This window comes from Trichosurus vulpecula, chromosome 2 (assembly GCF_011100635.1).
Source record: "Trichosurus vulpecula isolate mTriVul1 chromosome 2, mTriVul1.pri, whole genome shotgun sequence".
In the NCBI taxonomy this organism is placed as follows: Eukaryota; Metazoa; Chordata; class Mammalia; order Diprotodontia; family Phalangeridae; genus Trichosurus; species Trichosurus vulpecula.
The window spans coordinates 170,791,421-171,064,738 of NC_050574.1; the positions used below are offsets into that span (position 1 = coordinate 170,791,421).

At 39.5% G+C, this 273,318-nt stretch overlaps 2 protein-coding genes across 10 annotated transcripts; both read right to left on the bottom strand.

Moving 5' to 3' along the window:
* Positions 1–7,611: 7,611 nt before the first annotated feature.
* NFRKB (nuclear factor related to kappaB binding protein) lies at positions 7,612–45,317 on the bottom strand. 8 transcript variants are annotated; one of them, XM_036744512.1, is made up of 27 exons: positions 45,201–45,317; positions 40,594–40,743; positions 39,103–39,258; positions 34,240–34,441; positions 32,795–32,922; positions 26,953–27,127; positions 26,258–26,359; positions 22,751–22,824; positions 21,955–22,039; positions 21,211–21,391; positions 20,829–20,937; positions 20,490–20,616; positions 20,162–20,227; positions 19,238–19,317; positions 19,075–19,118; positions 18,163–18,220; positions 15,655–15,829; positions 14,981–15,087; positions 14,525–14,648; positions 14,222–14,301; positions 13,842–14,062; positions 13,482–13,755; positions 12,734–12,952; positions 11,528–12,295; positions 9,439–9,545; positions 9,015–9,147; positions 7,612–8,899 (listed from the first exon to the last, which is right to left on the bottom strand). In XM_036744512.1, exons 3-27 carry the CDS (start codon positions 39,235–39,237, stop codon positions 8,774–8,776), a joined length of 3,900 nt encoding a protein of 1,299 aa, XP_036600407.1. In that variant the 5' UTR covers positions 39,238–39,258; positions 40,594–40,743; positions 45,201–45,317; the 3' UTR covers positions 7,612–8,773. The 8 variants fall into 8 exon arrangements, with proteins under 8 accessions (XP_036600407.1, XP_036600403.1, XP_036600406.1 ...); XM_036744508.1 differs by having other exon boundaries at positions 18,118–18,220; positions 45,201–45,286; XM_036744511.1 differs by having other exon boundaries at positions 18,163–18,223; positions 45,201–45,286.
* Positions 45,318–47,321: 2,004 nt separating this feature from the next.
* PRDM10 (PR/SET domain 10) lies at positions 47,322–206,609 on the bottom strand. Of its 2 annotated transcripts, XM_036745029.1 has the most exons (22): positions 206,561–206,609; positions 158,332–158,519; positions 147,196–147,360; positions 145,206–145,265; positions 118,637–118,853; positions 116,715–116,956; positions 113,365–113,568; positions 109,423–109,495; positions 108,413–108,530; positions 101,976–102,105; positions 101,196–101,444; positions 92,574–92,921; positions 91,422–91,577; positions 78,871–79,050; positions 77,821–77,931; positions 76,331–76,531; positions 75,028–75,171; positions 74,371–74,541; positions 70,394–70,534; positions 68,833–69,007; positions 60,149–60,261; positions 47,322–50,467 (listed from the first exon to the last, which is right to left on the bottom strand). In XM_036745029.1, the coding sequence occupies exons 2-22, from the start codon at positions 158,398–158,400 to the stop codon at positions 50,258–50,260; spliced, it is 3,477 nt and encodes a 1,158-aa protein (XP_036600924.1). In that variant the 5' UTR covers positions 158,401–158,519; positions 206,561–206,609; the 3' UTR covers positions 47,322–50,257. The 2 variants fall into 2 exon arrangements, with proteins under 2 accessions (XP_036600924.1, XP_036600925.1); XM_036745030.1 differs by lacking the exon at positions 113,365–113,568.
* Positions 206,610–273,318: the final 66,709 nt, after the last annotated feature.

Sequence of the window (273,318 nt, forward strand, 5' to 3'; positions counted from 1 at the left end):
AAGGGAGAGAGGGGAGGAAGAGAATTCAGAACTGAAAAAAAAAGCCAAACTGGATTGAAAAAAAGAAGAAGAAAGGAGCCAGTAGAGAGAAAAGAGATGAATGCTGATGCAAGGTTGTGGAGGAAGGCAAGAGGAGATGGGACCAAAGGAGCAGACAGAGGGACTCCTGGCTTTTAAAGAGTAGGAATATTGCTTCAGTGATACCACTACTAGGCCTTTGCCCCAGAGGCCAAAGAAAGAGGAAAAGATGCTACATGCACAGAAATATTTATAAAAGCGCTTTGTTTGGGGGGGGGGCAGGGAGAGAAGACCTGGAAACTAAGAGTTGCACATCATTTGAGGAATAGATGAACAAATTTTAGTATATGAATGTAATGGAATACTATTATAAGAAATGATCAAAAAGTTTCAGAGAAACCTGAAAAGATGTGCATGAACCACTGCTGAGCAAAGTGAGTAGAGCTGGAACAGTTTCTAGCAAACGCCACTTTAATTTTGAAAGATTTAAGAATTCTGATGAATGTGATGATCAGTCATGATTCCAGAGGAATCCATAGGATGGGTGATGAAGAATGCTACCTACCTCCTGACTAGGGATGTACAGAATGGAACTAAATCTTTTGCTCTCAGTGTTGGGAGTAAGGTTGGGAGCTTGAGGAGAGAACAAAAGCTTTGGAAGCAGTTGTTGTGGGGAATGAGATAAACAGACAATAGGAAAAAAAGATAGGCCCATGGGATCAATCAATCTAGAGCCAGAAGGGACCCTAGAAAACATCTAGTTCCAACGTCTCATTTTACAGATAAGAAAACTGAGGTCCAAAGGGATTAAGTGATTTATCCAAGGCCATAGAGATAGTAAAGAGTGGTCAAGATTTGAACTCAAGTACTATGACTGTCATGTGCTGAGCCTCAGTGTTTCCTTCTATAAACATTTTTATATTGTTTATAAAATTCCTTCTATATAGCATATATAATGTATGTAACATATTTATATATAATTACATATAATACAAATATATTTTTATAAAATTCCTTCTATAAAAATTTTTGTATGTTTTGTTAAATAATCTGAAGAAAACAAAATTACACATGGATAAAAAAGATTTTCAGGAAGAAAAAGATCTTTAGACTTACTATAAGGTACCATTTAAAGTTCTGGTGTTAATTGATGTGAGAGATTTTTCTTCCTACTTGGTAAGGATGAAGCAAGGAAATGCCATTTGTCATTATTAATTATAACAACTTAAATGTAGCACTTTAAGGTTTGTGAAGATACATATACGCACGTGCGCGCGCACGTGCACACACACACACACACACAATTACCTCATTTATCTTCATAGTGTGGTAGGTACTATTACTATCCTCAGTTTACAGATGACAAAACTGGCGTTTAGAGGGGTTAAGTGACTTGGCCAAGGGTACTAAAGCCATTAACTTTATTACTAGGATTCAAATCTAGGTCCTCCAGGGCCAGTGCTCTTGTAGCTATATCACCTTGCTTCATATACAGTCTATGGACACCTCCTGGACTGCTGACATTGGAATAGGCAGTTTCAAGGGACACACTTGTATGCATGGTGGAGGTTTTCCATGCCCTGACAGCAAGGATATGCAATAAGGATATAGTGGCACTTAGCCACTATATTATAGACATGCCCTTCCACCCTCTCCATACAGAAATGCATCTGGTCAGCAAGGCAAGTTAAAGAAGCTAAGTACAAGAGGCCTGGACTCCATGGTTGGGACTTTTTAAGTTCTTAGATGACAAGAAAGTTGTGTCAGAAAAGCTAGGTTCAGTCATGTCCCAGGGCCTGAGCCTACCTCATGTTGGCAGGGCAGAGGCGGGGTGTGAAGGAGGGGGAAAGAGAATGGACCAAGAAGCTGCATTAGGGAAACCAGAGCCATTCGCATAGGACAATCAGGTCTGAGAAGAGGGGCAGTTTTGTCTTCTTAGGTAAAACTTCCCCATCTTGTGGGTTGTGGGAAAGAAGTTGCATCACGAAAGAAAAATGGCCCTAATCACATACCACCCCTTGGTGGCATGGTCCTAAGGATTCTTAGAGGTCCTTCCATCATTTAAACGCTTATAGTGCTTTTACTGAATAGTCCTCCCAGCATGTGAAATACCAAGGAAAAAAAGGGAAAAAGAGAAAAAAACAAAAACAACTGTGAAGGAAAACAAGTCAGAAATCCTGGACCTTTCCTCCCACTTTTGAAGAATCTTGACAGTTCATGGAGGGTCTCCTAATGGAAGGTGGTGACAAGGAATCAGAGCAGCATCAGGAACATCAGAGCCATAGCACAGATGACATCTTCCATATAGTAGCAGATTTCTTCTGATGTGAGGTAGTGACTATGGGCAGGAGCTACTCCAGGAACATCAGGGCCACAGCAAGGACACTTCTGGTACAACCAACTATTCATCACAAATCAGGGTGATCTGGAAGTACAGTCATAAACCTCTTGCAGAAAACCTGGCCTAAGAGCTAATTCTAAGATGATACAAAGGTTCTCCCTCTATCATTACTCACTCATATTCCCGGGCACACCTGCCAAAACCTGCTGCTCCCTGAGAGTCACATAAAGAGATTACAAAATCTTTGTCCCCTTAGAGAGGCAGGGGAGGGGCTGCCCCCTTCTTCCACAGAGACTGAATAAGGACTCTTCCTCACTCCCATCCTGTGACTCAGAATTACCTCCAAGTCAGCTAAGCATTCCTTTTTCAAGTAAAATATATACCCATTATAGCAATATAAGGATAGTCTAGAGAAAGAGCACATGATAGTTTCACCCACCCCAACAATACTACTCCTTGGTTCCCCAATCCGTTTCTGGGAAAAAGTTACTTGAATCACTGAAGGAAAAGAAGTCTGTCAAATGAGAGGAACTACCTACAACCTAGAGCTACTTCTCCAGAATATATGGAGCCCTGTGAGAGGGCAAGGACCTTGAGGCCAAGGAAACTATGATGGGGAAGGAATGAAGGCCAGATAGGGTCAGCTGGAACTATATCCAAAGACAGTCCATTCTTATCTAGTAAGTCTTCCTAGAGACTGGATCTCAGAAATTGATCAGACTTTCCCCTTCCCAGGGTGGTACTGATTTGTCACAGATGTGACTTCCGGGAGGTAGGACAGCTAACCAGGGTAGTCAGATGCATAATGATGCATCCAATAATTAGCAGGGGACAAACTTCTTGCCCTAAGATAGGAGAGTGTCATTTTACCAGTTGGGGACAGTTTAAGGGTCACTTGGGTTAGGTAGATGCTATGACTGACAAGGAACTCAGGCAGGAGTAGGTGCCCTGTCCTTAGTTAGGGATCATATGCTTCTGTGCCCAGCACAACGTGAGATCATCACCACAATGTCCAAAATGGCATCAGACCTACTCTCCAAACTCTGTTGTTTTTGCAATGGCTCCAACTTGGTTGTTTAGCATATGATGTCTCTGACGGGTGCAGAAATGCTCTGGAAACAATTGTATTGCAGTAGAGGCATTGGAAAAGTTCCTCCACTGGTTCTGACCCTAAAGTGGAGAGGCTTTGATTATCCATTCCCATGCTCTTCAGGTCCCAGACTACTTGGCCAGACCCAAGGCCATATCCCAAGAAACAGTTTAGATGAAGATCTTTTCTCTCCTATCGCTCAAAATTTTTTCACGTCAGCCGTACAACCTAGAGCTCAGACCACTAGAAGAGTTTGCAAGGGCACTAATTCCCTACTGCAGCGCTTCTTAAACTGTTTAAACCCACAGTTTAAGAAGCACTAAACAGGTCACGAGTGGAAAAAGTTTGAGAAGCCTTGCCTAGGGTATGTCACCTGTAACCAGATTAATGGCTGCTGAAGTCCAGTTGAGTATATGCTTCTCTCAGAGCAAATGGAACTTTTGGTCAACTAGGCAAAATAAGGTTCTTAGAAGACAGGGCCTACTGAGCTAAAGAAAGAGACAGGATTCCAGATCCAGAATCTAGACTGGAAGCCTCCATCTCCAGCATAGTTCCCTTGGGGAACTAACACAAGAGAGACCCAGGCAAGTGTGATTTCTAATGTACCATTTCCATTTAGCAACAGAAACCTCCTGTATTCTACCATCTTGATACAGGTACCATCTTGTGACATCCAACCCATAACGGGCAACTCTGGACAAAGGATGATTATACAACAGTATTATCTGTTCAGTACCAACCAGGGTCCAATAAGAATTAAGCAACTGCTTTCCAAAGTGGTATAGCAAGTAGCTGATCTGGTGAACTTGGAGTTTCAAGTATCTAGTACTTGCCAAAGGCTCCACTCAGTCTCCAGATACATGATCCTTACAGGGTCTTAAGGGTTCAAGGGGAGAGACCACTTAGACATCCTGCTTTATAACTTTCAGAGCTGTATCCTATTTTGATTCCCACTTAAAAGAGATAGACTGACAAATATATATAAATGGGGGATACCCAGGTGGGAAATATGGGTTCTGTAAAACCTAAACAAAGACCAACAAGCCTCTAGGCTTCCTGCTTAGATCACGTGAAAGCAAGTAGCTGCAGTTTATTCTAGACTTAGCCTAGAATCACCTGGATTTTTCCAACCAACTGTAGTCCCCCAAACTTGATAAACCAGACCCTGAATTTTCTTAGGGCCTGCCCTCTATAGCCTCCCCTAAATGATCCAAATGAAGCAGGGTTTTAGAGGATTAAATTAGCTATCTGTAAAAAGCACTTAGCACAGTGCCTGGGGGCATGGTAAGCATTATATAAACAAAAACTATTTTAATTAATGGTTCTGGGACATTTGAAGTTCTACTTCCAGAAGTTCTTGAATTGCTAGTTACCTGAGCTTGTGTACGCATCAGGAGACATACTGAACCTTTGTATAGCAACTTTCATATCTACTCCCCAGTGAGTAACATGTCTGATCTCCCCTTGTTCCTGAGCCGTAGCTAGATTCGACTGTTTCCACTTCACTGGAGAAATATGCTACATTTGCATTTCTAGTGCTCTCTCTAGCATGTCATATCCTAAACCTTCCTTCTTATACACATACGCACACGCGCACACACACACGGAATCATTTAAATAAATTCAACCTGGGTTTGTTTTTAACTTGTAAAAAAATGCTCTCTTGCCAAACATAAGTTATACACCTATTTGTTTCTCCCTCATTTCCATTTAGAAAAACACCCTTGGATCATTTCCAAGAAATCTGATCCTAAGAATAGTAATGCTAAGTTTCTGAGTGTATAAAGCAAGGTGCTTTATGTACTCTTCTCTTGTATCATAAAGATGCATCCTTTAACCTTCCAGTGCAATCTCTGATAGATAAGAATGACTACATGCTCAATCTTGTGTTCTCCAATTCACCTTTAATCCTTTTATCTAGCTTTGTGTCTTCTATAAACTCAATCCCATCTTCCAGTCACCCCAACAGTATCTTAGCCTTATACCTGCTAATAAGCCATTCTAACATTTCAGAAAATACCCAAAATTCCTAGTCACTCTCCCCATCAGCTCCAGCTCAATGCTAGTTCCCCATCTCAACTGGGTTTGCTTCCCTGAAACTCATGTTTCCAATCATAACTCCACTAAATGGAGTTATGATTTTCTACAGTTTACAACTAACCTTGTATAAATCTGAGTTAAGATTTTCTACAGTTTATAACCTTGTATAAATCTGATCCCTTCAGAAAAATAGATGAGAAACATGGGAGCTAAATAACAGAAAGGTGTTATGCCTACCAAAATATATTTTAGAAGCGGTCTTGCAGCAGCTTAAAACTGGAACCAAAGTGGGTGTCTATCAACTGAGGAATGGCTGAATAAACTGTAGGACACGAATGTAGTACAGTATTATGCCACATGGCACAATAATATTACAATAATACCATATTATTATGCCAATGGAGAATGTGTTCAGAGATACATGAGATGGACTCGTATGAACTGATGCAGAGGAAAGCAAATCTAGGTGAATGATATGCACCAATTACCTCTAGGAAGGAACCTCAAAAGAAAGAGTGCCAGGAATGCCACAGCCAAAATACCAACTCTGACATCAAAGAAAAAAAATTACTATAAGCATCCAGAAAATTTCAGTCCAATTACTAAGGCCTTACGATCAAGATCATACAAGATCTGACAGCTTCTATTATAAACAAAAACAGATCTAGGAATACAATACAGGTTTACAACCAAGAATTATTCATCCTGAAGAGCTGACTACAATCCTATTGGTGGCGGGAGGTGAAGGAAATGGATTTTTAAGGGAACGAAGGCCTTTAAAGCATTTCTGATAAGAAGACCAAATCTGGGTAGGAACTCCAAAGTATAAAAATAAGAGCCCTGAGAAACCTAGAAAGATAAATTTATTTGAGCATTTGCAAGGAACTTATATGATGTAATACTAACATTCTAATGGGGGAGAAAAAAATGTGCTTCTTCAGAAACTCAATGTCATCAAAGGGTATCAAAGGAGTTAAATAAGACAGAGGTCCTAGGGGTAGATTGGTTCAGATCTGAGGGTTTGAAGAAGGGAAAGAGAGAAGAAAAGGTAATAGGAATAAAACAGTGTGGAAAGGAAGCAGAAAGGAATAGAACTTGATATTTCTTATAACCGTGACATGTAAGATAAGTATACAAACATGAAGGAAGGGACAAGAGGAGTATGGGTCAGATGAACCTCACTCTTACCTGAAATGGACAAAGAAGGGTTGAACACATGGAGTTTGTAGTAGAAATACATCAAATTCAAGGCAGCTAAGGGTGCAATAGATAGAATTGGGCCTGGAGTTAGGGAGACCTGAGTTCAAATCCTGTCTCAGACATTCACTAGCAGTGGGATACTAGGCAAGTCACTTAATTTCTGTTTGCCTCAGCTTCCTCATCTGTAAAATAATAATACCTTCCTCTCTGGATTGTCGTGAGAATTAAGTGAGCTGATAGTTGTAAAACTCACTGAGCACAGTGTCCGTGACATAGTAGGCACTATATAAATGTTTATTCCCTTTTCCTTCCATTCAACAGGCAAATAAGCATGAATGAGTGGGAGGAGAGTTATGAGGGAGGATAATACTGGAAAGGGAATAAGTCACAAACAAAATAAACTTTCTCACCCTGAAGCAGGGCTTAAAGGGAAGTAAAAACAAAAGAACTAGAATCTAAGGAGGTGACTTAGATTATCCGTCAGACACAGGGGAATGGCTGAATGAAGTACAGGATGTGATTCCTCTAGCCTCCTTCAAAGCTATAATGTAGTTCTAGCACCACTCCCACATGAAGCCTTTCCTGACCCCTTAGCTTCTAGTGCCATGCCCCCCCCCCACCCAATAGCCTACATGTAACTTTAGCACAATGCCTGATATATAGAAGGAGCTCAATATGTGCTTGATGACTGGTCGATATAGTAGATGTCAGTTTGCTTTGCTTAACTGTTTTACTTTGTTATGAGAGAAAACTGTATGGGGGCAGGGAGTCAATATCATTACTGGAAAATAACAATAGTATAAAAAACAAAAAGCATCAATTAAACAATTTTTTGAAAAACAGAGAGGTCTAGATCACAAGTTGTCATCAAGTCAGTAGCTAGCAAAAAAAAAAAAAAAAAACTGCATTCATACAATTTCCAAAGCAAACAAGAAGGCATATGGTGTTAACAGCACATTTAATTATATATTACACTTAAAAATTTTTTTAAAAGAGCAATGTCAGGCAGCAATAGAGACTGCTAAAAGAAGCATGAAACAGCCTGTATTAATAAAATGTTTTAAAACTTCAGGTCAATATGTGTAAGATCAGTGCTTGTTGGATAGGTTGCTCCTTGGCCCTGTGCCTTGCTACTCTTCTTCCTTATTCCAAGACCAGAAGTGAGAGCAATACCACTAACAGGGAATAAAGGTCCTAATGCAAGACAGCAAAAGCAGCATAAATGGTAGTGTTGCCCTGGAGCCTGCTCACTTTTTCTGGGCCACTGTTTGATAAGAGGAGCAAAGTCTACAGACAAAGTCTAAAGACTTAGCAATAAACTTACACCATGTTCAAAGTCCCCATACCATCTTATAATATAGGCAGTTTCCATCTCTAGTCTCATTTCAGGAAATCCACTGTAGTTCATCCATTAACTACATTTTCTGCAGCCACATTTCTCTATCACAGTCATAAAAAAATCTGCACTAGTCTGCTGGTATACCAGCTATTCCCTTAAAAGAGACTAAGTGATCTATTTAAGGGCTAAAGCCCAAGCTTCCGTTTTGAGAAAGGGGTGCAACAGTATCTTAAAAAAAAACCAATAAGTTATATAAAATTATTTTCTGGACACAAAATGTCACCTAAACCTGGTATCCAATCCACCAGTCACAGAAGTGACTAAGGAATACCATGTGAGGCTAAAATCTATCACTGAAGATCTCCACATAACAAGTTTAAGGCTTGCTCACAGAGCCTGCAACTCTCTCATAATTCTCCTACTTGACTCCAATCAACAGCAAGGGAGAAAATTCTGGTCCGTATGGTATAGTTGGGACCACATACAATTGTAATAAACTGTCTTGCCCTAGATTAATCCACAAAGCAGGCTCAGGAAACCTGGAGTGAACTGGGGCCCTTTTAGGTATTATTCACTAGATCCTGTGACTGCAGAATCCAGTTTGCTGACATCGCCCCACTACCTGGCCTTTCTCTCCTTAAGAAGGAGGGTTTACAGGTGTGATGTAGCTCCTATTCTCTTCAGCTGGGAGAACAAATCCAGGAGAGTCCATGAGAAGCCATCTTCTTTCCCTGGAAGGCCATGTTCACTGCTGTTCAGGCACCTGTTTTGGGGATGGGGCTGTGGTCACGACGACAGTAGAGACAGCTTTGGAAGATCCAGAAGCTGTTCCCTGTTGAAGGTGGGAAGCTGGGACTGTCTGGATGCGTACCTGTTTATAAAGAGATAGTGTGAGGGGCCCCAGAGAACATACAGGATTCACCACTCAAGTTAATTGAGGGATGGTGAGAAGTGTGCTATGACCAGTAGGATCCCTGAGGTTTTACCTGCGTGGCCTGGCCTTGCTGCAGCTGCTGCAGCTGCTGAGCAGTGAGGAAGCTAACAGGTTTGTTACCAGTGATGAGCTTGGTGCCAGCCGGCACGGTAGTGAGGATAATATTCCGGCCCAATCCACTGATACTGTGGAGAGAAAACAAGACTGGGTGTGGCATACTGATGTAAAATCCCTCTGCTCCACAAAATTAAGCCAAGTATCTTAAAAAGTGTTAAGTCTAATAGTAACAAAACCAGTATCATGTACAAAGTGGCAAATGGTTGATAAGACTGTGAGTCTTATCAAAAATCAAAGTGAGCCAGAACACCAAAAGGAGGATCCTAAGAAATAACCCACCTCCTCCATAGTTTTCCTTTTCTAACTAGAAAAGAGAGCCCAAGCCTCAATCTGCTCTCAGCCTCCCTACTGTCACTCACTTGGCTCCGAGGTTGCCCTTGATGACCGGAGCTGTAACCACGCTTTTGCCTTTCATGGGCTGGCTGATCACTGACAGTGGCACTGTAATCCTTGTAGGCAGCTTACCCTACAGAGAAAAGAAGGGAGGAAATAAGCATTAATTGACTGCCTATCGTGCACCAGGCACTGTGCTACAAAGATGGTCTCATTAAAAAGAAGGGGATTTTTGTGGGATGAGGGACACAGAGAAGCACTAGGAAAACTTTTAAAAAGCCCCCAGAGCTCCAAGCACTTGAATTGTAAGATAGATCTCCGGAAAACCGTTTTCATTACCCCCTGCTCTCTACATTTCCAGTGAGCCAAGAAATTTAGGTCAAAGTCAAAGTAGCCCTAAAAAGTGGAGGAGTTATGACCTATACAGAAACATCCCAGTCCTACACCGCTCCACCCCACCAAAAAAAAAAGAACACAAATGTGGGCTTCCCATTTAATAGCATAAAGGAAAAGATAAAGGAGCTGAAGAGTTAATAATACTGAATGCAATTCTAGTGCTCCACTGGAACGTAGGTTCACTGAAGGAGAACCAGCAAAGGGGAGGGGAGGGGTAGTAATTTAATTAAGAACGAGACAACAAGTTATGCATTCCTTAGGCATTTTCAGTTTCTTCCAGGGATACACATATTAGTAAGGTTGCACAATCAGCCAAATGAAGAAAATTCAGTTTGCAGGGCCCAAAATTAATGTAGTAAAGTTGAAAATGTACAGTGTCCCTGAGGCTCACTCAAGTCTGTTCTCAAGCTATTTGGCTCTTCTACCGTCGTTATTTTTCCTTGTCAGTAACAGAATGTTTCTAGGTGTATGATAATACTCCATGAATTCGGACAGATGCCTCACTTGGTGCTGATGAGTGGCAACAACATTTCCCCCGAGCAGAAAAACAGGGACAGCAACAGCCACCACCACATCTGTACCTCTGGAGTTCACCTCGGCCTCTGCTGGATCTAGTTTATTTCCTCTTTGTGACTCACTAGTCACAGAGAAAACAGTAATAGGCAGTAGAAAAGACTAGGGATACTACCCTGAAGAGATTCATATAAAGTGTTAATTTCCTCTGATTCAAAGGTGGCTTAACTGATTGAAACGTAATTCAAAGCATCAATGCACTACTTGGAACGATACTTTTTCCTTAACAAATAGTCTTTCTGCTGAAAGAACGAAGCCGAGTCCAAGTCTTCTATCAATCAGCTGCCTGAGCTTGTCATTCAGTTGCTTCTATGGCAGACCCTATTGGGAATTACCTTTCCATGTTCTGTGCCAACAAGCATTTATTAAACACCTACTATGTGCCAGGCACTGTGCTAAGCACCGGGAATACAAAGAAAGGCAAAAGCCCCCTCTCTCAAGGAGTTCAGCCTAAGGGAAGAGCTCACTGACTCAAAAAACCAAAGTGGAACAATCAGTATAAAACTTCCTTGTTACCAACATTCTGGTGCTACAAGTGGGAGAAATGGTGTAAAATCACTTTAAAAGACTTTAACTTAGACTTTTCACTAATTAGGGAAGGCCCTTCTCAAACCACCCCACCTGTATTCTGACCCTCTGTTGATCTTCATAATCAAATGATTTAAGATTTTAGTGCACTCTTTTTATTGTAGAAAGTAACACTAAAAAAAAAAAAAAAAAGATAAAATAAGCGGGGCAGCTAAGTGGCACAGTGAGTAGAGCACCAACCTTGAGGTCAGGAGGACCTGAGTTCAAATCCAGCCTCAGAAACTTGATGCACTTACTAGCTCTGTGACCTTGGGCAAGTCACTTAACCCCAACTGCCCTGCCTTCTCCCCTCCAAAAAAAAAAGTAACACTAAGACCCTATTACCCAGTATAGTACACACTGGGGAAGTTTTATAAATACTATGAATGAATTAATAAAAAATAAAACTGGTAAGGTCAGGTAGAATGGTATGAAAATGGGGAATACCTTGATTTCCAGTCCTCATTACTAGAATAAGAAGGCTGACTAATTTTCCCTTTTGACAGAAACAACTGGGTTGAATGGCTTTAAAAGGGGCCTTAATGAGACAGGCTACACTTAACTTACGATGTTACTCACAGCCTGGGAAGTGGATACAACCGTTGTGCTCACAGGGACCTGTCGCACGGTGGTGGCTCCCGTCCCGATGCTGATAGGGGTGCCTGTGGCCCCAGAAGCCACCGCCACAGCCTTTGACACAGCAGCACTCATACTGGGCAAGGACACAGTGGAAGTATGAGCAGCTCCAGGCCCACCTGCTGAGGAGGACCCTTGCTTGGCATGGGCGGCAACTGTTATGGTCTGGCCTGGTTTAGGAGGCATCACTCCCAGTCCCTGCACAATGCGAATTGTGGCGGCGGGCTTTGCCTCTGTCGAAGCCACTGCACCTTTGCCCTTTTGGTCTGCCACACTCACACCAAGTGCGGGCATCAAACGGAAAGCTGAGCTTGAGGCTTCTGCAGGTTTCAGGTCAGGGGCTACTTTGACCACAGTGGTGCCTGCTGGAGTAGATGAAGGGGCAGTAGCTGAGCTGGCCTTGACAGGGGTGTCAGATGCATGCACAGGGTTGGAAGTGACGTGCAAAGTAGCAGAGATTCCCTTTCCTGGAGTACCACTTCCTGCCCCAAAGAGGTCCTGAGTCAGTTTGACTGTGGTGACCTGGGACTTGGCCAGGGTAGCCATCATGTCAGGAGTTATACGTAGCACCGTTTGGCCCTTGGCATCAGTGGTGATGGACGAGGGAGGCAGGCGTAAAACATCCTTACCCTGGATGCGGAAGTTAGTGGCTGTTAGTGGGATGCTGTTGCCTGTTTGAGGCTTCATACCCAGCTGTCCTGTAATTGCCACCTGGAGAGAGGAAGAAAGGCACTTATATGGCCTGGAGAAGTCTCTGCTAAATGGGACCTTGTTAAGTCTCCCTAAGTAATACCACCATGCAAAATTTATAAACACATTTTCCAACTCACAATCTTTACTTGTTCAAATCTACTTAAGAAAGTAATACTATTTTTACATTCATTAATAGTAAATGAAAACCAGAGAAGGAAATGATTTGTATAAAGGTCCAAGTAGAAACAAATTCTCAGAGGCCTAACTCCCAACCAAGTAATCCAAGTGGATTTCTTCAAAAATAAACGCTTGCAATGCCTGCAAGCTTCTACTAGAACTGACTTGGAATCAATGGCAAATAAAAGACTAAATAAGCTCTGTACACCCCTATTCCCCTTCCTAAATATCAAATAGGTTTATGGATTTAGAAGCCGATTCCACCCAAGAATCAGTAACCTGTTTGATAATATTCTGGCCAGGGACATTCTGGATAACAGTGGTTGTAGAGGAACTTGATGCAGAGCTTCCAGGGGAGCTGGTGGCAGGTTTTGCTGCAGGGCTAGTGGAGGCAGTGAGACCTGTCACTGTGAGTCCTGCTTGGCCTTGCCCAGGCCGCTGCACAGCTGCTGGGGTTGGGGCAGGCTGAGTTTTTACTGGAACTGTTGTCATCACTGTCTGACTCAAGATAAGGAAAAAAAAACACTTTATTCAGACACAGAATAGGGACCAGCACCAGGCAGGATTCTACTTTTAGTATGCTATGGCACTAAGGAACTTCTCTACAAAAACTCATTTTTTCCAACATATCTAGTTGGAATATATCAGAGCATTTCATTTCCCCAACACAAAAAGATGAAAATTCATCTTGAGGCTACAGGACTCAACGTCTGAACTCAGCACTCAAGGGACACTGAGAGCTATCCCTGTTATGGTGCTTTCTAGTTCTCAAAATGTTTTTAAAGGAACTCATTTTAACATGACCCTTTGAAGTAATTAAGATTGACAGTATTGTTCCCATTTTACAGACAGGGGAACTTAAGGCAGGCAGGATTAAAACTTCACTCAAATCACACACTAGTAGATGAACTGGGACTAGAACACAAGTTTCCTATTTTCCAGGCTCAAGGATCTTTCCAGTAGAATCACTAGCCATGCTTGGTTCAGTTTCTCCTGCTACCTAATGCCCTATAGCCTCCATACTCACTTGTGGTATGACTTTGGTCTGCGTAGCAGTGGCTGGAACCCGGATTTGGGGGCCTACTGGCATCTGTGGCAGTGTCTGTGTTGAGTTGGTGGGCTGTTGAGTGACAGCGGGAAGGCTGGTCTGGGCTACCACCCGCACCTGGGGAAGTCCAGTCGAGCCAGAATGGCTCACCACCCGGCCAGTGGACTGGGAATTTGGTGGAGTCTGGTTGCTTGGAGTTGGGGAGAGCAATGTTCCCAATTGAGGCATTGTTGGTGAGGATACCAGAAGAACGCTGTAAGAGAAAAGGGAAAAAGCTTAGGATGTCCAAATGAAGAGGCATGAAGGGAAGGAAGCTAGGGAAGAGAGGGAAGAGCGTACCTTGGGCTAGATTTAGCTGGTTCTGGGCCTGTACTAGGTATATTCTTGCCAACTGCTGACACAGGTGGAGGTGATATGGGAGTAGCAGGCAAGGCTGGGGTGGTTGGGGTGACAGGTGTGACAGGAGTGGCTGGCATGCTGGAGTCACTAAGACTTAGCTGACCTGGCTCTGATGTACCACTGTTAAGCACCTTCACAGAGCTCTCCTTATTACTGGACTTCTGCAACCAGAGAACAAAGACAATATGCAGGTCTAATCATGAGCCCAATGAAGGAAGGCATAGTTACCATAGCTTCAAAGGCCTTTTAAGTAAGCAGTGGAACACATTTGCTTCTTGTTATCACCTTTTCAAAATTCTCTGAGGTCCAGAGTCACTTACCACCTTGGCAGGGGGCTTAGGTTTTTGCTGAAGGGCTTTTCTGGCTTTTGCCGCAGCTGCCTGCGCCTGGTGAATTCTCTCTGTGAACAAGAGTAACTAATAAGCCATGCCTGAACCTCAGAATCCTAAGACTAGTATTATTAGAATTCACCCCCACCCCCAGGCAACCACACTATCAGGCTAAATCCAGCCCTTCAACCCTCTAACTCTTGTCTGAAACCAAATGAATAAAGAGACCGAGCAAGTAATTTAGATGACTTCCCGCTTGTAGTCTAACCCATTTGACCCAGAGGCCTCACACACCAAACTCTTCCTCGCTCCGGTCACGGTGAAGGTAGATCCACAACTTTCGTCCAATATCATATTTTACACATGGGTCTTTCTCATAGTGTAGTCGGTCCAGAGCACCACTTACTACTGTATTCACCTGAGAAATGTAAGCACAACTGAAGTAGAGGCAAAATCCAGGTCCCAGGAAGTAGTTGAGCCCTAGAGATAATCTGTTGGGCTTGGCCAGCCTATGGGCCTAAGGTGTTCAACAGTTCCCTCTAAACTATTCAGCACTTTAACTACCACTATCTACATACATTTATTAAGCATAGTATTCAATAAACTCTCTGTTGAACTGAATCAAATGAGGTCTCAGAACAATACACAATTGTTGAAATCCAAGCAAAAAGGAGTTCATTTCAGTGCATATGAGCTTTTCCAGAAGATCTTAGAAAGGTGACAACTGCTGTAACCTCTTCTCCATCTTACCTGAGTGCTGGTAACATCTGGAGCAAGAAACTGGGAATCCTTCAGCAATTCACAGATTTCAGCCCGAGTCCCTTCTCCATTGGGCAGTCGGGCTGCAGCATCCCTGACTGGAGGTGGTTGTAAAAGAAACGGAAATAAGAGGAGATAGAATTCCATTGCAGCACAATACCACGTTCATTTCCTCTTCTACAAAGAAAAGGCTTGTCTTCCCTTACTGTATTTGGTCAGTATCAAGGACAGCCTGCCCCCTGGTGGTTGGTAGTGGTCTCCGCACTTTCCTAGGCTATACATTCTAAACAAGGTTGAAGAATTCTTGGCAGACATCTAATTGCTAGGCTAGTACTTTCCTCAATTCCTCAGAAAAAAAAATAAATTTTTAAGAAATAGACTCCAGAAGAAAAAATAATTCAGGTAAAGAAGACTGGTTCCTGTGCCCCACCTGCTCTCCCCCATCTCCCAATATAAAATTCCCAATATATCTTCCCTGCCACCCCGCCACACACACACACTCCTCTCTCTATCGCTGTGGAAGGTAGTATAACCATCCCTGAGATTTCTGATGAAACAAAATCAAAAATTAATGGCCGATGTCTCTATGACCCCTCCCAGCCCAAAATCATACACCAGCTCATATAAAAGAAAATATTCCCCAGAAAGAAATCTAGGTGCCATACCAAGAGACAGGATGGTGACATAGGCAGGGCGATCGGAACGCAGCAAGGAATGCTCCCGGGCCTTGTTAAGTGAGGTCTCTTTGTCAAAGACACCTTTGACTGGCCCCACCACTGATTCAAATCCATGCATTCGGAAGGTGAAAGCTTTGTGGGGCTGGCTATAACGGAAACGTTCCTGGGGCAAGCAAGTAGAAGAGGAATGGGTCAGGAGCATGGAGCTCTTTCTGTCCCCCATCAACTGAAACTGCTCTCATCTAAGTTAGCAATTATCCCTTAATTCTCAAACCTAATAGCTCTTTCTCAAATCTCATCTTTCTTGACCCTTCTGCAGCATTTGGCACTTCTCCTGGATACTCTCCCACCTCTAGGTTTTTGAGACATTGCTCTTCTTGGTTCTCCTAGCTGACTGTTCTTCAGGCCTGAATCTTTCTGCTGAATCTTTCTCCGGGTCACAGCCACTAACCATGAATGACCTTTAAGGCTCTGTCCTCTGCTCTTCTCCCTCTATCACATGGTGATCACATCAGCTCCCATGGGTTCAATTAAATCTATATAGATGATTCTTAAACCTATTTATCCAACCCTAACCTCTCTTCTGATCTCTAGTCACACATCACCAATGCCTTATTGGATATCTTAAACTTGATGTTCCATAGACATCTCAATGTCAACATGTCTAAAGCAGAACTCGTAATCTTTCCACTAAATCCTTCCCTCTTCCTAAATTCCATATTACTGCTGATAGAGCCACTATCTTCACAGTCACCTAGGTGCTTGACTTTGATTTCCTCCCTAGCTTCCTCACTCATACTCGCTCCACATATCCAATCTGTTGCCAATTCTTGTTGCTTCGACGTTCACGGCTCTCATATTTGTCCCCTACTCCTTACTCACACAGCCACCACACTGTGAATCACTTCATACCTGGACTATTGCAACAACATGCTGGTTGGTCTCTCTTCCTCAGCTACCTCCCCACTGCAGTCCATTCTCCACTAAACTTCCCAAGTGATCTCCCTAAGTCACCCCCCTACTCAATAAACTCCAGTGGTTCCCTATCACCTCCATCATCAAATAAAAAATCCTGTTTGGCTTTTAAAACCCCACAACCTAGGCTATTCCTGCATTTCAAGTTTTCTTACACTTTACTCCCCTCTAGGTAATCTACAATTAAGCCTTATTGCTGTTCCTCAAATACAACACCCCATCTCCCACCTCCTCACCTTTTTGCTGGCTGTCTACCATGGCTAGAATGCTCTCCCTCCTCACTTCCACCTTCTGACTGCCCTTCTCATTTCTTTCAAGACTCAGCTCAAATCTCACCTTCTACAAGAGGCATTCCCGTTCTCCACCTCTCCTTAACCCACCACAACCACCACTTTTTTTTCTTAATAGTATCTCATTTTTTTTCCAATTACATGTAAAGGTAATTTTCAACATTTATTTTCATGGGATTTTGAGTTCCAAATTTTTCTCCCTCCCTCCCTCCCTCCCTTCTCTTCCCCCACCCCAAGACAGCAATCAGATATAGGTTATACATATACAATCATGTTAAACATATTTCCACATTAGTCATATTGTGAAAGAAAACTCAGAACAAAGCAGAAAAACCGAGAGAAAGGAAAAACAAAAAAGGAAAAAAAAGTGAAAATAGTATGCTTTGACCTCCATTCAGACTCCATAGCACCACTACTACTTCTGAGATTTCTCTCCCATTTACATTGTGAAAGCCCTGACCATGTTTTTGCCTTTCTTTGCATCCTCAGCACTTGGCAGAGTACCTAACATGCACTGGAATTGGGTGAAGAAGACCTTGGGAACTTGTATAACAAGTTAATTAATCACTATGGGCCCATTTTATTTGTAAAGTGCTTAGCCCAGTATCTGGAACATAGTAGGTATTTAATAAATGTTTGTTCCCTTTCTTCTTCCCCTGTGTTCCCTCATCTGTAAAATGTCACTAGATGACCTCCAGGGTCCCTTCCAACTCTAAATCTATGATCCTATGATTCTAAGTAAATTGCTCATTTAAACAGAATCAGAGAAAGAAAATGTGGCCCTTTTATAAGCCCCCATTGAGAAAAAGCAACTTCTTAGTCAGAAATGACATGCATTTCCTTCATTTACCTTTGCATAGCATTCATGTTCTATATGAATATATATCTCCTTCTCCCTGCTGCCCCTAAATGTTTTCCTGCTAAGGCTCCTTAAGTGACCAGGTTGTGTCTTTTTTTATCTTGGTATCTCTCCCAGCATCTAACACAGTGTTCTTGGCACTTAATGTCTGTCAAAGTAATTTAAGAGCTATACAAATACTTTTTGTTGCTAATGATGAAGAAAAGGTGATGAGAGGACTTCTACTTCTAACTTGGTAATGGAATCTAAAAGAATCAATAAAGGACTAGATTTCCCACCTAAGAACTTAGACACAAGGACAATTGGGTTTGATGCTTTTTTACATACATTTTCACTAATCCCAGGTTCACACTGTTTCAAGTTCTTCCTCACCTGCTCCTGAAAAACCCGTTTCTCTTCCCCTGTGCTAGGCCGGACCACGTAGTCAGTTCTTCTGGAACACAGTTTTAAATCAACCCCAAGTGGCAGGTTCATAGATCAATTTCTCCATCCATAGCACCCACCAACTATGGCCTTTACTCTACAATCCTCCCACCCTTTTCTACCTGAAATTCTTCCCTTCCCCACAACTCCTCTTTCACAGCAAGGACAGAATTCCCCCTCTCCAGGTCCCACTAAGTCTCACTGGCTTATTCTATAGTCCCTCTAAATTCTGCGGATTCAGAATAGTAACAGTTAGGAAGGCTGTTTTTCTGGCACTACTACCATTTTATCATCCCTGGTTAGCTTACATGTATATAAATGGTTAGTGACAAACATTTTGCAGGCTACATAGTAAAGCTCAAAGAATAATGGGCTTCAGGAGAATTTTTAGAAGGTTTAGATATTTCGTTCACAAGCATCCTCACTATCTATCTTCGATGGGGAAAATGCAGCTGCTCACAAGTATAGGATTCAAGAAAAGTAGCTAAACCACAATTCATATAAAAAGGACCTGGGGATTTTAATGGACTTTAAAAGCACAATGAATCAACATCGTTAAAGGGCACCCCCACCCAAACCCCACCCCCTCAAAAAAAAAAAAACAACACAAACCCAATGAGTGCTCTTAGGCTGACTGAATTCGGTATTCAGTGTCCAAAACAAAAGAGGCTCAACTAGGTAGAATATTTAGGTCTGAGCACCACAACAAAGTGACATTATCTAAAGGACAATGAGAAGCTAGAATGCACCCAGAGGGGTGGCTTAGAATGGTCAGAGGACTAAAAGACTAAAAGCCAGGCCTTATAAATATTAGTTAAAAGATATACTGATGCTTGAAAGAGTCAACTATTCTGTACTTACACTCGGGGACCTGGTGTTGTGGCATCTGAACTGTCTTCATTTTCCTGCTAGACAACAAGGCAAATCATTTAACCAAGAAAAAGACTCAATTCTGAATGTTTTGGACACCTCAAGGGTCAAGAGAATCTTGTGGAAAGATTCTAGCACTTCTTAGAAGCCATACCTTACAGAAAGTTTGATCTTTGGTTTCTAGCCACAGTTGGAATAAGGCAGCTAATTCCTTCTCATTGTCTTGGGATGAGCCTATTAGTAGAACCAGAAAACAATAAACACAATCAGATCTGAGTATATGACTAAGAATCCAAACTTCCTTCTAACCTACCATTACACTGAACCATCTGTAAGAGATGTTCAAGATGTACCAATTAATCAATTTACTTATCATGGGTCTCCTATGACACTTAAGAAATAAGAAAGGGAACGGTTTCCTTCATAGGAGATGAAATGTACCCTCCTGAAGAGGTAATATGCTCTACCCTCAAACCCAGATGTCACCACCCTAAAAAAAAGCTGTTTGCCCCACACTGGTTCCATAGTGGGCTTCACAGACTGAAAAGACAGGCTCCCACTATTAAGAAATAGCCAATTCAAGGCAAACATCTCTGGGCTGGGCAATCATTGCAATCCAATGATCTAACAGATGAAATAATGAAAATATGTTTATTAATTAATCCAGAAAAACGTAAGTATTCAGTACAATAGTAAAGCTATAATTAGTGTATTAAATTCAACAAATACTTATTAAAAGGAACTGTACTCAGAACTAAAGAAAAAAGGGCAAAAGAAAGGACAAAAGGCTTCCATTGAGATAGACTGAACAGATCAGAAAGACTACACTTGTGGAAATTTCCATATCAGCAACTAAAATCTAAACAATGAAACTCTAGCCTGGAATTATGAGCACACTACCAAGCCTGAGGCATCAAAATAGAAAAAAGCCAGAGGTCTTCTCTGGATAAAAAAAAGCCTTTAGTTCAATTATTTTACCTAATCTTCAGAATTTCATTGACTAAAAAGGGAAAGAATATCAAAGAGAAAATGAAAGAGGAAGGCCCAATGGTATAAAGAGGCAAAGTATACTACTTACCAATCAGTTTCCACTGCTGGGTCTTCTCCTTGAACTCAACAAATGGAGAAAAGCTAGAAGGAACAGCTGTAAGGAAATGGCTCAAATCAGCAAACTGCACATGTCAGAGCTTGTCTTCTACTTTCTACTGACCCAGAAAACAGCTAAAGCCAGACCCTCAGAGTGGGCCAGAGTGGCAAAGCCAAGAAGCCCTCAAAGGAGTGCTATGGAAGACCGTGGGAACATAGCATTGGAGCTGGAAAAATCAGCCAAAAAAGCTGCAGTACACTATAGCAATCAAAACCTAAAGCAAAAAAAAATGTTGGCTCTATAGGAACAAACACCTTACCTCGGCTATCTCCAGCAAGATACTGCAGGGATGGTAACACTAATTCTGCCCAGTTGGAAGCTGAGGAGAACCAGCTATTAAGGGTACTGGCTGGAGATGACTGCCAATCCAGGACTCGCTCCTCCAGCTGCAGGAGGAACAAAAGAATCAAGTCACCCCAAGGATTCCAAAAGGGTAGACAACTCAAGAGTAACAGGAAAGTCTGTCCAGAGTGATTTTCCAAAGACACAAAGCCAGTAGAGACCACAAGAGTTGCATCTCCCAAGCTGTAGCCTGGTTGCGGCTTCTTCCCCCTTTAAAGTTTCCTCCTTATATCTCTCATTTCCCAGACACTCTTACCATAGGAAGACTAGCCTGTCCCTCCATGAGCAAGATCTCTAGTAGGAGGGAGAAGAAACTAGATGATATTTCATTGATTCCAAGGCAGGGCTTGAGGTCTTCAAGAGGCCTATAAGGAAGTAAAGATAAAAAGCAACTGCAAAGGGCATCATGGGATGGTCCCTAGACTGGTCCTAGTCCTCAGTGCCTCCCACAGCTCTCAAGGTGCTCCATTCAAGACCAAGAATGGTTCACAAAGGATTGATCTTAGCTACAAGGCCAAGAAGAACCAGAATTTCCCACCAATTCTCTGAGAATTAGAAGTAGTAAATTCAGGAGAATATATCCAAATAAAATCAATTCATTAACATGCATCCCTGGGGAACCACTGTCTCTTTCTTACTCTTCTTTGATGGCAGAGATTGGCAGTGGGGATGGGGCCTGGGATAGGGGTGGGATCCCCTCTGTACTGCTCAGAGGTTCAGCTAGATCATCTATCTCAGATTTTATCATTTTCAACTTCTTTTTCTTCTTCTCTTCCTTCTCTTTTGCCTTTTTTTTGAGGACAGCCAAGTCAAACAGAGCTAGTAAGGAAAAACAAGAGAGGAAGTTAAAGAACAGTGGTCTCTACATCAGAAAATGAGGTCCCTTATCTGAAAGTGATATGCTAGTGTGAGGAAAACAAATCAGAGAAGGCAGACCTTTAGATTCTAACTACTAGAGATTATCAGTTTAGCTTTAACACTTTCAGAAGTCCATTAGAATACATAGTTTCCTTTAAAGCTATATGTGGCTTCTCTAGCTCCCTCCAACTTCTAGTCCCTCCCTTTTCAAAAATCACATTGTACATTTTGTACATAACTATAAAAGTACATGTTGTGTCTTAGAACAGAACTTGAATTTCTTGAGCCCAGGGACCATTTCCTTCTTGTCTATCTCCTCAGTGCCTAGCACAGTGCCTGGCACTAGACACTAAATAGCGGATTAGATTACTCACCAGTCATTCTAAGTCTGAATTAACTTTTTATACGCCTATTTATGCCTAAGGAAGAAGCTGCAAGTTATTTAACACCTTAGAAGCACACATTTTCACTTTGACAATTCAATCATATTATGAAAACTCTAGACGAAATACAAAGTCATTTACCTGCAAGGGAGCCCTTTCTGCCAGCATTCACTCGTGTCATGATGTCATTGAGAGTCAAGTCCCCTGTCAAAAGATCTGGGTGATCCTGGATGAGAATTGTAAAGACTCAGTGATGGTGGCCAGGAAGGAGTCACTTGAATTGACTAAATTTTCACCCACCCATTTGACAGATGACATTAGACTTTAGTGGAATCTCAGAAAATCATGTCTTCTCTGTGATTAGAACTCTAGTCTTAATGGAGGTGCATAGGAGAATCAAATTAGGATGGATAGGACCTTATATTATAAGCTGCCTAGAAGTAGCCAGGTGGCAGAGAGAGTTCTGGGCCTGGAGTCAAGAAGATCTAAGTTCAAATTCAGCCCGACACTTACTGTATGTGATCCTGAGCAAGTAATTTAACCTCTGTCTGGCACAGTTTACACATCTATAAAATTGGGTATCATAGTAACACATACCTCCCAGGGCTACTGTGAGGATTAAATGAGATAATACCTGAAAAGCACATAACAGGGGCTTAATAAATGCCTGTTTCCTTCCTTCCTTCCTGTTACTAGGGCAGTAAAGATATATGAAAAGGATCAACTCTCACACTTCTATACTTTCTCTAGTTAGTTTGCTATCTCATACATGTTTTCTGTCAATGAACTATTTCTAGATATTCCTCTTACCCACCCCCTGCTCCTCTGACAACGAAAATAAAAGTACAAAGGAACTGAAACTTCTAGGACTGTTCTCCATAGAAATTCATGTCCCCAGATATTAAACTGACAATCACAGATAATCCCCATGGCTTACGGGTTGGTGTTTCCGCTTCTCATGGTGTTTCTTTAACATCATCTTCAGATCGTTGTCCCCGAGTTCTAGCTTATCTGAGCAAAATGAACAAAGCCATATTGGTCACTTCACTAACACAATGCTCAAATTTTAAATGTTAATGAGATGTTAAGCTGTATTGTTTCAAACATAACACCCATAAAATGAAAGGCAAAACATAAAACATTGGGTAAATCAATTCCTAACCCAAAAGCAAATACATAGGATTAGACCCATAGCTCATACCACATGCCACGATATATTTCAAATGGACCAAATGATAAATTTTTTCTTATATAATTAACAAAAAAAATTAACATCTACCGTAATTATAGAAAGGAGGAAAGAACTTATTTAGGCAAATTAAAAAGAATAAGACACAAAATAGTTGTATTTGATTATATAAAGGATTTTTTGCAAAACACCATAATTCATCCAAAATAAAAATGAAAAAAAAAGAGTAGGAAAAATGTCTTTGCCATAAATTTGTTTTTAAATTTGACATCCAAAACTTTATTAAGGAATTTATACAAATGAGTAAAAGCCATTCATTCCCCCAAGAGATAAAGAGACTAAAGATAAATAGAAAATCCTAGAAAAATAAATTATTGATAGCCATCTGAAAACAAAATTAAAGTTACAACAACTCTTAAGATATGAAATTGGTTAAAAAAAAATTTTAGCAAAGTGCAGTCTTGGTGAGGTTATGGAAAAACATCAATACTATTATACCACTACTGGAGCTGTGAATTGACACACTCTTTGTGAAGAACAGTATGTGGTAAAACAGCACCTAGAAAACTGTTAAAACTCTTTAACTGAGGATCTTATTGCTAGAACAATATCCTATGAATGTTATTGTCAAGAAAAATCTCTAAGTCCAAAAATAGTCATGACATAGATGTCAAACATAATGATTAGTTACCAACTTGTTAAAATTAATGTAGACTTATAAAAATTGTAAGTGGAAAAAGTTTGCAGTTCACATATAATCTTTTGTCCTAATTGATGGCTATTAAGTTTGTAATTATTAAAACATTTCTTCAATCAAAAATGTTAACAGCATAACTCATAATAATAAAAATATGGAAACCACATAATTTCCAACATTAATGAATGGATAAACAAATTGTGATAACTAGAACATAATGGAACATGATTACACTATAAGAAAGGACAAACAGAACACAAAGAAATCTGGGAAGTTACATACAAAGTGAAAAAAACCGAATCAGAATATCAATATATACATTGATTACAACTGCAAAAATAGTAACAACAGCAACAAAATAAAAAATATACAGAAGAAAAATTCAAATGGGCATATGGAAACAAACAGAACATTTTAGTTATTATTCTGTTTACTAAGTATATTAAACATTTTTTAAAAAACTGTGAAGAGCTTATGGTCTCTTAAAAAAATCATTTTTCATTCTTGTTTACATACTGTTAATGGCTACTAAGTTTAGAATGAATGAATGAATGAAATGAACAAACACAAGGTAAATAATAATCATTCTGTACTTTGTCCTAGTCAGACAAGGGTGTGATAAGCACAGTTCTGGACACGAAACATTAACAAAAATAAGCTGAAGTATACTGAAAGAAACATGACCACTATAGTATTGTGGAGAATCTGGAAGTCATATAATAACGAATACTGTCATTATGAATAGCTAAAAGAACTAGGGAGGTCTAACCCTGGAAAAAGAAGGCTGAGAATAGACATAATCGTGGTCTTCAAAAATATGACGTACTATTACTCATAAGAGGGATTATTTCCATTCTATATATAGCTTCAGAAGACAATACTAAGACAAGGTAGAAAAAAGTTATAGGTAGGTAGTTTTAAGTTCAATATAACGAAACAATTAATAATTACAGGTTTTCATTAATGCAAAGGGTTGCCTTATGAGACTGAGCATTCTCTTCATCAATTAAGTGTTCAAGCTAGGTAGCGCAGCGAGTAGAGCACCAGCCCTGGAGTCAGGAGGACCTGAGTTCAAATCCATCCTCAGACACTTGATGCACTTACTAGCTGTGTGACCTTGGGCAAGTCACTTAACCCCAACTGCCCTGCCTTCCCCTCTCAAAAAAAAAAATTAAGTGTTCAAGCAGACACTAAATAACCACCTGTCAAGGACACTGAATTTGTATTCCCAGTACATAACTACAACGCTTGGCATATAGTAGGTCCTTAATAAATAATTCAATGTTGTGAAGAGAATTCCTACAGTAGGTGGAAGATTGACTTAATGAATCTAAAATTCTATAAAAATGTTTCTGGAGTGTCTTTCCTCATGTCTGCATATTTATCAAAAATCTTGTATTCAGAGGAACAACATTTCAACTTCCTGTGACATGACTCAACATCAGTAATTTTAGATTTGTTGGCCCTAAAAGCAACTGGACAATACTTCTTAAAATGTTTCTTATTTGCTAACTATGCCAAATAAAATTCATTTTCATTTTACACGTACTCTCAGCAATGGTTAAGTGTATGGCAATTATTTGTACTACAGATAACTTTAAATAGAGGAAAAAACCGTTAACCACTAGAAAAAAAAATGGACAAAATCTAATAATCAGAAAAATATAACTTAGATAATATGTAAAAATAGTTTTGAATAATAAAATTCAATGTTGGCAATAAAGAAAGTAGTATTCTGTTATTATGTTAATGAAACTATCATGCACTGGAAGAACAGTACGGCAATATACAGTACACTGCAAAATTAACTACATTTTAAATCACTGGTCCCACTTTACTAGATATATGTACTAAGGGGAAAATATTTTAGTACAAAAATACTTATATCTGTAACGCTGAAAAGCTGGGAATAACCTATATATGCCCAATGAATAGAGGATAGCTGGATAAACTATCGTATCTCAATGTCATGGAACAGTGCTATAATTTTTTCAAATTACATATATAAAAGAAATATGGAAAGACAATGTGAAGTAATACAATGCAAAGAATGAAGAATTAGAAGTACATATTGACTATGACTACATAAAAAATACTATCAACCAAACTATAAGCATATTAACTAAAAAAGCACTAGGAAACAGTAAATATGTTAATTTGTTTATTCTTTTAGCAAAACGTAAAAAGATTTTGTGACTTATTTGGGCTTTCATTATTTATTTTGTATCTGTCAAAATTATTTTTAAAAGAAACATCTCTTTTGTTTATAGAACTACATTGGGCTTTTTCCTTATTTTTTTTAAAGGAATAGCAAAGCCTACTACCATTTAGATTTCATTGACAAAAGTATGTTATCAGCTGATCAGCTACTAAGGATCAAAATAAAATGGTTAAATTCCACACCCCCAAAATAACAAAACTGTACCAAACCCTCTTTCTCAAAGCTTCTATTTCATAAGGACAGTTTACTATTATGAACGTTCCAAAGAAATTCTTAGATCAAGACAGATGTGAGGAGCTTACTCCCTAGAATGTTAAGATATTATTTGTGTTCTCACCTGCAGTTTTCATATCCAGGGTTGAAAGCGTGGGCACCACCCTCAGGGGCACCGCAGGACTAGGAGAACGGGCTGGAGAGCTCGGAAGCCATGAGCTGAGATCTTCAAAAGAAAATTGTTCTTGTAAATCCAACGTGGCTGTGGACTCCAATAAAGGAGATTGGGTAAATGGCCATTTGGGTTCAACGGGGCTAAAGATTCAACATGGAGACCAGGGTTCCACCATTTCTTTCTGACCCTTCCCCAGGTGGACTGGAGCACACTTAGATCATTTAAACGGCTCTTCGAGGAAGGGAGACTTCAATTCAACAGAGTGAAGGAATCGCATTGCAGCAGGCCAACAGCTACTACTACTCTCCTGTAAGGGGAAAAGCAGTTCTCTCAAGGGGCACAATAGGACCAGACAAGCAGGAAAGGACCCTGCCAAGCAGGGAGCTGTCCATTGGGAACCTAAACTAAACTCAAAAGCTAACTCAAGTATGAAGCATAAAAGATCTGGTAATTTTCATCTAACAGGAATTTCTAGTAGTGTCCTAGAGATGGGAGAGGAGGTCTTCAAGTCCCATTATCCACCCACCACAGAAGTAGTTTCTTAGCATGAGAGATCCACTACTATGTCTGGTTCCAAACTGCAAAATAGGCTGCCAGTTTTAAAAGTCCCACCTCCATTTCCCAAAGAATGAGAAAATACTCACCTTCTTCATCAGAGGATAAGGTGCTATCTCCACATTCTTCCTTAACTTCCCGAAGAACCTTCAAATAGCGCTGCTGAGTGCGTCGTTCTCTTTCTTCAGGGGTACAGGATAGTGAAGGCCGTTTCCTTCGAAGGGGAAGGGCAGGGCCACTCGTCTTAGCCATCTCTAACAAGTCCTAGAGAGAATATCATCTAGTGGGTACACAGTCTTAAAAATTTGCTTCATGTTGGTTAACGTGACCACCTGTCAAGCTCACCAGGGGGTCCAAGGTACCAGCTGGAAGTTCTAGTCTCCTACTGGAGGTGTGCGGTTACATCTTATTTTAGAGGCTGCTGGATGATGCAGTAGATACAATGCTGGTCTTGGAATTAGTAGAGACCAGAGTTCAAAGCCTAATTGAGATGCCTTCTAGCTGTGTGACCCTGGGCAAGCCACTTAACCTCTTTCAGTCTAAGTTTCCCCATCTGTAAAATGGGGATAATAATAGGACTTACCTCATAGGGTTATTGTGAGGATCAAATGAGATGAAATAAGTAAGTGCTCTGCAAACTTTAAAACTCCATATAAATGCCACCTATTACCATTAGCTATTATTTAAGCCATCTCAACTTCTGAAAGACTGTAACTCCCTTCAGACAGATAGGACTGTTATTATCCTCCTTAAATACTGTCCTCTCAAAAAGAAAAAACTCACATGTGAATTCCCATTAAATATAAAAGGAATAGATTTCTCACATGATTAAATTCCCAAACTAAACTTTTCAACATTATCTCCGATAGGAGCTAAACAGCAAAGATTATTTCTGTTCTAATGTGAGCTGAAATTTTTTCCACAGCAAGAACTGTGAGGGTCATTTAGAATCAAAACAACTTGGCTCTAAAGGGAGGGCTGACTGGGGAACGAGGCAATCAGAATATATGCCATCTTGGAATGGGGGGAAGGGTAGAAATGGGGAGAAAATTTGTAACTCAAAATCTTGTGGAAATCAATGTTGAAAATCAAAATATTAAATAAAAATGATAAAATTTTTAAAAAAACCAACTTGGTTCTAAGAAATGTCAAACGAAAACAAACTAACAGTCCATTTATTTTGGAGTTTCATATTTCTAACAACAGTGCTATAGGACTTGCTGAACCTACTAAAGACCGAGAAGTCTTTCTTCATACCAACCTTACAGGTTAGAAACATACCATTAAAGCATGCTGGTTTTCCTTAGTAAGCTACAATGGATCTGACATCCATTCATTTGACTCAAGCACCCTGAAGACTACTTAAGTTGTCCGTCAATAAACATTTATTAGGCACTGGACTCATGAAGAGTCAGACATGACTGAAAAATGACTAAACAACAATATGCAACGCACTGTGCTAAGCACTGCGGACACAAGGAAAGGTAAAAGACAGTCCTCAAGTAGTGAACAACCTAACGGGAAAGATAACAAACTGCTGTGCACAAACAAGCAATAGACAAGATAAACTGGAAGTAATCAACAGATAGAAGGTGCTAGAATTAAGAACTGGACAATTCTTCCTATAAAAGGTGGGATTTTAGGGGGAACTTGAAGAAAGCCAGGAGGCAGAGATGAGGAAGAAGAACATGCCTGGCAGGGCAAACAGCCAATGAAAATGCTTGGACTGGGAGATAAGGTGTCTTATTTGAGGAAGAGCAAGGAGGCTTGTGTCGCTGTATTTAAGAGTATATGGGAGGGGGGAGAGCAGGAAGGCAGAGCCAAGATGGAGGAGAAAAGGCAGCAACTCACCTGAGAACTCCCCAAAACCCTTCAGAACACCTTTAAATAATGCCATAGAACAATTCCTGGAGCAGCAGAACCCATAAACAGACAGGGTGAAATAATTTTCCAGCCAAAGACAACTTAGAAGGTCATCAGGAAAGATCTGACACACCCAGGTGAGAGTGGAGCACAGCCCAGGCCCCAGCAAACTAGGAGCAGGCCATGGGAGCTAGTGAATGAGCAGCAGCAGCAGCTGCTTTGGTAGCAATCAGCCCACATACAGTAAGGAGGTCAAAAAGTTGGTGAGAAGGAGATTTCAGGGGGTCTCTTTGCTAGCACTGAGACAGGACTCTGTTGTTTTGCCCATACTCAGATCCAGGTCCCAATCCTGGGGTGAGGAGGAACACCGGCACACCAGAGCTTGCAGACACAGTGGAGGGGGCACCCTCTTCACAGCTCCAGGGGAGAAAAGAGTGCTTGTGGTTGCTCACAGACCACAGCACAAGCCAGGAGAGTAGTAAACACTTCTAGTTAGATCATACCACCTTGGAAGAACTGAAAACTTACAGATCCCTAGACATATCCCTCAAAACAGCTGCACAAAACCCCTGAAACTTGGAACAGTGCACCCCCACCCTGGAAGCAAAGCCCTACTTTAACAAAGAGTTAAAAGTCAAGTAATAGGCTGGGGAAATGAGCAAACAACGGGGAAAAAACCCTTAATATAGAAAGTTACTATTGTGACAAGAGGACAACAAAGGCGAAGCTCCTACATCCAAAGCCTCCAAGAAAAATATAAATTAGTCTCAGGCCATGGAAGAGCTCAAAAAGGATTCTGAAAATCAAGTAAGAGAAGTAGAGGAAAAACTGGGAAGAGAAATGAGTGATGCAAGAAAATGATGGAAAAAAAGTCAAAAACCTGGTAAAGAAGACACAAAAAAATATGGAAGAAAATAACACCTTAAAAAACAGACTAGGTGAAATGGTAAAAGAGGAACAAAAAGCCAATGAGGAGAAGAATGCCTTAAATAGCAGAACTGGCAAAATGGAAAAAAAAAAAGACACAAAAATTCACTGAAGAAAAAAATCTCCTTAAAAAGTAGAATTGGCCAAATGGAAAAGGAGGCACAAAAGCTCACTGAAAAAAATTTAAAAATTAGAATTGAACAAATAGAAGATAATGACTTTGTAAGAAATCAAGAAACAATAAAAAAAAACCAAAAGAATGAAAAAATAGAAGACAATGTGAAAGATCTCATTGGAAAAAACAACTGATTCTGGAAAATAGATCCAGGAGAGATAATTTAAAAATGATTGGACTACCTGAAAGCCATGATCAAAAAAAGAGTCATGACATCATCTTTCAAGAAATTATCAAGGAAAACTGCCCTGAAATTCTAGAACCAGAGGGTAAAATAGAATGGAAAGAATCTACCAATCACCTCCTGAAAGAGACCCCAAAATGAAAACTGCCAAGAATATTGTAGCCAAATTCCAGAGCTCCCAGGTCAAGGAGAAAATACTGCAAGCAGTCAGAAAAAAACAATTCAAGTATCATAGAGCCACAGTCAGGATAACACAAGATTTAGTAGCTTCTAAATGAAAGGATCAGAGGACTTAGAATATGATATTCCAGAGGGCAACCAAGAATCACCTACCCAGCAATACTGAATAAAATCATTCAGGGGGAAAAAAATGGGCATTCAATGGAAAAGAGGACTTTCAAGCATTCTTGATGAAAAGACCAAAGCTGAACAGAAAATCTGACTTTCAAACATAAGACTCAAAAGAAGCATAAAAAGCTAAATGGGAAAGGGAAATCATAAGGGACTTAATAAGGTTAAACAGTTGACATTCCTACATGGGAAGACGATATTTGTAACTCATAAGAACTTTATCATTACTAGAGTAGTTAGAAGGAGTATATATAGACTGAGGGCATAGGTGTGAACTGAATATGAAGGGATGATATCTAAAAAAATAAAATTAAAGAGTGAGAGAGGAATGTACTATGAGGAAGAAAAAGGGAGAGGTAGAATGGGGTAAATCATCTCACATAAAAGAGGCAAGAAAAAGCTTTTACAGTGGAGGGGAAGAGGGGGGAGGTGAGGGGGAGTAACTGAACCTTATTCTCATAAGAACTGGGAATAAGATATGCAAAGAGAAACATTCAGTGGGGTATAAAAATCTATCTTACCCTGGTGGAAAGTAGGAGGAGAACCAGGAGAAAGTTAGTACTATCATAAAAACCTACAGGGAAGAGAGTATCCAGGAGAAGAGGATGATCAATAGTGTCAAAGGTCACAGAAAGGTCAAGAAGGTTAAGGATTGAGTGAAGGCAAATTAGATTGGGCAATTAAGAGATCATTAGTAACCCAGGAGAGAGCAGTCTTGGTTGAAGGATAAAATCCAAAACCAAAGCAAGTGGAGGCAGATGGACTTTGCAGACATTCTTCTTGAGGAGTTTAGCCACAGAGAACAGGAGATACATGGAGCAATAATTAGCAGGAATAGAGGATCAAGTGAGGGTTTTCTGAGGGTGGGGGGGAAGGTTTGCAGTAGGGAATGAGCCAATAGACAGGGAGAGAATGAGGATAAGTGAAAAAGAGGAGATGGAGAAGACAGTGGAAAGAGCTCACAAGTGTATGTTGAGGGTTAGCTTGGGTGAAGACAGGCCACAAGTTGAAGGAGAAGAAAGTGGTAGAAGGCATCTGAGTGACATAAGATGAGGAAGAGAGAAGAAGTAGCTCTCAACCAACAGCCTCAATTTTTTTCTGTAAAATATAAGGCAAGGTTCTCAGCTAAGAGGATGAAGAAAGAAGAGATAATGAAGGCTTGAAGATGGCTGAAAAGTTTTGGAAGAGCTGTGGTGAGTGGGACAGTGAGTTAATTAGGGAGGGGTAAAAGGATTGTCTAACAGCAATGAGGGCCTAGTTGAGGCTGTGTAAGAAAAATTTGTAGTGGACCCAGTTGGCACAATTTCATGATTTTCTCAAACTTCATTCAACAGCACATAAAAAAAGCAGTGAAGGCAGTAGCTGGTGGAAGTGAGGCTCAGCAGGGGAAAACTGCGAAGGATAAAGAACTCAGGAACTTAAGGGAAGTGGACAGCATTGAGTTGAACCAGTTCACCAGGGAATCAAGACAAAGAAAGGAGGAGAGTGTAGCTTGTACATGGGTGATGCCCTAAGAGAGAGTCTAGAGGTTGACAGATCTGGAGGTCACAGTGAGGAACAACAGGGTTTGGGGTTGGAAGACAGGAGAGGTGGAATGACAACACATAGTGATCAGATAAGGGAATTTCAGATTGTATTAACTTAGAAGTGGTTCCATTGTGGGTGATGTTGCAAGATCAAGGGCATGACCATCTTTGTGTTTGGCTGAGGTGAGGTGAATGAAGTTATATAAACTATGACTGCAGTGAGGAATTCTGTAAGTTTATCACCTCCTATGTTGTTGTTGTTGTTGGTCATTTCAGTCATGTCCAACTCTTCATGACTCTATTTGGGATTTTCTTGGCAAAGATATTGGAGAAGTTTGCCATCTCCTTCTCCATCTCATTTGACAGATGAGGAACTGAGGCAAACAGGGATAAATGACTTGCCCAGGCTCACATAGCTAACAAGGGTCTGAGGCTAGATTTGAACTCAGGAAGATGAGCGTTCTATTCTCCACACTACCTAGCTGCCCTTACCTACTGTAATATAAACAGCGGAACAGTATTAACCTGACTCGTTCACTAAATCCCAGATTTTAGAACTTTCGAACCTACAATATAAATATTTATGCCTAAAATATTAAAAATTCCTTTTATTAATCCCAAATTTGCTTCTTTTAATGAGTATAAGTGTACCAAAGTTCTAAAATCTGAAATTTAGTGAACAAGTCAGGTTAAGACAGTTCCTTATTCTATGCAAGTATTCAAACATTTCAGCAGATTAAAACTTCCTACATTAGCGCTGTTCTAAAATGCATATATTCACTATCATCAGTATTTAAGATACAGATATTATCAAAAAGATAGCTGCTACAAAATTAGCTTTCAGTGAGGGGAATGTATGTTCCAAGGGCCTTTCTTCCCTCTCCTCCTGACTCCATGACACTCACTGTGCGTGAGGCGAGAATCTGTTTCAGTAGCCGATGGAAATACTGCTGCTGAGAGTTGAGGTAGCGCTTGTATTGAGACTTGAAGCACAGCTGCCGGTACTTCACTACTTCCGGGTTAAAGTGCCCATCTAGGGAACAAAAGAAGAAGGGCATTAAAAAGTAAAGTGAGAATTAAGCTACAGAGCAGAGACTGATGGTGTACAGTGACAAGGTATCATCCTGTATTCTGCCACCTCCACACAAGAGAGCCCAAGAACACTTGGCCTTCAGGTCAGGATTCAGGGACACCTAATACTCATCAGAAACACCAACTCTCCTTTGCTGTTGCTGTCCTTCACTCCTTGGTCACCCCTGCTTTCTAAAAAACAACCACTGCTCAGTCACTCCACTGTTCCCCAGCCCTGAAAACTAACACAGGAAGGTCATCTGTCTTTACTAACCCAAAAGAGAAACAGTCTGTTATAGTGCAAGGAGTAATGGACCTGGTGTTGGGGGACCTGGAATCACTCAAATTCTGGCTCTATTTACAACACGTGCCCCTGGGCAAGTCAACAAACCTCTGTAGGCCTGTTTCCCTAGACTCAATGGCCTCAGAGGAGCCTTCCAATTTTAAGTCTGGGATCCTACCAGTTATTCCAATAACCTTCCACTCCAACCTAGTTGTTCTCTATGATTTTTCATTGCCTATACCTTTCAAGGCCTTTATTTGTGAGATCAGCCACACCTCCCCATTCACAGACTTCAGGACTCTGGGAAATTACAAATGGTCTACAACAGAAAGATTGGGGAGAGCAGAAACAGAACAATTTATAAAATGACAACAATATTGTTACCATGAATGTCCCCTATGTTGCCCATAAAAGATCATCCAGCCTTTGTTTAAACATTTTCAGCGATGAGTACCTATTTCATCTCATTCCATTTTGGGACAGTTCTAAATATTAGGAAAAACAATAGCCAACAGGCACTGAGGGCCCAATTCAAACTCTACTTGCAGTGGTTTGTCTCTCTCTTTAAAAGTTTCAAGCTTCGGTCTCTAACAATAGCTTAAAGGAGAATATCTCTCCACTCAAAAATGATCAAATGGAAGAAAAAAAGTATCAAATTTATGTCTTAGCCATAGGTAACAAGAATCTAATGAATCTGCTTCCTCTACAAGTCAAGGCAGCCAAATAACAGTGCTTATGAAGGCTGGATGAGATGGTTTGCCTGTGTGTCACCACTAAGACAAACTAATTGCCCATTAACATAAGTGGGAGAGAAAGTACCTTCCTCAATCTTCATCCCTACAGCAGGTAATAAACCACTATTTTAGAGAAATCAAAAGCTTGAGAATTCTATGTCTGTTTCTACAAATGTGTGCAACAGATATACAGATCAAAGACAACGAAAGATTCCACAGGAGTGAAACATGCAAAAAAAACAAAGGCTATTCAGCTACAGACCTCGAAAGAGTTTCTGGGCAATGTGCAATGGATTCCCAAAACGAAAGTTTTCCCCACTGAATAGGGCTAGAATAAGCTGATTTTGCTGCTCGATGTTATCTTCAGGGAAGTGAGGCAGGAACTGCTGGAGGTGCTCACGCTGAGAGTCACTCAGCACATCATGCCATGTTGAGAGGCTAACTACATCAAAGAATATCTCAGGCTGGAAGAGAAAAAGAATGGGGGGGAAATGTCAGTAATAGGAACATCAGTTTTATGTTTATAATCCCAAGATCTTTGCTCAACAAGAGAAGAACTAAGGAGCTGAAATGGAGAATTTATTCAAAACCATTCAAGCAAAACAAAAACAAAAAAGATTTATCAAACATTTCATTAGCAAGACACTGTGCTATGTATACAGTGAATACAAAGATATATAAGAAAAAGTCCTTGCTTTCATAACTAAAACCTAGCTGAAAGATAAGACACATAAACAAATAACTATAATTGAAGACATATGACAAGGGTCATTAAAAGATCTAAAAAGAGAGTTTAGAGAAGGGCGACTTACTGGCTGAGGGGGTTAAGATGTGACATTAAAAAGTGTTATCACCTTTTAAGTTGGGCCTGGAAAGATGAAAATTTTCACAAATGGATGGAAGATAAGCAGGTGAGAGAGTTAAAAGGGTATATTTAAGATACTGCAAGCAATTCAGTCTGGTTAAAACACAGGGAGCAGTGGAAGGCTGGAAAAAATGACTGGGGCCAGTCCAAAGAAGGCCCCAAATAACAAATTAAGGAGCCAAGGCTTTATGTAGTAGGAGGTAGAGACCCACTGAAGACTTTCAAGGAGAGAAGTAACAGGATCAGAGCTATGTTTTATGAATATGAAGTAAAACAATTTATTAAGCATTTACTAAGTACAAAGCACTGAGGATACAAACAGAAAGACTATATGGTCCCTGCTCTCAAAGAATGACATTCCAACAGCGGAAACAACACATATAGTGGTTTCAGCTGCAAGTGAGATGGAAAGAACCAGTAGCTCTTGGATACAATGGCAAACAGATGGCAATGCAGCATCTTTATGTCATTTTCATTAATAAAACCATATCTGTTTCTGATGTGGAACCATCTGAAAGTGCCATGAGCTTTGGGTAGTAACTTTCTACTCTGAACCTTCAATAGCTGCTGAAAAGAGGGACACTGAAACACTTTCAGAGGTAGCTGATAGGTAGCATCTCTCCTGAATGATGGCTGTGAGGGCCATGCTAAAAGTAGGGTTGGTGGCCTTGGGGAGAGGGGAGTGAGAAAAGAAACAACTATTCTAGGCCTCTTGAGTATACTGCCTGTCAGAGGTAGCTGCTTCATGTTAGCGGTAGGAGGGACAACAGAGTTGGTACTATCTACCAAGGATGTTCTCACTGATAATTGCTATGGGAACTGGCTTAGAGGCAGAACTAGGGGATCTGAAGGGTACTACAGTTCTTGGGTGTCTGAGTCCTGGCCTGTTGAGAAGCAGCACTAGTTGAGCTGGTGGCCATGGTCTGACCTTCACTGAATATGCTACATCCTCTCTCTCTCAGAATGTCTTGCTGTTTCAACTAGGTTGGTTTGTCTGCCCCATCAGGGACAAGTGAGTCATGTTCATGTTAAAGTCCCTTAGCCACAGGGTTTGCTCCATTGGATAATAGCTGCTATGCCAGACTGGAAGCAGTATGAAAGATGGGAATTATAAGAGTGAGAGTAAAGGTGGAGAGGCCATTGCAATAGTTGAAGCAAAAGATGATAAGCACCCAAAACTTGATAATGACAGAGAGAATGGAAAGTAATTGACAGATGAAAAACATATTTTAGTCGTAGAATAAAAAGGATTTGCTGACTAAATGGATGTGGAAGGGGAAAGGGAACAAAGATGCCCCCAAAGAACATTCTTGGCAGTGACATAAATTGATCCAATCTTACGGAAAACGATTTGGAATTATACTCCAAAAGTCACCAAATTGTACATACTCTTTGTCCCAGCAATATCACTAACAGGAATGTAGCCCAAAGAAATGAAAGAAAGGGGAAAAGACTCATATATACAGAAATATTCAGAGTAGCACATTTTTTGTAGCAAGGAAATGAAAACATAAAAGGTACCCATCTACTGGGAAATGACTGAACAAATTACAGTATAAGTATGCAACAGAATGCTGTTGCACTGTAAGAAGGGATGGATTCAAAGAGACCTAGGAATATTTGTAAAAACTAATTCAGAGTGAAGTGAAGAAGACCAGGTGAACAATTTGTACAACTACAAGATTGCAAAGAAAAACAATTTTGAAAGATTTAAAACTCTAATCGATGCAATAACCAGCCATGGCTCCAGAACAATCATGAAGTATGCTTCCCACCTCTTAGGGGAGATATAATATAGTAAATGAGGCAGAAGGAGATAAATATTTTCATATATAACCAATATGTGGATGTGCTCTGCTTGACTATACTAACTTGTTAAAATAGAGGATTACTCTTTTTTGGGGGGAGAGGGAGGAAAGGAGAAAGGAAGAGAATTAGTGAGGATAAGGAGTAGTGATAGGGATACCAAAAAAAGGAGAAAAAAGAATATCAATGAAGCATTTAAAGAAAATGCAGAGAAGAAGTTAGAAGGAAGTTTAGAGGGCAACACAAACAACCGAGACAGCTTTGAAACTAACACAGTGAATCTAGTACAAACTTTTAAAAAAGTTGTCCACAATGAGATTCACGGTTTCAAAGGCAATCATCTTTTGATTTTCTTTGTATAAGTGTAGCATTAATCTAATCAAAGATCTTCCCCACCCATTCAATAGGGCTCAGGTGGGCCTAGGTGTGAAGGCCTGATTATAGGCCCCAAACCCCTACTTCCTAGGTGATAAGCCAATGTGGGTGTGAAGCCCTCAGGGCCCTAAGAGGAGTTGCTTGGACGAGAGCCAATGGTATGTATGCTGAGTTCTAGCCAATCAGAAGATGTTCTAATCAATCAGATGATGGCTAGGACTGTATAAAAAGAGAGCCCAGAATTGGGAGAAGCACAAGAGGACTGGGAGCAGCAGAGAGCAGCAGGATTCAGAAGCAGAGAGAGCTCGGAACAAGAGAGAGTTACAGAAATCAAGGAACTTACGAGTCAGCAGAGCTGCAGGAGAGAGTGCTGAGCGAAGAGTTAGGATTAGTGAGCGATCTTTTTATAGGGAGGCCCTAGCATCAAGGGGAAGCTACAGTATGGCTTGGTTCCTTGCTATACTTTGTTATAATTTCCTTGTTCCTACAGTGAGGTGGGCTATTGGTTTTGGAATATTATTGTCACAAAATCAAACTGGGGGCACTGATCCTTGAATCTGATCCTCTGGAGTCTAAATAAATGTTATACTTCCTCTGCCTTCTACCTAAAGAATTCCTTATACTTCGTGATTCTCAACCATTCAGGCATGCCCATGGTCCTTTTCAGGGTCATGAATTTTGCCTTACTGCTATAGTACATAAATGTTCATGTTTGTCGGTCTTTATCAAGTTCAGAATAACAAAAAATATTTTTTAAAACAATGCCTACAAAGTTTCTAGCCTAGGAGATGTGGAATAATGCCCAAAACAAGGAAATCAGAAAGACAAATGATGCTTTTGGAAGTAAAGATGATGACTTCTATTTTGAGCATGTTCAATCTGAGGTGTCAGTGGAACACATAAGTGGAAATGCAAAATTACAACTCAAGAAAAAGGTCTAGGCAGGGCAGCTAGGTGGCGCAGTGAGTAGAGCACCAGCCCTGGAGTCAGGAGGATCTGAGTTCAAATGCGACCTCAGACACTTGACACACTTACTAGCTGTGTGACCTTGGGCAAGTCACTTAACCCCAATTGCCCTGCCTCCCCGCCTCAGAAAAAAAAAGAAAAGAAAAAAGTCTAGGCTAGAGATAAAGATTCAGGAGTCAACAAATACAAGTGATACTTGAAGCCATTAGATATGATGACCAAAAGAGAAAATATAGAGAAAGGAGGATAAAGGACAAACCTCTGTTGAAATCCCTAAAATTCAGGGGTAGGAGAAGGAGGAAGAATGAGGATAATGATAGAGGAGAGATCAGAAAGGCAGAAGAATGCAGTGTCACAGAAACCAAGGAAGCAGAAAGTCTCAAGAAGTGTAATCAACAGTGTCAAATGCTGAAGAAAGGTCAAAGAAGGTGAGAACTGAGAAACGTCACTGGATTTAGTAATTATAAGCTCACTAGTGATCTTCAAAAGAACAGTTTTGGTAAAGCAGTAGTTAAACTTTTAAGGGTTAAGAAGTGAGTATTTTACAAAGAAGCAGAAACAGTGAGCAAAGACTTTGCTTATGAGAATTATGTGAAAGCAGGATAGAAAGAAGACAGTGGTTAGACGGATCTATTAGACTTTTTTTTAATATAGGGAAGACCTAAGCATATTTATAGACAGAAGAAAATGAACCAGCGGAAAGGGAGAGACTGAAGATGCAAAAGGAAGAGGGGATGATTAATGAAGCAAAGTCTCAGAGGAGAAAAGAAGGAATGTAATTAAGAGCCTAGGACCTAATTAGGGGTGCCTCAAGGCCACATGTGGCCTTCTAGGTCCTTGGGTGAAGCCTTTTGACCAAGTCCAAGCTTTACAGAACAAATCCTTTTATTAAGGGGATTTGTTCTATGAAGTTTGGATTTAGTTAAAAGGCTGTACTTGAGGGCCTAGAAGGCCCTGGCTTAGGTGAATCAAGGCTAAGAACTTGGAGTAGGAATACTTCTTCCTCTGTGACAAGAGCAAAGGAAGATAGGATTACTAAAGATACAGAGACACTTGCACAATGAATACAGGGAAGCTATAAACAATAAAGACAATTCAGACAAGGTTACTTACATCTTCCAATAGGTCCTCTGGCAGGCTAATCCTGGTCCCTCCTAGCATGCAGTCCTCCATAATTCGAGTGCCATGGCCATCTCCACATGGCCCCAGGTCCAAAGGATCCGTAAGCATGTGATCCAGAGCATCCATTGTTTACTTTCCACGAGTACGCTAAACAAAAGCATTCAATAATAACAGGGTTTAAATGGCCTATCAGTAATCTTAGCTGGCCCAAAAGCTTCTCTAAATCATTAAGCTTAAAAATAGTTAAGTTCAGTAAGACCATCTGTATTCTAAACCTCCTTAACTTCTCTGTGGCATTTAGTTTACTTAACGTCTCCCAAAGCTACTGATTCTCTAACCACAACCATTTCCTCTATAGCCTAGTGGATCTTTTGTTTCTGACTATTCCTCCAAAAACAGGGGGATAATGAAGCACAGCAGAAAGAGTGCTGGACTTGGACTTGGCGGTCTTAGATTCAAACCCAAGCTCTACCACTTACTACTATTGCAACCTTGGGCAAGGAGATCTCTGAACCTCAGTTTCTTCATCTATAAAAATGAGGAGGGTGGTGAAACAGATGGTCTAAAGAATCTTTCCAACTGTAAATCAATGATCTGACCTCATCTGGACATTAACCAATAGCTTCACTTTCACAAAAGATGGTAATTCCCTACAGGTCCTTTGAAGTGCCTTATATTTGGGAAAGCCTAAATAATGGTTCAATTTCAAGACCATTTAAAGTTGACAAATTCTAATATTAAGAAATTCTGTAATGAGGAGGAACCAAGTACTGTAGCATGTCCCTTTTAAGTTAATTTGGCTGAAATTATCTAAAAAGAGAAGCAAAATGTCAATGAAGTCAGACAAGGTGATACAGCTGTGGAATTCTAAACTTCACTAAACTCAGTGTGACCTAGGATAAATGTCTCTTTGGGAACCAATTTGAATGAGAAAAGAATTATTATTCCTACTAGGGACAAGACTTAAGCAAAGTTAAGTAAATGAAATATGTCTTCAGCACTATCAACTGCCTCTAACTACCTCTCTACCATTAGGGTATATTCTCCTTTGATTTGTCAATACTGTTTTGAGAGTATGCATGGCAAGATGGATAAAGGATAAAGGGTGGTGGTATTAACAAAAATAGGGAAATCAGAGGAACGAATCAGTTTTTGGAGAAAGATAGTTCAGGATGATATCCATCCATTAATCGATGACATTTGGATCCAACTGTTCAACCAACTATGAATACATTTCACTGCATTACTGTTCAGCTAAGATTTTCCCACTTTGTCCACAAGGATCTCATGAGAGGTGATCAAATGCCTTGCTGAAATCTAAGTACAATATATCCATGGTAGTTCTCTTGTAAACAGCAAAACATTATCTAACTGTGAGCTATTACTATTAGTTTTCCCCATTTGCCAATTTAGTAGGGAAAAGAACAGGGAAAAGATCAGTGGTTTTACTGGTATAGAGAAATCCCAGGTAAGGAAACTTACCCTCTACCAATGCAGGTCAGCACCTTCTCTCTGCAACTTAGGGTCTAAGAGAGATGTCTAGAGCCATGAAAGATTAAGTGACTTGCCAAAGTCACACAGACAGTATGTGTCATAGAGACAGGACTTGAACCCAGGTGTTCCTAGTTAACCCTATCAAAAAAAAGAAAATGAAGTTAATCTATCACAACTTGTGAGGTCAGTTTGGTTCTTAGTAGTCAATCATTATTTTTCTAAGTCTCAAAAACTGTTTTAAAAAATTCATTCTAGAATTTTGCAAGATATAGACATGAAGTTCACCAGTATAGTTTATAGAAATCACTATTTCCTTTTCTGAAAATTAGGATATTTTATTCATCTTCAGCATTAGAATCACACAATGCTAGAGCTGAAAGGTACTTTTAATCTATCACCCTCACCAGAAACCGAGACCAACAGAAATTAAGTGACTTCTCTAAGGTCACACACAGAAATACAGAGTTATAATCTAAATGTCCTGATTCCAAAGTCAGACACCTTTACACTACACTAATATGGCCCCTCTCTCATTCTCAACGACTCCTTAAAGATCGCTGACAATTGGCCCAACAATGATGTATGCTAAATTACTTCAGTATTTCTACTAGACAAGGAGACAAAAATCATATAAAGCAGGTAGGCGCCTTCTCTTAGATATCAATAAATTTTATATTGTTTCTTCTTTGTAGGTGATTTATTTTCTTGGATAAAAAAAGATGAACCAAAATAGAAGTAGTGTAATTCAGATTTCTCTTTGTATGTCAACACTTTACTGACTGCAACAAGAAGAGCCTATGCTTCTTTATTCAACTTCTTAATTTAAACATATCTTTAAAAGTCCCTTTTCTTATCCCTGATACTTTTTAAGAGCCTTTAGCTTCCCTAATGCTAACCACTTAGTCTGTATCAATCCTTCACATTTATCTTTGATTATGTGTCCCTCCTTCTATCTTTTGTACACATTCTTTTGAAATTTGAGCTCAAGCCATTAACAAAGAAAACCTTTAAACACATCTGCAAAAAGAAACTGACTACCACTCATGGAGCTCCAGGAAATGTTTTCTATGTCCAGCTACAGAAAATACCAAAGATAGTGATCCCATAAAGTATCATGTCCTACTCAACAAGAACTCTTTCAAAACACTTTTTTGGATGTCTATTAATTATTTCTTATATTCAGGAAACAGAAAATAGGGCAAAATGAGTCAACCAGCAGTTAACTAGATAAAGAAAAAACTTCCAATTAGGATTTCAGGGTTCTATTCAGTCTTTGAATTGCTCCTTGACCTTGAATGTAAGTCTCTTCTTTATGGCAATTAATATTATTTCTACCCATGACACTTCAAAATATGTTTAAAAAGCACAGAAATTTCTCATTGTAATCTTATTAAACCACATGATCCACTAACACACAAAGGACTTGACCAGAGTTACAAGTAAATTATTGGCAAGTCACCATTCTGCCCTTGGTTAATAAGTGCAATCCATTTGATTATCATGATTATATAGATGTAATGTGCACATATTATCAGTTGGCATGCACTTAAAATTGTTTCTCAAATAGTGGTGTAGATTTTCTGTGATCCACCTATATGCTTTCTTATAAGAATGCATTTTACAACACTGGAATACAGCAACTCTAACTGGAATTACAGGGATATTGAATTCATTACCTTGGATTCATTAATGTATTTTGTTCTAATCAATTTCGCTATCAACATACTGATAATTAGAAGGCATTTTCCATTTCTTCAATTCTCAAATTATCTAGAGATTTGGATTAGGATTTATAAAATAGAGCCCTTTTTTCACTACACTCAGATAAAACAATTTTCTTGAATAACTTGTTTCGGATTAATGTAAAATTATAAGTTCATTCATTTCTACAATATGTTGCAAAACTAAAATCTCTATAAAAATGTGAGTTGTTATTAAAATTTACTGAATGCCTAATATTTAGAAGACCTTATTCTTTAAGGAAATCTAGGTTGGCCCAGGTCTGTCGGGCAGAGGTCACATGGGGAGAGGCAGTATCTGGAAAAGACACTAGAGAGTTAGGAAACCTGCATTTGTATTCAAGGCTCCATCACTTACTATGTGCCCTCAAGTAAGTGACAATCTCCAGGATCCTCAGTTTCCTCAGAAAGTTAATACTTACCCTGCCTACCTCACTGCCTACCCCTCATTAGAATGTGAGCAGGGGCTGTCTTACTCTTCTCTTTGGATCAGCATTTCACACAGTGATTCATTCATTCATACACTCACAGGAGTTGTAGCAAAGAAAGTCCTCTACAAATGGCTAGCTTTTATATAGCCACTTTACAACAGCCTGCTGATTGGTCTCTCTGCCTCAAGTACCTCCCCACTCCAATTTAATCCACCCAGCTGTCAAACAGATCTTACACAGATGTGATCATATCCCCCCCCCCCACCCACACACTGGCCCCTTCCTACCTTTCCATTCTCCTCACACTTTATTCCTCCTCTACATGTTTGTTTTTTTTTTTTACTACTCACACAAACACTCCATCTCCCTGAATGTTTTCCCTGGGTAGACTCAATGCCTGGAACCTTCTCCCTTCATCTTGGCCTGCTGGTTTTCTTCAAGTCTCAGCTCAAGCCCCACCTTCTGCAAAAAGTCTTTCCCCATTCTTCTTAATTTTAGTGCCTTCCCTCTGCGACTATCCCAATTTATCTTGTATGTATTTTGTTGGTATATAGTTAATAATAACTAGCACTTATATAGGTCTTTAAATTTTGCAAAGAGCTTTACAAATATTGTCATTTAATCTTCACAATAACTTTGGATCTTAGGTGCTATTGTTTCCATTTTATTGTTGAGGAAACAGGCTGAAAGAGGTTACAAAGTGGCATGGCCACGATCACACAGCTAGTCAGCATCTAAGGCAAGACTGAAACAAAGGTCTTCCTCTTAACTCTATGACACAGGGGTTAGCATCCCCATTTTACAGATGGGGAAACTTTAAAGTGATTAAAAAAAAGTGAACGAATTACTATCTGTCCTTGGATGGCAATAAGAACATGAACATACGAACACATGTATATGTGTGTGTATATATATATATATATATACACACACACACATATATGTGTATATGAATGTGTGCACGTAAAGTTTAAATATAAATGAAGAAACAGTATAATTACAGATGAGGAACAAGAACCAGAGTATAATCACAGATGAGGAAACAAAAGTGATACAAAAAATGTGAGTGAATTACTGTCTTCCTTGAATACCAATAAAAACACTAACATATATACAAAAGTGTGTGCATGTATACATACATACATGCGTGTGTATATATAAATGTGTGTACATACGCGCATATATAAAGGGAGAAACCTGAGAGCATAATTACAGATGAGGACACAAAAGTGATAGAAAAAATGTGAGTGAATTACTGTCTTCCTTGAATAGCAATAAACACACTAACATATGTATTGTACATATACACATATGTCTGTGTATATAAATATGTGTGTGCACATATACATATATAAAAACGGAGAAACATGAAAGTATAATTACAGACCAGGAAACTTTAAAGTGATACAAAAAGCGTGCGTGAATTACTGTCCATTCTTGAATACCAATAAACACTGGCATATATGTATGTATACATACATATATATGCATATATACATGCACGAATTACATATTTTATGTTTGTATAAATATGTGCTTGCATATACAAGCATATGTAAATACAAATGAAACGTGAGAGGCCAGAGTTCAGGACACTCTAGTGCTGGAATAACTGGAGGAGGAGGAAAAGCACTCAGCACACAGGTTGGCTCTTAACCAGATGAGAATACGGATGCAAGAATACAGTGATTCGTTGGTTGGCATACAACCTTCCCAGAACAAGAGAAATGACCCGGAGAGAGCCCTGCACGTTAGTGCGCTCCAGCTGTCTGTTTGTCTGTCTGTGTCTCTCTCCTCCCCTCTCCCTCTGGTGGGAGCTTCATCTCCTCATCCACAGTTTATTGATCTTTCTTTCCTAATGGGGTAAAGTTCCCTTCCTTTGGGACCTGTCTGCTTAACCCTGAATCCAGCGGGTGGCATCCTGCCTGACCACTGAGCTGACCAGACACAAGATAACAAAATTGAAACTGTAAAGAGATCCACGAGAAGGGGTCACACCGGGACTGGAGGGTCAGGACGTGTGGGGCTCTGGCCCACTTGGGTGAACACCCCCTCCTAATATGCGCGCACACACACACACACACACACACACTCCCGCACGCGCGCGCACACTTACAAACACACGCCCCCCCCCCACAAGGGACCTCTTCCCCGCACCCCACCCCACTCGCGGCCCCCGGGATGGCTCAGGCCCGGCTCTCTCCCGGTCCCACGCTCGGGAGCGCTGGGCGGACCCCGAGGGCCCCGACAGCTCCGTGCCTGACCCTGACCTCAGATCAGCCCGCTCTCCCCCACCAACGCCCACACCGGCCCGCCACCCCTCCAGTCTTCTGTGCCTGGAGCGCCCCGGCTCCCCGGACGCTCCCCTCCCCTAGCCCAGGTCCGCCCCGGCTGGCCCACCCGGGCCCCCCACCCCCAGCCTCACCTAAGCGGCTGCCACAGCCCTGACCCCGGTTACACTTCCCAGGGCCGCAGCCGCCGGGTCTCGGACGTGCTCGCTCCCGCCAGCGTGACGTCCCCATCCGTACGCGCTCCCGAGCCCGGAAGAACGGAGCTGGGAGGAGAGCAGGAGGGAGCGGGGAGGGGCGGGGCGAAGAGGGGAGGTCCTGCGGTCGAGCACGCCCAGGAGACACGGCGAAGATTGAGCGGGCCAAGTCCTGCCTCCAGCCAGTCCTCAGGCGTGGCGACTCCACCCCCGGAGCCAGCCCGCCCCTGACATTGACCCTCCCAAGTTTTCAGTGTGAGAGTCGCGGAGCGCCTCTCCGGCAAGGGGTCCAGACTATGACCTCCCCCGAGTGTCTGTATCTACTTGTGTACAGATGTCTCCCCCATTAGAGTGTAAGCTTCTAGGGGACAGGAACTGGTTTTGCCCTTCTTTGCATCCCCGGCTCTTAGCACATAGTGTTTTAAAAATGTCTTCTTTTGTGTCATGGACCCCTTTGACAATCCGGTGAAGCCTACAGACCACTTTTGAGAATGTTCTTAAAGTTTAAAATAAAAACATAGGGTTAAGGAAACCAATTATAGTAAAACCAATTATAGTAAAAGTAATTTAAATGTCTTTTTTTAATGTCATGGACTGGAGTTTAAGAACCCCTGATCTAGTACCACCTATTTTACAAATGAGGGAACAAGCTGAAAGAGACCTGTATAGTCCAACCTTCCTTCTCATTTTACAAGATGAGGAAACTGAGGCTGAGAGGTGAAGAGACTCGAGATTCCACGACCAAAATCTAAACCCGGGTCCTGTCTTTGCAGCCAGGACTCTTTCCATTGGCTTATGCTACCCGTACTCAGTGCCTAGCACAGAAGCACATGATAAATGCTTGATTTGATTGGACTCTGATATCCATATTAATTTGCCAATTCCTGCCTTTTCTTCCACCTCCTCATATCCCCACCCCCCTTGATCAGCACCATCCCAGCTGTTAGAAGGAACATTAGAAAAGGTTAAGGGGAAACAAACACAGGCAAAGCAAAAAGAAAATTTGTTACGAGATAAATATTTTATTTGTATATATTAGATCCATTAATTGACTTTTCACTTAACCCCATCCTAATAGGGTCATAACTAGAGAACGGGGTGGGTGGGCGAGTGGGTGGAACAAATGAGGGGCTGCTTTAAGTGCTAACCCAACTTTGTTCCCAAGTTTGTGAAGTTTATATTCCCAAGCTGTTTCTAGGGCATCCTTAGTAGAAAATCCCTGCATTCAGCCCCGATTCCTAAACTTAATTTACAGTTGAGATCAGGAAAGACAAATCTTTTGGACTTCATAGTCCAGCTGCATGACCCAGGAAAGCTGCAGCCTCTTGGAGCCTCAGTTTTCCCATCTATAAAATGGAGTTGATGCTTGTACAATCCACCTCACAGCATATAAAGAAAGTGCTTTATAAACCGTAAATAAAATGTGATATATACGTGAGCTGGAGAAGAAACATAGTTAACATTAAAACAAAACATCAACTAAATCTATTTTAAGAAAAAATGTGAGATAGTGTTATAAACTTCTTACAATGCTATAAGCACAGTAGTACTTAAAGTTCTTGAGGATAATGATTATGCTAGGAGAGAAGACTTGAGTGAAATAAGGATTCATATCTGTCGAATATAGTGTCTCCATCCAAATTAGTCACTGGCCCCAAATCTTTATTGGGAATAGTACATTGGTTATACAGGTATACAGCTACCTAATTTGGCAGAGGTACCTAGATCAGCAAGGGAGTGATCTCTCCCACCTAGATTAGAATCTGTACCCACCTAATTGAAGTATTCCACACAATCCCAATCTCCCATTTCACTACAAATCCCCAAATTCACAATCTCTTTCAGCAGTTTGGTAGTCTTTTGGAGAGAAAATATTTTGAGTTTCAGGGAAAACCCATGGCAGATGGATATTATTAGTCTGTGCTTGAGCAAATGACTCAAAAAAACCTTAAATACTATGGCCTTTTAAAAAGGTATAGCAATTGTTCTATTGCAACTGATTCTAACCGAAAGCAGTTCCTGCTCCAAAAACACAAAAAGCATCTTGTTTATTAAAAAAAAGAAAATATTTATTAATTTTACACCTGCTGGATAGCACAAGACTATTAACACTATAACTCACCGAATGTACAATAAACATTCACGCTTAAATAACAGGACAGGGTTATTTTCAACCAGTAGGTCAGCTTTAGCATATTGTGAAATGCCATTTAGCCCTAGATGTCTTAGCAGTTCTTGGAAGAAGATCCTGTTAAGCAAAGAGCCTCTAGGTCCTTGGAGGCATATGATGAGTACCTGGCATGGTCATCCCAGGTCTTAAAAATCACTCAAACAAGGTCTAACCCTAAGTTTTTATGTGTCAGCAGTATTTTTACATGATGAAAATGTTTATTCATGTGGGCACAATTAAATAAACAAAGAAAATAATCCAAAATCCCAATGGAACCTCCCTTTAAATTTTCACACTGCAGCTCCTACAGTGTCAAGGTTTGAAAGTGGCTACAATGTAAATCCTGGGTATAGGGGTTTTCTGAACTGGGTCTCCTAGGTCTTTTACTGTCTCCCATCTTCTCAAAACTAAGTCCACTGGAATGGACCAATAAGCAGAAGAGTTGGTCTTAAGGGAATGTTATTTGGTTTGATTGCCACCTGCACCACATGTTAATAATACACGAAATAGTTTGGAATTCCTCTGTGATTCCACAAAAGGATAAGCACCTCAGTAAAAGAAAGACAAGACCCTTTCCACAATGTTTTCCTCCTTGTCTGAGTAATCTAAAACTTGAAGAAGAAAAAAACTGGCATAGAACGAACATACCATTCAGTGATGGTTTTCAATTTTAGCCAATGAAAATTTCTACTTTTGGTTTGGGGGTGGGGATGGGGAAGTGATGAAAAACAATACTCTGCTTGCAATAAAATTAATAAGTGATCAGAAAGGTCAAACTTCAGTTATAGAACCTAAAATTGAATCTATAGTAAGTCTGCAACCTTCAGATATGGTCTTGCTAGACAGCATAATCATGTGTGTGTGATCACTGAATTTTTGTGACTGTGCAAAACTGGCATTTAACCAATATTTCCATTTGAAAAGACTAATACTGCACCTCTGATACCCTCAGAAACCCTAGACTTCCTATTTTTACAAATTTACCAAATCCTCAGCTTTCAGGAATAATTATATTGAGTAAGTATAAATCTACATTTGCAAGTTTATTTGAAAATATTTACCAAATTGTCTGTCATCCAGAAGGTTTCCTTGGCACCAAGTAATTTGACCTAAGCAAACTAGCTGCTCAGTTTTCTAACAGTTTGTAGTGCCAGACATATCCAGGAAGTCACAGGGTGACCAAACTGCAACTTCATTTAGTTACCTCTATTTTAAGGTATAACTTCTCTGTTCTGGAAAGTAATATAGAGTCTACTGAAGGATAATTATTCACAAAAATCTGTCAGTAGTTGTGTCACAAAGGACTGCTAAGACATTCTGATTTCAGAAATAGATTTATACACACAACTCCTGGAATGACTTTTTAAAATAAAATCACTCTCCCTATCAATATCATATTCTATTTAACCCCAAGTAAGACTCCTGAACAGGAGCAAATGCAAGAAAAACTGTCATCAAGACACAGGTTTTGTTTTTATTTTTTCCTCCCATGTCAAAAATAACAGTTTAGTCTATATGCAAACATCAGGTGATCAAATGTTTCCTGGTGATTACCTTAATGTATTTATTACTAGTGGTCCCCTGACATTTTTTACTTTTCCTGAGTCCAAAGTTGGTCATTCAACAAAAACGTCCAAAAGAATTACAGTAAATTGAAAGTGAAATGTGTAGGAAATTAGGATGGCCAACTTTCCCTCCAACCTTCATGAATGAATGTTCGTTTTAAGACAGCACTAAAAAGGATGAAAACGCAATGCATTTCTGTGAACAGCTAGTTGATTGTACAGCTGGATTGAGGAAAGAAAGAATCCATCCTTCACCAATGACCAGGAAATGGATCCTTATGGGCACTGAAAAGGCACTGAAATCACTGTAAAACCATCCAACAGTTTTTGACAATTCTGCCTTTATCTTTGCTCCCTTCCTGACACAACCATAACTGCAGAATGGAAGGCAAAGCACTTCTGTAGGGTTAAAGTACTACTACTGGACTTTATTTTTGCAGGAAACCCACCTTCCCGGCAATAAGACAAGTGTCCTGATGCTAGGTAGAAGAGAGGCTCAGTACCACCAGGGCAGACTATGGTACCCAGTCAGCTAAGCCAGGATAATCCAGGCTGGGTGGAAGACTACCAACAAGCCAACGGTTTTCCAAGGGGAAGTGAAAAAAGACAGTCAGGAGAATAATTAAAACAAGAGTTCCTTCAAGGCTCTACTGTCAAGTCTTTCTATACTTCCACCAATTAGCCAGTGGTATTCACCAATTGATCTTTGTTACTTACTAGACTCCCTTGTTTACAGCCCGAAGAGGACTTGAAACCAGAAGATGAAGCAGCTCTGACCTCTAACAAGTCTGCAAAATGCCCCTTGTCTTGTAGCATCGATGCTGGGAAGGTACAGGGCATGTTCTGCCAACAGTCATTAATGTGGCAGGTTCTTTCCCCCTTTGGTATGAATACAATAAATATGCTATTTAAGTACTTCCACAAAGGAAAAGTAAGGCTTGTCAAGTGTGTCAAAATCAACTCAGAAACAAGCCAAAGTTTCTGTATTTTCTCCTGCTGCAAAACTCCTTTGCTCTGGACAGCTTCCCTGAAACATTTGGCCTGTTACATACGTGGCAGTATGTCTATGGAGTCCTAAGAGTTAAATCCATTTTTGTGATGACTGCAGCTATAAAGTCAACCTCCTAGCAAGAATTTCAAAACTCCTAGCTTCAAAACTCTGGAGTAAATAATAAATTAAAAAGAATTCCAAGTTTGAGATTTGCTAAGTGGTAGTCAGGAGACACGATGGGACTGCTTGATTCCAACTCCAGGGACAAAGGTTAAGTTTTAGTAATGTGCACTTCACTGTTTCCATTCCCGTTGGTGGTCGTGATGATGTACTGGGTGGTTTGTGGTGGGTTAGTCGTTTGGCTCTCCAAGGCATCAGCATGTGTGGATGGCTGTGAAACGCCCACCTGGACTCCACTGGAGAGGGCAGAGGTTTGCTTTTCTTCTATTTCTGGCTGACCTTCTGATATCACAAAATGAGTCTGAAAAATGAGAGGAGAGAAAAGGAGGGTGAGATCTTGGAAAGATCTGGAGTCTCAATGGAGGAAAAATTAAATGCAAGAGGACACAGTGATAGGTCTGGGATCCTGAGAGAGGGGACTATTCATGTAATGGACATATTATTTGTCCTTCATTCTTGAAGAGGACCAATGACATCAGGAGGGTGATGTTTTGACTTGAAAGTGAATTGGATTTAAGAGAGGCAGGGCTGTGCAAAGTCATCAACCTCACTCTCTCCTCCAGGTATAACTAGAAAGAGCATTTAATTACATCGTAAAGTATACTGAAGGATTTCAGATATAGAAAGATGCATTATGCTGTAATAATAACTGACACACCTACAATGACTTCTGGTTTGAAAAGCACTTTACATAGATTATCTCATCTGGCCCTCACCATAACTGCATTAGGCAGAACTATTATTATTCCCATGTTACAGAAAAGGAAACTGAGGATCAGTGACTTATGGTCACAGAACTAGTTGAGTGTTAGTAAAGGATGAAATCTTTAAGACAGGCAGGGCTGTGCAAAGTCATCAACCTCACTCTCTCCTCCAGGTATAACTAGAAAGAGCATTTAATTACATCGTAAAGTATACTGAAGGATTTCAGATATAGAAAGATGCATTATGCTGTAATAATAACTGACACATCTACAATGATTTCTGGTTTGAAAAGCACTTTACATAGATTATCTCATCTGGCCCTCACCATAACTGCATTAGGCAGAACTATTATTATTCCCATGTTACAGAAAAGGAAACTGAGGATCAGTGACTTATGGTCACAGAACTAGTTGAGTGTTAGTAAAGGATGAAATCTTTCTTCCCTCACTCCAAGTGTATGATCAACAAGTTAAACCTAAGACTCTTAAGCCCTAGTCCAGCACTTTCTCCAATAACTTACATTAGTTTTCCCTAGCAATTCTGAAAAGGTAGATAGATGCTTGTCAATTCTGTGGGTGGCACAAAATTTGAGAGATGGCAATATAATGAATTACAGTACCAAGATGAAAAATATCTGTACAAACTACCTGACAAAGAAAGTAATATGGCCCAGTTGTAGGTCACAATAAGCCAATGGAGAAAGAAATGGGTGGTATAGGCAGGAGCAAATGACTCTGCTTACAGCCAAATATAAGAAGAAAATATGAGAATGAGAGGTCCTATTGCAAGTGGGCAAAGTTGACCTTAAAGTTACTATCAACGGCAGCATTCACAGAGAGCAGGCCACAGAGTCCAGTCCAAATCCCACCCCTCCTATGAAGTAGCATAGTAAATAGAGACCTGAACTTGGAGTCCAGAAGACAAAAGTTCTAATCCAGCCTCAGATCCTAATTATGTGACCCTGGGCTACTATCTTACCTGCTCTGTGCCAGTTTCTCATCTTTAAAATGGGGGGGGGAGGGAGAGAGGGGGAGCAAGGTGGATTTGATAGCTTCTAAGTTCCCTTCTAGCTCCAAATCTATGATCCTATGACCTAGGCTGGCTGCATGACCCAGGACAAGTTTTATTTAACTTTGCAGTGCCCCAGCATACTCTCTAAGACAATAAATTCAAGAGAAAGTGCCCATCTTCTTTTGTAAGAAATTCCTCACTAGGGGCCCTCTAGATCACTGAAATCAGGGGCTAAATTTAAATACACACACATACATACATACATACATACACACATACATACATACATATACATGTATATACATATGTGTATATATCTATCTATCACTGAGATTTGATGATATCAGATTCATGGTATATGGCTTTGGATGATTATACCTCGCTGTGAAGAAAAAAGATAGGGAAAAGGCAAGGGGCAGTAGAGAACAGCATTGTATATTAAGAAGGTATACTCAGGTGACAAAAAAAGAGGAACCTGGGGGAAGAGGAAGGAAACATGATGAAGACTGGGTGAATATCAAATAACGGAAAAAGAGAAATGGTTGTGTCACAGAAATATACCATAGAGGACCTTGATAAAAAAAAAAAGGAAAAAGATAAGAAATTCAGGAAATGTATTATAAGCCTAGCACAGAAGAGGAGTAGTAGTAATAGGAGACCTCAAATAAGCAGACATCTTTTGGAGTTCTATCTCTCCAAAAAGGAGAAGCAAAAAACTTCTTGTCATTCAAAAGGTGGAAGAACCAAAAAGGGAAAAATACTGCTCAGAGTTCTACCAACAGGGAAGAATTAGTTGCTGATATAGAAATGATGGGAACCTTTGCATGGGCGTAACTAGTCCTTCATAGAGTACGTGACAGAGGAGAGAAAGTGCCTGTAGACTGGCATGCATTCTGGATTTGGAGAGAATAGATCTGAACAGTTTAAGAGGTAGCAGCCCATCAACTAAAATTCAGCAAGGGAATTCAATCCAAGAGGGTTAGGAATTAATAAGGAATGAAATGCTGAAGACACAAAGAAACAATTCCAGTAAGAAAGAAAAACCATAATTGTCTAGAAGTGGCTGATAGAGAAGAACAGAGAATTTACCAATCAACTTTGATATAAACAAAGATATGTTGAAAAGATGGAAGCAAGGACAGATAATAGAAGGGATGAATGCAAAAATGTGGGATAGTACTATGAAAATTGCATCAGAAGTGCTAAAATTCGGAGGCTGGGCTTGGTTCTTTTAAAGGGTATTTCTACTGGGGACAAAAGTAGAATCAAAAACTCTATCGAGCATTTATATAGCACTTTAAGGTTTATAAAGCGCTTTACAAATATTATCTCATTTATTCTCATAATAACCCTGAGGGATTAACCTATTATGATCCCTATTTTATAGATTAGGAAAACTGAGGCAGGCAGAGACTTGGTGAAGTGCCCAGGGTCATACAGCTAGTAAGCATCTGAAGCTGTATTTGAACTCAGATGTTCCTGACTACAGCTCCAGCACTCTATCCACTGCACCACGTAGCAAACGATAGTCAAATATAGCTGTTAATATTTAAATCGAAAGTACCTTTGCCACTGTGGAGGACATGCCAAAGTACTGCGCTGACCCTCCATTCAGAATCCCTATCCTTCAGCCCTAGGCTAACTAAGGACTTTCCTGACCACTGCCCTGATCCTTCATTACCATCCAGGTCAGCTCCATCCCTCCATCCTATTCTTCCATACTCTTCCAATGTACCCTCTGAAACCCGCTCGACCGTTAAACTGCCTTTCATATTGGTCTCATGCCATCCTGTCTCTCTTTATCCCTCAGGACCAATAAATAACTTGGTATATACGTTGTGGTTTTATTTATATATTTTACACGTTGTTTTTCTCCGAAATAGAATGTAAGCTCTCCAAAAGCAGGGCCCACTTTACTTGGTCTTCATCATCTCAAGCATCTGCTTGTAACAACAAGTGCTTTATAACTGCCTGCTGAATTCAACTGAAGGGTACAATTGCTCAGGGTAGATGGGACAATGGAAAAAGAAGACAGAAAGATAGTTCTGCTCAATTCTGATTTTGTTCCTGTTTTCTTGCCAAGGAAAGGACCTTTCGACTGGACAAGACAGGATCCAAATGGCTAGTAGGGAGTTGATACCAAAGGTGGGCAAAGAGATAATTAGTGATCAATCGAATCAATTCAAAAGTGTTTATTCAGTGTAACCACAACCACAACAACACTAGGTGTGTGTTTGGGGGGGGGGGGAAGGAGGGTGATACAAGTACAAAAGATAAAATAATCCATACTCTCAAAAGAGAGAGACAATATGGTGGTGGTGGGGGAGTGTATATGTACACACACACAAGCATAAAAACAAAGTTAATAAATACAAATATATGTTGTTGTTTAGTTATTTTCAATCATACCCTTCATGACACCTTTTTGGAGTGTTCTTGGCAAAGATACTAGAGTAGTTTGCCATTTCCTTCTCTGGCTCATTTTACAAATGAGGAAACTCAGGCAAACAAGGTTAAGTGACTTGCCCAGGGTCACATGGCTAGTGCCTGAGGCCAGATTTGAACTCAGGTCTTCTGACTCCAGGCCCGATGTACTCTATCCACTGAGTCACCTAGCTGCCCCTCTTTCTCTCTTCTACAAAAACACAGAATAGTTAAAGTAGTTTGGGAAGGAGAAAATAGTACTTGGTAAGAGGGAAATTAGAAAGGCTTCATGCAGAAGATGGTGACTAAGCTACATGCTGAAGGAAGAGAACAAGCCTTTGAGGGAGAAGGGACAAGGGAATGCACTCCAGGCTTGGGGGAAAGCCAGTGAGAAAGCAACAGAGAAAGGAGGGCAGGTGGAGGAGTAATGTTCGATGAGGCTAGTTTGAGGCCAGGTTGTGAATGATTTTAAAAGCTAAAGAGTTTATACTTTGAATGAGTGAATTAAAATAATTTATTGTTTACCATGTGCCAGGCCCTGTGCTAAGCATTGTGAATACAAATACAAACCGGCAAGATAATCCCTGACCTCACATTAATGCATTGTTGGTAGAGTTGTAAACTGATCTAACCATAACAGAGAGCAATTTGGAACTATGCGCAAAGGGCTATAAAATTGTATACACCCTTTGGTCCAGCAATAGCACAACTAGGTCTGTACCCCGAAGAGACTGAAAAAAAAAAAGAAAAAGACCTAGTTGTACAAAAATATTTATAGCAGTTCTTCCTGTAGTGACAAAGAATTGGAAAATGAGGCTATGCCCATCAAGTGGGGAGTGGCTTAACAAGTTGTAGTATATGATTGTAATGAAATATATAATGCTATAAGAAATGACAAGTAGGCTGCTTTAAAAAAAAAAACCTAGAAAGATTTACACAAACTAACACAAATCAAAGTGAGCAGAACCAGGAGAGATCTGTACACGGTAACAGAACATTATACAATGAAGAACTGTAAATAACTTAGCTATTCTCAGCCATATAATGATCCCAGATAATCTCAAAAGATTCAATGAAAAATGCTATCCTCCTCTAGAGAAAAAACGGATGGCATCTGAAAACAGACTGAAGTATACTATTTTTCACTTTCTTTCCTTATTTCATTTTTTTTGGTTAGAATTTTCTTCCATAAAATGACTAATATGGAAATATTTTTATATGATTGCATATTTATAACTTGTATCAGACTGCTTACTGTCTAAGGAAGGGGGGAGAGAAAGGAGGGAAGGACAGAATTTGGAACTCAAAACTTAAAAAAAAAACCAAATATTATAAACTGTTTTCACATGTCATTGGGGGGAAAATAAAATACTATTCAAAATAAGTAGATGAATGAATGGATGAATGAATGGATGAATGGCAGAGATGGGACAGGAAAAAAAAGATAATCCTTGCCCTTAAGGAGCTTACATTATAATGGGGGAAGAAAACACAGAAAAGGATGGAAAGGCAAGAGGATAGGGGTTCATGTGGTATAACATGGCTGCAAAATGGCCTGGAAGTGACATGATTGCTCCACCTTAGAGCCCAAGTTCCAATGAGCAAAGATCAAGGCCTGCTAGGAGGAGAACAAAAAATACAGTCAGAGAGCAAGCAGCAAGATGTGGCAATGCACAGGAAGGAACAAGGGTAAAATAAGGCAAAGGCTCACTTATCAGGGCCGAAGGGCAGTCTAAGGACTGGTGAGAAGAGGGAGGAAGATGTCCTGGATGACACTCGTTTCATTTGAGAATCCTATTAACTTAGCAGTTAGTGAGTACCTAGCAGCCTTTGGTGAATTCAAGTCACCTGGACCAAATGAATTCTATCCTTGGGTCCTGAAAGAACCGGTGCAAGTAACTGCAGGGCCACGATCAGCAATATTTGACAGAACAGGGAAAAGAAGTGAAGGTAAAAGGTAAGCGTTATCCTCATTTTTAAAAAATGGAAGAAGATGGAGTCTGAAAACTAGTGGCCACTGAGCTTGACTTCAATTTTATAATGCTATTTAAAGACATGGAAGCATGGATCACAAAGAGTCAGCATGGTATTATCAAAAATGAACCTTGCTACCCAAAATGTAGACAGAAAAAACAAAACTAAACACTACAAAGTTAGAGTGACCAGGCATGGCCCTAGAACTGAGACAATGGACCTTCCTCCTTTCATTGCAGAGATGGGAGACTCTGAGTATAAAATCTTATGTATGTTGTTAGACCATTTGATGGAGTATCCTGGACACAGTTTTTAAATCTCTGTTAAAGGAGAAGAGGCTTGCAGAGAGGGTGCAAAGAGGAATATATTTGAAAATAAGTGTGATTTAAAAACAAAAGATATTAATAAAAACAAGTAGAAGCAAAAGGAGAACTTGATAACTAAATTTCCTTTCCTGACAAGGTTACTAAACTAGATTCAAGAGAATATGGTAGCTATAATTTACTAGATTTTTATCAAAGATTTGACAAAGTATCTGATGCCATTATTGTGGCAAAAGTATAATAGTATATAATAAAAAAATATATAAAAAATATAATAAAAAAGTATAATAGTATATAATAGTATAATACTAGATAATAGTACATAAATGGCTTTAGAAATTGATGAAGGGGCAGCTAGGTGGCACAGTGAGTAGAGCACCAGCCCTAGAGTGAGGAGGACCTGAGTTCAAATCCAGCCTCAGACACTAGACACACTTGGTAGCTGTGTGACCTTGGACAAGTCACTTAACCCCAATTGCCCTGCCTTCCCCCCTTCAAAAAAAAAAAAGAAAGAAATTGATGAAGGAATGAATGAAATAGCATTTAAAAGTCAACATGAGTCAGAAATGTTACCTAACACTTAAAAAAGCTACTATGATCTTAAGCTACATTAAGAAAGGCACAGTTGTTGTCAAGTCATGTCAGATTCTTCCTGACCCCATTTGGGGTTTTCTTGTCAAAGATACTGGAGAGGTTTGCCATTTCCTTCTCCAGCTCATTTTATAGATGACAAAACTGAGGCAAACAAGGCTAAGTGACTTGCCCAGCGTCTCATAGCTAGTAGGTATCTGAGTCTTGAATTAAGGTCTTCCTTACTCCAGGCCTGACACTCTATCCACTGTGCCACCTAGCTGTCCCGCAAGAAAGGCGTGGCTTCCCATAATAAGGAGATAATAGTCCTGCTACATTCTGATCCGGTGAGACCACATCCTGAAAGAACTGATGGATGTAACTGCAGAGCCACATTGTATATTGCGTAGTTCTACATACCACAGTTTAGAAAGAGCATTGGAAGGACAATTTCTCCTCATTTCTCAACTGGACACACCACTCTGGGACTTTCCTTCTCTACCAAGTCTCAGGAAGTTCATTATTGGGAAAATCTCGTTAGCCTCATGAGTAAAATCTTATCAGCCCTGGGAGTCCAGCTCATCATCCGCTGACAGGACAGTGGAGCCATGATCCCCAAACCCCCATTTAAGGAGGGAGCTCTGCTCAGAAATCTCATTTCTCATCTGGCTGTACTACACTGGAACTTCCCTGACCTCCACCATGCCCCCGAGCTGGGTACCTTCTCTCCCCCACTCCCATTTTTCAGCTTCCTGTTGTATGTTGTTTTCCCCCATCAGATTGTAAGCTCCTTGAGGGTAGGGACTATTTTTCTTTTTTCATATTTGTATCCCCAGGGCTTAGCACAGTGCATGGCACATAGTAGGTGCTTAATAAGTTTTTATAGACTGACTCCCATGAATAAATTACAGAATGTCCAGTATAGGGCATTCTGAATGGGAAGGACTTTAAGTGCATGCCATTCTAAGATCAGCTGAAGGAACAAGGGACAACAAACTGAGAAGACTCGGAAGGAACATGATAGCTGTCTTCGTGTAATTAAAAGGTTTCAAATATTTCAAAGGCTGGGGGCAGCTAGGTGGCACAGTGAGTAGAGCACTGGCCCTGGAGTCAGGAGGACCTGAGTGCAAATCCGGTCTCAGACACTTGACACATGTACTAGCTGTGTGAGCTTGGGCAAGTCACTTAACCCCAATTGCCCTACCAAAAAACAAAAACAAAAACAAATATTTTAAAGGCTGTTATGTGAAAGGGTAGTTAGATTTGTTCTGCAGTGGGCAGAAGTTGCAAAAGAAGCAAATGTAAGCTTAATGTAAAAGGAACCCCACCCCACCCCAACAATTAGAAAACAACCACCTTGGGAAGCAGTTGTTGCCCTTCACTAGAGGTCTTTGAGTAAAGGCTAGTTGGAGAGTCTTTTGTGAGCATGGATAGAGGACGAGAAGGGGACTAGACAACCTCTAGGGTTATTCCGATTCTGAAAGTTATGAAATCGTGAAAGTCAGGCATAAGAACTCAGACTTGATATTCCAGGGCCAGGGAAGATCCACAATAGAAAGGGTGATTAAGAAAAATGAGTCTGGCAGTAGTGTACAGAACATATTAGAGGGAAAAGAAATGGGAGAGAGGAACGACAGCACAGTGAAACGGAGGGTGCTGGATTTGGATCATAGGGACTGGATTTGAATCCCAGCTTTGACAGCAACCACCTGTGTGTCACTGGGCATGTTAGGTAACTTCTCTAGGCTTCAGTTTTATGATCTACAAAATGCATAGTGGGGATGGGGCTAGACAACTCCCAAAGTCCTTTCTAGCTCTAAATACAAGATCCTATGATCTTCTTGAGTTGTCTTCCCTATTTGAGTCTCAGGCCATGGGATCATAAGTACCATTTAAATGAACTTTTCCAAATCTGCTATTTCTACAATTATTAATTTACCTAGTATTCTATTTTTAAAGTGTTCCACACGATGATTTTGGAGCCTCACAATACCCCTATGAGGTTATCTCCATTTTATAGATGGAGAAACTGAGACTCACTGGGATTAAGTAACTTGCCCATTGTCACACTGCTACCAAATGTGAGAGGATGGATCTGAAGCCAGGTCTTCCTGACTCCAAGCCAAGCACTGCATCTACCATGCCAGCCTAGCCATAATCCGTGACAAACTATGTCCATCTTTGTCCTCCGTAGCAGTCACCAACTCTAGCATGAGCATAATTTTCTCCCAAGGTTTTATTATTTCTCCTTCATCAACCAGGTCTTCCTTGTGGGTCAAAATTATATATACAGAGCAGCAGATCTCTTCATCACTTTCTTTACCTTCTAAAAGATCAATTTATCAGCAAGACAAATCAATAATATTATTTTTAAATTACAAATAAAGACTGTTTCAGACACTACGATTTGAGTGGAAAGCCCAGGAGATGATTGTGTATCATCTTTTGCATCTGCAGTTCTACCTGTTCTCATCTCCACAGAACAAGATACCCTTTCATCACCATGCTACTAACTCAAGCCTGGATAGCACTTCCCTCAGCCTCTTCTCCCCTCTGATTAGAGTACCAAACTCCTCCCAAAGTCTTCTTTTATAGAGGACAAACTTGCAGCTCACTCCACTTTGCATCTGCAGCTGTCTGGTTTCAGCTCACTGGAAAAAGACGCCCCTCCACCAGGTACCCATCCTCCTCCACCCTACTCCCCAGCGTGGTAGCCTCCTTTTACGTATTGTCTTCCCCCATTAAGCTCCCTGCAGGCAGAGACTTGTCTTTTTCTTATTTGTATCCCCCACCACCAACCCCATTCTGAACTAAGCACAGTGCCTGACACATAGTAGGCACTTAATAAATGCTTATAGAATTACTGAATGAATTGACATGTCAGAGTGTCATTTTTGTCTACCTTTAAGCCTGAAACCTGGTCCAAAACTACCAGGACAGGGAGTCCCAGAACATGGAGCCAACTCTTTGCTTACCTGAGTAACTGCTTTCACTTGGCCAGTATTCACAGTGGTAACAGGAGTGGTGACAGCTGTCTCTGCAATCACATACTGACCCTGAGGAATGGCCATCATTTGGAGCTCAGATGCTGAAATAGAAAATACCCACTTTTCAGCAGTTTCAGAGTTTAAAGTGACAGTTTACAGGGCTAACTGTTTTGTTGGTAGCCACATTCCCCATGGAAGTTGCCCATTATAAGCCTCTTAGGAAAGAAGCAGAGACCTGAAATTCCATACCCTGCGGTCACTAGGTGACAAGGAATCCAAGAAAAGAGAGAAAAGCAAGCGAGAAGAAGAGAGTAAAAGAAGCCACTCAGCCAAGTCTTAGGGCCTACTGCTTAAAGAGCAGGAGAGTAGGAGCACAGAACTGCAGCAGGCCCATGGTACCACAGCAGGTCCATAGTACCACAGTAGGAAACTGATGGCCCTTGTTCCAAGAAAGAGAACAGCCCATGAAATGGAAATAGGCAAAAGGTCCTTCAAATGGGGATTCTGAATTTGCCAAGAAAGTTAACTATTCAACAATTCAAGAGAACCATGTAAATAATTACCAAAGATTGAACCCACAACTAAAAAAAACCATTCTGTTCTCCTCAATAAGGCTTATTATCACTGGTAGTTAAAAAAAAATTACAGTCATCTTTACTAGCCAAGGCCAAACTGCAACTTGCAGTAAACAAACAAGCTCCCCTATATGTGGGGTTTGACTTTGCCATCTCTGGGGAAATAGCAAAAACAACCAAATGATGAAGGTCAAGTAGGCAGAGTTAAGGAACCATTTGTCAACGAAGGGCCATGAATGAGCACCAAAGGAAGGGCCAGAGGGAGAGCACCAGAAGGAGGAAAGAAAGAGTACCCTGCTATAGGGAATGGAAAGAAAGCTCACTATTCGTTGCTTGCCTGACTCCTGCAGCCTGTAACTCACTCACCACTGCAATCTACCAGCCATGCCATCATCACATCCCCTTTCTACATCTAACATAAAATCATACAGTCAGTCCATGCACAGAATAACCAGGACCACTTTCATTCACCTTAATTCAGCAAAGATGGTTTTATGCACCAACTGTGTGCAAGTACTGTGCTAATGGAGGAAATACCAAGTTTAAATAAGGCATGGCCCTTATTTATGGACTCATAGATTTGAGCAGGGACTAAGCCCCCAATACCATAACACATAATATTCCATTTTGGGCTTGTTGATAGACTCTATGTCCCTTGTCTGAGGAGCAGCCTAGCTAAATTTAGACAAACTCTTCATCAGGTTGGCCTCAGGGTGATGAATTTTTCAGCCACAACAGCTCCTGATGACTTTCTGCTAAGTTACTAGGCAGGAGGAAAACTGAGCATTTTATTAGAGCTACAATATTTAAAGTATTATAGGAGAAACATATGGGGAAATTTCAAAAGTCAGTGCAGCTTTAATCAACTAAGGCTTTAAAATGTACTAAGACTTTTGGGACACCCTGTATTAGAGAATAGCAAGACAATGTTTTCTAAGACGGTTAAGTGGGAAGGTTGTTACCAACCAGGGGAATCAAGGAAGATTCCTTGAAGAGGAAGCTCTTGCATTGGGCTTTAAAGGATGGGGAAAGAAGACATTCCAGATATAGGGAAAAGCATGGGTGAGTAAAGGCACAGAGGCAGGAGAATACAGGGCTAAAAACAGAGAACAGTTCTTTTTGCTGGAACATAAAATACACAGAGAGGAGGAATATGAGATAATGCTGGGAAGGTAAGGAAGGGCCAAATTGTGGAGGGCTCTAAATACCATTCATCCATGATGTTATAAAGGGAATTCCTATTTCTATTAGGAGGTCCAGACTTAAGATTCTACACTCTATGATGTGGCTAACATACCCCAAAATTGCTTATCCCTTCATAAACCATAACCTTAGATAAAGTGAACCCCATTATTAACGCCATCGTCATGAGGTCAGTACCCATGTGCCACTGCCCAAACTTATTTGCTAAAAACTTAGTTCTAGAAATTTGACTAGCATCCGTTTTCCATCTTTTCATCTACACTAAGGCGGTTTCCTGAGGCAGGGATGACCCTGAACCTTATAACAACAAAAATAAGATCAGCTCACACCTACGTGGCGCTTTATAGAGTTTTACACATGTTAGACCCTCTAACAACATTGTGAGGTGCATGATACAAGTAACAATGTCTCTATCAACGGGTACCTGGTCGGTCTCTATAGTTGATCCCCCCCCCCAAAACAAACCACCCTTCTGTTGAGAGCCCTGTAGTCAGGTAGCTACTGTTCCATTCATCTCCTCCACTTGACCAATAACAATTTTCCTAAAAAAGTTGTCCTAAGGCCTCCACTTCCATTATCTCCTCAAACTCTTTGCAATTTGGCTTCTGTTCATTTTGCTTTATTGGATTCTAAGTTTACTAATGACCTAGTCACTGAGATGAATGGCTTTTTTTCCAGTCTTTATCTTATGGTCACTCTCTTCCCTTGGCTTTAGAGATATCACCCTCTCCTGGTCCTCCTTTGATCTCTCCAACTGCCTCTCTTTTCCTTTACTGGCTTCTCATGGGGTTTCCATCCTTTTAATGTGGTTTTTACCTAAGTGGCTGCCTTTTTCCCATCTCTTCTCTCTCTGATAGCCATTCTGTGGAGGTAGAATCAACAGGGCGCCAATGAGAGCTGAAATAGTCCAAAGACTTAAAAATCATGCCAGGGTTTCAACTACAGAGACTGGGAGCGCTATGGTCAGACCTGAGGAAACTTGAGTGAGGCAGGAAGACCCAAAGTAGCAGGCTATTGTAGCAGTCCAGGTATGAGGTGATGAGGGCCTGCATCAAGGCGGTGGCCAGGTGAATGGAGAGAAGGGAACAGAGAAATGACAATAATGGACAACTGGGTATATGGGCTGAGTACAAGTGAGGAATTAAGGATGACAATGAGGTTACGAGCCTGGATGACAGGGAGAACGGTGGTTCTGTCAACAATAAGAAAGTTGAGGAGAGAGGAGGGTTTAGGGGGAAAGATAATGAATTCTGTTTTAGAAATGTTGAGCCTGAGATGCCCATGTAACACCCTTATAAAGATGTCCAAAAGGCAGGTGGTGATGTTCAAGTGGAGCCTGGGAGAGAGACTAGGATTAGATATGTAGATTTAAGAATCATCGACATAGAAATGATAATTGAATCCTCAGGAGCCAATAAGGACCAAGTGAAAGAGTAGCAGAAAGAAGAGTAGGGAGCCAAGGACTGATCTTTGAGGGACACCCCACATGGGTGTACCGTGGATGAAGATCTTGCTAAGGAGAATAAGGACAAACGGACAGAGTAGCCATCAAAAAATAGAAAGTAGAGATTTTCCAGGAGGAGAGGATAACCAACTATACCAAATGCTGCAGATAAGTCAAGGACATTTTGGTAATTAAGAGATCAGTGGTAACCCTGGAAATAAAACAGTTTCAGTTGAATTATAAAGTGGGAAGCCAGACTGCAGTGGGTTTAGAATCAAGTTAGATGAGAGAAAGTAGTAGCACCTACTGTAGATGGCTTTCTCAAAGAGTTTAGCCAAGAAAGGGAAGAGAGATATAGGCATTAGCTAGCAGAGATGGTCAGATGGAGTGAGGATTTTTAAGGATGGAGGAGACACGGACATACTTCTAGGCACTAAGGAAGGACTCAGCAAATACAGAGAGATTGAAGATTAGAGAGAAAGCAGGGATCATAGGAGAGACAAACAAGATAAAAGGAGATAGAATCAGTGGTGCATGTTGAGGGGTTTGCCTTGGAAAGGAAAAAGGTACCTACCTCATCATGTGAAACAGAGGTGAAGGAGGGGAAAGTATGGGAAAATGTCTGGATGATATGAAATGAGAAGGAGGGAAGACTAGGAAGCTCTCAGCGACTGGCCTCAATTTTTTGAGTGAAGGATGAATCTGGGTCCTCAGCTGAGAAGGGGAGGGTGTTTCCTGGGAAAGACAGAGTGTCAAGGGAGGATTTTGAGGAAGGGGGAAACAAAACTCTGTTTTGGTTGAGAATGTTTGAAACAGCCAAAATAACATGGGTGAAAATAGTATGTACATAGTAAATAAAAAATATATACAGACTAAGCATAAGAGAAGGGCAACAGAGAAGACATTAACAAAGAGAATCAGAAGAAAGGTAGAGATCCTTATGATACAGAGGCAAAAGCTTTCCAGGCATGGTCGACGGCAACAGCAAAGGCATAGAGAAGTGATAAGGATCAGCGAGCAGGCTGCTGGGCTGCATTTTAAAATGTGGGAGGAAAATAATGTGTAATCAGGCCAGAAAGATAAGTTAGAGCCATGTTATAGAGGGCTACAAATACCAGGCAGAGGAGTTCATCCTAGAGGCAAAAGGGAGTCAATGGAGACTCTTGAGCAAGGGAGTAACATAGTCAAGGCTGTGTTTTATCAATATTATTTTAGTAGTTATAGGAGAGGGAGAGACTGGAGGCAGGGAAATCAATTAGATGGCTATTGTAATAGTTTGGGCAAAAGGAGATGAAGGTCTGAACTATGGTGGTGGCCATGTGAATAGAAGGAATGGATGTGGCAAATGGTGGCAGCAGACTTGGCAACTGATTGAATATGGGAGAGGGAGAGATGAATCCAGGATGACTCCAAGGCTGTGATTCTGCATGACAAGGAGAAGATAGTGTGTGCCCTTAACAAGAAAAGGGATGTTTAGAGAAGGGATGGATTTGTCCCCAAATATAATGAGCTCATTGTATTTTCAATCCCTACCCATTTGGATTACTACAATAGTCTCATACCTGATACTCCTGACTTCAATACTGTCCTTCCAAACTATCCATTATAAACTACCAGACATCTTGCTTAAGTGTAGATTTAGTAATATCAGTATGATATCTCCCTATTGCCTATACTGCAAAACACAAGTTATATCATGGAATTCACCATCTGGTCTCTTCTCCCCTCCACTGCCCAAGCTGTCTAGCCTTATCCCATACTATCCCCCTTCCATGTACTCTACAGGCCGACCAAACCGGCTGACCAAACTATTGTGGTTTATACATACTACATATCCTCCTACCTTTTATGTCTTTCCTTTACCCTATCCCTGGTATGTCCTCTTTCCTTCTGCTGAATTAATACCCAGACTTTAAAGCCCAATTCAAAGGTCATCTCCTCTATGAAGTCTTCCTTGATCCTCCCCAGGATAATTCTTTTCCAACAGGTCTTACATTGCTCTTTGCATCTCTCTTATGCACCTATCATATGTTATTTTGTATTGTAGCTATCTCTACATACCCCATATGTGAGAAAAGAAACTTGTCTTATCTCAACTTTGTATCTCACCAATTACCTAACTCAGTGTTCTGTACACGATAAGCACTTAATATTTGCTGAATTAAATATCTATTTTATAAATGATCAGAGATGTCAAGTAACCCATCTGAGGTCATACAACTTGCAAACTTGGGAATGAAATACAGGTTCTTAGATTCTAAATGTGGTACTCTTTCTACTACTTATGATGAAATCTTTTCTGGCTAATTATATTTGTGGCTCTTAACATCGGAGGTAAAGTAAGAGAAGCCAACAGACACTTAATTTTAGACACCTTGGTGATGATGATGAAATGCAACTAAAAGTGATGTGACCAAGAAGACTGTGGAACAGTTGCTTTCTGAAAACTTTCCAATCCAAAATCTTTAAAAAAAAAAAAAAAGTAGGGGTGGATTATGTGCCAGATACAGAATGTGGCAGGTAAAATATGAAAATCCTTGCGCTGACAAAATTAGGCTAGTTTTTCTCTAAACGATATTGAAACCATCCTTGAGACATTAGTTGGCTCTGGGGATTAAAAGCTCAGGCTACTGACATCACTTCCTTGTCACCTGAGTAAAAAGCAACCATGAAGAGTTCCAGGTGTTCTCTCTGATGTTTGGCTCTTGAAAAGTAACTGGCATTTGAGGCAAGGGATCTTCACTCAGCAAAATCAACTCAAGGCATCCTCAATGTCTATCCTTATTGAATAACCTTCTCCCGAAATAGCTAAGCAAATTTCCTTTTGTTAACTGTTGAGCGATGTATGAGTGTCTCATTTTGTTACAATATTGAATCTAAACTATCGGGTAACCAAGCTTAATCAGGCCCAGCCCAGAACACAGGGTAATTAATTACAGCTGATTCCACAAGATAAGAAGACAGAACCCCTGTACAAGGTTAACCTCATGAGTGAACTCCAGAAAATGTTAATATTTATGCCATCATTAAGTGATCCTGCTCTCAATCAAATCCATGCATCCCAACCACTCTATAGAAGCAAAGTTTCAGAATTGTGTCACAAGGTCTGATTTCCCCATGGCAGTGGTAATTCTGCCCAAACCTGTTGGGACCCCCAAAAAAAAGGAGTAGATAATGATTCTGCCCAGCCACCATGAAATAAAGAAGGTGGTAGGATAAGGAATTATGCAGGAGTAAAAACATTCTGAATGCAGTATAGAGGGCCATAGTCTAGAAGGAACAGAACAGCAGGTATACTGGAAAAGAAGCTGGAATTCCCACCAGGGTAAGTCCTTTTCTCCAGATGTTACTTAGAGCAAGGAACTAGCTTGGATGAACCCACAACCCCCAATGCATGGAAGTTGAAGTTGCCCAGAAACTCAACATCAGAGGTCTGTGTAGCAATGGAAAAAGAAGAACCAAACAATGAATGGTGAAGAAAGAAGAAAAGCTGCAGCAGCTAGCTGGCACAGTGAGTAGAGCACCAGCCCTGGAGTCAGGAGGACCTCAGTTCAAATCCGACCTCAGACACTTGACACACTTACTAGCTGTGTGGTCCTGGGCAAGTCACTTAACCCCAATTGCCCTGCCTTCCCCCTTCCAAAAAGAAAGAAAGAAAGAAAGAAAAGCTGAAACACCAAAATATCAAGAAAGAAAGCCTGCATAAAAACCTAACATGCAAGCACCAAACCAAGAGACAGAAAACTTTAAAAAAAAAAAAAGAGTAAAAGTTTAAAGAGAAATCAACATACTAAACGAATAATATGAAAGAAAGAAAATCAATATTGTCTAATGAAGATCAAAATCCTATAGACCCTGCAGAGATCACTGAATGGCAGCAAGATATTCCAGAATGGCTCAAAAGAGAGAAATAAAATTCATAAAACAGATTAGGTCTGCATTTACACAAAAAAAGTTCTTGATGCATAATTTTAAAATACAAATAAATATCAAAGGAGGAAAATTTGAACACATGATGGGCAATTTCCCCCAAAGAGCAGAAGTTTATCAGAGAGGGACAAAATGCAAAAATACCAAAGTATAAGAGAAATTAAACACAATATTAAAAGATATATAAATTCTATATAATCCAACATATCTGACCTTGAAAACAGGATGTACAGGGGGGCGGAGCCAACATGGCAGCTAGAAAGCAGTGACTCGCCTAGGGCTCTCCCCCAGGACCCTCCAAACACTGATAAAAAACGGCTCTGAACAAATTCTAGAATTGCAGAACCCACGGAATAGCAGAGGGAAGCAGGGATCCAGCCCAAGACAGCCTGGATGGTCACTGGGTAAGGTCTATCATGCACGGAGCTGGGAGCAGAGCAGAGCTGAGCCCAGCATGGGCTGCACCTGGACCAATATCAGACTGGGATCCAGGAGGAACAGGCCCTAGCACCCTGAATCAGTGATTTGTGGCAGTTACCACACTTCTCAACCCACAAACACCAAAGACAACAGAGAAGGTTAGTGCGAAAAGCTGCTGGGACAGAGTGAAAAGAGTTTGTGGTTTGGCCACCACCCCAGGGACAGCGGGGATGCTGCAGCTACAGAACTACAGCTGCAGTTGGTTCCAGCCCCAGGCCCACCTGGTGGGAGGAATTAAGTGGCAGATCAGAGCAGGAGTGCAGAGCCTGCTTAAGATCTGAGTCGAGGTCTGGGTTGGTGGTTCTTGGGAGAGGAGGAGCACTGGTGTGGCAGAGCTTGCTGTATAAAAATAGCTCTGAAAACAACAGCACATTCTCTCAAGCTTGGAACAAAATACTCTCTACAAGCAGTCATACCCCAATGAAAAACTCAAGGGTCAAGTAGTTGGCTGGGAACATGGCTAGGCAGCGAAAACAGACTCAGATTCAGACTCAGACTTTGGAATCTTTCTTTGGTGACAAAGAAGACCAAAACATACAGCCAGAAGAAGTCAACAAAGTCAAAGAGCCTACATCAAAAGCCTCCAAGAAAAACACGAACTGGTCTCAGGCCATGGAAGAGCTCAAAAAGGATTTGGAAAAGCAAATTAGAGAAGTAGAGGAAAAATTGGGAAAAGAAATGAGAATGATGTGAGAAAACCATGAAAAACAAGTCAATGACTTGCTAAAGGAGACCCAAAAAAATACTGAAGAAAACAGGATGTACTGAGTCAAATAAATTAAGGATCATATGTTGCCCAGAAGAACATGACGATCAAAGGACTAACCTACCATAAGGTAGGAAATAACACAAAACTATCCTGAACTTCTGAATACAAGCAACAAACCACCAATTGAGAGAATCCACAGACACCCACTAGAAGTCCAAACATCAAATTCTGAGATGTGTAGTAGTTAAATTAACAATTTCAAGAAATTAAAACTAAAAGCTAGAGGAGCTCAGCTCTAGTGCCAAAGGGTCATTCCTTTATCATTACTCACGATAGCTACGGAAGGAGCTCCAGGTATTAGGCAGATATGTGTGCTGAACTGAGGAACTCTGTTGTTGCTGCTGCTGGAGAGTCTGCCCTTGTGCTGAAGAGTTGGCTTGCATATGAGAGGGGCTAAGCCCTTGCTGAGACTGCTGAGCAGATGGACTCAATGGCTGACCAGCTACCTAGAATTCCAGAAGGGAAGAATATATTAGCTTACTTTCCAGTACAGTTTCAAAACACAAACTTCTGAATTAAAGAAATCCAGTAGGAATGACAATATTGCTAAAAATACAGAGCTATTCAAGCAATGTTAATTTTGGTAAAATAATAATTAATAGCAAACAATAAGTTATAATTAAGCTTTCAAAGGAATATTCTTTTGAGTTTCTAAAAAAATAATAATACTTTTGTTAGAGAAACAAATAAAAATGTAATTATCTCCATTACTAGGGTTAAATGACTTTAGAGATTAAGTCATTTAACTGTTAACTGAAGTTAAATGACTTCTCTATGTTACATAGACAATTCATAAGAGAGGTCAAAATAGAACAAGAGTCTTAGCTTCCATTATTCTGCACTAGATTCTCTCATTTGATAGCAGTAGAGGGACAGAGTTCCGCATAAGGCTGAAAAACAACTATGCACAGACACACACACAAGGAATATTCATATTCTGTGAGGAAAAAAAAAGAAAAACTATCAATCAGCCACAGGGGGAGAGAAGGAACAAGAATTTATTAAGAGCCTACTATGTGCTGGGCACTATGCTTAGTGCTTTACAAATATCTCATTGGATTCTCACAAGAACTATGCAAGGCAGGCACTATTATTTTATAGTTGAGAAAACCAAGGCAGACAGATTAAGTGACTTGCCCAAGGTCACAGCCAGTAAATGTCTGAGGCTAGATTTGGACTCTCTGAACCCAGGCACAGCACTCTATTCATCAAAAAGCAAAAAAACAACTTCTCCTCTACACTATGCTATGACATCTCTACTATCACCTCATCATGGTATGAAGGTCACCTTGGGTTGTTAAAGAGCTATGCCAATGGAACATAAGCTTTGGCAGGTACTACCAAAGCAGTTAACCTTTCAGCATGGTGCTAGTGATAGACTGCATGTCTGTTTTCTTAGGAATGGCCTAAGTTCAGACAGGCTCATCACCATTTTGACTAAAGAATGATGAATTGTTTGGCCCCGGTTACTCTTAAAAGTTAAATTTATAGAACAGTGACAATCTGTGTTGCTGGGAGTATCCATACTGATAAAATTACAAATCTTTGAAGAACTGAAATCCAGTACTACAGGAACCATCTTTAATAGCAGAAGTAAATGACCACATCTAAATTTGTTCACCATCCCAGAGTCAACATTCTGACCAGTGGCTAGGCTCTTTAAATAAGATCCAAGGACACCCAATATTCCTCATTAATAATCATGACAAATGAGATCCAAGAATGCCATAATTGCATATGGTATCTCTTCAATCTCATTAAATTACCTCTTCATGGACTCTGAAGCCATCTTCATTTTGACCACCCTGGTGAGTAGATATGGAGAAAGTTACCTGGGATGAAGATGGAGCTGGGGTGGTAGGCTCAGCGACCTGGATGTGCTGCACCTGAATGGCATGTTGGGTATATGTCTGAGGGTCATGGAGCTGACCAACATCCACTGTCGAATGCTGAGACTGATGGGGTGAAGTGGCCTGGAGGAAAGTAAGGCAGTCCCAGCAATTAAATGCTTGTTGATAAATAAAGAAAGCCCCTTTACAAAGAATAGTTGTTTGAAACAATGTCCCTCCAAAAATATACAGGTGATAAAGGATGTCAACTATATCTCATTGCCCCGAGAGGTCTACACCGAAGCTGAGATAGCAGACATGAAAAGGAATAGTGATTGCTTGAATAGGAAATTATGTTTTTATTACATGTAACTTTAATATTATTAAATGTTGAGGAAGGAAAACAGACTCCTCTTAAACTGAATGGGAAAGACCAAATAAGGATAGTGAAGATCATAGAAGATTAAAGGGACAACTCTGATGACACAAAATTTAATAAGTTTTTGCACAAATAAAAACAATGCAGTTAAAATTAAAAGAAAATAATTAAATGGGAAAAAAAATCTTTGCAGCAATTTTATATAATAAAGGTCTCAAATCCAAAATATGTAAGGAACTGATTCAAATTTGTAAAACTGATTCAAATTTATAAATGAGCCATTTTGCTACAAATGGTCAAAAGCATTGTATGAATGAGAAGCTTTCCAAGGAAGAAATGCAAGCTAACAATAAACATATTAAAAAAATCATTCCAATCATTAGAAAATTCAAATTAAAACAGCTCTGAGGTTCCAATTCGTACATAAGATTAGCAGAGATGACAATTACGGGAAAACAAGGACACCAATGCACTATTGATATGAATTGGTCTAGCCATTCTGGAAAGCAATTTGGAGCTAGGTCCAAAAGAACTCATTAAAAGGTATATGTGCATATTCCCCATGACCCACCAATGCTACCTACTAGCCCTATACCCCAAGAAGATCAAAGAAAGAGGAAAAGAAACAGTATGCACAAAAGCGTTTGTAGCAGTTCATTTAGTTCTCCTAAAGAACTGGAAACTAAGAATGAGTCCATCAATGGGGGAAGGGTTGAAAAAATTTATAGTATATGAAAGCAATGGAATATTACTGAACTGTAAAAAATGATGAAACAGACAATTTCAAAGGATTCTGGTAAGTATAAAGTGATGCAAAGTGAAATGAGCAGAATCAGCAGAACAAGTTATACTATAACAACAACACTGAAAAGAAAAGAAAAATCAACTTTGAAAGACATAGAAACTGATCTGAGGCAATGACCAAACCGTGATTTCAGAGGATAGAGGGCGCAGCATGCTTCCTGCTTCCTGACAGAATGATGATGGACACAGAATGGATACAGAAGAAAAGAGATATTTTTGGACACGGCCAATGTGGGAATTTCTTCTTCTTGGCTATGTATATTTGTTACAAGAATTTTGTCTTTCTTTTTTTCCCCATACTGAAGAGAGGAGTTTCAGTGGAAAGGAGTAGAGATAGTATAAAGAAAAGAAAAAAAAAGAAAAAGTCACTGAAGCATTTTTAAATGAACAAAAGAGAACAGAAGGAAGGCTAGAAAAAAGAATCACAAACAAGCAGAATAGCTTTGAAAGTTACATGCTGAATTTATTATATATTTAAAATTAAAAGCAAGGTGTACATAACAAAGATCTGCAGTTTCATGTACAATTTTCTTTTACTGCCCTACAAAGTATTTGGAAAAGTTTAATAATTTAATAATTTAAAAGTTTAGCAAAATCAAAAAATAAAAACTATAATTGTCAACTCCTTCCTACTCCCAAACTGAATGAAAAGCTTACAGGGATCAAAATTTCTTGCCTTTAATTTTTTTTTTCCTAATTAAAAGGACTGGAAGGAGAGAATATTATTAGCCTATAACTAATAATCCACTGAGCAGATAGGTGGAGCAGTGGATAGAGAGCAGGGCCTGAAGTCAGGAAGACCAGAATTCAAGTGACCTCAGACACACTTACTAGTTGTGTGACCCTGGACAAGTCACTTAGCCCTGTTTGCCTCAGTTTCCTCATCTGTAAAATGAGCTGGAGAAGGACATGGCAAACCACTCCAGTATCTCCATCAAGAAAACCCCAAGTGGATTCATGAAGAATTGGACGTGACTGAAAATGACTGAACAACAACAAATATTCATTAGACAGTCAGGATGGGGTCTAAAGCAGTCACCAGCCACAAGACGAGGTAACAGCACCAAATCTGAAGTTCTGCTATTAATCATGGGACTTGGTGTTTTCAGCATTTAAATGGGGATAAATGTTGTGTTTTAAATGTATTTCCTCAGATCAGGCAGCACTATAAACCCTCTGATAGGAGGTTTTCTTCATTTGGCTACTGTCACACAATAGAAATGGCCTACTAAATATAGTCTCTTATCCAGAAGTTAAGATTAAGGATGGCCTTTCTTTAAAAAAAAACAAAAAAAGGCACCCTAAATTACTCTGGCTCTCACTGATTGGCCAACAATAGCTCACAGGCCCAGATTGACTCAGAGTGAGTGTAAATAGCAGTCGTTTCTGTTTTGTCCAGAAACCGAGGGTATTCCCCTCCCAGATTGATTTTTTTTTTTAACTACGTAAAGAGGGCCCATTTTTTGGCTCATTTCTTACCTTGCCTTAATCAATGAATGGGTGCTGCCTCAGTCAAACTGAGATCTGTTAAAGACCTTAGCTTAAAAAAGCCAAAGTCCCCCACTGCATCCTGGGCCATCTCCAGTCACCCTGATCTATATTGCCACTGGACCCAAATGACTCCAGAGGAAAAAGTGAGGCTGGTGGCTCTGCACAGTCCTGCCTTATTTAAATCAATTCACTTTCTTGCCATGGCATCACCTCTCTGATGTCATGATCCTCTTCAAGAAAGACAAACAACAACAACCTTTTTGAATTGAGAAGACTAATTAGTTGCCTTCTTTACTGGCTCTCCCTTTCCTCTGAGTGAATGTACAAGTGATATGACACGGCTAAATGGATTATCAAGGACAAACAGAAACAATACACAGCAGTTCTACCATACTAAAAGGATATTAGCCAAACTGCTAAAACCTGGTCAAAATTGCTCTTCATAACTCCTCAATAAAACAGATCACCAAATGAACCCTTTATCAATTCATTATAAAAATATCTAGCATTTACATAGTGCTTTAAGGTTTGCAAAAGTCTTTATAAATATCATCTCATTTTATCCTTACGATATCGCAGGGAGGTAGGTGCTCTTAAAATCCCCATTTTACAATTGAGGTGAACAGAGATTAAGTGATTTGTCCAGGGTTACATAGCTAGTATGTGTCTGAGGCAGGATTTGACCTTGGGTGTTCCTGCCTCCACATCCAGCCTCCACAATTTACCTAGGTCTCTGGAAAATGGTGATTCAGGAGAACAATTTACATATATACGCTCATTCAAATGCCACTTCAGCAATGACCAGGACTAGCATGTAATAGAAGTATTCAAACTTGCTAAGAGAGCTGTCCAAAAGTGAAATGGGTTACATTGGCATGTAGTCAGTCCCCAGCTCACTGGAAATATTTGAGTAGGCTGGATGACCCTCTATTAAGGAAACTGGGAGGGATGTGGGACCTCATGGTCTAAAAGTTCCCTTCCATCTCTAAGACCTTGTGATGGAAACAGGACCTCCAAACTTTTCAACACTACCATGCTGTTAAAAGCAGGCACCCTACAAATCTCTAATGGACTTTGTCTGAATGGGTTATTTCTTTTGTATCTACAGATCTGAGTCACATTCAAAAGAATAGCCTCTCAGAATCCAACCCTTCCCTAGGAATTGGGCTTCTAGTTGGAGTCCAGTTTACAGACTGAAATTTACAATGGTCCATGTCAATCTGAGAAGTGACAATGTTGAACCTGCTAGAAGTAATTTTAACAGAAATAAGTCAAAGATGGATATAGAATAAATGATATACAGAACCTGGGCTACTTGCACCACCTGAAGCTGTATATGCTGAGGTTGCTGCAGACCAGTTGTAGACTGCGATACAGGGATATACTGAATTCTCTGGTAGTCCCCCTGTGGGGTTCGATAATCTGTTGTAAGGGTCTGAGACAGTTCTGTCATTGCTTGGGTCAGCAGGTCTGTTGTCTAGAGAAAAGCACATAAAATACACTGATTAGTAATGCTTCACTAGTTTAGAATTATTTTGGTGCTAAAACACAATTGGTTGGCTTTACTAAGAGATTTCATAGCTTACAGTTTTGAAAGACCCTCAAAACCAAACCTGAGCCTAGGTAGAAATCTATGAGAGAGAGAAAATAGGAAACAGCATTTGGTTCACTGTCATGAGCATGACATTAATAGTTATTAATGAAGAGCCAAGGTCTAGAGTGCCCTTACAGCTCCCTCTCTGGAAAGAAGAAAGTCTTGGAAAACATAAGCTGATGTCCAGGGCACACAGAAGAACGAAGGATTCTGGAATCCACCTAAAGCCCAAGTATAGCTGGAATCACTGCTGGTATGTTACCGATTGTTCAATTCAATAAGCATTTATTATAAGTGCCTATTATGGCAGTAAGAAATAAGCATTAGACACTGAAGGAAGAATAAGATTTGGAATAATTATATCCTTACCACTACAGTCTCCCCAGTTGCACTATCGGTGGTTAAAACGGCAGGGGTGGCACTGATTACGGCTGTTGTTAGTGGAGCGTGTATTGTATTAGGGAGCTGGGCAAACTCAGGATGCTTCTTTCTGATGTGCTGTACCATCTTGGTCTGCAGGGATTGAGAAAAAGATAAAAGAGTTACTGGCAGATTGGCTTAAATTACTTTCAGACTTTCACATGTAAATCTCCCAAGTCCTCTAGTCTTCCATGTCATCCTTCTTTTCAAAAATTGCTGAGAGGAGCTGGCCTAGGATAGACAGGAGCAGAGCCATACTGGCATAACATTTTGGAGAGAAGAAAACAGTTAGGGTTGAAGGAAAAAAGGGAAATGATGTGGCAAGGCCAGAACCCCTCAGAGCACCTTCTTTAAACGTCCACACCCTCCTTGGAGTACAAACCATCTTCAACTCTCTTACGCCCTCCTTCTCCATCCACCCCCAGACCCAGGGCACTTTGAAAAACACCAGTTTGGGCCCCTGTAAATCTAAGTTCTTTGATTACCTAAACTATGTGCAAACAACTGTGAAATACAGGAAAACTCAAGATCCAGTGGAAAAGAAAATATCAAACCAATCATCACCATTATCATAAATACCACAATCCTCTTACTTCATGGCTTAGGAAGTTTTCCTCCCCTATCTATAAGTTTATTTATATATCCCCCTAACAACTCTGAGAAGTAAGGAGGATAAATATTATCCCCATTTCACAGAGAAGGCAATTAAGGCAGACCAGCTAGTATACGTCAGAACCAGGACTTGACCTCAGGCATCCTGACACAGTCCAATATTCTATACCCTCTACAGAATTAAGATTACCAGAGAGTTCTCATTTCCCTAATAGTTCTAAGTCCTCTTCAGCATTTTTCCTATACATTTATGTTCTATTTTGTCCTATCATTATTGGTTTGCCTACTGCATTTCTCTTACTGGATTGTGAACTACAGAGGCACCCACATCTGTGCTATGTGGGTCTCACCCAGTGTAGTGCTCCCAACACAGCAGGCACCTAACTGAATTTTCTCTTTACATCCCTAGCTGTAAGTAGCCTCTGGCTTCAGGGACAATCTCCTGTGCCAAATGAGTTACAAGAATATTTTCTCTTTTTTCTACCCAATTCGGGAAGAGCTAATCAGGGAAATTTCAGAAACTCTAGCGTGATACTGACATTAGCCAAAGACACAGAGAGAGAAAGACTGAAGTCACCTGCTTCTCTATTAAAATTCTGCAATTTAAAATAATCCCTAAAATAATCCCAATCCCTCTTACCTTGCTACTGTACTGCTTGGAGCAGTGGGGGCAGCAGACAGGAGGAGTAGCTATTGTGCCAGTCAGCTGAGTATGGGTGCTCAGCATAGGGTCTGGTTCTCCAGGGCCAGCAGGACGAAGTTTCCGGATGCTTGGAGGGAGCTCAGCTCCCGGATGGTTCTTCAAGATGTGGGCTTTCCGCTTGCTAGCACTTTTGTAAACCTATAGAAAATAGTCATTTGACATAACTGCAGTAAACACCTCTAGTCTATTTCCTTAAAACTTACCCATGGACCCATTCAATTACAAAACTGGTATCTGGAGAATAAGAATGGTTTTATGTAATGACAGTGAAAATCTATTACCAATTGTGATGAGAACATAATATAAACTAGAACAATGACATAATAGGAATTAGATATACTCGGCATCTTCCCAGAACTTACATAACAAAGGCAATACCAGTGCATAGTCTAGAGTGAGAGGCCACATACATAGAAAGAGAAAGCAGCTCTCTATTCATAGAAAAATGAAATTTTAAAACTAAAAGGGACTTAATCCATCATCTAGTCCAGTCCCTTTCTTTTACATATGAATAAACCGAGGTCCAAAGAATGTAAGTTACTCACTTATTCTCACACAGCTAGTTACCTACAATCTGCTTTTCCTGACTCCCAATCCATTTCTCTCCTTCTCCTACATATTGCTGCCTCCCATAGCTGGCCCTGTCCTTTGCCAATCTGTGCTAATGACTGCAGCTCTCAGATGACAGATGTCATGTTCATGAGGACCCATCAAAATAGCAAGCCTAATGATCCCCTTTCATGCTTCACAGTGAGACTTTCTCCAGCTATCATTTGGTGAAGTTTTTCTTCGAAACTCAATGTGAAATAAATAAATGGTTTTTTTTTAAAGAAATTCAATGCAGTCTTCACCAGCAAAACTGAAGATTTATCTTAACTCCACAAAAATAAAGTTCTAGATAATATAACCAAAGTACATTAGAGCACACACATGCATTCATGCACGCACGCACGCGTGCGCACACACACACACACACACACGTTTTATGAAAGTAAGCCCTTCATCATAGCTTTTCCAAATATGCAAAGTTCCAAATCCCACTGTAGAAAGGGACCATGATGTTCACACTTAGATCAATAGGCTCATTTTTTTTAATCATGATTTTAAAAGGAATGCAAAAAAAAAAAAGGAATGCAAACATAGGGCTTTTTCACTAACAGCTTTAATATGCAACTTTCTGCCCTTCTCTTAGAACTAAAAGAAGGGAGAAAAGGAAGAAATCAAGAAAGATACAGTAAATCAAGTTATTATTTACTAGCAATTTTCATTTAAAAGTGAATCTATCTTGAGCCATTCATTTCTGTATGGAAAAGTACTGAGAGACAGAGAACCATCTGCTAAGAGCACTCGTATGTTTGTACATGCAGACAAACTGGCTGCAAGCAAGGCTCCCACAGAGCCTGCTGGGATGGGTATCTTTCCTTTACCTTATCACAATACTGACAGAAATAATCACGGTTGGGTTTGATGATGGGCAGAGTTAACTCAGGCACTTCTTCTATCTTCATATCTGGGTGCCTCTTTGATAAATGGTTCACCTAAATGGAAAGAGCAAAAGAGAGCAGAGATCCTATTAGGACCAGCGGCTGAGTAAGCATCTCTGATCTTGGACACTAGGAGCTGGAATTCTCTGATGCAATGCACAAACACAATAACGCATTTGGCCAGAAACGGCAGCACCAGACCCGTCTGACCCCAAGGGGTTAACACTCACTTGCAGCCAATTGCTGAAGGTGAACTGGGTCACTGTGGATCCCATTAACAGTCGTTGGCTGAAAGAATTGCTGTTGGAGAAAGCAAAATCACACTTGCATGAATTTCCTTTGGTGGACTCTCCTGAAGCAAATTTATCTTTCATTCTTTAGTGACCCAGCCCTTCTGAGAAGGATATAAAGGCTCTGAATTTTAAGTGCCGCTCCATGATTTTTTGCCTCCTGGCAACATTATTTTCTGCAAGTGTTAATAAGGTCAGTAATGAATTATCAGCAACAGAATGCCTATCCTGTTGTTTCCCCTGAACCAGAGCTCACACACCCTACCTTGGGAGGCAAGGTATCCCCACCCAGTACTGTTTCATGTCTAAGAGAGAAAGATTCAAAAAGAGAAAGACAAAGAGGTAAAAAGAAAATAACCAAAAGGGGAAGATCAAAAAGGAAAACAAAGTGCAAAGAGAATGAAAATGGAGGGAGAGAGAAAAAAGAGTAGAAATACCAAGTAGTGAATAGTAGCAGCTCAAACAGGAAAAGAATAAATGGAAAGAGAGAAAAAAGGAAAGAAGCGGCAAAGAGGGCTGAAAGTTCAGCCCCCCTAATTCAGAGTAGTCTTTTCATCAGCTTCCCAGCACTCCTTGTTCTAAACACTGGATACCTGCAGATAAAAATAATTTAGTCCCAGAACATAAAAAACCATTTCTGTTAGCAGACAATTTTGACAATGAGATTAGAAGACCGAAGAGGCCTGCAGGTTCCAACACTAACCAGCATGCCTCGTCTCCGGAAGCCCATCATGCATAAACGACACTTGAACGTGAAGCTGTCATAGTCCGTGGAGGCAATTCGAGGCTTGAAGGTCTTGGAGCGGCTGATGCGATCAGCCTTCTTGGCTTCTCTCTCAGGGTTGTGCATCCTTTGCATATGCTCCCGTAGTTTGTCTTTTCGCTGTTTCAAGAGGGTTAAGAGAGAAACAGAGAGACAGAGAGAGACAGAGAGAGAGAGAGAGAGAGAGAAAATAAAAAAACCATACCTCAAATTCTATCATTTAGCACAATGCCTAATAGATATGTCACTTAATATATGCTAACAGACTGACTGACAGTGAAAAGGAGTAGACATCAAAGACAAGATGCTTACGTTGCTAGAGTCTGAGACTCACTAAAAACTCATTCAAAGTGTTTGAGAACTACGGTGTCAAAAAAGGCAATAGACTGAGGCCTGGTTTGAATCATGAACTATTGTGTAAATACTGATTTCGAAGGGAAAGCTTTAGCTTTTAAGCACAGGATCTCTAGTAACATCGGGAATGAGTCTGGTATTGTGAAAAAGATGGCAAAGGAGATAAGTTTAGATTTATAGACCTCCTTTTTCTCCAGAATGACAAGCATGTTCACAAGCACAATTCTTTATTTAACAGTATTTCATGTGATACAGAGAAGTGTTTCTGTTGTTAATAGACATAGAAATTGAAGCAAACAGACTGAATTTTTGCCCAAGATCACAAATACTGTCAGTTGTGGAATGGTGCCTAGAAAACTCTAGATCTCCTTTCTGAATAATCTAATCTAGTCATGCAAATGAGAATGAACCCAAAGGACCAGAGAGGGTAGAAAAATTAGATTGTGTCAAGACTTCCTTAAAACCTCAAACCACAACATCCACTGTTAATGATGCTCACTACTATTGAATGTATGGTTACACTCATACTGGGTCATACTAATCACAGTTTTTGTGATCTTAGTATTTTCAGCATCTCTGCAAAACAAAATGCAATCCCTCAAATGCATGCCTCTCTTTAGTGTGGCCCATAAATACCAAACTTTAAGTCACTGGGCAAAAGTAACAAGCTGGCTCAGAAATTTAAGACACCGAAGAGTACTACATACCTAGAGAGCCTCAATGAGGCCTCTAAAATAAGAGCAACTGATGATTTCATCTTTGAGAAGGTAGAAGAGAAAGTAAGGTACTGGTGCTGACCAGGAAAGAGGAATCAAATTAGCAAAATGGAAATAATGAGAACCCTTGGGAGGAAGTGAACAAAACATTCTAGAGTTCATGACTGATAAGGAAGAGGAGATCAGGCATAATTTCATGGTAATCCAAACTTTGGGAGGGCAGAATTCAGAGGCAATTGGTAGAAAAGCTACCATGACCTGATATTCTAAAAGGAGAATCAGTCAAAAATGGTGGGAGGCTCTCAAAATAGAAATTCTGATGAAACACATGAGTCTGATGAGGAAGAAAAAGAGGATGGATTTAAAGAGACCAATACAGCCACCAAGGGAACAAATCAACCAACTCATAATTTTAAGGAGACATCAACAAAATATCAAAAACATCCGAAACAGAACTAATTTTCCTATTTAAACCTGCTCTTCTTCCTAGCCTCCTTCCTCTTGTTGATGGAATCATCAAACTCTTAGACACTGAAGCTCAAAACTTCACTCTTTTCTTAGTCTTCTCTTTTATCACCACCACCTAGCATGATTTAGCCAGTTGTCATGCCCTGTCAGTTCTACCACTACTACACGTATTAATCACCCCCCATCTTTTTCACTGACTCACTCAGAACTCCTAATCACATGCAAAAACATTTACATTGCCACCATCTATGTCTCACCTATTTCAATTGGCTAAGCAGTCTTCCCGAATCCAGGATCCTTTCTTTCTAGTCCATCCTAACCCATGCAAAATAGTCTTCCCAATACCTAATTCCTAGGCACCTCACAGTCCTATTGAAAAACCTTTGGTGTCTCTCTAGTGACCATAGAATAAATTACAAACTCCTTAGCTAACTTCTTATGGCCTTCTGTAAGAGATAGCAAGAACATACTTTTCCAGACTTAACTCATAATTTTCCCTTCCCATAGACCTATTTAATATTTATTTGTATATTGTAGTAGCAATTAGATTTGAAGATCTTTCCCACCCATTAATAGGCCATGTGACCTGCTTACATCACAGGAAGCCTAAGTTACATGTGGTAGGAGGAGCTTCCTGACAGGAAAAGGAAGTTATGTCACAGAAAAATGAGGAGAGAGAGAAAGATGTTATGGCTGCTGGGTGGCTGCTAATGGCCACCCTCATGATTGTTAGAACTGAACAGGCTGACTTAGCTGTACTGTGAGTTTGTTTTGGGGAAGACCCCAGCAGGAATTCAGAGAGGTTTTGGGATGGCGAGGCTCCATGTTGTGATATTCTGTATTGAATGTTTTGGGTTCCTTGCTGTTATGATGAAGTGGACTCTGACTGGCTGTGGGAGCCAAGCATTTGGCTGTGGGATATGGTTCTCTGGTGTCTGAATAAATGGTTTACTTCTTCTACCTTCTATGTGGAGAGTCTCATATACTTTGCAATACAGAATTACACAGGCATATTCGCAATTATCATTGATGTTGTGTTTATTGCCTTACTGTTTCACATACATGTTTTACTTTTCTCACGCTACCAGAAGCACTGGATTGTACCTTTCCATTTAGGGAAGAGAATGGTTGTTTTTCACCTCTGTATTCCCACTACCTAGCAGAGTATGATGTATATAATACAGTAAAAGTTGAGCAAATACATGTTGAATTGAAGCTGCAAGCGAGTCAACAAGCATTTATTATGTGCTTATCATGCTGTCAGTCATTGTGCTAAGCCCTAGGGATACAAAGAAAGGCAAAAACTGTCTCCACTCTCAAGGAACTTACATTCTAATCGGGCAAACAACTATCTACATACAAAGTATACACAAGGTAAACTGCAGATAATCTCGAAGAAGGACTAGCATTTGAGGAGGACTGGGAAAGTCTTCTTGTAGAAGGTAAGACTTTAGCTAAGACTTGAAGGGAAGCTAGGAGGTGATGATTACAAAGAATATAGCAGAGATAGGAAGAAGCCAGTGAAAGGGCATGGAATGAGAAGAAGGTGAGGAGAAAAACCAAGAAGACCAGTGTGATTATATCTTAGAATATGTGGTGGGGAGTAAAGGGTAAAATGACTAGCAAAGAAAGGAAGAGTACATGTCATGAAAGGCTTTAACAACCAGATGATTTCATGTTTGACCCTGGAGGTGATAGGGAGCCACTGAAGTTTACTGAGTAGGGAGGTGACAGAGTCAGACATAAACTCTAGAAAAATCACTTATCAGCTGAATAGAGGACAAACTGGAATAGATGAAGAACTGAGATAAAGAAACCAACCAGGAGGTTATTTTAATAATCTAGGGATGAGATAATGAGGGACTACACCACGATGGTAGTAGTACCAAAGGAGAGAAAGGGTCAAGTATGAGAGATGTTACAAAAACAGACCTGACAAGACTTACCCACAGATTGGATATGGCAGGTGAGAGAAGGTGTAAAGAGTTAAAGATGAAAGCCTGGGTAACTGGGGAAGATAGTTGTGCCCTCAGTAATAGGAAAGTTAGGGAGATGGGAGAGTCCTGAGATTGGTAGATTAAAAGCCACCAGAAACTCAACTGGATGAAAAATATGAACTGAATGACCATCAAAGAAAAAGTAACCCAGTAGCCAAGTGGTGGTAGAGGAAAAAGGCTGGAAGTGGCAACAGGGAACATAAAGAATATTCCAACTCCCCCACCATGACCAGTGATTTGGGGGAGGGGAAAAGGTATGAGTGAAAGTGTAACTGGCATTGGAAAGAGAGGCCAGGGTTCCTGCAACATAAACCAGATTTCAGTGAGTGCCAGAAGATGGAAGGAATCTGAAAGGAAAATGTTTAAAATGAAAGCAAGCTTGTTAACTATGGAGCAGGCATTCCAGAGAGCACAGCGGAAGGTAGATATGAAGTAGGTCACTGTTGGGGTGTGGGGAAGGGTCGAAGAGGAAGATGGCAGCAAGCAGGGGTGGACAGGAAATGGGGTTTGTACAACGACAGCTAGGGGTTCAGAATCACTCAGATGGGAAGAGTATGGCCGGGTGGAAATATGCTAACCATTGAAGAGTGAGTTCAGAATGACTGTTGACCAACTGTCACCAACAGGCCAGGAAGCACAAGAGCCCGAAGAATGGCAGCACTCCACAGAAAAACCAGTCCCGCTTCTAGCTAAGATCTCACAGCCATTATGGGGTAAGTGGATCCTGTGGAGGAAGGGCCAGTCATCCCCATCAACTGCCACACAACTGCTACCCACAGGGCAGGCAAGCTCTCCTGGCTAGAGCAACAGAATGCAACATGTGCCCGGCAAGTCAAGCTATCACTGCCAAGCCCTGACCACCATCTTATTTTAGACACTGACAAAGATAGCCCAGGACCCCAAACTCTAGAACCTTGGGAAGAGCAATGATTCCAGCACAGCAGCCTCAGTCATCATCCCAGGAGGCAGCCCCCGTGCAGATGCAGTCGAGGCACTGCTCCTGTACCTGCTGAAGGCCCTGAGGAGAAAGCTCCTGCCACGAGTCATTGGCAGTTCAAGAGGAGGCACTGCCATATGCTTTACTGCTACATGCTAATGGCCTTTCAGTCTGACTAACAGCTGAAGCCTTCCATATCTACTGCCTCCATTAGAATGTGAGCTCCTGGAGGACAGGGGTTGTCTTATTTTTCTCTTTCTGTCCCCAGTCCTTAGCATAGAGCTTTGTACATAGTAAGCATTTAATAAATGCTTTTTAAATTTTTAATTCATTCATTCATTATTAATGACCAGAGAGAAGTTCATTGAGGGAAGGAGATGATTAGACAGTTCAGGGCCTTCCATCAATGTCCAACTTTGTGACAGGTGGTAGAGGGAAAAGTCTAGAAGTGGCAACAGGGAACACAGGTGGTGACGTTGAGGCTTGTGAGTTCCAGGAAGCTCACCTCACAGCAGGTGAAGGCACAGACCAGGGGAGGATAGATGGGAGGCAGGAGCTGGATGGGAGTTGGCTCTGGTTGGGAAAGTGCTATAGAAGACATACGGCAAAGACAGAAGCTATAGGCCTAAGGCCTAGGTCAGGGCTGGTGCAAGACACCTCAGGAAGACTCCGGAGCAAGAAGACCAAAAGTGGTAATGGGCCGAGGGTCAAAGTCACAGAAGGTTGGATCACAGGACAAAGCACTCACTGGGAAGTCCCAGGGGAAAAGACAAAGGCCATAAGCCATAGGCCAGCAAGGACAGTTAACAGAAGATGACGTCAAAAGAATGGCATAATCCTATAAGTATATCAAGAAGACTAAAGTCCATTATAAGTTGAGGCTTTCTTAATTGCTTGAAAAAAAGGTGGGTTCTCTAAGCCATGTTGGATTAAAGTACCAATCAATCAGTCAACAACCACGTGCCAGGCACTGAAGTAAAGTGCCAAGGATACAGATATATAGAATGAAACAATCCCTACTCACAAGAAGCTTACATTCTAATAGAGAAGACAAGTACATACATGTATATAAAAATACAAATAAAGAGAATAAGTACAAAGTAGTGAAACATAAGGCAGTTAGGGAGGAAGGGCACTAGAAGGTGATGACATCAGGAAAGGCTTCATATAGAAGGTGATGCTTGAGTTGTCTCCTGAAGGAAGAGTGGGATTTTATGAGGCCAAGGTGAAAAGGGAGTACATTGCAGGCATGGGAACAGCCAATGAAAAAACATGGACATGGGAGATACGGAGTGCCATACATGAGTGACAGAGGGAAAGCCAGTTTAACTAGATCCCAGAATGTACAAGGAAGAGTGTTCAATACAACTGGAAGGATGAGTTGAAAACAGGTTGTGAAAAGCTTTAAGAGCTAAAGGAATTTGTATTTTATCCTAGAGGCAATAAGGAACCACAAGGAAAATCATACTGGCAGCATGGTACAGAATGGACTAGAATGATGAGAGATTTGAGGCAGGAAAATTAATCGGAAGGAAGGGACAGGATCATTGCTTGAGATGGACAGGAGGGTAATACCGGCCAAATGAGAAATGGATGGATCAATTATTCTACTTTTTTTCTATTCTCCCCAACAAGGAAAATTATTTGCAGGCTGGAAAATACAGAAGAATTATGGTTAACAGGGAACCGAAATTCAAAATAAGAGAGAATGGAAAGCATCTAGCTACCCTCAATAAGTGGACATCACCAAACCCACACAAACTATATACTTACCTGTAGATATGAAAACTAAATCACTATACATGAACTTTGAAAATTAAGGGAAAAGTGCTACAGGATTGGAGATTAGAAAATGCTATCTCAATTTTAATAAGAAATACGACAGATTACTCAAATCATAAACTAGTGAACTTCACTTTCCTTCACAGCAAAAACTATAGAGTACATTATTAAAAGATGATTTGTTAAGTATTTAGAAAAGTAAAAAGATAAGCATTACAAACCAGCATGAGTTCATTAAGAACCAATCATACCACACTAACCTTTTGTTAAAATAGGGTTATTAGATTGGTAATAAAAGAGAATGCTAAGCCTGGACTGCAGCAAGGCATGTAATTATGTCTCTCATGATAACATTTACAGACAAGATAGAGAAATATGGACTGGATGACAATACAGTTTTGGTGGATTCTCACCGGGTTGAATAACTAGACTCAATAAATGGTGATTGATGGCTCAACCAAAAAGTGTTACACAAGGCTCTGTAATTAGCACTGACTTAGATTAAGACATAGATGGAATATTTATCAGGTTTGTAGATAATATGAAGCTAAGGAAAATGGTCTATAAACTGATTGACTTAAGACTCAAATAGATAATAACAGGGTTAGAATAGGTCTAATCTAATGAGACTAAATTAAACAGAAATAAATATAAGGCACTGCATTTGGATTCCAAAAATCAACTGCACAAGTATAAATGAGAGATCTGTTTGGGCAACAATCAGTGTGAAAAAGACCTGGAGTTTTAGTGGACTTTTAGCACAAGATAAATGAACAAGATAATATGGCAATCTAAAAATATGCAATCTTAAGCTAAGTTAATGGAAGTATAGTGTTTAGAAAGGATACAACTATCTCACTATATTCTCCCAAACAGACTACACCTGCAGCATTGTGTCTAGTTCAGGGCACGATCTTTTAAAATAACTTTTTTGTGAGGGAGGCGGGGTGGGGGGGCGGGGGCAGGTGGGGGGAACGGTAGCCAAAATGGCAGAGGAAAGGCTCTCCTGATCTCTCCAAAATTCCCCTCCACACAACTTTAAATATTGCTTCAAAACAAATTCTAGAGGAGCAGAAACCACAAAAGGACATGGTGAAACAATCTCCCAGCCCAAGACAACTTACAAGATTGAAAGGTATGTCACACCAGGGTGAGAGTGGAGCAGAGTCCAGAGCAGGCCAGGCCCCAGAAAAACAACAGCAGGCCTGGGGGGTGACTGAATCAGTTCCAGCAGCAGCAGCAGCTTCCAGAGCTCTCAGTCCACAGACAATAAAGGATTTGGACAATTTGTCAGAAGGAGATACAGGCGTCCCTTTACTGGCTCTAGGTACAGGATTCTATTGCATTGCCAATACACAATGCAGGTCACAGTCCTAGGACAAAGAGGAGCGCTAGTATGCCAGAGCTTGTGCTGCAAGGAAATGGAGACTCCGGTCACAATTCTAGCATGGAAAAGAGTACGTGTGTTCCCTCACAGACCGGAGCACAAGCCAGAAAAGTAGTAAATATACTTCTCCTTAAATTATACCACCTTGGAAGAACTGAAAACTTATAGATCCCAAGAACTAGCTCTACAAACAGCTAAACAAAATACCTGAAGCTTGGGACAGTGCCCCCTCCACCCTGGGAAGTTAAAAGTCAAGAAATAAGCTGGGAAAATGAGTAAACAAGAACAACAAAAGAACCTGACAGTACAAAGTTATTATGGTAACAGGGAAGATCAAAACACAAACTCAGAAGAAGAAAACAAAGTCAAAACTGCTATATCCAAAGCTTCAAAGAAAATTGTGAAATGGTCTCAGGCCCAAAAAGAACTCCTACAAGAGCTCAAAAGAGATGTTAAAAATCAAATAAGAGAAGTAGAGGAAAAATTGGGCAAAGAAATGACAGTGATTCAAGAAAATCATGAAAAAAAGAGTCAAAAGCTTGGTAAAGGAGGCACAAACAAGTACTGAAGAAAATAACACCTTAAAAAACAGAATAGGCCAAAGGGTAAAAGAGGCACAAAAAAAAACCACTAAAGAGAAGAACTCCTTAAAAAGCAGAATTGGCCACATGGAAAAAGAGGTACAAAAATTCACTGAAGAAAAGAACTCCTTAAAAAGTAGAATTGGTCAAATGGAAAAGGAGGTACAAAAGCTCACTAAAGAAAATAATGCCTTAAAAATAAGAATTGAGCAAGTGAAAGCTAATGACTCCATGTTGGAAGGAGATGAGACATTAAGAAAAAATAAAACAAAGTCAAAAGAATTTTTAAAAATAGAAGAAAATGTGAAATATCTCATCTGAAAAACAACTGGCCTGGAAAATAGATTAAGGAGAGACAATTTAAGAATTATTGGGCTACTTGAAAGCCATGATCAAAAAAAGAGCCTCGACATCATCTTTCAAGAAATTATCAAGGAAACCTGCCCTGATATTCTAGAACCAGAGGGTAAAATAGAAACTGAAAAAAATCCACTGATCACCTCTTGAAAAAGATCCTAAAAGAAAAACTCCTAGGAATATTGTAGCCAAATTCCAGAATTCCCAGGTCAAGGAAAATATATTGCAAGCAGCCAGAAAGAAACAATTCGAGTATTATGAAAACACAATCAGGATAATACAAGATCTAGCAGCTTCTACATTAAGGGACCGAAGGGCTTGGAATATGATATTCAGGAGGTCAAAGGAGCTAAGATTAAAACCAAGAATCACCTACCCAGCAAAACTAAGTATAATACTTTGGGGCAAAAAATGGATTTTCAATGAAATAGAGGACTTTCAAGCATTCTTGATGAAAAGACCAGAGCTGAATAGAAAATTTGACTTTCAAATACAAGAATGAAGAGAAGCATGAAAAGGTAAACAGGAAAGAGAAATATAAGAGACTTACTAAAGTTGAACTGTTTTGTTTACATTCCTACAAGGAAAGATGATATTTGTAACTCATGAGACCTTTCTCAGTATTAGGGTAGTTGAAGGGAATGGAATATATATATATATATACACATAGACTAGACAGAGGGCACAGGATGAGTTGAATATGATGGGATGATATCTAAAAAATAAAATTAAGGCGTGAGAAAGGAATATATTGGGAGAAGGAGAAAGAGAGAGAAAGAATGGGGTAAATTATCTCACACAAAAGAAGCGAGAAAAAGCTGTTATAATGGAAGGTGGGGAGGTGAAAGGGAATGAGTAAACGTTACTCTCATCAGATTTGGCTTAAGGAGAGAATAACATACACGCTCAAATGGCTATCTTATCCTACAGGAAAGTAGGGGGAAGGGGTTGAGAAGGGGGATGATAGAAGGGAGGGCAGATTGGGGAGAGAATAGTCAAAAGCAAACACTTTTGAAAAGGGACAGGATTAAAGTAGAAAATTTAATAAATCGGGAGCGGACTAGGATGGAGGGAAATATAGTCTTTCACAACATGACTATTATGGAAGTGTTTTGCATAATGATACATGTATAACCTATATTGAATTGCTTGCCTTCTCAAGGAGGGTGGGTGGGGAGGAAAGAAGGGAGAGAATTTATAACTCAAAGTTCTAAAAACAAATGTTAAAAATTGTTTTTACATGCAACTGAAAAATAAGATATACAGGCAATGGGGTATAGAAATCTATCTGGCTCTACAAGAAAGCAAGGGGGAAGAGGATAAAGGAGGGAGTAATAGAAGGGAGGGAAGACTGGGGAAAGGGGCAATCAGAATACATGCCATCTTGGGCTGAGGGGGGAGGGTAGAGATGGGGAGAAAATTCGAATTCAAAATCTTGTGGAAATGAATGTTGAAAACTAAAAATAATTAATCTTTTTTAAAAAAAAAGAAATTATTAAGGAAAATTGTCCTGATATTCTAGAACCAGAAGTAAAATAAAAATGGAAAGAATCCACCAATCACCTCCTGAAAGAAAACCGAAAATAAAAACTCCCAGGAATATTATAGCCAAATTCCAGAACTCTCAGGTCAAGTAGAAAAATACTGCAAGCAGTCAGAAAGAAACAATTCAAATATCATGGAGTCATGGTCAGGATAATACAAGATTTAGCAGCTTCTACATTAAAGGATCAAAGGACTTGGAAAATGATATTCCAGAGGGCAAAGGAACTAGGATTACAATCAAGAGTCACCTACTCAGCAAAACTGAATATAATCTTCCAAGGGAAAAAATAGGCATTCAATGAAACAGTACTTTCAAGCACTCCTGATTAAAAAACCTGAGCTCAATAGAAAATTTGACTTTTAAATACAAGACTCAAGAGAAGCATAAAAAAAGTAAACAGTTAAGAGAAATCATAAGGGATTCAATAAGGTTAAATTGTTGACATTCCTACATGGGAAGATGATACACGTAACTCCTAAAAACTTTGTCATTATTAGGGAAGTCAGAAAGAATATACATTGACAGAGGACATGGGAGTAAGTTGAATATAATGGGATGATATCTAAAAAACCAAAATTTAGGGGTGAGAAAGAGGAATGCACTGGGAAGAGAAGGAAGGGAGAAGTAGAAGGGGATAAATTATCTCACATAAAAGAGGCATGAAACAACTTTTACAATGGATGGAGAAGGTGGGGGAGGTTTCAGGGGAAGCACTTGAACCTTACTCTCATCAGAATTGGCTCAAAGAGGGAATAACATACACAGTCGGTTTGATATAGATATCTGTCTTGCCTTACTGGGAAGTAGAAGGGGTAGGGGATAAGGTGGGGGTGGGGGTGGGTGCTAATAGAAGAGAGGGTAGATTAGGGGAGGCAGTAGTCAGAAACAAAACACTTTGAGGCAGGATAGGGTGAAAGAAGAGAGAGCAAAATAAATAGAGGAAAGATTAGGATGGAGGGACATGCACAATAATCATAACTGTGAAAATGTTTTATAGGAAGTTTCTCTGATAAAGGCTTCATTTCCCAAATATATAGAGAACTGAATCAAATTTATAAAAATAAGTGCCATTCTCCAATTGATAAACGGTCAAAGGAAACAAACGAGTAGTTTCCTTCAACTGCAACATACCCATGCCTGATCACCCTGAGTGACTTACTCTATCTCACCCAAAATGTAAGGAGTTTCTTTTTTTTTTCTGGTGGGGGTCGGGGGGAAGGGGAAGGAGGAGCAGGAGAGAAAAGAAAGAGAGAAGCTAGGACTGTTACTCATTACCTCAAAACATAGAACCTGCTCTTGAGGGACATGTGCCACAATAACAAGATATGGAGGGGAAAGAGAAGAGAAGAGATTTTCCCTGTGCTACCTGAAGAAATTCTGCGGTGGGTGCCCAGGTAGTAGTTAGGTTATAACTGCCCTAAAAGCCCATTACACAGTTTAGAAGGAGGAAGGTTGGGATCTTCAGTGGCAGGAGAGCAAAGGAAAAGGCCAGAGTAGAGGAGTGTTGAGGTATAAGGGTAGGTGTGGCTATGTTGGAGACAAGCTCCATAATCAGCTGTCACAAGGAGGTAAGACAAAAATATCTTCCCATGCTCTGATTGGTTGATCAGATACCACTTGGATCATGCCACAGCTCCCTGGGCATCATGATATGGCCACCATTCAGGACCCCACCTCTCCAGAGAGGAAGACTAAGCTCAGTGGAAAGTCACAAGTAGATAGCTTTCCATTCAACATAAGGAAAAATTTCCTCCCAATTAGAGTTACTCAAAATAGAACAGGTTATCCTGGGAGGCAGTGGATTAATTTCCTATCACTAGAGGTCTTCAAAGGCTGGATAGAAACTTTGTCAGAATGTTATAGATGGGATTTAAGTGTTAGAGATGAGGCCTAAATGGCCTCTAAGGTCCCTTCACACTCAAGAATCCCATAGTTCGATGACTACAAATTTAAGATATCTTTTCGAGAGATTTCCTTCACCCGATAAAATACAACAAAAGCGTGTCGCTGAGCATTCAGACATCAAAATTACAATAATTTACAACTAGGTGTGAAATTGGTGAACTGAATATGGATTATTTAAACCGACTTTGAAAAAAATACATACATACACATACATATGCATGGTCTATATGCAAGTATGTGTAGACAGATACAGAGATGAAAAAAGTATAAGGCAGAAGTGTAAGCAAAGAATTAAAATACTAAAATGCTAGTCTTTACCTAGCACTGGCTAGACTGAAATATTCCTCCTATGAGAACATATTTAATGTCTGAAACATATTCTAGAGTCAAAGGCTTTCTCTACAACCACAGGGTCATTGCCCCAGGAAGGGAAATCTTCAGGCAGCAACTGATTCCAGTACCTTAAACTGCTTTCCACAGGTAGAGCACAGGAAATCTTTCCTGTCCGAATGTCGGAGCATGTGGAGCCGCAGTTTGTCAGGACGGCAGAAGGCCTTGTCACACTCTGTGCACTGGTAAATCTTTTCTGAGTGGAAACTGCGTACATGTTTCTTCACCTAGAGATGAAGACCCCAGAAAAATTCAGCACACTTAGTGGTCAAAGAGGTAGCAAAGGGATTGAGCAGCACTAGAGGAAGCCCTACATGTGAAACAAGTCTCAAATCAACCTGGGTATACAATCCAATCACACAAATTGCCAGATGGCTTCAAATCACAACTGAAACACACACACACACACATACACACACATACCTTCCTCTACCTCCTGCTCATCTCCAGCATAAAAAAACTTTTGCATATGGACTCAGTTAATGCATCCTTTCTGAAAACAGGAGAAGTGGATTGATTTCTGAGTCCCCCAAAATTAGTGGAACTACAAATAAATCCTTCTTTGCCTTAGGCAGTGGTAAAAGAAACAAATTTTCTATTTATACCTATCCAATCATCATGAAGGTTAAGAAATCAAAGTTTTATTTGTTATTAGTTATTCACAAAGAAGAATATGAATCATTAGAAGTCCAAGATTTATTCTAAAGAAATTTCGCTATCTTAGACCACCCTGCTTCCTCACTGAATATGGCCTAGGAATGTAATTATAATTCTGTATCAACTTTCAACCTATTAAGTTGAAAAACTATATGCCTGTAACTGAACAGTCACAATACAACAGCAATAAGGATGCAACATTATTAAATTAGAGTAAGTCATTACGGTCTTAATGTATTTTATATTTTATATGCTCTTTTGTGTTAAGTATTGAAAATCTAGTATAGTTTTGTTAGGGTGCTTTTTCCCTCAAAATATCTGGTCTAGGTATTTATTGCTTATCCTATAACCTTAATTTATACAAGAAACATTCCTAGGACTAGTGAGATAAACACTGACCTGCAGCTTGACGGAATAAAAATGTTTTTGTCTTGAGAAAAATACACTTTAAAGAAGCAGGGGAAATGGCACGTGCTGGGCAATCTCAAACTCGTAAGAAAATCAAGGTCTCTTTTTTCACCAGGAGAAAGGGAGTTATAGTATTTACTCAGTGTCTTAGCCCTCACCTGAATGAAATCTGGAAAGCGCTTCTTACACGTTGGGCAGGTGAAATAGCCATCATTGATATGAATAGCTACATGATCTTTCAGCAAATCCAAGCGGTCAAAGGATTCTGGACAGAAGATGCAAGAATAAGTCTTCTGATCTGAGTGGAACTTCATGTGGCTCTCCAGGGAGGTGCTGCTGATGAAACCTTTGTTACAGATGTCACAGGTCAAAGGGCAGTTCCCTTCCCGGCCATGGAAGCGCAGGTGTTGATCCAGCTTGTCCTTTTCTCGGAATGCCTTTCCACATTGCAAGCACTTAAAAGGCCGGAAGGATTTTCTAATAAACAGATGCTGAAGAGCCGCATTCTGAAAGACAGAAAGCAACACAGTTATTTGGTGGGATACAGTAAGTGTGCCAGCTGCTTTACACACAGGTGTGCCACCCAGGACTTGTCCATTTGCAAACAAAAGGCACACAAATATCTCAGAGGCAAGTTTCAAATGAGATGATGTGTGCGAAGCATTTTATGATCTTTAAAGTACCTTGCAAGTCAGTTATTATTATTATCAAAACAATCAGATTTTATTGAAGAAAACACTAAGAATAAAGTTTTCTAAAGTTCAATAAATAAACATTTCCTTAGTGCTGTTTTTATTCTCAGTGCTGCCATCATTTCCCAATGACAAGCCTCTAACAGAACCCTCCATCGTAACAAGGGACTTCAATGAAGCCAAACCACACTCTAGGCGTGTCTGACAGCAGCCACATTCCGCACTGATATTCTGCCACTTCGCTGTCCACCTCTCTGCCTTACTACTGGTCTTCTAATGCTGACTGGACCCGACATTAAAGACACTCAATATAGCTTAAGAAAGATTTCAAAAAGACACAGAAAAGCATCCTCACTGTAATAATCACATAAAATAACAAATTCCTGCATGCTTTTGAGATAAAAATGGAGAGGCTGGAGAAAGCACTGAAGAAAAGTCACCTGGGCACGGATGAAGCTGGGGGGGAAGCAACAAGGAGTAAAAGAAGAAAGGCAGAGCACAATTCATCTGCTGAAATTCTTGAAGAAAGGGCATAGGACAGAACTAGGGATAGGGAGAGGTACTGAAACCTATGAAGTCATTAGCAAAGGGAACTCCCAGGAGAGGAAACCTCTAAACAAGGCAGGTCAGCAACTTCTCTCAATCTGGAAAATGGCCTAGAGCAGAAATGTCAAACACAAAACCCAAGGGCTTGAACCAGACTGAAATTTAATGGGAAAATATTTAACAAAATAAATGAAAATATAATAAGGGGCAGGTAGGTGGTGCAGTCAAATCCAGCCTCGGACATTTACTAGCTGTGTGACCCTGGGCAAGTCACTTAATCCCCATAGCCTCCAAAAAAAGAAAATACAATAAAATACAAATAATGTTAATATGTAGTTTTCTAAGATAACACGCAGCCCCACAGGGATCCTTAACTATAGTTTAGTGACTCCACCCCCTTCTTTCTGTTTGAGTCTGACACCACTTGCCTAGGGCACTGTCTTGCCCAGCATCACATAGCCAGCGTGTGTCAGAGGCAGAATCTGAATCCACATCTTCATGACATCAAGGGCAGCCCTCTTTTCACTACTTCAAATTGCCTCTGGAACTCAGTGTATCCTTAAAATGTTCACAGAGAAAAACCTGTGAAGTTTTGAAAAAGCCTCGAAAGAGAGATGATAAACACGTTCATGGGAATGTAACAAATCCATGAGCACAGATTGGTTTTTATAAATTTAAACATGTACATTTAATGACTTCAAGTTTAAGACATGCTGGAGACAAGGAGCTTTAAAGCTAAGGAGAAATGTCCTGCCCAGATGGCTCCTCAAATGGGAGGCTGACTGCCCAACTCCCACACCTGCTCCAGCAAAACTCTGATATTTGCACCAGATCAAACAATGATTAAGAAATCCAGTAAGAAACCACAGTGAACTACTACTCCCCCAGAACTGAAAAAGAGGTGATCCAGAAGAATGTGGGGAAATGGGAAAACAGGCCATCCTACCAGGAAAGCCAGCACCAACCTAGCATAGCTTCCCAAATCACATCGCATGCAAGGCTCTGTGTTCAGAGTCAACAAGAGTGGAAAATCCCCAAAGAAAGCCCCAGGGTCATTGAAAAACTCCAGGGTGAGGCCCTTGGAAGCCCCAGACAAGAAGCAGTCAGCTGCAACACCCCCAGGACCCAGGAATTCTTAATACTCTGTCCTGGGACACCAAAGAGGGCCCTGAAGATCCAGAGATCTCAACTTCAAAGATATAGGGGAATCTAACCCCAGGAGGAAGAGGTCCAACAAGACCCCACGTGAAAGGGATGACCGCCATACCCAAACGTGCAGCAGGGGCCAAAGCTAGTCCTGGCAAAAAATACAATTCAGGAACTAAAGCCAGAGACATGAGTAAATCAAAGAAAAAACTGACAAGGATGAAAAATTATTGCCAATCTAGAGATCCCCTAAAAGGTATCCATAACAATTGCCAGTACAGACTCAAGGGAAAAAAATGGATTTCCACAAGGACTACATCAATACCTAGAAGAAAAGAAGCAAGAGATTTTTTAAAAAATGAAATAAAAGCTTTCAAGGAAAGAACTAGAAGGAGAATAAGGAGTTTAAAAGATAAAATGACAAACCTCACACAAGAACTACACTCCCTTCAACACCAAAACAGACCAAACAGAAATCAATTACCTTATGAGACAAGAAATAATAGAACAAAATCAAAAGACTGAAAAAATGGAAGAAAATGAAAGCTGTACAGAACACAAAAGATCTGGAAAACAAGGTCGAGAAGAGATAATTTAAGAATCATTGCACTCCCTGAAAATTATGATTTTTTTAAAGGCTTGAACACTATATCTCAAGAAATAATAACCAAAAACTGCCTACATCTATTTGAACCAGAAGACAAAGTAAAAACAGAAAGAATCCACCAATCACCTCATGAGAAATACAAAAGGAAAAGTCTCAGGAATGTAATTGTCAAATGCCAGAGCACCAGTATCAGAAGAAAAAATACTGCAAACATCCAGAAATAAGTAAGTCAAGCAGCAAGGGACCACAACAAGAATCAAATAAGACCTGGCAACTACTACTAACAAGCAGAGGAGTTTCTGAAGTAAAATATCCCTAAAGACACCAAGAATAACTTATTCTACAAAGCCAAGTATAATCCTAGGGAAGAAAAAAATGGACCTTCAATGAAAGAGGATTTTCAAGCATTTTTGATGCAAAGAATAGAACTGATTAGGAACTTAGAAATACAAACACAAGAGTTCAGAAAAAACTAAAAAAGTAAATTAACCTGAGTGACTGGAAAGATATGTACGACGATGTAGTGCTAACATTCTAATAGAGGAAGAAGAAACAAATGCCCCTTCAGAACTTTCAAAAGGTGTTGAGGAAATTAAATCTAAAGAGATATTTTAAATTATCTCTCAAACAACTAGGGGATATCTGAAAAAATTTTGGTGGGTGAATATAATGGAGTTTTGCACCATAAGAAACAATAGAGACAATTTCAGAGAATCTTACAGTATGAAATGACACAAAGTGAAATGGAGCAGAATTAGGAGAACAATTTATTCAAGGAAAGCAATATCATACAGAAAAACAACTTGCAGAAAAAAATAGGTGTTTCTGCACATGTGGATTTGTTTTGCTTCACTATGCTTACTTGTCACAAGATCATTGGTTTGTTGTTTTGGTTTGGTTTGGTTTTTTACTTTTGATTTTCAGTGGAGAGTTGGCAATAGTGATACCAAAAATGGGAGGCACTGAAACTAAGCTAAGCAGAGAAGCTTATATTTGATCCTAGCGGCAATAGGAAACCATTAGAGTCTGCTGAGGAGAAACATGATCAGACATAACATTTCAGAAAAATCCCTTTGGCAGCTCTGTGTAATAAGGAGTGGAGCAGAAGAGAGACATGAGGAGAGGAGACCAATTAGAGGAATATTGCAATAGTCCACAGGAGAACTGATGAGAGCCTGAACCAGGATGGTGGCTGGGTGAGTAAAGAAGAGGAGGGGACAGAGGCAGAAATCACAAGACTTGATTCTGGTTGGTTATGTGGCATAACTGAGGGTAAGAAGTCAAGAATAAAACCCAAATTACAAACTTAGGTGAAGAGAAGGATGGTGATGCCCCCAAATAAAAATAGAGGTAATAAAGATGGGCAGACTGGGGAAGGAAAGATAATTCAGTTTTGGGCTTATATTGAGTTTGAAACATATAATATGCAGTTGTATAATCTAATGAAATCTATTGTTGTTATTGTTCAGTCATTTTAGTCATGACTACTCTTCGGGCCTCCACTTGGGGTTATCTTGGCAAAGATATTGGAATGGTTTGCCATTTCCTTCTCCAGCTCATTTTACAGATGAGCAAACAGGCAAACAGGGTGAAGTGACTTGCTCAGGGTCGCACGGCTCTGTGTCTGAGGTCAGATCTTAACTCAGGAAGATGTGTGTTCCTGTCTTTAGGCCCAGCACTCTACCCACTGTGCCACCTAGATACCCAATGCAATCTGCAAGAATATTAAAATAACAATCATCTATTTAGAGCTTACTATACAGCAAAAACTGTGTCAAGGACTCGAGATGAAAAGACAAAAATGAACAAGTGTCTTTCCTCAAGGAGCTTATATCCCTAACAGAGAATTAATCAATTGACCCAATAAACAGTTGTACAATACAGTTATGAACTACTAGAATAAAATGAATGTGTGTAAAAACACAGACTCAAAGAAAGGAATTTCAAAGTTATTTCTCTATAGCAACATCTAGGGAGTTCACTAGTCTCTCATCCTAATCAGGCTAAATACCAAAGGTTTCATTTCCATACAGCTTCTGAGCAAGTAGCAAATGCTCCTACAATTCCTGGGCACGAGAACACATCAGATAAAGGCTCGTACCACCTGGGCTACTTTCAACCTTTACCTGAGGCTCCTTGTAACATTTCATAAAGTAAAGGCTATTTGGGGTTTTAGAAATTCAACATTTGAGGAGCCTCCAGCACTCAAAAATCTTTTCCTTCATCCAAGTTCAATAAATTTACCAAGCACTGTCAAAAAGCACTGTTTAGACAACTGATCTCAGTTCCTTTGGGGATTACATTTTTCCTTGGGTGCCAAATTCAGTACTCAATTTTGCTTTGGTCCATTATGCTAATCAGTCTTCTGTCATTTCTGATTAGCCCGAGTACCCACAGACAATGATTTAAACTGAGCAGCCACCTGGCTCCACACTCTCAATTCTATCTATAAATCTTGTTCTTGTCATCTTTTTAGTTTCCATGGAGCCCTGAATACAATCTAACCACTCAAGGACTCAATTGTGGTTCCCTAATCTAATAATCCTAATTTGCTGCTTATGTTACATAGTAGTGAAAGTAACTTAAATTCTTTCCCCATCCTTTGACCCCTAAGAGATTTGTAAGAAGATTCTAGCCTTGAGTTATCTTCTGTGATTTGGCCCCATACTCGAAAATGCATCCCACAAAAAGCATGGAAAAATTCCAAGCCAATACAGACAAAGCTAATGTCCCTTTGGAAATCTTGAGGTCCAGCCAGTCCCAGTCAGTCATACCATACAGTATGGTGTATCAAGTGCTCTCAGGATTTCAAAATAGAAAGGATGCAAAATCGTATGATAATGGGCACAAAACTGGCACAAAAATCATACTGAACTGGAATCTGAAATATCAAATGCATAACTGACCAAGCTAATGAAATATCTAAAGTTTTATGTTGTTAGCTAAAGGGATTCACAACTGTGGATCAAATTCTTCTGCCCAATGTTTAGGATAATGTATATGAAGACTCTGAATAAGTAAGCAATTTTTTAATGGCTTTCTCCCACCCCCGCCCCCACTTCTTTGCCTGATTATTAAGGCCCTTCAAAATGTAGGTCCTACCCTGTATATCAAATTTTTTTGCAATTCAACAAACATCTAATTGAGTGCCTACTACGTGGTCCTTTGAAAAAGTACACCCTTCCACGTGCATGAACCTAGAAAGAGAGAAATAAATAGAACCAGGACAACAATTTACACAATATCCAAAATAACAAAGGAGAGCAACAGTGAAAGACTGATCGATGCAATAACTAATCGTGACTTCGGACAACGAGTCATGAATCATGCCTCCCTCATCTCCTAGCACAGAGGTGGCTGACTTGTGGAATGGAACAAGGCACATGTTGTCAGCATTTGTTCTACCTACCCTTCCCTCAGTCAAGCAGTCTCTCCGGTGTTCCATAACAAAACATGCATATTCCCTGCTCTGACTTGGCTCATGTTGTTCTGCTCACTGAAATGCCCTCTACTCTTTGTCTCCTATCCAAATCCTGCTCATCCTACAAATATTAGGGAAAGCTTCATAGAAAAGCTGATCGCTCCAGCACTCCCAACCCTTTAAATTTCTACAGCAACATATAGTCCGTACCATATATTATGACACTTAATTCTATATACTGTACTCTGATATAACTGTTATTTTGGGGACCCCAATCAGACTGTAAGTTCCTTCAGCTTATTCACATATAATTTATGTAGTATCTAGCACAGTGTTTGGTAAATAGTAGGCACTAATAAATACTTACTAACAGAGCAATAATTTCAGAGCTAGAAGGCATCTTAAAGCCTCTAGACCAACCCTTTGATTCTACAGAAGAGGATAATTAGGCCCAGAGTTCACTGATTGATTAATCTGAAAACAGAATTACATTTGTTCATTTGTGAATTCATCCAGTCAACTAAGATACAGTAAAAAAAAAAAAAATAGGTGCAAAGAACAGTGGATCAGGGAAAATATTTCAGTTATATTTGGTAATAGGAAATAAAAGAAACAAACCTACCTGCAGCTCCAACTGAGCAGGCAGCATTAGGGGAAAGAAAAATAGTTACATTACCAACTGGACTGGAAGTTTCATTTCAGTTCATTACTACCACTCTTGGATAGAAAAGATAAAAAATATACACCCCTACTTTCCACGGGCAAGGAAAGAAAATTCAAACTATCCCGTGGCCTCCAAAAGCCATCAACAGTTTTTGTAAAAGAAGGCCTATACAGAAAAACAAAAAAAAAGGAAACCCAACTTCCTTAAAAGAAATATCAAAGGGCTGTCTGCATATATATTACAATTTCAACATGAACAGAGGACAGACCATTTATTAGGCTTTTACTACATGCCAGGCACTGTGCTAAGTTGTATACAAATATTACAGTTTGGACTTTTTTTCTTTCAATGAACTTGGTAAAAATAAAATGAACAAAGCAGAAGGCAGCAACAGAAAAGGATAACTGCATATGCGAATGAAAGAATGAATGATAGGAAAGTAGCTATTTAGCAAAGTAGCTCTATATTTGCTAAATTTACATATCTACTCTGAATATTATATGGTGAGCTAAGATTCCTTATGTTTCAGTTCCAAGGATCTCCATGAGGGATTATTTCACAAAGGCCTTCCAAATTTCTGTATAACCAATGAAATGGACTAGAATTCCTTTCAAGGTCCCTTCTAGATGCAAAATTCTAGGCAAGAGAAAGCCAAAAGAAATGTCAAATAAATCAATCTGTTATAAATCTAGAAGATTATGTGACCAAAAAGTTTTCTCCACCTAACACAAGGAAGTCTTCCAAGAGGAGCTCTCAGACACCACAAACATGGGTCCAAAGTGTTGTCTTTCTGGAAATAAATGCGTAGTACAGGCACTAATTCTGCAAGACTATAGTTCTAATGCCAAGAACCCCATACAGCTCCACTCCAGGTATAAATCAGTCAAGAAAGTAATTAAAACAAAGCACATCTGAGTAGAACTCCAGCGCTTCTTCAACAACAATATTTAAAGCCAAAAGACAAGTCACACAAGAGACAAACATCCTCTGAACCTGGGCTTCTGCTTTATGTTTTCTCCTTAGATGTTCAAAAAAGTGCCTGCTCACATGTCAATTTATACACATGCCCTTTTTCACAAAAAGTTATAGGTATCTGCTGGTATCCCCCAGGAAAATACAGAGAATCATATTCGAGTATATTAAGTCGTCCAGAGAGGCACACCTTGACTCCCACAGACATACTTACAATGCAAAGAAACTGCTCAAAAATGTAAATAAATTGGGAGCAGCTAGGTGGCGCAGTGAGTAAAGCACCTGCCCTGCAGTTAGGAGGACCTGAGTTCAAATCTGGCCTCAGACACTTGACACATTTATTAGCTGTGTGACCTTGGGCAAGTCACTTAACCCCAAATGCCCTGCCTCCCCTCTGCAAGCAAAAAAAAAAATGTAAATAAATTTTTGCAATTAAATTTTCTAATCAGTTTCTCATCAGTGAATCTGAGAAACTGGAAGGCTATTTTTCTTTGGCTATCGCTACACTCTAATGAAAGAGTCTGATGGCCAGTACAGACCTGTTCTAATCAAGGACCAATCACTCCAGCTTATCACAGGACACACTTCTAAGAAACTGTTTACATTTCTGCTCCAAATAAGTCGGCAAACAGCCTAGCAGGCCAGATCAGAGAGCTAGATGTAGACACAGGGTCAGAGAGACCACCCTGGGGAGAAAAGACAAAATGGCAGAGCACTGCTATTCCTACTCACCCGGATGCGTTTGGCTCGGCGCATATCATCGGCCGTCATAGTGCTCTGGGTAGGCACTGCGTTCTCTTCGTGTTGGGGCTGCAGGTGCACTGGGTGAGTTTCTGGCGGATGTTCCAAAGCAGGCTGTGTTTCAGGTGGCAGTTGAGGAATCGGCACAGGGGTCTGTTCCTGCTGGTCCAGCCCATTCAATGGAGCTTGTCCATCCTCATCAAACTTTTCCAACCCCTTGCTGGAGAAAGGCAGCAAGTCCTGAAATTGAAAATCATACAGTGATTGTTTTCCCCATCCATGGAAGAAAGCTGCAGAAAGACTTTACATGCCAAGAAGAGAATTGCTGCACATTTCCAAATGAGCACACTTGTTATACATTGAGAAAATACCCTCTCTCTAGGAAAGTTAATTAGGTAAATAAGCATAAAAAAGAAATACTGCTGCAAAAGCGATGAGTTATTTGGACCTTGGCAAAGGGAAAAAAAAAACCATCCTATGATTCTTTTGGAGTTTCATTGTCAGAATTCAAAAACATTTTCAAATTAGGTCTAATTTTATTCTAATACTTCAATCTACATTATCACCCTAGGGCAGGAATGACAAATTTTTGTGGCAGGTCACATTAGGACACATATTCCTGCTTCCTTCTCTCTAATCATATTTTCATTATCAAAAGCACGCAATCAATACAAAGATGTTAGCACGATTTTTTTAAAACACTCTAAGTCTTTACATAACAAAGTTAGTACATAAGAAACATTCTATTTTCCTCCCTTGATCCATAAGTACCTGTGTTCCTTCCTCACACTTTTCGCCATTTTCATTGGTCACTTCCAAGCGCATGAATTTTGGAGGCCGACCTGGCCGTCGTCCTGGGCCAAACCTCCTCTTGCCTCTCCCCCTGCCTCTGCCTCTTGCTCTGTGAAAAAGAGAGGATGTTTGATTTAAAATATTCATATCATTTGCTAGGACTATCATAACTAAAATTGCCCTATCTTCTAGCTAATATATCCCCTAACTTGATTATTTAATTCTGTAGTGGATATGATTTTGGGAAAGGAGAGTGTTTCTTATCTACATTTAACACCTCTGCCGGTTACATAACTCAAAGGGATGTTTTGAGGACAAGCAAGATTATATGTAAAACAGTTTTAAATGATTCAGAAGACGTTATCAAAATATAAGGGATTATCATCAAGTGAGCTTTTCCTTCTGAAAATCCTGAAAGCTCTAACACCGCCCAGAATCAATGTGAGAAACTCTGAAAGTATAACTTTAGAGAACATGCCTAGGAGATACCTATTAGCCAGGAACCAAAAGAGGATTTAAGTACTTCCCTTACTTTTAACATCATTTTCCCCAAGTCCAAGTGAAACATAACTATGTAACAATTATCTCTCCTTAGACTGTAGGTTTCTCGAAGGGAAGAATTTCCTAGCTCACCTTTTCCATACAGGATTCAGTAACTATTAAGCAATATTCATCACCTGCCAAAACTTATCAAACCTCCCAAACACCACACTACTTCATGGAAGAATAAAGAATTCTTGTACAGAATTATTTCTCTACAAAAAACATGAAAAATAACTTTAGTGTCTGTGAAACTGTAGGTAAAAAACCTAGAGATATAGGGATCCAAGGTGGCATTTTCATCTATTGTTCCAATTAAGGATTAGTGTAGGACAAAATAAATATATGTAAAGTTAAGAACTATCAAAGAAAGGATTTAGTATCTTGGATTGTGAATTAAAATAATGAAATACTAGGCTACTGGCTAAGAATAGTGTCTACAATTACAAAGAATGCTACCCACCTCCTAATAGAAAGGCAATGGACTAAGAGATATTTAAACATGATCAACATGGGAAAGACTTTTGCTTGACTATGCATATTTGTCGCAAGGATTTTGTTTTTTATTTTCTTTGGAGGAAGGGAGAAGGGGTGGTTAGGATGAAAAAAAAACCAAATACTAAGCAATTGGAAAAAAATTTACTCTGAAAAACAAAATAAGAAAAGTATCTAATATCAAGATGGCTAGGAAGGAAATACTTGTGCTAAGACTTGCCAATCTGATCAAGAGGACTTTAAGCTGTCTAATGGTAAAGGGAAGTAAGGAACTTCAGAAGGAGTAGAAGGAAGTTCAGATAAAACCAATAAACCAAATACTATGGAGGATATGACAAAAACAAAAGGAATAGCTGAAGGAAGCCCAGATATGACATAAAAAGAAAAATAATGGAAAAAAGCATGGGAATTCTTGAAATATAAATATCTAAAAGGCTAGGAATGATAAGGAAGGACTGAAAAGTCTATATTCCAAGGGACAGAATAGGAGTACTATGTAATACAAACTTGAAATTATAACTCGAGAAAATAAATGCTGTTGAAAGATGAGCACACTAACACAATGCTTGTGGTTCTATGAATCAGTAAGTCAACAAGCATTTCTTAAGCATTACGGTGTGCCAGGCACTGTGCTAAGCACTGCAGAAACAAAGAAAGGCAAAAATCCCCACTCTCAAGGAGTTCACTATGTAATTGGGGAGACAACACAAGGGCAACTATGTACAAACAAGCCATTTAGAAGACACACTGGAGATAATCAACAGAGGGAAAGCACTAGAGTTAAGGGGGATGGAGAAAGGCTTTCTGTAGAAAGTGAGGTTTTAGCTGGGACTTTAGGGAATCCAGGGAAGCCAGGAGACTGAGATGAGTAAGGAGAGCATTCCAAGTATAAGGGACAGCCAGTGAAAATGCCCGAAGTTGGGAGATGTAGCGTCTTGTGCAAGGCACATCTAGGAGGCCAGTGTCAACGTACTGAAGGGTAAATGGAGGGAGAAAGGGGATGTAAAGTATAAGAAGAACGAGAAGTGGGAAAGGAAGGTTGGGAGGTTATGAAGAGCTCTGAATGCCAAACACAAAGGTTTATATTTGATCTTGGAGGGATAGAGAGCCACTGGAGTTTCTTTAAAAAGGAGGTAACATGGTTAGACCTGCGATTTAGGAAGAACACTTTGGCAACTGAAGGGAAGACAGACTAAACTGGGGAAGACTTGTGGCAAGGAGACCAAATAGCAAACTATTTCAATAGTATTGTTATAAGGTGATGAGGGTCTACACCAGGGTGATGGACATATTGGGAGAGGAGATATATGCAAGAGATAATATGAAGGTGAAATCAACAGGCCTTGACAACAGATTGAATGAGAGTTGAGAATAAGGAGTAGAGGATAACACCTAGGTTATGAGCTTGAGTGACTAAGAGGATGGTGGCACCAAAGAGGGGTGTTAGGAAGAGTGGAGGATTTAGAGGGAAAGGTGAGTTCAGTTTTGGATATGTTTAATTTAAGATGTCTACAAGACAGTCAGTTCAAGATGTACAACAAGTAGTTGTAGAGGTGAGAATAGAAGTCAGGAGACAAGTTAGGATTGGATAAGTAGATTTGATAATCATTTGCAAAGAGATGATAACTGAAATTAATAAGTGACATAGTATAGAGAGAAAAGAGAAGAGGGCCCAAGACAGAAACCCGCGGGCCACCCTCAGTTAGTGGGGATGACTTGAATGAAGATCTAGCAAAGAAGACTGAGAAGAAGTGATTAGATAGGAAAGAGGAGAACCAGGAGAGTGTGGTGTCATGGAAACCTAGAGAAAAGAGAGTATTATCAAGGAGAAGGTGATCAGTGTAAACGGCTGCAGATGTCAAAAAGGATGAGGATTTCAAAAAGACCATTGGAATTGGCAATTAAGTGATCACTGGTAACTTTGGAGTAAGAATAATTTCAGTTAAAAAATGAAGTCGGAAACCAGACTGCTGAGTTAAGAGGAGAGAAGAAAGGAAGAGAAGGCATCTATTACAGACCACCTTATCAAAAAAATGGAAGAGTGATATGGGACGATAGCTAGCAGGGATGGATGGATCAAGTGAGAGTTGAGGATGGAGGAAATATGAGCATCTTTGTAAGGCAGGAAGCAGCCAGTAAAATAGGGAGAGATTAAAGATTTGTGAGAGAGTGAGGGTAATAGATAGCCAATGTGCTGGAGAAGACAAGATGGAATGTAACCCCATGTGCATGTAGAGAAGGGTCACCTCGTAACATAAGACAGGGTGGCAGGTAGAGAGAGTCCAGAAAGCACCTAGGAGTTGTGAATTGAGGAGGAGGGGAGATGAGGAAATTCTTGGTAAATGGCCTCAGTTTTTTGAGTGTAATCTAGGGAGGCAGGTCTCAATGACAATCAGACAATGAAAAGAGTAGGGAAGGAAAAGATTTAAGATGAAAGTAAATGTGTTATTTACGGATTATGTATTCCAACAGTGGAAAGGTTGGCTAGGATAAGAGTGGGTCATTGGTGCAGCTGAATTAAGGGGTATAGTAATAAGGAAATGGACAGTGGGGGATAAAGAATGCAGTTTGCATAAAGATGACCTGGAATTCAGGATCACTGGGATGGGAAGAGTGTGACCAGATGGGAATCTATTATCACTGCCAAGTGAGTTCAGGACAGTTATTAGCATTACCAGGAGTTCAGCCTCAGGTTAGTGTCCTCTCAGGGTGTTAGACAGCTCAGTTGAGGGGTCCATTGGGAAAAGCAGATGGAATAGCATTTTTCTCCTATCCTTACAAGCAGACCAGGCCAGTGGATAGGTAGCGGGAGCAGGAAGGGAGTCTCTCTGTCCCCTGCAGGCTGCAAGGAACCCCTCTAGGCAGAAAGGAGTCCCTGCAAACAGAAAGAAATCAGCCCAGGCGACTGGAGGAGAACGGAGTGGCATTTCTCTGATCCCCCACTGAAAAGAAAAGGCCAGGTCGGGAGAATTATGTGCAATGGAACAGTGTCTGTCTAATCCCCTGTAGGCAGATACTTTTCTGAAACTAGTCACAAAAACAGCACAAAAGATATAGTGACGATAGGACAGCTCAATCATTTGGTCATCTACTAGAAATCTGATTGTGCTAAAAAGGAAAAAATCAGAAAAAACTCTTAACTTCCCTTGATGTCAGTTTCACCATCTATGAAGTTAAGAAAACAATGAGGTTATTTAACATGGTTCCTTGGTAAAAGCTTGAAAGACAGTGGGAACATTGAGATGCAGATGAAAAGATTTGGAGTAAGCATGACAGCTGTGAACAAGTACTTAAAGGACTGTCAGATGGAAGAGGAATCAGACTTGTCTTCCGGGCCTCAAAAAGCAGAAGTAGGAGCAATAGGTAAAAGCTGCAGGGAGGCAGCTGACTCAATATATGGAAAAACTTCCTAACAATTATATCTATCCAAAAGAGGAATGGGCAGCCTCTGAAGGAAATGAGTTTTCATCACTGGAGGAGAAGTAACTCAACCATATTATATAAAGATCTGCTAAAGGGACTGGGATGTTTAGCCTAGAAAAGGAAAGACAATGGATACAGAGGAGTTGATTAAAAAAGTGGACTGCAAGGGGATTGATTAATGGAAGAATTTCAATCTAGAGGAACATCTTTAGTGATCTCAAGCCTATTCTATTCTACACTGTTATTAATGACTTGAATAAAGACAAAAGAGGTACACTTATTATCAAAACATGGTGAATGACACAAAACTGAGATACCTAATGTTAAGTGTTGACATCAGAATCTAAAAAAATCTCCAGCTGACAAAACAACGGTCCAAAGTTAACAAGACATTTAAGACTGATTAATGCAAACCTCTCATTTTAGATTTTTATTTAAGTCCAAAGCACTAGTATAGGACCATGAAATATGTAGCTAGGCAGTACTTCAAATAAAAAAAAAGGCTAAATTTAAGTAGTCAATTAAATGACCTAGCTTCCAAAAAAAACTAAAGAATATTAGGTCATACTAATTCAAGTCTAGTGTTTAAAACAAGAGAATTAATAATCTCACTGTAATTTCTGCTGGTAAAAAGACGTCTGGAATACAATGTTTAGTTCTGGACCCAATTACTCGAGATCTTTGACAAACAGCAGTGTATCCAACAAAGGACAATAAGACCAGTGAGGCAACTCAACCATGTTATATAAAGATCTGCTAGAGAGACGGGGATGTTTAGCCCAGAAAAGGAAAGACAGTAGATACACGATAGCTGCCTTCAAATATCTGAAGGGCTGTCCTATGAAAGAAGGGTTCAAGCTATTCTATGCAGCTCCAAAGTCAGAATGAATGTCAATGGTTGGAAGTTATAGAAGGCAGAATTTGTTTGGACATTCAGATGAACTTGAGTAACAGTGAGAGTTGTCCAACAACAGAATGGACAGTCTTATGAGGTGGTGACTTGGCAGCACTAAAAAAGAACATGAATGGCCTCTTATAACAGAGATTTCTAAAAATGAAGCTAGATTATAGGAGCTACAAGATCCATTTTAATCTAAAATTCTGTAAGAGGTAGAGCAGTATAGCGGAAAGAATGCTCAACTAGAAGTCCATAAATACCTGAGTTCAAATCCCACCTCCAACACTTAGCTTTGTGCAAGTCCCTTAATCTCTCTGAGCCTTGGTTTCCTTATCTGTAAAATGGGGATAATAACGCCACCTACCTCACAAGGCTGTTGTGAGGATCGAATGAGAAAATGTATGTAAAGCACTTTGCAAACCTGAAAGCGCAATCTAAATGTCAGCTAGTATGATGATGATGATGATGCTGTTCTACAAAGGGCTTCCTGGCTACCAATCCCTTATTAATAAGACCTGGAAAAAAATGAAATGGAAGTGTATTTCAGAGCTTGACCAAGCTTCCACATGCACACCTTCCCTTGTACAAGCAAACTATCTATAATATTCTCAATCCAAATCCTTCCTTTGCTTACTAAGGGTGTGGTTATGACAAGTGGAAAGAACAAAGGACAAGAGCCAGCCAGCCTGGAGGTGTGACCTTTGTGAGACTCCTTGACCTCTCTCTGCCTGAATATCCTCGTCTGTGAAATGAGGGGATGGGTCTAATGATCAAAAAGATCTACCCTAGTTCTGCAACTCCAAGGGTGGGTGAAGAAGTGCACACTCACGGCAACAAGGTCCCCCTTTGCTGGTACTAATTTAGGGGAAACCGGGGCAAAAGGGATTAAGAGGTTTCTCTCAGCAACTCATTGTTCCCTATAGCCATATATACCCAATACTTGGGAACCATTCATAGGAATCTTTCCACCAGAAAAGGCAGCTAGCAGATAATACAGAAAAAATTCTGAGCCTTGGAAAACCAAGTCTCATTCCTCATTCTGTATATACCAGATAAACACCTGCTAAAGAAGTCCAGCTTCTCATCATGGGAATTGAGGTGTTGCTGAAGTTGCTCTGAGCTGATGAATCGACGATTGCATTCATAGCAAGGCCAGTTCTTCTCTTGCTCTCTAAGAACTGTGTTGAAAGAAAAAGAAATGTTAAGGTAGATAATCCACAGCCACCAGAGGAAACCACGTCTCATCAATATTCCTAGCACTTTCATCCACGTTCAACCTGCCCTGCTGAATCATGTGGCACCAATATTTATTTAAATTACCAGATGGTTGGTCCAATGGTCAAATGATGACTCAGCACATAGTTATTAGGGTCCTTATCCAATTCCTTCTAGACCTTCAGTGGCATAATCCCTTACCTCACCACACTAGACAGGAGCACAAGTACTGCTATTCAGAAAAATACACAAGGAGACCCAGTGATAATGGTCTTAAACAAGGGTTTCTTAACCTTTTGTGCATATCATGGACCCCTCTCTCCACCTGGCAAAGCCTATGGACCCCTTCTCAGATTTTTTTAAATGCATGCTTTTAAATGCATAAAATAAAATACATTGGATTATAAAGGAAACCACTTATATTGAAATACAGTTATCAAAACATGTTTTCAAAAAAATAAGTTCATGGGTCACTTGTTAGGAGCCCCTGATCTAAAAGAATCATTCTATCACATCACAGGCAGTTAAAAAATCAATGTCTTTCTTGCAGCTCTTCAAAGCTGATTACATCTAGGTAGGGACTATTCTCTGATTGGGGTTTACAATTTAATATTTGACGTTTTCATTACATTAAATGTTCTTTTCCAGAATCCATGAGAGAAAACAAAACTTGTCATAATTTGACACTGGTATTAAAAAGAGACATATAACTCTGAATAACTTTACTGGCATATCACATAATACATAAAAAAAAATTAGAAGTTACATTGTGAATGTGTAATCTTCTAGGTTACAGAAAGGATACGTTTTTATAGAATTCATGCAAAAATATAAAATGTAGAAAAATCAAACCACCTTTTCTTTCCTCCTCAGAAATGTCATGGATCTTCTGGTTTACAAACTCAGCATAGGACGCAGCATACCACACCTGCAGGACACACACACACACATTGGCAAGAATCAATAGCCATCCTCAGGTGCTTCTGACAGATTTAACCATTCCCTCCACTTACCTGGACAAAGGAGCTTCTCCATGGCCACAAAACATAAAATGACAAATTATCAGTCCTGAAAATTTTTTATTGGCAAATGGCCAAGTAAAACTGCACGTTTTCTTTATGGTCTTTGTCTTTTACCTGCTCTGTGGGACAAGCATACTCTACCTTCTAAACTAACATTTCACAGTTACCCAAAAGGTAACTACTCACAGTATTTACCAAAGAGGTCCTATATGGCATTTAGTATCAAAGTATTATTCACACCAGAACTTTCATCTCTTACAGTAATTCAGAGAATGCTTTGATCACCTTCATTACCAAATTTCCTTACAGCAAAAGTAGCTGTAAACTAAACTGCCTTTCACTAAAAATTATAAGCAAAATCTTCATTATATGATCCACCATCATTAGAATCAGGTCCAGCAAGCATAAAATCCTAATACAATATTCTCCCCTTAAAAACAAATCAGTGAATACATCACTGCATCAACAAGAATTTATCAAATGCCTCCTATAGGCTGGGCACTGGGAATATAATGGCACAAATTAAGCTTTCCTTGCCCTCAAGAAACATACAAAATACATAGTAAATAAATGTGAGGTAATTTCAGGATGAGTGAGGGGAGACTATAGCTGTTATGGGGATCAGGAAATTTCTCGTGTCGCTTTGAAGGAAATTAAGGATGCTAAGAGACAGAGATTAGAAGAGAGCACATTCCAAGCATGGGAGACAGCCTGTGTAAAGGGGAGGGAGGGAAGGAAAAGGTGTTATTTATTAAGCATCTACTGTGTGCCTACATGGTGCTAAGCATTCTACAAATATTATATCATTTGATCCACACAACAACCCTGAGAGGTAGATGATATTACTATCCCCCTTCTACAGTTGAGGATAGCCAGAGTTTAAATAACTTGCCCAGGGTCACAAAGCCAGTAAATGTCTGAGGCTAAATCTGAACTCAGGTCTTCCTCAGTCCAGCACCTCCACTCCATCCACTGTGTCACCTAGCTGCAATTTACCAAGTGTTTGTGTGTGAAGAACAACATGAAGGCCAGTTTGACTGAACCAAAGAGTGTGTGAAAGAAAGTACTGTAAAATAAGGTAGAAAGGTAGGTTGGAGTCATGTTGAGAGGCCTTTAAATGTCAAAGAGAAGAATCTGTATTTTTATCTCAGTGGTAACAGGGAACCACTGAGATTTGTTAAGCAAAGTAATGATGCTGACATGATGAAAACTGTGCTTTAGGAATATCATTCTGGCAGCTGAGTGGAAGATGGATTGAGAAAGCAGAGTCCTAGGGGGAGCAGATCAGCTGGGAATCTATCAATCAATAAACATTTATTAAGGCTTACTATGTGTCAGGCACAGTGCTGAGCACTTAGGATACAAAGGGACAAAAGACAGGCCCTGCCTTCAAGAAGTTTATAATCTAATGGCAACAAATATGTACAAAGCAAGCTATATACAGGATAAGTAAGAAATAATTAACAAAGGGAAGGCACTGAAATTAGAAGGGCCTTAGAAAGGCTTCCTGGAGAAGGCAGGATTTTAGTTGGGACTGAAAGAAGGCTAGAGAGGTTAGTAGTCAGAGTGGAGGAAGTAGAATGGTCCAGGCATGAGGGGCAGCCAAACAGAATACTTGGAGCCAAGAGACAAAGGAAGTGTCTTTTTTGTGAAACAACCAAGAGGCCAGTGTCACTGGATCAATGAAGGGAGTAAGGTGTAAGAAGACTGGAAAGGTAGGAGGGTGCTGGGTTATAAAGGGCTTTAAATGTCAAAGAGAGCATTTTACACTTGATCCTGGAGGCAATAGGGAGCCAAGAGAATTTATTGGCGGGGGAAGGATTGACATGATAAGACCTGTGTTTTAAGAAAATCACTTTAGTGGCTGAATGAAGAATAGATTAGAATAGGGAGAGAGACTTAAGGCAGACAGACCTACCAGTAACTAATTGCAGTAATCTAGATATGAGGTGATGAGGGCCTGTACCAGAGTGGTAGCAGTGTCAAGGAGAGAAAAAGGGGTGTATTTGAGAGATGCTGCAAAGGTAAAATTGACAGGCCTTAGCAACAGCTTAGATGTGGGAGTTTAGAGATAGTAAAAAATCCAAGATGACCTTTAAGTTGTGAACCTGAGGGACTATGAGGACGGTATTTGCCCTCTAAAGCAATAGGGAAGGTTGAAGGTGAGGGGAAAAGATGATGTATTCTGTTTTGGACATACTGAGTTTAAGATGTCTACCGGACAGTTTAAAATGTCTGAAAAGCAGCTGTAGGGCAGCAGAGAGATTAGGGCAGGAAAGGTAGATTTGAGAATCATCAGCATAGAGATGGTAGTAAATCCATGAGAGCTGATGAGATCACCAAGGGGAGTAGTAAAGAGGGAGAAAAGAAAAGAGCCCAGGACTGGATCCTGTGGGACACCTATGGGGATACGGGCCTGAACTACGGTAGTAGCTGTCTTGAGTGGAAAGAAAGAGAAAGATACTCCATAAACTAGCATTTATGAAGCACTTACTATATGCCATACACTCTATTAAACGCTGGGTATACAAAGAAAAGATCTTGTAAAGATGGAATAGACAATACCCAACAAATGGCTGGAATTATAAGTTGAGGGCAAGTAACGAGTTGAGGCTGACTCAGTTTGTAAACCACATTGCACTAGAGCAACGGTGTTGTCCTAACACGGAACCAGAACATATGGAAGAGGGGGTGTGTGTGGAGGAACAGATCGTGACATGTTTTAGACATGGAGATTTTAAGATGCCCACAGGATATCCAATTAGAAATATCTAAAAAGCAGCTAATAATCATGTGATCAACAAATATAGATTTGGAAGGGAAATCAGAGACCATTTAGTACAGCCCTTCTCATTTTTCAGATGAGATAACTGAAAGCCAGGAAGATTCAACAATTTGCCCAATGCCCAACCAGAAAAAATCCAGAGGTGGGGTTTGAACCCTGGTCCTCTAATTACAGATCCAGTGTTCTTTTCACAGTATTATAATGAAGGCCCAGAGCTCAGGATAGAGCTTAGGCCTGGGAGTCATCTGTAGAGAGATAATTGAACCCATGGAAGCTGATACAGTCACCGAGAGAGCTTAGAAAGAGAAGAGAGCCCAGGATGGAGCCTTGTCCAATAAACCCACAGCTGCGGGACAGAATGTGGATGATGAGCTATCAAAGGAAACCATAAAGGAGCAGTTAGCAAACAGGCAGGGAAGCCAAGAGAGAAGATCCCTAGACCCTTAAAAGAGAAAGAGAATCCAGGTGGAGAGGCTGGACAACAGTGTGAAAAGTCAAGAAGAATGAAGATTAAGGAAAACAAAACAAAACACCATGATTAAGAGATCAGTGTATATTTGGAGAGAATATTTTCAGTTGAGTGAGGAGGTTGGAAGCCAGACTGCTAGACACCAGCCTGTCAATGAAACACACAGAATTTCCCTCTAAATATTAAAGAATACATTGAAAAGAGAGCAGTCTTATCTGTACATTTAAATATCAATTCATAAAATATCAAGCTTCAAAGCACAAACATAATGCTACTAACATTTCACTGCTCACACACACCACGCTGATCTCACAAATCTATCAGCCCTTTCCCCAGGGTCCTACAGTATTATTGTTGCCTTGTGAGGACATTAAAGCCAAGGTTCCTTCATTGCAACACCTTTGTATTTAAGGCATTGTCATCAGCATAGCAAGAACTCTGGTGAGCAGATTATCTAGGGGAAACACTTTATTTGTGATCTTTCCTATCCAGAAAAGGACACTGCAAATTTCATACACTACCTTGAGCTCCTGTTTGGGTTCTACATTCTTTATCGTTGTATAATAAACATGGTGACCGTATTGGTAAGCCACCAGGTTCTGTTCCAAGTGATTCTGTGCTGGACGTACAAACATCATCCAGTTACAAAGTGCTTCATCAGACAACTCAAACCACAGGTCTTCGTGCATGTCCCTGTCTTTCCTGTCCCCCTTCTCAAGGGAAACCTGCAACCAAAGAACATGAGAAAAAAGTCACAGGAAACTTTCAACACCATATACATGAATCCCATATTATACTGAACTTTGATATCTTTGATAAAGGTAGCTCAGCATCCTGGTTATCCCCTCTGCACTCTGACCACCACTACATATGTGGCTTCCTCTGTAGAGAGAGGAGAGAACTCCTAATGCTTCAAGAATTAGAGAATGACCTAGCTAATAACCTGAGACTTCACTCGCCACTATGGAGTTTAATCAGATTGTTGTCAAAACTGACAGAAAAAGTTCAAAAAGGAAGACCATAATGCAAAAATATTCTTACTAGCTCCTCCCTATCCCCAACCCACCAACAGAGTTCCCTTTTAAGTTTCTTTTTGACCATTTTTAGTCGGATGATTTTTTTTCTGGAGTCAGGAGGACCTCGGCCTCAGACACTTGACACACGTACTAGCTGTGTGACCTTGGGCAAGTCACTTAACCCCAATTGCCCCGCCAAAAAGTAGATTTTTTTTTTAAAAAGTCTTTGCCTTTGACCAGCTGGTGAACCTTTGGTGAACCAAAATAAACATACCCTCTGCCCTATGGCAGTAAAGTTTAATGTGCACTATTGCACTCTTCACACCCTGAAAGTGCATGGCTTTTGGGATGTTAGCAGCTCAGAGGCCATTTTTCCTCATTTCCTAGATCTCTGATATCTTCCTTATAGGGGAGATTGACAGATATCAGAGTTCCAGACAGGTGAGGTGTTACTATAGTATTTTTCATATCTTGTTTTCATACCTTGTACCTTAACACTACATGCTCTCAAAGTGAGTCAGTATATCTCTGGGTTGTACATTTTTGTATTTCCTTTTTTTATGATCTTAAAAGTGATTTTTTTTAAATTGTTTACTTATCCAGTGAAAAGGTTTTGCCCCTGGCTAAACTTTAGAATGTACATTTTACAAGTATCAAAAACCATCATAAGAATGGCTAAAAGAAATTTATAGGAATACAAGTCATTCCTCAATTGAGAAATGGCCAAAGGATATGAACAAGCAGTTTTCAGAGGAAGAAATTAAAGATATCTATAGTCATATGAAAAAATGCTCTAAATCACTATTGATTAGAGAAATGCAAATCAAAACAACTCTTAGGTACCACAGCTCTCCTGTCAGATTGGCTAACATGATAAAACAGGAAAATGATAAACACTGGAGAGGATGTAGAAAATTGGAACACTGTTACATTGTTGATGGAGTTATGAACCATTCTGGGGAGCAATTTGGAACTGTGCCCAAAGGGCTAAAAAAATGTGCATACCCTTTGACACAGCAATATCACTTCTAGGACTGTATCCCAAAGAGATTACACAAGTGGGAAATGGGCCTGTATGTACAAAAATATTTATAGCAGCTCTTTTTGTGGTGGCAAAGAATTGGAAATCAAAGGAAAGCCCATCAACTGGGGAATGGCTAAGCAAATTGTGGTATATGAATGTAATGGAATACTATTGTGCTATACGAAATGAGGAGCAGATGGACTTCATTATAACCTGAAAAGACTTATATGAACTGATGCTGAGTGAGGAGAGCAGAACCAGGAGATCATTACATACGATTACAGACACACAGTATCTGTGAGGACTAACTTTGACAGACTTGACTCCTCTCATCAACGCAAGGTTCAAAGACAGCTCCAAAAGGCTCATGACAAAAAAAGCTATGCACATCCAGAAAAAGAATTATGGAGTCTGAATGAAGATTGAGGCAAACTTTTTGTTGTTTCTCTTTCTTTTTCCTTCTTTTTTGGTTTCGTTTCTTCTTTTTCATGATTCATTCCATTGGTTATAATTCTTCCTTACAACTGGACTATTATGTAAATAAGTTCAGTGTGAAGGTATATATAGAACATACATTGGATTCCATGCCATCTTGGGGGGAGGGGAGAGGAGTGGGAAGGAGAGAAAATTTGGAACCCAAAAGCTTGTGGAACTGAGTGTTGTAAACTAAAAATAAAAAATAAATTTATTAAAAATAAATAAACAAAAAAAAAAGAATGGCTAAAAGTAAGTCTCTTATTTCCACAGTGTCATCTAGCGAAAACACTGGCATACAGATAGGCTTATGAATTTACTAAATTATTGTAAATTAGAGATTCTTTCCTCTCATTACCAGCAATTACCCTTGTGATCAGCATCTGACCTCTTAAAGACTACATCCCTAACCTTAATTACCCACTCTTAGCTACTCACAGCACAGCCACAAGAAACAGGTAACTAAGAGGTAGAATTTTTTTAGTGAAAGCTCAATAAATTTAATAACATGCAAAGTACTTTGCAAACATTAAAGTGCTATATAAATGCTAGATGTTATTGTTATAATAGACAGAAATTGAGGTTCAAATATAATGAACAGACCAGATATAAATGTACTTCCTCATCAAGTAAGGGGAGAGTCTGTGTGTAGCATAATAGATATAGGGTAAGCCCTGGAACCAGTAAGGCCTGGGTTCAATTCTGTCTCTGACATAGTTACTGTTGTTGATGGAACCATGGCTAAATCACTTAACCTCAGAATGCCCCCAGGTAACTCTCTAGGACTAAATTACATAAAAATTGCTCTCTGGTGGAAGGAGATTCCACAGTGGGAGTTCCTCACACCAATGAAATCATAAGTCTGAACAAAAAAGCAAAACAAAAACCCTGTACGGACATCAGAATTGTCAACTATAACAAACTATAAAAACTAGAAGAATCTAGATCTATAAAAAAAAAACAACCCTCCTAAAGCAGGTGCTTAGGAACCCTTCAAAACAACGCCTATCCAGCATTACAAGTTGTAAAATGTTCTTCCCAAGCACTTTGTGCAGAAAAGTCTATCTCAGTGTTTAAATAACAATTCATAATTTGTATTGTGTTAAAGTTCATGGAAACAGAAATAAAAATTATTTTAAGGATCACATCACTATAACATTTCAGAGACAATAATACAATCTAAATATTCTTTCTGAAGAAGAAAAAATATTTCCATTTAAATACAAAATCATTAGAGACAGGCAAAAAAATACTGGAAAACAAATACTATGTAAGCAAGACAATAGAATAATTGGTGCCTCTTTCCAATCGCTTTAACCTAGAAGGTGGAAGGAAATACATTAACAAAGCACTCTACCTTTAGATGAATATAACAGTCTTTCAGTTCTGATTGTGTGACAAGGGGCCCCTCCACAGGACCAAACTGGGTACGTTTGGGAATGCGTCTTTTAGAAAACACTCCTCCTAGGAATCGGTCTATGTAGAGTACCAGAGGCAGACTGGCTCTTGCTCTGGTAAGGACTGGCCGATTGGGGATGGGATGTAAGGGCCCATGCTTCGGGCAAACTGAAGAATGTGCATTATTGCACTCTTCACACCCTGAAAAAGACAGAAAAACTTGAGGAACAGGTAAAAATTCCTAAGCACATGCAATGGAAACATCACTAGACAAAAGAGCTCACAAGCTCCCTGAGATACAAAATTCTGGCCTGAAGACCTCCCAAATTCAGTCCATTGTGCCAAGATACTTAAGTTAATCAGCTTGCCCGACTTCACTTTTCAGTGCTTGTAGCAGATTAGACAACTTCTATAGCAAAAAACAATAAAATTGCTGTTTTTCTTTAGACTCAGGCAGGACTTGTTTATGCCTGCATAAAATAAAATGAAAGCCAAATAACACCACAATTTCATATTGCTGTCATGTCTCTGGGCTGCACAGCAATTATGCTGATGATCACTAAAAACACAAATCAATTAAAACTATGTCTGGAGAGCAAAAAGATGGATTCATTTGGGTCACACAATCTAATGAGATTATTTATTCAATTTCATCAAGGGAAGCTGAAGGAGAAGCACCATTGTCTGTGACATGAACAACTGAAAACAGAAAAAGTTACTGAACAATATGAGAATTCAGTGAATACCATCTAATGATAATAGGCAACATACTGTGGAATAGGAAACTACTGTATTGTACTGTGCTTAGTACATGATAATGACAGTGGATACGTAATGAACTGAATTCAGAGAAATGGAAAAAACAAATGAAATGAAGGTTCTTGAAAAGAGATAATACAACGTACCTCCTCCCTCACAGCAGAGAGGTGGGAGACTACTAGGATAGAATATGTATACAATGTCAGAGAAGGTTTCCATATAAGATTCTTTTGTTTAATTGTTTTTCTTTGTCATAAGGGAAGTTTCGATCAGGAGGGGGGAGGTGGCAAATGACTGTGATGTAAAGACAAAAAGCATCAATAAAAACGATAGCATTGATTCATTCATATTCTCTCTCTAGCTCTTCCTTCATGACCAATGGCATACACGTATGAGATAATTGGCCAGAGTTAGATACAGTATTTGGCCATAAAACAAAGTAAAATACTATTAGAATATATAGAGAATATCACTGGCATCTAGATACCATCATGAGGCCTATGTTCTAACCAACAGAGCTAAGTAATTTAATCTCATTTTACTCAACAGTTTCTAAATAGTCATCTGGATAGCTTAGAAGGCATTTTCTATTTATATTATCTGAAATAATCCACAATTTATAAGTGTGTGTATATATATACACACACACACATATTTGTCTTAAAATAAAGCATCTCTTCTTCTACCTTAAAATTGGATAAAGGGAATGTTTTGAAAACCTTTCAGATCCATGTAAAACCAAGCAATGAAGTTTCCCAAGGGCAAGTATTTTGGGACAAGGGAAATGGACATTGGCCACATGCAAAAGAGGCACCAAAATGAAAGTTCCCTGCCATACTCAATGGATAAATACGGAGCCACTTCAAAGCCCTGAATGTTCCTGTTTCCAAAACAAAGAACAGAAGCATAGAATCAAATGGCATAAAGGTACAATAAACATCTGTAAACAGAAAAATGTAATGCACTTGTACTTTGGAGTAGCCCTCTGAATAGCAATAAAGTAGAACAGGATAAAAGCAGCAAAGCAAATGTGGGAAAACAAAAATGTCCTCAACGCTTCTGAGACACTAAAGCAAGAAAGGGGAGCGCACTCTCTTGAAGGGCTGGAGTTCTTTCACTTACATAAATCATGAGGGTCAAAGGGCCGAGGCGGATCTGGCTCCCAGTCATCCATGTCTGTGTCTTCACCCTCTTCCTCCTCTTCATCCTCATCCTCATCTTCATCTTCTTCTTCTTTTGCCTCCAATCTACCCATGGGGTTCTGCAGAGGTGCTAAAGGATCGGACCCATCCACACCCTCCATAGGAGGTAACACCTGATTATGGACCGGCAATGAGGCCTGAAGAAAGTTTAAAGAAAAATGAGAGGGCTCATCCATATAGCTGGTGATTACACATAATATAAGACTTTCATGGTGTTTCTCCTTCAGTCTAATTTGTTTCAAGACCCAACAAAAACTACTTTCTTGCCCACAGGGGGCCAGACCTCAAAACATCCCTCTAATAAAATCAAGTCTCTAAATTCCTGGCTGCTAAGACAGAATAAGTCATTTGGTCCTTTTTCTTTTCAAATGTAAATGATTTGGGGATTTGGTTCAAAAAGGAAAGATGCCAATGATTTCAGGGCAACTGGTAGATAGGACCAAGTTTGTGTCTGGCATTATCGCCAACATATATGTGTACGTGTGTGTATATACATATACATATACACATACTGGTTTACCTGTATAGACACACTAAGATGAAACAAATATTACCTAAAACAAAGCATCTTAATTTCTAAATAGGTATCATAGGGTTCTGTATTGCCCTGGACGCTCCCATTCAGTTTTATATCTACTACTCCTCCTTCTCTATGACAGGCATCTTCCGCCGTAGTCATACCAATCCGGTCATTGTTCCGAGTGTACAAATTGCACAAATATATGCACGTGTTGTTTCTCCCCAAAGAATCTAAGCCCTCAAGGGGCATGGGCTCTTTCATCTTTGCCTCGGTATCCCCAGAGCTCGAACAGTGCCTGGCACATAACAATAACAACAACAAACAACAACAGCAAGAAAGGCAATTTATATAACACTTAAAGGTCTGCAAAGCACTTTACAAACATTGTCTCAACCCTGTTAAACAGATGAGGAAACTAAGGGAGTGACTAAGTGACTAGCCCAGAGGTCAAATAGCTAGTAAGTATCCAAGGCTGGATCTGAACTCAGGTCTTCCTGATTCTATCAGGAAGCATTTGGTAAATTCTTTGTGGACACACTAACGAGCACACCATACTCATTCCCACTTTATAAATCCCCATTTATAGTTGGAAGTAACCTTAGAGGCCATCTAAACCAACTACTCATTTTACAGTTGAGGAAATGGAGACCATGAGGAGCTAATGACTTGCCCAAGGTCACACAGGTAAGTGGCAGGGACAGGATTCAAACCTAGGTCCTTTGACTCCAGAACTAGCGGGTGTTCTTCTAGACCATATTTCTGAACCTTCCTTTACTTTCTCTTTTTGTCCAGACCTGTGATTTCACTGGTGCAAGCAGCTGACTGTGAAGGAACTCCCTCTACCATCACAGATTACAACTGTTCTAACACTTACAGTATTAGTCACCTACAGCCCTTAGAGGTTAAGTGACACTAAACTATTAAGGCCTTACTCGATTTCCATCAGTGCAGCTCAGTGATACAGTAAATAGAGGAAAGGACTAGGCCTACAGTCAGAAAGACTCATCTTCCTGAGTTCAAACCTGGCCTCAGACACTGACTAGCTGTGTGACCCTGGGCAAGTCACTTAACCCAGTTTGCCTTAGTTTCCTTGTCTATAATATGGGCTGGAGAAGTAAATGGCAAACCACTCCAGTATCTTTGCCAAGAAAACTCCAAAATAGGGTCACAAAGAGTCAGACACGACTGAAACGACTGAACCATAAACAACCGCAATTACTATCTAATCCATGAAGATTCTGCTAACTAAAATAAGAGAACCTTGGAGTTCTGAAGAATGATGGCAGATAGCTCAGGTACAGAAGAGGTACTGCCTTTCAGAGCAGTCTGGATCCTTTTTCCCTTTGAACTATTCAAAGCCACACGGTCTGGCACTCAAATTATACATTGTCTTATATGGCTCACTGTTGGGTTTAAGCTTTTCTCCTCAACTCCATTATAAGCTTCCTGCCAACAAGAATTATGTTTTAATACTTCCGTAGGCCCTCCCTCCTTCCTACCAACAAAACCAAGCACATCACTGAGTAAAGAGTAAATGCTCAAGAAACACCTGTAATTGAGTTCATATTGGCAACTTTGGGGAACAGCATCAGTTTCTTCAGGCCCACGATGAGCCTGTTCACTGAAACAACAAAGTACCCCTTTGCATTTCACATCGAAATCTCAGAACTTCAGAAACTTTTAAAAAGAAGAGTAGTACTTGATAACTTCCCTGTGCACTCATGAGAACTGACCCAGAGAAGTCTGCTCCTCAGTTTCAGCACCACTGTCAAAAATGACAAAAGCGGAAAATATTCTGTCTCCAGTCAACCAAAGCAGTCGCATCACATTCTATCCCTTAATTTTGATTTAACCCTGTGGGGCCGCTAGGTGGCACAGTGAACAGAATGCCAGGACTGGAGTCAGGAAGGCTCATCTTCCTGAGGTCAAATGTAGTCTCAGACACTTGGGAGCTGTGTGACCCTGGACAAGTCATTGACCCTCTTTGCCTCAGTTTCCTCATCTGTAAAATGAACTGGAGAAAGAAATGGCAAACTTACTCCAGTGTCTTTACCAAGAAAACCCCAAATGGGGTCCCAAAGAGTCAGACATGACTAAAATGACAGAAAAACAACAAATTTAAGCCTGTAGTTGGAGTATACCATCTTCCTCTTCTGTATCTCAGAACCCTTTAGAAAGATCTAGGCGGGGATCACAATCCTGGGAAACTGACCTACCCTCAACATCACTAAAAAGAGACTGTAAGCTCCTGGAGGGCAGAGACTATCTTTTGCCTCTTTTTGTATCTCCAGCACTTTTCAGCACACCTGAAGCATGGTAGATGCTTAATAAATATTTATTGATTGGAAATGGTCATGGAAGGTGAGTACTCAATGAGAAAAAGCCACAGAGAGTTTATGGCCATGGGAATGACTTCACCCATTTATCTCAACGAAAGGAGACAAAGTGTACTCGGCTTGGACTCAATCCCACCTCTGACACTTGCTCTCTGTGTGCCCCAGGACTTCCCCTTGTCTCAGTTTCATCACATGTCAAATAGGGACAATAAGAATACCCAAAGTACATACCTCTCGGGAGTGAGAATGAAATGATATCATGTCCATAAAGTGCTTTGCAAACTTGAAAGGCTTATATAAATGTCATTTATTATGATTATCTGCATTAGGACTTCCGTGTCTTGAAACCACAGCTTCCCAATGCATCTACTCACTCAGGACTCAGCTAACCCACTCAGGATTCTGAACCACTTAGACTGGATTGTTCAATATGTGCTCAAATTAATCACTAAGGACAGCATAAAGTTGAAGTGCATGTATACAGTTATACCTCATCAATTCTTCATCTTATTGCAAAGCCCAACTGGGAAAGACTGTATAAAGCAATTCTGTGTTAATTTTACATGTTATTATTTTGAAACTGTTGGAGCTGATATATTTTTCCCAGCAGATGCTGCTGAAGGGACACTGGTTAGACAGGGTTGCTGTTGGCTACGGGCCACTGCTGAGAAAGCTGATGCTAAAAGAAGTGCTAACAGGCAGCTATTGTCAATCTGCTGGAGCTTTCTGTAAAGGCTACGGCTAAGGAAAAGACTGGATCAGTCAGCAGCACCTTGAGAGACTTCTGCTGAAGCAGGGCTGGAACAGATGCCTGGAGAATGCAAGCTGTTGATGAGGAAACCACAAAAAGAGTGAATCATTCCTAGGCAGAACAGAGACATTTCGTACTATTATAGGGGAGACTGCTGAATTGGCGACCTAAATAATTTCCCTAAAAATTAGAACAATGAGCCTATGTATTGTTTATGGAGACAGAGCCTGTTCAGTCTGTTGACAGACAATCATGACAGTGGTAGTTAGTGCATGTATAAACCTGATAGAAAACATGCCTTTTAGCATGCAAACACGGCCAAAAAAATTTCAGCTGCTACAACAAACAGCATATTGGGTTTATTTTTTTCTTTTTAATGCCTATTTTCTACCATTGTCTTTTGAAACTACGCAAAGTGTGAGAAGACAATTTCTCTGAAAGGCATAATGTGAAACTATATTGGACAACAGCAAACGTAAACAGAGCATTTCATGAGTCCTACGGAGGCCAATTATCAAGGCAACACATTCTCTTTTCAGTGTATATAGGGAATTGGACTTGCCCATCTCAAAGAACAAAAGAGAGACTGTGCTCCTACATCTGTCTGGAGGATACAGATTCCTTCCCTAAGGATTAGGAAATGCACATAATGAAACAAGGCTTCAAAACTATTTTCCTATCATTAAGGGAGAAAAAAAAATCAAAAACAGAGATCTACTGCTAACTTAAAAGAGTAAACCTTTTACCTGGCTTTGTTGAACGATGTCTCCAACTTTCTCTCTCTAGTCTATCCAGCTCATTCAAGAAGAATATATACTCAACATACAAAGTACTGTCCTTCTGAGTAAAAACAGGACACACTAATTTCCTGACCAATAAAGTACGTGGTAATGAAGATGCTGCCCGGATAGTTGGTGATATTATCTTGCAGAAAAAAGTGCAATTCAGTGGAAAGAATACTAGACCTGGAGCTAGCATTTTTATCATGCTTTAAGATTTGCAAATCCTTTTACTTATTTGGTCTCACTGAATCTTCACAACAACCCGGGGATAGATACTATTATTATTTCCCTTTTACAGATGAGGAAACTGGAGCTGAAAGAGGCTGTGACTTGCCCAAGGTTACACTGCTAAAAAATGTCTGAGAAAGGATTTGAACTCAGGTCTTCCCAACTCAAAACTCTATCCACTGCAAAATCTATAGTTTAACTTCTCTTGTTGTTGTTGTTCAGTCGTTTCAGTCTACGACTCCTTGTGGCCCCACGTGGAGTTTTCTTGGCAAAGTTACTGGCGTGGTTTGCCATTTCCTTCTCCAGATGATCTTACAGATGAGGTAACTGAGGCAAACAGGACTAAATGACTCGCCCAGGGTCACACATCTAGTAAGTGTTTGAGGCCAGATTTGAATTCAGGTGTTCCCCCGGCACTCTGCACTGGCACTGTACCACCTAGCTTCCCTAAGACGGGATATTTAATCTAGTCATGTTGCCTTGGGCAAGTCCCAACTTCTGAACCTCCATTTCCCCTTCTGTCAAATGGATATAATAATATACTACATAGCTAATAGGGCCACTGTGAGAAAAGCAAATCTATAAAGCACTATACTATATAAACTATAAAAAAAGATTTGAGCCATTAGTCCTACTACACTCACCAAGAACTAGAATATAAACTTTCCTTAGCATGGAACCCTAAAGTCTAGACAAAATAAAAACAAGTAGATTGCTACTGAAATTTGAGATATAAAGAGGATGGAGAATTATTGGAGCTCCATAAGCACCTCAAGAATGTCTAATTGAATTTATGCATTAGTGTTTATGGGTAAAATTCCATTATACTAAATACCATTACAAAGAAAGCTCTGTACAATTAACGTCATTTCCCAAGCAGGATGATTTCAGAAAAACCTGGAAAGACCTACATGAACTGGTGCAAAGTGAAGTGAGCAGAACCAGAAGAATATTGTACACAGTAACAGCAATACTATACAATGATCAACTGTGAATGACTTAGCTATTCACAGCTGTTATAAATACGCTTACTCTGTCTAGGAATAAACAATACTCATTGGAAAGCCAGGAAGGTTTTAATTACATTTTACATTTATTCATCCTGAATAAATGTACAGGAGAGAATGGAATACAGGAGAGAATAAGGACTCAGATAAACACCAGTCCTTTTATTGACTCCCAATTCAAAATCTCCCACCTGGCTCTTCATTGACCAGATGCAACCCCTGACTGCCTACATCACACCCTCCTCAAAACGGCTGGTTAAGCACGAATACAAGCTTCTAACCTTTCAACCTATCAGAAGCTTGGTCTCTGCTAGATCACAGCTCTGATTAGAACCAGTCACCTGACTTGCAATCTGTTGTCACTATCCTGTGGAAACAAAACTCCTCTCACCATTTCTCACATCAGCAATACAATGATCTAAGACAATCCCAAAGGACTCCTGATGAAAAATACTATCCATCTCCAGAGAAAGAACTGATGGAGTCTGAATGCAGATCAAACTATACTGCTTTTCACATTCATTATTTTTTGTGGGTTTTTTTTTCCTTTTGGTCGGTGTCTTCTTTTACAACATGACAAATATGGAAATATATTTTGCATGACTGCACATGTATAACCTATATCAGATTGCTTACTACCTCAATGAGTGAAGGAGGAAGAAAGAGAATTTGGAACTCAAAATTTAAAAAAAAAAAAAAAGATGTTAAAATTGTTTTTACATGTAATTGGGGATATGTGTGTGTGTGTGTATATATATATATATATATATATACACACACACACACACACACACACACACACATATATATATATGTATACATACATACATACATATATTTTAAATGAGAAAACAGTGGCTCAGAAAGGGATTAAGACATTAGCCCAAGGTCATACTGCAATAAGTGGCAGACCTGGGACTTGAACCCAAGTCACCTGACTTCAAAGTCAAGTACTATTTTTAGAAATATAATTGTTAAAGGGGGGCAGGGGTGAAGGGAATAAGGCTGGTTTGATGCAAAAGAAGACAGTTTTTTTCAATATTGAACTGGTGATGTTGGCTGAACAAAGTGAAATTACTGCAGGTCTTAGGACCTAGAATTCATTTGAAAAGTCAAGACAAGAGAGAGAGATTTAAGTCATCTGCATAAATAGCGACTATGGAGATTACGAGAGTTAATGCACTGATGGTATGAAGAGTTTAAATGGTTCCCCACATTTGGACGGACTCTATCAAGGGAGCTTTTTACAAAGAGGCACATTTACACATGCGGGATATAACTTTTGAGATTAAGAATTAGTTTTCAATAAGAACAAAAAATAAAATAAAGTCATTTCCACATCCTAGTGAAAACACAGATGATGAGACAGCAAAAAAGAAAGATGACAATTGTTGGAGGAGCTTTGGGAGGAGAAATATACTAATGGACTGCTGGTGGAGCTGTTAACTGGTTTAATCAATCTAGAAAGCAATTTGGAGTTATACCCAAAAAGTCACTAATCTGTGCATGCCTTTGCCTCATGTGATAACATTACTAGGTATAGAGCCTAAAGAGATCAAAGATATAGATAAAGGACCCATAGGTACAAAAACATTTATAGTAATTTTTTTTGTTCTATCAAAGAACTAGGAAAAAAGCAAACATCCATCAGTTGGGAAAAGGCTGAACAAATTTCCACATATGGATGGAATGAAATATTATTGTGTCATAAGAAATAACTAAAAAAAAAAAAGATGTACACAAACCCGGGAAGATATGCATGAATTAATGCAGGTATAGCAGAAACAAGAGGATTTATACAATCACAACGATATCAAAGGAAAACAACTTTGAAAGACTTAAGAGCTTTGATTGACACAATGACCAATCGTAACTCTAAAAGAATGATGGAGCATGGCTCTCACTGGGTTATGATGAATTTTAGGTTCAGAATGAGATATTTTCAGATATGTTTAATGTGTACATTTGTTTTGTGCAACTCTGCTTACTTCTTACAAGGGCAGGCTTGTATTTTGTAATAGACCAAATGACCCCTCCCCCCCAAAAAAACATAAATGAAATATTTTTAAATATGCAGAAGAGAACAAAAGGAAATTCAGAAGGAGACACAAATTAGCAAAACAGTATTGGAATTATCATTTTAAATTTAATATATATATTTTTAATGCTGTACAAGAGATTCACATTTTCACATACAGTCTTCTTTCCTGTTCTTTTTATATGGAAATGTTCATGTTTGTTGATGTTTGTTAAGCTCATAATAAGAAAGAACATATAATTTTTAAACATAGAAACTACACCAGGTTAATCTGGTTGCAATAAAGGCTTACCTCAGGTCCAAATCCATAAAACACTCTTTTTGGAGCAAGAGCTTCATTGTGTGCTATTTGCATTACAGACAGAAGAACTGAGCTCTTCAGATTTAATGAGTTCAACCATTAAGTGGCAATTGTCTCAAATCTCCCACCTCCCCACCCCAAACATTCAACCTCTACAAAGAGAGAAACAACTAAATTCCCAACTCCCCAACAAAACACAACACTCAGCACAAGAAAAGTCCCTGGAGCTTGGAAGAAAAGAAGTGAAAGACACATATTTCCTTCCTTAATTATATTCGCAGTACATCTTTTCATTTACTAATTCACTATACAGAATTCAGATTTCAAATCTTCTAATCTCTCTAACCTCCAGAATCTCCTTCAAACAAACTTTCAAGAAAACAAAACAATTTGGAAGTTCAGAGTAATTCATTTCATTTAAGAGAGCCAGGACTAATGATGCCTAAGGTTGCTTCTGGTTTGACTACAGTAATTGCACATAGCTCTAAAATCTACCCTGTAGTTTTAGGATGTGGACCTAAAGAAGATTAAAAATGATTATTCCTGATGGAAATTCATTTTAATCAGTTTTGGAGGATCTAGTTAGCAAAAAGACTAACTGAATTAATTATTTTAATGCTTTCAATCTACATGAAATGTACCAGGAAAAAAAGCAATCCTTGCCCATACCAACACAGATATTTAGAGCTAGTATCACTTGCAAACCTTTCAAAAATGATTGCTGCTAAAAAAAAAAGGCCTGGATTCATATAGGACTATAAGCCATTATTTAAATTGAGAAGACCACTGAATATCTTAATCAGCATGTCATTTTCCCTTAATTTTCCATGTCATCATATTACTATACAATACTTTAGAGGAAGAATAGTGTTCCTCAGAAGTATTTTATAATACGCTAGTGTGAAAAATATTATACTATTTTATATCATTTTTAATTTCAACTAGACCCAGAGCCTGAATTAATGAGTAGCTGGGTGAAGATCCAGGATCTGGGCTTCTTTGTTCTCTCTAAAAGTTTGCTCAGGAAATACCCTTACCACTGTCAACAAGGCCAGATTAGACTGACCTAAGGACATTCTTACCCCTGTTAGCCATTAAAGGATGAGACCCTAACCCCAAGAGAGACTACCTCGCTTGATATTAACTGACCTTTGTCAACATTCTTTACAAATAAAATCCTCTTCTTGTATCATGGTTAAACATACATGGGGGCCATAAACGTGAGGTAATACAGGTTTGCTAGGTCTGCTAAAATAAGGTATATAAGTTTTCTCATTGCTTTGTTCAGACAGCTAGAGTTTATGCTCTGACTCCTTGTACGTACAAGTAAGCTAGCTTAGCTATGCTTTAAGGGAAAATAATAAACAACATGGATTTTTCTATCACCTAGCTCTGTTGTTTCCTTCAACCAAATTTTCAGGTTTAACACTAGGAAAGACAGGTATCCAAACCTGATTCCTCAGACATCTAGTTCCGTCAGACTGGCTCCTCTGAACAAACTACTTAGAATAGAATAACCCTGAGCATTCCCTTCCCTCTTCCCCATGTCTCTATTTCTCACCACAGGGCATGGCCATCCTTTTGGTGACCAGTGTGAGAAACACGGTTGTAGGGCTCACAGGACTCCCCGGGCAGGGTCAGGAAGTAAGCCGGGGCATGCTGCCACAGCTCAATGCTTTCCTGGTTGCAAGCCCTTAGGGAGATCCACATGATATGCCCATTCTCACGGAAAAAATTCAGAAATAGAGTGGGCAGAGGAAGGTGTTTATTGCACTTCTCCGAGGAAGCAGGTGTGCTGCTCACTAGAAACACCCACACTGATACAGAAGCAGGAGTAAGGTTAAACAGTTCTACCCTTCCCATCAGGGTTAGGGCTGTTCCAAACACCTCAGGGTTACATTCTTCATTACCCTACATTTCCTCTTTATGCAGATTACATACGCATGGTAGTGAGAATATTTGTGACCAGCATGACCCCTCAGGTTTGAACCAGTTGTCCCATCCCAACCTTTCTAGTCCCGCTCTGGCACCAGGATGGACACTGTCTTAGTAAAATAAGATAAGTGAGCTTCTCCACAGCTATTGATTATCTCCCAATAACTTCTGCGGGAGCAAAACAAGATACCATAATATCCCTTCTTACACCAAGTTTTCAAATTCAGCTTTATATCTACTTTACCTTCTCCCCGACCTTGCACAATTAGTTTACAAGTGTTATCAATTCTACCTAAAATAATTCTCCCATGCATCCCCTTCTCTCCATTCATAAAGTTACCACCCCAATTGAGGCCCTTATTTATCCCTTTTGTCTAGAATATTCCAACAGCTTTCTAATTGGTCTTCTTTACTCAAGTCAATCCCCTTCTCCAAACTATAGTCAACCTTGCCAACAAGTTGATATTCATAAAGCATAAGTCTGACAACACTATTCCCCAGTTAAAAAAAGTTCTAGTGGTTCCACTTTGCCTCTAGAATCAAAATATAAGCCATTTGGCATTTAAAGCCCTTCACAAGCTAATTCCAGCCTACCTTACTTAGCTTACTGCAAATGAGTTTGCTTCATGTATTCAACATCCCACATAAATATCCTGTTCAAAGTTCTCCTAAGAGGATACCCTAAGGCCTGCCTCCAAGGGGTCTTTGCTGAAGCCGTCCTTCATGCTGGGAGGGCCTTCCGTCCTCACTTTCATGTCTTAGAATCCCCAGCTTCCTTCAAGAAGCAGCTCAGGTCCCAGCTACTCTGGGAAGCCTTTCTTGATCTACCAAGCTGTTAGTGCCCTCTCTCTCCTCAAATTATTCTGTCGCTACTTATCTGGAACATTTTCTGACCCACTCCTCTCATTAGAATGTAAGCACCTGAAGGGAAGAGTTTGCTTTGTTTTTTTGTGTCAGTTTCCCCAGCACTTGACAGAGCTCCTTCAACATATTTGTACACATTATAACCAGACCAACAATGTACTGTCTACAGTTGTACATGGTAGGTGTTCAGCAAATGTTTGAACATTATTAGGTGATGATTATTAAGCTCATAATTAAATTTTTTCAGATAAACGTTTACCAAAATATTTTTAAATGTCTCTCATCTCTTTGTCAGAGAGTCAATAAACATTTATTAAATACCTACTATGTGCCTGGCACTGGTTTAAGCATGGAGAATACAAACAAAGGGACAAAACAATCCTTACTCTCAAAGAGCTCTAATGAAAGAGGCCACATGAAAACAATTATACACAAATAAGATATATACAGGATAAACCGGAGATCAAAAGAGGGCACTAGGGGCAGCTGGGTGGTGCAGTGATTAGAGCACCAGCCCTGGAGTCAGGAGGACCTGAGGTCGACTCTGGCCTCAGACACTTGATACATGTATTAGTTGTGTGACTTTGGGCAAGTCACTTAACCCCAATTGCCCTACCTTCCCTTCCAAAAAAAAAAAAAAAGAGGGCACTAGAATTAAGAGGAATTGGGAAAGCCTTCCTATAGAAAGTGGTATTTCAGCTGGGACCTGAAGGAAGCCAGGAAAGCCAGGAGGTAGAGATGAGAAGGGAGAAAATTCCAGGCATTAAGGATAGGGAGAAAAAATTCCCAGAATCAGGAGATATTCAGAATGCCTCCTTTGAGGAAAATCAACAAGATCGATGTCATTGGTTTATAGAGTACATATTGGGGGAAATCTCAGTGGGACGTAGAAGGTTATAAAGGGCAGATTTAAAACTAATGTCAGGTTGTAAGATATGATTGAATTTTGTTTCCACAGAAATTATCTGAAAACATGATTTGAAATCATACTGGTGGCTAAGGTCAGAGACGAAGGTCAGAGGTAGGAGGAGCAGCAGTAGGGGATGTTGGTTGCCTGAAAATCAGCATATCTACTACTTTTCTTTGTTTGAAGAAGGCCTTTTCCTGTATCTCAAAAGAACTGCCAGGCCAGGTCTCATTCACAAAGGATGAGGCCCATTAAACCAGGTGCAATATTAGATAATGGGACTTTTATTATTGATATCCTTGGTTTGAATCTTCAAACTCACCATTTTTGTCAAAATTCTGAGCAATTGAGGAGAAACCTTTCTCATGCTATCTGATGCAGACAAATGGGGAAGAGACTAAAAATATTTTGGCTTGGCATTTTCTTTTATAAAGAATGAAGTGTATGATGATGAGAATGGGGGGGAATTGAAATGTGGAAATGGGTTTAGTGAACCATCGAATGCTGACCAATGTGGGTCCAAGTGGAAATTTGCATCTGGATGAATTATAAAAGGACTTTTGTAACTAGCTTAACATGTGCTTGTGCCTGGCTTAGAGGCCAAGTCACCCATCAGAAATGACATGAAATAAATTTTTTCTCCTAAATTCACTCATGACCAGGTCGAATTCTTGGTAAGAGAATAATTGGCTAAAATAAAATGAGAATTTTCCTGGCTCCACAACGATTTTTTGTTTGTTTGTTTAGAGTGAGCACATTTCTCACAAGGGAAAAGTTCTTAATGATTAGATCTACCAATAAATGGAATGTGCTGCCTTGGGAGTAAGTGCATGTCATTCACTAAAGTTCTTCAAGGTAGGGCTGTAGGACTTATGGGGCATGTTGTATAGAGGATTCGATGGCCTCTGAGGTCTATGCTGAGATTTTATTCTAAATCACATTCTCAATGAGCATATGGATTAGGTGAACCAGCACTTAAATGTGGACTACGTGATATGCAGGAGAGGATGTTACATTTGACCTCACCTTCTGCCAAAAATCTCCCCCAGATAAGACTTTCTCACTAAAAGCAGTGATGGGGTGCTTGTGCTTGGACCCTAATTCTAACATCACATTTCTCCTTAGCCTCTGCTTGGGTGCCTGTGCCTGGACCCCAGTTCTAAAATCACATCTCTCCCTAGCTTCAAAGCATTGGCCCTAGCAGTTTCTCTCCAGTTCAAGGGTAGCATGCCTTAGCAGAACACTTATCTCTCCTCCTGATACTTGGCCAGCTGAACCTATAGAATTTATTAGTTTGGACTCCTTGTGTATTGCTAATTGGCTGTGCACTGGGACTTAACCAAATTTACTACTTACTGACCTTCCTGATATGTATCCTAGACATAGTCAAATGTACACTCCCTTACATTCATCTTGTCTAACAAGACATTTGATGGAGGCCACCTGGATATTGCCAGTCAAAACTACACTCCCAGGTATCCCCACCTTGGGCTATTTCCCAGTGAACTCTGTGTAAGATACCTGTGCAGTAGATACAAAAAGTGCATGTTTCTTTAAGAACTGACCACCCCTTAACCACTCCCTAATCCCACCCCAAAACACCTAATTGACAGGTTTTACCCCCAAATCTCATATTTAAACTTTCCCTGTAGCCATGTAAGGTTGGAGGTTCCCTAAGAACTCTTCCCCACTGTAAAGCATAATAAATCTTTGCCACCTTGACTTGAATAATGTTTGAGATTGTGAATTCATTCCAGATGGCCCCGACTCTCTCCAGTACTCAGATCTTTGAGGGACACTCCTTCTCAATGACCCCATCTGGTAACTCCAGTCTTGGGGTTCCTGGACCTGAGCTCCCCCATCCCACAACAGCAGAATATCTGAAAAGTTCTTGCCTTACCTATAAATTTCATCTTTATGAAGCAAAAGAACATACCTACATCATACTTAATTTAGATTTTAAAAAATGGAAATGGGGAGAGGAATATCAAGCAGAAACAAGAGGGGAAAAGTGACCATGCAAACTTTCTAACAGTTATAAAGGAAGATGGTCCACTAACGGATACACTAGATTTTAGAAAACTGGGTTTCAAAAAGTTCAGAGAAAAGACAGACATGACCACATAGCCTAAGACTCTAAGAAAGTAATTAGGATAAAAGGGATGGAAGGTTCTAAAAAAAAAAATTTTTTTCTGACAACCTGGTTACAAATGACTCAGAAAAGTTTACAAGACTCAATGTTAGTTGTTACAGAAAACACAAGAGTTTAACAATAATTATTCTTCATCTCACTTCCTTAAAAGTCTTAGAAAAATAGCTTTCTTATCCATAGGGCATACTGAGACCTGGGCCCAAAGTCAAATATTTCACTGTTAAAACGACTAAGTATGCCAATATTTAGCTATTAAGGCCAGAGGGGTAGTACTACATAGTGCAAAGTGGGCTACCTTTGGAGTCAGGAGGACCTAGGTTCAAATCCTACCTTTAACATATACTAATTGTCAGATTATAGGCAAGTCACTTTAACTTCTAAGTGCTTCAGATAGCTCCCTAACAATACAAGCTACAGCAGAGTCACTGATCTGCATCACGGAGAGAATTTCCAACCTGGAAATTCCACCGAGCCAATAAAGTCACAGGTCTAGACCAAAATTAAAAAAAAAAAAAACAAAGGAAGGAAAAGTCTCATAGTATATTTTCCTTCCTAAAATTTCAGATTGATGATTTGATGCCAGAAGGAAATATAATCATGATTATCAGGAAAATTTCAAGCAAGACAAAAGTACAGGTCTAGCATTCAGTAGTATACCAAACTTGGGTGTGTATGTTGGTGAACATCCCTAAATATTTACTCCAATACTACAAATGACTATAATTGCATTAGTGTGAACAGGATGAGAAAAGATCATCTGTAGGAGGTGGTGCCTGAGCTGGGCCTTTTGGGAAAAGAAGGATTCTAAAAGACAGATGGATAGAGCACCATCCCTGGAGTCAAGAAGACCTGAATTCAAATCCAGTCTCAGACACTTACTAGCTGTGTGACCCTGGGCAAGCTACTTAATCTGGACTGCCTCCCCTCACCCTTCCCCCTCAAAAAAGAAAGACGGAGATGATAAAGGAATAAATGCCAAATAAGAATACACTGCATGTGTAACAACAATCTGGCTAGCAGCTGTTGTGGGGTGTAAGACCCAACAAGACCAGCAAAAAGAGCTGCCAGCACAGGTTCTTTAATCTGCTTTACTACAGAAAGCAACATTAAGGGGTTAACAATCCCACTTTAATCACACATACATATATGACTCACATAGCTCAGGAAGAAAAGCCAGCAACCTGAACTTCAGAGCAAATACAAACAAATTACAAACATACACAATATAAACAGACCAAATCACAATTCATAGTTACCAGGAAAGCATCAACATCTGGGTTCGCAAGCTGGGAGTCTCTTAAAGGAGCTGCTCAGAATCCCACACCACTCTTCCAATGACTGAGAGCCCCAGACAAAATGCTAACCTTTGAGTTTTTATACTCTGTGCAGGGCTTGAAGGATTTACACCTAGTTAGCAAAAGGGTGTGTGCCTGGAGCTTAGTACCTAGTGAGCAAAAGGGTGTGGGCCTCGGGCCTTGAACCTAGTAAGGGTCAATCAAAGACACTTAATTAATGTACCATTCTAAAACAGTAAAAAAAGTCCCACCTTAATTACCAAAACAGCATGAAGCAAACCCACTGAGGCAGAATATGGCATGTTTGGGGAACAGCAGAACAGTTAGTAGCCTCATTTTGCTAGAAAATAAGAAATACAAATTTAACAGAATTGTGGCAGGAGGTCTGAAAAACAGGTTAAGAATTAAATTATTATGGAAGCAGAGTAAACAGGACTTGCAAGCTGATTTTATATTGGGAGCAAGAAAGAGGAAAGACTCAGTCTCTGAGATTTACAATCAGGGCTAGGAGAATGGTGAAGCAATCAAAAGAAGGAGAAATATGTACAAGCAACAATTCAGTTTTCAAAAATGTTTAGTTTGAGATGATGCTTCACGGCTCTGAGTCATGGAATCCTCCAGTCTCAAAGGAATTACAGCCGACAACCACCTAGAGAGCATTGGTGAGGTGGATGTGATCAAGCTACAGTGCTTTGTGTACACAGCTCGGCCTCTGTAATACTATGTCATCAGAGTGTTGTATGACCAGGAAAAAACAGACATATTCACATAGCAAGAAGTATAGTTGATCTATGCCACATGCTGCACCCATATCCATGCAATGTTAAGAGACCTACAAAAAGACTCCCAACAGGCTAGGCAAACCTCAACCCAGTGGTAGAGGATTTATGGGAGAGTGTGTACAAGAATTATGTAGGATGAATAGGCATGGATGTGTTACGATCTGCCCTCTTGGAAAGAGGGATCATACCAATGAGATCACAGCACTCTAAAGAAAAGTTTAAGGGATGAGTGGATCATCCAGGAAGAAGAATCTAGCAAGCAGGAGGAGATGCAAAACAGGGATTGAGGGCAAAGATTAAGGCTAGATATATAGATCAGGGAGGTTTCTATGCAAATGCAATGCTTTAAATGAGCTTATTAAGCTACTTGACCCAAAAAAAATAACATCCCATGGACCTGAAAGAATTTACAAATGGGAACGTTCTTTGAGTTGTAGAGAACAGGAAAGGAATAGCACATGTTTTACCAACCTTCAAAAATGGGAAGAAGGTACAACCAAAAAATTGTTTTATACAGCTGAATAAAATAATAACAAAATTCATCTGGAAGAACAAAATGTCTAGAACATAAAGGGAATTAATGAAAAGAAATGCTAGGGAAGGTGGCCTAGCCATACCAGATACTAAACTGTATTATAAAGTGGCAGTCATCAAAACTACTTGGTACTGACTAAGAAATAGAGTGGTGGACCAGTGGAATAGGTTAGGCACACAAGACACAGTAGTCAATGACTACAGCAATCTACTCTTTGATAAACCCAAAGAGTCCAGCTTCTGAGTGAAGAATTCACTATTTCACAAAAACTGCTGGGAAAATTGGAAAAATTGGAGAACAGTATGGCAGAAACTGGGCACACATCAATATCTTACACTGTACAACAAAATAAAGTCAAAGTGGGTTCCAAATTTAGGTATAAAGGCTAATACTATAAGCAATTTGGGAGAGCAACTTGTCAGATTCATGGAGAATTTATGACCAAACAAAAAGCAAATTGGAGAATTTTGATTATGTTAAATTGAAAAGTTTTTGAACAAACAAAGCCAATGCAACAAAGATTAGGAGGGAAGCAGGAAATTGGGAAAGAATTTTTACAACCAGTATCACTGATAAAGGCCTCATCTCTAAAATATACAGGGAACTGAGCCAAATTTATAAGAATACAAGTCATTTCCCAATTGAGAAATGGTCAAAGGATATGAACAGGAAGTTTTCAAAGGAAGAAATTAAATATATCTATAGGCATGTGAAAAAATGCTCTAAATCATTATTGATTAGAGAAATGCAAATCAAAACAGTTCTTAGGTACCACATCTCTCCTGTCAGATTGGCTAACATGACAAAATAGGAAAGTCATAAATGCTGGAGAGGATGTAGGAAAATTGGAACACTGTTACATTGTTGGTGGAGTTCTAAACTGATCCAGCCATTCTGGAGAGCAATTTGGAACTATGCCCAAAGGGCTATAAAAATGTGCATACCCTTTGACCCAGCAATACCACTTTTAGGGCTGTATCCCAAAAAGATCACATATGGGAAAGGGACCCATATGTACAAAAATATTTATAGCAGCCCTTTTTGTGGGGGCAAAGAATTGGAAATCAAGGGGATGCCCATCAATTAGAGAATGGTTAAACAAGTTGTGGTATATGAATGTAATGGAATATTATTGTGCTATAAGAAATGAGAAGCAGATAGACTTCATAATAACCCGGAAAGATTTACTTGATCTGATGCTGAGTGAGGGGAGCAAAAGGAGGAAAACATTATACACGATTACAGACACACGGTATCTGTGATGACTAACTTGGCTCTTCTCATCAAAGGTGTTCAAAGACAGTTCCAAAAGACTCATGATGGAAAAGCTATCCATATCCAGAGAAAGAAGTATGGAGTCTGAATGCAGATTGAGGCAAACTATTTGCTCTCTTTTTTTTTCTTCTTTTTTGGTTTTGTTTCTTCTTTCTCATGATTCATTACACTGGTTATAATTCTTCTTTACAACTTAACGATTGTGTAAATAAGTTTAATTCGAAACTATATATAGAACCTATATCAGATTACATGCCATCTGGGGGGAAGAGGAGAGAAAAGAGAGGGGGAGAAAATTTGGAACTCAAAAACTTGTGGAACTGAGTGTTGTAAATTTTAAAAAAAATAAATTTTTTAAAAATGGGAAGAAGGTAGATTCTGAAAACAATAGACCAGTAATCTTACCATCCATCCCCAATTAAGTTCTAGAAGAGTTGTTAACTAATGTTTGGTGAACACTTTATAAAACAAGCAGAGAATTTTTGACCACTAGAAGTCAGTATGAGTTTGTTTAGAGCAAATCATGCTAGACTAATTTCACTTCCTTTTTTGGCAGGTTTATCAAAATGGTAAATCAGTGGAATGTTGTTGACACAATATCTGAATTCAGGAAAGGAATTTGACCACTTCTCTCTTGTTGTTCTTACAGGAGAATATTGGGCCAGATGATAATACACTTGGATGTAGTCAGAACTAGTTAAACAGGATCCAAAGAATAATAATGCATGGAACAGTGTCAAGTTGGAGGGAAACCTCTAGTGGCAAACCAAAGAGATCCATTCTCAGCCCTACACTGTCCTGCAGAAGGTGGGATTTGGGATGAGTCTTAAAGGAAACTAGAGAAACTAAGAGGCAAAAGGATAGGGTATTCCAGGCACAGGAGATAGCTAGTGATAAGACATGGAAACAGGAGATGAGGTGTCAAGATCATCAAACTGGATGAAGAGTGTGTGTGTGTGTGTGTGTGTGTGTGCACGCGCGCATGCGCCAAATTGACAAACATGTCACTATAAAGCAAAAAAGTATAAATAATCCAGTGGATGACAGAATCAAGATCAAAATTTAATAGGACAAAATTAAACAAGTAATTTAAAAGATGGTGCAGTAGATAAGAGTGCAGGGCATGAACTCAGGAATACCTGGGTTCAAATCCAGCCTCAGACACTTACTAACTGTGTGACTTATCAACTCAACATGTCACTTAACCCTGTTTGCCTCAGTTTCCTCATCTATAAAATAAGCTGGAGAAGAAAATGGCAAACCACTCCAGTATCTTTGCCAAAAAAAACCCAAACAGGGTCACGAAGAGTTAGACACAACTGAAAATGACTGAACAAAAACAACGACACTGACAAGAAATCAATTATACAAGTGTAGGTGGGGAAGATGTAGCTATATAGAAGTTAATGTTAATGATAATAAAGTTAACGACCACTCATAAAACCTGAAATTCTCGAGAAGACCAAGACACCAGTTGGACAGATACGTCAAAATCAAGAGAAACTGGCATAAACCAAGAGGCACTGACAAGAGAATGCAAGGACGATTCAAGAGCCAGATCTCGACACCCAATATTGGTTATGGAAGCAATAAGAAGACAAAGCGCATACTGCTCAAGAGATTCAGGAAGCGTTTGGTGCACAATGTCAAATAGCTAGAAGCACTCGGGATGTGCAACAAATCTCACTTGGCTAAGATTGCTCACAATGTTTCCTGTAAGAATCACAAAGTCATTGTCGAGAGAGCAGGTCGACTAACCATCAAGACCACCAATCCAAATGATAGACTGAGGAGTGAAGAAAATTAGTAAAAAGCTTTACACGTTTTTAATTTGTGTTAAAGAAACCTTCAAACTACCAAAAAAAATTAATATAAAAAAAACTTAGTCACATTTTACTCTGTTCCAATCAGACTACTTCAAGTATAGAATTGTGGTCACTCCTGGATATCCTATTTAATGAGGGCCATTGTTAGCTAGAAAATGTTAAAAGGAGGATAACCAGGATGATGAGGGGACTTAAAGCTATGTCATATAAAGAAAGACTAGCTGAAGAAAGTGTGAGTGTTTAGCTTGGAAAAAGAAGACTTGGGGGAAACAACCAATCAACAAGCATGTATTATGCACTTGCTACGTGCTAGACAGAATTTTCTTCAAATTTCCAAAGAGCTGTTACGTGGGGGAAAGATTAAGTTTATTCTGCATAGGTCCAAAGGGAAGAAATAGAATCAATGTGTAGAAGGTCCAGAGATGCTGATTTTGGTTCAAAATAAGGAAATGATTTCTAACAATTAGACCTGTCCAATAAAAGAGTGGGTTCGCTGAATGAGATGAATGAGTTCCTTGTTCCTGAAGGGCATTCAAGCAAAAGTTAGATGATCACTTGTCAAGAATGCTGTTTCAATGATATATGCATAAGAATGAGGATTAATTTACTAGTCAGACTCTAAAAGCCCCTTCCAGATCTGAAGGACATGACTCTAGACCAATCCAAAACTACGCCTCAATTCAAACTGAGTGATAGCAACTAAAGTGAAACAGAACTGGAAAAATGCTAAGGTAGAAAGTTCTTGATCATGTATTCCACACAAATTCAAGGCACAGAAATAAAGACTATTTGGAACAAGTTGAAACTTAATCAATTATTCAATCAATAAGCATTTATGAAGTACCTACTATGTGCCAGGGTATGTTAGGTACCAGAGATACAAAAAAAGCGTTCTTATCCTCAAAAAGTTACAGTCTATATTACATATACACACACACACTCACATATATAGACTTCCCAATATACACATATATACATACTTATAACTGAATATATGTTTGTATATGTGTGTGTATAGAACATAGATGTCCATATATATGCATGTACAAAATAAACACAAGGTAAAGATTTTGTGGGTGACTTCACTAGCAGCTGGGAGGGAATTAAGAAAAGTTTCATGTAGAAGGTATTTCTGAAGAAAACCAGGTGTTCTATGAGACAGAGGTAAGGAGAAAGAGCATTCCATCGGTAGGAAACAGCTCATACATACAAAGGCAAAGAGAGAGAAGAGGGAGTGTCATGTAAGAAAAAAGAGAGAAGGACAGTATGACTAAATCATAGTGTACATGAAGGGAATAATGTATTATAAATCTGGAAAGGTAGGTAAGGGTCAGGGTGTGAAAGACTTTAAAAGCCAAACAGAGAAGCTTTTATTTGATTCTATAAGTAACGAGAAGCTATTGGGAGTTTACTGAGTAGGGAAGTGACATGATCAGATAGATATTTTAGAAAAAAAAAAAAACTTTGGCAGTTGTGTATAGGTTGGATTGAAGAAGGTAGAGACTTGAAGTAATGAGACCATTTAGAAGGTTACTGCAATACTCTAGGTAACAGGTAATGAGGACCAGAACTAAGGTATTGGCTGTATTAGTAAAGAAAAGAGAACATATGGGAGAGATGTTGTGTGGGTGTACGTGACAAGACTTGGCAACTGACTGGATATAGGGAATAAGTAGTGGAGGGACAAAAATGATTTTGAGGTTGCAAACCTAAATAAGGGAGGAAGCTAATGCCTCAACAGAAAAGAGGAAGTCCCCGGAAAGACTTGAATGAACTGACGCAAAATGAGGTGAGCAGAACCAGGAGGACATTGTACACTATAACAGCAAATACTGTATGATGATCAACTGTGTGAAGGATTTAGCTATTCTAAGCAATACAAAGATCCAAGACAATTTCGAAGGACTTATGATGAAAAATGCTCTCTACCTCCAGAGAAAGAACTGACAGAATCTGAATACACTTTCTTTTTTTTTTTGTATTTTTTTTCCTTTTGGTTTGTGTCTTCTTTCACAACATGATTAACATAGAAATGTTTTGCATGAGTACATATGAATAACCTATATCAAACTGCCTACGTTCTCAGGGGAAGAAGAGGGAAGGGAAAGAGAGAGAATTTGGAACTAAAATTTTAAAAAATAAATGTTTAAACATGTTTTTACATGTAATTAGAAAAAACAGAAATATTTAATTTAAAAAAAACAAAAAAGGGGGCTGAGAAGTAGAATGGTTTCAGAGGAAAAGAGAATAAGTTCAGTTTTGGACATAGTGAATTTCAGAAGCCTACATGACATCCAGTCTCAAATAATCTAACAGGCAGTTGGAGATCCATGACTGGAGCTCTAGAGAGAATGTAAGATTGATTTGAGAATATTCTGAATAGAGACAATAATTAAACCCATAGGAGCTAAAGAAGTCATCAAGAGTAAATATACTGTATAACTGATATCATATTGCTTGCCTTTTCAATGTTCAGGAGTGGTACTAGAAAGAGGGAGAGAATTTGGAACTCAAAATTTTTAAAAAGAAAGCTATAAATTTTTTTAAAAACAGCAAATGCAGAAAATAAAAGAAGTCCTAGGCTATGGCCTTGAGAATACACTCAAAGTTCGGGGGCATGATATAGATGACATAGCAACAAGGGAGACTGAGAAGGACAATTAAAGGGGAGAGATTAAAAGTCAGACAGATTAAAGGAAAACTAGGAAAGAGCTGTGTCAGAAAAACACAAAGAACATAAAGCATCTAAGAGGAGAGTGTACTCGACAGTTTCAAATGCTACAGAGATGTCAAGAAAGATGCTGGGTGGAGAAATAATCATCAAATTTGGCAATTAAAGAGATCACTGGTAACTTTGGAAAGGGTGGTTTCAAAAGTGAGATTAAGTAAAAAAAAAAAATAGACTGTAAATGACTAGAAGTGAATAAGACTTAGCAGAGGAAGTAGAGGCAATGGATGCAGACAGCTCTTTCTGCAAGTTTGGCCATGAAAAGGAGGAGATATGTAGGAAATTGTTCTAATAAACTAGTTTCTATGAGCACTGAAACAACAACCTTCCTAATATAAATAAGCATTCTCAGAAAAATCTAGGTGAACCAAAACAAGGTTTGTGCTATATCCCAGGAGTAAAGTGTCCTCCTTCTTATGTACCAGAAGATGTGGGTATTTCAGTGACAGTCGAGTATGACTGTTTCGGAAGGAGATGGAGTCAAAAATTCTTTTTTTCAACAAGCACATCAAAAAGATGAAGAAAAGTAGATACCTGTTGAATTGAATGGAAAGAGTAGAATTGGAAAGCAAATATGAAAAATTCCACATGATATACTGAGAGATGTCAGAGAGATAAAGAAATATCAGGGAGACAGAGAAAATCATGGACTAAGATTAAAGAGTAATAACAAAACAGAAACGGCACTTAAAAAAACAAAGGCAACGCTTAACTCCAATTGCCTCCAAAAAAAAAAAGAAAAAGAAAAAAAAGAAAGGAAGAAAGAAAACAAAAGCAGGAAGAGCTGGACTAGACTAAGTATACAAAGAAGTTGACTGTGATAGAGGAGACACAATTTTGAGAATGTTAAGCAATAGTGCCTCAATGTATGCGCCAGACAATCAACAATCATTCACTAAGGGCTGGCTATGTTCCAAAATCATACAGGATTCCTTTAAGTGCTAAGGATGCAGAGAAAGGAAGAAACTTACCTTCTAGTGGGGTAGACAACAAGTAAATAACTAGATATAAATATAAATACAGATATAAATGTGTGTGTGTGTGCACGCACACGCATGTGTGTATAATACAGAGTAACAGAAGGTAAAAGCAGAGGAGAAGCCATTAGCATCTGGGAGAGACTTTTATATATTACTCCATACCTTGTCACAAATATTTTTAAAAGAAAAGGAAAAAAAGCAATTTAGGAAAGCTAATCAATCATTTATTGCATCTGATATTATATGGAATATTCCATATCCATAGACCACAACTTTGCAAAGAGGGGAAGGATTTGGAATCAATTTTCCAAAAACCTGACCAAATCTTTCACATCAAGGATTTCCTTTAAGTGTCTATAGGTTACTCAAATGGATCCTTGATAAAACAAGATTAAAATTATATTGTATAGTAGACCACCTCTTTATAGTCACATAATTGAATGAAAGAAGTAGAGAATACAAGATCCCACTGAGATTGTTAGCTATTTACAAAAACAGCATTCAATTAGGTAGAGCAAAATTTCCCTTTAAAGAGGAAAAGGACATGCAGCTGCCAAAAACACACAGGATTCCTTTAAAGATATAACAAATACACTTTTTCTCAATGACCCTCTGATTAGTAATATCAAGCAAAAAGTACAGAGGGAGACATAAATCCATCAATGGTGTCTGCTGCCATCATGGAGGACTGTCCAGGAAATAGAAAAAGGATTTCCTACAGATGATGAAGTCTTCACAATGATCCTGTTGGCAAGTGATACTGTGAAGAATGCATGAAGCCATAGAACACTGAAGAATCTCCTAAATGAGATCTATAACCACTCAAGAGTTCGGTCTAGCCATCCTCCAAAAATCAAATAGATCGGCATACGCCTATTCGCCCAGTCTAAGATATTCAAATGGATGGACGACTCATAGGGGTGGTCCATCCATATGTATGTATATGCATATGTGTATGCATGTGTGTATACATACATACACATGTGTATACATATGCATACACAGTATGTACATACACATGCATGTCTATTTCATAGATACTGATGTATGTATATGTATGTGCATATCCATGTCTATGTGTGCGCATATAAATATATATCTGTAAGGACTCTCCACATAGGCAAAGAGCTAGTCCCAGAGTCAAATAGGTAGAGGGCAACAACTGAATTGCACTTGGGGAATGACCCCAACCTCTCCCTAAAACAAAGGCCTATCACTTAAAACAATATTCATGGCTACACATCATGTTCCATCATGATCTCTTCACAATTTAAGTTGAAGGTGACCCAAAGGGCAAAGCAGAGGCACACAGTATCCATACAATGTCAAGGGATCTAGAGTAGAACACCCCCACACACATACACATTGAGCAGACCGCAGTATGGAGTATCAGGGGAAGACGTGAACAAAAGTCACATATGATGTGCAGGTATAGACGGTTTGCAGTCTGCACCATTGGGGGAAGTACCCACATCAATGAAATCTCAAATCCACTGAAGAACTGAAGTAATTTGATGTTTGGCAGGTGATCAAAGGGAGAAGGACTAAAAAAGACTAATATCCAGAAGATTCTGAAGGAAAAATGTCAAATTTCAGCAGATCTGAACTCTACAGAAAAACCTCTCTCTGAATCCCTGCAAACAAACGGAAAAGCAGGTGCTTTTAAAAGGTTGATAAGAGTGAGCATTGAAGAAATGTCTTGAAGATTGTCTAGTAAGAATTGAAAAAAAGCAGAAATATCAAGTTTCAAAGATTCAAAAAAAGAAACAAATGGAACACCTGGAGAAATTGCTCAGTTTTGCAAAGCCAAAATGTAATCTGTAACAGGACAAGCAAGTTCTCCAAATGAACAAGCTAAGTCCAGTTAGTGGGGAAGCCACTACAAACTTACCCAAACCTGTAAGGATCTGCTGTTAGACATGGAAAACATATGACCCAGGACTTATTTCATGTTATATTTTTGGTTCACTCTAACAAGAATTCAGCTTAGTGTTAGCAAGGATGTATATGTAAAGGAATAGTCAGTTATACTTTCATTTCTGCTGTTTTCAGACTTCATTCACCTTAAAATTTGTGTGTGCATTTTTTTTAAATTGCAAAAATTATAGTTTCTGTTCCCTAGAAAGTGGCCTTAAACAAGATCCCCCAATTTCTCAAACACAGTCAACCGCATATAAATTCAACCAATAACCAATACTCTTAAAGACTTCTTAAGATTGTCAGAGACTTGCATAGCCATGTTCAACATCATATATTAGTTTTTTCATGATCCTTTAAATCTGAAAACAAAGACAGCAAAATCCTCTGGGAAAAATGTATCTTACTAAAATCTGACCTAACCTAATAAGCCAATCTTATTACCCATCACCCAAGACATTTAGTAGCTGAGCTACACAAGTACTATACAACTTAAAATGAAAATGTTTGTTTTTAGCTTGAATCCCCATTAGACTAAGACTTTTATCTACCCTCTACACTTTCACAATCATTTTCATGCTGCTTCTAATCAATTTCACACCATGGAAAAGCTCAAACAGCCTACTCCCCAAATCCCTGAGTTAATACACTATATTAGGTAAATGGGCAAAGGAAAACAGGGTTTTTTGAGCCTTGTGCTTGGCTTAGAAACAAACAAGTACCCTATGCTTTCAGCAAACTGAATGGTAAAAGCCAGGACTCTGTGCTTTATGTGTGGGATGTAAATAGGAAGCTGGTCCTTTTCAAGTGGAATACCACTCTAAAAATGCTTCCAAAATCCAAAGCAAACTCTTAAAATTCAGAATTGCTCCTTGAGGCTTTTAAACTCGCTATCATATTCCAAAGCTGTTCTAATGTGGATTCCTTTATTACTAGGCAGTTTAAAGATGGCAACTTGGAATTTAATTTTTGACTGATTTAACTGAAAGAACTAAAGAAATTACTCAATGTTTAAAAACAATGAACTTGAGCACTGGTGTAAAATTCAAATAGAAATGGGGGCCACTAAACCACACATAAGGATCCCTGTGGGCAGAATATTAACAATTTTAAATTGTAGTATTATCTATGTTTTGTTGTATTTTTATATGTATTTTGGTAAATACTTCCCAATTACATTTTAATCTGTTTGGGGCCACAATTGGGACCATTGTGGGACACGTGTTTGATACCCATGACCTAGAGAATACAGAGTATGTACAAGAAAGAAAACATAGGTCAAGTCATGACTAGATTATTCAGAAGCAAAAGGAAGAGTCTACCTTCTTACCTGCTGAGCTGTGGCATCCTGCTGGACATAAGTCACCTGACCTGGGTCTGTAAACAGAGTCTAGACAAAGGAGAAAAATACTTATCAAACAGAGCTCTAGGTAGATTACCTACAACCCACACAGTGAAAATTACCCTATGCTAAGCACCGATTCCTGGGAGAGCTCTTTCTCACCATAGCCAGTCATAATCCTACATGAATAAGCAAAGCAGATAACAATCTTACATTTGGCTAGAACCTTTTATTCAGGTGGCTCCAAAGGGATTTTATGAGATGACTATCCCAAACTAAATATCACATGTCACTATTTTACATCCAAGTAAAGCCACCTCTGCACCTTACCTGAATGTGGCAACTAATTAAAAGGTTTACAACAATTTTGAACAGGAAGTAACAAAACATTTCACATCAAACTGAAAGCATAACTGGGGGTGGAACTAGGGGTAGAGAGGATACTCAAAGTACTCTTTAGTCAAGGCAGTTTAATTAAAAGCCCTACACTCCACTAAACCTTCCAAATGGCTATAACAGTTGATCATGGGATCACAGCCGCTTGCCCAATGCATGAATCATATCTATAAGCCAATAAACGGTAATCCTGCCTCTGTTTGAATCCCTTCAGGGGCAGAGAACACACTACCTAATGGGACTGCTCATTTGGTTATCGGACAACTAATAATTAAGAATGCCTTTGTTATTTTTACTCAAAATCTACCTCTCTATAACATCAAGACCTATATTTAATGACCCCTTTAAATTAGAAGGGAGTCTCCATACTCAAACTAGAAGGCCCATATTTAATGCCTCATTCAAACAAGAAGGCCTTTGGCAACAAATGCTACCAGAAAAGAAGTATGATTCAGTCCCAACTCAGGGAACTAGTCAAGATTTTTCCTCTATCGCTGGATTCATTCAATTTTCCAGTACAGAACTTGAGGGCTAATATAATAATTAACACACACACAATAATCACAAGTATGACAAGCAACCCCCTTTATGTGAACAATGCTACATTAAAAACAGAAAGGGTTAAAAATCTGCAGGAGTGCCAAAGGCACAGTCTTGCCTATTTTATTTTTTATGAGTATTAAAAGTATTACATTGAGTGGGTCCCTCTAGAAAATGACAGCATGCTTTCTTCTTAGGAGCAACTTGAGCTCTCTGTTGAATGTTACATAAGGGAGAATTAATATTACTGGAATCTTAGTGCAAATGAAATGGTATTTATTTTGATAACCACTCGGATTAAGAATGCATTCGTGAGCCAGCATACCAAGCAATTTATGAAAACAGAGATAGTTACAATTCTGTGCCATTTACCGGAGCTTAAAAGATGAGCAGGATGGTTTTTGGAAAAACCTGGGGAGACATCTATGAAATCATGCAAAATGAAGAGAGCAGAACCAGGAGAATATTGCACACAATAACAGCGAAGGATGATCAACTGTGAAAGCCTTAGCTACTCTAATCAAGACAATTCTAAAGGACCCATGGTGAAAAATGGTATCCACCTCCAGAGAAAAAACTGATGAACTCTGAATGCAGATTGAAGCATGCTTACTTTTTACTTTATTTTACTGTTTTCTTTTGTAACATAGTTAATATGGAAATATGTTCTGAATGACTTCACATATATAAGCACAATCAAATTGCTTGCTTCCTCAAGGAGCAGGAGGGAAAGAATTTGGAACTCAAAATTTTTAAAAATTATTGTTAAAAAAATTTTTACATGCTATTGAAAAATATTTAATGAAATAAATAAAAATGATTTTTAAAAAGATATCTTAGTTTTTGTTACAGTAGCTGTCATGCAGTCAATACAGCACATGCAGCACAATCTTTCAACACACTTTCTCTTTTCACCTATGTTTGGCAGCAATTATGCAGAGCCAATGTAGACCTGATTTTTTGAATACCAGTTGTCCAAAGGAAAAACAATTACTACATTTCCCAGCTTATAGCCAAAGGCCAGAAATTCTATTTTACATACCTGTGTGGCTTCCACAGGATGAATATAAACTAGGGTGTGCTCTGGAGCATCCACTGAAGTATAAGAAGCCCCATCTGCTGTGTAAACCACCTGCTGGGATGGACGGTCCTGATCATCACCATACACAATCTGAGCTACTGTTCCACCTTCAGGAACAAAGTGCACCTGGGGGAATAAAGCAGACAAATATATTCTTGTAACCAAAGTCACCTTCACAAAGAGATGTCATCAACCATGAACCATAAATAGCTGGGCTTCTTAAGTAGCTCTAATGAAAGAAGAATTTGGATTGATGGACCTATGTCTGCATTAAATGGCAGACTAGGAAGAAAGCCTAATGAACTAATTCACTATTTTTTACATTGTACAACCAGCTTAAACTCACTGTGCCCAAAATGAAGACGTGGCCATCACTCACTGAATTATAAGGATTTGGTTAATGAATGGAATCAAATGTGTCTAGATTTAAGAATCAACTTCTCTCAAAAACATAAAACTCCTTGTTTCAAAACTGTTAGGATGTATCTTTATAGGATTACTTTATTTTTTGAAGGCCTTACAACCGGGATATAAGTAGAGTTCTTTAGAGCTAATCAAAACAAAGAGCTAGAACCTAAAAAAGGCAGGGGGCATATCTGAGAGCTCTGAGAATAAATTTCCCAAAGTTGTTTTATCTATCAGCAGGTAGAATGAAAAAAAACCTCCAAAGGATCAAAGATCTAAAACTAAAAGTTCGTTTTAATTAGGTAGCTTTAATTCCTTGACATTTAACCTGATCTTTGACATGTGTACAAGCACATGACCAAAGGAGAGGGGGCTGATGGCACAGTGGACAGAGTGCCAGGCCTGGAGTCAAGAAGACCGGAGTTCAAATCAAGTCTCAAGCACTTAACAGATTCTGAACTTGTCACTGAGTCTCTGTCTGCCTTAGTTTCCTCCACTGTAAAATGGGGATAATAATATCACCTTCCTCCCAGTGTTGTTGTGAGCATCAAATGAGATAGTATTTGTAAAGCACTTAGCATAGTGCCTGGCACATAGTAGGTGCTTAATAAATGCTTATTCCCTCCCATTTATCCCTCCCAAAGTATACACTTAGGAGAGAACTCATCGATATAATCATTTCAAAGTAAGGATTATAGGTGAAACCTTGACTCTGATACCTCCACTTGGTCTTAGGCTTCAGTTAGCCCATTTAATTTCCCACAGCAGAGACAGTACAATCTAATCCAACTCAACAAACATCTCATAATCACCTACTAAATGACAAAGACAAAAAAAAGGATGGAGACAAGTGGCCTTTGAATCTGGGAGAAAGGGGTTCAAGGGCTACTTCTGGTGGTCCTAGACAAATCACTTAATCTTTGAGTGGCTCTGCTAGCTTTCTAAAGCTGTAAGTTGTAGAACAACTGCTAAACTCCATTGGTAGAGGAGGTGGTTGGTGGCACAGTGGATAGAGTCAGGAAGACCCGAGTTCAAATCTAGCCTCAGATACTTATTAGTTGTGTGACCATGGACAAGCCACTTAATCTCACTTTCCTCATCTGTAAAATGAACTGGACAAGGAAATGGCAAAGCCCTCTAGAAGAAAACCCCAAATGGGTCATAAAGAGTTGAACATGACGAAATGACTGAACAATAACAATTGGTAAAGGGGATCCTCACCAGGAATTCCCCTATGGCAATAAAATCACAGGTCCAGACCAAAAAAGGAAAAAAAAAAGTGGGGTACCACACTGTGTTAAGTGTTCGGAATACAAAGATTAAAAGTACCTCAAGGAATGTACAGAAACAGATAATAATACAAAGTATAGTACGATGGGATCAAAGCAGAAGTCCTTACACACAAAGTACTCCTGGAAAATTTAAGAAGGGAGGAAATACTGTCAGCTGAAGGAACCCAGAAAAGTTTCACAATGATGGTGGCCCCTGAGTACAGCCTTGAGACTGAGAAACAAGAAAAGGATTTTGAGAAGGTGGAGCAGAAAAGAGGGCACCTTCTAGATATTATGAATGGCCTATAGAAATATACTCTGACAAGAAAAGACATATTATTGAAAGAGTCCTTGAGACTTAAAACAGCGCACAAGGAGTCAAGAGCTTGATACCCACCATGCCACCATGGCAAATGCAGAGACAAGAAAGCTGCACCCGCGCGAATCAATGCCGTATCCCTGCTGAGTAGTCTTTCCAAGCTATACCTCAGTAAACTTCCATTTGTTAAATGTCAAAAAAAAAATTTATATATGTGTGTGCACACACATGCATGCATGCATGTGCGTGTGCGTGCGTGCGTGCGTGTGTGTGTGTGTGTGTGTGTGTGTGTGTGTAGTTAAGATTCAGGGCCAATAGTTCAGTGTGGCTAGAATACAGAGAGCATGAATTAGTCAACAAACATTTATCACTATGTGCCAGGCACTATGCTAAGTGCTGGGACTACGGAGAAAGGCAAAAAAATAATCTCTCTTCTCGAAGTGCTCACAGACTAACAGGGAAGACAACATGCAATCAACTATATACAAACAAGGCAATACATACATACGTATATATACAGAGAGAGACAGAGAAATTGGAGATAATGGGAGATCAGGCTGAAAAGTTAAGCAGAAGCCAAACTGGGAAGGGTCCTAAAGGCAATTTGTCTTATAGATTACAGGGAGCCACTAGGGATTTCTGAACAGAAGACTGATACATACAGATCTATACTTTAGCAAGATTATTTGGGCAGCTTTATGTAGGGCAGATTGGAGTAAACTGAGATAGAAGGCAGTGAGACTGATTAAGAAGTTAAGAAGTGGTTCAGGCTTAAAAGGTGATGGGGGCCAGGACTAGGGTGGTGACTATGTAAGCAGAGAGAAAAAGATGGATCCAAAATACATCGTAGAGTTAGAATCAATAGGACTTGACAGCTGATAGAATGACAGGGTAAAGGAGAACAAAGTCCAAGATGATGGCTGGGGTTCGAGCTTTGGTGGCTGGGAAGGTCATGTTATTATCAACAAAAATATAGAAGTTGTAAGAAGGGAAAACTGAAGGAAAAAGTTTTGAACAATGTGAGTATAAGGTGCTGGTAGGCTAGGCCGACATGAAGGAGTGGAATTCAGGGGTAAATTTGAAGTTTGGTAAATAGATGTGGGAAGCACTTTTTTTTTTTAGTGGTAATAACTGAATCCAGTAAAACATAAGCTCTTTGAGAATAGAATAAATGGGGGGTGGGATAGGATGGCGGGAAATATGGTTAGTCTTTCAGTGTTTTGCATAACTACACTTGTATAACCTATGATGAATTGCTTCCTTCTCAATAAGGATAGGTAGGGAGGGAGGAAGGGAGACAATGTGGAACTCAAAGTTTTAAAAACAAATGTTAAAAATTGTTTTTATACGCAACTGGGAAATAAGATATACAGGCGAGAAAGCAGGGACTTGCGTGAGCTCCCACCCAGGTCCCTCCAAACACCTATAAAAAATGGCTCTGAACAAATTCTATAACTGCAGAACCCACAGAATAGCAGAGGGGATCTAGCCCAGGACAGCCTGGATGGTCACCGGGTAAGGTCTATCCCATGGAGCCGGGAGCAGAGCAGAGCACAGCCCAGCATGGGCTGCGCCCAGACCAACCAGACTGGGAGCCGGGCAGAACAGGGCCTAGCACCCTGAATCAATGAGCTGTGGCAGTTACCAGACTTCTCAATCCACAACCAAAGACAACAGAGAAGGTTAGTGGGAAAAGCTTCTGGGACACAGTGAAAGGAGTTTGAGGTTTGGCCACCACCCCAGGGGCAGTGGAGGTGGTGCAGCTATGGAACTACAGCTGCAGTTGCTTCCAGCCCCAGGCCCACCTGGTGGGAGGAATTAAGTGGTGGATCAGAGCAGGAGTGCAGAGCCTGCTTAAGATCTGAGTTGAGGTCCAGATTGGTGGTTCTTGGGGGAGGAGGAGCACTGGTGTGGCAGAGCTTGCTGTGAAAAAATAGCTCTGAAGACAACAGCGCAACCCCTCAAGATTGGGACAAAGTACTCTCTACAAGCAGTCCTACCCCAATGAAAAACTCAAGGGTCAAGTAGTTAGCTGGAAACATGGCCAAGCAGCAAAAATGGACTCAGATTCAGACTTAGACTTTGGAATCTTTCTTTGGTGACAAAGAAGACCAAAACATACAGGCAGAAGAAGTCAACAAAGTCAAAGAGCCTACATCAAAAGCTTCCAAGATAAACCTGAACTGGTCTCAGGCCATGGAAGAGCTCAAAAAGCATTTGGAAAAGCAAGTTAGAGAAGTAGAGGAAAAATTGGGAAGAGAAATAAGAGTGATGTGAGAAAACCATGAAAAAAAAGTCAATGACTGGCTAAAGGAGACCTAAAAAAATAATGAAGAAAATAACACCTTAAAAAATAGACTAACTCAAATGGCAAAAGAGCTCCAAAAAGCCAATAAGGAACAGAATGCCTTGAAAGGCAGAATCAGACAAATGGAAAAGGAGGTCCAAAAGACCACTGAAGAAAATACTACCTTAAAAATTAGACTGGAGCAAGGGGAAGCTATGGACTTTATGAGAAATCAAGATATTATAAAACAGAACCAAAGGAATGAAGAAATGGAAGACAATGTGAAATATCTCATTGGAAAAACCATTGACCTGGAAAACAGATCCAGGAGAGAGAATTTTAAAATTATTGGACTACATGAAAGCCAGGAGCAAAAAAAGAGCCTAAATATCATCTTTCAAGAAATTATCAAAGAGAACTGCCCTGATATTCTAGAGCCAGAGGGTAAAATAGAAATTGAAAGAATCCACAGATCGCCTCCTGACAAAGATCCCAAAAAGAAAACTCCTAGGAATATTATCACCAAATTCCAGAGCTCCCAGATCAAGGAGAAAATATTGCAAGCAGCCAGAAAGAAACAATTTGAGTATTGTGGAAACATAATCAGGATAACACAAGATGTAGCAGCTTCTACATTAAGGGATGGAAGGGCTTGGAATATGATATTCTGGAGGTCAGTGGAGCTAGGATTAAAACCAAGAATCACCTACCCAGCAAAACTGAGTGTCATGCTCCAAGGCAAAATATGGATTTTCAATAAAATAGAGGACTTTCAAGCTTTCTCAGTGAAAAGTCCAGAGCTGAATAGAAAATTTGACTTTCAAACACAAGAATCAAGAGAAACATGAAAAGGTAAACAAGAAAGAGAAATCATAAGGGACTAATGAACTGTTTTGTTTACATTCCTACATGGAAAGACAATGTGTATAATTCATGAGACCTCAGTATTAGGGTAGCTGAAGGGAATATACATATATAGAGAGCCAGAGGGCACAGAATGAGTTGAATACGAAGGGATGATATCTAAAAAAATAAAATCAAATTAAGGGATGAGAAAGGAATATATTAAGAGAGGGAGAAAGGGAGAGATAGAATGGGGTAAATTACCTCACATAAAAGTGTCAAGAAAAAGCAGTTCTGTAGGAAGGGAAGAAGAGGCAGGTGAGGAGGAATCAGTGAATCTTGCTCTCATCAGAATTGACCCGAGGAGGGAATAACATACACACTCAATTGGGTATCTTACCCCACAGGAAAGAAGGAGGAAGGAGATAAAAAAGGGGGGACAATAGAAGGCAGGGCAGACAGGGGGAGGAGGTAATCAAAAGCAAATGCTTTCTAAAGGGATAGGGTCAAGGGAGAAAATTGAATAAAGGGGGATAGGATAGGAAGGAGCAAAATATAGTTAGTCTTTCACAACATGAGTATTGTGAAAGGGTTTTACATAATGATACCCATGTGGTCTATGTGGAATTGCTTGCCTTCTTAGGGAGGGTGGGTGGCGAGGGAAGAGGGGAGAGAATTTGGAACTCAAAATTTTAAAAACAGATGTTCAAAAAAAAGTTTTTGCATGCAACTAGGAAATAAGATATACTGGCAATGGGGCATAAAAATCTATCTTGCCCTACAAGAAAGTAAGGGAAAAGGGAATGGGGGAGAGTGGGGTGACAGAAGGGAGGGTTGACTGGGGAATGGGGCAACCAGAATATATGCCATCTTGGAGTGGGGGGGAGGGTATAAATGGGGAGAAAATTTGTAATTCAAACTCTTGTGAAAATCAATGCTGAAAAACAAAAATATTAAATAAATAAATAATCAAAATAGTATGAAGAAAAAAAAAAGATATATAGGCAATGGGGTAGAGAAATCTATCTTGCCCTACAGGAAAACAGAAGGAAAGGGTATGAGAGAAGGGGGGAAGGGTGATAGAAGGGAGGACAGACTGGGGGAATGGGTAATCATAACGCACGTCATCTTGTGATGGGAGGAAGAAAGAAATGACGGGAAAATTTGGAATTCAAAATCTTGTGGAAGGGAATGTTGAAAACTAAAAATAAATTAATTAATAAAAAGAAAAAAAACTACACTCCTTGATAGCTGGAGATGGCTTTTCCCCAGCCCAGTCTGATAGATGCCTCCCCTCCCCATCTGACTCAGCAGGTCCAGTACTCTAAGGCTGGGAACTGGAAGCGTAACACAGGGTTTGAGGCATTAAGGAGTTTGAGAAAGAAGTAACAGCATGGGTACAGAGTGGCAGAATGGGCTCCTGAGAGGGTGCCTGGCTGCAGGAAGCATTAAATTATTAAGGAGTTTAGAAAAAATAAATAAATAAAATATAAGCTCTTTGAGGGAAGAGACTTGATGCCTCTAGCAAGCAGCACAGTGCCTTGCACAAATTAACTGTTTAAATGTTTATTGAACTGAAATCTGTGGGAGCTGAGGAGTTTACTAAGGCAAAGAGAAAAGACAAGAGGGCCTAGGGCAGGTCCTTCAGGGACACCAACATTTGAAGAGCCAAAGGAAGAGAACTCAAACAAGTAAGAGAAGAAACTGAAGAGAGCAGAAGCCAGAGGGGAAGAGAATAACCAAGAGAAAGGATCAGCAGTGTGGAAGGGTGCAGAAAGGTCCAGAAGGGGCAAGACTGAGACAATGCCACAAACTAGTAATTCAAGTCACTTGATGACCTCAGACTCTAGTCTGAGTCCATTCAGTGTCAGAAGCCAGGTTGCCAAGGGCCGAGAAGCCAACAGAAGGGAGGAGGGAGGATGAAGCACAGAGGTACAGGATCAAAGTTTCAATCAACAAGCACTTACTAAGCATCTACTTTGGACTAAGGACTATGCTGGGTGATAAGGCTATACAGACATCAACAAAACAGTTCTCACCCTCAAGCAGATTATATTTTATTGGAATAAACAACTTGCACACATATGAATGAATACAAAAGATAAGACATAAGGAATGTAGCTGTGAATGGAATCAGCAGAAAGAACATCCTCTACCAATGCAGGTCAGTACCTTCTCAGCAATTTGTGTCCTTAGAGGGTTGCCTAAAATATTGAGGGGGTAAGTGACTTGCCCAGGATCACACAGACAGTATGACAGCATAGAGGTGGGTGGGAGAAGGGAAGGTGACTTGTTGTCTTTCTGGCTCTGAGGTCACCTCTTTACCCATTATACCACAGTGGCTTGTGCAGACACAAATAATACAAAAATATATATAATTGGTAGGGGAGGGGATGGGGTTGAGTATTAACAGCAAAGGGTGACCCCTGAGGTAAACTTTGAAGAGACCTAGGATTCTAAGAGGCAGAAGGGAGGAAGGGTGGTATTTCAGGCATGTGAAGGCACGGAGATGGTGAACCCTGCATGAGAATCCACAATTACTCAGTTAGTCTAGAACATACATTTTGTTAAACAGAATAAAGTACAATAAGCCTGGGAATAGGCGAGGGCCAGACTGTGAAGGGCTTTCAATGCCAAACAGAGGTGCTTGTGTTTTATCCAAGAGACATGAAGAAGTAACAGAAACCTTTGCAATGGAAGAGTAATAGCTCAGACACATGCCTTAGGAACATCAGCAGCTACCTGAAGGACAGATTGGAGAGGGAGGGAGGCTGGAAGACCCATTAGGAGGGGACCACCATAGCTGAAGTTTAAAAGGAATGAGGGTCTGAACTAGGCAGTGTAGTAGCTGTATGCGGGAAGGGAAGGGGACAAAAGGGAGAGATGGAGAGATATTATGGAGGTAGAATTAACAAGACTTAGCAACTGACTGCATATGAAAATAGAGTGAAGAACTGAGAATGATCATGAGGTCGCTAAACTAGGTGACTGAAAGAATAATGGTACCTCAACAGAAACAGGAAAGTTAGGAAGAGACATGGATTTTGAGGGAAAGACAGTGAGTTCTGTTTGGGACATGCTGAGCTTAAGACTATGTCAGGGTCAAGGGAAGTTGTCTTTAAAAGGAGAGATCTGAACATTTTTATAAGCAGAAGGGGAGGATTTAGTACTTAAAAAGAAACTAAAATTCTTCTTTACAACTGGACTATTATATAAATAAGTTCAATGGAAGGTATATGTAGAACCTACATTGGACTACATGCCGTCTTGGGGGGGGGGGGGGCTGAGGAGAGGGAGGGAGAGAAAATTTGGAACCCAAAAAATTGTGGAACTGAGTGTTGTAAACTAAAAATAAAAAATAAATTTATAATTTTTTTAAAAAGAAACTAAAGAAATGAAGGAAAAATAAGAGATGAGATAACTTCCCAAAGACAATGAGAAAGGAAGGGAGCAAGAGCACAAGTAGAAAGTTTAACATTGACCAAAAAAAAACCAGGATTATCTCCTCCTCTGAGGCTAGAAGAAAGGTTGGGTGAAGATGGGGAGAAATTTGGGGGCATCAAAGAAGTCAGGATGAGAGAATTCATGATGAAAAGCACAAATCTTCTCAGACAAAGTCATCCATTGGGAAAGAAGATACGGAGGGGCGGCTAGGTGGCGCAGTGAGTAGAGCACCAGCCCTGGAGTCAGGAGGACCTGAGTTCAAATCAGGCCTCAGACACTTGACACATGTACTAATTGTGCGACCTTGGGCAAGTCACTTAACCCCAATTGCCCTGCCAAAAAGGAAAAAACAAAAAACAAAACAGAAAAACGAGATGTTGCTGGGTGATGGTGGTAGAAGGAAATTCTTCAAGAAAAACGGAGAACAAATATACTGACTCAAACTCATCACGTGTGAGACTAAGGGGGAGAGTTGGGGAATGGCAGGATAATAGAGTAACCAGCATTCTACAGGGTGGCAAGGGATGATTTGTTTTTAAGAGAAAGCCAGGTTCCATCTAGTGATAAAAGACCTAAGAGCACAAGAGGAACAGATAGAGGAATGGAGGAAATGTGTTGCCAATAAAGTGAGGTTCCAGAAGGAACAGAGAAAGGGTAGGATAAACAAAGATAAGAGACTGTCAAAGTCTAGGGTTGGGCTGATGGGGCTGGATGAGTGAACAGGGGCAGGAATTTTCCCTGTAGGGGCAGCTAGGTGGCACAGCGAGCAGAATACTGGCCCTGGAGTCAGGAGTACCTTCGTTCAAATCCAGCCTAAGACACTCGACACACTTAATAGCTGTGTGACCCCGGGCAAGTCACTTAACCCCAATTGCCCTGCCTTCCCCCTCCAAAAGAGAAAAAAGCAACTTTCCCCTTAGGTGGTAATTCTGAATGATAAGAATAGTGAGAAATAGGAATCTGCTAGCCATGGTGCAGGGAGATCACCAGCTGGGGAAAATCTTATAGACTAAGTTGGCTCCAAGGTTTTAACTAAAATGTTGATGTGAAACAATCTCTACTAATAGTATCTCCTAGGTGGGGTCCCTTCGCTGACTTCAGTGGGTAAGAAGGGATAGTTGTGGCAAGAAGGGCCCTGATCATGAAGAAGGAGGTCTCTGGTGCTCTCTTCTACTTACTGTATTCTAATTTGTATTTCTGCATCCTCAACAACCAGAAGAGAATAGGTGTTTAATGTTTGTTAAAATGAACTATTGTAATATTTGATTTTAAGAGTTTTACAAAAAATGGAAATACTTCTCTTAAAATTAAGTAGATTTCCAGGTCTTTAAACCCGAAAATAATATGACAATAGGCTTACTTAATTCTGTTTGCCATAAGGACTCCTGCTTACCCAAGACTACCAGCGAGTAGGAGAGAAAAAGACAGTCTGGAAGTAGAAGGAGAGCGGAGAAAAACCACTAGTTCTATTCTCAACCACTTAGCAATTAGCTGATAATCTACCTCCTATCAGATCGCTGAGCAGCACCGAGGAAACGTGGGCAACAAGAATGACGTCACCAAACACACTAGATCTGCGCGTCTGACTGAGTGCTGTCCCTCACAGCGTCGCCCTAGTGATTGGCACATCCATCGCGGTGTTACTGCCACTGCTCAGAACGTTTCTTCAGCTGCCTCGGGCTCAGGGCGTAAGTCAAACAAAAACACTCACCTCGTTATTTTATAGTCGCATCTCACCTCTTACCAAAAACAGCACTTTCCGGCTTGATCGCGGGTCACTTCCCAGAATCAACACACACAAAAAATTCTTAACTATTTCAAAAAATCAAAACCCCTCTTCAAAAGCAGTTTTCCAGGTATGTTTTAACTAAAAGCAACATCACCGAAATGAGAAGAGGAGTTAACGCTCACTCAGGAGGTGTGTTTGTCTGGTTTTTCTTACAGTCACATTAATTTATTTAGTGATACCTTGTATTTTATGTTTAGCACAGTACTTCATGGGCAATCTTGTTGGTGTGGGTGTTGCCACCACCAATGTATATCAAAACCCCTCAGCAAGGAATTAACAAGATTTTCAAGCACTGCTGCAAGGAAAAAAAAATTAAAAACACCGCAGCCAACCTCATAATAAAATCTTGAGGAAAAGTCCTCAAAGGGCAAAAGGCCCAACATCAGGCCTGCCTGAACTTGCACTCTTCTGACATAGCCTTACAGAGCCCAGGGGCTCCCTCTCCTTCGTGCCACAAAGACAGGACTTCTGTGAACCGTTTTACGTATTAAAAAAAAAAAGTCATGATCCTCAGTCACTAGTATGTAACAAACCAAAGTAAATCTCCTGAGAACTTACATATAAAAAGGGAGGGTTAAGCAAAGTGCCAGCTTGGTGTCATGCATGATGAGAAAGAGAAAAATGGCTGGCAATGACTGACAACCCTACAAATGGTGGATTAGTTCATTTAGCACAATTATGCCACTAGACCCAACTAAGAAATTGCCATAATACCAAAATCATGAAGTACTTTCTTCACCTGGGCAGTGTTCTGTTCATGTTCAGCAGATGGAGACCACACCTGCGACCCTTCGGCTTTGGGGTCCATTTCACTGCTTTTGGTAACTCCAGGACAGCTGGCCCCTAGAGGGACATTAGGCACAGAAGCCTCATTGGACTGCCGTACATTTAAATCATGGAAGGTCCAGTGATCCGCCTTTAGCGTACCTAGAAAGAGGAAAAGGAATTAAGACTTCAAGTGGACTAATAAATCTCAACAGATTATACCTTGTAAGGAAAGAAAGAAGGAAAAGAGGGAGGGAGGAAGGAAGGGAGAGAAGGAAGGAAGGAAGGAAGGAGGGAAAGAAGGAAGGAAGGAGCTTTATTTACAGAGTACCTCTAAGGATAGAGATAGAAAAATAAATGGAAACTTTTAAGTCACCTCCTGGAGCTGACTGACCTCCCTTCCTTTCACCAGAAGTGTGTAGCAGAATAGAGAAAATCAAAGGAGGAGGAGAAATGTGAAGAAGGTCTGAAACCATTGAATCTCAACTTAGGGGAAGCAAGTGTAAAACTTGTCTCACCATCTATTGGAAGAACATTTTATGTCTGACTGAGTCAAAAGCCTTGCTAAAAATCCAGATACGTGAGATCTATTATTTAATACAATGATCTTTTCTGGGATATGCAAATCGATTTTGTTCCAGTTATTGATTGAGTCCTTCCTTTTGCCAAATAAAGAAGTTAAACATACACATTTTTATTTCTAATTCATTCTTCTTCCTTTCTGATGATGGATTTGAGGTCCAGGTTTCTCTATTTAATAGACATCCACTGTGAACAAAAACAGTATTATCTACCTTAATTACGTAGCTTAGTCACTAGACAGCTGAAAACTATGCACTATAAACTTCCACCCTTTAAGGACAAAGTCCTTAGAGGATATTTAGAGGATACTAGATACTAGATGAGATTCAGAATTATGTGTCATGGACTCTGAAGGCAATTTTCCAAAGTAGAATTTCTTTAGAGAATCTATTTTCCCATACCATCTATCAGACTTTTTATATACCAATGCTTTCAACACTAAAGAAGCTTAAAAAAAACTCATCATAACTCCATGACAGATAAAAGCTTTTCTTCATGGTACAAGATAAATCTCATCATAAGGAAACTCTCAAAATTATTTTGTTGTACTGAAATTTTGTTTTATTTAATACTGCTTTTAGCAGGCGTATTTTAAACTAGGACATAAGGTCTGCTGGTTCCAAGGATTATTGCCATCCTTTGGGGGCAGAAGTTGTTTGGTTTATTTTTTTCATTATTTTCATCTCTTTAACCAGAGCACCTTGAATGTAAAATGTGTTCAATAAATGTTGGATGAAATGAATTATATGCAAGTTCAAATCTGAAGAAGAAAAACCGAAGGCTTGAAAATTTTACATTTATCAAATTATCCATATTCTCTTTTAACTGAGATTCTCAATATCACATTAGGAATCTCTTGACCTATAAATTACAGCTTTACTGACTGATATAGACAGTCATTCAATAACTTTCCAATTTTGAAGATCTAATGTCATACTGAAGGAATCACAAGGGTTCCTTTGATATCAAGAGGAGTACGCTAACTTTTTAAAGCAAGCCCAAATAATTTTAGTTTATGGGAAATACGTATCAGTCTTATACCAGAATTAAGTAATATGAGAATTGGGGTGCTTTTAATAATGGAGGCAAATTCTTTTCAATTCCTTTATTCTCATGACTTTTTTAAAACAAATCTTAATCATTAATTATTTCTACGAAGAAACAAGCTCACATTTCAACAAACATTTATTAAGCATTAAGTTGCAGTAGAAATAACACTGAACTCAGGAGTCAGGTGAGCTGGGTTCAGAGGCTGGACCTATCATAGCTCTATCAGCTATGGAACCCTGGCATTTAACCTCTTTCTTCATCTGCAAAAAAGATAATATTTGTATTACCTACTTTATGGTATTGATGTAAGAGAAATATTTGTAAACTATAAAACACTCTAAAAATGTCAGCTATTATTACCTTCTACTCAATAGAGAACAAGAATAATAAAATATTTAAATATTATCAAGTATGATGACAAAACTGTATGTATAGTTGGTATTTAATACAATGTCCATTGAATTGAAACTAAATTGAGGATACTGGTTTCTCTCCCCAAGAAGTTTAAAAGCTAGTTGAAGACAAAATTTATAACATGTGAACAAGTACATGTTAACCATATAATATGAACTGCTCACTATAAACTGCCTGTACATTACTATCATGTAAGGTATAAATAGAGAGATATATACTTGCTAAGGAACCTGTCTGCCACCACCACGGAGGACATCCAGTAGAGAGTACAAACTGGAGGATTTTCTGTATATGGCGAAGACTTCTAGATGTTCTTGTTTACAGATTATCCTATATTGCCTCTATCAAGGCTTGGAACATTATAGCGCCTCCTAAATTAGATTCAGAACCACTCAAAAAGCAAATAGCTGAACCATCTATACAGAAAGAACAAGGGGGCTGAAGAATGTCTATTACAGATCTGCCCCATCAGTATAGCTATCTTGTAAACATGCTATGTATGGACAGAGAGCTCAGCCCACAGCTGAGTAAGAGGAGGAAGGCAGGATAAATTTAATTTTGGAAAATCATACAGCGCCTTTATTGACCCCAAAAAGCTTCCTGAAACAAAGGGCCATATTTTAATAACAATATTCTTCCAGTGATGCTTTATGGCTGCTAGTCATGAAATATCACAGTCTCCTTGGATTTAAGGATCACCCAAAGGACAATGGGAAGACACAAAATGGGCAGGAATAGTCTATAACACATGGCAGAAAGAGAATAGCAGGGCAGCTTTGTAAAGAATGTCATCAGAGCAGAACCAGAGGAACATTGTACACTGTATGTAATAGCAATATTGTACGTTAATCAACTGTGAATGACTTAGCTATTCTCAGCAATCCCATGATCCAAGACAATTCCAAAGGATTCATGATGAAAAATACCATCCACTTCCAGAGAAAGAACTGATGGAATCTGAATGCAGATCAAAGCATACTACTTTTCACATTCTTTATTTTTTTCATGGGTTTGTCTGTATTTTCTTTCACAACGTGACTGACATGGAAATGTTTTGCATGATTGCACTTGTATAACCTATATCAAATTGCATGCCATCTCAGGGAGGAGGAAGAATGTTAAAAAAGAATATTAAAAAATGTTTTTACATGGAATTGGAAAAAAAATAAAATATTTTTTAAAAAGCAAGGGGAAAAAGTGTCATAAGAAAGAAATATGAATGGAAAAGAAGGTGGGCCAGTCATGTAGCAAAGCATAGGTTCACAGATGGAGAGCATATGTGCTCCACCCATATCTAGGCAAAGAGATGTGGAAGCAGAAGGCCTAGTCTGCTTCGCAGACACCCTGTTAAAGATTTTTGGAAGGACATGGCCAAGTAACACACAGAGGACGATAAGGTGTGGATAGGTTACAATCTTCACCAATGGAGGGAGGACACACATCCATGAGATCACACACAGATCAAAGTAATAAATTTATATATAGAAAAAAGTGCTTCAAAATACAAAACAAAAAAGTAGAACACATTTCTTTGAGGGGGAATATTAGGTGGCATAAAGGAAAGCTTCTTAAAGGAGGTGAATTTTAAATCAAGAGCTAAAGGAAATGAAGGGAAGAGGAAAGGCCAAGAAGAAGTGAGCAAGACGTGTATGTGTAAGGACATTAAAAATTAATTTCAAGGCCCAACCTATCAATTGAGGAATGGCTGAACAAATAATAGCATACGAACGTAATAGAATACTACTGTGCTCAAAGTAATGATGAAAGAGACAGTTTTGGTGAAACCTGGGAAGATTTGTATGAACTGATGCAATATGGAATGAGCTGAACCAGGAGAACACTTTACACAGCACCAATAACAATGTAAAAAACAAACAACTATCTACCTTCTGACAAAGAGGTGATAGACTCAAGATGCAGAATAAGAAATACATTTTTGGAGGTAGCCAATGCCTAATTCATTTTGCTTGATTACACATATTTGTTACAAGGGTTTTGTTTTTCTTTTTTTTTTCCAATTAGGAAGGTGAGAGGGGAAAAAATGTTAATTTTAGAAAACAAAATTTGCAGCATCATGTTTATCTTTGGTATTTTCCTCTTCCCTTCTTCCCTAAACCCAAGGCCTTTGTGATCAAAGCTCCTCAGTATACCACCCACCCAGACCTACCTCTTATATCAGTGGCCTTTGTGCTAAAATTATCCTTCCCTCTTCTCCCTCCTCCCCTTCACAAAAATAATAATTCCTATACTCTCAGTGAGACTGTAGTAATTGTAGAGTATGAAGAATGAAATCTGATTAAAGTAATTCACACAAAGATATGAATGACTAATTAAAGGAAGGTTAGGACTTTGGCCTTGTAAAAAATGAGCTTGAGTAGAATTTTTAAGGAAAATGAATGAAAAAAACTTTATTAAACCTTTACCATACACCAGCACTAATTGCTGAATAGAGTGGATACAGATACAAAGAAAGAACAATCCCCACCCTCAAGGGGCTTACATTCTAATAAAAGAAGACAACTCACACAAGGAATGGTGGCAAGCGGAAAAGGGCATGAATGAGGCATCATGGCATGAAGATGGCCAGAAAGCACCAACGTGGTAGGTCTGGATCATGCTGGTTATGAAAACTCTCGCCACTTGCAGCACAAAGCCCCAAGGTAGAATATTTCTCACAGTAGGCCGTGTCTCTTCCTGTCATGTCTCCACAACTCCCATACAGAAAATGGGGGTAGGAGGGTGGGGAAGAGGCTCACACACTGGAAACTCATTTCTGAATAGTGGCTTAGCTGATGCAAAGGGCTCATGTTGGGAAGATGATGATGAAACAAATGCTGAAGGACAACCATTTTTGCTTGTCCTGAGAGGATGGAAGCACAACAATATTCTGGTTTATGAAGAACTCTGCCTAAGCAAAGCAGGCTCTTCAATATTCTACATATCAGCTCCCTATCCAAGAATGAACTTAAAATACATCTGAGTCTGTAATATGCAGTGCCTAAGTCCCTATGACACAGTAGACCAGCAGTTGCCCCAGTGATCATGTAAGGATTCATTCAGACATTCTCTTAAGCGGCTACTATGTACAGAGTCCGTCAAGTATTTATTAAGCACTAACTATGTTCCAGGCACTGTGCTAATATCACCAGCCTTGGCCAAACAAAGAAAGGTAAAAATAGATCCCTGCCCTTAAAGAGCCCACATTCTAACAAGGAGACAACCATGTGGGATCAGCACTGAGCAAGGTACAAAATTTAGCTGAGACATAATCCCTATACCTATGGAGCTTAAAATCTAGTAAGGGAAAGGAACATACATACAGGCACAGTAGAGAATCACAAAGTAAGGTATTCTTAGGGGGCAGAGGAAAGGCAATAGCATTTGAGCTGGGCTTGATAAGAATGAGTATGAATTAAGTAGCTGAATGGGAGGGCAGGGCAGGGCATGAGGGGAGGAAAATTACATTCCAGGCATGGCAAAAATGTAAGCAAAGAAATGGAAGTGGGAAAAGAAGAGGATGCATTCAGAGTCAATTTTAAAGTGTAAGAAAGGAAATTCAAGTCAATTCAACAAACATTTGTTTTTTTAATTTTTAACATTTTTATTAATTTATTTTCAGCTTTCAACATTCATGTCCATGAGATTTTGAGTTCCTAATTTTCTCCCCATCTCTCCCCTCCCTGCCACCCCAAGATGGCATGCATTCTGATTACTCCTTTCCCCAGTCTGCCCTGCCTTCTATCATTCCCTTTCCCCTTACTTTCTTGTAGGGCAAGATAGATTTCTATACCCCATTGCCTGTATATCTTATTTCCCAGTTGCATGTAAAAACAATTTTTAACATTTGTTTTTAAAACTATGAGTTCCAAATTTTCTCTCTTCTTCCCTCCTCACCCACCCTCACTGAGAAGGCAAGCAATTCAATATAGGTTATACATATGAAACCACTTCCATAATAGTCATTCAACAAACATTTATTAAATGTCAACTTTGTGCTAGGTACTGAGGACAAAGAGACAAAAAAAATGTGATTAGACTGAAAAGATAAGGTGGAGCAAAACTGTGGAAGGCTTTGAACCCCAGGAAAAGGAACATAAACTCTACTTTGTGGTAAGAGGGAACCACAGCAGATTTTTAAGCAAAAGAATAGCAAGACCAGATCTATGTGTAAGGAAGATTATTCTGGCAAGAAGAATGTATCCAAGAAAGGGCAGAGCAGAGGCAGAGACATCTATTAAGAGGCTATGAAAATAGTCTAGACATGTAGTAATAAGAATCTGTACAAAGATGGTAACAATAGGATAGAGAGAAGAGAATGGATATAAGGTATGTCATGGAAGTAGAGTAGAGTCAATAGGATTTGTAACTGATTTGGCTATAGGAAGTAAAAAAGAGGGAAAAGGCAGGATAATGAGCATGGGAAATAGGGAGGATGGGACCACCTAAGGCAGGAGGAACAGGTTTATGGGGAAAAAGAACTTGGTTTTGAACCCGTTGCGTTTGAGATACCAGCGTAACGTGCAGTTAGTGATGGGGGGCTAAAATTCTACATATTTTCCAGCAAAGGACAAAACAAAACAGAAACCACTCTATACTTACAAAGGGCAGGGAAGAACACAAAGATCCCAACGTGGGATATTAAAGCAGTATTATTGCCTTTCTAAATTGTCAGCCCACTTTTTCATCCTGGTTCCCACACAGATAGCCCTCAGCTAATTTAAACTTGCTATCAGCTGTCAGCTTTCTGCCTTTAAAAAATAAAAAAGTCAGCATTGCCCAAAGCAGGAATGTTGATTGCCATGCCTCCCTGCTTCCTTCACCCAGATGCACAGATAGGATACAGTCTTCATTATAGACAACTGGTACATAATATGCAGAGAAGCCTATCTTTAGAAGCCAAGATAACACGATATATAAATTGATGGCTGGTATACGTTCCTTTCTACTTTCTTACTACCTTTGATTTCACAATCTCTTCGTTCCTGCTCTCCTGCCTAGGCTTCAAGCTTGAGACAGCGGCACCTGTAGATGATTATTACCCAACTGGTGGCATTCGAACATTGCTGACCCATATCCTAATCTAACCAAAATAAGGAAGTAGACACTAAAATGGAAATGTCAACAGTAAAACTACATCAGGCTTTCCCTATGTGGTAAAAATAAAGACAAAAACAAAAAGGTGGGGAGGAGGAAGGAACAGGAACTCAGCAGAAAGATGTGGGTACAGGAAAGTCCACCCAATGAATGTGCATTATTACCCATTATGGGAATTCACAATATACTAAGGAAACTAGAAGGAGCAGAACAAACCCCAGGATAGTAAATTGGATACTTTGTCAAGGAAGTCCTGAAATAAAAATCACTTCAGTGAGCCCTCCATCAAGAAATACCCTGGAAATGAAGTTCTATAGTTACAGAGTAAGTCATATTTAAAAAGAGAAAAAATGGGGCAGCTAGGGGGTGCAGTGAGTAGAGCAACAGCCCTGGAGTCAGGAGGAAGGACCTGAGTTCGAATCAGGCCTCCGACACTTGACACTTACTAGCTGTATGACCTTGATCAAGTCATTTAATCCCGATTGCCCTGCCTTCCCCTCTCAAAAAAAAAAAAAAAGAACAAGGAAAGCTTCATAGTAGCACTGGATTTACAGTTTAAAGGCCTGTGCTTAGATCCCAGCTCTGCTGCGATGTTGGACAAATCACTTCATCTCTTTGGGCATGTTTCCTCATCTATAAGTGGCTGGACAAGACAGTCTCTAAGGCCTATGATCCCTCATGACCTGAATAAGGAAGTACATTTCATTCACAGCCCCATTCATTTTCCTCAGAGCAGAGCCTATTGCCTATAGAAGTGGATAGTAGCAGATTTAGGTGGCAGGGCAGGGTCACAATCTAGAGAAGCCCATGTCGCATACCTAAAAGGAAAGGTGTGATGGCCTAATTCACCTCCCTCTTTTTTCTCAACCTCTTCTTTCTCTCTTCCCTGAGAGATGCTGGAAGTCATAGCCTGTAGAAAAAGAGAGGTGGTAGTCCATGGCAAAACAGATACCTTCCCCTCATACCCCCACACTAAAGCAGGTGACTTCCCCCTTAACAACAATAATACTATCTTACATTCTCACAGCACTTTATAATGCTGTAGCAGCAAGCACCCTAGCATACCCAAGATGGCCCACTAGCACAGGTTCTTTAATCGGCTTTTAAAGGAAAGATAGCCTTTAAAGGGGTCAAGATCTTCTTTAATTACATTCACTAGTTCAGGGGAAAGGTCAATCTGCACCTTGAACATCAGAGAAAATACAAGCAGAGAAATTAGCACAAAGACCAACAGACGGGCCTCTGACTGCCTGAATCAGAGCAATATTGCTATACACTTTACATATATCACTGGATCCAGACAGCCTTTACACCTGCGCAGTCAGTGGGGGGGTCATCCTGAACATATGGCTACTCAGAGTCTCAACCAGGAAATCAAAAGATCTTTCTCATAAGTGAACCCAAAAAGCAAAATGCCAGCCTCAGAGTAGAATACTTTTGGCTAATAGGCTCAGAGCCAGATGGCATCACAACCCTCGTGACTCAGTGCCTACTTAGCTTAGTACCAAAAGCTATAAAAGCCTTCCTCCAAGCAAGCCTCCCCCTAAGCAAGCTCCTCCTTAGGCAAGTCCCTTCCCCAATGGGATCTATGTGACTCAGGATATATCACAGCTGGGAGCTGGGCCAGAGCTCAAAACAGATCACATAGGCCTATTAATAGATGGGGAAGGTCTTCCTATTCCATTAACATTACAAATGTAAAAGGCACTACTGGGGAAGCTAGGTGGCACAGTGGACAGCACACTAGTCTTGGAGTCAAGAAGACCTGAGTTCAAATATGACCTCTGGCATTTACTAGTATGTGATCCTGGGCAAGTCACTTAACCCCAATTGCCTCAAAAAAAAAAACTTCACAAGAGTAGGGAGGTATCCTTTACAATCTTCAGAGAAAAATAAAACTCGCTCAAGATCTCAGAACCCAAATCCAGGATTTTCCAACTCCCAGCTCTGCTGTTCTTTCCATTATACCATGCTGTCTCCACAGAGATAGCCAGCACTCACTAGAGAAAAAAAAACCCACTGAGGTTTCTACAGTGGTACATTATGAGGAATTTCAACTGAGTCTCCTGCTTAGGAGACTCAGACTAGTCTGTAGGATCAGTGTGGTACAATGGAAATGGTTCTAGATTTGACATCAAAAGGCTTAGGTTCAAATCCTGACTCTTCGAGTTAGTAAAGGCAGAACCTCAAACAAGTCTCTCAACTTCTATAAAATAGGGGTGTTTAACTAGATAGTCTCTAAGGTCTCTTCTAGCTCTACATCTATGATTCTATAATTACAATATGATCTAACAGTGAATCAATAAATAATTAAAAGGAACAAGAGATGCCAGCCTCAATGTTAAGGACTTTGTATCAGTCACATCTACATTATAATTCATATTTAAATTAAATTTTCATATCACAGGCTCATCTCCTTTAAAAAAAAGTTTTACTGTTGCATTTTGTTTTGATATCAGTCATTTCTGGAAATATTCCCACCCACCCACAAGTTGAACCCCAACCATAACAAAGAGGAGCAGCTCATTAAAAACATCTGATAAAGTAGACTCCTCTGACCACGTAGAAAACATTCTGCTCTGGGAACACCCTACCTCTCTGCTTAAAGGAGAAAAGTGCATTTCATTTTCTCTTTTCTGGAACCATTAATGGTTTTTCAATGACTACGTGTACTCTAGGTCCCTGTGTATGACATCTAGAACCTAATCTTATGCCTCATTTCTATTTCTGTCAAAGTTTAACAACAAAAGAAAGCACATTGATTCTAAACAGAAAGATATTTCTGCATTAGGATCTGACCTACAACATGATATGCTGAATTACTCATCTGAGCATGGATTAGAGTACAAAGCTAGTAGGACCAGGATTTTTGGTGCCATCCCCAAGATAGTGTCACTCCTCAATGGCTATAAATTAGACTCTTAATTGTAGTCAGCCATCTCACAAATCCAAGGGAGGCATCATAAGATCAAAGGGTTAGAAGTGGAAGAAACCTTACAGATCACCTAATCTAAGCCTTCATTTTGCAGATTTGGAAACTGAGGTACGAAGCATTTAAACAGCTTGCCAAGGGCCACACAGTTAATACGTGACAGAACCAGTATTTGAACCCAGGTACTTAAACTCCCAATCTAGTAATGTTCCCATGGCACCACCCTGCCTCCTCCCATGACATCTGCAGTACAAACAAAAAGCAAAAAACTCAAAGCCAGACTAGGAAGAAGATAACTCCAAAGAGCAGCAAAACAAATGATAAATGCAATGGAAAACAGTGCTAACAAGGAGCCCCAAGTGACTGTGTGCTTATGAATCAGAACAAACCTCTCAAAATGACATGATGTACAACTATGCTTCTCCATATGCTGATCAATGCAGATAGTACTCAACAGAGAGCAAATCTCTGAGTTCACAAAGGCAGCAAAGATTGCTTATTTTGTCTCACCCTAAAGATGAAGGGCAGCACAATCAGAGGCTGACAAGAACACTGAACTTGGAGTCAATAAACATGTGGGGTCAAATATAAGCTTTGAAACTTATTATTTGACAATGGTCAACTTAGTTAATTTCTCAGAGCCTCATTTTCCCAATAGATGTAATAACTATACAGGGTTATTATTCAGAAAGCCCTCTGTGAGTCTTAAAGCACCATAAAATGAGTTATTATCATTTTATTAATAGACATTTTAATAAATTTTAATTTTTAACAAGTATATAAAATATAGAAACAAGAACAAATGTACAAACACTTATAGTGACTGTTCATATTTGTATACTCCTGTATTAACACTTTTACTGAGTGCCTGCATACAATGTACAAGCTCTATAGATAAATAAGACATAGATGCTGCCTTCAGAGAATTTACAATAGCATGGAACCCAGGGGCAGAACCAATGTGAAGAAGTTTTATATATTTGACTGAGGAAAAAGGAGATATCTTTGGAATAACATCAGTTAGTACCATGAAGCATAGAGTAGGAATGTTTATATTTTGGTGTTTGATTTAAAAACAACACTTATCAGTCCACTACATTTGCAAAGTGTTGGAGGCACTGCTTCCAGGTAGAATGCTTCCTGGATTTGTGGATGGGTAAACAGCCTACGTAAAACAATATGCAATAACCCAAAGGAACTGTGATTTGTGATTTCATCAGTGTGGGGATCTCCAAGTTTCACCACCATTTATGACCTAATAAAGACATCTTAGAGTTATCTGAGGCACATGAATGTTAAAAGACTTGATAAGGGTCACAAAGTTTACTAAGCATTAAAATAAGGATTTGAATCCATCTTCTTATCCAACCTAAGGACTCTATTACTACCCCACTATGCCTCTTTACAAAAAAAAAAGTACTTATTTAATGGAATACAGCTGAAGCTTATTTAATTGATCTACTGATAGATGTCAATAGTCAGTGAAATTTCCTCCCATTCATTTGAACTTTATGTATTTTACACAATGAACACACATACACACACACACACACACACATCCATCCAGATTTTTGAGTTGAGAGCAATTATTCACCAACTGGTGTTTAACGAAAGGGTCTATAGTCTCTCTCTGGTTCTTATGGAGGATGAGAGAGCCATTCTCCAATAGATTATTGATCAAAGGATTTGAACAGGCAGTTCTCAAAAGAAGAAATTCAAGCTATCAACAACTGTATGAAAAAAACGCTCCAAATCACTAATAATAACCAAAAATTCAAATTTAAACGATGATAAATTTTCACCTTACATCCATCAGATTGGCAAACATGATAAAAAAAGAAAGAAAAGCAGCAGTTGTTGGGGTGGCCATGGGACTACCCACATACATAAAACACAATGGGGCTGTGAAGTAGTCCAACCATTCTGGAAAGCAATTGGGAACATTTTTTTTTTAATCACCAATCTGTAGATGCCCTTTGGCTCAGAGACACCATTACTAGCTATATAATCTGAAGAAATCAAAGAGAAAAGGAAAGAACCCACATGTACAAAAATATTTGGAGCAACATTTTTTGTTGCAACAAAGAACTGAAAATAAATTGGGTACTATCGATAATTAGGGAATAATTGAAGAAATTAGGGTATATAAGTATAATGAATAGCATTGTGCTTTAAAGAAATGATGAAAAGGATGGATTCAGAGAAACCTGAGAGAACTTATATGAACTGATGCAGAGTAAAGTAAGGAGAACCAGGAGAATAATTTATGTGATAACTATAATGATATTCAAGGAAAACAACTTTAAGAGACTTAAGGAACTCTGATCAATGAAATCAACAATTATGACACCAGAAAACTGATTACATGTGCTGCTCACAGATGGAATAGACAAGATTAATGTAGGTTTTCTTTACTTGACTAAACTTATTAGTTACAAGGAAAGGCTTCTATTTGGTGGGGTCAGGGATTGAAAATTGATGGGTAGTAATAGTAACGTAAAAGAAAAAGGAAGAAGAAAGAAAAGAACATCAACAAATTTTTTTTTTTAATGCAGAGAAACCAGCAAAAGGAAGATATCAATGAACAGGGTAGTTTTATTACTGTCATGCTAAATTTGTATGCATTTTTAAAAAAAATCTTTATGGAAAAGAATCTGTTTAGTTTCATATAAAGTGTTCTTTTTTTCAGTCTTCTTTGTATATTTAAATGTTCATGCTTGCTGATGTTTGGACATCCAACAAGGGGAACCCACTACTTTTCATTCCATTTTTAGATAGGTCTAACTATTAGAAAGTTTTTCTACCAGGTTACCTCAATAGCATATAAAGGATGTCAATAACCATAAGTATTTTGTGGACCTGAATTGTAAAACTCCCTAAGAAAAATGCCCACACTTGTCTCAAGCTTTTAGATCTTAACTTGTATATGTATATTTTTTTAATACGAGAGTCCTAGCTACAGAAAAGGAAAGAAACTATCAGCCAACATAAAATCCTACCCGAGTGAACACATGCTGACAAAACAAGAAAATGTGTAACCTCTATTTAAAACTAATGTGATCTGAGTGGGCAGTGATCTGGATAGAATGCTTGTGTAAGGCCTTTGAATGGCGGTCACTAAACAGGAGACAAAGGTCACAAAATCTAAAAGCTAAGCTCCTTCTTAGATAAAGCTAACTGGAGAAAAGTACTTACCAAGAAAGGAAATATCAGGGAAAGCTGGCTGGCGGCTGGAGGTGGGGAGGAGTATATTAGGAAATAACAAAAGGCATCAATAAAACTTTTTAAAGAGTACCAATGTAACATGAGACTCATATTAGATAACAAGCTGAAAAGTCAAATAAAAACACAGATATATACTGGACAAACATATATAAAATATATTTACATTTAATATATAAACATTATGTATGTATATTTGGAAATAATCAAGAAAGCTGGGCACAGTGGTGTACATCTATAATCTCTACTTTCAGGGAGGCTGAGGGTAGTGGATTGCTTGAGTTCAGGAGCTCTAAACTGCAGCAGGGATAAAGTCTACCCAATGTCTACACTAAGTGCAATCCCTATATGCAGAGTCCTCCCCACCCCTCCCTGCTGCCCCACAACAAGGGGCCACCAGGCTGCCTAAGGAGCAGTGAATTGGCCCAGTTTTGAGTTAAAACAGATAAAAGTTTCTATGCTGATCAGCAGTGGTGCTGAGTCATGAATGGCCCATGAAACAAGACCCAGTCTCAAAAAAAAATAAAAAATAAAAATATATAAAGAAAATATTCAAAGGGGAAAAATTAAAGTGTGAGTTGAAATGCGTGGCAACAAGTAACATAACATTTTCATTCCCAATAGAAATGTAAGCTTCTTGGAGAAAGAGTTTATTTCATTTCTGTCTTCGTACACACATCACCTAGCACAGTGCCTTGCTCATGGGATCACAGAAGACAATGATAACAATGGGATATACTTAATTTTGCTGAACTGAATTTGAAAAATGATAACTGATGAGACTCAACGCATGCATATTACATTTTATAAATGACAAGTACAGCATTTTGTATATAAGGCAACATGAAAAGCTCCCTTCGTGATTCCTTGTTTTCATGGATTTAGATCAATGGTCCCTTCACTGACAGAGGCTGCAATCTTTGAACAGTTTCTCATTCTGTAAAGCTGTTGTCCCTTAAACTCTCCAAAGAGAATCTACTCAACCACCTAGAGATCTCCCCCTTGGTATCTCACTATCTCATCAGTACCCATGAACCATGCAAGTCACGCATCTCCTCTCTGTTTTTAACATGACCAGTCATGCCCAGTTAGCTGTATGTGTCCTTGGCAATGTTTTTTTATAATATTTCTCTTACACTGCCTATTTATCCGCAAATCTTTCCATAGTCCTTTGTATCGAAAAAAAGTAACTTATTAAAAAGCAAAGTCAGGGCAGCTAGGTGGGGCAATGGAGAGAGTATTGGCCCTGGAGTCAGGAGGTCCTGAGTTCAAATCCAGTCTCAGACATTTGACACTAGCTATGTGACCCTGGGTAAGTCACTTGATCCCATTGCCTAGCCACCCCACCCCCCAAAAGCAAAGTAGTGTATCAATCAAATATTGTTAATGTTCCTTCTTCCATAAGATAAAGGTGGGTCAAGACTATATAAAAGAATTACCCTACTTGGAAGCATCAAACAATACATCACAGGTTGAAGAGATGACTCCTCCTTGGGAACACCACAAAAACATCTGAATTGAATATCCAGGAAATTAAGAGAAAAGGCAATGGGATATTACAAGACTTGCACATCTACTGAGACTTTTCTGTACAGAATGAGCCAACGGAAAAGAAGTCTTTGGAGAAAAGAATTCTAAAATACACACACCTCAAACCCTCTGCTTCTCCTCAGACCACTATAGTGCCTATTATCTAATATTAGCATTAGCAGAGTATTTTATCAGGTCTTCACATCAGAACATGTGAAGTTTTCTTTTTTTTTAATAAATATGATTTCCCAGAAGAAGCATTTCAGAAAACAGAAGTAGAGAAAGTACACTGAACTGGGTCCTACACGTTGGGCGGGAACTGGCTGAGGAAGTAGCAGTGAGTAAGCTAGCACATGATGATTTCAGCAATATTAAGTTCCAAATTCTAATCATAGAAGAAAAACCTAAAAAATCCTCCATGATTCAATTTCATAAAGGAAAATTATGATAACAATATAGACATTGGTAAAGAGAAAGGCACCGTTTTTAAAAGAACATCAGTATAGCCCTTTATAGCAAAGTTAAGGCTTTCATGTCACTCATACAAATTGATCACAAAATCTTAAGAGTTGAAATGGACCTCAAACATCTAGTCAAACCCCTACTTGAAACAAGAATTACCTCAACAGCATCCCTGAGAAATGATGGTCTGGTCTTCACTGGTAGACCACCAATGTCAAGGCAATTCACTACCTCCTCAAAACATCCCTTTCTTTTTTAGGACAACTAACTGTTGGGAAGTTCTTTCCTTTACTGAACTAAAAACTGACTCCCCTTATGCTTCTATCTACTGATCTAAAGATCTATACTCTAGGCCCAAGAAGAATAAATTTAGTCCTTCTGCTGCAAGTCATCAAAAAACATTCATTAAATGCCTACTATGTGCCAGGGACTGCCTTATGCTGAGGACTAGGGATACAAAGAAAGACAAAAATCAGTCCCTGCCCTAAAGGAGCTCACCATCTAATGGGAGAGAAAACCCACAAACAATCATGTACAAACAAGCCACATACAGGATAAGTTGGAAATAATCTCAAGAGAGATAGTATTAACACTATATAGGACCTGGAAAGGCTTCTTGTAGAAGGTAGGATAATAGTTGGCACCTAAAAGAAGCCAGAGAAGTCAGGAGGTGAGGATGAGGAGAGAGAATTCCAGATGTGAGACAGCTAGTGAAAATGGAGAATTAGGAAAGAGACTAATCTGTCTGAAGAACAAGCAAGGAGGCTAGTATCACTGAACCACAGTGTAACTGGAGGATAGCAAGGTATAAGAAGGCTAGAAAGGTAGGACAGTACCAGGCTAAGAATGACAAAAAGAGGATTTTATATTCTATCCTAGAGGTAATAAGAAGCCACTAAAATTTATTGAATTGGGAGCTGGGGGTGGGGGAGGGGGTGGAGAGGTGAATGAAGGCTGGATTGAAGTGGGAAAAGCTACTATTGAAATAGTTCATGGATGAGGTGATGAGGGCCTGGACTGGGGTGACAGCAAAGTCAAAGGAAAAGAGTAATATACAAGAGATGTTATGAATGTAAAATCTACAAGCCTTGGCAAGAGATTGGATAGGGGAAGTGAAAGTGAAGATTTGAGGATGACACCAAGATTGTCAGCCTGGCTAACCTGAAACATTGTGGTGCCTTCAACAGTAATAGCAAAGTTGGGAAGAAAAGAGGACTTTGGGGAACAAAAGGAAGGAAACAATTAACAAGTTAAGTGTCTTCTATGTGCCAGATACTGGGCTAAGCTCTTTGTAAATATTCTTTCATTCGAGCCTCACAACCACTCTGGGAGGTAGGTACTATTATTATTATCCTAATTTTATAATTAAGGAGAGGTTGAGGTTGAGTGACTTGCCCACGGTCGCATAGCTAGGAAGTATCTGAGGCTGGATTTGAACCCAAGTCTTCCTGAGAAGAAAGATAAAGTTCTGTTCCAGATACATGGAGTGTTAGATCTTTCAAATATTTGATCATATACTTCCTAAGTCTTCTCTAAGCTAAACATCTATATCATTTTTAAAGACAACACAAAGAACTCCACTAAAAGACCTCTACAGAGGTTAAAAATCAATCTGTTTTTCGTGTTCTTACTGATAAATTTTGTTTTAAAATTATACAAACCCCCAACGTTTTTCCAATAGAAATATGAATCCCACAACTCAGAATTCCTGAAAAATTAAGTAAAATAACATAAAGAAATTGTAATTGATAGTATATGCAAACACATTTTGGTTGTATTTTGTTTAAGAGACAGGCCAGGTATATGCTTTATAGCAAAATCTAAATTTTTTAATTTGAATTTTGTTATCATTTAAAGATGTTTTTACTTGGGACAGCTAGGTGACACAGTGAGTAGAGCACTAGCCCCGGAGTCAGGAGGACCTGAGTTCAAATCGGGCCTCAGACACTTGACACACTTAGCTGTGTGACCTTGGGCAAGTCATTTAACCCCAATTGCCTTGCCTTCTCCCCTTGGGAAAAAAAAAGATGCTTTTATTTACATGGTTGTAATAATCATGTATTCTTTTTATCCTGCTTTGTACACTCTACATCATTTCATATAAATCTTGTCAAATTTCCCTGATTTCTTTAGATTAATTATCCTTTATCATGTAATATTCAATTATATTAATATATCACAATTTGTTCATTCACTCACCATTCTACATTCCCGAATCATTACGTAGTATGTTTCTAGTTTTTTTGTTGTTATTACAAAGAGTGATGAAACATGTTTTTATACAGCTAGATCTTTTATTGCTATCAATAACTTTGTTGTAGTATAAACCCAATTGTGGGATCAGTAGTTCGAAAGGTATAAAAATTCTGTAACCTTTCTTGCAAAAACCCAAATTGCTTTTCAAAATGGTAGGGCCAATAAAAATAATAGCTAGAATTTATATAGCACTTGAAGGTTTATAAGGTGCTTTACATGTGTCATCGTTCTCCTGACAACCCTTTGAGGTAGTGCTATTATTATCCATATTTTAAAAATAAAGAAATTGAGGGCTTAACAGACTGGCCCAGTATCACACTGCTAGTAAGTGTCTAAGGCAGGATAACCTAGTTAAAGCTAAATCCAACTCCATCCATGATGCTCTAATCGCCTCACTCACAGCTCCACCAATAAAGAAGTAGCATGCTTTTTTTCCCCAATATCCCTACCAAATTACCATATGTAATTTTTCCAAGTTTTCCTTTACCAGTTAAATCTCCCACGATGTACAATCCCCACATTTGATTAAGTAAAATGATATAATACAGTTCTTATCTTTGACAATTTGGTGATGATCTTAAAGTTATTTTAGTTTCTATCTTTCTTATTGGCAGTCAGTTGATAAGCAGTTATTGAGCTCCAACTATTGGTCTAGGCACTGTGCAAATGCTGAGGATACAAAAAGAGGCATGACAGTCCCCACCCTCACAATCTAATGGTAGAGACAACAAGCAAACAAATGTGTACAAAAAATCTACATATAGGAAAAATAGAAAATAACAGAAGGAAGGCATTAGATTTAATAGAGGCTGGAAAAAACTTGCTATAGAAGGCAGGTTTTCTGCCAAGACAAACCCAGGGCCTATATGAATACAACTACCAGACACTTTTCACACAAATAAAGTCAGATCTAAATAAATGGAAAAACATCAGTTGCTTGTGGTTAGGCCAAGCTAATATAAAAAAAATTACAATTTTACCTAAATTAATTTGCTTATTCAGCACCATACCAATCAAACTATCAAAAAATTATTTTACAGAGCTGAATAAAATAATAACAAAATTCATCTGGAAGAAGAAAAGGTCCAGAATATCAAGGGAATTAATGAAAAGAAATGTTAGGGAAGGTGGACTAGCCATACCAGATATTAAACTGTTTCATAAAGCAGGAGGCATCAAAACTACTCGGCATGGGCTAAGAAACAGAGCCATGGATCAGTGGAATAGGATAGGTACACAAGACACAGTAGTCAACGACTATAGCAATCTACTCTTTGATAAACCCAAAGAATCCAGTTTCTGGGTTAAGAATTCACTATTTCACAAAAACTGCTGGGAAAACTGGAAAATAGTATGGCAGAAACTGGGCATAGAACAATATCTTACACTGTATAATAAAATAAAGTCAAAATGGGCTTATGATTCAGGAATAAAGGCTGACACTATAAGCAATTGGAAGAGCAAGGAATAGTTTACCTATCAGATTTATGGAAAAGAGAAAAATTCATGACCCAACAAGAGATAGTGTTACAAAAGGCAAAATGGATAATTTTGATTATGTTAAATTGAGAAGTTTTTGAATTAAAAAAGCCAATGCAACAAAGATTAGGAGGGAAGCAGAAAATTGGGAGAAAATCTTTATAACCAGTGTCTCTGATAAAGGCCTCATCTCTAAAATATACATGGAACTGAGCCAAATTTATAGGAATGCAAGTCATTCCCCAATTGAGAAATGGTCAAAGGATATGAACAGGAAGTTTTCAGAGGAAGAAATTAAAAATATCTATAGGAATATGAAAAAATGCTCTAAATCACTACTTATTAGAGAAATGCAAATCAAAACAACTCTTAGGTACCACATCTCTCCTGTCAAATTGGCTAACATGACAAAACAGGAAAATGATAAATGCTGGAGAGGATGTGGGAAAATTGGAACACTATTACACTGTTGGTGGAGTTGTGAACTGATCCAGCCATTCTGGAGAACAATTTGGAACTATGGCCAAAGAGCTATAAAAATGTGCATACCCTTTGACCCAGCAATATCACTTCTAGGGCTATATCCCAAAGAGATCACACAAGTGGGAAAGGGACCCATATGTACAAAAATATTTATAGCAGCTCTTTTTGTGGTAGCAAAGAACTGGAAATCAAGAGGATGCCCATCAATTGGGGAATGGCTAAACAAGTTGTGGTATATGAATGTAATGGAATACTATTGTGTTATGAGAAATGGGGAAGATATTATCTTCATAATAACTTGGAAAGACCTATATGATATGATGCTGAGGGAGAGAAGCAGAACCAGGAGAACATTGTGCACAACCACAGATATGTTGATTCTATGATGACTAACTTTGATAGACTTGGCTCTTCTCAGCAACACAAGGTTCAGAGACAACTCCAAAGGACTCATGATGGAGAGAGCTACCTACATCCAGAGAAAGAACTATGTTGTCTGAATACAGATTGAGGCCAACTATTTGCTCTATTCTTTCTCTTTTTTTTTTTTTGGTTTTGCATTTTCTTTCTAATGATTCATTCCACTGGTCATAATTTTTATTTATAACTTGACTATTGTGTAAATAAGTTTAATGCGAAGGTATATGTAGAAGATATACCAGATTCCATGCCATCTTGGGCGGGGGGGGGGGGGAATCTGGAACTCAAAAACATGCAGAACTGAGTGCTGTAAACAAAAATAAAAAATCTTAATTTTTTTTTTTATTTTTAAATTTTTTGCTTTTTGGCAGGGCAATTGGGGTTAAGTGACATGCCCAAGGTCACACAGCTAGTAAATGTGTCAAGTGTCTGAAATCAGATTTGAACTCAGGTCCTCCTGACTCCAGGGCCGGTGCTCTACTCACTGTGCCACCTAGGTGCCCCCCCAAAAATCTTAATTTTAAAAAAGACTTCATATGTATAATGAAAAAACCAAGCCAATGCAACAAGATTAGGAGGGAAGCAGAAAATTGGGAGAAAATGTTTACAACCAGTGTCTCTGATAAAGGACTTATCTCTAAAATATACATGCAACTGAGCCAAATTTATAGGAATACAAGTCATTCCCCAAGTGAGAAATGGTCAAAGGATATGAACAGGAAGTTTTCAGAGGAAGAATCAAAGATATCTATAAGCATATGAAAAAATGTTCTAAATCACTATTGATTAGAGAAATGCAAATTAAAACAACTCTTAGATACCACATCTCTCCTGTCAGATTGGTCAACATGACAAAACAGGAAAATGATAAATGCTGGAGAAGATGTGGGAAAATTGGAACATTGTTACATTGTTGGTGGAGTTGTGAACTGATCCAGCCATTCTGGAGAGCAACTTGGAACTATGCCCAAAGGGCTAAAAAAATGTGCATGCCCTTTGACCCAGCAATACCACTTCTAGGGCTGCATCCCAAAGAGATCACACTTATTACTTAAAAAAAAAAAGGCAGATTTTTATTGGGACTTGAAGGAAGAGAAACTAGGAGGTAGAAATAATTAGGGAGAGCATTACGGGCATGGAGGACAGACAGAGCAAATGCCCAGAGCCAAGAGATGAAGCGTCTTATTTTGTGGAACGGCAAGGAAGCCAGTGTCACTGGATCAAAGGCTACATGGAGGGACAAGTATATAAGACTGGAAAGTTGGGGAAGGGGAACACTGGTTATAGAGGATTTTATATTGGATCCTGCAGATGATAGGGAGTCATTGGAATTCACTGAACAGGAAGGTGACATGGTCCAATCTCTGCTTTAGTGGCTGAATGGAGAATGGATTGGAGTAGGGAGAAAGACTTGAGGCAGGCAATAGCAATAATCCAAGCATGAGGCGATGAGGGCATGCACTAGAATGGTGGCAGTATCAGAGAAGAGAAAGGTATGTATTCAAAATACACTGCATGTCAGTTGGGGATGTGAGACTAGAAGTCAGCAGAGAGGCTAGGTAGGGCAGGATGGGTACATTTGAGAGTGATAAACATAGAAATAATAATTAAATCCATAGCACCTGATAAAATCACCAAGTAAAGTAATACAGATGGAGAAAGAAGAGGCGCCCCAAGACAGAGCCTTGTGATTAGAGGGCATTACCTATATGAGCATCCAGCAGAGGATACCGGGGAACAGTCTGATATGTAGGGCAAGAACCAAGAGAGAATGGCATCCAGAAAACCTAGAAAGAAGGGAGTATCAAGGAGCAGAGCGAGCAATAGCGTCAAAGCCCAACAGCATCAAAGGCCAGGAAGAATGAAGATTGCAAAAGGGCCACTGGATTTGACAATGAAGAGATCGCTGGTAAAAGCAGTTTCAGCAGAATGACGAGGCAGGAAGCTAGACTATAAGGGGTTAATAAGAGAGCGAAAGGAGAAGAAAAGGGGGCACTTATTGTAGAGAGCCTTCTCAAGGAGTTTAACCATAAAGGACAGAAGTGATATGTAGTTATCAGGGAAGGAAAGATCAAATGAGGGGTTTTTGAGGATGAGGGAGAAATGGGCATGTTTGTAGGCAGTAGGGAAGGAATCAGGACAGGGAGAGAATGAATATAAGTGATGGAGTGGGGATAACAGAGGAGAAAACTGTTGGAGGAGAGGGGATAGAATGGGATGGCCAATGTGGAATGGATAGATAGTTGTTCATAAGTTTGCATTTCTTACATTTCTTCTTTTCAGAACTGGTTGTACAAATCCTTTGAAATTCTGTCTTGAAAAAATGGTTTTAACTCTATAGTTTATGCCAATTCTTTATGTATCTTGGTCATCAGACTTTTATCAAAGACATTTGAGGTAATTTCTTTTTTCAGTCTATATCTAGTCTTTATTCTCATTGTATTTATTTTATTTGTGCAAAGGATTTTTATTTTTACATAATCAATATGGGCTTATTTTGCCTTTTACAATGGTCTATATTATTATAACATTCTACCAAATATTATATCATTTTATTTATTACAATATTCTTCCATAATTTCCCCCCCATGCCTGCAATGCTCTCCCCACCCTCACTTCTACCTCCTCTTTTCCTTGGTTTCTTTCACATTTCAGCTAAAATGAAAGAATAAAGCATTTATTAAGCACTTGGCATATGCGAAGCACAGTTCTACAAACAGGCATATAAATCCCACCTTCTATAAAGGGCTTTTTCTAATCCCAGTCAATGTTAGTGCCTTTCCTCTGAAACTGCCATTCTACCCAGTATCTATCTTCAAGTACATAATGTTTGCAGATCACCTCTCCCATTAAAATGTGAGCCCCCTTGAAGGCACATTTTGCCTTACTTTGTATCTCCAGCACTTAGCACAGTGCCTGGTACATAGTAGTCCTTTAGTAAGTGCTTGCTGAATTGACTCTGTCACAGCTCATTACAAATGTATTCCCTAAGAAAGACCACTGATTCATCGACATTTTCTGGTGTCTTCCTAGCTTTGTAAATTCTTGTCCATGTTCATCTTCTTGATTTCTTCCTTGAACAAACTCATTTCAAATACTATCAGTAAGACACCTTCCATTTTGTGTCATACTGTTACTAGAAATCATTCTGGAGGTTCTTATGTTTGGTCTATTGTCTTCCAGAGGTGTCAGTGACAATCTTGTTTCTTCCTTCTGGAGATTTCTCCACAAATTCTTTTACTTCATAGTACTTATTCATTATATTAAATCATTTTTTGATTTTCTCAGTTCTTCAGATGTTTTGATTTTTTATGTATAGGTTTCTTTCCTTTCCCTTCTTTGTTATTATTCTTTTATTTTATATTGGCTCATTCGTCATTATTTTGAGCTGGTACAAGGAAGCTGGGCTTCCTCATGACTACTCAGACTTCCATCTTTCCAGAAGTCTCAAAATTAATCTGCTAATCAACTGTTCAACCAGTCCCGAATCCACTTAACTGTACTATTTCACAGTCTACATGCTGCTTACTGCCCAATCTTATTTCCTCTGAGGGAACTAGTGGAGATGCCACTATTTCTTTAAAAAAACAACAACAACAAAAAAGCCTTAAACTCAGAGTTTTCCCAAATCACTCAATTTGAGTCAAACCCAGGTGCTTCCTGAACTTCTAAGCTATTACTTGTTTATACTACATTACCTCTCTTAGTTAACCCATTAAGAAGTCCGAAGGAGAAGAGAAACATAGGATAAGAAGGCACAAGCAATTTAGAAGTTACTAAGGAAAAGTAATATGGTTTCTATTATGGGAAATTCTTCCTAAAGAACTAGTATTTCTTAAGAGTAAATAAGGATGTGAATAAGGAGAAAATGGGAGACAATTCATTTAGACTTTGAAAAGTCTTTTTACAAACTTCTACACTACTATTTTGTTTTTTAAAATTTTTCATCCAAACCATGGGCTTTGGGGGATATTTTTTTATGAATAGGGAACGTTTAAGGAAACAAAGTGATAAAGAAGGCTAACAACAGGGTCCTGAGGAGAGTAGTATAAATCAGTTTTATTTATTAGCCTTGTAAGAAGAAGCAGGGGGCAGAGCGAAGATGGCAGCAGGAAAGCAGGAACTTGTTTAAGCTCCCCACCAAATCCCTCCAAACACCAGTAAAAAATGGCTCTGAACAAATTCTAGAGCCACGGAACCCAAGATATAGCAGAGGGAAACACCTCCAGCCCAGGAGAGCCTGGATGGTCACTGGGAAGGGTCTATCACACAGTGCTAAGAGCAGAGGGCGGCCCAGCATGGGCTACACCAGGACAGACCAGACCTGGAATCATCGAGCCCGAAAAGGCCTTGGGGCCATGAAACAGTGAGCTGTGGGAGTTACCAGACTTCTCAACCCACAAACGCCAAAGAGCAGGTTAGGGGGAAACTGCAGGATTGAGTTCAGAGTGGTCCAGCCGCCAGCTCTGGGAGTGGAGGAGGTTGGGCAGCGGTGGCAGTAGCAGGAAGCTCCTGAGGCTGCCTCCAGGGCTCCAGCATCAGTGGCTTCCCAAGTCCCTGGCTCACACAGTGGGAGGAATCTAGCAGCAAATCAGAGTGAGAAGGCAAGGAGCGCTTTGTGGGCACAAAGGCAGATTCTCTTGCTGTGCCCTGCTTGGATCTGAATTGTGGTCCTGGTTGGTGGCTCTTGGGGGAGAAGGAATGCTGCTAGGACAGAGCCTGGGGTGATGGTGGAATAGAAGTAGCTCTGAAAACAGCAGTGCTTGGACCCTAAAGCTTGGGACAAAGTGCTCTTTACTCTACAAGCAGTCATATCCTGACAAAAGGCTCAAGGGTCAAGTAGTTGGCTGGGAACATGAACAGGCAGCAAAAACAAACTCAGACTCAAACTCAGACTCAAATTAAAAATCTAAATTCCTTTTTTGGTGACAAATCATACAGCCAGAAGAAGTCAACAAAGTCAAAGAGCTTACATCAAAAACCTCCAAGAAAGATATTAATTGGGCTCAGGCCATGGAAGAGCTCAAAAAGCATTTGGAAAAGCATGTAAGAGAAGTAGAGGAAAAATTGGGAAGAGAAATGCGACTGATGCAAGAAAACCATGAAAAATAAGTCAATGACTTGCTAAAGGAGACCCAAAAAAATACTGAAGAAAATAACACCTTAAAGAATAGACTAACCTAAATGGCAAAAGAGCTCCAAAAAGCCAATGAGGAGAAGAATGCCTTGAAAGGAAGAATTAGCCAAATGGAAAAGGAGGTCCAAAAGACCACTGAAGAAAATACTACCTTAAAAATTAGATTGGAGCAAATGGAAGCTAGTGACTTTATGAGAAATTAAGATATTATAAAACAGTACCAAAGGAATGAAAAAATGGAAGACAATGTGAAATATCTCATTGGAAAAACCACTGACCTGGAGAACAGATCCAGGAGAGAGAAGTTTAAAATTATTGGACTAGCTGAAAGCCATGATCAAAAAAAGAGCCTAAATATCATCTTTCAAGAAATTATCAAAGAGAACCTGCCTTGATATTCTAGAGCCAGAGGGTAAAATAGAAATTGAAAGAATCTGCCCATCGACTCCTGACAAAGAACCCAAAAAGAAAACTCCTAGGAATATTGTCACCAAATTCCAGAGTTTCCAGGCCACAGAGAAAATACTGCAAGCAGCCAGAAAGAAACAATTTGAATATTGTGGAAACACAATCAGAATAACACAAGATCTAGCAGCTTCTACGTTAAGAGATCGAAGGGCTTGGAATGAGATATTCTGGAGGTCAGTGGAGCTAGGATTAAAACCAAGAATCACCTACCCAGCAAAACTGAGTATAATGCTGCAAGGCAAAATATGGACATTCAATAAAATAGAGGGCTTTCAAGCTTTCTCAGTGAAAAGACCACAGCTGAATAGAAAACTTGACTTTCAAACACAAGAATCAAAAGAAGCATGAAAAGGTAAACAAGGAAGAGAATTCATAAGGGACTTACTAAAGTTGAACTGTTATGTTTACATTCCTACATGGAAAGATGATGTGTATAACTCAGGATACCTTTCTCAGTATTAGGGGAGTTGAAGGGAATAGGGCACAGGATGAGTTGAATATGAAAGGATGATATCTAAAAAAACGAAATAAACTTAAGGGATGAGAGAAGAATATATTGAGAGAGGGAGAAATGGAGAGATAGAATGGGGTAAATTATCTCACATAAAAGTGGCAAGAAAAAGCAGCTCTGTTGGAAGCGAAGAGGGGGCAGGTGAGGGTGAATGAGTGAATCTTACTCTCATCGGATTCAACTTGAGGAGGGAATAACATACACACTCAATTGGGTATCTTACTCCACAGGTGTATTAGGAAGGCAGAATTTATGATTTCAAAGAGAATCACATACATGTCTGAACGGTTCAGAGCCTCAGGATATGAGGAATTCCCTAAGTAGAAGGCAGAAGAATTAAAGCATTTATTCAAGCTCCAAAGTAGCAGACCCACGAACCAGCATCCCCATTTTGATATCTTGGTCAAGAGCTTCCAGGCCCAATAGTCCACCTCACAAAAGTAGCCAGGAGGCCACAGAAAAACAGGATGACATTAAACCAAATCATATTCATGCTTCCCCTCTCTGTTAAGAAGATTACCCACTGGCCTCAAGTCCTTGCTCAGCACTCCTTGGTCCACACACGGGTTGGTTCTGCTACCGGCACCTCCTGCTTCGGCTTTATCTTCAGCTTCAGCTGTAGCTGTCTCTGGCTCCAACAAAAATCAATCTTCAAGCTGTCTTCTCTCTTCTTATGGGGTTTTTGACGTCATCAAGCGTCACCTGAATGACCAGAGGTTAGGCTCTGGTGATTGGTTCTTGAGTTGGCCCCTCCCCTTAGGACCCTGGGAGGTTCACATCCACATAGATTAGGTTAACACCTAATAGAGGTTTGGGCCTGGGGCTTAGCACCTTGTAAGGCTCAATGAAATACACTGAATTACTCAAAAAAAAAAAAAAAAAAACAAAGGCCATTTTGCTTACCAACACAACAGGAAAGTAAAGGGAAGGGGATTAAAAAAAAGGTGGGATGATAGAAAGGAGGGCAGATAGGGGGAAGAGGTAATCAAAAGCAAACACATTTGAAAAGGGACAGGGGCAAGGGAGAAAACTGAATAAAGGGGAACAGGATAGGATGGAAGGAAATATAGTTAGCCTTTCACAACATGAGCATTGTGGAAGTGTTTTGCATAATGATATATGTGTGATCTATGTTGAATTGCTTGCCTTCCTAGGGAAGGTGGGTGGGAAGTGAAGAGGGGAGAGAATTTGTAACTCAAAGTTTTAAAAGCAGATGCTTAAAAAAATTAAAAAAAAAATTTTTTGCGTGCAGCTGGGAAACAAGATATATAGGGAATGGGGCATAGAAATCTATCCTGCCCTACAAGAAAGTAAGGGGGAAGGGGAGGAGGGGGGAGGAAGGGGGTGAAAGAGGGGAGGGATGACTGGGGAACGAGGCAATCAGAATATATGCCATCTTGGAGTGGGGAGAAGGGTAGAAATGGGGAGAAAATTTGTAACTCAAAATCTTGTGGAAATCAATATTGAAAACTAAAATATTAAATAAAATATATACAAAAAAATCAATCAATATTTATTAAGCAGCTACTATGTGCCAGGTACTGTGTGCTGGACTAGAGTTTCTTAACATTTTTTGTATGCTATAGCCCATTTGGCGGTCTAATGAAGCCTATGAAACCGTTCTCAGCATAATTTTTTAAATGCATAAAACAAAATATGTAGTATTACAAAGAAAACCAATTATATTTAAGAACAGTAATCAAAATATTTTAAAGATCCCTTCTTTAGACTTAAATATTCTTTCATTTCCTCAATTATTTTCAAAATTAACCTTCCAACAAAGTTAGTTACTGATTTGGGGGGGAGAGGACCTGACTTGCAAAGCAATTTCATTGCAAATTCACTGAATTACAAATTCAATGCTCTCCTCACCTCCAAATCTTGGAATCCTGAACTCCTCAGTGGGTCAGATCAAGTGCCTTGGTTCTATTTGAGAGCTTTTATGAAGCCCCCAATTACAAATATTCTCCCCACTCCTCCCCTCCCTGCAAAAAAATTATTTTCCATATATTCTATATTTAATTTGTCTGAGTACTTAATGTTCCCCCTCCAATAGAATGCAGAGTCCTTAAAGGGAAAGAATATTTTATTTTTGTCTTTGAATTCCCAGATAGCCCGGCAGAGTACCTAGAAGATGACAGATATTTAATAAATACTTGTTGACATGAGAATTTACATACAATCAATCTGTTGTTTTTTAAGTTAATACAAATGGCCAACATAAAACATTATTTTTCCATAAGAGAAAACAGAATCTTCAACCAGGAGAGATAAGTGCCTAAAAGGACTGCTGTCACCAATTTATCAGGGCAGTTAGTTGACAACTTCAAAAATTCCATCCCATCCATGTGATAAAACTAATAGTTAGGTCTCTCTATAGGATATTCCAACATTCCGATGGAACTGAGATTTCACCAATATGGGCGCTCCCTTCAAAAATTCAACTCTCAACCCATCCACACTTTTTCATCCTGTACCAACTGTTGTCCATGTCCTTCCCAAAAATATTATATGGTAGAATAGCTAGAGAACGCATTCTTTTAGGTCTCCTGACATTACTTGGGCACCAATACACCATACGAGCTATCTGTCATTCCTTGGGTGGCTGACTATTCCATCTTCTCTTTTTCCAGTAATATGTGTATTTGATGACATTTTAAACACTGATTTTTTACAAGCAATTAGTCTCTGGCAATATGCTACAGACCCATCAGACCCATCAGACATCTCTTCATTGTCCTTAGTGTAAACCTTCATTAGGATCTCTTGGAAATTATAACATTCCATGATTCATAGCTACAGTTGGACATTTTAAGGGGGGAAAAAAGCTATTTAAAGAATGACAGTGATTTCTTAGGCAGACGAAAGCCAGTTATAAATGAAACTTCAATTTAAACATGCTTTAATATAGCTAGCATCTCCTTGAAATATGGATTTCTACACGTAAACTACAATGTATCATAAGGAAACTTTAGTATAAGACAAATCCAGTAGATACTATAGCACAAGCAAGTCCTAGGCCAAAGTTCCACAACTTCTCCCAGATCCCCAAAAGAAGCCCTGTTGTAATTGTTCACTCCAGCCTTTCTCACATTTGTCTAGAATTATTTCAAGTTGTCCCTGAACACTCTGGAGATACACACACACACACACACACACACAGAGTGAGACCTACTTTCTAAGCTTCATCTGTCAAATGGAGATAATACCTACCCTGCCTACCCTAAAGGACTTAGTAAGGATCAAATAATATTCCGCCAAATGAAAGCCTCTTATAAATTGTAAAGGGCTCTAGGAATGCAAGGTACTACAATCACTTCACAGAACTAACTTTGGAATTTCCTTTGTTTTGAGTAACAAGCAATTAGGTACCTCCTACAAGTTCAGTAATTAAAGTAAACATTTATTAAGTGGCTACTTGTGCCAGGCACTATGCTAAGCACTGGGGATACAAAAAGAAGCAAAAAGACAGACCCTACCCTAGAGGAGATTACCATCTAAATTTACTTTTAGAATCTGGAGACTGAAAATTAGGTTATTTTTCCAACTGCTGATGAGAAATTTCCATAAATTAATCAGCATTCTCTCCATTTCCTTTACAACCAAGGGAATTCATTTGTAAGCATAATCAATGATCTATTATAGACTGTCTGGGCTAACTCTGAAAAGGTTCAATCTTAGGAACTCTCTCTTTGGACAGTGTCCCCACCTAAGGATTCCCCTAAAAACTCCATGGCTAAAGTTGTGGTCTCCACAATAAAAAGGAAAAACCACTCAAACACTCTAGCTTTTAAAAAAATATCTAATACAGGAAGATTTTATTTTACCTGGGGAAAAAAAGGGTAGTCAGATGAATCACACCTGAGCCCATAATAAATCAACCAATAACATTTATTAAGTACCCACAACATTCCAGGCACCCTGCTAAGGATGGGGACAAAAAAAAAGAGGCAAAAGATAGTTCCTGCCCTTAAAGAGCTTACTACAATCTAATGGGGGGGGTGGCGCGCGGGGAGGGACAACATGCAAACATATACAAAGCAAACTATACACAAGATAAATGGGAAATAATTGAGAGGGAAGGTACTGGAATTGAGGGGCTAGGAGCTGGTTGATTTTAGAAAAACATGGAAAACTTGTATGAAATAATGAAGAGTGAAATGAGGAGAACCAAGAAAACATTGTATACAGTAACAGCAATATTCTTACCTAGCATAATCACTGAATGGGCACTGCCTCAGTCAAAATGAGACCTGTTAGAGACCTTAGCTTAAAAAGATCAAGGTCTCCCACCACATCCAGGGCCATCTCCAGTCATCCTGATCTATGTCTCAACACTGGACCCAGATGGCTCTAGAAGAGAAAGTGAGGCTGGTGACTTTGCACAGTCCTCCCTCACTTAAATCCAATTCACTTGCATGTGATGGCATCAGCTCTCTGATGTCCTGGTCCTTTTCCAGGGCAAAGAACAAACAACAATGGGGAGAAACAACATGCAAACAAATATATACAAAGGAAGATACAAGATATATAGGAAATAATTGAGAGGGAAGGCACTGGAATTAAGAGGGGTTAGGAGCTGGCTGATTTTAGAAAAACATGGAAAGACTTGTATGAAATAATGAAGAGTGGTAGATGGCGGCTGGTAAGCACGGACTAGAGTGAGCTCCGTACCCGAGTCCCTCCAAAAACCTATAAAAATGGCTCTGAACCAATTCTAGAACGGCAGAACCCACAGAACAGCAGAGGGAAGCAGGGCTCCAGCCCAGGACAGCCCGGATGGTCTCTGGGTGAGCTCTATTCCACACGGAGCTGGGAGCTGGGAGCTGGGAGCTGGGAACGGAGTGGAGCAGAGCCCAGCCTGAGCGGCGTGGACGATCCAGACCGGAAGCCGGGCGGAGGGGGCCCTAGCGCCCTGAATACGTGAGCAGTTACCAGACCCCTCGACCCACAAACACCAAAGACTGCGGAGAAGGTTAGTGGGAAAAGCTGCGGGAGTGGAAGGAGTTCGCGGTTCGGCTTCCAGCCCCGGGGGCAGGGGAGGTGGGGCAGCTACAGCTGTTGTTACTTCCGGCTCCAGGCCCACCTGGTGGGGGGAATTAAGTGGCGGATCACAGCAGGGGTGCACAGCCTGCCGAAGATCTGAGCCCAGTCTGGACTGGGGGTCCTTGGGGAAGGAGGAGTGCGGCTCTGACAGAGCTGGCACCTCCCCCCCAAACGTAGAACATAGAACTCTGTAATCTACAAGCAGTCATACCCCACTGAAAAGCTCAAGGGTCAAGTTAGTTGGTTGGGAATATGGCCAGGACGCGAAAACGCGCCCAGATTCAGTCTCAGACTTTGGATTCTTTCTTTGGTGACAAAGAAGACCAAAACATACAGCCTAAAGAAGACAGCAAAGTCATAGAGCCTACAACCAAAGCCTCCAAGAAAAACATGAACTGGCCCCAGACCATAGAAGAACTCAAAAAGGATTTGGAAAAGCAAGTTAGAGAAGTAGAGGAAAAATTGGGAAGAGAAATAAGAAGGATGCGAGAAAACCATGAAAAACAAGTCAATGACTTGCTAAAGGAGACCCAAAAAAATACTGAAAAATACACTGAAGAAAACAACACCTTACAAAATAGACTAACTCAAATGGCAAAAGAGCTCCAAAAAGCCAATGAGGAGAAGAATTCCTTGAAAGGCAGAATTAGCCAAATGGAAAAGGAGGTCCAAAAGACCACTGAAGAAAATACTACTTTAAAAATTAGATTGGAGCAAGTGGAAGCTAGTGACTTTATGAGAAATCAGGATATTATAAAACAGAACCAGAGGAATGAAAAAATGGAAGACAATGTGAAATATCTCCTTGGAAAAACCACTGACCTGGAAAATAGATCCAGGAGAGATAATTTAAAAATTATTGGACTACCTGAAAGCCATGATCAAAAAAAGAGCCTAGATACCATCTTTCAGGAAATTATCAAGGAGAACTGCCCTGATATTCTAGAGCCACAGGGCAAAATAGAAATTGAAAGAATCCATCGATCGCCTCCGCAAATAGATCCCAAAAAGAAATCTCCTAGGAATATTGTTGCCAAATTCCAGAGCTCCCAGATCAAGGAGAAAATACTGCAAGCAGCCAGAAAGAAACAATTTGAATATTGTGGAAACCCAATCAGAATAACCCAAGACCTGGCAGCTTCTACATTAAGAGATTGAAGGGCGTGGAATGCGATATTCCGGAGGTCAATGGAGCTAGGATTAAAACCTAGAATCACCTACCCAGCAAAACTGAGTATCATGTTCCAAGGCAAAATATGGACTTTCAATAAAATGGAGGACTTTCAAGCTTTCTCAGTGAAAAGACCAGAACTGAATAGAAAATTTGACTTTCAAACACAAGAATCAAGAGAAGCATGAAAAGGTAATCAAGAAACGGAAATTGCAAGGGACTTACTAAAGTTGAACTGTTTTGTTTACATTCCTACATGGAAAGATGATGAGTATGATTCATGAGACCTCAGTATTAGGGTAGTTGAAGGGAATATGCATATATATATATATGCATATATATATGTTTATGTATATATATAAGTGAATGTGTATGTATGCATGTATCTATGTGTATATGTATGTATGTGTATGTATGTGTATATATATATATATATGTAAAAGAAAGAGAGCAGACACAGGGTGAGTTGAGGATGAAGGGAAGATAGCTAAAAGAAATAAAATGAAATTAAGGGATGAGAGAGTAACTTACTGAGAGAGGGAGATAGGGAGAGATAGAATGGGGTGGATTATCTCGCATAAAGGTGGCAAGAGGAAGCAGTTCTAGGAGAGGAGGGGAGTGGGCAGGTGAGGGGGGAATGAGTGAACCTTGCTCTCATCAGATTTGGCCTGAGGGGGAATACCATACATACTCAGTTGGGTATCTTACCCCACAGGAAAGAAGAGGGAGGAAGAAAAAAAAAAATAAAAGGCAGGGGGATGATGGAGTGGAGGGCAGATGGGGGTGGAGGTAATCAAAACAAACACTTTGGAAAGGGGACAGGGTCAAGGAAGAAAATTCAATAAAGCGGGATGGGTTGGGAAGGAGCAAAATGTAGTTAGCCTTTCACAACATGAATATTGTGGAAGGGTTATACATAATAATACATGTGTGGCCTAGGTTGAATTGCTCAACTTCTTAGGGAGGGTGGGTGGGAAGGGAAGAGGGAAGGGAATTTGGAACTCAAAGTTTTAAAATCAGATGTTCAAAAACAAAAAAACCTTTTGTATGCAACTAAAAAATAAGATACACAGGCAATGGGGCGTAGAAATTTATCTTGCCCTATAAGAAAGGAAGGGAAAAGGGGATGAGAGGGGAGGGGGGGTGATAGAGGGGAGGGCTGACTGGGGAACAGGGCAACCAGAATATACGCCATCTTGGAGTGGGGGGGGAGGGCAGAAATGGGGAGAAAATTTGTAATTCAAACTGTTGTGAAAATCAATGCTGAAAACCAAATATGTTAAATAAATAAATTGCATTAAAAAAAAAAAAAAAGAAATAATGAAGAGTGAAAGAGTCAAACCAAGAGAACATTGTATACAGTAACAGGAATATTGTTCAAAGAACAACTGTGGATGACTAAGTTATTCTGAGTATTCTAAATACTCAAATCAACTACAAAGGACCTATGAAAGAAGATACTATCAACCTCCAGGAAAAGAACTAATAGATATATAGTATGGTGGTGTGTGTGTGTGTGTGTGAGAGAGAGAGAGAGAGAGAGAGAGAGAGAGAAAACTGGTGGTCTTCTCTGATGGGGGAGGGGAGGGGGGAAGGAGGGAGAAAGTTTAGAACTTCAAAAGTAACAAAAAAAATAAAATTAAATGAAAAATAATTTTTAAAAAAAGGGTTAGGGAAGGCTTCCTATAGAAGGTGAGATTTTCATTAGAACTTAAAGGAAGCCAAAGAGGTCAGTAGGTGGAGCAGAGGAGGCACACTCTAGGCACTAGGAACAGCCGGAGAGAATGCCCAGATGCAAAGAGGTGGAGTATCTTATTTGTGGAACAGCCAGGAGGCCAATGTCTCAGGATGGAAGAGTACATAAAGAGGCAAAAGGCAGTTCCTGCCTGGGAGGAGCTCACAATCTAATGGGGGAGACCATAAGCAAACAAATATGTACAAACAAGCTATATGCAGGATAATAGGAACTGAAAGGGCAGGCACTAGAATTAAGAGGGCTTGGGAAAATCAGATTTTAGTTGGGAGGGACTTCAGGTTAGGGAAAAAACCAGCAGGCAGAGATGGGAGAAGAATATTCCAGGAATGGAGGACACCTAGAAATTAAGGAGTAAGGTATAAGGTAAGAAGACTGGAAAGGTAGGAGGGAGGGTTAGTTTATGAAAGGCTTTGAATGCCAAAAGGAGTATTTTGTATTTGAACCCAAAGGCAATAGGAAGCCACTGGAGTTTACTGAGTAGGGAGGTAGATTTGCATTTCAGGAAAATCACTTTAGTGACTGGAGGATCTGGAGGACACATTGGAGTGGGGAGGGACTTGAAGCAGGTGGACCCAACAGCAGGCTATTGCAATAATCTAGGCATAAGGTGATGAGGGCCTACACCAGAGTGGTGGCAGTGTCAGAAAGGAGGAGAGAACCCATGAGATGTTACAAAAGTGAAATCAACAGGTCTTGGAAACAGATTGGATGTAGGGGAGTTAAAGATAGTGAGGAATCCAGGATGACTCCTAAGTTGGGAGTCTGAGGGACAGGAAGGATCATGTTGCCCTCTGAGGTAAATGGGGATGGTAAAAGGGGAAGAGGGCTTATGTTTCTTCTCTTTCCAGTACAGGGACCTATACAGTCCTCTAGAATTTCAGTGTTATCCTGGCTGAAGTCCATAAAAGAGAAAGAACTCAGTATTGCCAGGAGTCGATGCTTCTTACCTAGACCTAGGCAGTTCGTATGATTCAAGTAACATTGAAGGAAGTGTAATATCCAGGTTCTTTCCTTCTCATGGCCTGGACATTTTGATTCTGTCTCCCCCAGCTTCCAGTCTAAGCCTGGGCCTTTGTTGGACAAGGAATTCTTCTATGATTGAACCACTGCCACCTTTCCTGAGACAAATGTGGGGAGTGGCCCGGGGGGGGGGGGGGGGGGAATGGTACATGATTGCAGTGCCTCTCCTCAGGGAAGTTTGTTCCCTTATGTATCCTTTCTCTTCTCTCTGAGCTCAGAGTCCTCATGAGCTCCCTTTTATTTTTTAAAATTAATTTATTTTTAGTTTTCATTATTTATTTATTTAATATTTTTAGTTTTCAGCATTGATTTTCACAACAGTTTGAATTACAAATTTTCTCCCCATTTCTACCCTCCCCGCCACTCCAAGATGGCATATATTCTGGTTGCCCCATTCCCCAGTCAACCCTCCCTTTTGTCACCCCACTCCCCCTCATCCCTTTTTCCCTTACTTTCTTATAGGGCAAGATAGATTTTTATGCCCCATTCCCTATATTTCTTACTTCCTAGTTGCATGCAAAAACTTTTTTTTTTTGAACATCTGCTTTTAAAGCTTCCAACAACTTCCAAAAGTTCCAAATTCTCTCTCCTCTTCCCTCCCCACCCACCCTCCCTAAGAAGGCAAGCAATTCAACATAGTCCACATGGGTATCATTATGCAAAACCCTTCCACAATACTCATGTTGTGAAAGACTAACTATATTTTGCTCCTTCCTATCCTACCCCCCTTTATTGAATTTTCTCCCTTGACCCTGTCCCATTTCAAAAGTCTTTGCTTTTGATTACCTCCTCCCCCTATCTGCCATCCCTTCTATTGTCCCCCCTTTATTATCTCCTTCCTCCTTCTTTCCTGTGGGGTAAGGTACCCAATTGAGTGTGTATGTTATTCCTTCTTCAGGTCAAATCCAATGAAAACAAGATTCACTCATTCCCCCTCACCTGCCCCCTCTTCCCTCCCAAAAGAACTGCTTTTTCTTGCCACTTTTATGCGAGATAATTTATTCCATTCTATCTCTCCCTTTCTACCTCTCTCAATATATTCCTCTCTCATCCCTTAATTTGATTTTTTTTTAGGTATCATCCCTTCATATTCAACTCACCCTGAGCCCTGTCTATATATATATATATATATATATGTATATATATATATACACACACACACACACACACACACACATACATATATACATACATACACACACATATACATATACATATTATATATATATATATACATATGCATATTCCCTTCAGCTATCCTAATACTGAGGTCATATGAATCATACACATCATCTTTCCATGTAGGAATGTAAACAAAACAGTTCAACTTTAATGAGTCCCTTGTGATTTCTTTCTTGTGCTGCTAGATTTTGTATTATTCTGATTATGTTTCCACAATATTCAAGTTGTTTCTTTCTGGCTGCTTGCAGTATTTTCTCCTTGATCTGGGAGCTCTGGAATTTGGTGACAATATTCCTAGGAGTCTTCTTTTGGGGATCTTTTTGAGGAGATGATCAGTGGATTCTTTCAATTTCTATTTTACCCTCTGGCTCTAGAATATCAGGGCAGTTCTCTTTGATAATTTCTTGAAAGATGCTATCTAGGCTCTTCTTTTGATCATGGCTTTCAGGTAGTCCAATAATTTTTAAATTCTCTCTACTGGATCTATTTTCCAACTCAGTGGTTTTTCCAATGAGATAGTTCACATTGTCTTCCAATTTTTCATTCCTTTGGTTCTGTTTTATAATATCTTGATTTCTCATAAAATCACTAGCTTCCACTTGCTCTAGTCAATTTTTAAGGGAATATTTTCTTCAATGGTCTTTTGGACCTCCTTTTCCATTTGGGTAATTCTGCCTTTCAAGGCTTCCTTCTCCTCATTGGCTTTTTGGAGCTCTTTTGCCATTTCAGTTAGTCTATTTTTAAGGTGTTATTTTCTTCATTTTTGTGGAGGGGTTCTCCTTTAGCAAGTCATTGACTTGTTTTTCATGGTTTGCTTGCATCATTCTCATTTCTCTTCCCAATTTTTCCTCTACTTCTCTAACTTGCTTTTCCAAGTCCTTTTTGAGCTCTTGCATGGCCTAAGACCGGTTCATGTTTTTCTTGGAGGCTTTTGATGTAGGCTCTTTGACTTTGTTGACTTCTTCTGGCTGTATGTTTTGGTCTTCTTTGTCACCAAAGAAAGATTCCAAAGTCTGAGTCTAAATCTGAGTCCATTTTCGCTGCCTGGCCATGTTTCCAGCCAACTACTTGACCGTTGAGTTTTTCATTGGGGTATGACAGCTTGTAGAGAGTACTTTGTCCCAATCTTGAGGGGGTGTGCTGTTGTCTTCAGAGCTATTTGTACACAGAAAGCTCTGCCACACCAGTGCTCCTCCTCCCCCAAGAACCACCAATCTGGACCTCAACTCACATCTTAAGCAGGCTCTGTACTCCTGCTCTGATCCGCCACATACTTCTTCCCACCAGGTGAGCCTGGGGCTGGAAGCAACTGCAGCTGTAGTTCTGTAGCTGCACCACCTCCACTGCCCCTGGGGTGGTGGCCGAACCTCGAACTCCTTTCACTGTGTCCCAGCAGTTTTTCCCACTAACTTTCTCTGTTGTCTTTGGTTGTGGATTGAGAAGTCTGGTAACTGCCACAAATCACTGATTCAGGGTGCTAGGGCCTGTTTTGCCTGGCTCCTGGTCTGGCTGGTCCGGGTGCAGCCCATGCTGGGCTGTGCTGTGCTCTGCTCCCAGCTCCATGGGATAGACCTTACCCCGTAACCATCCAGGCTGTCCTGGGCTGGACCCCTGCTTCCTTCCGCTATTCTGTGGGTTGTTCAGCTCTAGAATTTGTTCAGAACCATTTTTTATAGGTTTTTGGAGAGACCTGGGGGAGAGCTCACATAATCCCTGCTTTCCAGCTGCCATCTTGGCTCCGCCCCCTATTTTTAGTTTTCAATATTCACTTCCATAAGATTTTGAGTTCTAAGTTTTCTTCCCCTCCCTCCCCTCCTCTCTCCCCAAGACAGCATGCAACCTGATACACGCTATATATATATATATATATATACACGCTATATATATATATATATATATATATATATATATATATATATATGTTCATATTAAACATTTTCACATTAGTCATGTTGTAAAGAAGAATTAGAACCAACAAAAGGAACCACAAGAAAGAAGAAACAAAAAGAAAAATAGAGAGAGCAAATCGCATGCTTCAATCTGCATTCAGACTCCGTAGTTCTTTTTCTGGATGTGGAAAGCCTTTTCCATCATGAGTCTTTTGGAGTTGTCTTAGATCATTGCATTACTGAGAAGAAACAATTCTAGCAAAGTTAGTCATCATGCAATGTTGCTGTTACTGTGCACAACGTTCTCCTGGTTCTGATGAGTTTCCTTTTAAAAGAGATGCTAAGATATGGCTCAAGCATGCAAAGTAGCCCCAAACTTGAGCCAGTGCCAGAAAAAAAAGCTTCATCAATGGTGCAATGAATGAATACCTTATAGCTTGTCAAGGACACACAAGAAGGAAAAATTTCCTAGGGAAATATTAGAAAGTTGACAGGCATTAAGAGTTCAATCTGTGGCCATATAACTCAATTCAACAAACATTTAGTAAACCCCTACTACATTAGATTAAGACTGGATCCCTTCCGTGCCAGAGCTAATTAATCACAATGTCTAAATGTCTTTCAATGACCATTGTAATGGCAAGCAGGAAGGGACTTTTTGCTGGTTTTTCTTTTGGAGTGCTTCTCAACACTAAGGCAATCAACTGCCTTTGAATCTTGCCTTTGTTTCAATCAAGAGTCTTTGATTGAATGGGGAGTCTTTATTGACCCGCTTAAGTCATGAGAAGGCTTAGGTCACATGGGTTTGAGTCACATGATTGTGATGCCCTCTGACCCTGAAGAAGTATATATATACTCTGAGGTTAGCATTTTTCTTGTTCTTTGGAAGGCTGTTGGTGTGGAGATTCTGGGTAGCCGTTAAGGAGCACCCCCTCCCCCTGGCTTTGAAAACCCAGATTTGATCCTTCTCTCTGGTAACTATGCATGTATAGTTTTGGTCAGACAGCTAGAAGCCTGTCTGTTGACTTGTGTCAATTGCTCTGTTTATATTTTCTCTGTTTGTAATTTCTGTTTGTATTTGCTCTGAAGTTCATTCAGGGTGCTGACTTTTTCCCCTGAACTAAGTGAACAATATATGTATGTTTAATTAAAGTGAGACTATAAACCCCTTAAATTTGCTTTCCTTAGAAAAGTAGAACAAAGAACCTGTGCTAGCAGCCCTCCTGTGTACTGGTGTTGTTGGTCTTGTTGGTCTTATACAGCCACAGTAGCTGCAAGTAACATTGTTACAGCCATTTGGGCTCCAAAGCCTCATAGAACTTGTTTCAAAGTAGTTCTGACCCTCATTTTTCACACCCATAAAATAAGGATGAAAATAACATATGTACTACATAGCTCTCAGGGCTGTTGAGGAAAATATTTTATAAACATTAAAGTATCAAAATAAAAATGCAACAACTCACATTTAAGAGGCATCATGATGCTGTGACCTCTATAAAAGCTTTAAGGTGCTATGTGAATGTAGTTTAGTGTTAAAACTTGTATCTATGAGTCATATAAATTCAAGTTGTACAACCTGCTGCTATGAGAATTTAAGTGACATAATTTCAATTAGTGAACTGTTTCCCCAACAAGTAGAAGTTATGTTTTGAACTTTTATGACAGTCAAGATCCTCTTAAAAGAGAAGAATAATTCTGGAGAATAATTTTCACAATTTAACACTCATTCTGATATAAAAGGAAGCAATGCTGAACACCTGTGTCGATTCCTCTAGACTCCTGAAAATCTTCCCACTTTTGTTCAAATGGTTTGAAACATGATATTAAAGGGTAAATTGATGGTGAATGTATGTGCAAGTTCACTTAATCTCTATTATTTTCCTCCTATCCCTTCCCTTAAGGTAAAAAAAAAATGTTTTAATTATGAAATTTTTTACATTTAATTGGCATTTTCCTAATATGGAGGAGGCAGAATGGTGGGATCAATTTTTGGTTTAGAAAACTCTGCTATATCTATGTGGCAACTGCCTAATTAGACAAGTACCCATTTCTAGCAACCTGAACTTACTTGTAAATTTAGTTGAAAAGCCAAGTACTATAGCAACAAAAAAGGGCAGCTCTCAACACCTTTTTAAAAAGGTATGATCAAAGCTCTAAATTCCATTTTATATACTGAACACTGTGGGCCCAAGGTGGGGAACCTGTAACCTTAAAGCCACATGTGGCCCTCTAAGTGCTCAAGTGCAGCTCTTTGACTGAATCCAAACTTCACAGAACAAATCCCCTTAATAAAAGGATTTGCTCTATAAAACTTGGACTCAGTCAAAAGGCCGCAGGTTTCACACCCCTGCTGTAGACATTCATTACCAAATGATTTTTTAAAAAGGGAAAACCAAAAGTCATGTATAGTGGTATATTCCTCAAACAAATAGTGGCTTTCAGTTAAGCAAAGTTTCTTTGTTTACAACCATGGGGGTAGAAGGAAAGAAACACATACATCTCCAAGAGGATGTAAACTAAGCCCTGGCCATTGGTTAATGAAACCCAATGAATCTCAGACAGCCACAAATCACAACAAGATGGTTATAGTAAACGCATTCACAATAAGAGGAATAAAATACCAGGAAGTAGGATTACACGGACTGATTCCAAGGAGGATCTTTAAGAAATATATTGGAATACTTTATATCTACTAAATACAGATAAAATAATCTAATATCGACACTCTGTTGTTCTAATGATAGCTATATATATTTGTGTAACTTATATTTAAAATATTGAAATGGAACTATATTATCAACATATTCCCTTCAAGGATGCAAAATCCCAACTCATCCATGATTGTTCATTCTGTGTGATTCTTGTCCATTTTCTACCATAAATTTTGCTACAGGGAAGTCAATCAAATGGGCTAAAAGAGTTTCCTTGTCCCAGTAGAGCATATAGGCTGTCCATCAATTATCCCTCTCATCACATAAACACAGCCCATCTTTTTCCCCTCATACATTTCTTGACTGAATCTTTTGTTCTGGGATTTTTCTTCATAATTCCTTTTTTGTGTTACAGCCTGTCTATGCCCCCAATGTAGCTCTCCACTGTTCTCTCACTTTCGGTTCTTCAGTGACTAAAGAGTTCAATGAGTCATAGTCATATGCTGAATAAAGGTGAGTTGAGTTCCTCATTGTCAAGGAAGAAATCCAGTACAGAGTCCAAGACAAAGAGAAATTGTTGCCTCTACAATCCTCCAGATGCCCTTGTTTGTAAATGACACTGTGATGACTGCATCAAACCCAGAAACACTGTAAAGCCTCTGGGATGAGATCCAAAACTATTCCAAAGGGTTTGGCCTAACCATCCACACAAGAAAAGCCAAATGGCTGAAGAATGGCTATTGTCCACACTATGATTTGCATATAGATGCAAATCATAGAGCCTGTCCAAGTGTGTATGTGATCAGCAAACTTCTTAAAGCAAAAGCCTTTCTTTTTAATGCCAATAGTACTGTATATACCATGAGAAATGAAATGATTCCTCTAAAAAATGTGTAAAGCAAACATAAAAATGTCATGTAATGATTAAGGTGGTGTATCTTAAATTTATCCCTCATTTATAATCTTTTACAATCTAAACCCTAAAATTCCTCATTTCCTACTGAAAAGTAAAAAATTCCTTATTCAGAAAGTACTAGAAACTTTGTATACTAATAATACAATATAGTTATTGGAATTTTATCAACAATGCTTAACTATCTAAACAATTAGGAAAACAGTTTTTTTGGAATCATTAAACATTCATAGATAAAATCCTGGTGTTACATGGCTAATGCGGAAGCAGGGACATGAATCTAGGTCTTCTAGTGCCAACTCAAATGCTCATAAACTTTTATCAATTTTCCTTGCCATACCATTCTACCATACCACTTTTTCCATATTAAAATGCTTCTTACTCTAGGAGTCACTTTACCTCTATGGGCCTCACTTTTCTCCTGGAGAAAGAGGATAATACTTTCACTACCTACTTTCAAAAGGTGTTATGAGAAAAGGACTTTGTAAATAGTAATGTGCTACTTTTAAAACTGAGCAGTTATTTCCTACCTAGTGTAATAAACATGAATTAGAACACGGACAGTTATTCAGATATCTTTTGTCAGTGAGCAAATGTTACTACCTTTGAGTATTTTTTTCTAGGTAATTGCTATTTGTTCATGTTAAATTGTTTTTAACCTTCTTCAAACAGTTCAAAGTGCTTTGGATAATTTATCTGTTACATAAGGAAGCACTGTAACAATTTATCAAACACTGTCCTATGAATAGCACCAGTATATACATTAGCATGTGTGTGTGTAAAATATGTGTGTATATATATACATGTATATAAAGCACACATGTATTATGTATATTTCAAGGTTATCTTTGACTCTTTCCTCTCCCTCACCTCCCAAATCGAGTCAGTCGGCAAGTACTATTAAATCCATTTTAGGAAAAAAAAATTTTCCATAAATTCTTTCTTTCTATCGCCATTGCCACCCATCTAGTGTTTAGGCCCTCATTACTACTCAAGGAAACTACTGAATATGTGTCCATTGTATGCAAGATTCTGTTGGGGAAAATGGAGATCCAAAGCAATAAAACATTAATTCTTGCCTGTCAGCCAAGAAGATAAAATATGTACACTAAGAATAATAATATTACTAATAATGCAAGACAGTATATAAGTGTCATATAATGGCACAGACAAGTTCCAAATTGATATTTATAAGGAGGGCAGCCCAGGAAGATTCAAAGGAAAAGCAGGGGCTTTAATAAAAATGGAGAGAAGGAATGGGGGAGTAACAAGATGACTATTCTAGGTGAAAGAATAATATAAGCAAAGCCACTAAGAAGGGAAAAGGTATTTTCAGGGAAAATTGGTTTCACTAGAAAAAAGGGTTACCTTATGGAAATAGGTGATCAGACTGCACGGGTAGAATAGTGTCAAATGGCTATCAGAATAAGGAATAGTCTTGTAAAAAATGGTGAATGTTAAGCAGGTAAGTGATGTGACACGTAACTTTAAGAAAATTAAGCTGGTAACATTGTTGTGTATGCTAGATAGAAGGGAAAGGAAGGGCCTGGAGACCAGAACACCAAATTGGGATAGGTGGCTACTGGAAAATAGGTCCTACCAGTTTAAATGTAAAAAACAGAAGAGACACTAAGGAAAATTCTACCTACCATAACCTGGTGATTAACTGTATATAATGATGGTAAGTCTGAATGGAAAGCATCAATGATGACTAAGAACCGGCAATGTTTAGGCTGGAAAAAATAAAAAGACCGTAAGAGGGCTGAATGGTTGTCTTTCAAATATTTAAGCAGTTTGAAAGAGGGATAAGACTTGTTTTGCTTGGCTCTAGAGGACATAGGGCAGCTAGGTGGTATGGTGGATGGAGGGTCAGGCCTGGAATCAGGAGGACCTGAGTTCCAATTTGACCTCACTGTGTGATCCTGGGCAAATCATTTAATCCTCTTTGCCTCAATTTCTTCATCTGCAAATGAGGTGGAGAAGGAAATGGCAAACCACTCCAGTATCTTTACCAAGAGTTGGACACAACCATAAACAACTGCATAACAAAAGAGGACATAACCCAGAGCAGTGGGGTAGAAAGTATAACAAAGAAAATTTAGGCAGTGGGTGCTCCTCAAATAGGTCTTCAAGCAAAGACTCGTCAATACGTAAACTCAACAAGCATTTATTAAGTGCCAACTATGTGCCAAGCATGGGGTTGAGTACTGAAGAGACAAAGAAAGGCAAAAATAGCCCCTGCCCCCCAAGGATCTGACAATCTAGGAGGAGACAACATGCAAATATGTACAAACAAGATCTATAAAAGACAAATGGAAAAAAATTATCTCTGAAATTAAGGACCAAAAAAGGCTTCTTGCAGAAAAAGGGATTTCAGATGAGGCTTAAAAGTAAGCCAGAGAAGCCAGGAATCAGAGATGAGAATTCCAGGCCTGAGGGACAGGAAGCAAATATGCAGTTGGTATAAATGGAATGTCCTGTAAAGAGTAAGATATAATATGACTGAATAGTTAAGGAGGAGCCAGGTTATGAAAGGCTTTAAAAGCCAAACAGAGGATTTTATATTTGATCCTAGAGGTAACAGGGAAACACTAGAGATTGAATATGAAGGGAATAACATGGTCTGATCTGCACTTTAGGAAGATCACTTTGATAAGCTTAGTGGAAGATGTACTGAAGTGGGCAAAGACTTGAATCAAGGAGGCCAACCAGAAGGTTATTGATATAGTTCAGGAATGAGGCAATGAGGATGGTGACAGTGTCAGGAGAGAAGTGTAAATGTTGCAAAGGTAGAATCAGCAGGACTTGACAACAGACTAGATATTGGTTGGATTGGATGGTACCATTTCAGCTATAAGGTAGAAAAATTTCTGTTCAGATATGGATTGGACTAGATAATCTCTGAGGTCCCTTCCAACTCAAAATTTTGTGATTTTGTGAGAATGGTGATACCCTTAATAGAAATTTTAAAAAGTAAAAAATAAAATTTAAGAGAAATTGGAAAAGGGGAAAATTGAGTTGGTACCATTAATACCAAGTCCTATTAAATGTTTGATATTTGTAAACCAAATCTTTTTGAAACCAAACTGTTTCTAGATGAGACCAGATACTCACTCATTCACCAGACAACTATACTATCCCCCTAGGGGAAGTTTCCATCAGCATCAATAAGGTCCCCAAGAACAGCTAACAGATGCACAATAGGTGTCTTCACTGGGGCAGCCAGGAATATTGTTTATTTTAGTTGGAATAGGCCAAACTTATAAACCGGATCCCATCTTTTTAATGACTAGCACAATTCAAACATCACAATTACAATAGTGACAGGTTTTAATTCAACATTTCTTAAATGCCTTTAAAAAGACACTGGTTACAATGATAAAAATGACTCAGTTCCTGCCCTGGCACTGCTTACAATCAAATACAAATAAAGCACATACAAATAGCATGGGACAATTAAAATGTGAAAAAGAATAAAGGTCCAGACTACTTTTTTTTAAGTGCTATTTGCATATGGCAAGCTCACTTTCAACTGAGGGTTGAAAAGAGGTAGATTTCATGATGAAGGTGGCATCTAAGCCTGGCCCTTAAAGGAACAGAAAAATCTGAAGAGTCAGATGACATACAGAAAACATAAAAGGCAGGAGAATGTAGGATCATGATCAGGAAATAGCTAGTAAGTCCTTCTGGCTAAAATGCAAATAACAATGCAAAATTGGCTTGAACAGGTAGGCTGCAATCAGATAATAAAAGGTCTTTAATGTACTTTAGTCACCTTTGATTAAATTATAAACTCCTTGGGAGAAGGAAAAAAGTTTTTAATCCAGTTAATTCACATACTACCCAAAATTTCTTTTTGCTTCATTCCCACTAACAGCGACTTTATTAAACTGAATTAAAATAGTAAAGCTCATTGTGCTTTAATAAAATTTTAAGATTTTCTTGACATCCCTAGAAATAATCAGAAATATCTCTAGGTTTTACAAATCAATGTTGTATATAGTTGACATTGTACAAACAACACACCAGGCAAATTAAGTAGCAAATAAGTTGGAGGCTGAGATAGTGTCAGTCAATTAAGAACTACAAATCCTTGACTAATGCTATAGATCTGTTTGGTCTCTTTTTTAAAAAGTGGGTAACATTTATTTAAAATTAGGAACTATATGTAACATATTCCATAATAGTGGCATAATACTTAATAAACTCCCAGGTACCTTTCACTGCCTTAATAAATGTTAAATAAATAATTAAGCACTCTATAACCAGGCAGATCTAAATGAAAAGTGAATAAAGCCTCTGGAGTATATCAGGCTAGGATAGTAGTAAAATAAAAAAGATTAAATTTTTTTAAAAACACTAACTTTTAGATCTCTATCTATAGGCATATAGCACGCTAAAGTTTACAAAGTATTTTGCTTGCAGCTGGGTACTCCGGTGGATGGTAGGCTAACTGGATTCGGTATACCTAAGAGTTTAGTTCAAATTTGGCCTCATTTACCTTTATGACCCTTATTCAAGTTCATCTGTCCACTTCAGTTTACTTAAAATGGGGATAATAGCACCTACTTCCCAGAATTGTTGTAAGGATAAACTTAGATAATATTTGCAAAATGCTTTGCCTTAAAATGCTATTTTTATGTAAAAGGTAAGCGTTATTATTCTCATCTGACAGCTGAAATATTAAGCTTGGAAGTGTTAAGTGTTAAGTCCAAGGTCACAAAGCCAGGGAATGTTAAGAGTTATAAAACAAACACTTTATCAAAGATTTTGTTCATTTCGACATTTATTAACACCTTAAGGAACAGAAAGCATTGTGGACAAGATAACGTTTAAACAGCATCCTTAAAATTCATGGAGCTTTACAGTATCAATATTAAATCATCTCATTGAAAACCTACTACTAGCAAAGTAGTCAAGTGGGTAAGTGCCCTAGGAAATACAAAACCCAACCAGCTTATAACTGTGGGTCTAAATAGCTCATTAGACAGACAAGACATAAACATGTGAAAAGATTTAAATAACAGTTCAAGACAAAAGTAGAAAAGATGTCATAAGACAATATAAAATTAAATGTAAAATGAGTACCACAGGAGACCAGGAGAAGAAGAGATCATGTCGAACTGAGGTGACTGGGAAGTAGCACTTAATGGGATTACAGGATATGGCTCTTCCAAAATGTAAGATAAGTATGACATTTAATAAACTATGAAGATCAATAAGACACACTAAAATTTCAGGGTTAAAATAGACATACTGGTACACGTGATATCCACAAAATTAAAAATGCAAGCAGCCCCCAAACCCCACAGTCATTCCACTACACACCAGCGATCTAAATGTTTCAAGACCCGCATCGATTCAATTTGCTTTGTCCAATGCGTGGTACGAGGCAATGGACCGGGGGATGTTTAATGCACTGCCACCTCTGACTAGATAGCATACACTTTGCTGAATGGGAGAACCCATCCTCTGCACGAGCAATAATTCACCAATGATATACAGCATTTGAGGGCCGCTTGCTCCCGGCTTTGCACTTTGCACTGCAGGGAATTTCAAACCCAAAAGAAACTTGGCTCCTGCAAACACCATCCTCCCACGCCCGCGTTGCACCCCACGCCACACACCGCCTAAACCCCACCCACCCCCTCCAGCCTCCCTCCCCCCACTCCTCCAACACAGCCGCCACCTACAACGCTAAGGACTATCCTAACCTCCGGCAGGGCAACGGCCACCACCCTCGGGAAGCCAGACCGTTAGGGCATGGCAGCAAGCGGCGGACGTGAGGCCGCAGCCGAGGCCAGGGCCTCCGTCACAAGGGCCAAAATGGGGGAGCCGCCGCAGCCGCCTCCACCTGACTGCCTGCCGAGCGAAGCCCTCCCGGCCCCGCCATGGCGGGCGGGCGGGGTAGCTGCGCCTCCCGCCCCCCAAGCCGCCCCCGGCCCCCCGAGGCCTCGCCACACTGAGGGCGAGCGGAGCGGAGCGGCCCGAGCCGCCGCCGGCAGCACCCCAACCGCACACCAGCCCAACCGCCACAGCTCAGTCGGGGCCGGGCGCTCAACCGCCGTCCCGGCCCAACCAATGTGGGGCAGGGGGAGGAGAGGTGCGCGCGGCTGGGGGAACGAGCCGGGGACTCGGTGGTCGCCGAAAGGAAGGGTGTGATTCAGCAGAGCGACAGGCGAAGGGGCGCCGCAGGCCCAAGCTGAGCGGCGCCCCGGGGCTGAGATCCTTCGGGGCTCCTACCCCTTTTCCCCCTAGAAGGTGCAGTTGGTTTGACCCCCCACCCCGAGTGAGGTGCCTCGTCCCAGCCCCGGCTGGACTGTACCATCGGGCGGTGCCGCCGGGATTTCTCCCCCCCACTATTAATCCCCCCCCCACCCGGGTCCGCGGTCGGTTGGCCCCGGCCGGGCTGTGAGACGCGGAACGAGCTCGGCGCCATTTTGGGTGGGACTAAGCAGAGGCTAAACACCCTCCCTGTCCACAGGGTGCTCTGAGCCCCGAGTTAGCCTGTTCCCTTGGTCCCCTGGGTACTTACACGATGTGGGGTGAGGGGAGCCAACTAGCCGGTGGGTCCCCGATCCGTTCTCCCCAGGGGTGATGGAAATCAAACCCCCCCGCCGCCTCCAGGTGGTTCTTCCCGCCGCAGAGTGGGAGCTGCAGACCGGGCGGGGGCTCATTAGCATACTCTGCCTGGCAACCGGGGATAGGCGTTATGTGATTGGCTGAACTGTGTAAACCCCAAGCAGGGCCTTGAGATGGGTACTGCTGGGCCAGACAGATAGACCCGGATCTAATAGTCATAGCGAAGTTCCTGAGGTGCCTAATTTCGATCAGCGGAAAAGCCAAATGAAAAGTCATTCAGGAGCCCAATGACCAAAGGCCTCTTTTTTTCTGGGCTCTGCGGTTAATAGAAGAACCAATCCAGGAAGGAGTGGATGGTGGTGGAGGGCTTCGTTTGCTTCGGAAGCCAATCGGAGGACGCCTCTCTTCAGTGGGCGGGACAGAGTTTCCTTAGCCGGTCCCCTTGCAGAAAATTCAGCTTGTCCCCGAGCCCTGGAGTCTTCTGTCCTCGTGGTCTAGGATCGGGGGCGCCCTCTGGGAATAAGGTGAAAGAGGTGAAGTTTACCTTCGCCCCACCCCCATCCCCAAGTGCCCCAATCACTATTGGACCCGGAGAGGAAAAGTATCCCTTGTTCAAGTGACTACTAGGTGTTAAGCACTGTGATTGTCTAAAGTTAAAAAGAAGAAAAGCAGAGCCTCTGCCTACGGAGAGCTTACATTTTACTAGACTGATGAGTTCATTCATACTTCTAAAGACTTGAAATCTTCCACGTGCCCATCTCTAAAACCTCCAGATCCCAAGGAAGGAATTGGGAGGGGAGAGGGAGTCTAGTATCCTTTGAATCATACTTTTGGAATCACATCACTTTTACTCCACTTCCTGGTGGTGGGAAATGAGTATTTAAAGTTAACCTCTTTCCGTCACTGACCTTCACATTGCCCTCACAGTCACTCCCTGGAAGAAGTAATATCTCACTTTGCTCCCTGCTTCTCTCCTTCTCCATTTTCTCCCTGTTTCGGTCATTTAGAACAGTGGTCCTCATTTTTCTCATGTTTTGCACTCTTATCAGCAAAAAAAACAAAAAATAGTATGATCCCCCCGTATGTTTATTTTTTAATTTACTTATTTATAAATTTACATGTACTAAGGTACATTATTTTTAAATTTTTAGTGTTAACCCCTACTTTACTTATTTACAAATTCACATGTACAACTACGGATAAGATATATTCTTAAACTTAAAGAAATTTTAAAAGGATGAAATAAAATGAATGACCATAATCAGACCTGCAATTTAAGAATATTGTTGCAGTTGTGTAGAGAATGTAGTGGAGAGAGGAGAGACTGGGGACAGGAAAACCAATTAAGAGGTTATAGCAATAGTCCAGGAGAGGAGCTGAACTAAAGTGGTGGCCCTATGATGTTAGAGAGATTGTGAAGGAAGAAATGACAATATTTGACAATTTCTTGGACGAGTGGAGTGAGAGAGAATGAGGTTGTGAACTTGTGTGACTGGAAGGAAGGAGGTGCCCTTGATAGTAATAGGGAAGTTCAAAAGAATTGATCAAAGCAATCTTCCATGTCACACACACCATTCTCTAAACTTCGGTGGCTCCCTATTGCCTCCAAGATCAAATATAAAATTTTGTTTGGCTTTTAAAGACTTTTATAACCTAGCCCCTTCTTACCTTTCCAGTCTTCTTACCCATTATTCCTCCCCTCCCTTCTGACTGCATTTTCACTGGCAGTTACTCATGCCAAGAAAGCCTAGGGCTTCCTTCAAATTACAGCTAAAATCTTGACTTCTACAATAAGTCTTTCTTAATGCTATTGCCTTCCCTCTGAGATAACCCCCAATTTATTTGTCCTGTATATGTCTTGTTTGTACATTGTGGTTTGCATGCTGTCTCACTCCATTGGGTTGTCAGTTCCTTAAAGTCTCAGTCTGTTTTAACCTTTCTTTGTATCCCCAGAATTTAGCACAGTACCTGACACAGATGAATCACTTGCTAAATGCTTGTTGAGGTGAGTTTGGGGACAGGTAAAGAGGTCCTCAATACAGGCTGCAATTCATCCATGCCTAATATTCCTATGCAACTTTTTCTGTTACATCTCAAAAGGAAAGGGGGAATGGGAGAGATGGAGCTCTTACTCACCAGCCACTGCTCTCCAGGGATACCTGCTGAAGCCATGAAATGACATGGGGAACAGGGAGTGAGTATGCTGGAGGTAGGAGCAGGAATTTTCCCAGTGATATCTGTACAACTACTACTGTGGGTGCCCAATAATAGTCGTATAATGATTGCTAAGAGGGACTAACCAACTCCAGGCTCAGAATGGGGAAAGTTGCATAACAGAGAGACAGAGTGGGAGAAAGTTGAAGTAGGTGTGGCTGTGCTGGTGATATGCTCTAAGACTGGATTGGCTATCAGAGGGAGGATGAGAAGAAGTCATCTTCCCACCCTCAGACTAGTTGATCACATACCACTTGGGGTCACGGCACAGCCCCCACTTTGGAGAATTAAAGGTAATAAATCACATTTCTCCAAACTTTTTGGATCATATACCTCATCAGAAAAAAAAAGTTGAGTATGCACCCATACTGTTTGTACTTATTTATAAATTATATTTGTGTATTAATAATTGGGTACATTATAAAACTTACACAAAAATACAAATTTTAAAATCATAAGATAAAGATTAAATGCCATTTGATCCTAGAGTCAATAGGGGTCAGGGAGATTATTGGGTAGGGTAACGAAAGCCTGCCCTTTAGGAAAATCACCTTGTCAGATTTGTGAAGGATAGATTAAAGGAGACTAGAATATGAGAGATCAATTAGGAGGCTGTTGCAATAGTACAGAGGTGATGATGGAGTGAACTTGAATGGTGACTATGAGTAGAGAGAAGAAGAACATGTGAGCAACATCATGGAAGGATGGATACAGGGGAAAATTTAGATGATGCAAAAACAAAATGTATAAATAAAATTTATTTTAAAATAAATAACAGAAAAGGAAGAAGTTGATGCAGCTCAAATGAGCATATACCTTGAAAAAAACTGACCAACACAGAGACTTGTAACACTGTGTGCCCCAAAAAACTTGATTTCAAGTATAAGACCTACTGACTTAAAATTGTCTCGGTTTAGGGTAGTAATGTATTGTTGAAGGCTTCCATTACTCCTGTCACTTCTTCCACAGGTTGCTTACCTTTTCTTTAACCATACATGTAGAGTAAGATAAAAATAAATAACATACTGTGTGGGGGGAGTTTTCCTGTAGGCTCTTTAACAATGATACTTTCAGCAAATTACTCTTGTTAGTTGGTCAATAAAACACTAATTATAATAGAGAAAAATCTCTGATAACTAAGGAAATGTTTATTGTTACATGAGAAGTCAAAATCTCCATTTGTGATTGTCGGTAGAAGGAATGCAATTTCTGCTATAATTCCCAAATATCAGAACTGCTTTCATTTCTGAGGTCAGCTAACATCAATAATAGTAAAAACACATTTCTGTGATATTTCAGTGTTTGCAAGGTGATTTCCTTGCAACAATCCTATGGAGCATGCAGGGCAAACATTTTGTAATTGAGGAAACTGAGGCTGAGAGAGCTAATTTCTCATGGTCTCAGGGTTCTGACTGATTCATTTTCTTTCCACTATACTGATTTCTCTCTATTCTAATTCTGGAACTGGGTGGGGATGGTTGTAATACTTGTTCGTTTTCATTATTCTCTCACTCTCTAATGCCTTGCCCCAAATTCGTGTATTAAAATTGTTGGTTATGGTGTTAAGACTCAAGATTTTCATTTCTTCTGATACTTATAAATGTGCCACAGCCATAAATATGGGCCATAAAGATTGAATAATAAAATAATGTCATTTTGTTGTGAGCAAAAAAAAATAAATTTAAATAAATAAAATTTTTTCTGTGTAGTTACATATGATAGAATATTATGACTTATTGGGGGAATTATATTCTATTTAGCAATGCCTTACTTAAGCACTTCAGAAATTAATAGAGCAATTATTATACCCATTTTACAGTTGGAGAAAAAGCCCAGAGAAAGTTCTCTTGCCAAACCTTCTGCCCAGTATCCTAGATTTCCCCCATATCTTCTGAGTTATAGTCTAGTATTCTTCCCCATCAGAGTAGAGCTCTCAAAAAATCCCAGGTCAGTGATCCATCTTGGGAAGACAAAACAAACACTTCCATCTTTCTCACTTGCTTCTATTTGTCATGAAAAAATAAAACACCACCAGAGTGAATAGGAAAATTGCACTGCTTTGGAAGACATACTAATGGGGTGGTTCCCAGATTTTAATTAAATAAACTAAATTATTATTTCATTCCAGAAGAAAAAAAAAGCTGTTAACAAATACTATATGTGGGATCATGTACCAACCGGAGGACACTTACAACACCTCTGTGTTGTGCTTAACTGCCTTCAGTTACTCATGATCCTTTTCAATTCAATTCAAAAAGCATTTATTAATACCTACTAAAAACCAGACACTGTGGTAGAGATATAAAGGCAAAAAAAAAAATCCAAAATAGACACAGCCCTCAGAGAGCTTACATTCTATTAGGAGAGAAAATGCACGCAGGCAAGAAAATACAAAATACATACAAAGTATAGTGAGAAGATGGTTTATAGGATCATCTACTTAGAGCTTAAAGAGATTTTAGAGGCCATATGATCCAACCTCCTCATTTTTTAGATGAGGAAACTAAGGCCCATAGAGGTTAAGTGACTTACTCAAGGTCACATGGGTATGGCAAGGCTACTAAATCCACAAAACTTTCTCCTATACCAAGGTGCCGGATCAGCTGAATCTAATACCTGCTGTGTGAAGAGTACAATGTTAAGCATTGGTGGTGCAGCAGTGGATAAAGGGCAGGGCTTAGAGGCAGGAAGACCTAAGATCATATCTGGCTTCAATATTTACTTGCTGTGTGACCTTGGGTAAGTTTCTTAACTTTAGTCTGCCTCCATATCCTCAACTGTAAAGTGGGGATCATAACTGCACCTACCTCACAGGGTTGGCATGAGGATCAAATGTGATGTATTTGTAAAGCACTTGGCGCAATGCCTAGAACATAGTAGTCACTTAATAAATTTGTGTTCCCTTCTCCTCTTTCCCCTAACTCACTTGCTAAGTATGCAGAATGTAAAATAACAGAAACAAATTCTGCCAATAGAATTTGAACCTTGTATAACAGCTTCGAATTTTGAATGAGCCTTTTGGTTTTTTAAGGGTATAAAACCTTAAAGGTCAAATACTTAGTGACCTATTCTGTAGATAGTAAAGGGTACAAAACTGGAGTAACATTCACAGCCTCTAAAGGAAGCATAAAGAAGGGTTTATACTTCTTGATCCTTTAAGAGGTGTGAAGTTATTTTATCAATTTGATGGAATTATAGGACAATTATTGGAAGGGTCCCTGCCCTTATGAAGCTTACAATCTTGTTGGAGGAAATAAAAGTCATGCATATGAAACTTAGAGGATATTACAAAGACCGTATATTAAATTGAGCATAACCAAACGTTTTGTTTTTGTTCAGTGGTGTTCAACTCTTCATAACCCCATGGACCATAGCATTGCCAGGCCCTTCTATCCTCCATGATCTCTCAAAGTTTGTCCAAGTTCACGTTCATTGTTTCCATGATACCATCTATCCATCTAATCCTCTGCTCACCCCTTTTCCTTTTGCCTTCAATCTTACCCAACATCAGGGTATTTTCCAATGAGTCCCGTCTTCTCACAAAGTACTTAAGCTTCAGCTTCAGTATTTGACCTTCCCGTGAATAGTCTCAATTAATCTTTTAAGTATTGACTGATTTGATCTCCTTGTTATCCAGGGGACTCTCAAAAGTCCTCTAGCACCACAGTTGAAAAGCATTGATTCTGCGGTGCTCAGCTTTCCTTATAATCCAACTCTCATTGCAACTGAAAAAAAGATAGTTTTGACTTTATGGACCTTTGTTGGCAAGGTGATGTCTCTGCTTTTCAGTTTACTGTCCAGATTTGCCATAGCTTTCCTTCCAAGGAACAAGCATCTTTTAATTTCATGACTGCAGTTGCTGTTTACAGTGATCTTTGAGCTCAAGAATATAAAATCTGATTCTGCTTCCACTTCTTCTCTCTCTTTTTGCCAGGAAGTGATGGGACCAGTTGTTAACATGTTGGTTTTTTTTTAATGTTAAGCTTCAGAAAAGAAGTGGGTAAGAAGTTGAGAATCAAAGACCACAATGTGAATCAGAGCTATCAGGGAAGACTTTATGGAAGTGGTGAAAGATGATCCTTAAAGATTAATAGGATCCGGAGAAGGGGAGTGGCCATTAACTGAAAGAATATATCCTTGGAAACCAGCTTGTAGGTGATTAAAGAAAAACCCAGAATTTCAAAAGACCTTAGTAGTTGGTGATGACTTACTCTAAAACCAATGACATAAGTGAACAGCAGGATGTGAACAGGACAATTTACCTTTATACCTTCAAAACCTAGTAAACCTGTCCTCTTTTGTTCTCCGTTTCTCTTCCTCTCTTAAAACCTAGTACATTTGTCCTGTCTCTCCCTTTCTCTCCCTCCCTTTCATTCTCCTGCTCTCCTTTTCCTTTTCTATTCCTTTCTCTCCCTTTCCTTCTATCTCTCTCTCTCTCTCCTCTCTACCTCTCTCACTCCTTTCTCATCCTCTCATCTTTCTCTCCTTTTGTCTCTTTTTCTCACTATAACTGTCTCTCTCTTTGTCTTTTTTTAATAAGCAAATTATATCTTAGTATTATTATGAAAATGGCTTTGATGTTATAACCTCCTTCCAAAAATGTGGAGGACCACATTTTGAAAAACTGCTCCTCTTAAACTACACAGATTACAGAAAAATTGCTGATCTGTGTTAGTGGAAGGGGTTTCCATATTGAAAATCCCCTACATGGAAGAAATCACACATATAGTCCCCCCCAAAATTATCTTCATACCTTACCAGAACACTTTAAAAATTACTGTCCTAACTAAATCAATGATGTCTAGATAATGGGGGGGGGGGGAAGAAAGGGAAAGAATCCCTAAGGGTTGCGATTAGCATGATACTAGGCGCTAGGAATACAAAGACCAAAGCAAAACAGCCCCTATCCTTAAGTGAATTGCATTCTAAAGTAATTGACACAAGACATCTAAGGATCCCGTTAGCTTGAAGAAGGTGTCAGAAATTAACTCAAAGGATCCTAAATCTAGAGCTGGAATGTACTTCAGAGGCCATCTGATCATAGAATCATAGAACTAGGGCAGGAAAGAATCTCAGAGGCCATCTATTTCAACTCCCTCATTTTACAGATGAAGAAACTAAGGCCCAGAAAGGCCAGGTATACTCAAGGTCACAAAGCCAGTAAGTAACAAGACTAGGACTCACTTACAGGTTCCCTGCCTCCAATTCTGCATCACAGATTCAGGGTGAACTGAACAGGGGACCTGTGCCTAAAGGTGGCATTCCAAGGTGAGCAGTCTTGGCTTATGTACTGAGCAAGGAGTAGATTCAGAAGAAAGCAAGGGTTTTGTTTTTGTTTTTATGTTTTGATGATTTTTAAAGAAAAATAGAAAGGGAGGAAAAGTGTAAGAGATGAGGGAACGGTTTTGTTTCCACAGTTCAAAGCATTCCTCTTCCTCCCCCTTCCCCTCAGCTTTAGCAGAATGTAAGTCAGGTGACTTCCAATCAGAGCTCTGATCTAGCAGAAACCAAGTCTCAGGTCGGTTGGGTGAAAGGTCAGAGGCTTGTACACATGCTTAGAGGAGGGCATGACATAAGCAGTCAGGGGGTTGTATCTGGCCAATGAAGAGCCTGGCGGGAGATTCAAAGGGAGGGTCTATAAAAGGACTGGCATCCATATGAGTCCTTTGTATTTTCTCCTGTACTCTGTTCAGGGGATGTACCCATTTATTCAGGGGGAATAAATGTAAACTATAATTAAAACATTCCTGGCTTCCCAATGAGTATTGTTTATTCCTAGACAATGTAAGTAGGTTTCAAACAACTATGGGGGGAAAGGTAAAATGGGGAAAATTATCTCACATAATCACGGTGTACAAGTAGAAGTCTGTACAAAGAGATAGGAATAGGGGAGCAGGTAACACTTGAACTGAACTCTCATCTGAGCCAGTCAAAGAAGGCAAGAATACACACACACACACACACACACACACACACACACACACACACAGTTGAGTTCAGAAATAAAGTTTACTAAAAAAGGAAATAGGAAGCAAAGGGGAGAAGAGAGAAGAAGGAATAAGAGAGAGGCTAGATCAGTCCTAAGCAAAACAAACTTCAAGAATATATAAAATATTGGTAGCATCTCTTTTTGTAAGGGCAAAGAATTATAAACTGATGGGATGCCTATCAATTGAGGAATATCTGAACAAGGTATGGCATGTAAATGTGATAAAATACTACTGTGCTGTAAGAGATAAGTAAAAACAATGTCAGAGAAACCTAGGAAGACTTTGTGAACTAACATAGAATGAAGTGAGCAGAACCAGGAGAACAATCTACACAATGACAAAAAAAAATGCAAAGACAAACAACTTTGAAAGACTTAGAAACTGGGATGGGCATAATGATGAGCCACAGTTCTAGAAGACTCATGATGAATTGTTACCCACTTCCTGATTGAGAAGTGAAGGACTCAGCAGAATGAGACATTTTTTGGGGAAATGGTCAATGTAGAAATTTATTTTGCTTAACTACGTATGTCTGTAATAAGGGTTTCGTTTTTTGGTTTTTTTCTTTCTCAATTGGGGGTGGAAGTGGTAATGCGAAAAGAAAGATTTTTGCTGATTTAAAAATGTAATTAAGAAATGGAGAGATAGAGACCATTCCTCATATATTCAGCCCATTTATTTTTGTAGATGAGGAAACTTAGATTCACTCCCAACTCCACCCCCTTTAAGAAAGAAAAAAACAAAAACCAGACATGTATAGTTAAGCAAAACAAATTTCCACATTGGCCATTTCCCCAAACAATGTCTCATTCTGCACTCTGAATCCTTACAGGTCAAAGATGAGGAGAAATTGCAGACATACCAAAATCTTTATTTTTATTGCTGGATCAGAGAGTATGAATAGTTTGGCACTTTTAAAAACATTTGTTTGTTTATTCACTTGTCCTGACCACTCCCCATGCCAAACCCCCTCATTGAGCAAATTTTAAAAAAAATTAACTCTTCAATACTGGCAAAACGAATTTCCATAGTGTGTGACTGACAGTTGGCTATATCCAAAATTGTGTGTCTTTCTATATCTTAAGTTCATCACCTTTCTGCAGTAAACAAGTGGTAAGTTTCATCTTCATTCTTTCATTTAGCATCTCATTGATCCGAATCTTAAAGTTTTTCAAAGTTGTTTTTCTTTATTATGTCGTATTGTTATATAAATTGTTCTCTCAGTTCTATTTGCTTCACTCTGCATCAGTTCATAGAGGTCTTGTTAGTTTCCTCTGAAATAGTCCATTTTGTCATCGCTTATAGTATGTTAATATTCCATTACATTCATATAATACAATTCATTTAGCCATTTCCCCTCTTATTTTCCAATTTTTGGCTACCACAAAAAGAGCTACAATAACTATTTTTGTACATATAGATCTTTTTTCTCTTTCTTTGATTTCTTTGGGCATATAGTTGGCACTTTTCTAACATAGTTGTAAACTGTTTTCCAGAAGATAGACCTATTCACATCTCTATCAACAGTGTGTTAGTGTGCCTGTTATTGACTATGTCTGTCTTTTGTCCCTTTACCATTTTGAAGAGTGTGAGGTGAAATCTCTGCCTTTATTGGTTGGTCAGTCAATCAACAAGCACTTATGAAGAATTTAGTATGTGCTAGGAACTGGGATATAAATGGAAATTGTTTTTTAAAAGTCCCTACTGCCCTCAAGGAGTTCACATTTGAATGAGGGAGATATGTAAATAACTAGGTATATATAAGATACATACAGGGTAGATGAGGTCAGATGAAAGAAGGTATTAGTAGCTGGAGGGACTGGAAAAACTCTCTTGCAGAAGATAGGATTTGATCCAAGTCCTGAAGGAATGAAGAAAACTAAAAGATGGAGGTGAGGAGACAAGGCAGTCCAGGCATGAGGGAAAGCCAATGAAAAAAGCATAGGGACTGGAGATGGAATATCATGTTTGAGAAGGAGCAAATAGGATAATATGACTGGATTACAGAGTAAGTGGAGGGGAGGAAGAAAGATGGAAAGTTGACCAGGCTATAAAGAACTTTAAATGAGAGAAGTCTTTATATTTAATTGTGAAAGGTGGGGTGAGGTGTGACATGGTCAGACTTAATGCTTCAGAAAAGCCACCTTGGTGACAGATTGGAGTAAGGAGAGACTTGAGGCAGGTAGAACAAACAAAAGGCTATTGAAATAATACTAGTGTGAGGTGGTAAGAACTTGAACTAGCCTTGTGGCTGTATGAGTTGATAGAAGGGGACATACACAAGACATGCTGTGAAGGTAGAAATGACAAGGTTTGGCAATGGATTGGATGGGGCAAATGAGTGAGCAGAGGATGACACTAAAGTTGTAAGCCTGGGTAGGAGGATTTGTGGTGCCTTAATATTAATAGGGAAGTTCAGAAGGAGGGGGAAAGAAAATGAGTTCTATTTTGGATAGGTTGAGTTTGAAATGTCTAAAAAGTAGTTGAAGATGCATGACTATAACTCAGGAGAGACACTAAGGATGGAGACAGAGAGAGAGAGAGAGAGAAAGAGAGAGAGAGAAATATGGATGTGTCTATAAATATCTGGGAATCATCTGAATAGAGATGATAATTGAACCAAAAGGAACTGATAAGATCATGAAGTGAGATAGTAGAAATCAAGCAAAAAAGAGAAAGAAGAGGGAAAGGGAAAGGAATAAGCATCTATGTAATTCCTACTTTGTGCCAGGCACTATGCTAAAAGCAGTTTTTATAAATATTATCTCACTGATCCTCACAAAAACCCTGCAAGGTAGGTGCTATTATTATCCTCATTTTATAGTTAGGGAAACTGAGGCAACCAGAAGTTAATTGACTTACCCAGGGTCATATAGCTAAGTAAAGCTAGATTTGAAGTCATGTGTTCCTTCCAGGCTCAGCACTCTAGCCACTACTTCTAGATTATTAGACAGAAAAGACAGTGTTGGGTGACACTTATGTTTATAGCATATGACATGAATGAAGAATTGTCAAAGAAGACTGAGAAGGAGCAGTTAGACAGATATGAGAACCAGGGAGAGATAGTATCAGGAAAACCTAGAAAGGAGAAAGTATCCAGGAGAGCATGATCAACAGTGTCAAATGCTACAGAAAGGTCAAAGAAAATGAGAATTGAGAAAAGGCCATTAGATTTGTCAATTAAGAGATCGTCAGTAACCGAGGAGGATACTTTCAGTTGAATTATGAGATTGGAAGCCAAATTGTGGAGGGTTTAGAAGAGAATAAGGGGAGAGAGAAATGGAAGCATACATTGCCAACTGCTTTCTCAAAGAGTTTAGCCATGAAGAGGAAAAGAATGATGATAACAAGCCCAGATGATTGAATCAAGTGAGGGGGTTTTTTAAGGATGGGCAAAAAACAGTGTGTTTGTAGACATCAGGTAAGGAATTGGTAGAGACTGAAGATAGGAGAGAGTGGAGATGATAGTGGGGACAATTTGCAGAACTGAAAAGGGGAAGGAGTCAAGTCTGCTTGTAGAGGGATTTGCTTTGGCAAGGTAATGATAGCCAAAACAAGAGAAGCTTTTTGGATAGTGAATAACTATGCACAGAATATGGATATGACTCTTGGTCTTATACATCTGCACCAATCCCCTATGTATCTTAAATGTCAAAGTCTTATCAGAGATATTTGTCCCCCTCCCCCAACTCCCTGGTTTCTCTTCTTACTCCATCTACTTTGGTTTTATTGTGAATAAACCTTTGAATTTTATGTAATCAAAATTTTCTATTTTATTTTTATTTCTATAATATATTCTATTGTTCTGATTTCTATTATATTATATATTATTATTTTATATTTCTATTTCTTGGTCTCCCAGACTCTGATCTCTTCCCATTCCAGTCCATCCTCCACTAAGTTGTCAAATTGACCTTCCTAAAGCACAAGTCTGACCATGTCACTCCCTCCCCTATTAAAAAAAATTCCAGTGGCTCCCTTTTACTTTCAGGATCAAATATAAAATCCTCTGTTTGACTTTTAAAGCTCTTTATAAAGCCTTTACCATCTTTTCAGTCTTCTTAATTCTCTCCACCTACTCTGAGATCCAGTGACACCAGCCTCCTTGAACATATCTCTCAACTCCATGCTTTTTTACTGGCCATCCCCCCACATCTGAAATTCTCTCCCTCTTCAACTCTGCCTCTTAACTTCCCTGGCTTCTTTCAAGTCTCAGACAAAATCCCACCTTCTGCAAGAAGCCTTTTCCTTTCTCCTTTAATGCTATTGCCTTCCTTGTGTTGCTTACCTCCAATTGAAGACCTGAGCTCAAATTTGAACTCAGACACTTACTAGCTATGTGACCCTGTGTAAGTTGCTTAACCTCTGCCTTGGTTTTCTAATCTGTCAAAATGGGGATAACAATAGCCCCTATCTCCCAGGGTTGTTGTGAGGATCAATTGAGTTAATAATTCGGCACATAGTAAGCACTATATAAACATTAGCTATTATTGTTATTATATATCTTGTTCATATAGAATTGTTTGCCTGTTGTCCCCTCCTTTAGACTGTGAGCTCCTTGGGTAGGGACTTTTTGCTTTTCTTTGTATCCCCAAAGCTTAGCAAAGTATCTGGCACGTAATCCACTTAATAAACTCTTCTGGACTTGGCTACTAACATATCGTTTGTTAAAAAGAGATCAAGGCTAGGTAGTAACTAGGTACTAGTGGTATTGACTAGGTAGTGTCAGTCCATTTTATGAAACCTAAGCTTTGTTACTATTTAATCTTATTTTTGTTTACATCGTTTTAGTCGGTTTGCATATTGTTATTTTGAATTTATTTTCTTTACTCTAAAAGAGAAGCTTCTTCTAAAATCTTACCTACCTATTCTTTTAAAAAAATTATTTATTTATTTTTAGTTTTTGACATTCACTTTTATAAGATTTTGAGTTCTAAATTTCCCCCCTCCCCTCCCTCCTCCCCAAGATGGCCTCCAATGTGATATAATTACCTACCTATTTTAAATGTCCTCCAAATTACTAATCAAGTGTTCTGGCACTTAATGTATAATCAATTGGAGATAATGCTAGAAAAAATGTTGCTTCTTTTGGAATCAGAGAGAAGTTCAGAACTCCTTTTGTTCTCCTATGTCAGATCATCACCTGTTTCTTTAATCAACAAATCAACAAGCATTTATCAACAGACACACCTACTGTGTGCATTAGAAATACAAAGACCAAAGCAAAACAGTCACTGCCATCCAGGAGCTTATATTTTAACAGGGAAGAAATTTGTTGTAAAGCCAGGAAAAGGCTAACCAACATGAAGAAGAACACAAAAAAACTGAGGACCATAGATTCTTTTTATGGAGACAGGCATGATCAAAATACCGATTTGGAAGAGGACAGCAATGACACTACAGATACATCTGATACCTCAAAAGGTAATGTGAACTGGTCTCCAGCCCAAAAAGCATTGCTGGAAGAGCTAAAGGAGGACTTTAAAAACCAAATTAGGGAGGTAAAAGAAAAAATGGAAAAAAATCCATTGATGAAATCAAGTCCCTAAAGAATAAGATTGGCGAAATGGCCATGGAGATTCAGAATCTAAATAGAGAAAATGATACCCTGAGAGGTAAAATCAACCAACTGGAAAAGGAGACTCAAAAGCAAAATGAAAACACTAACTCATTAAAAATTAGAGTTGAGCAAGTGGAAGCTAATGAATCTATGAGGCACCAAGAAGTAGTAAAACAAAATGTAAAGAATGAAAAAATAGAAAAAAAATGTGAAATATTTGATTGGGAAAACAACAGACCTGGAAAATAGATCCAGGAGAGACAATTTGAGTTATTGGTCTACCAGAAATCCATGATGAAAAAAAGAGCCTTGACAGTATTTTTGAAGAAATTATCAAAGACAACTGCCCAGAGGTCCTAGAACCAGAGGGCAAAATAGTCATTGAAGGAATTCACCACAATCCCAAGAGATCTCAAACTGAAAACACCAAGAAATATTATAGCCAAATTTCAGAACTACAAAGTGAAGGAGAAAATACTGCAAGCAGCCAAAAAGAAACAATTCAAATATCGTGGAACTACAGTCAGGATCACGCAGGATCTCTCAGCTTCCACATTAAAAGACAGGAGAAATTGGAATATGATATTCCAAAGGGCAAAGGAACTGGGACTACAACCAAGGATCAACTACCCAGCAAAACTAAGCATAATTTTTCAGGCAAGGAGATGGACATTCAATGAAATAAGGGAATTCCAGACCTTCCTGATGAAAAGGCCAGAACTCAATGCAAAATTTGATCTCCAAATACAAAACTCAAGAGAGACATAAAAAGGTAAACAGGGGGAAAAACCCCCACAAACCTTATTAATCAATAAGGGCAAATTATTTGCATCTTTATATAGGATTATATCATCTTATGTATGTTTTATATGTATACATATATATGTCAGTCTCGAGAATAGTACAGCTATTATGACAATTGAAAGGGATACACATAGATTGTGAATGCCTGTATAAAATAACTGATATAAGGATAAAAAACATAAGAGATGTAAAGGGAGGGCTATGAGAGAAGAGGTAAGGAGGTAATAGAAAAGGGTAAATTACACCAAATGAAGAGGCACAAAAACATATTATAGTAGAGGGAAAGAAGGGAGGGGGAAGAGCAGTATTTGAGCTTTACTGTCATCTGATCTGGTTCAAGAAGGGAATAACATACCCTGATAAGTATAGAAATCTAACTTGTCCTACAGGAAGTGGGGGGGGAAAGGAGGCGGGTGGTCAGAAGGGAGGGGAAAAGTAGCAAGTGGGAAACGGTAAGATAAGGGAGGGAAATAAAGAGGGAGGGTAAACTGAGGAAGGTGGCAGTCAAAAGTAAAACTTTGTTGAGGGGAAGGGGAAAGGGAGAAATAAAAGCATAAACAGGGGGAAATAGGATGGAGAAAAAGACACAGATGGAAATCATAACTGTGTATATGAATGGGATGAACTCTCCCATAAAACAGAAGCAGATAGCAGAATGGATTAAAAACCATAATCCTACAATATGCTGTTTACAAGAAACACATTTGAAACAGGGGGATACACACAGGGTAAAAGTAAAAGGCTGGAGTAAAATATATTGCGCCTTGGCTAAAGTAAAAAAAGCAGGTGTAGAAATCCTAATCTCAGACAAAGCAAAAGTAAAGATAGATTTAATTAAAAGAGATAAGGAAGGACATTACATCCTGCTAAAAGGCACCATAAACAATGAAGCAATATCATTGTTTAACATATATGCACCAAGTGGTATGGCATACAAATTCTTGGAGGAGAGGTTAAGGGAGTTACAGGAAGAAATAGACAGCAAAACTATAATATTGGGAGACCTCAGCCTTCCCCTTTCTGAACTTGATAAATCTAACCTCAAAATAAATAAGAAAGAAGTTAAGGAGGTAAACAGAATTTTAGAAAAGGCAGATATGATAGACCTCTGGAGAAAACTGAATGAAGATAAAAAGGAATATACTTTCTTCTCAGCGGTACATGGCACATACTCAAAAACTGACCATGTACTAGGGCATAAAAACCTCACAATCCAGTGCAGAAAGGCAGAAGTAGTCAAAGCATACTTTTCAGATCATGATGCAATAAGAATTATTTGTAGCAAAGAACCATGGAAAAATAAGCTAAAAATTAATTGGAAACTAAATAATCTAATTCTAAAGAATGAGTGGGCCAAAGAACAAATCAGAGAAACAATTAATAACTTCATTCAAGAGAATGACAATAATGAAACAACATACCAAAACCTATGGGATGCAGCAAAAGCAGTTCTTAGGGGAAGTTTTATATCCCTAAATGCTTACATGAATAGAATAGGGAAAAAGGAGATCATTGATCTGTGCATACAGCTGAAAAAGCTAGAAAAAGAGCAAATTGAAAATCCCCAATTAAATACCAAATTAGAAGTACTGAAAATCAAAGAAGAGATTAATAAAATTGAAACCAAGAAAACTATTGAATTAAAAAATAAAGAGCTGGTTTTATGAAAAAAACCAATAAAATTGATAAAGTGGCAAAGATGAGGAGGAAAATCATTCCAGGCATGGGAAACAGCCAGTGTAAAGGCAAAAATATAAAAGATGTAGTGAGGAATAGCAAGATGGCCAGTTTAACCAAAACAAAGAGTGTGCAGGGGAATAATGTGTAGCAAATTTGGAAAGGTGGGATAGGACCAGGCTGTGAAGAGCTTTAAATTACAAGCAGAGGAGTTCATATTGGATCCTGGAGGTGATAGGAAGCCTCTGGAGTTTAATGAGTAGGAAGTGACATGGTCAAATCTATAATTTAGGGAAATTGGGGGTTTTTTTAATCACATTAAATTAACAAAAATCTGCCTTCTCTGTCCCATCTCCCTCTTCCCCCCCTCCCCACTGAAAAAGAAAAAAAACCAAGCCCTTGCAACAAACATGTATAGACAAGCAAAATAAATTCCACATTGATCACGTCCAAAAAAATATGCCTCAAAACTGCATTCTGAGTTATTCACATCTGTGTCAGAAGGTGGGTAGCATGTTTCATCAGGAGTCCTCTGTAATCATAGTTGGTCAGAGTTTCTAACTCTTTCAAAGTTGTTCATCTTATAAAGTTCCTATTGTTTTTGCATAACTTGTTCTATAGTGGCTATAGAACTAATTTGTATCTTTTGCTTAAAGAAGAAAACAAGCTGTGATTTATTCTGCATCCGTTCATATGAATTTGAAACCATTTGCTTTGTCATTTCTTATAGCATAATAGTAAGGAAAATCACCTTAATATTTATGTAGAGGATAGATTGGAGTAGAGAGACTAGAAAAGAGGAAGTTAATTAAGGGGGCTATTGCTATAGTACAGGCAAGAGGTTATCAAGGCCTGAACCAGGGTAATGACTGTGTTTGTAGAGAGAAGGGGATGGATGCAAGATGTTGTGGAGATAGAATCTGTAAGATTTATCAATTGACTGAATATTAGAGTGAGTTAGAATGAGTTACTGAGGATGACACAAAGATCTGAAACTGGGTGGCTGGAAAGATTATAGCATACTTGTCAGTATAGGGAAGTTTTGAAGAGGAATGAGTTTTGGGGAAAAGATAATGAGTTCTTTTTTTTGGACATATTATATTTGAGATACCCACAGGATATCCAGTTTGAAATGCCCAATTGGCAGTTCATGATTTAGGACTGGAGCTCAGGAGAGAAAATAGCATTGGGTAGAAAGAAAGAGAGAGAGAGAGAGAGAGAGAGAGAGAGAGAGATCTAGGAGACAGCTTAAAAAAAAGATGCTCTTTGAACTTAACAGGAGTTGATGAGTTCACCAAACAAGAGAGTGCAGAGAGAAAAGAAAAAAGAATACAAGGTAGAGCCTTGATATATGCTGTTATTCTTTGTCCTTCATTTGTCTTGACTTGCTCAGGAATCAAAGTTAAGTGAGACAGAGTTGCATCAGCCTCGCTCTCTCTTCCTGAGTCATCAAAGTACAGTGGCAGGAGAAGAGTCAAGACAACTGGCAATGGCCCAGGATGCAGTGGATGACCTTGGCATCTTTACCACCTGGCCAAGCTCTAAGTGCTCCATAGCACCTGCTTCAGCTGCCTTCAAGGCCATTGGAACAAATTCTTCTCATCTGCCCATTCTGAAGGGGAAAGTCTTCACATGCTTGGGGTAGACACTCCCCTAACTCACCAATGGGTTTGAGACTTGTCAGTTACCCTCAACCTGGTTGGTTTAGCCATCTGCTGAGACCATCTACTGGGGTGTGGCCGTTGCACATGCTATAGCTTCTTGGAGCCATAGGTGAGAGAGTTGAGTGAATCAGGTAGACACCAAAAGTGGAAAGCAGCCCTGAAAAGGGCTCAGCAAACCTTCACACCACAGGGGTTAGTCCTCCTGAACACCCATACACCTTAATATAAATCCAAATTTAGAGACTATAACATGGATGAAAACCAAGAGAAGAAGAAGAAAAACCAAGAGAGAGAGCAGCAGCATGATCATGAGGCAGTTGATGGTGCAATGGATAGATTTCAAGTCCAAGTATCAGGAAGACCCTGGGCAGATCATTTAACCTCTGTTTGCCCCAGTTTCCTCATCAGTCAAATGGGGATAATAATAGCACCTACCTCCTAGGGTTGTTGTGAGGGTCAAATAAGATGATGTTTGTAAAATGCTTAGCACAGTGCAATATAAATGCTAGCTTTTATTATTGTTACTTAACTGCTGTCTGCCTCAATTTCCTCATGTGTAAAGTAGAAATAATAATAATAACACTTATACATCCCATGCTTATTATAAAGATTAAATGAGATAATATTTTGGAAGTGCTTTGCAAACCTTAAAGAGCTATATGAATGCTGGCTATTATTATGAAAACCCGGAGAGTAGAGAGTATTCAGGAAGAGAGAGAAAGGGGTCAGCAGGGGAGTTAAGAAGGGTGAAGACTGAGAAAAAGCTATTAGATTGAGTAACTAAGAAATTGTGGTAACTGAGGACAATAGTTTCAGCTGAGTGACAAGGTCAGAAGAGAGCACTATTAACTGATTGTTATAGATCAGAAGTCAGATTGGAGAGAGTTTGGAAGAGTGTGACAGAAGTAGAGGCAGTGAATGTAGAAAGTTTTGGTTTTGGGTTGTTTTTTTTTCAAAGAGTTTGCTAAGGAAGGAGATATATAAAACAACAGCCAGAAGGATGGTAGGTTCTAGAGTTTATCATGGTGTTTTTTGTTTTTTAGGATGGGGAGACGTGGATGCATTCATAGCCAGGAGAAAAGGAAATTTAAGAAGAGATTTACGATTAGAGAATAAAGTGATGATCTTAGGGTTATTAAATATGGTGACTTACAAGGCTCTTCTTTAATATTCAGGCGTAAGGAAATAATCCTCCTGTACCCTGCCCTGGTCAGGCCACGTGTGAAATGTTGTAGTTATCTAGGGCAACACACTGTGGGAAGGTCATTAATGAACTTGAGAGGTCAGCCAGTATGATGAAGGGTCTCCGATTCTTTCCACACAAAGATCATTAAAGAAACTAACAACACGATAGCTGTCTTTCAAAATTTGAAGGACTGTCCTGAGGAAGGGAGACAAGACTTGATTCTTCTTTGATCCCAGAGGACAATCTTAATGGGTAAAGGCTGCAAAAGGAAAATGTGGGTTTCTTGTAAGAAAAAACTTCCTAATAATCAGATCTGGCCAGAAGTAGTATAGATTGCTGAGGAAGCTCCTTCTTCCCCACCCTAAACCTGACAGTGGAGGACTTTAAAGAAAGACCAGATGATCACTTGGTAAATATATCCTAGAGGAAATCATTTCTCTAGGGAAGGCTTGTACTCCTAGATAAGGAAGTCTCTTTCAACTTTGAAATTATGTGGGTTACCAATAAGTCTAGTGATCAATCATTCATTCAACAAATTGTGATTACTTGCCTGTTATCTGCAAAGTATTGTGCTAAATGCTTGGCATAAAAAGATAAAAAAAAATATAGTCCCAGTCCCCAAGGACCTTAGGATCTACTAAGATAAGATTTATTCATGCAGTGATTAATAAGAATAGAACAAAAGATTTGAGAAGGATCACTTCTAACTTTGAAGATAAGGGGTGGAATCAATATGTTAACTATGGTAGAGTAGGATGCCTCTCTTTGGGCTGCTAGATGATTTGGTTTATAGTACAGTGAAAATAGCACTGAATTTTGAGTCAAGAGACCTGGATCCAAATCTTGGCTCTGCTACAGGGGTATAACTGGACAAATCATTTATATTCTCTGAGCTTCAGCTGTCTTACCAATCTCATAGGGTTGTTGTTGAGAAAGTGCTTTGTAAACCTTAAAGTGCTATGTAAATGAGTTGTTATTATTATTCTCTGGTTTGGCAGTAGAAAATGCAAATTAAATTAAGTTCATTTGCAAATGTTGGCACTCCAATTAGAATATCTTATAAGCCATACAAAGTTCAGGTCAGACCATATCTAGGGTATTGCATTCAGATCTGGGTACCATGTTTTAGGAAAGACTGGTAAACTGGAGAGCATTCAGAGGAGAGCAATGAAGTAGTTGATAGGCCTCTTGTTTATGCCACAGGACAGAAGACTTAGGAGGGATATAATAACAACTGATAATACTTTAAGGATTGTAAAGCTGACTTCAAGTTTTGAAGCTATTACACGTTAGAGAGATTAGACTTATTCTCTTGGGTTCCCAGGAAGGAAAGGAAATCCTGGCCGGGTGATTGCAGAAAACATTCTGGGAAAAGTGGCCTTGAATCTGGGTGTTGAAGGATGCTGTGAGAATCTAGAAAACTTTTCTGGTTTTTTGGGCCTAATCTTTCCTGAAAAGGGCCTTCTCTGCTCTAGACATGACCCCTGCTTCCACCTGATATGCCTTCCTTTTTCTGGAATCTCCTCTAGCATTTAAGGTGCTAAGCAAAGACTTTCAGCTACTGAGTCAGTTGGGTCAGACCCTGGCACTCGCTATAGGATCCTTAGTCCTCATCCTATTTCTCTCCTTTCTTTCATAGCCAAGCCGTAGAAAAATCCATCTATTCTAGTTGTCTCTACTTTGCCTCCCACCCATTTCTCTGTCCCTTCCAACTTGGCACCTGATTCCACCATTCAACTGAAACCCCTTTCTCTGAGATTACAAATAATTCCTTCACTGTGAAATCTGTTGACTTTTTCTCAAACTTTATTTTTCTTGACCTCTCTGCAGCTTTGGACACTCAGGACCATCCCCCAACCTCCCACTTAGATACCTTCTCCTTCATCGATTTCATGACATTTGTCTTTCCTAGTTCTTCTCCTACATGGCTGACATCTCCATTGCTAATCCATCATCCCTCTCAGTTAGAGGAAGCTAAGTGGTGCAGCGGATAGAGTACTTGGCCTGGAGTCAGGAAGATCTGAGTTCGAATCCAGTCTCAGACACTTCATATCAGGTATGACCACGGGCAAGCCACTTAACCTCTGTCAGCCTCAGTTTCTTCAACTGTAAAGTAGGGATCATAATAGCACCTGCCTTCCGGAATATTGTGAGGATTGAATGAGATAATATACGTAAAGCTCTCAGTACAAAGCCTGGCTTACACAGCAGATGCTTAATAACTATTTGTTCCCGTTTCCCCTTGTCCTGCTCCCAACTGTGGGTAATTCTTGATGCTGTCTCCTGAGTTATCTTTTGTTCTTTCTCTATGGCTTTGTAATCATCTTTAAGCAAATGAATTCCAAATCTCTATCTATCCAACCATTCCTTATCTCTCTCTTGAGCTCCAGTCTATCATTTACTGGAAATCTCTACTGGGAGATGTCCTGTAGGTATTTAAACACGTCCATTCGGAACTCTTTATCTCTCTTCCCTGACCAAGTCTGCCCCCTCATTCCTATATCTGTTTAGTGTACCACCAATCTTCTTTTTACCTAGGTTTAAAGCCTAGGCATCATTCTCAACTTTTGCTTCTTTGAGAGGCAGCACATACTACTGCTTGTAGTCCCAATCCTGCCTTGCCTCCTATTTTTGTATGTCCTGTGAGCTAAGAATGTTTTTTACATATTTGAATAAAGTTTTTTGCATGTAAGTAATTATAAACTACATTACAGTAAAATGGATAGAGACCTGGACTTGGAATCAAGAAGACCTGAGCTCTAATTCTTCCCTAGATATTTCTTAGCTCTGTGAGTCTGATCAACTCGCTTAACATCCCTGAGCTGCAGGCAGTTGTCTCATCTGTAAAAGCTGGAACTCAAAGACCTGTACGGTTTCTTCTAGCTCTAAATCCATGATCCTGTGATCCTACTCTCTGCTTGCTGGCCATTTCCTCCAGAGCCTCACCACCTGCCTTGCTGCCTGTATGAGAGACTGTGCCTTGGACGTTTGAACACTATCTTCTCTGGAATTAAGGAGGAATCCTTAAGATCCTGCCTTCCCAGTAGGTGACTGCCTCTTCTGGCTCAGTCAACCCTTCCTGATCCCCCTACTATTTAGCATTCTCTGTTGTGTAAATGTTGTATTCCCATAACAAATTTTAAGCTCCTTGAGGGCAGGAAATATTTTTCATTTTGTCTTTGTATCTCTAATAAATTCTTATGGTATGAGTCCTTTGGGTTTTTTAAGGCCAGATAAGTAAGAAGACCCTTTCCCATCGTCCCGTTTCTGCCTCAGAATTTGTTAGGAGTGTTTCACTGAAACTGTCCTACCTAATCTTCTATGACAGGAAAAAATTGTATCTGTTAAGTCCTTCGTACACCTTCATTATCATATTAGTATAGGATTTGGTTTGGGTTTGAGTTTTTTGGGGCAGCAATATGAGTTAAGTGACTTGTCCAGTATCATATAGCTAGTAAGGGTCTAAGGTCAGATTTGAACTCAGTCGTCCTGACTCCAGGGCCAGGGCTGTATCCACTATGCCACCTAGCTGCCCCAATATAGTATTTTAAAGTTTACATAGCGCTGCATATATACATACATATACACAAAGCATATGCATATGTACATATAATTTAACTTTAACAAGTTTATGTTCTGAAATTTGATGGTATATTCTTAATTAGTGAGGGTGGACATTAGAGAGGATGTATAGTACTCTTTGCCCAGAGACCCTTTGGGCACCAGTGATAATAGTACCAAAAGAAAAGAACTATCCTGGAGTAGGGGTTGGGAGGAAATCCTAGGCCAAATCATAAGAGGATAAGCTGAATATTGTTCCTAGTCCGTTTAGAAGTCATAGGGTAGATGAGTTCAAAGGACTAAGAGTTCAAAGCCCTTCTCCAAAGGTGAGAGAAAGTAGGTCAGCTAAAAGCAGATGAGGGAAAGCTGTGGAAACAAAGCAGCATTGGTGACATTACCGTCACTCACCTTCTTCACCAGAAACAGTAGTCTTCTATGTCAGCAAGTTGCTAGCCGCCTTCTCTTCTCAGTCCCTGAAGTCAGCCTTGCTGTGGCCCTAGGAAAACTCCACCATCACCATCACCACTCCCAATACCTCAACAGCAGGTTAGTCACACCGTGAAAAGCCTCTCTCCTCAAGATAAGTATCCTCTGCCCTTGGGCAGCACATATCTATCTAGCTTCCTTAGACTCCAGCTTTTCCTCAAGATCTATTCTCCCTGGGGAGATTTTGAAACACTTACCAGTGAGTGCCATGGCAACTATCAAGGCTATCTGGTGAGAAATCTGCATTTCTCTGAGCTCTTCTCCTGGTTCTGGTTTTTCTGAGAGCCAAAAATCCTGACAGAAATGGGAGCAAAAAGTAGGAGGGGCAATGATACAGGACCCAGTTTATCTTTCCACCTATTTCCCCTTCGAGCCTTTCAAGGTTGACTGTACACAGAGGATGGGATCATGTAAAGAATCCTGGGTTTGGATTCAGGAGAACTGGTTCAATTTCCAGGTTCTCCACTTACTAGTTGTGTAAAGTTCTATCTTAACCTCTCTGAAAAATTAATCTCCTCATTTGTAATATGGGGATGGAATGCTTGTTTTTCTTTTTCTTAAAGTTTGGCAGTTGCATTGCTGTTGTACCACTATCTAGTGGAACCCCAATGGCCTCACTCACCCCCTGCTGAACTCTACCTTATAACCCACAAAAACATTTAAGCAAAACCAATGCATATGGTTACCACATGTGATGTTTCTTTATCAGTTCTCAGAGACTAAAATTGTTCATTGTGATTTATTTTTACTTATTTTTAGTGTTTTTTTTTTTAAATAGTGTTATTTGCTCTTATGGGCTTTTTGTGCCCGACTTGTGGTAGAGTACTCCGAGCTCGTATTGGTCTGATCTCCCACAGCTGGACACACTTCAAAATAGCGATACCATTTTGGTGCTCTTTGAGAACAAAGGACGACAACCAACTAGTGCTATTTACAACTCTGTAGTCTTTGTATACACTGTTCTCCTGTTTTTGCTTCCTTTACTCTCTGTGAACCACAAGTTAGGATCATGGATCTAGAGCTGGAAGGGAATTTAGAAGCCATTTAGTCTAACTTATTTTGCAAATGTGAAAACTGAGATCAGGTAGGTTAAGTGACTTGCTCAAAGTCACACAAGTAGTAATTGTCAGAGGTGGGATTTAAGCCCAGGTCTTCTGGGGCAGCTAGGAGACACAGTGAATAGAGTGCCAGACCTGGAATCAGGAAGATTCATCTTCCTGAATTCAAATCTGGCCCCAGACACTTACTAGCTTGTGTGACCCTGGGCAAATCACTGGACCCTGTTTGCCTCAGTTTCCGCATCTGTAAAATGAGCTGGAGAAGAAAATGGCAGCAAAACACTCTAGTATCTCTGCGAAGAAAAGCCCTAATGAGGTCATGAAGCATTTGACATGACTGAACAATGACAGCTTCTGATTTTAGAGCCAGTACTCTTTTAATTTTTCATATTTGTTCACTATTTCTTAAAGCATAATTATTTTCAATACCATATATTCATATGACATTGCTTTTTCAGCCCTAGGTTGATGAGAACTCATTTTGTTTCTTATTCTTTGCTATGACAAAGAGTACTTCTATGAATATTTTTGCATATATAAGACCTTTGTTTATGTTTCTGACTTCCTTAGGAGCCTGACTAGTGGTGGGATCTCCAGTTCAAAAATTATAGATAACTTTTGGGGCACAGTTCCAAATTGATTTTCAGAATGGCTGGGCCAATTCAAGATTCCACCCGTACTGTATTAGCGTTCCTGTTTTTCTCTACCACTTCAACACTATTTTTTTAAAATCCTCTTTGACAGTTTGCTGGGTGTGAGTTCTTTTAATTTGCATTTCTCTTATCTTCCTAGGAGATTCAGCTCAAGTGTCACTTTCTTGTGAAACTGTCCCTATTCCCCACTTGAAAGTGTTCTTCCTGCCCTCAAATTTTTTTCTAGAACCTTTTTTTAGATCTTTCCTTTGCCCTTGTCATTCAGCACCTTGTATTATATTTAATCTGTGTTTTTGTAGAATGCCATCTCTACAGCCTTGAAGTAGAATGTAATCTCCTTGAAGGAAGGTAAATTTAAAAAAAAAATTTTTTCCATTCCTGGTATATCTAGCACAATGCTTACAAGTTCAATTAACAAGGGGTGAGAGGCAAGACATGTATATATAACTGGAAGAATGCAAAGTAGGATATTATAAGTGTGCAACAGAGGTGCAAATAAGGTGTAAATAGGGAATGTGAATAGGAAGAGGTCATTTTTAGCTAGGAGATCAAAGTTGGTTTCTTGCAGTAAGTGGCACCTCAGCTACACTTTGAAGAGGATATTTTCCACAGGCAGAGATGGAGCCACATGCAAAACAAGCCTGCAAAGAAGCAGGAAAGAGCAGGAAACAAATCCAGTTTGAACTGGAAAATACAGCATATAAAGAGTAATGACGGGTCAGGTAGGTGGCACAATGGATAAAGCATGGGCCCTAGAGTCAGGAGGGTCTGAGTTCAAATCCAGCCTCAGACACTACTAGCTGTGTGACCCTGGACAAGTCACTTAACCCCAATTGCCTCCTCTTTCCTCCCCCCAAAAAAGAGTGATACTGCGAAATAAGTTTAGAAGTAGCCAAACTTAGAAGCCTTTTATAGGATAATAGACTAAGAGCTAGAAGCGATCTGAGAGGCCATCAACTGGCTTTGCTCCTCCATTTTACAGGTAAAGAAACTAAGGCCCAACTCAGAGTTACTAAGTGTTTGAGACAGGATATGAACACAAGTCTTCCTGATTCCAAGCCCAATGCTATTTCCACCTACTAATGTCATTTTATGCTATCAACAATGGATAGCCATGGAAGGTTTTTGAGCATGGGAGTATTATAGTCAGATTTTTACATTAGGGGGACTCTTTTAGCAGCTACATAAAAGCAAGGATTGGAAAGGGGAGAGACCAGAGACAATTAGACCTATTGAGAAGCTAAAAGTCCAGGAGAGAGCTGATGACGGCTTGAGACAGTGTGGTATCAGTATGAGTGGACAGGAAGAACTGAGAAATATTGCTCATTGTCTCCAGCAAAACTTAGCAATTTATAGGATGGAAGGGAGGAGTGAGGGAGAGATTGGAGTCAAAGAACTATCACCGAGCATTTTAATAAGCACTTCTTTGTGTGTCAGGCACTGTACCAGGCACACAAAGACAAAAATGACCCTCCCTGCTTTCAAGAAGTTTAGGTTTCCACCCTGTACGACTGGGCTCACCAACAGAGCCAGGGTACTTCAGAGTAGAGGCTGGTTTAGTGGGGACAATTATGAACTCAGTTTTGAAGATGTTGAGTTTGAGGTGCCGATGAGTCATCAAAGCAGAGAGGTCTGTCTAGCAGGAAGCTGAAAATTCAGCACTAAGGCTAGGGACAGATACTGAGCTGTAATCACTAAAACAGAGGTGATCGTGGAACCACCCAAGTGGGATGAGATTGGTCATGAAAGAGTGCAGAGAAAGTCCAAGACAAAGCCCTGGGAGACAAACTTATGGAGCAAGATGAGGAGTGAGAAGCAGCAAGAGATGGAAAAGGAGCAGGCAGACAGGTAAGAAAACCCAGAGAGAAAAATATTTGGGGTTTTAAGAGTAGATAGTAAATTTAATTTGGCAAGTATCTGTTTAACAGGGCAGCTTGTCAGTACAGTGGATAGAGTACAAAGCCTGGAGTCAAGATGACTCATCATCCTGACCTCAGACACTTAGCAGCTGTGTGACTCTGGGCAAGTCACTTAGCCCTCTTTGCCTCGGTTTCCTCATCTGCAAAATGAGCTGGAGAAGGAAGTGGCAAACCACTCTAGTATCTTTGCCAAGAAAACCCCAAAGTGGAGTCATGAAGAGTTGGACACAACAGAAACGACTGAACAACAAGAGCCTGTTTAAGCCAGGCAGTAATGAAGGTGTGCCTTCATGCAACTTATATTTTAATGCTGCAGAAAGGTTAAGAGAGTGTGGGAACTGAGCAAAGACCATTGGATTCCAAAACTCAAAGGTCAACAGACCTTAGGCAGTGGATCTTAACCTTTTCTGCGCCATTAGTGCCTTTGGCACTCTGATAAAGCCCACAGACCCCTCAACATAATGTTATTAAATATTTATATAGCAATAGAAGTAGTGAGGCCCACATATGGTGGCAAGGGCCTGTCCTTGAGTGTGGCTCAAAGAGAGGCAGAATAGACATTTCCAGACTCTTCTCACCCTACTCTTCTCCAGAGGAAACTTTCATCATTTCTGTCAAGAGAGAAAGCAGGAGGTTGGGGTCAGAGACCGCCACTGTGCTCTCCTCAGAGAGGGAGAGTACTGAGCTAGAAGTATATTTGCCATATACCATCCTAGGGGATATGATAGAGTTCCATCTACCTTTTGATTGCTTTGTCATTTTGCGGAGGATGACCCCAAGCTCTATGTCCAAAGCATAACCCCTTTCTCATTCAATACCAGTTCCACAATGAATACACATAGAGAATAGCAAAGAAACCCATTTATCCAAATATAGCGAAACAGAAAACAGAGAAGGTATGCATAGGGGAGTGTGTGTGTGTGTGTGTGTGTTAACAGACAATACAGAGATACAGAGGAAGGAGATCTCCCATTGGGAGTAAGGTAATTTAGTGAGGTAACCTCAGAGAAAGGGCCTTGGATTCCACCCAAAGGATTCCACACTCTAAAGTAGCAAGCTGGGAATAAGAACACAATGAAGACTTCCTGCTCCTCTCATGTCTTCCCAGAGTCTTTTCCTTCAGTAACTTGAAGTGCAGTTGGTTTATTCCACTTTCTCCCTTGAAACTGGAAGCCAACTCTCCCTTGATCCCCACCCCCAAGAGTCCTGAAAGGACTGGGGAAGGTTGGAGCTCTCACTCTTGCCAAATCATCATGGGCAGGGCATTCATCTCCTCCACTAAGGAAAGAGTCCCATAGCAATGGGCTTTGGGTCAGGGATTACACAGAAAATACAGATTACAAAGGAGACTAGTTATGTGGAAATACAGTCCTCAATATTATATGTACACATACATACACACATACATACACACATGCATAAGCATATTTATTTACATTTACATAAGTTCTCGGCCAGCTTAAGAATTCCTACCTTAGAGATAACAGTTTCTGGAAGTGGTGAGGATGGAAATTAGTTGCAATGGTTGTGGAGTAAGCAGGTGGTGAGGCAATGTAGTTGTCAGAGGAAGATTAAGAAATGGAATAGGGTACAGGGGGTGGAGGATGGTGACCAGGGGTGGGGAACCTGTGGCCTCAAGGCCACATGTGGCCTTCTAGGTCCTCGAGTGTTCTGTGAAGTTTGGATTCAGTCAAAGGGCCTGGACCCAGAGGACCACATGTGACTTCAAAGCTGTAGGTTCCCCACCGCTGGCCTAAAAGACAACAGGACACAGTTTTGTCTGGAACTGAACCCCCTTCCAAGGAGAAAACTGAGCCCTTTCACTGGAAAAACTCCCTTTTAGAAAACATTAAAAACAAAAATTTAAAATGACCCCTAGTCTAAAGTTTGAGGGCAGTTAGGTGGTACAGTGGATGGAGCACTAGGCCTGGAGTCAGGAAAACCTGAGTTAAAATCCAGTCTCAGACACTTACTAGCTGTGTGACTCTGGACAAGTCACTTAACCCTGTTTGCCTCAGTTTCTTCATCTGTAAAATGAGCTGGAGAAAGAAATGGCAAACCTCCCCAGTATCTCTGCCAAGAAAACCCCAAATAGGGTCACAAAGAATATGACAAGACTGAAATGACTGAACAAAGTCTAAAGTTTTGGCTGCTACAATGTTCATAACCTCCAGCAAGTATAAAAATTGCCTAAGCCCAGCCATGCTGGCCTTTCTACTTACTCTGATGTTGGAACAATTTCTCCCCCTTTCACAGACAGTTAAACCACCTGATAACAAGGTGATAATGGGAAAATAATGTTCTAGCTCCAGGCACAAAGCTGACTAAATAGAGAAAGACTTGTTGGCAAAAGGTACTCTTAGAATACCTTAATCTTTTCCTGTTTGCTTTTGAGCTTGGCTTCCAACCCAGCAATTTAAGGAAAATGTTGACAACAGGAACAGAAAGTAGAGTAGAGGAGCCTGCTGGAGTAGTTTCCACGCCTTTAGTGAGGCTACTTACTGGAGAAACAGCAGGATCACAGAAAGACCTAGCCCACTGACCAAGCAACCTGGGGAGATGGGAGGGATCAGTTCTCAAAAAGTTGCTTGGCTTACAAAGAATCTTTTAGAGGACGCACTTCCTAAGTATTTTCAGTAGTGAAAAAATTTAGGGAACTTTTTTTTTTGCATTTTTTTACTTTTTTTGCATTTTTTTTTAACTCTGAAAGGATACAGGACTTGTATTTTGAGCAAAAAAAAAGTCTCAAAAAATATTCAGGAAAAGTAACAGAAAGGGGCTTGCAAACCTGAAACTAAATCTAACCAAACTCATTGGCCTTTAGAAAACTGTTTTGAAGAACAGAAGAAAGGGGAAACTTAAAAATGAACAGCCTTCCTCCCCTGCCCAGCTGCTCTAAAGCTCTGTTATGGTAAAGGTTCTCACAGGAATGTTGCTTATTTTCCAATATAGGGATGAGGACTGACTCTATAATTTCATCTTTCTAGGGAGCTCCCTCTACCAATGCAGATCAGCCAGCAATTTCTTTTCAATTAAATAGTCTTGGGGAGCTGTCTAGAACACCAAGAGGTTGAGTGACTTGCCCAGTATCTCAGAGTATATTTCAAAGACAGAACTTGAACCCAGGTACTCCTATGAACCAGCTATATCCACTATACAAGATTACCTCTCTTTTTGTTGTTGTTCAGTCATTTCAGTCATGTCTGCTTCTTCATGACTCCACTTGGGGTTTTCTTGGCAGATACTGGAGAGGTTTGCCATTTCTTCCTCCAACTCATTTTACAGATGAGGAAACTGAGGCAAACAGGGTTAAGTGACTTGCCCAGGGTCACATAGCTAGTAAGTGTCTGAGACTAGATCTGAACTTAGGAAGATGAGTCTTTCTTTTTTTTTTTTTTTTTGGCAGGGCAATTGGGGTTAAGTGACTTGCCCAAGGTCACACAGCTTGTATATGTGTCAAGTGTCCGAGATTGGATTTGAGCTCAGGTCCTCCTGACTCCAGGGCTGGTGCTCTACTCACTGCGCCACCTAGTTACCCCAAGATGAGTCTTTCTAACTCCAGGTCGGGCACTCTATCCACTTGGCTGCCACATTATCTAATTCTATTTACATTTTCAAACATATTAATTTTAATATTTTAATGGATCCCTAATCTCATCAATGAAGTATCTCCACTAGTGTAGATGTCAACTCATTTCACCCACCCTTCTTATCCTGTACATAATTTTCTGAAAGTTCTTCCTAGAAGATGTACTTAACATGCTTTATGAATAGCCGTGCCACATTGGGGCTGCCTGTCTTATCCCTCGTACTTCCCGTATGACTGGCCTATTTCTTTTTTCCATCCTTACATATTCTTGATACTGTATACTGAAAAGTGCCCTGGATTTGGGATCAGAGAGTTGAGTTCAGATTCTAGCCTTTCCAGTGGTATCTTATTTGACCTTGGGAGAGTCACTTAGCCTTTAGGAGTCTCAGCTTCCTCATCTGTAGAATGAAAAGCTATTATAGATGTCTCTCTACAATCTACAGTCCCTTCCAGCTCAAAATCCTTTGTCTTTCAAGTTCTATTTGGTACTAACTTACTTATAGCCATCATAATAATAATTCATATATGTGTATGTATGTATCATAATAATAACAATTCATATATGTGTATATATGTATACATTATATATAATGTAAGGCATTTCAATGTTCCTTTAAGATAGAGAGTATAAATATAATTTCTTCATTTGGGAATCTGAGGCTCAGGGAAGCTAAATTGTCTTTCTCAAGTTCACACAGCTAGTAAGCAAAGAAGCCAGAGTTTGAACTCAAGTTTTCTAACCAGTTATTTCTAACAAGTTATTCCCAATATACCATTTTGTCATCTTTCCAGTCCCCTTTTGGGACACCTACAATTTTTATTCTTTTGGTTCAATAATTTGCATGCCATTAACAGAAGAATATTGGTGTTAAACAGATGGATTTTTTGCTACGAGGACAACCATGGAATGATTGAAAACGATACAATTTTTTAAAAATTAATTTATTAATTTTTATTTTTCAATATTCATTTCAACAAGATTTTGAGTTCCAAATTTTCTCCCCATCTCTCCCCTCCCCCCCACCCCAAGATGGCATGCATTCTGATTATCTCTTCCCCCGGTTGGCCCTCCCTAATATCATCCCCTTCCCCCTTACTTTCTTGTAGAGCAAGATAGATTTCTATACCCCATTGCCTGTATATCTTATTTCCCAGTTGCATGTAAAAACAATTTTTAACATTTGTTTTTAAAACTTTGAGTTCCAGATTCTCTCTCTTCTTCCCTCCCCACCCACACTCATTGAGAAGGCAAGCAATTCAACATAGGTAATACATGTGTAGTTTTCATAATAGTCATATTGTGAAAGACTGACTGCAATTCCCTCCATCCTATCCCACCCCCCAATTAGTCTATCTTGTCCTTTGACACAGTACCTTTTCAAAAGCATTTGCTTCTGACCACCCCTTCCCCCAATCCCCCCCTCTTATCCCCTTCCCCCCTACTTTCCTGTAGGGTAAGATACCCAATTAAGTGTGTATATTATTCCCTCCTTAAACCAAATCCAATGAGAGTAAGGTTGGCTCATTCTCTTTCACCTCCCCTCTCTTCCCCTCAATTGTAACAGCTTTTTCTTACCCCCTTTATGTAAGATAATTTACCCCATCCAATCTCTCCCTTTCTCCTTTTCCCGATATATTCCTCTCTCAACTCTTAATTTTATTTTTTGGATATCATCCCTTCGTATTCAACTCACCCTGTGCCCTCTGTCTATATAAACATACACACACACACACACACACACACACACACACACACACACAGATATATAATACACACACACACACACACACACATATATACACACACATGTGTATATGTGTATATATATTCCCTTCAACTACCCTAACACTGAGAAAGGTCTCATGAGTTACAAATATCATCTTTCCATGTAGTGATGTAAACAGTTCAACTTTAATAAGTCCCTTATGATTTCTCTTTCCTGTTTACCTTTTCATGCTTCTCTTGATTCTTATATTTGAAAGTCAAATTTTCTGTTCAGCTCTAGTCTTTTCATCAAGACTGCTTGAAAGTTCTCTATTTCATTGAAAATCCATTTTTTGCCCTGAAGTATACTTAGTTTTGCTGGGCAGGTGATTCTTGGTTTTAATCCTAGCTCCTTTAACCTCCAGAATATCATATTCTAAGCCCTTTGATCCCTTGATATAGAAGCTACTAGATCTTGTATTATCCTGATTATTTTTCCACATACTCAAATTGTTTCTTTCTGGCTGCTTGCAGTATTTTCTCCTTGACCTGGAAACTCTGGAATTTGGCTACAATATTCCTAGGAGTTATCCTTTTGGGATCTTTTTCAAGAGGTGATGGGTAGACTCTTTCCACTTCTATTTTCGCTTCTGGTTCTAGAATATCAGGGCAATTTTCCTTGATAGTTTCTTGAAAGATGATGTCTAGGCTCTTTTTTGGATCATGGCTTTCAGGCAGTCCAATAATTTTTAAATTATTTCTCCTGGATCTATTTTCCAGGTCGGTGGTTTTTCCAATCAGATATTTCACATTGTCTTCTATCTTTTCATTCTTTCGGTTATGTTTTATAATTTCTTGTTTTTTCATAAAGTCATTAGCTTCCATTTGCTCCATTCTAATTTTTAAGGAATTATTTTCTTCAGTGAGCTTTTGGACTTCATTTTCCATTTGGTCAATTCTTCTTTTTAAGGCGTTCTTCTCCTCATTGGCTTTTTGGACCTCTTTTGCCATTTGGGTTAGGCTATTTTTTAAGGTGTTGTTTTCTTCAGTTTCTTTTTTTGGTCTCCTTTAGCAAGCTGTTGTATCATTTTTCATGATTTTCTTGCATCACTCTCATTTCTCTTCTCAGTTTTTCCTCTACTTCTTTTACTTGATTTTCAAACTCCTTTTTGAGCTCTTCCATGGCCTGTGATCAATTTATATTTTTCTTGGAGGCTTTGGATGCAGGAGCTTTGACTTTGTTGTATGTTTTGACCTTCTTTGTCACCAAAGTAAGATTCTATAGTCTGATTTTTTTTAATGCTATTTGCTCATTTTCCCAGTCAATCACTTGAACTTTGAGCTCCCTGTCAAGGCAGGACTCTGCCTCCAGAGTGGAGAGAGCTCTGTCCCAAGTTTCAGGGGCTTTATACAGTTGTTATCAGAGATACCTCTAGGCACCTGTAAATTTTCAGTTCTTCTAAGGTGGTATGATCAAAGGAGAGGTGTTTACTCCTTTCCTGGCCTGTACTCTGGTCTGTGAGTGACCACAAGCACACTTTTCTGCCTTGGAACTGTGAGGAGAACTCCCTCTCCACAGCTACCACAAGCTCTGCCACACCTGCGCTCCTCCTCACCCCAGGACCGCCACCCAGGACCTTGACCAGATCTAAGCAGGGCAAAGCAAGAGAATCTAGCCTCATTACCAGCAAAGAGATCCCTGCAGTCTCCCTCTGATCAGCTGTTCGATCCCCCCACTATCTGTGGGCCTGGAGCTCCAGAAGCAATCACTGGGGTTACTGCCGCTACCACCTCAGCTGCCCCTGGGCTGGGGCCAGACCACACTCTTCTCTCACCCAGGTCTGACAGAGTTTCCCCACTGACCTTCTACTTTGTCTTTGACGTTTATAGATTTAGAAGTCTGGAAACCGCCCCAGCTGCCAGTGATTCAGTCCTCTAAGGCCTGCTCAGGCCCAGTCTGTGCTGGTGTGGTCTGTGCTGCACTGTGCTTTGCTCCCAGCTCAATGCAATTTACCCTTACTGTCGGCCTTCTAGGTTGTCTTGGGCTGGAGATTTGTTTTACTCTGTCATTTTGTGGGTTCTGTAGCTCTAGAATTTGTTTAGAGTCATTTTTATAGGTATTTGGAGGGGTTTGGGGAGAGAACTCAATGGAGTCATTGCTTTTACTCCATCATCTTGGTTTCGCCTTCCAACAATACAGTTTCTGAACCATAATCCAGTATATTTGTTGTCCTTCCTATTAAAAAATATTGTCTTTATATAGCACCTGTACAAAATTGTTGTACCACCTTATCATTGACCATTGACCAACTTAGTGGGTGGATTGAAAAATAATGTTCAGAAACAAATATAAATTTTGCAAACTTAGATTTTTTAAAAAATCTTTTTGGCCAAATTCTACACGTAAATGTAGAAGGCCTTTAGAGAAGACTATGCAGTCATTATAAAATTGACCAGGAAGTAGAGAAGATTTTTAAATCACCTATATGTAGAATTCTTGAGGTTTTACCAAGTACCAATGTTTATAGAGCCAATGTCTCCTTTACTTATGTTGCACCCCACATGCACACACAAATCATGAGCAAAAGCCAGTAATACTGGAAGGAGATAATCATCTCTACCTTTAAGGTTAGCAATAATAGTTGAGAAGAGGTCCTAGAGATGTTTGAATTTAGTCCTTAATGGCCAGAGGATGTTGTTGTTGCTAGTGACTAAGTTCCCAAGTAATTTTTCCAGTCACACATAAACCCAGACTTTTTACCTATGAGAAAACCCACCTGTTACACGTGTCCTGTCTGCTCACCTATTAATGGCCATTTATATGCTACTTCTTTGACTCCAAAGACCGGACTCCCTTGCAGACATGGCTGAGTGACTGTAGGCAACTGGGCCAGGCTGACATACATTCCTATTCTACAGACTTCCCAGTGTAGACCTCAGCAAGTTCTCCCCATTGAGAGAATTCTATTATTTTTTTGAATATGATGTCTGGCATCATACAGTAAACACTCACGTACTGTTTGTTGCTGCCACACTTGGAATATACAATATATACTTAGAATGAAACATCTCCCTGTTATTCATCGTTATTTGTAGGTCTGATGGCTTGTGTAAGCAAGTGTGCTCTACTCCTGAAGTTCTGTGATTAAATTCTCTCCTTTAGTGTTTGCCCTGGCCCCATTAAATGCACAAAACTGGGTCGGTAGAAGGGGTTGAATAACAGATGCTGTCCCCCAAACTACATTGATTCAGGTATAAATTGACAATACTCCTGGATACATAACAAAGAAGTACTTGTCACTGTTTCATTATCTCTAAGACAGTGAAATACAGTCTCCTCCTTTTCAGCCTCAGGCATAAACAGGGCTTGTTACCAAGATGTTGAAAATAAGTATAACAAATAGAGTTTGTCCAACAATGATGGGAAAGTCTTCCTCTCACTCTCTCCTCCCATTCATCTCCTTATCCTCCCATTACGATTGACTCATACGGAGTTGTTTTTATGGTATGTCCTGAACTTAACATCCATTCCTCCCAGTAGAAGAAAATAAACTCCTTGAGAAAAAGAAATGTTTCACCTTTGCCTTTGTATCCCCAGGAGTTTGCACATAGTAAAACCTCAAAATAAACAATTGTTGAATGAATGAATGAAAATCTCCACACCAAATTAAAATCCCTTTATGGAATCACCCCTACTATCAGTGATGCCATCATTGTTCTGTTTCTTTAAGTTCAAACCCTTCAAGTTTTTTTTTTTTGTCTTTTTTCTCTTTCATATCCCATGGCCAATTATTTACCAAATCCCGCTAGACTTCTCCCCTACACTGTCTCTAAAATTTACCCAAGGTGGATGGGCATGGGGAGGACAGGAGGACAGGAAAGTGACAATGATAAGCTTCACAATCATTATCTCATTTTAGCCTAACAATTCTAGGAGGTAGGTACTATTATTATCATTTTATAGAAGAGGAAACTGAGGTAGACAGATTGTTAAGTGACTTGCTCAGGGTCAGCATACAGCTAAGTGTCTGAGGCTGGATTTGAACTCAAGTCTCCCTGATTGATTCCAGGTCCAGCTCTCTGGGTCCTACACCTGTTCATCCTATGATTCAGACTTTAGGTAAAGAAGGAAAGTCAAAAGGTGAAGATCTCTAGAAGGATTATTCAATGTTATCTAGGTCATCTCTTCATAAAAGAGCAGAATTCATTATAATCACAAAAAAAAAAAAACCGAAGCACCTGCACACATTTGCTCCCACAATTTCTCCAAAGCACAGGACCAAGGTGAAATCTCAGAAAACCTCCAAGTCAGAGTTTGTGAAGGGGGGGTTGGGGGAGAGAGAGGTGTTCTTGACAACAGGTGAGTCACTTTACCTCTCAGCCTTAGGGTCTTCACCTGTAAAGTGAGATTAATAATAGCACACACCTCCCACGGATGGTGTGAAGTTAAAATGAGATAATATTTGGAAAGCATTTTACAAACCTTAAATTGCTGTGTAAGTGCTAGTTATTGTTATTATTGTTATTATTAGGGCAAAACTTTAAGGAGGAGGATTACATCAGACAAACCATCATATCTTACCAAACACTTCCTGATTTTAATACAAACTCCTTTAATACAAAACCCTTGCTCTAGCTCCTGACCGCCTACTCTCTTCTCAGGCTCTTGGACAGGGTATTTCATGGAGAGTCTGGCAGCTGACCAGGTGAGCCTCTGGCTTAGGGTCACCATTTGGACCCCACCATCTTTATCCAGGAACTTTTTTTTCCCCCAGAGGCCAAGTGATGTCACATCAGCCCGTGTGGCTCTTTGGGGATCGTATTCACCATTCACCCTATCCACCCCTTCCCACACACACCCTCAAGCTAGCAATCAACAAATTTTCTTAAGCAAACTAGACAAAAAAAAATTCTCTCAAAATCACCAATAACCTTCTAATAGCCAAATCCAATAAACTTTCACAGTCCTCATTTTCCTTAACCTCTCAGTAGCATTCCACATGATTGATGTCTCCTTCCTTTTCATATTCTCTCCTTCCCAGGCTTCCTAACACTCTTTTGATTTTCCTCTTATCTTTCTAACCCTCCTTTTCTGGCTCCTTGCCCTTCCTGTTCCCCACCCCTTAAGCCTGACATTCTTCAAGGTTTTGTCTTTGGCCCTTTTCCCTTCCCTTTCTGCACTCTCCTAATTAATCTAACTCTCGAATCTGGAGCTACACTTATACCTGCTCTTCAAACGCCAGACCCACATATCTCCAACTGCTGAAAGGATATCTCTACTTGGATGTCCACTAGTGCCTCAAATTCTTCATGTCCCAGACTGAATTTATTATCGTTCCTCCAAAACTTTTTTTTTTAATTTACTTCCCTATTTCTATAGTTACTTGTGTCTGAAACACTGATATCATTCATCCAACTTGAATTTATTAAGCCCTTCCCATGGGCAGAGCCCTGTGCTGGGCATGGGAAGGAGGCAGGGTTTTCAAAAACTAGGTAAGACAAGATTTCTGACCTCATGACTTTTCCTTCTCCCTCACCTCTCAAAGCATCTGAAAGTGGCAGCTGGAAGCCAAATGAATGCTGGTTGTTCCTCTAGATACAGCGAGTGGGGACATAAGAGGAATGGCCAGCTTGTGAAAGGACAAAAGGGAACATGGCATCTTCAGGGGGAACACCTGATTTCAGTCAGCCTTCCAGCTTTATGTTTATGACACCAACATTTGCCTAGTGCAATGTGTGTGTGAAGAGCAATGGTGGTGAAGTGTCAGAAAGGCCTATATACTTTGTAACTGTGTGACACTGAGCAAGTCACTAACATCTGTCTCCCAGTTTCATCATTTGTAAAATGAGGGTGACAATAATAGCACCTACCTCCCAGGGTTGTTTTCAGGATCAAACGAGATAATTTTGTAAAGTGCTTTGCACACCTTAATGTGCTTATAAATGAGCTGTTATTATTATTAAATTGTATATAAAACAAAGTCCCTGACCCCAAAGATCTTATAATCTAGTGAGGGAAAGGTACATAAATTACAATAATATACAACATTGCCTGAAAAGTACATTAGAGAAATGAAAATCAAAGTGCAAAGTGAGATCTGAGGGGAACTGCCTTACCAAACACAGATGAGGGTGATTGGGTATAGGAAGGATCAGGGGAGGCTTGATGGAAGAGGATGCTTTTGTTCTCAACTCTACAACTTATCAATGTCCTTCTTAAACTAAAGTACCCCAAAATTAACACAGTACTCCAAAGGTGGTCTGACCTTGGTAGAGTATGAAGGGCTTAACACTTCCTTATTCCTGGTCTCTATACCTGTCTTAATATAACCAAGGTTGCATTGTAGCTTTCTTGACTCCCAAATCATACTGTTGACTTATGTTGAGCTTACAGTTTACTAAGATCCCCAAATCTTTTTCAGACAAACTGCTTTCTAAGCATACTTTTCTTATCCTGTACCTGTGAAATTTGATTTTTTTGTACCCAAATGTAATAATTTCTGTGAGAAATGTGGTTTTGGGGATCACTGGACTTCCTAGGCAGGGCCAAAGTCCTGAGGAAGAACCCTGTGATAATCCCTAAGGAAGGCTGTGCAGACCACAGGACTCCCAGAAGAAGGCCAAGTGGTAGCCCCCTTAATCTGTGGGGTTCACAGGGCTCCTAGGGGTCAGATCCTAAGGAGGACCCAAGTGATGGCCCCTTAGAATGGTTGTAGGGAATCACAGGACCTCCTAGGGTTGGACCCCGGGAAAGAGCCATGTGATAACCCCTAAGGAAGACTGTGCAGACCACAGGACTCCCAGAGGAAGACCAAGTGGTAGCCCCCTTAATCTGTGGGGATCACAGGGCCTCCTAGGGGTCAGACCCTAAGGAGGACCCAAGTGATGGCCCCTTAAGAAGGCTGTGCAGACCACAGGGTTCCCCAGGGAAATCCGGAGTGGTAGCCCTCTTAACACCACAGTGGGGATCACAGGACTCCCCAAGGCAGGGTCAGGAAGTTAGCCCAAGACATACTTCCACAGCTCATTGCTTTCCTTTTCCCATGATCTTGGGAAGATCCATGTGATTTGCCCATTCTCACCCAAAGAACTCAGGACCAGAGTGGGCAGAGGAAGGCATTTATCACACTCCTCAAGAAAGCGGGTGTAGTGCTCACTGGGAACACTCACACTGTTACAGCCCTCCACTCCTGCTAGAGTTATGGTTAGTTTACATTCTTTACTTTTTACATAGTTTTCCTAGGTTATACAGTTTATATAGGTAGGATAATAAGGATACAGAAGCAAAAGTAAAGTTAATTAGAGTTTCCTTGTCTGAGTTTAGGATTAATCTACAATCTTTATTTCCCCTACCTTCCCTCTTTAACATATGCAAATTATGCAAATCGGTAGGCCTGGACTCTTGGCCAAGACCAGGCCCTTAATAAGCTTGAACTGGTTCAACCGGTTTGGCCTCTCTAGTTCCCCTGACGGCCCTGTCATGCTCTCCTCAAATGGCTCCTTTAAGCATGCCTACAAGCCTCTGACCTTTCACCTGACTGACCTGAGGCCTGGTTTCTGCTAAAGCCGGGGTGGGGGAGGGGGAGAAGTATACCTTCGGTTCTGTGGAAACAAAACGCCTCCTCTCATTTCTTCCATTTCCATATATTATTTTGGAATTTCATCTAGATTCAGTCCAGTGATTTAGCCTATCAAAATCTTTTTGGATCCTGACTATCACCTAATATGTTAGTTATCTCTTGCTATTTTGTGGTCATCTACAAATTTGATGAGCATATAATCAATGCCTTTATCCAAGTTATTGACAGAAATGTTAAATGGACCCCAGATCCCTAGGGCACTCCCTTGGAGATCTCCTACTAAGTTGACACCAACTCCTTAGTGGCAACCTTTCAAGTCTAGCCCTTCAAATAATTCCAAATCCATCCGATTGTATTATCTCGCAGTCCATTCCTCTTCATCTTCTCCACAACTATAAGATGAGACATTTTGTCAAGTGCTTAGCTAAAATGGAGGTAAACACTCTACATAATTTCTTTGATTTATCAGTTTAGTATCCTGGTCAAAAAAGAACCTGAGAAATTCCATATGGATTATGCTCCTATTTGTGGATGATGTGCTAATTGCCTCATGCTCTGAAACATAATAGAGCTTTCTAAGTGAGATCCATTATCTCCCAAAAGGTTTAGACCTAATCTACACAAGAAAAACCAAGAGGACAAAGACTGCCTTTTGTCTAGACCAGAGCTGTCCAACCTTAGGTTATCTTAGGGCTGCATTAAGATAAACTAATTATTCAAGGGCTGCACCTAGAAGAAAAAATACAGTACACTAATAGAAAGTGGGAGAATGTGTCCTCATCTATAAGACAGGAAAGCAAATACAAAACAACAAAGGGACAACACAACAGTGTAAAGGTAGGTACATACTGACTAGTTTGCATCATACAGATGAAACGCATCCCCACGGATGGATTGAAAATTCTGTGCAATATGTTCTATCTGTAATATTGCTTAAAAACACCAAAGAAAATTAACATCAATGAGATTATTTATTAGTGATGGAATTAAAAAATCTAATATGCATTCCATGCAAATTATTATTTTATTTTTTCACTCAAGAAAATTAAAACCCACAGGCAGGCTGCGTGAAATCGCACTGTGGGCCACATGCTAGCAGGCCGTATTTTGGACAGCCCTGGTCTAGACTATGACATACAGTTGGATGGAGAACTGGCAGTGTTGATTCATCAATGCATATGTAGGACGTATATGACAGCTGCATGATGAACTGGGCCCAGTGTGTTGCTTTTGAGAAATTAGGAAATGCTTTTAATAATCTCAAGTTTTTCCCTTAACCAAAAATCCACTTTTCTAATAGCAACATTTTTTGATAATGCCATATGACTGCAAATCATGGAATATTAGTTTAAAATTGTGGGTCACTCAAAGGGCAGTAGATAGGCATTCAGTGGGTGTGGTCAAGTTTTTTATGTATTATCAACAAAGAAATGCACAGCATAAGTGGCATGTAGCATAAGAGGACAGCATAGTGATCAAGATTGTTCAACCGTTCCTATTCTTCCCACATCCTGCTACTGACTCATTGCATAAATGGGTTTCTTGGTATAAATGTTCCTTCTCCACTAAAAAAAAGCATCAAAGGATTCATAATTATGATTATCCTTTTTATTCATTAGCTCTGAGCCCCCCGCCAGAGACATGACCTTGCAAAACACATCAGTGTTAGTTCTCACTATTTCTTCTCTTGGAACTCTTGGAATATTTCCCCTTTAGTTCCTTCTTTCTAACTGTATTCCCAAAAAGTACACCTGGATTAGCAAATGCCAATGATAAACACTACTTATAAAGACAAAGTAAACATTTAAAACAAAGAAAGATAAACAGACTTTCCAGGTGTTCAGAGTTAAAGGCTTTAGTCTGCTATGATGGAATTCAAGGGGAAGGGGAGAAGAGGAAAGGGAAGAGAACAAGCATTTACTAAACAGCTAATTTGTGCCAGGTACTGTGCTAGTACTTTACAAATATCATCTCACTCGACCCCCCCAACAACCCTGCTATTATGGTCTCCATTTTAGCTGAGGAAACTGAGGCAGACAGAGATTAAGTGACTTGCCCAAGGTTATACAACTAGTAAATGTTAGAGACCAGATTTTAACTCGGATCTTCTTGACTCCAGGTCCAATGCTCTATTTACTGTTACACCTAGCTAAGAAAAGAGATCAGGATGATCATTCAGGGTTCTATGGTCTAGAGCAGGACTGTCCAAAATGCAGTCCGCCTACAAGCATAGAAATTTACATAAATGCTTTAGTAAACAAAGGTGAGCTACCCCAGAGCTCTCACTAAAATGGCAAATCGAAATATATTGTCTATTGTTTCAATAAAAACCTAAGGTTGGACAGCCCTGGTCTAGAGGCTTCAGCAACACAGATCCTGTCATGACATAACTTGTGCCCAAACAGTCTTGCTCCCAGAATCCTGACCCCTTTCTTTGCTCCTGCCTGTGCTTATGTTCCAACCTCCACGTCTGCTTATAGCTTCCCTTTCTCCAGTTTCATGTTTTCATCCACTCATCCCATCTCTACCTTATACTCAGTGATCTGACTTTTAAGGAGATCTAGAGACGTGGTCTACTATTATTCATCCTATTACTTTGCTTCATTTTTTATTTACTCAAGGTATTCATTCACAGCTTATAAAGAAATCATCTGACTGCTTTTTTACAGTTAGCTTAATGCTTTGTTACCTCATCCCTTTTCTGTGATTAGAGATGTGAAAGACCAACTATCTAACATACAAAGAGATGTATGACTGGAAAGGGCTGGTCATGTAATAAGGTAACTGATACATTAAAATTCACTTATCAGAGTTGCATCAAAATATAAAAAATATAGTTCTGAGACAAATCTGGCCGGGAGAAAATGAAAGCAGGGAGACTGATTGGGAGACCCGGAGTCAAGGACTGAAGTGATAAAGAATTGAAGTCGACAGGACTATAACATGAGGATAATGATTTTGGCAAGGCTCAAGTGAGATAATGCATATATAATGGAAGACTAGCCAATAGGCCTGCTCTTTATAAACCTGCATAATGCTTTGCTGAGGTAAGACCCAACAGAATTTTGTAGCATGCATAAACATTCTGTAACTAGTTCTACCAGCTAATCCCAAGGTGCAAAGGAGCCTCAGTGATTGACTGTGTAGCCAATACTGAGGAGGAAGAGGGGGAGGGGGTAAGGGACAGGGATGAGATTACAAAGGACAGTGCTAGACCAGACCTCATTCTTCTCTTTGTTAGACTTCTTTCTGCCTAGAGGCATTTTGGAGACAGCCAAGAGATTGTGCTATTAGGGAACAAGCCTTTAGCCCTCCCTATCCAAAGCCAACACGTGGTCTGTGAATATAGGCTTTGGTTCTTTGCCTTGCTATTTATTCTGTCAATTTAGGTGGAGACTGGAGCTTCAAAGGGTCAAGGGAATAAGGTCTAGGCGCATACTCCATGCTAGATTTTATAGCCAGTGTAGCGATGAGGCTAGAAGTAAGGAATGCCTTTTGGACTGTTTGGATTAAGCCCATCTAGAATTTAAACAGGATTTTATCTAGCAGCATTGCTGCATTTGGCCATGAACTTGCTGGGACCGATGTTCTGTAGAAACTGGTTAACTCACTCTCCTCAGAGACCAAGGTGATATGAGGAGAGGGTGCCCCTGAGATACTGGGCAGGATGTTTATACTTCTGTGCTTGTTATATCTTCAAAATAAATATTCATTTGTAAAGTTAATCAGTGTAATTGGTGAAATGGAACTGAGGCACCAGTCACTGGTGGCTCACAGTGAAGAGAACACATCAGAATGGAAGCTCAAACTGAAACGAGTAGAAAGAGATACATACCCCCAACCCAAATTTGGGTGGAGATGTAGCTCTGGGAGAGTTAGACAAGAGCAAATTTCTACACATACAAAGTCCTTTGCAAAATTTAGAAGTGCTACATAAATGCCAGTTTATATAGTGCTGTAGCAAGCCAGCAAGGCATAAGTAAGAGAATTAGACTTAGCCACAGAAAGACCTGACTCTGACACTATTTATGTGACCATGGGCAAGTCACTTAACTTTCAGGGCCCCAGTCAACTCTCTAATACCATTACTCTAAGCTAATAATAATAGCTAACATTTATATAGTGTTTATACTAGGTACCAGGCACTATGCTAAGCACTTTATAATTATTTTCTCATTTGAGCCTCACAACAATCCTGGGAGGTGGGTGCTATTATTATCCCCATTTTACAAATGAGGAAACTGTGACAAAGAGGTTAAGTGACTTGGCCAGGGTCATACAGCTAGTAAGTATCTTAGGTCCAATTTTAACTCAGTTCCTCCTCACTTCAGGCCCAGAGCTCTATCCACCGGGCTACCTAGCTAAGAATAACACAGTTGAAGATCTGCAGCTTTGGAGAGTTTCCACATCAAAAAATAAATCAGTTACTATATAATTATATAATATATCAGGACAAAAAATATCAGTTATTAATACAGTGGCTCAGTTAGTTATCAAAGCAAACAATTCCTCAGCCTGGCATTCACAGACCTGCAGCCATCCACTGCCACCTTTGCAACCTCATTTTCCCCTGGCTATGCTCTAGCCTAGCCAATCTTGGTTCTCTCCCTGCCACTTGCACATGATTCTTTAATCCCTAGCTTTTAGTGGAAAAGCAGCTATTTCATAAATCACCATAGGAGAAATCTTTTTTAAAGTAATGAATACATGATGGCCCAGTTTTTCAGCAGCTTTGTATGTATAAGCACAACATTTTGGTCGTGTGTGTGTGTGTGTGTGTGTGTGTGTGTGTGTGTGTGGTTCTGGTCCAGACCTATCATTTCGTTATTGTATGACCTCCCATCGTCAATGCAGGTTAGCACTCCCCTGTAACTTCTACAGAGACTGGTCTAGGGGCATTGAGAGGTTAACTGATTTGATCTTAGCCACATAGCATAAACTTGAAGCCAAGTCTTCCAAACTCTTAGGTACCCTATACAATGTGGGCCTTTAGGTATGTTGTAACTGATGACTTTGATAAATAGTTCCATTATAATGTTGGCCTGTGTGTTGAAAGTGCCATGCGCATGACATACAATATGATTCTAAAACTTCTTAGTACACCATTAAAGCTACAAATTTATGTGCCCATCCTGAAAATGCCAAATATAAGTTTCTCTTGGTAGATTTAACTCAACCACATTTCCCAGAATGTCATTGATTAGACTGTTAAATGTTGACCTTCAGTGCTGTTTGTGAGGTGGAAATAACTTTTTATGTCAGCTGGAAATTTTTTTTCTTTTTTTCTTTCTTTCCTTTGTTAAATGCAGTGACTGAAGCTGACCTTGTCCCCATTCCCAGACCCATGAATTGCCTGAGGCTGACCAGACCAGATCACTCTCAGCCTCTAACTATTTGTAAATACCCTAAACTTTCCTCCCAGCCGCCCTCCCCATACCGCCCCCCCCCCCCCCCCCCCCCCCCGGGGATCCGTAAGCTTTCTCCAGGGACTTGCAGTAGTTAACCAAATCAACTTACCTAGTGAAACGTTAGAATATCCCAACCCCTCTGCCCAAATACTTTATCAGAATCCCCATTCAGGCCACTCTTTGGGCTCCCCAGCACTTGCTGCTGTGTGGAACCCCAGATGCAACTCCTTGTGACAACTAAAGATCATAATTTTTGCTATATTGGCTGCCTTCTCGTTAATCCAAGTTGACACTTTCTTTTTTCTTTTGTTCGCTTTATTTCTCTTTCCTTTTGTTTCTCTCTTTCTCTTCCCCTTCTCTCTTCTTCCTTCCTTCCTTTCCTCTTTCTTTCTCCATTCCTTCCTTTCTGTTTTTTAAGAAGGAAAAAGAGAAATAAATTTCCATCTTAGAATAATATATTTAGAGCCAGAAGGAACCCTGGGGTCAGTCAGTCTAACCTTTTCATTTTACTGACATGGAGACCAAGACCCAGAGTGATCAAGTGTCCAGGGGCACCACAGGTATCAAGCAACAGAGAGATTATGTTTCTTACTAGCTCCTGAGTGATATTGTAAACTACTAGAGAGCAGGATACTTCTTCAAATCCCTCCCAGCTCCTAGCATTGTCTTGCTTGTGAGAGCAAATATTTATATGAAACAACATGCCTAGCAGATAGAGGACTGGCTTTGGAGCCAGAAACACCTGGCTTCCAAGTTCTGTCTCCCCCTCCCCCCCAACCCCAATATTGGTTACGTGACCATAAGTGAGTCTCTTAATCTCTTGTTACCCCAAGCAACTTTCTAAAGCAATAAGTTACAGGTGACTGGACAAATGAGAGAGAGAGAGAGAGAGTGTGTGTGTGTGTGTGTGTGTGTGTGTGTGTAAATGCTAAATTCCCACTGTCATGCCACTGAGAGTAGTGGCCAAAGAACCAGTCAGAAGTTCTGACTGAATCAACATTGTGCTTTTCTCTTTATATTTGTTCTGTAACTATACTGTATTACATTTATTATGTCCATGTTGTCTCTCCCATTAGAATGTAAACTCCTCATGGGTAGGAATTGTTTCATTCTTAGTAGCACCTAGCCCAGTTAAGTAGAAGCCTGATAAATGTTTGATTGGTTGATTATTTGCATATCTTATTAAAGGTTTGGGTTCTAGGAAGCAATAGTCACAGACGGGCCTTTTCAGCTGGACTGTGTCCTTGCCCTAAGTCTCATACAAATGGTTTGCACACCCTACTGCTTGCATATTGAGCAAGCGTCCAAAACAAACCAATGGGAACAATGCAAGGGGCAGTTGCCAGGACTTGCTAACTGATGTGCTTTCAGTCAATGACTACTTGCTGACTCAGAATGGAAGGGAGGGACAAAATAAGATTCCACTCCCTGTTCTGTAGCATTTGCCAACTTAGCCAGTACTATCCAAAGTACATGGCAGGATCACAGATGGTAATGGTAATGGACTCTTCTCTGTTTTGCCCAGCTTGTTCCTTTGCTGTGTCATTCCTTAGGCTGAGGTGAGATTAAATTTGAGCCTTGGAGGGAGAATTAACAATGCAGTCGTGCACAGCATTTCCAGGGCTGGGTGTCTAGGACCAGGGGGCAAACAAACAACCACCCCACCCTGGAATTTGGCTCCAACCTGTCTGATATCCTCGGTTGGTTATATTTATGCATCACCTGGAATCCCAGGGTAATTGCAAGTGCTATCCCTAAGTGAAAATGACAAATATCTGGTCCCCAACCTTAGATAAGAGACAAGCCAGTGGAAACTCCCTCAGGGCTGTGTCTGGTTAAAAGTCCTTTTCCTGTTGGAGCAAGAAAAGGAAGCTGTAATTTAGGGAAAGTTCAGGATAGTGTAATGGAAAGATCACTAGATTTGGAGTCAGGGGAAAGGGCCCAGGGACAATAGCTAGATCTGCCACTTATTACCTCTGTGATTTTAAGCAAGTTTCGTGCTCCTCAATGTCCTTAGCTGAAAAATGAAGTGGTTAGAATAGATCTAAGGTCTTTTCCTGTTCTATATCCTTTCCTTCCTTAATTTCTTTTCTGGCATTTCATTCCCTCTTCTGTAACTGAATTCAAAAGGTGAAAGGTATGAACCAGGCATCTAAGACAACACTTAATGACAGTCTTCACTAGATGAGCTAGTTTTCTTTTTCTTTTCTCCTATTCTCATAACCCCTCTTCTTTTATTCAGTCTTCACTCCTCCAAGGAATTACTTAACCCATTGTTTGATTGCAGACCTCAGACTGGACTAAAACCTTATCATCTGTCTCTCAAAAGCTTCTCCAGGCAGACCTGGTACCAAACGTGGTGAATTTCTGAAAGCTGAGCTAGAACTTCTATTCCTACAACAGGAAATAGCTCCTGGGCTGGGCTGGGCTGGGCTCTGGTCTGCTCCCTGGCTTTGAGGCTTTCCACTTCACCAGAATGGGTGCTGAACTGCAGGAAGAATTGTCAACAAGAACCAGCCCCCACTCCCTTTCATTGTTAAAGCTTCTGGCTTACTGGCCTGCCCTGTACAAAAGATCTGTTGTAGGGAAGTATAAATATTTAATTTAATCCACTTATGTGTCTGTTCAGTGTTTATTTTTCAACTGTGTGGCTGTGTCTACTGGATGCCAAAACCATCTGTCTGTCGATTCAGTCAATTTAGTTAAAAAAAAAAGTTAAACTAGTTTTTAGTGTTATGTGGACACCAAATATTTATTTGATTTTCTTTAGTTTTAATTGTTACATTTCCTAGTAAGAACTCTGCACACTTATATAGCCCTTTAATATTTAGAAAATGCTTTCTTCCTAACAACCCTGTGAAGTCAATAATAAAAGTATTATTATCCCCATATGACAAATGAGGAAACTGAGTTTAAGAGAAGTGATACAACTAGTAAATGTTGGAGCACAGATTTTAAGTCTAAATCTGACACCAGGTAGAGTCTTCTTTTTACTACGTTATATTATTCTTTACATCACTGTAGGCTTTTAGTGAGGGTCTTAAGCATGCAGAGACAGTTACTTTCTAAATTGCTACCTACAGTGCCATATGTACACAAAAATGACCGTTACTGGAGTGTATCTTGTGGAGCATGTCAATCAGTTTAGCATTTATTAAGCAGGTGTGACAGGTATTAAGGTGCTAAGCACTGGGGATTCAAAAAAAAAAAAAGGAAAAAACCCCAAACAGTCTCTGATTTCAAGGAGCTTAGTCTAATAGGAGAGACAGCATGCAAAAGTACAAACAAGATATGTATAGGATAAACTGGAGATAGTATCAGAGCTAAGGCACTAAGATAAAGGAGGACTAGAAAGGTTTTCTTCAAGAAAGTGAGATTTTAGCTGAGACTTAGAGGAAGTGAGAGAAGCTAGGAGACAAGGAAGAGAGTTCCAGACTTGAGGGACTAGAAGTGAAAAGACTCAGTCATAAGACGGGGTGTCTTGTGACAGGAAAAGCAAAAAGACCACAAAGTATATTTTATTGTGGTTTTTTTTTATGTTTCACTTTTTTCCTCAAAGATTGATTCCTTATTTTTTTTTGTGGCTTTTATATTTTCGTTTTATTTTATTGTGGTTTTTTTAATGTTTCACTTTTTCCTCAAAGATTGGTTCCTTAAAACAGATTTTCCTGAGATGGGAATAAAGAAATGATATCTGAGACTTCCAAAACCTCTTTATTCTTCAAACTTTTGACAGTGTCTAGCGATTATCACTCATAGCACATGGTAGGCATTTAATAAATGCTTATTGACTGATTAACATCAAATACAAGGTTAGATTGTTTCTCTATATTGATTAGTTTTGCCTTCTCCTACTCTTTTCTTCCTCTTTTTCTTTTTTTTAATTTGTTTTTAGTTTTCAATCTTCACTTCCATTAGCTTTTGAGTTTTCAATTTTCTTCCCTTCTCTCCCCTTTCTCCTCTTCAAGATGGCATGCAATCTGATATAGGCTCTACATACACATTCATATCAAACATATTTTCACATTAGTCACGTTGTAAAGAAGTATTAGAACCAATGGGAGGAACCATGAGAAGGAAGAAATAAAATAAAACAACAAAAGAAAAAGAGAGAGCAAATAATATGCTTCAATCTGCATTCAGACTCCATAGTTCTGCCTCTGGATGTGGACAGCATTTTCCATCATGATTCTTTTGGAGTTGTCTTAGATCCTTGCATTGCTGAGAAGAGCCAAGTCTATGAAAGTTAGCCATTATACAATGTTGCTGTTCCTGTGTACAATGTTCTCCTGTTTCTGCTCACTTCACTCAGCCTCAGTTCATATAAGTATTTCCAGGTTTTTCTGAAGTCTGACTCCTCATCATTTCATATAGCACAATAGTATTCCGTTACATTCATATACTACAATTTGTTCAGCCATTCCCTAACTGATGGGCATCCCCACAATTTCCAATTCTTGGCCTCCCCAAAAGAGCTACTATAAATATTTTTGTACATGTGGGCCCTTTTCCCATTTTTATGATCTCTTTGGGATACAGACCTAGAAGTGGTATTGCTGGGTCAAAAGGTAAGGAGAAGGATTCTGAGAGGCTGAGATACTAATAATTATGATAGCTGACACTTACAAAAAGCTTTATATATATTATGTCATTTCAGCCTCACAATAACCCAGTGAGGTATTGCTACCCCCATTTTCTAGATGAGAGAATTGAGTCTTACAAAGGTTTAAGTAACTTGTCCAGGGTTATATAATTACAAAGTATCAGAAACAGTATTATGAACCCATTTCTCCTGATTCTCTGTCCAACACTCTATCTACTGTACCACTCTGCTTAGGAGGCAGGAAACAGATGATGAACCAGCACAGGAGACAGAAAAAGAGTAATCACTTAGATAGAAGGTAATCCAGGAGAAAGTATTATCACAAAAATCAAAAGAGAGAATATCCAAGTGGTGGTCAACAGTGCCAAAAGTTACAGAAAAATGGAGTATAAGGACTGAGAAAAACTACTAGATTTAGCAGTAAATCAATTATTGGTGACCTTGGAGAAAACCATTTTCCTTGAGTCATGGGGTGAAAAGCCATCTTGGGAAGGGTTGCAAAGAAGAGGAAGTGGAAGCATTTGAAAAGACAGCTTTTTATAGTAGTTTGCCAATGAATGTGAGAGAGAATACCAAAGCTTCATGAGATAGTTGGGCAAAGTGTAGTTTTTCTTTTGTTCCCCCTGCCCTCTATCAGTTATGTTGTGAAAGAAGAGAAAGACTAAAAAAAACCTACCACCAAAAAAATAAAGTGAAAAATAGTATGCTTTAATTTGCATTTAGACTCCATCCATCCTTTCTTTGGATAGCATTTTTATAATGAGCCCTTTGGAATTGTCTCGGATCATTGTATTGCTGAGAATAGCTAAGTCACTCATAGTTGATCATCATGCAATATTGCTGTTACTGTGTACAGTGTTCTCCTGGTTCTGCTCACTTCACTTTGCATCAGTTCATGGAAGTCTTTCCAGGTTTTTTCTGAAATCATCCTGCTTGTTATTTCTTACAGCACAATAGTATTCCATTACAATTGTGTACCACAACCTGTCTGGCCATTCCCCAATTGATAGACCTCAATTTCCAGTTCTTTCCCACCACAAAAAGAGCTGCTGAACTCCTTGAGAAAGCATGGAGAGTGACTTGGAGGCCGCCATTTTATGGGTTGGTAGAGATGGATGGAGTAAACTTCAAAGGAAGAGTTTTGTAATGATGAATGTAGAGGAAAAGTTTGGAAGTGTCAGTGGAAAGCAAGGAAAAAGCCTTCCAACTTCCAGCCCAGTGGAATTAACAAACAGAGAATGGGAAACAAAGCAGTCTATACTGGAGAGTGGCCTGGATGCAGGATCTTCTGGAGAAAAGCCAAATTATCAAGAATGTCAGAAGAATGAAAGAGTGCAAGATGAAGATGTAGCAGGGATAAGACATCCCAGCTTCAGCATACCTGAAGGCAAAAGGGAGCCACTGAAAGAGCTCAGCTCCACACATTCTCCATGGGAAGAGAGATCTAAGATGAGGGGTGTTTGTAAACAAGAGAGTTAACATAGAGTATTCCAGAGGAACATATGGACTACGGTGGGCCAAAGATGAAATGAAAAGGGATGAGAGGCTGGGGAGAGGTAGCAGGGTTAAAGAATCTTTGCCTCAACAAATGGTGACTCAATCACTGGAATTCGGGATCAGGAAGACAGAGTTTGCCACTATGGTGAAAGAAACCTACCTCCAGGGTTCTGTAATGACTGAGCACAGCATGACACAGAAGAGCTGGAGGTGAGGGTGGGGGAATGTAGCTAGTGGAGGAAGGGTGTGAGGGTGGGGGAGGGTAGGCAGCATGGAAGACAGAAGTAACTTGGAGTTCTAGTCAGCTATCTGGGTTAGTAAACACCTGATGACTAGTGAATACATTTCCCTGGGCTAGACTGAACTCACAGTCTGCCAGATATGACGATTTCCTGGAAATGTCCTTAATGTACACTTAAGAGAGACTCTAACAGTACAACAAGCATCTGGCTGTAGACCTGAACCCTCCCCGTAGAACCTTTGGCCTCACCCTTGAAGCTAAGCCCGGGTAAAGGACAAGAATCCCCTTTGGCCCACTGCCTCTCCTGCCTCTGGCTCCCTGAGGCTAGGGATGTCTTATGGTTTACTCATTATGATGATTAAGATGATTTATCATTGCTTCTGAGCAATTGTTCAAGGAACATTTCCTCTTTAGTTTTCTTTTACTTTTCTTTCAAACTGTACACCATTTAGCTAGACTTAGGATATAATTAAAGGAGTCAATTTGCTAGATTTCAGCAGCATAAGAAACAGGTGTCTCTATGTCTACCCTTATGGAACAATCTCCTGAAAGCAGCTACCACAGACCCCATCATCACCATTTTATTAGTTACCTTGTGTACTCATTTCGGTGGTGTCCAACTCTTCATAAACCCATTTGGAGTTTTTTTCACAAAGACACTGGAGGAGTTTGCCATTTCCTTCTCCAGCTCATTTTACAGATGAGAAAACTGAGGCAAACAGGGTTAAGTGACTTGCCCAAGGTCACACAGTTAGTAGGCATTTGAGGCTGGATTTGAATTCAGGTCTTCCTGATCCAGGCCCAGAGCTCTATCCACTGCATCACCTAGATTTCCCTGTCCCTTAAATTCAACTCTGAGCTTAGTCCCCCTCATTTTTCTATAAAACAAACCGATTGATCTAGAAGATGCATGTGCTGGAGGACAGACACTCAAGAAGTCTTCATCTTAAAATTCTTTCAAACATGATCTATCTTTACTATGCTTATACCTTACACGGTGGCAGTGTTGTATAGTAGAAACAACCTTGAACTTGAAGTTAAAGAAAAAAAACCCTCACAAAACTTAAGTTTGAATCTAGTGGCTCTGCCTTAGCTGTGCATTAGTTGCTTCTCAGGGTTATTAGGAGAAAAATGGATTTACAAGGTTTTTATAAATTTGAGCTCTTATTATGAGTTCTTCAGATAAGAATCCTCCCAACTCCCCTCTTCCCCCAAATACACACAACAGAAGTGAATTCACAATTCTGAGGACTCACAATGGGGGTAAGGAAAAACAGCATTATGTTGGTTTATAGAAAATGGAATTTAGGGTTTGAAGCAGACCTAATCCCTCAGTTTAATAGATAATCCACAATTTCATCCTTAAATAAACTTTTAATCAAATAATCTACCTTACATCACCTCTTGAAAGGCAGATTAATTGCTTGCTGGTATATGCAGAATTTAGAAGAATGGGCAATTGGCCAATAAGTGTTAAGAGGCTGGTGAGGTCTGTGAGGGCTCATAATTCAGAATTACCCTTCCCATGATCCACAGAACATTCATTCTCCTCTGAAATACACGGAACAACAAGTGTATGGGAAAGCTTAGGTAAGCTAAAAATATGACATCTACTAATGACTGAAGTAGGGGAGAAGTATTAGGAATTAATGAATAATGTTGAGAGAGAAACAAATGGATAGATATACAGACAGGCAAGAGCCCATTTATTAAAAATCCCTTTCATAAAAACACTTTGTAAACTTTCTCCTCAACAAGCCTTGTGTATATATTTGTAATAATCAATCTTGGGCCCAGGAAAGAGCTGAAGAACTGGACTTAACTCCTTCTCCTAAAGAAGTTGGTACTGTGAATGTGGAATGTGGTATATGTTGTCAGACGTTGCTGTGTTCATTTGCTTTGCTTAACTATTTCATACAAAAGGCTCACTGGGAGTGGGGATATGAGGGAGTTATAAATAATAAAAAGGCATCTATGAAACTTAAGAATAAAAAAAAGATATATGGACATTAGCTTATGCAAAACAAAAAGGAGAAAAGTAAATCTAGGGAAAAAGAATATGGTCTCAAAGCCTCAAATAAATCATTTTTTATTATTTGCAATAATCTTTTCTTCCATTAGAGTGGACAAAGTTTAATTGCTCTTATGTATGCCTAATCCTTGTCTCTGAGGCTTTCTCCTAGAAGGGCCCATATATACCTTAGAAATATCTATACTTTTCTGGTTCATTGTCTTCTCTCAGGTATATCTCATTAGTCCAGTTAGTTGCCCAAAGGTGGAGGAATGGGCAGCAGAGCCAGTTTGGAGGAGTGAAGGCACAGACAGTCCTTTTGAAAAACTTGGGTCTGCATCAAGGGAGAAGCAGATCCCTCTACATATGTATACATCCCCTGAGGAGAGAACCAGACATATAGTCATGACAGACTCTTCAAGGTTTTTGAATGAGGATAATGGAAAACAAAACTAATTTTCAGATAGAATCTATGCTTTTATAAAATTGACAATGTTGAGAGGCTGTAGTGGTATAGGTTTAGAAGGTCTCTGCAATCTGACTTATTTTACTTTTATTTTCATTTTTCTTTGTCTTTAATCTCCCTCTAAATATTTCAGTCTGGCTTTTACTGATATATGGCTGTTACAAAATGACTCAGTCCACCATTCAAACCTTAAATCACACATTTCATTAAAACACCTATAAAATATTTATTATTTCAATTTATGAAATTATGCCCTTTGCAATAATTGCCTTGGGGTATGAGCATAAAGTTAAAAAATATTCAATAAGTTATATGAAACTATAAAAGCCTTTAGCTCTAAGATAAATGTGTGCTTTAAACATTAAACAATTATTTAAATCATTTTTAAAAGCAACTTGGACAAAATATTCTTTCCTAAGGGGAGGCTGGTTTAAATAGATGAATCTCTTACCAAAGTCTCAAAGACAGCAAGCTGATGCTTTATCTGAACCAGGATGGGCAGGGAGTTACATAAACAAAAGCCCTCCATGGTTGGTCCCCCTGCAGTCTCCAGTTCCGACTAGATGGAATTTGAGATTTGTAAGTGGGAGTGCCTAGCCTGATTTTAATTGCAGCAATGGTGCACAGGGAAAAGAAAGGTAATCACCAAGGTAACCAAAGCTCAAACCACTTAAGTCTTCCTAGTCAACACTTAGAATTCGTAGAAGCGAATGGCCAGTTAGTTCAGGTCCTCCAAGAACCAGTTCAGTTGCATACTTTCAAAGTTTCAGGTGTTTCAGAGGAGAGGGAGAAAATAGTTTTAAGTTTTAGCTTGATTTTTCAGACCTTCTAAATTCTGTTTCTGTTCTAGGCAAATATTTGCACTTTGCGCTGCCACCACTGACTTCATTGAACCCACTAGAGGCCAATCATCATTTACTGCTGCTGATCTTTGCCACTTTGCTATAGAGATAATGAGCTTAGGAAGCTCTGAGAAGCCTCTTTGGTTTTAATCAGCCACATAGAGTCATGATTATAATAATTGTGCCTATTGTTCAGGATATTATATAGGGGATGGAAAAAAAAAACACAGGTGCTTTATAGAAGCAGGTACAGGTAGAAAGTAAGTTGTTAGATTTTTAACTAATATAAAGGTAGACCTGAGAAACAACTTTGAGGAGAAGTCACAGAGATAAAGGAATCCATTTTCTGGAAGCTTTCTTGAGGAGACATTTAGACCAATCCCTAGGCTAAACTATACCCACACCACCCAAAATTGGTAGCCAAGTCTCCAGGAACAGTGACTCAAAAATTTGAGTATTTTAGTATTTATCAATGATCTTGACCAAGCAGTTTTTCTTTATGCCTAATTTAAAGTTCTCTTGCTAGGGAACATTGTTGATACCTTCCTTCAACAAATTCTTTGTAATTCTCAAAAACAATTTCTAACTCAGTCTTTTCTACAAGTTTAGGCCATGTTTGTACATAGTGGGTAAGCTATACTGAAGCCCAGACAATTCACTCCTCTTGGTTATCTTTGCAATAAATTCTATTGACCACAGCTGCATTGATTATATGATTTTCCCATAAATTGTGGAGGTAGCAGACATGACTAGATAAGCTAAACTACATTGATTCCTTTTACATTCATGGATAAAATTCAAATCACCCCAATTCCTTTAACTTTTGTTCATAGTGTAACTGGGGCCTGGTGAACATGAACGTTATGTTAGGCCAATATAATCCCTGTACGGAAGAGGTTAGGCAGCCTGCTTCCAGATATGATGGGAAGACTCTGATCCCCAATTTGGAGAATGGATAGATATTCTGTAACTTCGTTCTGGTAGGGTAGCTACAGATTTTTGATTGCCTACAAAAATGGAACTAGGGTACATTGAAAAGACAGTAGAAGAGGGTCATCATTTCTGTCTTGTTGTAGTTAAGTGAGGGGGCAAGCACTAACTCCTTGGAGGGGGGAAAGGTTTCAGCCCTTTACCTTTCTACTGGGTCCCTGAGTACATGGCCAGACTGTTCCTTCTATCTCTCATGTCTATTCTTCCTAATTCTAGCTAAAGAAGTATTAGAAATTGATAAATCCAGAGGTGGGGAATCTGGTTTTAAAGGGATCTCTTCTGTGAAGTTTGGATTCAGTCAAAAGGCTACACTTGAGGACCTGGAGGACCACATGTGGCCTTGAGGTCGCAGGTTCCCCACCCCTGGGTAAAACCTTGTAAGTTTTGAAATATCAGAATGGTGAGCCATAAGAGGTGAACCTGAGATTTGCTGGAAGCCAGATAGTGAGAAGTGAAGTCTTGTGATCTGTTTAATCCAGCACGGACTGAAGGAGTGATAGTGGTTCATCCATTGGTGATGGTAAATTTAGAAGTGAATCTGAGTGAGGGTCAATGGGTAGGAAATGCTTTGTAAAAACAGTGTTAAGTTTGAGCTTTACTCTCCCTAGAGACCAAGGTAATTTAGAAGAGAGTGTTCCCCAAGTGTTTGGGACCCTTGTCATTGTCCATCTTCAGTGCCTATAGAAGATATATGTACTGGTAGACAAATTAAATGGGCTGTCCATCCAACTGCATGTTTTAGTCTGAACAATGGGTATTCTTCACATATTTGTCATATTTATAGCTGAGGAGAACTTGTAATATTTTAGAGTTTGATGAAATTAGCACATTATTTCCTGCAAGCAGAATTAATCAATCCACAAGCACTTATTAAGCATCCACTATATGCCAGGCACCATGCTAGGCACAAGGGATAAAAATATGAAGAATAAAACAATCCTTGCTCTCAAGAAGCTTATATTTTAACAGAGAAGATGAATATATCAATATATAAAGAATAAATATGAAGTCAATACATACAGATAAATCCAAAGTCGTTAAATATAAGGTAGGTTGGGAGGGATGATGCTAGCAGCTAGGGGTGGGGTGGAGATTGGTAAAGCAGAAACATCTGGAGAATTTTACCATCTATGTTATACAGGATCTTTCTTATATTTGAATCCTTCATAGAATATCCTCCATGACCAGATTTAATACCTTTGGTGAGTATACTTTCCTGTTCTATCCTTCAGTGGATATTGATAATCAGAGCATCATTGAACAAAATTGCTTCTATGGTTGTATTTATTTAGTCTTGTATAACCTTAACACATGCATGGGAGATACCTTGAAGGACTGTAGCCTTTAAAGTACCATTCTATTCTACTAAGCCAACTGCTTTTTAATTAATGAGAAATGACAAATACTTTCTACACTTTTTAGTTGGTTGGGTGACTATGAAGTTGTGGATTGCTGAGGAAATTCATTCATGAAATATGCCTTCCCTGCCTTCCCTTATTTTTTGCTCAGATCTACTCTTAATATGAGTTTAGATCATTGTCATAAAGATTTTATAGACAGGAGAAAGAAGGCACATAGATCATAGTTGCTGACATACTTTAATTGCCTTTTGGGGGTGATAATATCATCTGTGTGGGTTTTTTTCCAAGGCATTTGATATCTTCTCTTTTTTTCAGTTAGCCTGAAAATCACTCCCTCAATGATTGCATAGTTGTATCACCACCACCTAGCATGGATTTTTGTTTTTGGTCTGGTTCAGACTTCATCTTGGGTGTTATTTTTGCTTCCTGATATAACACATTGGATACTAAAGTGTTAGAGTCCAAATATGGTGATTCAGCTATATTGATGATAAGAATAGATTGCTATAGAAATGCTAACAAATATGTTCCCTTTTTTTGTCTGTTGTCTCCTTTCCAATTTAATTTAAAAATGCTATTGGGATGATCTGGATTACTTTGTCTTATACCAAACTTTTTTCTTTTTTTCTTAGTTTTATTGATGTAGTTTGCTTTTCTATTACATTCATTTCTGAATATACTTCTCCCTAGTTCCCTCTACATTGAACTATCTCTTGTAACAAAGATTATTTTACAGTTTATCTAAACAACCAATTCATTGACTGAGTATGAGAGTCAGTTTTGTTTTATTGTTCTTTTCATTTACATTGTTGTAATCATTATGTATATTATTTTCCTGGCTCTGCTTACTTCACTGTGCACTAGTTCATATAAACTTTCACATGCATAATTCTCTGAATTCTTCATTGTCATTACTTCTTTTGGCATAGCAATATTCCATGTACTACAATTTGTGTGCTGCTAGAATATTTGGGTATGTTTGGGCACTTTCTGTCTTTGACCTTCTTGGGACATAGGTTCAGCAGTGGTATCTCTGAGTCAAAGGTAATGGACATTTTAGTTACTTTTGAAGCATAATTCTAATTATTTTTCAGAAAGGTAAGATCAATTCACTGATCTCTCAATTCATGCATTCATTTAATCATTTATTCAACAAGCTGTTATTAAGCACCAGTATATTATCTAACAAACAGTATGCTAGGTACTGGGGATACCAAGACATAAATGAAACAGAGTTTGTTATCAAGGAACTTATTTTCTATTGGCATCAGAATAGAACTTTAAACATATATGCATACACATATATAATAATAACTATGTGATTCCAGATCTTTTGCTGCTATATTTATATTAGATATAGTCAGCCTTTGAGTACCTCTCTTTAGAGAAATGACAGTAATTATGGATGAAAGCCAGGGTATAATCTTAAGGATCACCAATGGGATTTTTCTGGCCTGGTAGGTTGGTGGCTTCTGCTTATAGCTGTAATGATTGCCTGAGGATTGTTAGGCTCCCTGAAGCCTACTAAATGGTGGTGTACACTATGAACTGTGCTTTTAAAAAATCATATATAATAGGAGAGAAAGAAACAAAGAAAAAAAGAAAGGAGGGAGGGATGGAGAGAGAGGGAGGAAGAAAGGAAAGAAAGAAGGAAGGAAGGAAGAGAGAAAAAACATGCTCAGTATTCATTCTGAGTCTATTAGCTCTCTATCTGGAGGTGGGTATCATGTTTCATCATGAGTCCTTTGGCTTTGTGACTGGTAATTATGTTGATCAGAGTTTCTAAATCTTTCAAAATTGTTTATCTTTACAATATTGTTATTATATGAATTCTTTTTTTTTTGCTCACTTCACTTAGCATTAGATCATACAATTTTTCTCAGGTCAAAGCCAAAAGATTTGTACATCATATAATAGACAACACTGATGATATCAATAATAATCATAATAACTCACTTTTCTATAGTGCTTTATAGTTTATGAAGTGCTTGTGGGACATTATTCTGTTATAAAAGGTGGCTGTTTTTATTTTGGCAAGAAACTATCTGTACCCATATTATAATCTGCCATAAAATGTCTGTGAGAGAATAGTAGAGCCACTAGGCTGAAAGATATATTTGGTTTTAAAACAGCAAATTGATATCTAAAAACAGAGAAAAGCTGAGCAGCTCATGGTTTTAGGGAGCCACGAAGCTGACCATCTGGTCCAAGGAAAGCCATTTCCAGAAAAAGAGCTTGGGTTGAAATCCTTGCTCTCACGGAGGAAATTGGATGATACTCTGCCTACACATTTACTTACTGAATTCAAAGTCATGGATCATAGGACCATAGGATTTTGGCTACTGTTTGACATTCAAAGTTCTCAATCACCTAATCCCCTCCCACCTTTTTACACCTAACTACCTGACATATACTATTCAGTCTAGTAACATTGGCCTCCTGGATGTTCCACAAACCACACATTCCATTTCTTGTCTCCAGGCAATTTTCTCTAATGTCCCCATCCATGGAATGTTTTCCCTTTCTCTATTCCAACTACTGATTTCCCTGGCTTCCTTTAAGTCATAACTAAAATCCCAACTTATACAACAATCTCTTAATTCCAGCACCTTCCCTCTGTTAATTTATTTCCTGTTGATCTTGCACGCAGTTTGCTTTCTATATATATATTTTTTAATATGCTGCCTCCTCTGTTAGATTGTAAGCTCCTTGAGGATAGGGACTGTTTTTTGCCTTTTTTTGTATCCTCAGTGCTTAGAACAGTATCTGAAACATTATAGATGCTTACTAAATGTTTATTGTTTGATTGGATTCTAGTTCAGGTAACTCAAACCTGGCCTTTACTCACAAGTTTCCTGTAAAATAGTCTCATAGATTACAACATATTTGGTCTTCAGCTTCCTTATTTTTAAAATAGTCTTTTAAAAATTATGTTACCTCAGAAATCGTCTTCTAGTTTAATTTATAATTAGTTTATTATATATGATAAATTTTTATATGTGTAATATATGTTATATATTATATATATAACATGTAATAATGTATAACACATATCAGTTTATTTATATACATACATAATTAGTTTAATTTATAATTTAGGGAACTGAAGCCCCCCAAAGTCAAGTAACTTGACCAAAGTCATGTAGCTAGTTATGGAAAGAGCCAAGGTGTGAATCCAACCAAATCTTTTGACACCAAATCCAAGACTCTTTCCATCACAACATCCTGTTTTCTGTGATGTGGTAGAACAAGAGGGTTGTCCAATCATGGTTTCACATTTCAGCATTATTACTTCTTTATAGACACTAATGTGAATGAATCCATCAATTTGGCAAGACTCCATATTTGACCTTTGTAGTTTATGTCTGGAAAGGCTCTTGCTTTCTAATCAATTGGCATACTAAAGGAAAGGAAATTAATTTTGCTTATTAGCCTAAGTGAAATAATCAATCAAGAAATATTCATTAAACACTTAGATTCTGAGGATACAAACAATTTTAATGTAAACCCCCTGCCCTCAATGAGCATATAATTTAGTCTGAGAGAAAAACCATATTACATACATGAAAAGTTAAACAACCGTATTAGCTAAATGACAATTAGAAAGATAACAAATAAGCAAGGAAAATATTCAAAATATGAAATAATTAAATATTTTCATTTAAAAGGCATTTCCAATGGTTTGAGTTAGCAGGGGGAGGCATGAGGTAAAGCAGAGATAATCTATATTCCTCTATTACTACAGATAATAGAGTATTGACTCACTATATTTCTTTTTCCTTTATCTAAGTAGTCAATCAAGTTTAGTTCTGTACAACAGTCTGGGACCTGCCTTTGCACTCTGTCAGGCTCAAGAAGTATGGTTCGGATAGAGAATTAGCAGCTGCTTGAGTTATATGTTTATATACACACATACATATATCATATGTATATAATATTATTTCTTATAAATCTGATCACTGAACACAGCACTTAGTTTATTTGCTTAGACACTGGTGGTTTCTTGAAAGAAATGATGTCATGACTGTTGATATTTTCAAAAAGGCAAGGGAGACATGGTTAAGATTCCAGTTGTGGCTTTTTCTTAATAATAAAAATACTGAAGAAATGCTGTCTGATCTCCAGGATCAAGTGAGCTTTAAGGAAAGAAGTAGCTCTTTTTTCTGAAAGGCTCAAGTATTAGGTGTGGGGTCAAAGAGGCAAAGTCATAAACGATGATAGGTTTTCCAAAAAGCATCAAATACTTTACATATCCGCTGTATGGTTAAGACTTTTGATGTAATGCTGTTCCTCCCTCCTTGCTGTTCCTCAAACAAGAAACTCCATCTTTTTCACTGGATGTCTCCATCTCTGGAATTCTCTCCTCCTTATCTCAACCTCCTAGCTTTAAATCTCAGCTGAAATCCTACATTCTAAAAGAAGCCTTTCCCAATTCCCTTAAAAACTGGTGCATTCCCTCTCTCATTGTCTCAAATTTATCTCCTCTATCACTTGTTTGAACGTAGTTGTTTACAAGTTGCTCCATGATTAGACTGTGACCTCTTTGAAAGTAGACTCTGTTTTTTTTCCTTTTCCTTGTATTCATTCTCAGGGCTTAGCACAGTGCCTGCCATACAGTGGGATGCTTAATAAATGCTTGTAGACATTACTAGTGGAAAAAGCACTGGACTTGGAGTCCAAAGACTTGAGTCCAAGGCCTGGGCTCCATCACTTATTAGGTATGTGACTTTGAGCAACTCACTTCAAATTCTGATTTTTTCATTCAACTTCAAAAAGGAGATAGACACATAACATTGTACTGCAACAACCTCACAATGTTGTCTGGAGGAAGCACTCTATAAACTATTAAGCACATCATATAGAAATATGTGCTATTATTATTAATTATTATTACCTTTCTTGTATACTCAGAACATAAACTTTTAAAAATCAAATGTATATAAAACATATACAGACACAAACATATATATATATATGTGTATAGACAGATATAGATGGATATATCTATATCTACATGTCAGATTTTTTCTCATGCCTAAATCCAATCCTGAAAAAAATCAACTCAATTAGGTAGCTCATCTGTGAAAAACTTTGCTTTGAAGTACTTATCAATATTGCTATCTGCTTGATTTAATCAATCTTTGTTTGATACCAAACCAGGTTTTTGCTTATATTCTTTAGTCCAGCAGGAGCTGAAAGAAAAAGGTTTTAATTAAAAAAAATTAATTATCTTTCCCATTTCAAGGAAGTGGTAATCCATGGGAGATTAAATGTGCTTGATTTTAGGGTTTGCTTCAATCTGAAAGGTGATGCGCAGAAACAGAACAGAGCAAGGAAGAATCTGAGCAAAGGAGAAAGGTGAGGAATGTGTATAACTTTCCAGTTCTCTCTTAGTCAGCTCCATAGCCTGATAATAGATTCTGTGATTGCCCAGAACAATAGGCAAAGCCAGTTAAAATGTAAGCACTAACATTCCAAGGCCAAATGTGCTATAGCCTTTGCCCTACCCCATTAGGTCCTAATAGGATTGTCTAATCCAGGCTCTACCACCTCTCCATTCATGAGGATAATTTATATGTTTACTGAGTAATTGTCCAGAACCGAAGGGAATCATTTAATACACCTCTTTTAGTAGGTTCTTAGAATGCCAGGAGACTCTTAGTTGTAAAGGGAAAACTCTTTCTGTAAAGGGGAAGAAAATAGCGGGTTCCATTTAGGGCCTTTCACTTTTGACAAATGCATTTATACAGCTAAAACATAACATGCTAAATTCATCAGTCATTGATACAAATATATTTAGTGATGAGAAATTGATGTTTGAGTTTCATAAGATGAGCTGTATTCTAACAGCCTGACTAAATACAAAAAGGGTAACATTTTAAAGTCAAGAATACTGATGAATAGGGTAATAACACCTACCTCGATGGTCCCTCAGTGGGCTCAAAGAGGGAACGTACCTCTTTCAGAATCTAACTAAATGGCTCCCTAGATTTTAAGATGAAAGGCCCTTAAATCTATTTCTTATGCTTTTCTATTCTCCGCTCTTGTTTTCCACAGTATCAGAGGACAGCTCTGGATGTAGCACCATCCAAGTCTATTTCATTATTTTATTTTACTTGTCAGTGTTAATATTATTAGTCTATGCACACTTGTGGTCAGTTAATAAACATTTAGGAAGCACCTACATGTTCCAGGCGCTGCTTAAGGGCTAGAGATAAAAAGAAAACTAGAAGATAGTCCCTGCTCTCAAGGAACTCACAATCTAATGGTGTGTATGTGTGTGGTGTGTGCGTGACAGCAAACAAACAAATATGTACAAACAAGCTACTTGTAGGAAAAATTGGAGATATTAAATAGAGGGAAGGCTAATTCATGTATATACATACATCTATTTGCACTTGTTGTTAAGCTATGTTTTTTTTATCAAATTTATTTATTTATTTTTAGTTTACCACACATGGTTCTACATAATTTTGAGTTCCAGATTTTCTCCCCTCCCTCCCCCCTCCCACCCCAAGACGGCCTGGAATCTCATATAACTACCATGTATAACTTCGCATTGAATTAATTTATACACTAGTCAAGTTGTGGAGAAGAATTATGACCAATGGAATGAATCATGAGAAAGAAGAGACATAACCAAAAAAACCAACCAAACAAACAAACAAAAAAAAAAAACCCAATACCAAAAACAAAAGAGAAGCAAAAAAGGCAAGCATGTAGTGCTAGGCTATGTTTTATGTACCCATTCTTAAGTATGATTTCACATAATAATAACATCCTGGATTAATGTAGTGCTTTATGTTCAACAAATTCAACTCAGCAAATTACCTGCTACTGACAATGCAGTATGGTAGGAGCTGGGGATACAAAGAAGGAAAAAAAATCCAACAAAATAGTCCCTGACCCCCAGGAGCTACATTCTTCAAAGAAACAAACAAAACATGTGCCTCATGAGAGAGAGCTCTGGGCATAGAGCCAGGAAGACCCGAGTTTAAATCCAGCCTCAGACACTTACTTGCTGTGTGACCCCAGGCAAGTCACTTTACCTCTGCCTCAGTTTCCCCATCTGTAAAACAGGGATCACATTAACACCTACCTCTCAGGGTTGTTGTGAAGATAAAATGAGATATTTGTAAAGTGTTTTTGCAAACCTTAAAGAAGGAACAATACAATTGCCATTTTATTTCCATCTCGTTGTCATTTCTGGATATGAAGACAGCTAGGTGGTATAATAGATACAAGGTGCTAGACCTGAGTTTAAGTCCTAGAGGCAGCTAAGTGGCACAGTGTTTATACTTGGTCTGGAGTCAAGAAGACCTGAGTTCAAATTTGACCCCAGACCCTGCCTAGCTATGTGATCCTGGACAAGACATTTTGCCTCAGTCTACCTCGATTTCTTCAACTGTAAAGTGGGGATAGTAGTAGCTACCTCACCAGGTTGTTGTGAAGACCAAATGAGATAATATTTATAAAGTGATTTAGCACAGAGCTTGGAACATAGTAGGTGATATAGGAATGTTTATTCCCTTTCCCCCCTTTCTACCTTAGATATTCACTACTTGTGTAACTCTGGGCAAATTACTTAACTTTTACCAGCCTCAGTTTCTTTATTATAATTTGTGATAATAATATCCCCTACCTCATAGCGTTGCGGTGAGGATCAAGTGACAATTATGTAAAGTGCTTTGCAAACCCTCAAGAGCTATATAAATGCTAGTTATTATTATTATTATTAAAAAATCAAATCCCCATATCAAATCCTTCCTTGCAATAAAGGAAAACAGTAAAAAATTAGGAGACACCGTGACCACTCTGTCAATGTGTACAACATGCTGTTCTTGAAGTCTTCTGTCTTTTTGCTGAGAAAAGGAAGCATGTTTCCTTATTTGTTTTCCAGGGCCACTATTAATTTTTCAGTTACTCAGAATTGGACTTCATTCTAGTTATCTTTTCATTTATACAGGAGCTTACATTTCATGGAAGACTACAACATCTACACAAGTAAATATATATCAAATAATTTCAAAAGGGAGAGAGCACTAAACAACTGGTGATAGCATGTAGGAGGTGATGTCTGAACTGTATGTGGAAGGAAACTTGGGATTACAAAAGGGAAAAGTGAGGAGGAAGTACATTCCAGACAGGGACAGTCTGCTGTGCAAAGGTGTGGAATTTGGAGATGGAATGTCTTATGCTTTTTTAAAATTTAAATTTATTTATTTGTTTTTAGTTTTCAATTGTTCAATTTTATAAGATTTTGAGTTCTAAATTCCCTCCCCTCTACTGTTCTCTCTCCAAGATGGCAAGCAATCTGATATAGGCTATACATGTTTCATCATATTAAACATATTTCCACATTAGTCATGTTGTGAAAGAATCAGAACAAAAGGGGAAAACCATGAGAAAGAAAAAACAAAAAATAACAACAAAAAAAGAGAAAATAGTATGCTTTGATCTGCATTCAGACTCCATAGTTCTTTCTCTGGATGTGGATGTGGATGTGGACTCTGGATGAGTCTTTTGGAATTGTCTTAGATCACTGCATTGCTCAGAGGAGCTAAGTCTAACAAAGTTGTACATAGGACAATGTTGCTCTTACTGTGGACAGTGTTCTCCTGGTTCTGCTTACTTCACTCAGCGATCAGTTCATCCAAGTCATTCCAAGTTTTTCTGAAGTCCACCTGCTCACTATTTCTTATGGAACAATAGTATTCCATTACATTCATATACCACAGCTTGTCATCCATTCCCCAATTGATGGTTATCCCCTCAATTTCCAAATCTTTGCCACCACAAAAAAGAGCTGCTATAAATATTTTTGTACATGTGCATCCTTTTCCTTTCCTTTTTTTTTTCACTCTCCTTGTGATACTAGTAGTGGTATTGCTTGTCCTGTGCTTTTCAAAGTGCTTTCAAATGTGCATACTGTTTTGCACACATGCAAAGCTGTACATGTAGAGCACAGAGACACTACTTGCTAGGCACTATTCTAGGCGCTAGAGATACAGTTACATGCTTTCTCATTGTATCTTTAGAAAAGCTCTGTGATGTCTAGATAAGAGAGTATCCAAGGTTTAGCACAGTGCCTGGCACATAGTAGGAGCTTAAGAAGTTAATGGACTATCATATTACTGCCTTCTGTACCCAAACAGCATGTATCCAAAACAATATTGTTGGCTGAATAACCGTCTCGACAATAGAGTTTGTGATTCCATGCCAATTGTAGATGCAAGAAAACTTTTCTTGAACAACTAAAATGGAAATGTAAGGGGAAGGTAACCTGAACAACAGTTTTGCTACTATTTTTGATTTGCAGTAAATCAGACAAAAGTGACCTACCCTTGAAACACAAGGGTATTTGTCCAGGCCATGAGGAGAATTATGCTTGTTACCATTGGCTTCAGCGATGCCCAGAGCTGGAAGGGTAGGGTTGAGGCTTGAGGAATCTGAATTCTGTCACCAGTCTGAAAAAATACATTAGCATAATCCCTACTGGGAGGTGGATATTCGTTTTTCGAGAAGGCTGGACCAGTACTGGAGAAGTGATCTTTGATTGCGATAGGGGAGGTGTGTGTGCATTTAGGGAGGGGGTCCTAGAAGTGGTGGAGGCACTCAAGAGAAATTCCCACAGTATTGCATCGAT

What these genes read in the sequence shown, in the direction of transcription:
- NFRKB (XM_036744505.1), bottom strand. Translation starts at nt 39,237, where the DNA reads ATGGATGCTCTGGATCACATGCTTACGGATCCTTTGGACCTGGGGCCA. An exon ending in CCGGAGCGAGGAAGAGTTTG is followed by an intron (nt 14,302 to 14,524) that starts GTGTGTGAGGCC and finishes TCTTGTTCACAG; the next exon opens with AGAGAATTCACCAGGCGCAG. An exon ending in CTAAGCCCCCTGCCAAGGTG is followed by an intron (nt 14,063 to 14,221) that starts GTAAGTGACTCT and finishes CTCTGGTTGCAG; the next exon opens with AAGTCCAGTAATAAGGAGAG.
- PRDM10 (XM_036745029.1), bottom strand. Translation starts at nt 158,400, where the DNA reads ATGGACCCCAAAGCCGAAGGGTCGCAGGTGTGGTCTCCATCTGCTGAA. An exon ending in CCTGTGGAAAGCAGTTTAAG is followed by an intron (nt 79,051 to 91,421) that starts GTACTGGAATCA and finishes CTCTTGAAACAG; the next exon opens with CGAAAAGACAAACTACGGGA. An exon ending in GAGCTCCTTCCGTAGCTATC is followed by an intron (nt 60,262 to 68,832) that starts GTGAGTAATGAT and finishes TTTCTATTTCAG; the next exon opens with CATCTGAGCTCCAAATGATG.